Below are 288,358 nucleotides of genomic sequence, written 5' to 3'. Positions count from 1 at the left end.
CCGCCAGTGCAGTGAACGGACGCGGCGCGCGGCTTCCGGCGGACGCTCGCAGGCGCGTGACCGGGATCTGACGGCGGAGGCGACTGACAGGTGTCGCTGACCGATCCACCGCCCGCGCCGCTCTGTCCGGCCTCGTCTTGCGTAACGACGCCAGCCGCGTTTACCAACACAGACTGTCCTTAGGTTAGTCAGGTTTAAGTACACTCACGCTCATAAATTAAGGATAATTGCAGAATGTGGTGCAACAAAACGTGACACTACACAAAACTGCTGCTGCCGGCCGCGGTGGTCTAGCGGTTCTGGAGCTGCAGTCCGGAACCGCGGGACTGCTACGGTCGCAGGTTCGAATCCTGCCTCGGGCATGGGTGTGTGTGATGTCCTTAGGTTAGTTAGGTTTAAGTAGTTCTAAGTTCTAGGGCACTTATGACCTAAGATGTTGAGTCCCATAGTGCTCAGACGCATTTGAACCATTTTTTTGAAAACTGGTGCTAATAGCAAAGGCACATAGGGAACACACACGACACAGATCTGTAAGTCCACGGTATTGGTGATAAACTGAGAAAACCGTCCCCAAATACATGTGCCATTGTTTCCTGCGCATGTACCCTGACATCAATATGGGATATGATCACCATGTACACGTACACAGGCCGCACAACGGGTTGGCATACTATGGATCAGGTAGTCGAGCAGCTGCTAGGGTATAGCCTTCCATTCTTGCACCAGTGCCTGTCGGAGCTCGAGAAGTGTGGTAGGGGTTTGAAGACGTGCAGCGATGCGTCGACCGAGAGCATCCCAGACGTGCTCGGTGGGGTTTAGGTCTGAAGAACAGGCAGGCCACTCCATTCGCCTGATATCTTCTGTTTCAAGATACTCCCCCACGATGGCAGCTCGGTGGGGCCGTGCGTTACCATCCATCAGGAGGAAGGTGGGACCCACTGCACCCCTGAAAAGGCGGACATACTGGTGCAAACTGACGTCCCAATACATCTGAGCTGCTACAGTTCCTCTGTCAAAGACATGCAGGGGTGTACGTGCACCAATCATAATCACACCCCACACCATCAAACCACAACCTCCATACACGTCCCTTTCAAGGACATTAAGGGGTTGGTATCTGGTTCCTGGTTCACGCCAGATGAAAACCCGGCGAGAATCGCTGTTCAGACTATACCTGGACTCGTCCATGAACATAACCTGGGACCACTGTTCCATTGACCATGTACTGTGTTCCTGACACCAGGCTTTACGGGTTCTCCTGTGACAAGGGGTCAGTGTAATGCACCTCGCAGGTCTCCGAGCGAATAAAACATGTCTGTTCAGTCGTCTGTGAGCCTGGAGACAAATGTTCCAGTGACTGCGTAAGGTCCCTAGCAGGGGTACCTGCTGTACTCCGTGGCCGTCTGCGGTCACTGATCGTGAGATATCGGTCTTCTTGTGGTGTTGTGCTCTGTGGACATCCCGTACTGTAGCGCCTGGACACGTTTCCTGTATGCTGGAATCGTTGCCATAATCTTGAGATCACACTTTGTGGCACCCGGAGGGCCCGTGCTACAACCTGCTGTATTCGACCAGCCTCCAGTCACCCTAGTATTCTAGTCCTCATAACATCAAAATGTGTTCTTTGACCCATTTTCAACACACAGTCACCATTAGCACGTCTGAAGACGTCTGCACACTTTCTCGCTGCATAGATCCTCAGAAATCAGTACCCAGAACAACCACCTCTGGCCGTAATAACCGTCTTTATACGCCTGGGAATTGAGTCAAACAGAGCTTGGATGGCGTGTACAGGTACAGCTGCCCATGCAGCTTCAACACGATACCACAGTTTATTAACAGTAGTGACTGGCGTATTGTGACGAGCCAGTTGCTCGGCCACTATTGACCATACGTTTTCAATTGGTGAGAGATATGGAGAATGTTCCAGGTCAAGAGTCCAACATTTGCTGTATGCAGACAGGCCCGTACAGGACCTGCAACATGGATTATCCTGCTGAAATGTAGGGTTTCCCAGTGATAGAACGAAGGGTAGAGCCACGGGTCGTGACACATCTGAAATGTAACGTCCACTGTTCAAAGTCCCGTAAATGCGAACAAGAGGTGACCGACACGTGTAACCAATGCAACCCCATACCATCACGCCGGGTGATACGCCACTATGACGATGACGAATACACGCTTCCAATGTGCGCTCATCGCGATGTCGCCAAACACGGATGCGATCGTCACAATGCCGTAAACAGAGCCGGGATTCATCCGAAAAAATGACGTTTCGCCATTCGTGCACCCAGGTTCGTCGTCGAGTACACCATCGTAGGCACTTCTATATGTGATGCAGCGTCAAGGGTGACTGCAGCCATGGTCTCCGAGCTGATAGTCCATGCTGCTGCAAACATCGTCGAACTGTTCGTGCAGATGGTTGTTGTCTTGCAAGCGTCCCCATCTGTTGACTCAGGGATCGAGACGTGGCTGCACGATCCGTTACAACCATGCGGATAAGATGCCTGTCATCTCGACTGCTAGTGATACGAGGCCGTTGGGATCCAGCACGGCGTTCCGTATTACCGTTCTGAGACAACCGATTCCATATTCTGCTAACAGTCATTGGATCTCGACCAACGCGACCAGCAATGTCGCGATACGATAAAACGCAATCGCGATAGTGTACAATCCGACCTTTATCGAAGTTGCAAACGTGATGGCACGTATTTCTCCTCCTTACACGAGGGATCACAACAACGTTTCACGAGGCAACGCCGGTCAACTGCTGTTTGTGTGTGAGAAATCGGTTGGAAACTTTCCTCATGTCAGCACGTTGTAGGTGTCGCCACCGGCGCCAACTGACTGCCTTAATCAAAAGCTTTCAGTGTGTCACATTCTCGGCTTCCTCCCCCCCCCCCCTCTCTCTCTCTCTCTCTCTCTCTGTCTGTCTGTCTGTCTGTCTGTGTGTGTGTGTGTGTGTGTGTGTGTGTGTAGGCAGCCTGCTATCGTTACGGTCTCCCAGACGCGGCCGTTAATCTGACTTGCAGATGGGGCGCGTGTCTCGTGTGTCGCAACCTGTCGGCTTCCCGCCGAGCGGCGGCTAACGCGGCTTCCGCTGCCACGCCCCACGCCCCACGTTTTTATTCCCGCCCCGCCTCCTTAAACTGCTCGTCCGACCTCCAGGCCGTGCAGTGCAGAGCGCAATTAGCGAGCGGCTGGCTGTCGGCTGATCTCTCGCAGCGTAACGGCGGCATTTCCACGCGCGCCTCCGCGCCCACAGTGCGGCGCTAAGCAGACGAGGCTGCGGCGAAGCTAAAAATAGAACACCCGCTTCCCGCCGCCACACTCCCCCTGCGGTCCACACGAGACCACCGGCTCCACCAGCGGACGCCGAGCAAAGTGCACCACCGAGTGAATGCGCGACAGCACACACAGCACTTGCCCCCCTTCTAACAGCCGTGTACCGCAAGTCTCTAGAGGAACGGAAGCTTCCAAATGATAGGAAAAGAGCACAGGTAGTTCCAGTTTGAAAACTGGGTCGTCGAGCAGATGCGCAAAACTATACGCCTATATCTCTGACATCGATCTGTTGTAGAATAGAGATGGGCAAACTGAAACACGTAACTGTTTCGAAACAAATGAAACAGCACAATGTAATGTTTCGAATCAGTGAAACAGTTTGTGTTTTGTAATCTAATAAAGCTACTCATTTTATCATCTTGAATGTCTACTGTATAGGTATGTCCATATAAACACAAATGAGGTGCGAGAGCGCTAATCATATCGCAGAAAGTATGAAACTATCACTTAGGCGTCTTGGCAGTTTCGTATTTCCTGCAGCAAATGCGCTGCTTTCGTGTCGTGTGACTTTCATACTTTTCAATTGGCTGAGGACAGCCATAGCTGGAGACAGAAGAACCACCATGAACGGAACTGCAGGTGGGAGCAAACTGCAGAAACAACGGATATGCTACTGGGATTCCCACATTCCGTTAGTATGGGTAATATACCCATCCTGCTGATTTCCATGCACACAAAGGGAATCATTGTGGATAATAGGCACCGTGACTATCGACTCACAAATAATGCCAAATAATTCGAATAAATAACAAAATATAACAGAAAAAAAAATTTGTCTTGCAAGGTGTTTCGAACCGTTACTATAAATTCACCATGCTTCCCAGTCCTTCCCGTTCACCATTACGCTATCAGTGATATGTCTTGCAATTATACCTACATCAAATTTATGTATGTGTCTAATAACTGTCACTCTACGCCTATTTTTATTCAAAATGTTGTAGGCTTACTTGCGTTTCTTAATATGATTCTGTACATGAACAGAGAAGCGTATGTTATAAAAAAGAGTAATTTAACTGGATGATTTTCACATATTTATTATTTTGAATGTGAATAGTATGCGTTGTTTTATTGTTTGGTTTATAAAGCAGATCTTACGCCATTTCGGAATAGGACAGTCAGCTAGAAAAGAAGCTTTATTTTCGGATATCTTAAGCTTCATGCTATTCCTTGTCAAAAAGATTCAGACACTCTTGAAACTGTTTCATGAAGTGGTATCTTGTGTTTCAGTACCTGTGCCAAGCCCGAATTTCGTCCGACACAGAGCGGAATGAAACGTCACTGTTTCGATACAATTAGTCCGTTCCAAGAACAGGTGGACTGAAACAGCCTTATTTTGAAACAACGACACAGTTTCTGTGTCTGGCTCGAGATCGAATCTGCTCCGAATATCCGAGGCAGGGGCGGAATGAAACAGCACTGTTTCGAAACAGTGAACCACAGCCGTTCCGAAAAACTGTATCAAAGCATAGAAATGGTGGCCAAGTCTATTGTAGAATTTTAGAACATCTTTTTTGCTCGCGTGTCATGTCATTTCTGGAAACCCAGAATGTACTCTGTAGGAATCAACATGGATTCCGGAAACAGCGATCGTGTGAGACCCAACTCTATTTATTTGTTCATGAGACCCAGAAATTATTAGAAACAGACTCCCACCTAGATGCCCTTTTCCTTGACTTCCGGAAGGCGTTCGATACAGTTCCGCACTGTCGCCTGATAAACAAAGTAAGAGCCTACGGAATATCAGATCAGCCGTGTGGCTGGATCGAAGAGTTTTCAGCAAACAGAACACAGCATGTTGTTCTCAATGGAGAGACGTCTACAGACGTTAAAGTAACCTCTGGCGTGCCACAGGGGAGTGTTATGGGACCATTGCTTTTCACAATATACCGGGTGATCAAAAAGTCAGTATAAATTTGAAAACTTAATGAACCACGGAATAATGTAGATAGAGAGGTAAAAATTGACACATATGCTTGGAATGACATGGGTTTTATTAGACGCGTGAAAGATCTCTTGCGCGCATCGTTTGGTGATGATCGTGTGCTCAGCCGCCACTTTCGTCATGCTTGGCCTCCCAGGTCCCCAGACCTCAGTCCGTGCGATTATTGGCTTTGGGGTTACCTGAAGTCGCAAGTGTATCGTGATCGACCGACATCTCTAGGGATGCTGAAATACAACATCCGACGCCAATGCCTCAAAATAACTCCGTACATGCTTTACAGTTCTGTTCACAACATTATTCCTCGACTACAGCCATTGTTGAGGAATGATGGTGGACATATTGAGCATTTCCTGTAAAGAACATCATCTTTGCTTTGTGTTACTTTGTTATGCTAATTATTGCTATTCCGATCAGATAAAGCGCAATCTGTCGGTCAGTTTTGAACTTTTGTATTTTTTGGTTCTAATAAAACCCCATGTCATTCCAAGCATTTGTGTCAATTTGTACCCCTCTATCTACATTATTCCGTGATTTATTCAGTTTTCAAATTTATACTGACTTTTTGATCACCCTTTATATAAAGGACCTAGTAGACAGTGTCAGAAGTTCCATACGACTTTTCGCGGATGATGCTGCAGTATAAAGAGAAGTTGCATCATTAGAAAACTGCAGCGAAATGCCGGAAGATCGACAGCAGATAGGCACTTGGTGCAGGGAGTGGCAACTGGCCCTTAACATAGACAAATGTAATGTATTGTGAATACATAGAAAGAAGGATCCTTTATTGTATGATTATATGATAGCGGAACAAACACTGGTAGCAGTTACTTCTGTAAAATATCTGGGAGTATGCGTACGGAACGATTTGAAGTGAAATGATCATATAACATTAATTGTTGGTAGGGCGGGTTGTCAGGTTGAGATTCATTGGGAGAGTCCTTAGAAAATGTAGTCCATCAACAAAGGAGGTGGCTTACAAAACACTTGTTCGACCTATGCTTGAGTATTGCTGATCAGTGTGGGATCCGTACCAGGTCGGGTTGACAGAGGAGGTAGAGAAGATCCAAAGAAGAGCGGCGCGTTTTCGTCACAGGGTTATTTGGTAAGCGTGATAGCGTTACGGAGATGTTTAGCAAACTCAAGTGGCAGACTCTGCAAAAGAGGCGCTCTGCATCGCGGTGTCCAGGTTTCGAGAGGGTGCGTTTCTGGATGAGGTATCGAATATATTGCTTCCCCCTACTTATACCTCCCAAGGAGATCTCGAATGTAAAATTAGAGAGATTAGAGCGCGCACGGAGGCTTTCAGACAGTCGTTCTTCCCGCGAACCATACGCGAGTAGAACAAGCAAGGGAGGTAATGACAGTGGCACGTAAAGTGCCCTCCGCCACACACCGTTGGGTGGCTTGCGGAGTATAAATGTACATGCAGATGTAGATACACACGCCAGTGCTCTCGTCGTATTCGTCTTTTCCGATGAATCCCACAACCTGATCCAGCTAGCACTCTCTTTCCACATTGCTGTTGCTTGCAGATTCGGCTTTGGTGCAACAAACGATTATACCCTGGAACAGCCGATCTGTAACCTCAGTTCACACATCCTTGCACAATTGTCTGATTTACTGATTTGCACTGCAGAGCCAAAGCAACTGGTACACCTGCCAGATATCGCGTAGTCCCCCACCCGAGCATGCAGAAGTGCCGCAACACAACTTGACATGGACTCGACTAACGTCTAAAGTAGTGCTGGAAGGAACTGACACCATGAATCCTGCAGGGCTGTCCACAAATACGTAAGAGTACGAGGGGGTGGAGATCTCTTCTGAACAGCACATTGCAAAACATCCCACATATGCTCAATAATGTACACGTCTGGGGAGTTTGGTGGGCACCTAAAGTGTTCAAACGCAGAACTGTGATCCTGCAGCCACTGCGTTGGGTGTCGCATTGTCCTGCTGGAATTGCCCTTGGGAATGCACAATGGACATGAATGGACGCAGGTGATCAGACAGGATGCTTACGTACGTGTCACCTGTCAGAGTCGTATCTAGACGTATCAGGGGTTCCATATCACCCCAACTGCACACGCCCCACGCCATTACAGTGTCTACACCAGCTTGAACAGTCCAGTCCCCTGTTTACATGCATGTGCCATGGCTTCATGAGATTGTCTCCATACCCCCAGGAGAGGCGTAAAGCTTTGTGTCGTGCAGTCTACAAGGTTAGACCATATCGATGATGTTTCGTTGAATGGTTAGCACGCCGACACTTGTTGATGGCCCAGCAGTGAAATCGCCAGGAATTTGCTGAGGGGCTGCACTTGTGTCACGTTGAACGAGTCTCTTCAGTCGTCGTTGGTCCCGTTCTTGCAGGAGCTTCTTCCGGCCGCAGCGATGTCGGCGATTCGATGTTTTATCAGATCCCTGGTATTCACGGTGCACTCGTGAAATGGTCGTGCGCCGGATATAACACCACGTTCAAACTCACTTAAATCTTGATAAACTGCCATTGTAGCAGCAGTAACCGATCTACCACCTGCGCCAGACACTTGACTTATATAGGCGTTGCCGATCGCAGTTCCGTGTTCTGCCTGTTCACATATCTCTGTATTTGAATACGCATGCCTATAGCTGTTTCTTTGGCGCTTCAGTGTGTTTATCCTGGCAAGACTAGGGCCAGCGGAACACTCTTACATCTAAAAAGGACTTACGAGGAGAAGACAGCAAGTGGGATAACAGGATTTTCCAGAGACTTCACTCACTGGAAAATGCTCAAAATAAGCGAAGACGTGTCTTGCCTTTTCCGTAGGTACTGGACTGTTTCCGAGAGAACAACGGCCGAAGTTTTCGAGGAATTTTCGAGGTACTTTGCGCCTTTTACGACGCGAAATTCTCACAGGAGATGATGGTTCAGGAGCATATGTCAACCATTTACTAGATGATTAATCTGGGTGTGGGAATTGATGAAGAAGACACTCAGGCTGCAGAGGACGAAAATATTGTGTGTCCTGGACTGCCACCAGTGGAAGGTGACAGTGAAGAATGCCTCTCGAATGGAGGACGTCGCTGAGTTTGTGCTGCTGTTAAAAACTGAGTATCATTCCTGATTCTATGACTGCTGTAATTGATGGCTATAATTAGCTGTAACGTAATTTCCGTCATTTCATTGCAAGTTAGTCTTTTTGTTACGGTTTTTGTGGAACTAAAAAAACATCGGTCAGTGTCACAGATTCGTAGTTTTAAGCCCCGTGTTCGAAATCCGATAACTGCTTTTACTTTTGTTTCTTTGTTATATATTATATTTCATTGTGATGGGTTTATATACCCGTGTCTTCAAAAGATTACTACACGAATGTTTTCCAGTGCATGTTGACACAGCGTCGTCCTTATTCGTCTGCTAATTATACGTCAGATGAATGAATTTTTTTAAAAAAAAAATGAGAAAATGATTTGAAATTGTTTTAGATGTAATTCCTATAGTGTATCTTCATTCAGAATCAACTGCAGTTCTCGCTATAGTGAGCCGTTATACGTGGTTGGCCATGAAATTATTGCCGACGCGTGAAATCTTCACCAGTGTTAACGGCGTTTCTTTCCGAGTCAGTTTCATACGAAACGACGTCAGTGTGCCAAATCTGACTTCGCGCGATGCTCGTGGTGTTCGGAATATCTGTGTTTCGAATGTTTCTACGATCGGAATCATCGAAGGGAATACATCGAATCTTCCTGAAGAATAAACATATGAACAAAAAGTATAGGAATAGATGTGAAAATCAAATATCGTGATTTAAAAAGGTTGTAACTCCTCAACACACACACACACACACACACACACACACACACACACACACACACACACATTGTATAATAAATGTGTGACACTTATTGTCAGCCGGCCGGGTTGGCCGAGCGGTTCTCGGCGCTACAGGCTGGAACCGCGAAACTGCTACGGTCGCAGGTTCGAATCCTGCCTCGGGCATGGATGTGTGTATGTCCTTAGGTTAGTTAGGTTTAACTAGTTCTAAGTTCTAGGGGACTGATCACCTGAGGAGTTAAGTCCCATTGTGTTCAGAGCCATTTTGAACTTATTGTGAAATCCGGTTGTAATTTCATACTTAATATAACGCCCTTGCATCACCCACTTTGATAAACATTTGTGTAGTAGCATTCTACGGACATGGAAGATAAATGAAAACAATAAAATAAATAATAACAATAATCGGCTTCCGAACACGGAGCACAAAATTAAGAAGCCATTACACTATCTACTCGTCCACTGAGCCACCATTTTCTGTGAGGATATCGCCGGGTGAAATTTTGACAGTTGTTTTCTCGGAAACGATCTAGCATCTACGGATAAGCCGACAAGTTTCACTTGAATTCTCACCTCTTCTACTGAGCGAAGATTCTGAGAAATAAGAGTTATGGCACTTGCCGTGTTCTCCTCGCTGGTGGATAACCATTTTGAGTTTGGAGGTAGTTCTTCCACCTATATCTACACGGTAATCTGGAAGCCACCTAACGGTGCGTGGTGGTGTGTACTTCAGCTACCACTAACTGATTGCCCCCCCCCCCCCCCCACCCTCCCTCTTTCTTGTTCCACTCGCGAATGTCGAGCGGGAAGAGTGATTGTCGGTAAGCCTCTGTACTGGCTCTAACTTCTCGAATATTCTCGTCGTGGTCATTTCGCGAGATGAATGTGGCAGTAGGTAACATGCTGTCCGATTCTTACCGGAAATTTCTCGCTCGAAGTTTTAGTAGTAAACCTCTCCGTGATGCACAACGCCCCTCTTGCTGCGCCTGCCACTGGAGTTTGTTGAGCATCTCCGTAATGCTCTCGCACCGACCAAACGATACCGTGACGAAACGCGCCGCTCTTCTTTGGATCTTCTCTATCTCTTCTGAAGTGCGGTAGCCAGTTGCAATAATCACCATGTGGACGATGTGGCCTATTCTACACCTGAAGTGCAGTAGCCAGTTGCAATAATCACCATGCGGACGATGTGGCCTATTCTACACCTGAAGTGCAGTAGCCAGTTGCAATAATCACCATGTGGACGATGTGGCCTATTCTACACCTGAAGTGCAGTAGCCAGTTGCAATAATCACCATGTGGACGATGTGGCCTATTCTACACCTGAAGTGCAGTAGCCAGTTGCAATAATCACCATGCGGACGATGTGGCCTATTCTACACCTGAAGTGCAGTAGCCAGTTGCAATAATCACCATGTGGACGATGTGGCCTATTCTACACCTGAAGTGCAGTAGCCAGTTGCAATAATCACCATGCGGACGATGTGGCCTATTCTACACCTGAAGTGCAGTAGCCAGTTGCAATAATCACCATGTGGACGATGTGGCCTATTCTACACCTGAAGTGCAGTAGCCAGTTGCAATAATCACCATGTGGACGATGTGGCCTATTCTACACCTGAAGTGCAGTAGCCAGTTGCAATAATCACCATGCGGACGATGTGGCCTATTCTACACCTGAAGTGCAGTAGCCAGTTGCAATAATCACCATGTGGACGATGTGGCCTATTCTACACCTGAAGTGCAGTAGCCAGTTGCAATAATCACCATGTGGATGATGTGGCCTATTCTACACCTGAAGTACAGTAGCCAGTTGCAATAATCACCATGTGGACGATGTGCCCTATTCTACACCTGAAGTACAGTAGCTAGTTGCAATAATCACCATGTGGACGATGTGCCCTATTCTACACCTGAAGTACAGTAGCTAGTTGCAATAATCACCATGTGGACGATGTCGCCTATTCTACACCTGAAGTACAGTAGCTAGTTGCAATAATCACCATGTGGACGATGTGCCCTATTCTACACCTGAAGTACAGTAGCCAGTTGCAATAATCACCATGTGGACGATGTGGCCTATTCTACACCTGAAGTACGGTAGCTAGTTGCAACTGGCACTATGTGGACGATGTGGCCTATTCTACACCTTATTTTAGATCCATCTGACGATGCTGTGCTGATTATATTTATATGTTTTGACGATGCCGTTATGGCCTTATCACTTTAGGACATGGTATAGAAAAGATCTGACGAGGGTCATTACGGACTGAAACCGGTCATCGTCTAAAGAATTGATATTGTGATCAGAGACTGGAATAAAAAAACATTTGGCAGTACTGGATCACTGATGGTGTACGCGATTATGTCGCAGTTGATGAAATTACGCAAACATTCTGGAAAGTCTTAGAATTCCAAGGACCTGTATCGATATCAAAAACAGGCAAAAATTATCTAGATTCTCGACTCCCGGAATGGACGGACTGTCTATATACATAATTAATTTTGTACGGAACACTCATTCTGACAGTCCTCCTAGCAACTGGCCAGTTCTTTCCTATTTTATAAATACTTTGAAGACAGCGTGAAGACGTATGCCTCGTACAAGCAGAAAGATGATTTAGTGAAACACGCGAGTGTAGAAGTTGTCATGAGCAAGATTATTTGCAGTGCTTAACAAACCATCACCTGACAAAACGTGAGTCATGTGTAGCGTTAAAATATCTTACGCGACAGCTGATTAACGGAAAAATACCCGCTATCAGTGCATGATGTATCGGGATGAAGTGCAGTGGACGTGACTTTGCACGCGGACTGATAATGCTGATGCAACAGGTGGACTACGTGACAGACGCGGCGACTTGGCACGGGGCACCTGCTGTGCTGTGCTGTGAGGTGGGCGTGGCAGTGGCAGTGGCAGTCTGTTGTGGTCTGTCGACCTGCGGTACTGGCAGTGGAAACCCCTCTCTCTTCCGTCAATCTTCTCGCTGGTCTGGTGCAGACCGCTCGCGGAACAGCACTGACTGGAAATAGCTATTCTGTGGGCGTTAATTGTTTCGGAAACTAGGTAACCTTTCCGATATGAGGGGAAACAGTGTCCTAGCGCCTATCTTGCGTATACCCTTCTCGATATTACGAGGCACGTTCAACAAGTAATGCAACATATTTCTTTCCCGACTAATTTCGGTTTAAAAAATGCGGAATTTGTTGTGGGACATCGTTGAGTATTCCCGCCTCGGCCCCTTTAGCTTCACGAAGTTCCGATAGGTGGCGTCTGTAACACAGTGATCTCCACAGTACCTGATTATTGATGTCTGATCTCAGATCATGGAGCCGCGGCGTGCCTGTAGATTCTTGTCATCTGTAGAGTGCGTCATGCTGCAGTTAACTTCCACCGGTCTCTACGTGATAAAGAATTCTTTACTTATTTCTGGTTTGGAACCCTGTCAGTATGCGATGTAATAGGCTGGCGTGGCGGGAGAATCTGAAAGTATTTCCATTTTGCTTTCTAGTGACATTTCGTGGAAGTCATGTTGTAATTAGGCAGGAAATGAAATAATAGCATCTTTAGCCGCCACGTTCAGGTAGCGGGGTTTGACATCCAGATAGTATAGAGATCGCTGCTAAAGGAGGTTTAACTTAGTATTAAGAAAACAGTCTTAATTGCGTTTTTTACTTATATAGTGCCGACCAGTTTCAGCCCATCGCAGGGGCCATCTTCAGGACAAAGATACTGTGAAATTACAATATATATCTTAGACAAAACTAATGACAACCATCTTATAAGAGTGGATTACGTAAATATGTTTTACCCGCTGGTCGACTGCTGGTGTGGCAGGAGACTGTAGAGAATTTACCTCATGCCTGGGTTTATATAGCAAGGTATGAGCACGTGAGCATAAGTAACGCCTCCAGCGGTGACCAATGGTAGATGTCTAGGCTTAAAAATTGAAGTATAAATATAATTTGTGGTAAGTTTACAATTCAAAGAAACCATGTTCATTTTTAAAAAACACTGTTATATAGATAAACATAAAAATGTGAAAAAACATTGCAGCGTCAAACTGATAAAAGAACGTTAGTAAGTTACCTTATCTTCATTCGTAATATACTATGGGGGAAGGAAACAATTCCCTGTCTGTGTTCTATTTACTTTGTGTTTATATAATCACATTAAATATAAAGGCAAAATGTTCGTATTTTTGGGCGGACGCCTCTATACTCAGTGTAGGCTGCCAATATCTTCTGCACTATGACAATGGATTCCCTCCGAAGTGTAGTATCGATCCCATCGTTGCCAAAGTGACGGACAGTAGCGCTGGAAAGGGGGCAGACAAACTGCGCCGCTGCCGTGACGACAACGTCCATAGGGCCTCGACTAAGCAACAGATAACATCGTAGGAGAGAGGACAGCCATGATGGGCCGCTACCATGGCAACGGCGTCCATAGTACCTGGACTACAGAGCTCTGTATATACGATTACAGATAGGCACAATTACACTTGTTACGTTATTAAATAATATAAATAAGCACAAAGTAAATAGAATACAGACACGAAATTGTTTCCTTCCACCCTCCCCCCCCCCCCCCCCCAGAACATATTACGAATAAAGATAAGGTAACTTACTAACGTTCTTTTGTAAGTTTGACGTTGCAAAGATTTTCACATATTTTTTTATGTTTATATATCAGTGTTTTTTAAAAATGAACATCGTTTCTTTAAATTGTAAACTTAAAACAAATTGTATTTATACTTCAATTTTTAAGCCTAGATGTCTACCATTGGTCACCGCTGTAGCCGTTGCTTACGCCCACGTGCTCATAGCTTGCTATATAAACACACGCATGAGGTAAATTCTTCAGTCTGCTGCCACACCCACGGGTAAAACACATTTACGTAATCCACTCTTATAAGATGGTTGTCATTAGTTTTTGTCTAAGCTATATATTGTAATTTCACAGTATGTTCGCCCTGAAGATGGCCCCTGCGATGGTCTGAAACCGGTCGGCACTAAATAAGTAAAAAACGTAATTAAGGCTGTTTTCTTAATACTATGTTAATTTTATATCAATCGCTGTTACTCCACAGCCATGTTGTCCAAACATCCAAAGGAGGTGTGTTGCAAGCAGAGGGCTTTCATTGAGCTTCTTTTGGTGTAAGATCGGAGTATCCCAGATATTCATGAGCACTTGTAGAAAGTCAATGAAGAAGACCTGGCAGCGAACAAAAGCATGCTGAGTCGTTGGGCGAGGCGTCTGTCGTCACGCAGACCTGTACGAGCTCCCACTTGCCGGCCGGCCGAACGCACGTGTGATTCTTGGAGCGGTGGAACGGGCGGACACTCATTCGAGGCGAGCGACGAACCGCAAACAGAAACCTCGTTGCACAACTGGGCGTCGCTGCTGGTAAGGCCACGAACAGCCACAGTGGAGTGGTTCCAACAAGTAGAGGAAGGCTACACAGACATGTGTGATTTCGATCATTCATAAAGTCTACATCTTGCACCGTGCACCAAGTAATTTCCATGTTTTCAGCTGGCTGGGAGGGGGGGCTGGGGTCCAGAATGTTCAGCATCACCTGTGCCCATATGGCCACTCCGAAAATTTTGAAACCACTCATAAACTGTTCTAATCGAAGGCGCAGAGTCACGGTAATGTTTATAAAGCTTCTCTTTAGCTCTTTAGTCTCCTGGCGCGTTTTGCCTTTTATAAAGTAGTGTTTAATCACCACACGACAGTTTTTTCGTCCATTTTTTGACAATCACTCGACTTCCTTGATTCACACGAATGCCAAACACAAATAAATAGACCAATATGGCTGAAACTTGGCGTGCGTTCTATCCAAAGATGCTACTAACTAAACATGACCTCGATACGCACCGGTGGCACGATTTCTCGGACTTTGCACGGACTTTTCAAACGTCCCTCGTATATCAAAAGTAATTCCTGGGTCGGTGTAAAACCTTACTGCGAATATCTCGCAAATCGTGAACCGCATGTGATACTCAAACGGCGGAGTTTTTCAATCAGTCGCGTCTTCTGTTGGTGATAATACTGCATTAAAGATTCGTACGTTTAACAAGTTTGTTTGTGTGGCCATCCTCCATAACAAGCATATAAATACTTGTTTTGCAAATCAGACTGCCTTTTCCTACTGCTAGGTACTTTATTTATCCCACAAGCGTTTCGCCTTCTATTCTAAGGCATCATCAGTGGGATGATTTACTGATCTGCGTTTCCTCACATCTGGTCTGGAGGTCGCACTACCACTTTTATCACTCTGCGACTTCCAGACCAGAATTGAGGAAACGCAGATCAGAAAATCATCCCACTGATGATGCCTTAGAATAGAAGGCGAAACGCTTGTGAGGTAAATAAAGTACCTAGCAGCAGGAAAAGGCAGTCTGATTTGGAAAACAAGTGTTCGTACGTTTTTTTAAGTTCCTTCTTTCGGATCGTCTGCGTCTACTTGCAGCGTTTCGGTTTCGTCCCTTGGAAGAATGTGAATGATGATGTGCGGAGAGCTCTGGCAATGACGAGTGGTGGGACAGAGAGAGAGAGAGAGAGAGAGAGAGGGAGAGAGAGAGAGAGAGAGAGAGAGAGAGAGAGAGAGAGAGAGAGAGAGAGGGGGGGAGGGAGGGAGGGAGGTCAGGATTTCACAGAACTTCCTGCGTGGCCGGTTTGGTTTTCCTGCTGACGCGATAGTCTCGCTTCCTGCGCCGGAAGTCGGACGCCTCTGGGTTTTGCGGGCGGCGAGGAACACAGCAGAGGTATCGGCAGCAGCTCGTCCCAGGGGACGTGACGTGCGTCACACACACACACACACACACACACACACACACACACACACACACACGCGTTAGGGGTTTCTTACACACCACCACTGTGTTTACTTCCGGATGGTAATTCGTACACGAAGCAGCGAGTCGATAATAGAGCAAGAAATGTACGCCGCCGTGTCATTCTCTACGTGAACGGAAAAATAGATAGTTAATTTGACAAAATCGTAGCTCTTTGCAGTTTTTTCTATGTATCACTTACTATTCACAATGAAGAAGAAACAAGAACAAATTAACCTGACGCTGAAAAGACAAGGGAAAAATAAGGATGGATAAGATTAAAATGATGGAAACAGATTATAGGAGACGTATTGTGTGATGGATGGAAAGATTTTCAAGGCAGAAATAGGTGGAGGAGGACGCCAAAGCAGTCGAGTGGCCTAAGTAGAGGAGAAATAGTTCCGGAAAGGGAAAAAAATCTGCTCGCATTCTACGAGGAACCACGGCTTGCTGTGCAACGTAGAAGGTGGAACGAGTTGCTTTAGTGCCCGGCACACATCACTGGCAACAAGTCGTTCACCCACTCCCCTTCCATACCAGAATGCAGTCCTTCGCTGCTTTGATTCACTAACACTGATTTGTTTTCAGACACGACACGTCGGGTACGAAGGAAGAACCGGTTACCTGAAGCGATACTTTCTTTTCAAGAATAGGCCACCTTGTAATTATCCTGTTTTATAGCTATTCTGCGTCACCACTATTCAGTTTTACGGGACAAATATCTACAAATGCGTAGTCCTTAATCGCGACTCTGAAGACAACTCTGTAATGAACAAGGGCTAGTAACAGGCGCACCGTCACTTCTGATAGCAAAACTGGGCAGCGGTCACGACGTTTGTAGATTTATCGGTGTTTCGATTGTTTCGATCGCAAATCGCTTGTCCTAAGCAAGATTACCAGGCAATGTGGCGCTTTGGTTAAAGTGCTGGTTATGTATTCAGGAGCTCTTCATGCAACCTTCTAGAATCAAGTTTTCTACGGTTCTCAAAGAAACTTCTGGCTAATTTTGGAATGCCTAGCCTCTGCAAGATTAAGTACCCTTCTTATTTCGCATACTTCCCACTTTCCGTGTTTCTTCCCACTTTTTCTTTCGTACTCTTCCTGTCTTTCTTTCTTACTCTTCCTGTCTTTCTTTCGTACTCTTCCTGTCTTTCTTTCGTACTCTTCCTGTCTTTCTTTCGTACTCTTCCCGTCTTTCTTTCGTGCTCTTCCCGTCTTTCTTTCGTGCTCTTCCCGTCTTTCTTTCGTGCTCTTCCCGTCTTTCTTTCGTGCTCTTCCCGTCTTTCTTTCGTACTCTTCCCGTCTTTCTTTCGTACTCTTCCCGTCTTTCTTTCGTACTCTTCCCGTCTTTCTTTCGTACTCTTCCCGTCTTTCTTTCGTACTCTTCCCGTCTTTCTTTCGTACTCTTCCCGTCTTTCTTTCGTACTCTTCCCGTCTTTCTTTCGTACTCTTCCCGTCTTTCTTTCGTACTCTTCCCGCCTTTCTTTCGTACTCTTCCCGCCTTTCTTTCGTACTCTTCCCGCCTTTCTTTCGTACTCTTCCCGCCTTTCTTTCGTACTCTTCCCGCCTTTCTTTCGTACTCTTCCCGCCTTTCTTTCGTACTCTTCCCGCCTTTCTTTCGTACTCTTCCCGCCTTTCTTTCGTACTCTTCCTGCCTTTCTTTCGTACTCTTCCTGCCTTTCTTTCGTACTCTTCCTGCCTTTCTTTCGTACTCTTCCTGCCTTTCTTTCGTACTCTTCCTGCCTTTCTTTCGTACATTACCTGCCTTTCTTTCGTACATTACCTGCCTTTCTTTCGTACATTACCTGCCTTTCTTTCGTACATTACCTGTCTTTCTTTCGTACTCTTCCTGCCTTTCTTTCGTACATTACCTGTCTTTCTTTCGTACATTACCTGTCTTTCTTTCGTACATTACCTGTCTTTCTTTCGTACATTACCTGTCTTTCTTTCGTACATTACCTGTCTTTCTTTCGTACATTACCTGTCTTTCTTTCGTACATTACCTGTCTTTCTTTCGTACATTACCTGTCTTTCTTTCGTACATTACCTGTCTTTCTTTCGTACATTACCTGTCTTTCTTTCGTACATTACCTGTCTTTCTTTCGTACATTACCTGTCTTTCTTTCGTACATTACCTGTCTTTCTTTCGTACATTACCTGTCTTTCTTTCGTACATTACCTGTCTTTCTTTCGTACATTACCTGTCTTTCTTTCGTACATTACCTGTCTTTCTTACTTTTCACTAGCCCCATTTATTGCTCGCTCCATTTCTCATTTACCTCATTTCTCAGTTGCCCCATTTGTTGCTTACGCCATTGATGCTTATGCCTTCTTGCTTTGTCGTTCTTTCCTTCATCTCTGCACTGCATGAATAATCTTAACCTTCTTTCCTTTCATCCCATTTCTTCCATCCGTCGTTGCTGGAGAGTTCTACGGTTCACACCTGGAACTGTTCTGCACCAACTCAGTAGTCGGTTCTCCCTCCACAAGCAGTGAACCTCCACGCTAGCTGGTCCTCGGCTCAGGGTCAGCTGCGAAACGTGTAGAATGGACGCCCCCTTCCCCACTGCCACGCCAGGATGCAGCAACGAGCTCAACGAGAGGCGATTGGCTCAAGTGGGCGACACGTCACGCACCAGTTGATTTGCGGGGAACTTGCAGGCCGGACTTCGCGCTCCCTGCCGAACACATTTCCCTGTCTGCTGGTCCCATACACTGAACAGCAAACACGGAAAACTGATACAGGCGTAAAACCAGCCGTACTGTCAGTTCCATTATACAAATCTCTTGCAGTGTATCCTGATAGTGTGGTGTTCCAGGTGTTGCGTTTGTATGTGAGAACAATGTCTTAGGGATAGTTAATAAGGCCGCTCTTTGGCAATCACATGTTTTCTACGCCGTAGGACTGTCAGCTAATTAGCAGCAACTAACAGTAAGGCTGTAGGCAAGTAAGCGTAGACTAAAGTAGTTTTTCTAGCAGCTTTGGTCAGCTAAAATTTTAAGTGCACTACCTGTTCGTTAAGTGTGTTGCACACCTTTTGGGCGCTACGTCACTCCGATCGCTTTGTTTGCGTATGCGTCACTGTCTTACTACGTTCCCCTTGGAACTGGAAATGAGGAACTGTCTAGAAACTGAGTGAGAACATATAAAGAGCCACGTAACCTACGGAATATTTTTGCTTTACATAGTGATCCTCCTGTCTGTTACGTAAAAGTAAACAGTATTTACAGAAAAATTGAAATTAGTGATGTTCAATTCAGATTTAGTTCGAAAATTGTTGATTTGTAACGTGAAACAGAGGGACATTGTAGTAAAAGAAGACAGACAGCGCTAGAAAACACAATTTCCATAAGAAAAGGTAAACTTAAAAAAAAAAGAAAACGCGTAACAAAAACATATTGTACGTCACTTCAATACCTGGGCGAGCTTATATAAAACATGTTTCTGTTATTGATAATTAACTTTCTCACTTATCAATATTAACAAGCAATTCTTGCCTTTGATCGCCATGAACGTTCTATTGCGTACAAAATAACAAACATTTCAGACGTTACATTTCAGACGTTACGTTTCAGACGTTACATTTCAGACGTTACATTTCAGACGTTACATTTCAGACGTAAAAGCACGCATAACTCTTTGGTGTAAGAGTTTTTTCCGTCAGTGTGTGCTGACGGGACTGTTCTTGGATCGTAAGCTTTCGAAATTTCTCGGTGATTCTGGACGCCTCTCATGTAGCGTCGGCTACGCGAGTTTGTCGAGCATCTCCGCAATGCTATCGCGCCGACTAAACTATCCTGTGACGAAACGCGCCGCTCTTCTCTCTCTCTCTCTCTCTCTCTCTCTCTCTCTCTCCCTCTCTCTCTCTCTCTCTCTCCCTCTCTCTCTCTTTCTCTTTCTGTCACCCCCATCATCTCTTCATTCCTGTTCCCTATGTCCGTTTCATCCCGCCGCTCTGTCCCTCTCATCTCCCCTCCCCTCCCTTTCTTGTTCATTGTTATCGAAAATTAAGATTTTGTAGCAGTGTTCTAATCATAGACCAATAAGTCAAAAATACAACTTTGCTCTTTGCTGGCAACGTTTCACTATTATACATTTTGTAACGTTTCCTATTACTAAATTTATATTAATTATATATTATTTTTATTGGTTTATTTAAAATTAGGCAAATAAAAACACAGACGTGAACCAGAAGAACGTTATGTAAAATTTCAAAGCAATGAGTAAAGAACTTTCGGATATAAACGGTTTTGACAAACGAACACTTATATTTTTATAACGTTTCCCATTTGAGTACATATATATTACGTATATACAAGGTGACGTTCCAGTAGGTATATAAAAACACGTGAGTATTCTAATGCAAGTTTGTGTCAAAATTTCAAAGCAATCCGTGAAGTAGTTTCGGAGATATGAATATTTGACCAAACGAGCATCTACGTTTGTACTCAAATAGAAACTGTAAATATTCCTAATCGCAAATCTCCGATATAGCGTTGATTTGGAATACGCGTGAGTTTTTATATGCCTATTTTTAATATATGTAACCAATAATTTTTTACAATTTTAATAATAGGGAAAAGTTGTTAGAAAAATCTCAAAGAAGTATATATATATGTATATTACATACAGAAAATACAAGTAACTAAAAACACGCTCGTATTAGAATGCAACGTTGTGTCAAAATCTCAAAGCAGTTGGTCAAGAACTTTCGCAGAAACACGATTTTGAAGAAACGAACATTTACATTTCTATTTACATAGTTTCTAAATACTGGTGCCCCTACAGTACTCCTTTAGCAAAGCCCCGAAATAACCTTTACATTTGTCAATTTTCTCCCTTGAAAAATCAACAGATGTAAAAGGACGGTGAGAAGGATCGCCGTGGAGGAGAACCGATTTGGTAAAATGTTTGCAAATACTGATGAAAGACGAGAAGGAATCGTCCACTGTGCGATAAAGGACTGCTGTAATTGCTTTCTTCCACAACCGCCTCACACCCCGAACCTCCAATCCCGATTCACGACCTCTCCATTGGATACACGATCCACCAATCAAAACATCAGCATTCTTCCTCTGTAGCACAACATTTAGAAAACTTTCATTATTTTCTTGTCTGAACTGTTTTGCCATCCACGTTTCTCTTCCATACAGGGCTTTACTCCAGACAAATACCTCCACAAAAGAAATTTAAAATTCTTCTCTTTTCCAGAAATACTTTGCCAATCTGCATTTCACCTCCACTTCGCCCATAATGAGTAACCTTCCTGCCCAAATATTAGAAGTGAGTTGCTACTTTTGCTGTTTAATTTGCTACTCTGATTTCTCCAGCATCGCCTGATTTAATTCGACTACATTCCTTTACCCTTGTTTCACTCTTGTTAATCTCTTCTCAACACAGTATCAATTCGGTTCATCTGCTCTTTCAAGCCCTTTGCCGTCTGTTGCTAGATAAAAGATTGTAGATCTATACAACTACCATGCCATCGGGAAACCTCAAAGCTTCTTCTTAAAATTTTATTCCATATCTAAATATGTCTTTAACTTCCTTTACTGTTTACTCAATGTACACGTTGAATAACATCGGGGACAGGTTCCAACCCCGTCTCACTCCGATTGCAACTGTTGCTTCCCTTTCATATCCCTCGACTCTGCTTTGCATAAAAGTTGTTAATAACGTTTCACTACCTGCATTTTATCCGTTCTACTGTCATAATATATAAGGTAAGTCGTTGGGTCAGTATTTTCTCACGTGTCCCTCCATTTTCCCAGAACTCAGACTGATGTTCCCCAGAACGGCTTTTACGAGTCTTCCCATTCTGCAGTAAATCACTCGTGTGAGTGTTTCGCAACCACAACTTACTAAACTGATGGCGTGTGACCGTTTTATGCCTTGTGGCGTAATCGCCTAATATAGCAGCATGCAGCGATGCCGGAGTGTGCTACACAGCGGGCCTTATTATACACAGGGAGCAGAGTTTTTGTAGACGGTGGCAGGCAGCCAAATAAAACAGCCCCCCCCCCCCTATCGCCCCTGTATAATCAGGTGGGTGGGCGGTGCTTACGCAACTGCACGCATACCCGACGCAGCTGACGCCCATCCTGTTCCTCCTAGTAACATCAGGCCCGCTGCCTGCTGGCTATTAAGGCCGGGGCTGTCTGTCTGGTGGCCGTTAAGGCACAATGGCCGTATACTTGCAAGGGAACCTCCCCATCGCACCCCCCTCAGATTTAGTTATAAGTTGGCTCAGTGGATAGAACTGAACACAGATCAATCGAGAAAACAGGAAGAAGTTGTGTGGAACTATGAAAAAAATAAGCAAAATATACAAACTGAGTAGTCCTTGCGCAAGATATGCAACATAAAGGTTAGTGTGAGATCAGGAGCGCCGTGGTCTCGTGGTTAGCGTGAGCAGCTCCGGAACGAGAGGTCCTCGGTTCAAGTCTTCCTTTGAGTGTAAAGTTTACTTTCTTTATTTTCGCAAAGTTATGATCTGTCCGTTCGTTCATTGACGTCTCTGTTCACTGTAATAAGTTTAGTGTCTGTGTTTTGCGACTGCACTGCAAAACAGTGTGACTAGTACACGAAAGGACGTGCCTCTCAAATGGGAACCGAAAACATTTGATCGCAAGGTCATAGGTCAACCGATTCCTCCACAGGAAAACACGTCAGTTGTCGACCCACCTAACTTGTACACTTGACGAATGGGTAAAAAGATTCTTCTACCTTGCCCGATTTAGGTTTTCTTGTGGATGTGATAATCACTCCCAAGAAAGTGATGAAAACATAAGAGTTTGTCACATAAACTGCAACAAATGAATGCAACAGTTTCACAGTCGCACAGTTTTCCCCTGTGCTCTGTCAAAACATATCTTTTTAACGATTTCAAATTTTTCCTTCTGTAGACCGTCAAATTCTGCATATGTCCAAGCAAATCTGAACATGTCCTGGAATTTTGGAGAGCGAATTAGATTATGTGTGAGTGCCTGAACTTTGATAATTGACACACGATCAAGTAAACAATAATGCTCTGTGTACCTGTGTAGCTTCGCAAAATCGTAGGATCTTTTCACAAAGTATTTCACTTGCCGTCCTCATACTACGGCGCAGTTACCTCGCATCGGACGGACGGACGGACAGATAATAATTGTCTCAAAATAAAGAAAGTAAACTTCTCACTCGAGGGAAGACTTGAACTAAGGACCTCTCGTTCCGCAGCTGCTCACGCTAACCACGGGACCACGGCGCTCCAGAGCTCACGCTATCCTTGATATTGCGCATGGACTACTCAGTTTGTATATTTCGCTTTTTTTTTTTCGTAGGTCAACTTCGTGTTTTCTCGATTGATCTGTGTTCAGTTTTTCAAGGCCTATCCACTTTACCAACTTATAACTAAATCTGAGGGGGGTGCTATGGGGAGGTTCCCTTGTTAGCGACCGTGCTGGGCAACTTTCATACCCTCACAGCACAACTGAAAAACTGAGAAATTTGTCGTGTACACTGTCAGTCTGGTCTCTAGCTAGTAGTTTCTGGTCGTGCTAACAGATTCGCCTGTAACACGGCTGTCACACAGACTAAACAGAAAATGTTGGGGGGAAGGCGAACGAAAGATTGTGATTTAGTGGGAGCACACTTAGAAAACGCCTATTAAAGAGACTGCCTACACTACGCTTCTCCGTCGTCTTTTGGAGTACTGCTGTGCGGAGCGGGATCCTTACAAGATAGGATTGACGGAGTACATCGAGAAAGTTCAAAGAAGAGCAGTGTGTTTTGTATTAACGCGAAATAGGGGAAAGAGTGTCACTGACTTGAGACAAGATTTGGGGTGGGAAACATTAAAACAAAGGCGTTTTTCGTTGCGGCGGAATCTTCTCACGAAATTTCAATAACCAACTTTTTCTTCCGAACGCGGAAATACTCGTATTTTGTTGACGTCGACCTCCATAGGGAGAAACTAACATCACAATAAAATAAGGGAGATCAGAACTCAAATTGAAAGGTACAGGTGGTCGTTTCTTCCGCGCGCTGTTCGAAATTGGAATAATAGACGATTATTGTGAAGGTGGTTCCATGAACCCTCTGCCAGGCACTTAAAAGTGTCATTGGCGCAGTATCCACTCGGTGCACCTGTTTGTTGTACCATTTCATAGCATATAACTGTCCGCCCCCCGGTAGCTGAATGGTCAACGTGACGGATTGTCAATCCTCTGGGCCAGGGTTCGATTCCAGGCTGGGTTGGGAAATTTTCTCCGCCCAGGGACTGGGTGTTGTGCTGTCATCATCCTATCACCCTATCGACTGCAGGTCGCCGAAGTGGCGTCAAATTGAGAGACTGGCACCCGGCGAACGGTCTACCCGATGGGGGTTCCTAGCCATACGATTAAATAAGTAAAAATAGCATATAACACTATCCTAAGATGTGGCATTTCTTCTTCTTTCGCTGCTTCAATTGTGCGGCTGGCTCGATGTTTTACCGAGCCCTTGCACTTGATGCAGCTGACTATGACATTTTAAATCAACAACAAATCTCCACTGTTGCCTTTGGAAACACATTGTAACGTAACTTATCAATGCATTAAATTAAGTATTACCGCTGTCAAGACAACACATTTTCAACAGCTGTAACCATACACGCAGAAGGTATAAAGCGAAGAACTGTCACATAGTCGCAGGCCGGTGTGGCCGAGCGGTTCTAGGCGCTTCAGTTTGGAACCGTGCGACCGCTACGGTTGCAGGTTCGAATCTTGCCTCGGACATGGATGTGTGTGATGTCCTTAGGTTAGTTACGTTTAAGTAGTTCTAAGTTCTAGGGGACTTATGACCTCAGCTGTTGAGTCCCATAGTGCTCAGAGCCATTTGAACCATTTTTTTTTGTCACATAGTCAAATTTCCATCTCTTGTTTCTTCCATCAAATACACTTTTAAATTTAAGTACGTCCCCGACCTATTATGTATCTCATTACTATTATTACCTAAGTTAGCAACAACTTTAAACAAAAAAATATATATAGTAAAATTTTCAACAAAAAAGAAAAATGTATTAGTAATTTGTATGACAGAATATGTAAAATCACACAGTGTACGATCTGCTATTTAATAACAGGCAGCAGGTCTTTACATAAGAAATAAATAAATAGTATCCATGTAGATCTACAAGGTGTCATGTTCGATATGCCTGCCATCATTGGTGATGATGTGACGCAGATGAATAGCGAAATTCTGCATGACCCGCTGAAATGTCGGAATATCGATGCTGTCGATGACCTCCTGAATGTCTGTTTTCAGCTCAGCAGTGGTCGTGGGATTATTCCTGTACACCTTGTCTCTAATAGAGCCCCACAAAAAGGAATCGTACGGTTCAAATCCGGAGAATATGACGGCCAATAGAGGCCCATGTCAGAGGCCTCTCCGTGTCCCAGAAGGGGAATGCTGTCCACAAAGTGCTCCTCCAGGACATCAAACACTCAGACAAACGAGGTTCGGTCTGCTACTGATTACCCCCCAACAACAACAACAACAACACCACCACGTGTCATACACAGTGTCGCTATGGACGGTGGTGACAATGTTTTGTCTCATAGTCGTATGAAGAAAGTCTCTCTTCCTTGAATAATCTGCACAGATCGTCATGGATTGTATATCGGCCACGATCCCAAACTCTGAAATTAAATCCCTGTTTTACGACAGCCAGCTAGTGAAGTGCACGATGCGAAAACTCGAGGGTGACAAGGGTGGAACGACGGATGATTTGACTTTTGCTACGCTCATCACCCAGTTACGAACAACATTACGGAAACAGTTGTTATCTTAGTCGTCTATAGAATTGCACTGAAGTGGTTTCCATACTGTCAAAAACAGGTTTCATAAAAGTTTCAAATCACATTTCTTACATGGTTTATGGTTACGAAATATTTCCTAAAAAAATGTGTTGATATTGGCAAATAATTGCAAGAAGGATGAATTTCTTTCATAGAAGTACTATAGCCAGAGTGTGACACAATTTATCTTTGTAAAATTTATGGGCGTTTATGCGTTTGATCCTTCCATGTTGCTGATATACTGTTGTGTGCAATATATTATTTGTTGCAGTTATGTTTCATGTGTATGTGGTGTCTGTGCTTTCGGACATGTCCGAAACAATATATTGGGGATGAGAGAGACGTACAGTTGTGATGACCTCGGCGTCCCGATGGCGCAGTGGTCAGAGCATCTACCTATTAAACTGCTGAACTGAACTGCCACCAGTCGAGGCTGACAGTGAAGGTGCTAAACTGTGCTACTGCTGAAGACTCGTCTTTTGAATGCTGTAATTTATGACTGCAATTATCTGTCACCTTATTTATGTCATTTCATTCTAGCCATTTTTGTTACTGTTTTTGGTGAATAAAAAAAAGTGGTTAAAAAAAATTAAACAGGAGACCCGGGTTCGAATCTCGACCTGGCAAAAATATTTAGCTTTCCCCCTATTTATTTAAACCAATGCCCGGTCGCAGATAATGTATGTAATTCCTTTGTGGCGCAGTTACATTTGTCGATAATAAGGCCTGGTTTCTAATGTGGTTCTTGTCTTTCTTTTCCAGGTGAGTACACTGAACGTCAGCACGCTTACCTCTGTTTCCAGTGTCTTATGAAGAGTGAGTACCTCGAAACAAAGCAATTATTTCCATGTGTGCCAGATATTCTACACTCAATATTTCTTTTAATTCTGGCAGACTATGGTAAAAACAGTGTTGTGTTTCGTTTGGGTTGTCGATGAATCAGAGTGCTAAACTCGAAATGGAATTATACGATGCGTTATTTAGGAACTTTATCGTGCGACATCTGTCAGGAGCACATAACTGCTTACAAAGAGTTCGAATCGCATAGATCAACTATGACTGGAAAATAAAAACTACAATTTTGCAGAAGAAATTTTCACTCTGCTGCGGACTGCGCGCTGTTCTGAAGCTTCCTGTCAGATTAAAATTGTACTTGGGACCGGTACTCGAACTCGGGACCTCTCCCTTTCGTGAGCAAGTGGTTCATCGTCTGAGCTACCCAAGCACGACTCGTCATCACAGCTTTACTTAAACGCCGGTACCTCATCTCCTAAGCAAGACACGTCTCCGCAATGTTCTTTCTTCCCGTAGTCCTTGCCCCCAAATATACGCTAGAGAACTTCGGTGAATTTTTGGAGGGACAAACTGACGTACTGGCGGAAGTAAAGGTGTGGATAGCTCAGTCGCTAGAGCGGAGGTCCCAGATTGGAGCCCCGATCCGGCGTACACTTTTAATCTGCCAGAAAGCTTCGAACTATTATTATAATGAACACCACTTTTATTCTTATTTCTTTGTTTATACGATTTGATTAACTTCTCAGTTTCTCATTTCGTTATCTGTGTTGAAAATGCGATGTCGCAGAACGAGGAATAACACATTCAAGATCCTTCGAAAGTAAAACTAAAACTTAGGATTCTACAGTATTGAAGAATTAAACTTCAGAATGAAAACAGCGTTTGCATTACCAGTACTAAACAAAGAGAAAGAGTACATAGAAGCGTAAGGCGTTAAAAAACTGACTCTAGGTTCAAAACTAGGGCACCTGTCGATGGTTCGTTACAGTGAGGGCAAAGTGGCGTGGGGTTAACACGTTGAGACGGCTGCAAAGACACTGCCCCTAGACGTAGTCTCGCAAAAATTCTCTCATCGCAACGAGATTGACGAGTGTAAGTTCCACAAGTCATAGAGAGGAGTTCGATATTCCTGATCTGGGGTACGGCTGGTGTTGGTTACAGAGTGTCAGCATCTTCCGGTGTCCAGGAACGCTGAGATCGTCCGAGGCAAAAGAAGTGACGCCTTGGAGGCGGCATCAGTAGACTCATTCCCGTTTCACCTTTGATAATTAACTGGAGCACATTTGGTTGGTTGGAGCAGGCCAAACAGCGAGGTCATCGATTCCATCGGCTTAGGGAAGGAACCATGTCGGCATTTGCCTGAAGGGATTTAGGGAAATCACGAAAAACCTAAATCAGGATGGCCCGACTCGGGTTTGAACCGTTGTCCTCTCGAATGCGAGTCCATAGACAGCCGTATCCTTAGCATTGTGCAGTATTGGTGGACGAACCAGTGCGCGCTCTTACAGTCATTACAAGTTTACCTTTTAGAAGGGTAAGCTATTTGTGAGACAACAGGCCTCTTCTCCTGAACATTCTCGTGTCCTTCGGACAGGACGGAGACGACAGCGTCCGTAGCTCCTGTGGTGTGTTTCCATAGCGCCTTATCCTTATCGCAGTGTTTACACGTTTGTCGGTCGCGTCATGATACGAGCAACGCGTCGCCATTGAGGCAGCTGCTGGATACAGAAATCTGGCCAGGGCATTTCAATATAATATTCCCTTACGTTTGCCCTCACTCATTCCGAATCTCTGCTGCCTTAATAACCTTGTCATTGCGTAACAATAGATACTCTGCTACGCAAACACACTCCATCCTGGGGTGAGTGAGTAAATGTTGAGTCGCCTGTGTTTCTCCGCTTTCACTCTTGTATGCGTCCCACGAGATCCACTTCACCACATTTGCTTTGCATTTTGCGACTGCAATTATTAATTTGTTCTGTGCTCTCTATGTAGTTTCTGCATTTGTGTGGTTTTCTCTTTGAGGCGCAGGTTCGTACTTTGCGGAGAATCCAACCGTAAACATGTGGGATAGGTCCAAGGCCCGCCTTCTAGTGTTACTGTGCCTTGGAGAAAACTCTTCCTTCATTTAAGGACGGGCTGGAACTTTTTGGCGGTTATACCTTAAGTGCCGCGGGTCGATTCGCTACTTTTTCCTCTATATTTCGTTGGCTACTTTTTCCTCTATATTTCGTTGGCTACTTTTTCCTCTATATTTCGTTGGCTACTTTTTCCTCTATATTTCGTTGGCTACTTTTTCCTCTATATTTCGTTGGCTACTTTTTCCTCTATATTTCGTTGCCTACTTTTTCCTCTATATTTCGTTGCCTACTTTTTCCTCTATATTTCGTTGGCTACTTTTTCCTCTATATTTGGTTGCCTACTTTTTCCTCTATATTTCGTTGCCTACTTTGCGGCTGATATCTGATGACGCTGTGGCCGCAAGTCTGTGGAGAGGTGTGGGCCTCATGCAACCCGTGACTGTCCTGACCGTCTCACTTAAACCGACGCCTACGTGTCTGGAGCGACTAGAAGCCTCCCACATTGCCGACGCATAATCCCCGGTTACAAAACAGAGTCCCACTGCTGACCAGCGAAGAATTGAGGCTGCGCTCACCACGTTGATCCAGTCACTTTACGTATAATCTTTTTTCTCGAAGCTTAGTGAGGAATTTTTTAAAAAATGTTCTAGGGACTTAGACAGTAGAACTGTCGTTAGTGGTACCCTCCGCCACACACCGTAAGGAGGCTTGCCGAGCGTAGATGTACATGTACGTACGTGAGTGCTAAGGGCTGAGATCCTCTTCGCCTAGTGTGTACTGTACATCTGGTCTGGAAGGCGCGCCCGGTCTTCCAAGACGGAGACCGCCCAGTGTAGTGAGCGCTCTGCATGGTAGGGTGTGAGGGTGGGGGAACTGGGTGTTCTCTGTCTCACACAAACACACAGCCTTGGAGACGAGATACCGGACACCACCCAGGCCACGCCACGCCACGCTATGCCTGCCTCTGTTCTCAGCCGCTGTGCTCTCTCTCTCTCTCTCTCTCTCTCTCTCTCTCTCTCTCTCGCCTCCAAGGCTGAAACCACCAGCGAGACGGACAGCCCAAGTCTCTCCTGCGGCCTCTTAGCAGTCTCCCGAGGGAGACCGCTACCGCTCGACCGCCGAGGGGGTCTCTAGAGAGCTGCCACAAATCGTCGGTCGGTTTAATTCGGTTACCTCTTCCACCAGCACTGTTTTACACTCATAGTATGTACACTACTGGCCATCAACATCGTTACACCACGAAGATGACGTTCTGCAGACGCGAAATTTAACCGACAGGAAGAAGATGCTGCGATATGCATATGATTAGCTTTTCAGAGTATTCACACAAGGTTGGCGCCGGTGGCATTGACGGCACTTTGAACAGTGGACGTTACATTTCATGTGTGTTACGACCCGTGGCTCTACCCTTCATTCGATCCCTGCGAAACCCTACATTTCAGCAGGATAATGCGCGACCGCATGTTGCAGGTCCTGTACGGGCCTTTCTAGATACAGAAAATGTTCGACTGCTGCCCTGGCCAGCACATTCTCCAGATCTCTCACCAACTGAAAACGTCTGGTCAATGGTGGCCGTGCAACGGGCTCGTCTCAATACGCCAGTGACTACTCTTGATGAACTGTGGTATCGTGTTGAAGCTGCATGGGCAGCTGTACCTGTACACGCCATCCAAGCTCTGACTCAATGCCCAGGCGTATCAAGGCCGTTATTACGGCCAGAAGTGGTTGTTCTGGGTACTGATTTCTCAGGATCTATGCACCCAAATTGCGTCAAAATGTAATCACATGTCAGTTCTAGTATAATAATTTGTCCAATGAATGCCCGTTTATCACCTGCATTTCTTCTTGGTGTAGCAATTTTAATGGCCAGTAGTGTAGTATACGCCGTCCCTTCAAGAAGCTCCCAGACTGATTTTATTCCTCGTCTACAAGCGACGTCACTGCAGTAACTACGGTAGCTGCTTGTAATAACACGTGTTTCACAAAAAAAAAAAAAAAAAAAAGACGCGCATTCGACCCGTGAGCAGTGAACAAGCAGTGTTAAGCAGTGGAAGTGCATCCGTAGCCTAACAACGTTGTTGTTGTTGCTGTTGTTGTTGTTACAAATCGTAATGGAGCAACCTCTCCAAATCAAACATTCGAGACTGTTTCCAGAATGTTTTGAAGAAGAGGAAACTGCGTGCAAACTTTGTCCCGCACACCGTGACTACAATAACAGCGTCGCGTGGGCGCCTGCCACGACTTGGCTGAAATGCAAACCGCGGAGAGTTCTGTCCTGGGAAGATCATGGCGGGCGACGAGTTGTCAGTGCGAATACACCACAAAACGACAGAGGACGGGAATTCACAAGAAGGGTCAACGCTCTGACGTCATAAACGGCGTTCAAGCCACTGTCACGAGCATGTTGAACAACATCCCAAAGGTGGTCTTCTCTGACTGTTCCACATGGTTGTCCGAGACTTCAGTGCGTTGTACGCAACTGGTGGGAGAGTATGTACAACACCTGAAACATAAACCACAATCTTAACTTTCTGCATTTGTGGAATCCATTCTCAAAATTATTTTGACTAACGGGGTACAGTCTCACTTGCATGTTAATAAGCCGACCTTTGTGACCAAGCGGTTTTAGGCGCTTCTGTCCGGAACCGCGCTGCTGCTACAGTCACATGTTCTAATCCTGTCTCGTACATGGATGTCTGTGCTGTGCTTAGGTTAGTTAGAACTGATGACCTCAGATGTTAAGTCCCATAGTGCTCAGAGCCATTTGTACCATTTGAGCACGCTATAATTTTTCGACGACTGGTTTCGGACTGCACGCGTCCATTGTAAAATTTCTCGCCGAAAACGGAAAATCTAAAGTTGCTGACAATGTGCAAATTATAAAAGGAACCTACTTGCAAAATAGCTTTGATAACATGCTTGCAGATAGTGAGAAAGGTATCACTTTGTTGTGACTAAGGATTACAGATGTTTAAAAATAGGTTATATCATTTGAGCTTGAGGTTAAGTATGTGATATATCGTTCGTGGCTTTTGTTCCGTAAAAATCCTGAAGGTGTACACATTGTTTTGCACGTAATCTGTCGATACCCAGTGTGGTCTACAAATGTCACTAGTGCACTAAAAAATGTGCGCTGCGTAAGGAGACTATAGTATGCGAATGGCATAACTCCACTACCATTAGTGTATTAAAATATGTTGACTGTAGTGGTGGAGCACAATACGAGAACTGCAGTATGCGTACTACAGTATGCATACTACAATATGTGTTCTGTGGCGGCGTGTTAACCCGAGTACTCTTTCGGATAGCGAAGACAGATTGATTCACTGTACTGAAGTCACAGTGCCTTCTATTGGGCTTCCTTCTGCGCTGCCACCCGAGTACTCTTTCTGTTCACCACACCAGAAATGATTAAACGTACAGAGTTTGGATTGGAGTAGATGTTATTTACTTGTAATGCAACTTCGTTACCAACTGTTATTTACTCAAAAGAAACAAAATACCAATCTGGTTTACTTTCCGTTACCTTTTTCTCTATCTTTTATGTTAGCCGCGAGTATCAAACAGATTCCCAATTGCGTATTTCGTTTCAATTTACGACCAACGAGCAATTGCTATTTTACATTCAATATGGAACTCTCAACTTTGCTTTCCTTAGCAATTACACATTACTGCATTCCTTATAGGAACCTTTATGTCAGCAAATTTAGTTACTGATTCTCATTACAACTCTTTCTTGCTGCCTTTCTCTACGTCAGCCTAGCACATTTAATGCAAACCCTATGATGCTGAATTTGGAACTACCGCATCTATCTACGATAACTATAATTCAGAACACAGTCTTCCTTTTAAATTTCAGTCGCGTAATTTCTGTTTATTTGAACCATTTAATGTATTCCAATAGTTTTCTCGACGGAGGTTGTAGAGTGCCAGCAACAAATTAATATCCGTCAAATCGATAACAACACAATCAACAAAAATGAAACAAAAATCCTAAATTCCACCGCCTCTTTGATCATGATGATTAACAATGAAAGCAAAGTTCTGTCTCTTCAGCGGTTGGTGTGACACGACCCGCTATAATTCCCTATTTGAAAGTAACCACTCGTCACTTTTCACTCTGCAAATCGCAGTTTATTTACGTACGCTTCCATAATGGTTCCACTACGTTGCGGATTAAATATTGGTTAAGGTTCAAATGGCTCTGAGCACTATGGGACTTAACATTTGAGGTCATCAGTCCCCTAGAACTTAGAACTACTTAAACCTAAGGAGATCACACACATCGATGCCCGAGGCAGATTCGAACCTGCGCCCGTAGCGGTCGCGCGGTTCCAGACTGAAGCGCCTAGAACCGCTCGGCCACATCGGCCGGCATCGGTTAAGGGTACGATCTGTTTAACTGCTAGTGAGCGAAATCAAACTAATGAGCGAAATGATGTCCGCCATGTATGTTAGGGCCCAAAATACCACGAAAACGCAATCGAGTCGTTATCTCTCCCGATGCATTTCAAGCAGCTTAATCCACTGACAGACCATCAAGTTACCACGTTACCTCTGGGCAAGCTGTAAGCTACTAACAATACGTTGCGGACCAAAGTTCAGTTAGTACTATAACATACACTCTTTGCTCAGCTGTGCCTTCCACAGCCTAAATTCACCACAATTGACTGTAATCGCCCACAGCACTAAAATTCTAGGAAAAGATCACCCCCCGCCAGTTTTTCGCCTACCGAATGGCTTAACTGCTGTTACTAGTACTGATACGAACATAAATGCTGTTTTCCAAGGTAGGCCTTGAGAGTGGACAGGGTGGGAAGGGGGGTGGGTGGGGGGGGGGGGCAATTCTCGCAGCTACGGCAGTTGACGGTAGTCTCCTCTGACTTACCGCACCCGTAACCGTACTGCATCGACAATCCGCTGACGCCAGACAGTTACTCCACCCACACCGAAACCTTCCTAAACCCGATCGTCTTGAACGATGTCTGTGTGTAGACAGACTATCTGCTACCTAGACCAATAAATGGCAGGCACTATTACAATTTTCTCGCCAGAGCATTGCCAGAATTGCTGGAAAACATCCCGATCCCTACAAGACAACGCATGTGGTTCCAACATGACGGGGCGCCGGCACATTTCAGTCCTGTGCGTCAATTCCTGGACCGACGGTTCCCAGAAACGTGGATTGGCAGAGGTGGTCCTGTACCATGGCCTGCTCGATCCCCAAATATGTCCCCTCTGGACTTTTTTGTTGGTTTAATTAATTTGTCGCCAGAGAAATCTTCATCTACTGGTTTAAATACTCCCCATAGGAAAAAATGACATTAGGGAAAAATATTTGTTTTGATGTCCCCTACAACCTCCCACAGTGTGTCGGTTGAAATGCTTTTCACCCTGTATATGAACTGTGTTTGTCTCTCACCTAAATCATGTGGATCCCATTAAAAACGAACAAACACGTAATACCACCTGTGCTTTGGACAGTTAGTGCATTATTGGAAGCGGCCTTCGGTAAAATCAAGTGACGGGCGACTGCTTCGTGGAGCTATCGTAGCATCTCTGACTTCTGCGATGGTACTTCGCAGCTGCAACATGCGTCAGCCTTCTGATATTTGGGCGCGTACCATGAATCTTAAACACATTGTCTAAGATATCTTACACATCAAATTATACATTTTCTTGTGGTTTTAATACGCACCATATATTCGGATGCCGAACAGCAGTAAAGGCGAATACACACCGTGCGTCTGATACAGCACAACTGCAGGTTCACAAGGGTGAGACTAAGTTTTGGCACACATCACGGTTGTTTGACACGTGAAACGTACCCTCGGAGAAATTTACTGGCTTAGGAAGGCCGTTAGAAGAGTCTCGGAGAGCAGTAGCCGAGGCTAGCAACGAGGGAGGCCTGGGCCACCGCACACACACACACACACACACACACACACACACACACACACAGACACGCCTTTGTAGCGCGCCGGCCGACAGATAAGTGCTTATCTGCCGGGCCGGGTGTCCGGTGGCGGGCTGCCGGCTCCCAGGGAGGGGGCGTCGCGTCTTCAGGAGCAGACATCCAGACCCGAGCACGCTCTTCGCTACTCGCTACACACATCATCACGTATCGCCAGATGTACCGCCAGTTTCTCTGTCCATCACCGCACAGTAGAGATTAGGTTGCAGTGAGAGGACGCGCACCAGTCCTCGGACGTTCTTGCAGTGCTGACTCTACCACACAAAAACTAAGTAATTTGTAATTACATCTCCGCACTCGTTTCCGATGCACAGGGTGATTCTTGACAGCGGGAGCTCAAACTGCGTCAGGTGGATCCTTCAAGATAAACGAAAGTAAACACATGACACAGTAATTCCGAAAGAGACGTCAAAGGAGTTGGGACAGCAGTTGAAAAGAATGTCAGTGTTTGAAAAGAGGTAAGAAGGTAAACGTCGACAAAAAGGAAACACGGGTAACCGAATGCACTCAAATTCAGTTAGCCATTCCTGAGGGGACTAGTTCCGAAAACAAGATGATAAAAGTATTAAACGAGTTTTGCTACTCAGGCAGCAGAACTGATGACACACAGAGGATATTTAATCCAGGCTGACAACAGCAAGGAAGATACCTCTCTTTCAAAAAGTATTTACCGACATGCAATATAAATTTCATTGTTATGAAGGAATTTGTATGGAGTGTAGTCCTGTATCGAAGTGAAACGTGGACGAAAAGAGTTTTGACAAGAAGTGAATTGAAACTTTCGAAAAGTAGTGCAACGGAAAAATGATAAATATCAGATTGGTAGAGCAAGTAAATACTTAAGAGGTACCGAATCGAATTACAGAACAGAGATATTTATAATAAATGAAAAGCACCAGTTTGATTTTGTTCTACAAAAGCAAACTGGCGCTTTTCATTTATTATAATGTTGTTCTACCAAGAACCGACGGAAGATTGTGTTAATATGTTACAGATATTTATGCCTAGATCCCTACATAAGAAGCGACTGGTTGGTACACATATTCTGTAACATCGAGGAATCACCAGTTTAATATTGTAGAAGCAGGCCGATACAATAAGCAGATTCAGAAGGATGTTGGTGGCAGTAACTAAGCAGAGATGAGGAGGCTCGCACATGTTAGAACACCATGGAGAGCTGCATCAAGACAGTCTTTGGACTGAAAACAACAACATGAAAGGAACAATAGACAGTTGCAATGCCAGTGATCCATAACCAGATTCACTAAAAGAAAATAAGCACCGTAGTTACCCGTTGGAGTAGTTAAACGAACAATATGGTTGAAGGCATATGCGTGTATAGGAAACTTGTCTAGCTCGATCGAAAGTCGGTAATCCTTTCACTCTAAAATGTTACCATAAAATGAAGCAAGATGTTCGAAATTCTAAGAAAAATAAGGAAACACGGGTAGTATACAGTATGTACAATAACGAAGAGGGAACAATAAGAACGGAAAACTAAGTAATAGGATGCAGTCTTTCGCTCATACTGTTCAACATGTACATCGAAGAAGCAATGACAGAAATGAAAGGGAGCTTCAAGAGTGGTTGATGAAATGACACCAATGACTGATAGTGAAGAAGAGTTGCAGGACCTGTCGAATGGAAGAAAAAGTCTAATGTATTGCGAAGAACAGTAAACTGAAGAGAGACGAAAGTAATGAGGAGGGAAGAAATGAGTACCGATATGCTTAACATCGAAATTGAAGTAGACAAAGTGAAAGATTCTGCAACCGTGGAAGAAAAATAATCACGACCCACAAAGCAAGGAGGGAATGAAAATCAGAGTAGCACAGTTAAAGAGGGCGTTCCTGCCCGAATAAAGTTTGAAACACAGGTCTTAATCTGAGGAACGTTTCTGGGCATAGCATTCTGTGGTGGTGGGAAAACCGGAACAACAGAGAATCGAAGCTTTTGAGATGTCGAAAATAGGTGGACTGAGGAGATAAGAAAGACAGAAATTCTGCGTAGAATCGCCGAGGAAAGGAACACGCGGAAAACACTGTGAACAAGAACGGGCATGATTGTAGGATATAAGTCGCATGGTTCTAGAGGTAGCTGTAGAGAACATAAACTAAAGAGTAACGCAGAGATCGGAATATAGCCAACAAATAATTAACTGAACGCGCAGGATGCAAGAGTTGCTCGCTCGCTCGATCACGAAAGTCAACAAAAGTGAGAATCAAAGAGAAATAAACATTTAGTTACATTTGGACACATACTGACATCAACTTCAGAATCTTTCGCGTTTTGAATGTGAAAATATCAGTTGGTACCGTCTCACTGCAGACGGGGAGTCAGTTTAAAACGGCGCGTCTCGGGTGACAGGTGGAAGCTGGCGCCCAGAGTTGTCTGTGTGACAGCCCGCCGCACCGCCTCTCGCCTGCTTTTGTAAACTCTGGCCAGCCGCTATCAGCTGGCGCGAGACGTGGGCGCCGGGTATTCAGGCAACCCGCACGGCGCATCGCAGCCAGGCTATAATAGCGGCGTCAGCACCCACCTCTCGGCCGTCCCCACCACTCGCAGCAGGTACACACGTTTCTTCATATCGGCTGCCGCATCCACAAATTTGTCAACAAACAATTCCGTTCTCTCCTTCGTCTGTATTATGTCAAAAGCCATTCATTTTTGCACAATCAGCTGTGCCGTTTTCAAGTGCTTCCAGTGAAACCAGTCCGCCCCCGTTGCTGTGTGGTAAGCGCGGCTCACTGCCGTATGGAGGACCCGGGTTCGATTCCCGGGACTGGCAGGGATTTTCCCTCGGTATCAGGACAGGTACGGGATGCCCTCAGTGTCGTGACGCGAACTGAGGAAGTACTCTACATATACATGTACACAGATACTCAGCAGGCCACCGTACAGTGCGTGGCGGAGGGTACCCTGTACCACTACTTATCATTCCCTTTCCGTTGCGCTCGCAAATAGAGCGAGGGAAAAACGACTGTCTGTCTGCCTAATTTCTCGTATCTTATCTTCGTGGTCCTTATGCGCAGTGTGAGTTAGTAGCAGTAGAATTATTCGACAGTCAGCTTCAAATGCCGGTTCTCTAAAATTTCGCAGTAATGCTTCTCGAAAATAACGTCGCCTTCCTTGAAGGCCTTCCCATTAGAGTTCGCGAAGCATCTCCGTAACACTTACGTGTTGTTCGAACCTACCGATAACAAATGTCGCGGCCCGCCCCCGAACTGCTTCGATATCTTCCTTCACTCCGACCTGGTACAGATCCCAAACACTTGAGCCGTACTCGAGAACAGGTCGCGCCAGCGTGCTATACATGGTCTGCTATACACATGAACCACTCATTCCTAAAAGTCTCGCAATAAACCGAAGTCGACCATTCGCTTTCCCCACCACAGTTCTCACACGCTCGTCCCACCCCATGTCGCTCGGCCCGTTAGCAGCGGCTCCAGCTCACCGAAACTGACAGCGGCGGGGAGAGCGGAGTGCTGAGTCCACTCCACTCCAGTGACATCACTGGCAGATGACGACACTGCGACCGTTCGCGCCACGTGGCTGGTGGGTGGTCTGCCAGAGGTACAGACAAGTCACTCTTCAGCCAGAGGACAGATTACATAGACAATTTTAACAATAAATTAAGAGGTAAAATTTGTACAAATGATTTTAACGTTTGTTACAGCTTTAATGTACTGAAGGTTTTTAAATAAAAGGAATGACTTTCTTCTTTAAAAGAAATGAAATCGAGGTAAACTGAAAGGGAAAATATAAACAATAAGCATACACCTCGCGGAAACGATCTTAAAAATTTTGAAAAAATAAGTAGAAAATTTTGCGAAAGGATTTGTCTAAAAATTAAATACATTAGAGAAAAATTTCACCCACGTTTGAATAATGCTCGAAATCATGTACAGCAAATGAGGTGCCGAATGAGAATTTAAGCTTCAGTGTTTGACTTGGCACCTTAGAATTCTGCACAGCATTTCAAGGCATTTTCTGCGTTTTGAGCATAATTCAAACTCGCGTCAAATATTTTTATAATCTATTTTTTTCCTTTTGAACAAATCATTTCATAAAACGTTTGAACGTAATATTTTTCATTTTTTCATTGTCATATTCAAATATTGGTCGGTATTCTAATATTTTCTTAACTACCCTGATTACGTTCAGACAAGAATTTTTTTTCTCGAAGCTAGACCCGACTCCATGCTGGTCAATTTGACAGCCCATTTGTCCATTTTCACTCTTCGTTTGACTGCGAAAGATGGGGATAAAGTCCGCTGTGTAGTTTCTAGGGAGTTTTGTTCTCACTCCGCTCAATCATTTCCTCAAAAGAACAGCACTGCGCAGTAGTAGTTGAAGGGTCTGGACTGGGAATAAATGTCTGTTCATGGAGACAAAAATGTTAGGTGGTTATTGGAGTTGGAGGATTTGGGTATAAGTGTAGAGGTCCGAAGGGTAGTATCGATGAATAAGGTCTTAAGAGTGGGTGGCGGGAACAGGAACGGAGTAGTAGTTCGGGGCGTGGGTTGGGCCAGCTATGAAAGGGAGGAGGGGTAGGGAAATACCGGGAGGGAAAGGGAAAACAGTGGAGCCTTGAGGAGGTGCAAGGGCTGAGGTGAAATTGCAGTTTATTTTGTAAATCAATAACTCTCCTACCCCCCCCCCCCTCCAAATTCCCCCTCTCGCCCTCTTCCCGATACTTTAAGACTCTAACTTCCGTGTATAAATTAGCTTATAGTTTGTAGGAAGTCGCTTAATGCTTTTATTCTCAGATACTGGATAAGCATAGTCCGGTGATTAGAGCGCTACGAGTTCCCCTGCCTCAAGACCAACACACAGTTTCTGACTGTCACACTTGTCCTACTGTGTTTGATGTTTAGCGTAAGATCATACCTCCTAATTAGTAGATTATGACAGCATTTCAAATTTTTTTAAATTCGGTCAACAATTACACGAAATGCCGCACTGAAAATCAAATTTTTATTGCTTCTGGAAGTCGTTAGATAGGCTACCTGCGCATGCAATTGTGACCGGGCACCGGATTAGTCGTTTAGCAATCTACTTATTACACCGTTTCGACTGTTGCCAACATGAGATACCTGCAATTAATATCAGAGGACAATGAAAAGGGACAGGCGTTTTTTTGTACAACATCAAGCAACAAAAGACGAAAAATTACAAATTTTAAAAATATTTTAAATTTTCAGAACCTTACAAAGTGTCAGTATGAAAAACTTATGCCTAACGCGGGTAACTAAAGTCTTGGCTCAAAAAATTGTACATATTAAATTCGTTAGTGTGGGTAAATATCGGAACGGACTGGCATTTTCATAGAGACTGAGACGGTTTAAGTTTCGTTGGAGAGGATGCTGGTCTAAGAATAGTGAAATGTATCGGTTACAGACGCGGCAGCGTACCAAGACTGGAAATTAGACGGCAGAAAATGGGATTATTAGTGTCGGGTTTTTAGACGTTGTAGGTTGTACGGAGGTGTTCAGTGTGACGGACAAGAGCTTACAAATGTACGTCTCGCATGTTCATGCATAACTGCTGCCGTAGTAAACCCGAACGAAAACGACGTTCCGCAGTGTTCAACCGTTTTAATTACACTACTATCCCAATGTAGAGCATTGCACAGAACACTGCTACCCCAGGGTTGAGTCGGCAGTGTCCAGTCTATAATAAAGGGTAGTTCAAAAATCTAGCGACAACGGCCATCACTACACAACAGACCGAATCTATCGATTCGTGACAAATTGTTACATTTTTGTAGACGATTTTCACATTGTTATACGACAGACGCGACGTAATTTCAGTTCCAAAGAGCTCTCTCTAGATTGACTGACACAAATAAATCCACATTGGCAACACATTTGCAAGAGAGCGCCGAGACCCCCCCCCCCCCCCCCCCTCTGCCCCTCTGTTTCGGAGGCGGACGAGGTCCTATCAGTACTACTTACGAGCAAAGAATTATGGATGTACTCCAAGTGATGGAAATATACACACATGGTAACAGAGAGTGGGGCAATATGTTGAACGAACAGACAGAATCACGTAGGATAAGCTACTTACAGACTTCCAGTCGTGTATTTGATGAACTGGAACGTTATAACTGTTACAAATATGTCACAGAATATTTTTCAAATACGTGCATGACACTTCAGCTTAGAACTTCGAGAAGTATGTGAAAGTTTTTAAATTTCAGATTTTTAGTAGTCTTTAAAATTTTGTCATAAGCTTTATGAAATGACTTAGAATACGAAGTGCCGTTAGCCGGGACGTATTTGAGTGTGAAAGTTGTAAAACATGCAGTGTGTTCCATTTACCTTCGCCACCTAAAATAACTTTTTGTCCAGAAGCAAAATAAAAAAGTATCAAGCAAATGCTGTTTAGATACTGGGGGGAAATAAACCACTATGATTGCCATTCTTGTAACTCCGTTCATTGCAGAGGTATGAACAGCAACACGTCTTTCTTAAATAGCACTTTTTTATGCGATAAGCCACTTCCTCTCGTCAAAACCTGTGTAAAAAAAAGGCAGTGGATCATTCACCTAAACATGACGTTATTAAAAATGTAACACAGAACAAGAATTCGAGTCTCCCGGACCATCACGTGGGGTAACGTAACTGTCGCTGGAGTCTCCAGTAAACAAACGGAGACACAAGGAAGTTTTTGTGAGAACAGCGCAGGCCAAAGGAAAGAAGAGAGAAATCCGGCTTATCTATGGAAAATGTAGGTAAGTAGAACAGTAACGGCAATATTTTTTGTTATTAATTTACAATACGGCTAAATACATTACAGTGTAGCCCATATGAACCATATGTAATAACATTTGAATAAAAAAGTATTGGGACTATATTGTTCACAAAATAAAAGTATTCGTTACTATTCTAAGGATATACTTTAATGGTCTTACATTTGTCTCCAGTGTGCACTACGCGCGACATAAAATCAGTTTTCGGTGCTTTCTCCTCTCGGCCTCAACGTTTCGTCGGTTTCGTAGCGGCGCCGAGCAGGCAGGCAAACCCGCAACGCAGTCCTGTTGCGCTATGTGGCGTGCCGTGCAGGCGCTAATCACTAATTATAGTTTCCGGTCCAATTGACTGCTTGTCAACCGGAGCAGTCGTTACGAAGTTAAACCACTCGCTCTCTCGTGCGAGCATGTTGCTCACGTCATGTTTCATTACAGACCCAGCGTCATGGCTGCCCTTATTTGTATGCGCAGCAAGCACCTTTCCTCAATAAGAGTCCGCTTCTATATCCTCTGAAAGATGCGACTGACTTAAGTTACTACACAACCACTTGCCTTGTAATGACAGTCAACAGATTACTTTCTCGTTATTAGCCGTACATGTGTACTCTGTTTTGGTACCGGCCGTCAGTGTTTTATCTTTTTATTGTTATTATCCTCTGTACTTGTATTAACGTATGTCAGTTTTCTAATCCACTGAACATGGAGCTGTAACGCACCAAACGCGGCAGATCTTTGAATTTGGAAACCGTAATAAAGTTGTAACAGCTAATTATTGAATTTTATTATAGAGTGCAAGTCGCTAAGGAACTAATAACGTATGTGAAGCTGAATAAGATATTTCTGATAAAAGGAAACAGGAATGATGCGGCTATTGGTACGTATACGACATCATACGCTACCAGCAACTTCCATAACTCTGCGTTTAAAACGGGATTTTTCCAGCGCTCATACCTCGGGTTCTGCTAGTGACAGAAAGGTAGGGTCAGATGGTTCGGGTGGCCCTTGGACTAGGGACCATTTGTATATCCATCATGAAGGGTCGTCTAACTGTAACTATCCTACAGAGCAAGGTCAAAGTTCGAATAGCCTGCACTTTCTCCGGCTTCGCGAAATGGAGCAAATCAATTGGTCTTTTTTCAGTAGACGTGGGCCTTCAGGGCTTGCGGAGGCACTACTTAGTTCACGACCGGTTCCTGAGAAAACACGAAGAAAGCGTTTTTCTCCATTTTTACGCCGTCGCCAGCGGGTATCTGAATAACAAACCGCAGCAAATTGCGCAAAACGTGGTTTATGGGTACCGAAACCGAGCCGCGGATTCCAAGGCAGCTACACACAGCAAATGGCTGAAATTTTTGTGATATACTCGTAAGATCCCTATCACGAATAACCTTGAAAATATTCTTGATAACTCTGTTTCCGGGATAAAGAGGTTTAAAGTTACCATTCTTATGCACGTAAAATACGCACGCAAAATCCGGTGTGAGGCGAAAACTTGGTTTGTAGAGTGACATAGAACGGAGAACTAAAATACGTGTCTCCGTTATCATCAGAACAGTTCTGAGAAACCCATTTTGTAGTCTGCTGAAGCGCATGCAAAATTTTTGTGCACGAAAAATCCGGTCTGAGGTGCTAAATCAGTTTTTGCTTATATGAAACTGAAATAAAGCAAGACATCGAAAAAGATATGATTGTCGGAAGGACAGACTCAGCATACAGGAAAGTCAAAACAACCTTTGGTGACATTAAAACCAACGGTGGTAACATTAAGAGTGCAACGGGAATTTCACTGTTAAATGCAGAGGAGAGAACAGATAGGTGGAAAGAATACATTGAAAGCCTCTATGAGGGTGAAGATTTGTCTGATGTGATAGAAGAAGAAACAGGAGTCGATTTAGAAGAGATAGGGAATCTAGTATTAGAATCGGAATTTAAAAGAGCTTTGGAGGACTTACGGTCAAATAAGGCAGAAGGGATAGATAACATTCCATCAGAATTTCTAAAATCATTGGAGAAGTGGCAACAAAACGACTATTCACGTTGGTGTGTAGAATATATGAGTCGGGCGACATACCATCTGACTTTGGGAAAAGCATCATCCACACAATTCCGAAAACGGCAAGAGCTGACGTGCGAGAATTATCGCACAATCAGCTTAACAGCTCATGCATCCAAGCTGCTTACAAGAATAATATACAGAAGAATGGAAAAGAAATTTGAGAATGCGCTAGATGACGATCAGTTTGGCTTTAGGAAAAGTAAAGGGACGAGAGAGGCAATTCTGATGTTACGGCTAATAATGGAAGCAAGGCTAAAGAAAAATCAAGACACTTTCATAGGATTTGTCGACCTGGAAAAAGCGTTCGACAATATAAAATGGTGCAAGCTGTTCGAGATTCTGAAGAAAGTAGGGGTAAGCTATAGGGAGAGACGGGTCATATACAATATGTACAACAACCAAGAGGGAATAATAAGAGTGGTCGATCAAGAACGAAGTGCTCGGATTAAGAAGGGTGTAAGACAAGGCTGTAGCCTTTCGCCCCTACTCTTCAATCTGTACATCGAGGAAGCAATGATGGAAATAAAAGAAAGGTTCAGGAGTGAAATTAAAATAAAAGGTGAAAGGATATCAATGATACGATTCGCTGATGACATTGCTATCCTGAGTGAAAGTGAAGAAGAATTAAATGATCTGCTGAACGGAATGAACAGTCTAATGAGTACACAGTATGGTTTGAGAGTAAATCGGAGAAAGACGAAGGTAATGAGAAGTAGTAGAAATGAGAACAGCGAGAAACTTAACATCAGGATTGATGGTCACGAAGTCAATGAAGTTAAGGAATTCTGCTACCTAGGCAGTAAAATAACCAATGACGGACGGAGCAAGGAGGACATCAAAAGCAGACTCGCTATGGCAAAAAAGGCATTTCTGGCCAAGAGAAGTCTACTAATATCAAATACCGGCCTTAATTTGAGGAAGAAATTTCTGAGGCTGTACGTCTGGAGTAAAGCATTGTATGGTAGTGAAACATGGACTGTGGGAAAACCGGAACAGAAGAGAATCGAAGCATTTGAGATGTGGTGCTATAGACGAATGTTGAAAATTAGGTGGACTGATAAGGTAAGGAATGAGGTGGTTGTACGCAGAATCGGAGAGGAAAGGAATATGTGGAAAACACTGATAAGGAGAAGGGACAGGATGATAGGACATCTGCTAAGACATGAGGGAATGACTTCCATGGTACTAGAGGGAGCTGTAGAGGGCAAAAACTGTAGAGGAAGACAGAGATTGGAATACGTCAAGCAAATAATTGAGGACGTAGGTTGCAAGTGCTACTCAGAGATGAAGAGGTTAGCACAGGAAAGGAATTCGTGGCGGGCCGCATCAAACCAGTCAGCAGACTGATGACAAAATAAAAAGTAAACCATCAAAATTTTACTGTCCAATACATTTCTTTTCATATGAGTGACGTGTCCTGCTGAAGGACGGAAGAGAAAGGAACCAGCAGAAAAATGTTCCTCTTCATTTAAAAGACCAGCTGCCTCAGAAGCTTTAAAAATTTTCCCAGTAACTTTGTCTTGCGAACACATTGGCGCTTCTTTATGCTGAGAGGGAAGAACATAGTGACAGTGTCAAAGAGACAAAAAGTATAAGTACTGAAGATAGTAGATAGTGACTGTGTTATAGAAGGAGCGAAGGAGACAATGGCAGTGTTAAAGAAAGTGGCAGTGAAACACATTTGATGGTGACTGTGGTATGAAAAGGGTGAAGAAAGTGCCAGAGGTGGAGGAATAAAGAGAAAGTGAATGCAGAAGTGGGTGAGAGCGACTGATAATGAGACACAGTCTATGATAATGACAACGAGGAAGAGAGATACAGCAGCAGTAGTGAGGAAGGAATGAGGAATCAGTAGGAGAGAGTGCAAAGGGAGGCAGTGACAGTGAGAAGAGAGAGGACAGAACGAAGGGCACTGTGGCTCTGACACAGGAGGCAGTGACAGACAGAGGGACACAAAGAGGTAATGAAAAAGAGTTGGGCTGGATGAGTGAGTGAGAAGGGGAAGCTGGGGATAGGATGGGCATGAGCGACTTACAGCTATGGAGTAGTGGGTTTGAGTGAATTACAGTTAGTGGAGCTTGTGGGAGTTTGAGGTGAGTTGATTGCTAAAAAGAGCGCTAATATGTTCGCATGCCAAAATTATTTGGAAAACTTTTAAAAATGCTGAGGAAGGTAGAATGAGGTAGCTTATATCCAACTTTTCAGTCAGTCTCTTTTAATAGACAGAGCATATTCGCCCCTCTTGCGCTCCGGCAGGAGCATTCTTCCGTTGGTTATACGTATGTCCGACAGGTACCAGCGCTGTATCTCGGGTTGCGAGGTGTGGACACCAGCGGCTCGGAACAGAGGGCGCGCTCCCAGATCACATAGGGCGGCATTGCGCTACTGGCGCTCCAGTTGCGGCTGAAGGGGTGTGCGCTATGCAACTGAAGAGCAAGTGGCGCTTGTGGAAGGGAAAGAAACGTCTCCCACAAGAACTCTCTAGCTGCTCTGTAGGACGACTAAGTATCGTTTATAAAAAAATAAATCAGTTGATAAAAGAAAATATAAAATTGCAGCAAATGAAGTACAAGAAAGGGAATAAAAACTTTTAAAAAACTTTGTAGCCGTCTACAAAATTGAGATTGACAGGAAGTGAAAAATGGCTAGGCAGGAATGGCTGGAGGACAAATGCAAGGATATAGAAGCATATATAACTAGAGGAAATGTAGTTACCACCTATAGGAAAATTGAAGAGGCCTTTCGAGAAAAGAGAAGCAGCTGTTTGAATGTGAAGATCTCAGATATAAAACCAGTACTAGGCAGAAAGAGTAAATAGAGGATGTATACAAGGGAGTTGAAGGGAACAATATAGAAATGGAAGAGGACTTAGATGAAAATGAGATGGGAGATACTGCGAAATGAATTTGACAGAGCACTGAAAGACCTAAGACGAAACAACGCCCCACAGCTAGACAATATTCCCTCAGAACTACTGATAACTTTTAGAGATTCAGCCATAAACAAATTATTCCACCTGTTTAGCAAGATGTAAGAGACCAGCAACATGCCCGCAGACTTAAAGCGGAATAAAATTATTCCAATTCCAAAGAAAGTAACTGTTGACAGGTGTGAATATAACCGAATTATCGGTTTAGTGAAACATGGTTGCAAAATACTGACACGAATTATTTACAGAAGTATAGAAAAACTGGGAACGAAAGATCAGTTTGGATTCCGGAGAAATGCAGGAATACGTGTGACGATACTGGACTTACGACTTTTCTTAGAAGATAAGTTAGGAAAATGCAAACCTACGTACACAGTTTTTGTAGATCTGAAAAAAGTTTTTGGAAATGTTCGCAGGAATACACTCTTTAAAAATCTGAAAGTAGCAAGGGTAAAATACAGGGAGCGGGAAATTGTTTGGACTGAAAACAAGCGGCAGTTATAAGAGTCGAGGAGCGTGAAAGGGAAGCAGTAGTTGAGAATGGAGCGAGACATGGTTGTGGTGTCACCGATGTTATTCAATCTGTATATTGAGGACGCTGTAAAGGAAACCAAAAGAAAAATTTGGAGTAGGAAATAAAGTCCAGGGAGAAGAAATAACTTTGCGGTTTGCCGATGACGTTGCAATTCCGTCAGAGACAGCGAAGTTCTTTGAAGAGCGGTTGAACGGAATGGACAGTGTCTTGAAAGAAGGATATTAGATTACCGTCAACAAAAGCAAAACAAGGGCAACGGAATGTAGCCGAATTAAATCAGACGATGCTAAGGGAATCAGATTATGAAACGAGACAGTAAAGATGCATTTTGCTATTTGGGCAGTAAAATAAGTTATGTTCGAAGTAGAGAGGATATAAAATGTAGACTGGCAATGTCAAGATAAGCATTTCTGAAGAAGAGAGATTAGTTAACATCTAATATAGAGTTAAGTCTTCTCTGAAAGTATTTGCGTGGACTGTAGCCATGTATGGAAGTGAAACATGGACGATTAAATAGTTAAGACAAAAGATTTCAAATGTGTTGCTATAGAACAATGTTGGAGATTGGGTGGGTAGGTCACGTAACTAATGAGGTGGTACTGAATAGAATTGGGGAGAAGAGAAGTTTGTGGCACAACCTGACTGAACGAAGGGATCGTTTGGTAGGACACGTTCTGAGGCATCAAGGGACCACCAGTTTAGTACTGGAGGGAAGGGTGGGGGGGGGGGGGTGGGTAAAGTCATAGAGGGAATCCAATAGATGAATAGAGTAAGCAGATTCAGAAGAATGTAGGTTGCAGTAGGTACGCGGAGATAAAGAGGCCTGCGAAGGATAGAATATAGTGGAGAGCTGTATCAAACCAGTCTTCGGACTGAAGGCCACAACAGCTATGAAAAGTTATAACCTTTCGATAATTAGTCTCTCAATGGAAAGTTCGGAGGACAGAATAAACACAATGCTTGGGTAAAATTAAAGTATTAAATACGCAAATTCCGTCTCAAATCGAATTTTAGGAACGCTCTTAATTCACACGAATACTGGCACTAACTTCACTTCGGAAATTTTGTACCATTAAAAAAATATTTAAATCTCAATGTCGATAAGAAAAACAGCATCATATTAATCTTGTTCTTAACAGTACTAACAACTATAACCCTGACCTTGTGCTACTGGAAATAGGAATGATAAATTGTATTTGTATGGAATGTAATCATTGGGCAATAGTGTCGTTAGCTGCGTTTGGGATTTAGTTTACATTTCAGTAATTATGACTGAACTTCGTACATAAAAACTGTACTGACTTTACAAAGGTGCACTAGTTTTGGCACTCAAAAACTGGTGGGTTACTTTCTTGTCATGTGCGGTTTAAAAAACTCGTATTTGTTGATTCTGGTGTGTGTCAAAGTATTGCGCAATATTACCGTCCATTAAAACTATAATCTGTATGAAACACAAGTAACAATAAACAATGACGATATGCTTTACTGAAACTGGCTGCACTCCAAAGATTTACTCAGATTGATTCCACAAAATCCATTCCGTAAAATTTCCGCGGAGCTGCGACAGCGATCCTGCAGACACAAATAAGCATTTTAAACTTCAAAGAGATCAACAACAATGCTAAGTATATTGTGCCCATTAGTTTTCCTGCGGATAAAGGAATCATTAGCGATGGACTCACGTCGAGATTTCAAGGGTAAGTCACACCGCACCCTCTAGAGCACGTGTTCATGAATTCCGACTGTAATTTTTACTGCTATATTTCGCCCAGTTACATTTGGTGACTGCGCTCATTTTAAATATCTGATAGTTCGATTTTGGCTGTCCGAACGTCTGCCTTTTCTTCTAAACGTTCTACATTACCTATTTATTCAGAGTGTCCCGTTTACATCCCAAATAACTTTTTGTCCAAAAGCGGAATAAAAAAATGTATGTAGCAAAGGTTGTTTAGCTACCTGGGGAACATTAACCAGCAATAGTGCCCTTCTCGTTACGCAGATATGAACAGCAGTAGGTCTTTTTTTAAAACAGCAACCCATTTTTTTTAATTAGATAATACACTTCCTCTCCTCGAAATCTGTTCTATAACATCGTATCACAGTGTATCATTCACGTAAACAGCCAGGGGAGAAATACTTATTTAAACCATAGGTTTCAGCGAATATGGGCGTGTTAGCCCTCGAAAGCAAAAAGTTAGTAATGCAAATACATACTTCAATTACTCTTTAGTACAATACAAGCTGTAAACACATGCTTGAGAGTAAAAGTCAATCTTACGTTAAGTACGGCGTTGCAAGTATTGGCAATTACGTTGGCTTCGTTATGTATGCCGCCAGAATTTCCAAAGTGAACCGTTTTTGTGATACTAAAATATGAAAAACCAAAAATGTCTGGAATAAATTGTTATCCCATTATAGAACGTCCTGTATATTGTGTGCCCCGCAACTTGTATGCGTTTGATTGGTGAGAACATCTTGCTATACACCATGCGCCACTCACTGATATGCTCCAATATCGATCTGACGAATAAATACTTTCGATGTGCAGCTAGTGGTGTAGAACGAGACAGCCGGCCAGTAAATCCTCGAGTCTTTAAAGACTCGAACTCTCGTGGATAGAACAGCTTCAAATGTCTGATTACTGTATAGAAGATTTCATGTGTTTAATGTGTGACGATAAGCATGTAAGCGAGAAAAAGTTTAGAGAAGGTTTGAATGAGATTGTGATTAAAGTTCGCTGGAAACAGCGAAATGCACTCATTATGAAAGACTGGAAGAATATAGGTCTGGTAAATGTCCTCTCCATTTCAGGCGAAAGCTAGTTTTTCGCGCATCTCGTTATTTATTACGTCATGCAGTGTGTCATGCAATGTTATAATTTTGCATGGTATTGTCTTCTTTAGGAAAACTTTTTGACAGAATCGCAAGGATGGAAATATCGATTACTAATATCGACGAGTTAAATGGCCATCTTCAGATTTGAAAATGAACAGACGGCTACAGGCCGATATTCATAATCCCAAGAATAGACAAAATTAACGATTAACATAGTAGTTCTAAGAGTACGTACCACATAAGTAAGATCTACATCGACTGCTGAATACGTCGACCGCTGAATCAAGACGTTTTGTCGCAGTCGTGTTGACAATTCCAGACCGTAAGGTATACGGAAATAATGCACAATCATCGGTAAAAAAAATGGAGAATACGATTTTTTTTAATAACACGCACCTCGGACGTTCTGTCACGATAAATACGTATAAGATATGCTGTGCACCATTTCATTGCATAACAAATACATAATAGCGAATAATGAGAGAATATAAGAAACCATCGGATAAAGCTAAGCAGCTGACAGCAATAGGCAGAGTAACAGACATCGTGTGTATTTCTGTTAAATACAGGATGAGCAAATATAGGGAGAGACACTGCTGACATCAAGACGCACATGATGTTGTTGGGAATGCAATGGCGAGAATTGAAAATTTGTGACGGACCTCTAAATACCAAGGGAAGGGGGAGGGGGAGGGGGTACTTTATGCCCATCTTTGAAAATATTGCAATCTGGTCAGTTACTTTATATTTTAAAATTTTGAAAAACATTTGTCTTTATCGAGTTCTTCTATTAGATTTCATAAATATTTTAAATTTTTTACTCAAACGTAATCCAAGTAGTTAAGTCGTAGTCGTATACGTAACTTCCGCAATGAATGTTGTGGTCAATATTTTCATGTTCAGGATCTTAATTGCACACCTGGATCTTCGCATCCGAGAGGAGCTCACAAAACTTTATGGGACTGATCTTCCTCTTCCGCCTTTAACACTTCCGATTAATAATGACGTCGATTGTTGTTAACCGAAGCAGCAGCTTAATTTCGATGTGGCCATGATCTGGTAGGTTAAGTGCTAATCTGATTTAGCTGCTTCGCGAGTCTTTCATCAGGGTGCGGCCGCTCAACTGTTCATACGATGATAAAGGGTTCTGCAGTAACCAATATCAAGGTGCTTTACACAGTTTTCCTGATATATATTCTGTTCAGACACAATATGAGGTAGACACTACTTTCGTTTCACACTTCCAGTTACGGTTAACCCCATCACACGTCAGAAATTTCGATATTACGTCGCACGCTGCAAAACTGGTAAATACAGACACGATCTTCGCTGCCATCCAATAGATGATCGGCGCAGTTTACACGAACGCCAGAATCCTACTGAACACTGTAAACCGTTGGAACACACTTTGTCGAAAATATCATGTGTCACGAATCGGTTCTGATGTTTTGCTGCGAGTTAACTGACGACGGTGGGGGGACAGCCTTATGACTCGGCCCGTATTCTAGGAATGGTTTTGACCCGGTACTTGGCCGCTGCGGTCGCTGGCTCGAATCTGGCCTCGGGCATGGATGTGTGTGATGGCCTTAGGTTAGTTAGCTTTAAGTAGTTCCAAGTTCTAGGGGACTGATGACCTCAGATGTTAAGTCCCATAGTGCTCAGAGCGATTCGAACCATTTAACCCGGTACCTGTTTGCACAAGGAAAAAGGGACTGATGGTCTTGTAATTTGGTCCCTTTACTGTCCAAACAAACCAACCAACCAACCAATCGCGACCCTTACCCGACGGTTCCGTCCGGCCTCGACGGACTCCAAACTCGAACTGCTGACACTTCATTCACTTAGCGCTAGTGGCACTGTACAGTCGATTTTGCCTACCATCACCATAAGGCAAAAATGTGTTGTTGATCGTGGGTTGTGGGATCGGGGATCCGTTACACACCCCGTATCCCGAACCTCTCACCTTTCGACTTCAGCCTGTTTGTCCAAATGAAGGATTGAAGGATGCGCCACGCAGGAAGCAGCAAGTGGATGACGGAGAGGTTATTGATGCAGCAAGGAGTTTCCTCCTACGTAGACCAGTGGAGTGGTACCACGTGGGTATACAGGCCCTGCCAGTAAAGTGGCGTAAGGCCATCGCATTGAACGAAGAATATCTTGGAAATCAGGGTTTTCTAGCCGAAAGAGTGGGGAATAATATGGTGTATTGGAATGCTGAATAAAACCAACCTGCTTTCGGAAAAAAGTGTTGCATTGCTTATTTAACGCCCCTCGCGTACTTAAAGATTGCCTCTGTCAGGCAGCTATAATTTCGCAGATACACTCGATGGTGCGCTACTGGCCATTAAAATTGCTACACCACGAAGATGACGTGCTACAGACGCGAAATTTAACCGACAGGAAGAAGATGCTGTGATATGCAAATGATTAGCTTTTCAGAGCATTTACACAAGGTTAGCGCCGGTGGCGACACCTACAACGTGCTGACATGAGGAAAGTTTCCAACCGATCTTGGTGAAACGTTGTTGTGATGCCTCGTGTAAGGAGGAGAAATGCGTACCATCACGTTTGATAAAGGTCCGATTGTAGCCTATCGCGATTGCGGTTTATCGTATCGCGACACTACTGCTCGCGTTGGTAGAGATCCACTGACTGTTAGCAGAATATGGAGTCGGTGGGTTCAGGAGGGTAATACGGAACGCCGTGCTGGATCCCGACGGCCTCGTATCACAAGCAGTCGAGATGACAGGCATCTTATCCGCATGGGTGTAACGGATCGTACAGCCACGCCTCGATCCGTGAGTCAACAGATGGGGACGTTTGCAACACAACCACCATCTGCACGAACAGTTCGACTATCAGCTCGGAGACCGTGGCTGCGGTTACCCTTGACGCTGCATCACCGACAGGAGCGCATGCGATTGTGTACTCGACGACGAACCTGGGTGCACAACGTCATAGTTTCGGATGATTCCAGGTTCTGTTTACAGCATCATGATGGTCGCATCCGTGTTTGGCGACATCGCGGTGAACGCACATTGGAAGCGTGTATTCCCCATCGCCGTACTGGCATATCACCCGGCGTGATGGTATGGTGTGCCATTGGTTACACGTCTCGGTCACCTCTTGTTCGCATTGACGGCACTTTGAACAGTGGACGTTACATTTCAGATGTGTTACGACCCGTGGCTCTACCCTTCATTCGATCCCTGCGAAACCCTACATTTCAGCAGGATAATGCTCGACCTGTACAGGCCTTTCTGGATACAGAAAATGTTCGACTGCTGCCCTGGCCAGCACATTCTCCAGATCTCTCACCAATTGAAAACGTCTGGTCAATGGTGTCCGAGCAACTGGCTCGTCACGTTACGCCAGTCACTACTCTTCATGAACTGTGGTATCGTGTTGAAGCTGCATGGGCAGCTGTACCTGTACACGCCATCCAAGCTCTGTTTGACTCAATGCCCAGGTGTATCGAGGCCGTTATTATGGCAAGAGGTGGTTGTTCTGGGTACTGATTTCTCGGGATCTATGCACCGAAACTGCGCGAAAATGTAATCACGTGTCAGTTCTAGTATAATATATTCACAGTTTTGAACTTTTTTACCTGTGCAACCGAAGAGCTGAATTTTGAAGTAATATTATAAATATATAATATATTTGTCCAATGAATACCCGTTTACCTTTTGCATTTCTTCTTGGTGTAGCAATTTTAATGGCCAGTAGTGTACATGTGTATAATCCGTGCAGACTGTATAAAGCGCTTAGAAAATCCCAGGCCCGGTGCGTAATTGCAGTCGACGTCGTGGTCGATCGCGCCGCGCCGCGCCCGGAGCGTAGGAGGCTGCGCGGAGTGTGGAGCGCGCACGCGCAGTGGCGGCTGCGAGACGCATCTGCGGCCCCTCCCCTCCCCTCCCACACCCTTCTCTCCCCCCACCACCGCCCCTCGCGGCAGCTGCGTGCAGGGGTGCGCCGGCAGTCTGCTGTGAGCTTCCGCGCTGTCGCGAACCGCCCGTGTTTATAGGCCGCCTCTACTGGGGCAGTCCGTGTGGAGCCGAGCCGACGTACCGCTCCGTCTAGTGGCTGCCGACACAGTGGCCGGCGGGAGGCGAGGGGACACGGCGAGACCCTTACTCTATCTTCTTCCGGCAGACCGGTTCGTAGCTGCTGATGAATATGTATGTGGCTGTGTGCGGTGGGTGTCTCGAGTTGCAGCGCTCAGTCTGTGTGTGTGTGTGTGTGTGTGTGTGTGTGTGTGTGTGTGTGTGTGTCACACAGGAAGGAGTCAGGTGATGTCCCCCCCCCCCCCCCCCTCCACCATCCTTTTAGTCCAGCTACACGATAAGGCTGGGTGTGTTCCTCTCCAGTCGCTGATCGATCGGCCAAGATGCTGCGAGAAGCGACTCGCTGTATCTGAGTGGGCCAATCAACTCACTGGCCGTGGTGGGTGGGGGCAGCTCTGGCGTCATACTGTCGCCGCCTCGCTCTTTTCAGATGAACAGGATTACTCTGAATTTATTCGTGTATGGGGCCACAGTATAAATTACGGCGCCACTTTAACCACCCTAGGCACATATATTACGTTACTGTCCAGTTTCAGCCATAGGCAGATTCTAAGTGTGTGATAGTGGTGATTTATGTGTCACATTTAAACATCGTTTTGTGTAATGTGGCGACAGGTACTTATTCCCATAGGTAAATATGTCGAACGTTTACAAATATGGTATCGCACATTTTAGTCCGCTTACAAGCACAACACGTCATCGAGGCAAGAAAACTTACAGCTAGCTTACTAGTCCTTGTTTATTCGTTTAAAATACAAAAAAATTGGCTCTGAGCACTATGGGACTTAACTTCTGACGTCATCAGTCCCCTACAACTTAGAACTACTTAAACCTTACTAACCTAAGGACATCACACACATCCATGCCCGAGGCACGATTCGAACCTGCGACCGTAGTGGTCGCGCGGTTCCAGACTAAAGCTTTTACGTACTCATACATAAACATAACTGACACACAAGTGTACACCGTCCGCTATTAAACGAATACGCAAGGAATCGTGAGCTAGCTGTCAGTATGTTTTCTTGGGTGCATGACGTGTAACGTTAGGCAGTGAGTATGTGTGGGAACAAGTGTCTGTCCCCACATGACATGAAACAAGTTTTTTATTTTTTTAATGTGACACAGTCATCACCAACAGCATACATTTGAAACTGGTGGGTAATGTAATTTACGTGCACTGTGCCTCAAGGGAATAAATCTAACAGCCTAAATGGTCCCATCATTTAGAATTACTCTTTTGGTAGGATTTCGTTAATTGCGTATTGTTTACCGTTAATAGTCGAAAATATATCACTTTCGTTACTTTAAATTAATTTGCGGTCAGGCAGGTACTCCGAAAGTGCTGTCAAGAAATATCAACTTTTTACGTTTTTCTATTTATTGTTAAATCTCTTAAAGTAAAAGTAGTATGTCAGTTTTGCTATATGGACGTCAAAACAACTAAAGTAGATGGGATATAGGATACAGGCGGCAACAGGAAGAAAATATCAGGCTGCCCTCCATTCAGAAGGCCGTTGCACGCAGCGACTGTCATATTGACTTGTAAATAATAGATTTCAGCTGTCAGACGTCTTTTTTAAATTTTATTGGCAGATCTAGATTTCAGCTAGAAACTAGCCATTCTCAATGCACTATCATTTTTGATCAATTCCTGTAATGCATGTTCGTCGGGCTTCATCCACAGTTCATTGAATACTAGTATTCAATGTAATGCCTCTTGGTCGGGCTTCATCCACAACTCGTTGAAGGCTAGTATTCAATGAACTGTGGATGAAGCCCGACCTACAGGCATTACATGCATCGATCAAAAATGATAGTCCATTGAGAATGGCTAGTTTCTAGCTGAAATCTAGATCTGCCAATAAAATTTAAAAAGGACGACTGATAGCTGAAATCTATTATTTACAAGCAAGAAAATCGTTTTCGTCAGCTACGCTGGTGAACTCCGATTGTCCACAGAAACAGTTTCAAACGTCTTCATTATAAATGAGTTTGTTTTAAATCTTTGATGTTAAGCGAGAAAAAGTTTAGAAGAGAGATGGACCTGCGTGCAAAGTGTGTTGGAAGTCACAAAGTACTCTCATTCTCAAATACTGGATGAAAACAATCTGCATAATTTGCGCGCCAGGAGTTCTACTGCCTAAAGACATGTACGCATTTTCTAACTGTAACATAGTTGTCCTACTAGAACACTGTATTCTTAATGAGTAAATTTTGACAGCACTTTAAATTCGGTTAATAAGTGTGTGAAATACTGAAAATCAAAATTTTGATGTCCCTGGAAACGGTGAGGCAGGCAACAACCTGCAACCATTGTGCACCATGGTCCGGGTTAGACGTTCCGCAGATGGTTTGAACGACTTTTTTCCGAACTAGTGTGGGAGAAGTCAGTTTATTGGATATGTATACATGATTAGTTTCGGAGGATAGCTACATTCTGCCCATTTACATCTCCCAAAAGGGCACACTGTTCTAAATATAACCAAGAGATGAATACAGTAAGCAGATTCAGAAGGATGTAGCGTGCAGTAGTTATTAGGAGATGAAGAACCTTGCGCAGGATGGAGTAGCATGGAGAGCTGCATCAAGCCAGTCTCTGGACTGAAGACTAAAACAACTACTACTACTACTACTACTACTACTACTACTACTACTACAAATACATATGCTGCATTTGTATTACAATGGCCGGCCGGGATGGCCGAGCGGTTCTAGGCGCTACAGTCTGGAACCGCGCGACCGCTACGGTCGCAGGTTAGAATCCTGCCTCGGGCATGGATGTGTGTGATGTCCTTAGGTTAGTTAGGTTTAAGTAGTTCTAAGTTCTAGGGGACTGATGACCTCAGATGTTAAGTCCCATAGTGCTCAGAGCCATTTGAACCAATTTTTAATACAATGAAGGTAATTCTGATATCATACTTCGGCCGCCGCACTTCTTACAACTGATCTCATCCAATCTGCTCTAAGTATTACCTCAGCTCAAATCAGTTAATATCGCTTTGTTTTGCGTGAATAGTCGATGGTATTTACAGTTTGTTTATAACTGCGATGAAATTATTACTCCAACTATTTGTTAAGAAAAACACACTTTCATATAATTTTACAGAATTTTAATCATCCAGTCCTTATACGTTTGCATTTGTTTATATTTTTTCCATATGTTTCGCCTCTGCATACCTGCGGTCACCATTTTCAGGATTGAATTCCAGTACATGTTCTACCTACGCAAACTATAATGTAACAACTTTTGATGCCTGTCCAACGAACATTTTCACAGGCATCAAATTACAGTTACTGTAAGAAGGCCACCATGCTGGATTCGCACCAGAACTGACACGTTCTATATTTAGAGTTGCACTACTGATTTTCGATGTGGCTTCGTTTCGGGTTACCTTATGATCACTGTTTCGATGGAGCTGACTGCCGCTAACACGTCTGAACAGAAGGTCATTTAGCAACTTGTCCGGAATACTTGTTAGGTAAAAATGCCTAGCAGTGTTTCGGAAATGGCTTTGCTATTTTCCTCGAATCATTCGCAAGTGCAAACCTTAACGTCTGTGGAACGCAGTTTCCGTCTCAGCTGTCCAATTGCAAACCTAGCTGCTAGCCGTTGAATTAACTTGAATCCTGTCCTTCACCTCCACCTGTTGAACATCGCAGTTTTTCCGTAATCCATTATTTTCGGAAGAACATAAGACAATCGGACTTTCAACTAGACGTAAACAGTGTCACTGGTGCCAATGTTTGCGTCGTGTGATGCTGTCAGTTCTGGGTGTCTATGTTACGTTTATGAAACCTACGAGATAGCGCATAATATCCTCTTCGAGGTGTATTACTTCATTTGTTTCCGTATATATACAGGGTGAGTCACTAACTACTGCGGTCGCAGGTTCGAATCCTGCCTTGGGCATGGATGTTGTGATGTCCTTAGATTAGTCAGGTTTACGTAGTCCTAAGCCTAGGGGACTGAAGACCTCAGATGTTAAGTCCCATACTGCTTAGAGCCATTTGAACTAACTATTGTCACCAAGAATAACGCCGAAAGCATGATAGGAGCTGAAAAGTCTGTGGGACAAAAGTTGCATGGGACACTGGTTTTTTTGTTGCTAGGTGGTGCAGCTTCAGATATATGATCAACTTTTTTTTTCTTTAATGGGATGCTATGCTTTGGTACTTATTTTCTTACAGCGGCTGTCGAGACGAATCCAATGATGTGTAACAGTAAGGTGTTTGAAGGTCAACGAAGGTCAGAAAGGTGACATGAACGTCTATTTACAGGTGTTCGAAATGATGACCATTGGTATCAATACAGTGCTGCAATCTTCTTATCATGAATTGAGTGGTATTCCTTACCACATCGGCACTTGTCGAAGCCATGCTCTGACAATTCTCTCTCGCATATCTTCAGGTGTAGTTCGAACGTCATTATGAACAATGTCTTTTACGAATCTCCACAAGAAAAAATCTAGAGGCGTCAAGTCTGGCGAACGAGCCCGCCACGACACATCTCCTCCGCGTCCAATCCAACGATTTGGGAATTGTCTCTGCAACTCATTTCTAGCCATGAGCGAAAAATGTGCCGGACACCCATCGTGTTGATACCACATTGTGTTCCTTGTTCCCAAAGGTATTTCTTCCAACAACAGACCTAATGTTTCTTGCATGCAAACAAAATTCTAATTTGCCGCCGAACTCTCTGGTGAACAAATGAACACTGACTGAACTGGGACACACAACAAACCACAATCGCACAGTATTTTGGTGAGGTGAAAGGTGTTTTTACTACGTTATTTGTGAAAAATACTTGTTATAATTACGTGTGCATCACAACACTTCAGCGTGATACAGAGAATGGAGGTGATTGCCGCACGAAAACGTAAGTAAAAACGAATATAGGCGCGAGAACATTGCGACATACTAAATTACATTCTAGAAGATAGGTTAACTCCCAGCAAAAAACTTCCTAATCAACATCGTTTGGTTGGAGATAAGCTACCTGTAGTAATTAACACCAAAGTGATCCAGAAACTTTATGCACACCAAATGTAAAGGTATTTACAAAAAGAAACAATCTGTTGTTTGAACTAAAGATGCACATAATTTTATAATCATTTAACAAAAAGTTGACACTGCACAATAAATAAAAACGAAAACCCACCAATGATGGCACAGTGGTGCCGAAACATGTTTGGGTACTGAGAGAAAACGGTGTTTTGCAGAACTGGCGGACCTCACATCCAATAATTTTAACTGCAAACACGGCCAATACAAGGGGCTGCAAAACAAAATGATGAATATAGCATCCCATTTTTAAAAAATGTTGACCTTCGTATCTCTGACGCGACCCCCTAGCAACAAAAAACCAACTTCATATTATGGCCTCCTTGTCCCATGCAACATTTTTCCCACAAATTTTTCAGCTACTATCATACTTTCGGAGTTATTCTAGGTGGCAATAGTGACTGACCCTGTATATATCTACGATCATTTATTGGAAATGGTTATGTTCGGCTACTTGGAAACCATTTGTAGCCATTCATAGGCTTCATGTTGCCAAACAACTATGAAATTTCAGTAATTAAAACTTCCGGGCTAAGAGGCCGTGGTCCAATAGTAGAAATACTTCTCCCTGACGTTTCGTTGCCAGCTGAGGGCAACATCATCTGAGGTGAGTCTACGACTGGCTGCTAGGCCGTGGAGGTCCTGTTTATATAGAGCGCGTAGAGGGCGCCACCACTCGTCACGTGTTGTCAACAGTAAAACTATCTCTGGCTGGCGTCATTACTCTCGATCGAAGGTAATCGATTGTCACATCTTTGGTACAGAGTCGATCACTATATCTTATCTAGCTTCAAGCCTTCTTCTTTCCTGTTAAAATTACTGTGGTGTTTTGGACGTCTCAGTAATTAAACGAGCAGATGGGACTCTGGGTCACAAAGTCTACAGAAAAGATACGCATACCGATCGTTATCTTCATAAGGATTCAAACCATCATCCCAGGCAGAAGAGAGGTATATCAAGACATTGGTGGACAGGGCTAATAAAATCTGTGAGCCAGCTTATTTGCAAGAGGAACTAAACCACTTGCGAACCGCTTTCCAGAAAAATGGGTACGCTGGATAGGAGATAGAGCACTCCATCCCAGAAGAAAAATGTCCGAAAACGTGCAACAACAACAACCATCGGTGAGGAAAGTTTTTCTTCCATTCATCCACAATATTACGGACCGTATCGGGAAAGTGCTGGCCAAGTTCAGAGTTGAAACAATCTTCAGACCCACCAGGAAGATTAGTGAATGCTTAAGATCGGCGAAAGATGCACGACACCCTCTAGCTACTCCTGGGGTCTAAGATTCCGTGTAGTTGTGGGAAGGTTTACATTGGAGCCACAAAAAGAAGTATCAATACTCGCCTAACTGAACATAAAAGGAACTGTCGACTGGGACACACGGACAAATCGGCTGTAGCAGAACATGTTTTTGAAACGGGTGACCATGAAATAAAATTTAGTGAGACGAGCGTGCTAGCTAAGACATCGCATTATTATGCACGTATGTATAGAGAGGCTGTAGAGATTTTTAAACACCACAATAATTTTGACAGGAAAGAAGAAGGCTTGAAGCTAGATAAGATATGGCGATCGACTCTGTACCAAAGATGTGACAATCGATTACCTTCGATCGAGAGTAATGACGCCAGCCAGAGATAGTTTTACTGTTGACAACACGTGACGAGTGGTGGCGCCCTCTACGCGCTCTATTTAAACAGGACCTCCACGGCCTAGCAGCCAGTCGTAGACTCACCTCAGATGATGTTGCCCTCAGCTGGCAACGAAACGTCAGGGAGAAGTATTTCTACTATTGGACCACGGCCTATTAGTCCGGAAGTTTTAATTACTGAAGATGAAGATGCCGGCCGTGAAAGCCTACACGGTAAGAACTATGAAATTTGTTATGGATAATAGTGAGCCATGTTACCGGGCCACGGTTGTTCGCGATTGAGTTGAAGAACATTCTGGACAATTCGAGAGAATGATTTGGTCACCCGGATCGCCCGACATGAATCCCATCGAACACATACGGGGCATAATGGAGAGGTCAGTTCATGCAGGGCACAAAATCCTGCACCGGCAACACTTTGCGCGATTGTGGGCGGCTACATTGGTAGCACGGCTCAGTATTTCTACAGGGGACTTGGAAACAGCCGAGCGGTCAGGGGCGCTGCAGTCATGGACTGTGCGGCTGATCCCGGCGGAGGTTCGAGTCCTCCCTCGGGCATGGGTGTGTGTGTTTGTCTTTAGGGTAATTTAGGTTAAGTAGTGTGTACGCTTAGGGACTTATGACCTTAGCAGTTAAGTCCAATAAGAGTTCACACACACACACACACACACACACACACACACACACACACACACACACACACACACACTTGGAAAAAACTTGTTGAGCCCATGCCATGTCGAGTTGCGAAAGGTGGTCCGACGCGACATTAGGTGTCCCGTGACTTTGGTCACTTCAGCGTTATAAGCTCTCAGACTGTGTGTGGTTTCCCATTTTCTCCCCTCCCTTGCCTCCCCACCCCTTATGCGACCTTTGGCCTTTCTTAGTCGGCTGTGTCCCCTTATCACTGACGCATCGCTTCGTAGCGGAGTTTTCGCAACTCGCATTCGCCGTTAGTCACCACTTCCTGCAGTGAACATTCCGGAGGAGGGCTGAAATCCTGGCAAACACGAGCAATACCGAAGCATGCGCAGCTGTAGTAGGCGAGCCGAAGAACGGTATGTGGTGTATGGCGAAGGTCATGTTGCGTAGTGTACCAACATCGCCCCCCCCCCCCCCCCACTTAGTTTTACTCTCACGGAATGTCTGCGGGAAGGCTGTCTGTAGCCATTTCTGTACGAACGGTAATGTCTCTAATTGTAGCGTCGTGGTCTTTACGTGAGGTGCGTGTTGGACGGTTTCGCAGCTCTGTTTGTTGTGTGCAATGGAGCATTCTTCACATTTACTAAATGGAAAAAAAAATCTGATTGTAACGTCAGAATAGATAAGGGAACGTGGAATAGGGGCAAAACTTTCCAGGCTGGAGATGCACAGTAGTGATGCTACGGTGTTAAGACGGCAGCCAGTCTGCGACTGGCGTGAGGTAGCGTGTCTTTGACTGTGTCCTGCAGTGCACCAACCATTTCCTCGACGCTGTCAACTACTCTGATGTGCAAAACGTAAGGACGAAAGTGATAACTTTCGCATGATTTGTCGCTGCCAAATAACACAGCTCGATGAAACTTGGAACACACACAAAAAGAACTGCCACTGTATAGTACGGAAGATAACCGAAAAACGGACGCAGTGAGACGAACAGAAACGAGACTTTTATCCCAACACAGTAATTATACTGGAGTCACTGTGGTTTATGATGCTCCTCTCGACATTAATAAAGGCTTACTTCTTAATAGAGTGTATGACCAGGCAAAGCATGCTCCTCAACGTGCTGTTATGCCAGTCTCAAAGCTGGTAAAGGTCGCTGCTCCATGTGGACATGCTTCAATCCGTCTTCCAAAGGCGTCTCGATGGGATTTAAGTCGGGGGAACGTGCAGGTCAGTCCAGTTGCCCAACGTCCTCAGGTTTGAAGAATTCCTCCGCTTGCGATGTTCGATGCGGTCGCGCATTGTCATCCATAAGGATGTAGCCAGGACCGAATGCATCCCTGAAGAGACGCACGTACAGGAACAGTACAGTGCCACAATCACGTGCTAAGGTTCATGTGAGTGTGCTAAGCTCAAAGATCTGAAGGTTAGCTGGTCAACGCAACATTATGGCTCCCCACACCGTAACACCTGGGCCGCCGAAACGATCATGTTCGACAGTGTTCCCGGGTGCATTCACACCTATCCCAACATGTGTCGAGCGTTTTGGAACGTGATCGTTTTGGTGGTAGAGGTTCAAAATGGCTCGGAGCACGATGGAACCTAACTTCTGAGGTCATCAGTGCCCTAGAACTTAGAACTACTTAAACCTAACTAACCTAAGGACATCATACACACCCATGCCCGAGGCAGGATTCGAACCTGCGACCGTAGCGGTCTCGCTGTTCCAGACCATAGCGTCTAGAACCGCTCGGCCACGGTGATACGGTGTGAAGAGGCATAATGTTGCATGGGTGTACTGACATCCAGCATGGGTCCACGTTGCAGAACACGCATTGGTGTCCGTAATGGTCACACGCCCTATTAAGAACCGTGTCCCTGCTTTTGTGGACCATCATGACTCGCGATAACTTCAGTGTAGTTATTGTCTTTGAACAAAAGTGGCACTTTTATTCGTCTCATTGCGGAGGTCCACTTCTCTCAGTTACCTTTGTACTATAGTCTCGCAGTTCTGTGTATGTGTGGGACTTGGCAGCAACATATAACGCGAAAGTTACTGTTGCCCCTAAGTTTTGACCAGCAGTGTATGTAGCGACGTCGGATACAGGAATTTTTGGCGTTTGCTGTAAAAAAATGTGATTTTAGAGAAAAAAATTTTGACAATTTTCTCTCTCTCTTTTTCGGCGTAGTGTTAGTTCACGCCCAATGGTGCTCTGTATTGGTTACACTAACATTTAATTTATGCTCAGTGCCAATGCAGCCTACAGTACAACATGTCGAATGTCGTACTGAACGGCTGTTTCTGTAGTACTACTCATTATGTTGAAAAAAAATGATATAATTGTACTCGTGGGGTAGCTGTCTTAATAGTCACGTTTTTGCCCAGTAAACATCAGAGAAAATTTTCATCGAACATAACCAATCATGGATAGGAATTAGAAGTCTGGCTAGCTCTGACTGTTAAGCGGAAAGCATTATTTTCAGCTGCTTCAAATGATATGTGCGCTCTTTGTTATAGCAGCTGTTAGCTGGGGCAAGTTTGTTTCAGTGCACCTAAGGAGACCACTGCAACCGTTTCAATGCACGGACAGTTGTTTTACGGTATGATGCAGCACAAATACCAGAAAACGGACGCTGGTCGCGGAAGCGTACGCAATTTCCTACTCCGTACGACAACAGGAATTCGCACTTCCTCAAAGTTCTCGGGCAGTAGTGGAACTCGAATACTTCCAGTTTTTTTTTTCTTTACAGACGACATTCTACGCGAAATTCTGGGCGTAACAAGTGTGAATACGGAAAGGAAACCCCTGAAGCTGATTCCACTGACTCAACATTCAGTGTGGGAATCATGGGAAGCATTTCTTGTCAGGGTACTTGTCTGTTCCAAGGCGGGCCGGCCGCGGTGGCGTCGGGCATGGATGTGTGTGATGTCCTTAGGTTAGTTAGGTTTAAGTAGTTCTAAGTTCTAGGGGACTGATAGACCTCAGATGTTAAGTCCCATAGTGCTCAGAGCCATTTGAACCATTTTGTTCCAAGGCGGAATTAGGCAAAACACACACACACACACACACACACACACACACACACACACACACACACACGCACACGCCCGGGGCAGGACTCGAAACTCCGGTGGGAGGGACCGCGCAATCCGTGACATGCCGCGTCAAACCGCGCAGCCACTCAGCGCAGCTTTTGGCTAGAACGAATTATATTATCCAAGGATGTTTTCTCACGTCTCCCATTTTTCCAGATACCCACCCCCCTAACTTTGCACCATACAGGGTGAGCCATAACTGAACAGACAAACTTTCTGAGGTGGTAGTATGGACCAAAATAAGAAGAAAAAGTGTAGTAAACACGAGCTCTAAAATGCGTACTATAGGAGCTGTAAGCATTTTTTCATCACCGCTATTGTGAAACACATCTCTTCAACTGAACAAATGTCCACAGCTCACAATGTAGGTATTTTAGAGCCCATATTTATGTTATGTTAACTGGTGACCTAGAAACTACGGAGAGGCTCCGTTCCCGCTGCAGCCTCAGTGGTCCGCAACCCCACGACGACTACCGCAGTCCACTTCACCCCGCCACACCGAACCCAGGGTTATAGTGCGGTTCGGCCCCCGGTGGACCTCCCAGGAAACGTCTCACACGAGACGAGTGTCACCCCTGTGTTTGCGTGGTAGAGTAATGGGGGTGTACGCGTACGTGGAGAACTTGTTTGCGCAGCAATCGCCGACATAGTGTAACTGAGGCGGAATAAGGGGAACCAGCCCGCATTCACCGAGGCAGATGGAAAACCACCTAAAAACCATCCACAGACTGGCCGGCACACCGGACCTCGACACAAATCCGCCTGGCGGTTTCGTGCCGGGGACCGGCGCTCCTTGGAGAGCCCGTATTCACTGGACGTTTTTTTGTTCTTGTTTTGGTCCGTACCAGCACCTCTGAAAGGCAGGCGGTAGAGTAGTGGTTGAGCCTTTATAAATAGCTGGACGGAATGCGGCTGGGTATAAGCTTTCGGTTTCAAGATTGGTTTAACACCACACTGCTTTATTGGGCGTAAAAAGTAAGGTAAAATCGTGCCGCATGAATGGCTGGGAGACCCCAAAGAACAGGCTCAGGCACGTAATTGGAAAGGTTTTTCCTATCTTTCCAAAATGAAAGGTAGGTGTGTCTGATGGGGAGGAGTGTGTGTGTGTGTGTGTGTGTGTGTGTGTGTGTGTGTGTGTGAGAGAGAGAGAGAGAGAGAGAGAGAGAGACCGAGACCGAAGAGTGTAATGTTTGTGGTGGTGGTGGTGGTGGTGAGAAAAGGGAGAGGATGAATGAAACCCGCCTACTCCTCTCTAATAACACCGAGGAGGCCGTCAAGCTTAACGTCACCTTCTGTGGGACGGATCACATCAACAGTATCACCCTGCCCTTCATCCATGAGACGCTGCGAAGAGATTTGGCATTTAAACCGGGACACTGGCGGAAAAACTGGTGATCAGGGACTTCACTCCAGCACACCTCCTCCTCTTCTCCGTAAAGGCTAAGAAAAAATTGTTAACCGCGCGTGAGGTACCGGGACGATAACGCATCCAAATACTGGCCACGACCGACGTTGCTTAACTTGAATGAATCTGTGTACTCAACGAGGCAAGGTCTTTGTCTTTACTACGCGTGGGCTAGGTGCAGACGGTAATGCCTTTGACCTTTGAAGCTGCTCACCAGCCAGTCAGAGCTCAACTCGGCATTTTTTTCACTTTAACCAAAAACTGTCAGAGGTGAGAGCGGAAAGAGGCAGAAGCAAAAAAATACTTGGACCGACTGATTACTGAACCTCTGAGTTCGCGATTGTTACCTAGTCTGTCACTCAGCTAGGGAGCAGAATACCGTAAATATTCTCTGCAAGCTGTTTCGTGACACCGTTTCCGCGCTCGATCGTCTCTCGGAATGGCCTGGTTTCTGTGGCATCGGCCTTTGCAAACGAAGCGGACAGTTGGCTGACGTAAGTTTTTGCTGCCTCCAGAGTTTACAGTAGGCGGCGTCGCTGACAGGTCACATGCGCAGTGGGACGAGAATCGGAACACTGGCTAATACCCGCGGACATACGTCTGCAGCTACACATCGTACACAGAACTCCGCTGTACAGTCCCCGGCGGAGGGCACTTCGTACAATTTCAGTCAATTTTGTCCTGTTGCATCCTCGCACAGAACGAGGGGAACACGCGATGTCTGTGTGAATATGTACGGACCCTATTCCCTCTCATCGCATTCTCATCGTCAGCACACGAACTATACGACGCAGGCCTACACTTGACCCCTTCCTCAAATACCGATTCTCGTAAACGTAGTGGTGTGCTCCCGCGTGTCCTGCCGAGTTGTTGTTTACTATGTTTCGACAACCAACTAAGCCGCCTTCTTCAGGTGCTGAGAGTTTTGCTGTTACGTGAACTCGCTGCTTGGTCTCCAAACAGACTGTCAACTGTCGTTGGTCTCGCGTCGCCATTTATAGCTGAGTTACACTCCCGACGCCTTTTACGGCCTTTGAAGCTCTTTTGTTTTTCAAAGCCCCCGATAACATTGCGCTGTAAATAAATGAAAAACCTAAATGGTAAAGGTTCTAAATGCCAAATGTCGCGTTTGTAAGGAGAAGCAAAAACACAATGGTCTTTTTTTGTACTTATTTGTACATAGAAAATTGATCAAGTATTCTGATACTACACAATTGTGCTACCCACATCATCACTGCAAAATAAATAATGAGGCAAATTGCAAAAATAAAGCAGTGCCAGAAAACTGACTGACTGCCAAGTGTCATTAACACTGAAGCACCACGTTTCATTTGTGATAGTACAACTATAGAAATACAGCAGTAATATTGTAATTAGTACAACTGTATTCGACAAAAACCATTTCTCATTTCTTTTAAATTTATTTCAAGAGAACAATTTCCATAGCTGTGGACACTCACGATACAGTGAGACAAAACTGTAAGTAAGCAATCCTTCACTAATCAGATGTGCGTGAAACATCAGCACGACAACTTCTGCCATCTTCTCAGACTTTCCGTCAGTCACAATTTTTCCCAAACACGTCAAAGACGACCTGTGCTTGACAAACGCATCAAACAGCTCAAATGTTTGAGAAGTATACTACAGTTTGACAGACTGTTTGATCGTGTACCAGTAGTGCATTAGAAGGCGCTGGGAGGGAACCGCGCCGCCGGCTAGTCGTCACGTGTGAGGCTGGCCGTGCCTGCGTGCTGACTACGCGTTGCGTAACCGCGGGGACGGCTCCCTTTCCCCGCTGCGACTAACTGCAGTCAGCAGCGGCCTGTCAGCCTTTCGCAGTTCGCTCGTCGTGGGAAAGTCAGTCAGTCAGTCAGTCTGCCTGTCTCGTCGTGTGTCACAACACTGCCAGGAGGGACCGAACGGCGGATGTCGCACTCTCCAACAGGCGGACCCTGTTCTCCTCATTCCCGGTCTAGTCTCTGCTCCTACCATCTCTTCTTCCTTCTCTCTTTGTTTCTCTTTATTACACTTCCATTTCTACCTTTTTCCCCATTTTATACTGAGCCCCACATTGTACTCTTACCGCACCTTCTGATCCACTCGTCTCCTTTTCATCCATTGCCCAACTTTTTGCCGTTCCCCACGTTTTTATCTGTTTCCCCCTCCTTACAAATTTCCCCCCTTCTTACCGATTTCTCTCCCCCCTCCCTTCTTACCGATTTCTCCCCACCCCTTCTTACCAATTTCCCCCCCCCCCTTCTTACCAATTTCCTCCCCTTCTTACTGATTCCTCCCCTTTCTTACCGATTTCGCTCTCCCCCCCCCCCCACTCCTTACCGATTCCTCCCCCTTCTTACCGATTTCACCCCCCCAAACTCCTTACCGATTTCGCCCCCCCCCTTTTCACCGATTTCCCCCCTCCCCCATTTTACCGATTTCCCCCCATTTTTACCGATTTACTGACATTATTCATTCACCATTACTACCCATTTACCACAATTACCCCTTTACTACTCTTACTCATAAAAACCTTTCACCCATGTACTCTTTATACCCTTTGCCTTCTACCCCTTTTCCCCCATATTTCCGCCTGTTACGTTCCCTTCTTACCACTTCCCTTTATCCCATTCAACCCATTTTCCCTTTTCCGCTTTTGCTGTTTTTATTTACACATTGTCTCGCTTATCTTCATTTTTCTTCCCTCCCCATTATTTCCTTTCCATTTGTTCTTTCTATTTCTCCATCCACTAAGTACTGCTCTGTGCACAGACAATTGGCCAGTTACTTGTAGTTACAGAACTTACATAGGGTAAACCAAAACTCCGCCGACAAAAATTCAGAGGTTATCCAGTGACACCTCCTGAGTATTTTGCCATGAGGCATTCACTGTCCTCGGCGGTTCGCTACAGACTGACGTAACGTAATTAACATTTATTCGGTTTGTTGTTGCAATCACCCTTGTTTCTGCGAAAAATACGTTCACAACAGTGGAAGAAAAACCTCTAATATGCAATAACCGAAACGTGCAACAGACAAGACAGGGTAATGCAACAACCCTCAGAAGCAAACGTATTGTGATTTGCTTGCCGTCGGTGCGGGAACAGCGCGGCATAGCGGCGTAGGCCCGCCTTTCCACAGCATTCTGTGAACACACAACATGAAATGAATATCGGCCAGCTCTACATCAATAAACCTGTTCGTAGTACCGCTGTGTATCTTTGCAAACGCACAACTAACGCTGCCGGAAAACAAAACCCTAGACAGAATCGAGCAATACTGAAAGCAAACTCGAAGCCAGCGAGGTCAGAAGGGCGTCACTGTTGTCAACAGCAGGTACCGCGCGCGAATGGAAACAAAACACACGGTGTGTATTGTCGACATTTGCACTGTCGTGCATTATTTTCGGTTCAATACAGATACCAAGCCAACTGGGTCAAGAGACAAAACGAAAACCAAAAGTCTGTAGCAAGCTACCGTAGACTATGGGTCCCTTATCCCAAAATGTCCAGAAGCTACCCCTGAAAAGCATTAGAAAATTTGTCCGTGGAGTCCTGGTTCACAAACACTGCCGGACATTAAACAAGCTATAATCGACAGACGAAAATCTCGTGACAGGCAGGTGATCGAACCTGTGACCCTGGGACATGGAGAGTGGTATTTACCACTCACGTCTACTGAGCTGTATACGCTGTCACGTAAGCTTGAAATCTTACTACTGCTGGCAGAGTAACCTGCGTCAGACATTATAATATGAAGGCTTGCACCACTCCCGTTTCCAAACCTCTGCCGTTCCTTCACCACGCGACAGTTGTTCTCCAGACCGTGTGGAGGACACGCTGTGTAGAAAGCTCTGACGGAGCTGGACTCCAGAGATAGCCGTCTCCCCACACCTGGGGAGTCTGCTCGCCCTGTGGCGAGGGTAGGGCAGGATAGGCCAGGGTTCCGCTGCGCCTTTTGTGTTGCCGGGCTTCTGAATACGTCAGAGAGAGGGGGAGGGAGGGAGTGGGCTCACTGCCCCCTATCGATGTTTCGCTCCTCAGGCTCGGAGCGGGTGGACGCCACGTAACACATCGCATAGCCACGTCCAAGACGCTGCACAACGCAAGTTCCTTTGCGTGTCCATCACGCGCACCGCCTACGACTCTATAAATTTTCCCTTTATAAATTCAAACGCATTTTTCTTGCTGAAGCCTATTTCATTTGTTCCAGACGCTTCTCACCTTTTATGTTAACGCTTTTGATACAATGCGTTGATAATAGTTCGTGAAAGCCTGAGACCCTAATAACAGTGAGTTTGTTTGTAAAAATTGGCCAGGTCCGACTCGCGCGCTGAGTGTTCCGTAAAAACCTTAATTGTGTATACACAGACAGTTCATCCATTCTGGGAATCGAGAATGGTAAAATTCTTTTTGTCATATTGACATCGATAGTGGCGAAATATTGCTCCCAGGGATTCCAAAACTTTAGAGTTTTTTTAAATTCAAGTCTGAAGTTGGATAACAAATAACAAAATAAATATTTTTTCCTGTGATATAATTACAAATTATCAATAACCGGATTTTTCTCCTTTACTTGTACTGTAAATCCTTGCCAGTTTCATGATTCTAGGTCAACAGGAAGTAGGCCTACCCTATAGGCTTTGATAAGTGAATTTGCGAGTATTAAAATGTGTGACATAAATCGCCGTCCGGCCGGGGTGGCTGAGCGGTTCTAGGCGCTACAATCTGGAACCGCGCGACCGCTACGGTCGTCGGTTCGAGCATGGATCTGTGTGATGTCCTTAGGTTAGTTAGATTTAAGTAGTTCTAAGTTCTAGGGGACTGATGACCTCAGAAGTCCCATAGTGCTCAGAGCCATTTGAACCATAAATGGCCGTATCTTTCCATTGAACTGACTTAGAAGCTTCAAATTTTTACAAAGCCAAGAGACCAACCCCCTCAGTATATGACGTAAACTTGAACGTGATACGCCAACCTGTTTCAGAGAAAAAGGACGCAGCAGCAGACGGACAGGCAAACAGAGACGGATAAAAAATGACGAAAATATGTTTATTGGTGTTATATAATCACTAATTAACAATTTTGGCATTTTTTCCTTTACTTGCAGTGTGAAACCTTGGCTCTCGTCAAATTTCATAATTAAAGGTCAACTCGAAGTACCCAATAGCTTTCGATGAGTGAGTTTTCCAGTATCAAATTGTTGTTGTTGTTGTTGTTGTTGTTGTTGTTGTGGCCTTCACTCCTGAGACTGGTTTGATGCAGCTCTCCATGCTACTCTATCCTGTGCAAGCTTTTTCATCTCCCAGTACCTACTGCAACCTACATCCTTCTGAATCTGCTTAGTGTATTCATCTCTTGGTCTCCCTCTACGATTTTTACCCTCCACGCTGCCCTCCAATACTAAATTGGTGATCCCTTGATACCTCAGAACATGTCCTACCAACCGATCTCTTCTTCTGGTCAAGTTGTGCCACAAACTTCTCTTCTCCCCAATCCTATTCAATACTTCCTCATTAGTTATGTGATCTACCCATCTAATCTTCAGCATTCTTCTGTAGCACCACATTTCGAAAGCTTCTATTCTCTTCTTGTCCAAACTATTTATCGTCCATGTTTCACTTCCATACATGGCTACACTCCATACGAATACTTTCAGAAATGACTTCCTGACACTTAAATCAATACTGGATGTTAACAAATTTCTCTTCTTCAGAAACGCCTTCCTTGCCATTGCCAGCCTACATTTTATATCCTCTCTACTTCGACCATCATCAGTTATTTTGCTCCCCAAATAGCAAAACTCCTTTACTACTTTAAGTGCCTCATTTCCTAATCTAATTCCCTCAGCATCACCCGACTTAATTAGACTACATTCCATTATCCTTGTTTTGCTTTTGTTGATGTTCATCTTATATCCTCCTTTCAAGACACTGTCCATTCCATTCAACTGCTCTTCCAAGTCCTTTGCTGTCTCTGACAGAATTACAATGTCATCGGCGAACCTCAAAGTTTTTATTTCTTCTCCATGAATTTTAATACCTACTCCGAATTTTTCTTTTGTTTCCTTTACTGCTTGCTCAATATACAGATTGAACAACATCGGGGAGAGGCTACAACCCTGTCTTACTCTCTTCCCAACCACTGCTTCCCTTTCATGTCCCTCGACTCTTATAACTGCCATCTGGTTTCTGTACAAATTGTAAATAGCCTTTCGCTCCCTGTATTTTACCACTGCCACCTTTAGAATTTGAAGGAGAGTATTCCAGTCAACATTGTCAAAAGCTTTCTCTAAGTCTACAAATGCTAGAAACGTAGGTTTGCCTTTCCTTAATCTTTCTTCTAATATCAAGTCGTAAGGTCAGTATTGCCTCACGTGTTCCAGTGTTTCTACGGAATCCAAACTGATCTTCCCCGAGGTTGGCTTCTACTAGTTTTTCCATTCGTCTGTAAAGAATTCGTGTTAGTATTTTGCAGCTGTGACTTATTAAACTGATAGTTCGGTAATTTTCACATCTGTCAACACCTGCCTTCTTTGGGATTGGAATTATTATATTCTTCTTGAAGTCTGATGGTATTTCGCCTGTTTCATACATCTTGCTCACCAGATGGTAGAGGTTTGTCAGGACTGGCTCTCCCACGGCGGTCAGTAGTTCCAATGGAATTTTGTCTACTCCGGGGGCCTTGTTTCGACTCAGGTCTTTCAGTGCTCTGTCAAACTCTTCACGCAGTATCATATCTCCCATTTCATCTTCATCCTCTTCCATTTCCATAATATTGTCCTCAAGTACATCGCCCTTGTATAGACCCTCTATATACTCCTTCCACCTTTCTGCTTTCCCTTCTTTGCTTAGAACTGGGTTTCCATCTGAGCTCTTGATATTCATACAAGTCGTTCTCTTATCTCCAAAGGTCTCTTTAATTTTCCTGTAGGCGGTATCTATCTTGCCCATAGTGAGATAGGCCTCTACATCCTTACATTTGTCCTCTAGCCATCCCTGCTTAGCCATTTTGCACTTCCTGTCGATCTCATTTTTGAGACGTTTGTATTCCTTTTTGCCTGTTTCACTTACTGCATTTTTATATTTTCTCCTTTCATCAATTAAATTCAATATTTCTTCTGTTACCCAAGGATTTCTACTAGCCCTCGTCTTTTTACCTACTTGATCCTCTGCTGCCTTCACTACTTCATCCCTCAAAGCTACCCATTCTTCTTCTACTGTATTTACTTCCCCCATTCCTGTCAATTGCTCCCTTATGCTCTCCCTGAATCTCTGTACATTCCTGGTTCTTTTAGTTTATCCAGGTCCCATCTCCTTAAATTCCCACCTTTTTGCAGTTTCTTCAGTTTTAATCTACAATAGATTGTGGTCAGAGTCCACATCTGCCCCTGGAAATGTCTTACAATTTAAAACCTGGTTCTTAAGTCTCTGTCTTACCATTATATAATCTATCTGATACCTTTTAGTATCTCCAGGATTCTTCCATGTATACAACCTTCTTTCATGATTCTTAAACCAAGTGTTAGTTATGATTATGTTGTGCTCTGTGCAAAATTCTACCAGGCGGCTTCCTCTTTCATTTCTTAGCCCCAATCCATATTCACCTACTATGTTTCCTTCTCTCCCTTTTCCTACACTCGAATTCCAATCACCCATGACTATTAAATTTTCGTCTCCCTTTACAATCTGAATAATTTCTTTTATTTCATCATACATTTCTTCAATTTCTTCGTCATCTGCAGAGCTAGTTGGCATATAAACTTGTATTACTGTAGTAGGTGTGGGCTTCGTATCTATCTTGGCCACAATAATGCGTTCACTATGCTGTTTGTAGTAGCTTACCCACATTCCTATTTTCCTATTCATTATTAAACCTACTCCTGCATTACCTCTATTTGATTTTGTGTTTATAACCCTGTAGTCACCTGACCAGAAGTCTTGTTCCTCCTGCCACCGAACTTCACTAATTCCCACTATATCTAACTTCAACCTATCCATTTCCCTTTTTAAATTTTCTAACCTACCTGCCCGATTAAGGGATCTGACATTCCACGCTCCGATCCGTAGAACGCCAGTTTTCTTTCTCCTGATAACGACATCCTCTTGAGTAGTCCCCGCCCGGAGATCCGAATGGGGGATTATTTTACCTCCGGAATATTTTACCCAAGAGGACACCATCATCATGTAATCATACAGTAAAGCTGCATGCCCTCGAGAAAAATTACGGCTGTAGTTTCCCCTTGCTTTCAGCCGTTCGCAGTACCAGCACAGCAAGGCCGTTTTGGTTATTGTTACAAGGCCAGATCAGTCAATCATCGAGACTGTTGCCCTTGCAACTACTGAAAAGGCTGCTGCCCCTCTTCAGGAACCACACGTTTGTCTGGCCTCTCAACAGATACCCCTCCGTTGTGGTTGCACCTACGGTACGGCTATCTGTATCGCTGAGGCACGCAAGCCTCCCCACCAACGGCAAGGTCCATGGTTCATGTGGGGCGAGTATCAAATTATTGACATAAATGGCAGTATCTTTTGACTGACTGAATTGGCTAACAAACTAAAATTTTTACACTGCCAAGGTACCTTAATATATGACATAAATTTCAACTTGATACGTCTACTCCTGCCTGAGAAAAAGGATTCTGAACAGCAGACTGACGTATAGAGACAGAACCGCCAGACCACCAACAGGACGATCCTTTAAAGACTCCGTTTTTGCAGACTGAGGCACGGAACACTAAAAAGAACTTTTTCTGCTACGTCATTATTTTCTTTTTATTTATATTTTGCACAAGACGTTTCGGAAAATTATTCCCATTTTCAAGTGCGTTCCTGTGTGTTGTGCCATTTATTCTTGAGGTTTTCGACGTGCGATGTACTACATTGTTCTGGCACCTTTACTGTACTATATAAATACGCGAAGCAGTTTAATTAATAATCGATCTTCGTGCAGTGTTAGGGGTGAAATTTCGAACGAACTTCTGCTTACGCTTTTCTTGTGGTCCAGTTGTGCAGAAACACACATTAAGCATCACAGGCAATTCCTTGCCCTGTACGAGTACTGAACTCAGCAAACGTACATACACACAGTTGGAATGATGTTTGTACATGTAGCCAATAGAGAGAACTCCCTAGGTCTTCCACAGTGTGTGTATACTTCCGTACAAAGGGTATTTGTTTTAATAAGTGAATCAGATTGTTTCTTTGCATGCTACGACAGTACTCGTAAATACAAAGAGTGACACGCAGAAATAAATACCATTATTTATTTATATATATATATATATATATATATATATATATATATATATATATATATATATTCAATAATGATCCAGATTATTAAGATAAATACCCTTCGTAACAAAGTTAAATAGTTCGTGGATGAACTATACTGTTATCTCCGTTGACTATTTGTAGCCGTCGGTTTATGTACATTTGCTAATTTCGGTGTGCGACGTGCACAGAACATGTGTGATGTTTAATACAAATTCCGCGATTAACTGTATACAAAGATCGGTCATTATTTAAAACTGCGATCGCGTTTCTACTCTGCAATAAAGACAAGAGAACCATGCAGTACCTCCCACATAAAGAAAACGCACGAATATATGGCACAGCACACAGAAAACACACCTGAAAATGGAATCATTTCCAGAAACGAGGTGTGGAAAATGTAAATAAAAGGAAAATCATGACTGGTAATAGAAAAGTTACTTCATAAACAAAGCTATAACGTTAAGGGATCTTCACTGCTTATAACAGTTACTCGTTTTTTGGACTGACATCTGCGTTTCCGTCCATCTGTTGATTGGTCAAAGCTCGCACTGACACATCACCAATAAAACATCGAATCGTTTTCACGGTGCGATCTATCTGTTTAGTAGTTTTCGTGTTTCATAAACTAACTGCTGTGGAACGGAGCTACTATAGTGCACAAACCTCAGAGCATTTTTATAAGAACTGCAAATGATTTCTGTGGTAACTGTGTGTTCACCTGATGCTTCTTGTAAGAAATATTGGCAGTTACTGCTGGAGCAATAGTGTTGTTCCACAGCATGTTGCTCAGGAAATATGGAAACTAAGAAACAACAAGATCGCAAGTTGAAAAATTTGTCGATATTTGATGAGCGAACTGACCATGCGACTTATAACCTATGAGTAGACGATGAGACGGAACGCAGATTTCGGCCAGAAAAAGACCGAACAAGTATTAAATCCACTGATGGTGCCTTAATGTTAGATCCAAAACGGGTCTGTAACGAATAAAATAGTGTGCATCAAGAAAAAGACGTTTGGGTTTTAGAAACATATATTTCGCAAAGTGTTTACAGAATGAAACCATGAAGCGAGTAAAACCTGCGGCAATACATTTTTAATTCACAGACGATCAGCTCCGTTCAAGGGACCATGTTGAAGTCAAATTAAAAGAAGGTTACTTGGCGTCAGATACGTACTCGTCTTCAATAGCAGCATCTGTATACATTTTACGTACTTTTTCCTTATGTATTTTTCATCGGTCGCTGGAAACTATATAAAAGTCGCATACATATCTAACAGATGGTTGAACTAAAAACAATTTTGTATTTGACACCAAAGAATCTTCCCTTAACTCCTTGCAGCGCGATACCACGAACTGCAGACGGTCATTTGGCCGAACTTGGTTTTCTGTGAAGTAAACACGCATTACAGGAGCTTTTAGATGTTCCCAGCTGCCGCTCCTTAAATACGTTGCAGCTATGCTGTGGTCTTCCCAGAAAATACTGTACAACACAGTTCAGATGGCGGCATTCACACAGACCGTAACAAGACGAAACGGAAATTCAGAAGCTAGGTTTCCCAGAAAGAACGTTTTGACGTCGTTGGCGAGTGGGGTCCGGCGGTGTCATTGTCTGCTAACGTCTGAAGTTAAACGTGTTATCGCCGCTCTCACTTGTGCTATACTAACGGATTTTGTGCTTCTGTCCCCCTCCATATCCGTGTATACGTGAAAACGTCTCTTTGCTCGCCGGTTTAACTTTGTTTTGTAACAAAATACCAAGATATTCTACTCGCTAATAACAAACGGACAGATCATCTTTGTAACGTTTTTCTCGTGCAGCATTTGTTTGGCCTGTGACGTTATCGTACCATTGTTGGCGCATGCGCCTGACTGTTAGAAATTGTTGTTGTTGTTGTTGTTGTTGTTGCGGTCTTCAGTCCTGAGACTGGTTTGATGCAGCTCTCCATGCTACTCTATCCTGTGAAAGCTTCTTCATCTCCCAGTACCTACTGCAGCCTACATCCTTCTGAATCTGCTTAGTGTATTCATCTCTTGGTCTCCCTCTACGATTTTTACCCTCCATGCTGCCCACCAGTACTAAATTGGTGATCCCTTGATGCCTCAGAACATGTCCTACCAACCGATCCCTTCCTCTAGTCAAGTTGTGCCACAAATTTCTCTTCTCCCCAATTCTATTCAATACCTCCTCATTAGTTATGTGATCTACCCATCTAATCTTCAGCATTCTTCTGTAGCACCACATTTCGAAAGCTTCTATGCTCTTCTGTCCAAACTATTTATCGTCCATGTTTCACTTCCATACATGTCTACACTCCATACAAATACTTTCAGAAACAACTTATTGACACTTAAATCAATAACGGTGTTAACAAATTTCTCTTCTTCAGAAACGCTTTCCTTGCCATTGCCAGTCTACATTTTAGCTGTGCGTAAAGTCACACATTGGTGTAGCGTGGAAATCCGTTTAGCTGGATAATTGATTTGGATATCATTGTGGAGAGCTTGCGCAACACTGCTGGAATCCACAGTGAGACAGTGAAAATGTTCGCCGCAATATATATGGTTGAAAATTCGTAAACAATTGAAAATTGCAAAATAATGAAAGATGGCGTCTCATACGACTTACAAATATGCTCGGAGTTACAGCAAACGCAAGCCAGAGGAAAGCTCTGAAAAAAAGATACGAAGTCCGTTTCTAATGGAGGGTGATTATCACCGTCTTCGCCTCAATCCGTGCAAATGTTTGTGTTACCGCTTCGTTGTTGACGATGTGTGAATTGGATACTTGTAATCTGGCCACTTTTCTTGACTGTACCTTAGGAACTACTTGAACTTTCAATTACGAATACTTTTGTGTGTTTCGCCTTATTATCGGCTTTGTTGCAGAGAATTATGAGCTGTTTATTCTCTGTGTTATTCTCTTCCCACAGCTGTACCTAATGTTGTTTATTGCTATCCATTTTGGAGCACCAAAGCGCACGCATGATGATGATCGACCTATTGAGCAACAGCAACGTCTATTATTTGGTAATATACCTGTTTTATCACTATGAAGCTGTCCCAGATCCATACCAATTAATGAACGACATTAAATACAGTTATGTGTCGTCAATTTCACAACAGAGGAACTAAATAGTTCATTGTACTGCATTTTAGCTGACGGATGCCTCTTCTCCAGCAAGAAGGAAGGTGTAAGTTGAAAACAATTGGTTATCTCCCCCTGGTCCTACGTCATACCGCCGGGACCTTCTCGCCGGGTCGTGACCCGAGATTAGGAACAACGTAGGCTTTCTACACGGGAGGAGGGCAGTCCGTTTCAAAATAGTCGTGTGGACTACAGGATGTTCTAGAAATTTTATTGCCTTATACGTGACAAGTTTCCGTCCGCATAAGATTCTCAGTTAGAAATGAAATGGATATAAATCGATCATAATTAATTAAGCTATAGGATTTATTGAAATTTGACGTCCTGGAAGCTGTGAAGACAACAGTTTCAATCCGGTGGAACAGCGGTTGTAAAGAAGGGTAGGTGTTCAATTAGAGCACTAGAACCGCCATTATATTTTGCTTCGCGCTGCAGTTTCGCAACGTAATTATTGCTGGAACTCTATAAAATCTGCCGGCCGCGGTGGTCTAGCGGTTCTAGGCGCTCAGTCCGGAACCGCGCGACTGCTACGGTCGCAGGTTCGAATCCTGCCTCGGGCATGGATGTGTGTGATGTCCTTAGGTTAGTTAGGTTTAAGTAGGTCTAAGTTCTAGGGGACGGATGACCTCAGATGTTAAGTCCCATAGTGCTCAGAACCATTTGAACCATTTTTTTTACACCACACCTTTCTGATCCCACAAAAACACAGAGCATTGTCTTATTGCCGAATCGATCTGGTTTTGCAGTCCCGGATTAACCTGTGATTTTTCCCGTTTAGGATTCTTAAAATAAATCCATTTTTCATCGCCAGTAACTTTTCGATGCAAAATTGATTTTCTTTCATGTCTTTGAAGCAAAATTTGACAAATGGTTTTTCGGTTTTTCATCTGTCTTTCATTCAATTCATGTGGCACCCATTTTGCACCCTTTGGGATCTTTCCCATAGCTTTCAAACGGTCAGAAATTGTTTGTTGTGTAACATTTAGCGTTGCTGCCATTTGCTTCTGCCTCAAAGTATCATCTTCATCTAAAATTGCTTGCAATTCGGCGTCTTGGAACTTTTTTGGTGGTCTTCCACGTTCTTCATTTCTTACATCAAAATCATTATTTCTGAACCGTTGAAACCATCTTTTGCATGTTGCTTCTGATAGAGCATGATCACCATATGCCTCGACAAGCATTCGATGCGACTCTGCAGCACTTTTTTCTCAAATGAAAACAAAAAATTAATGCTTTCCGCAAATCATAACTTTCTGGTACAAAATTCGACATTGTTAACACGATGAAAACATATGATGTTGTTTGTTCCATGAATTGATGTATACTAAATATCCAGAATGAAATTTTCACTCTGCAGCGGAGTGTGCGCTGATATGAAACTTCCTGGCAGATTAAAACTGTGTGCCCCACCGAGACTCGAACTAGGGACCTTTGCCTTTCGCGGGCAAGTACTCTACCATCTGAGCTACCGAAGCACGACTCACGTCCGGTACTGTCGTGCTTCGGTAGCTCAGATGGTAGAGCACTTGCCCGCGATAGGCAAAGGTCCCGAGTTCGAGTCTCGGTCGGGTACAAAGTTTTAATCTGCCAGGAAGTTTTATACTAAATATCTTTGACAGATGTCATACCAACCAAACAAAAACAAAAATTAAGGCTCGTTCACAACAAATGTTCACTATCGACACATTTGTATCTTAACGCTCGTTTCATACCGGTACACCTCGTAATTCGGGCGTTCTATGGATCACTTTAAGCTGTGTGGCGTTGACGAACTCTAGCGTCCAGCCTCTTGGCTAGCGAGGTTTCTTTTTCCGCGCTAATTAACACCATTCATTTGCGTAGTGTGAATCTTACGTCTACTGCTTTTAGTGTGTGTGTGTGTGTATGTGTGTGTGTGTGTGTGTGTGTGTGTGTGTGTGTGTGTGTGTGTTGTGGGAGAGGTTGGGTATGGGTGGGGGAAGGGCAGAGTTGGTGATAACTGACAGCGTAGTGAAAGTTTATGCTTGCGGTGTTGATTACCGACAAACGAGAAGGAAGGCGTAGGGTGAAACCTGGCTCCGACACAATGGAGTATTCTCGGAAACAACGAGCGGGCCACCGAAATTAACGTCCGCATCCGACAAACGGGCCATCGTCGACAGAGGCGGCTCGTGTCCTCACACCGTGAGAGACAGGGCATACGCACTAGCGCTGTCGACAAAGTCTCGTCTCTCATACGCTGAAGCGCCAAAGAAACAGGTATACACATGCGTATTCATTACACAAGTATGTGAAGAGCAGAACGCTTATATAACAGCAGCAACGCTTATATAACACAACAACTGTCTGGCGCAGTTGTTAGATCGGTTACTGCTGCTGCAATGGCAGGTCATCGAGATTTAAGCGAGTTTGAACGCGGTGTTACAGTTGGCGCACGAGCGATGGAACGCAACGTCTGCGAGGTAGCGATGATGTGGGGATTTTCCCGTACCACGATTTCACGAGTATACCGTGAATATCAGGAATCAGGTAGAACGTCAAATTTCCGACATCGCTGAGGCCGGAAAAAGATCCTGCAAGAACCAGACTGAACAGAATCGTTCAACGTGACAAGTGCAACCCTTCCGCAGATTGCCGCTTATTTCAATGCTGTGGCATCAGCAAGTGTCAGCGTGCGAACCAGTCAACGAAATATCATCGATATGGGCTTTCGGAGACAAAGAACCACTCGTGTACCCTTGATGACTACACGACACAAAGCTTTACGTCTCGCCTGGGCCCGTCAACACAGACATTGGACTGTTGATGACTGGAATCATGTTGCCTGGTCGGACGAGTCTCAATTGTACCTAGCAGATGGACGCGTACTGGTATGGAGACAACCTCATGAATCCGTGGATCCTGCATGTCAGCAGGGGCTGTTCAAGCTGGTCGGAGCTCTGTAATGTTCTCTGACGTGTGCAGTTGGAGTGATATGGGACCCCTCTTACGTCTAGATACGACTCTGACAGGTTGACACGTACGTAAGCATCCTGTCTGATCACCTGCATCCAATCGCGTCCATTGTGCATTCCGACGGACTTGGGCAATTGCTGCAGGACAATGCGACACCCCACACGTCCAGAGTTGCTACAGAGTGGCTCCAGGAACACTCTTCTGAGTTTAAACACTTTCTCTGGGCACCAAACTCCCCAGACATGGACAGTATTGAGCATATCTGGGATACCTTTGGAACGTGCTGTTCAGAAGATTTATGGACAGCCCTGTAGGACTGATGGTGTCACTACCCTCCAGCACTACTTCAGACATTAGTCGAGTCCATGACACATCGTGTTGCGGCAATTTTCCGTTCTCGAGGGGACCCTACACGATGTTACGCAAGTGTACCAGTTTCTTCGGCTCTTCAGTGTAAGAGGAGAGTTTCTTTTGGGTCATCAGTCACCTGACTGGTTTACTGCGGTCCGCTTCGAAATCCACCCCTGTGCAATCCTCTTCATATCGGAGTAGCCCTTGCAACTGGCATCCTCAATTTTTTTTTTTCTGGGCATATTTCATGTGTATCTTCCATTGTCATGTTATTGAAGACGTAACACGCGAGCGACCGTGGTCATTTTTAATTTAATAAATAAAAACAACCGCCGCCTGGGTCACTTTATACGTTTATTTGGATTTCCGGTTTCGACTCCTGCCAGACCTAATCTTACGATGCAAAACTAATCCTACTGCTGATCGACGTCAGTTCGTTCAGACTTCGTTCTGATGACGAACTACTATTCGCAGTCAGGATTTGGATCTCAAGATGACCTCAGGTGAGAGTCCTTCTAGTCTTGTCTGAGGCCTTGTCACGGTTTGGAGACACCATAAGAAAGGAGGAATCCATAAGAGAGGAGGAATTCGACCGTGTAGTACGCAAAGGAACCAACACAGCATTCGAAAGGGGGAAACATCGGTTGGGAATCCAGTGCCTTAGCTTACTCGGTCAAGTGTGACGCAGGGAGTTCAGTGTTTAGTAACTGGTTACTAATTTTTTGAAGCAATATGGGCAAAGATTTGAGGAAGACACTCATAAACTGTGGGAGTGTCCTCCTGTACAGTGCTGAATCGTGGACACTGAGGTAGAGGGCAGATATAATGAGGAGAGCGGAAGGGAAAGACAGTTACTAGGTGTAGTAAAAAGAAGGAAACGGAACTGGACTGGACGTACTTTAGGAAAAAAGGAGGGGGCTTAGAAAGACAGAGGGATATGCGTGGAAGGAAAGAGACGGCGAGGCAGAAAGAGATTCTAGATCCTGTATGGTGTGAGAGACGGAAGCATTACGAGGAAACCAGTGGATCGCACGAAGTCGAGACGAAAAGGGCCTGCTAATATAGCAGAAAACATGGTGGTGGTGGTGGTATTACATAGTAGCAAATAACTATTTTGGTACTGGTTTACTAGTTTGGTAAAAGCATAGTGTCTTAGTGACAGCATTCCATTTTGGTAGGAGGTCATTTATTAATAGTTCCATATCTAGTAGCAGCTTACTATTTGGTAGTTGATTACTATTCTGATGGTAGTTTATGGTTCACATAGTAGTTTACTGGCCGGCCGCAGTGGCCGAGCGGTTCTAGGCTCTTGAGTCCGGAACCACGCGGCTGCTACGGCCACAGGTTCTAATCCTGCCTTGGGCATGGATGTGTGTGATGTCCTTAGGTTTACCTAGTTCTAAGTCTAGGGGACTGGTGACCTCAGATGTTGAGTCCCATAGTGCTTAGAGCCATTTGAATAGTTTACTATTTTGGTAATGGTTCATTACCTTGGGAATGGCTCATTACCTCAGGAATGGTTCATTACTTCGGGACTGGTTCATTACCTTGGGGATATTCCATTACCTTGGGGATGTTCCGTTGCCTCGGGTATGGTTCCGTTGCCTCGGGTATGGTTCCGTTACCTCGGGGATGGTTCCGTTACCTCGGGGATGGTTCCGTTACCTCGGGAATGGTTCGTCACTTTGCTAGTGGTTTGCCACTTTGGTAGTGGTTTGCCACTTTGGTAGCGGTTTGCCACTTTGGTAGCGGTTTGCCACTTTGGTAGCGGTTTGCCACTTTGGTAGCGGTTTGCCACTTTGGTTGACTACTTCATGAATAGTTTATTGGTTTGATACAGATTTACGGTAATGTTTCCTGTTTCGATAATGGCTTACTGTTTTGGTATCGGTTTGTTATTTACACGAAAGTTAGTAATGACGTCGCAGCTATTCTGCATCAAGAGTTGTTTCTGAATGAGCCTCGCACGGTGTGCTCGCGCAGGCCAGGTTACCGAACTGCATTCAGTGCCGGATTCCAGAGTCAGCGGCCACTGCGTCTTCTCTAACACGGCCGCTCCGCTAACTCCGGCCAGAGACGAGCGGCTGGCCGGGGGAGGGCGGGCGGCCCAGAATTGCGGTAATTGGCCGCGCCTGCCGCCTCTACGAGCCACGTCCTCTTGCGACAGTCCCCTGGCCTGCGTCGCCGATGCACTGTCCTACAGTCTGCGCACAGTACTTCGTACTGAGGTGGCAGAAGTCGTAGGGTAGCGATGTGCACATACACAGATGGCGGTATCATCGCGTACAGAAGGCGTAAAAGGCCAGCGCATTGCCGGAGTTGTCATTTGTAGCCAGGTGATTCCTGTGAGAACGTTTCCGACATAATCATGGCCGCGCGACGGGAATTAAGACTTTCAACGCGGAGTGTTAGGTGGAGGCAGGCGCATTGGGCATTCGATTTCGGAAATGGTTGGGGAATTCAATATTCCGAGATGCACAACGTGAAGAGTGTGCCGAGAATTCCACATTCCAGGCGCTACCTCTCACCAAGGACAACGCAGTGGGCGACGGCTTTCACTTAACGACCGAGAGCAGAGGCGTTCGGGTAGAGTTGTCAGTGGTAACAGGCAAGCAGGTCTGTGTGAAATAACCTCAGGAATCAGGTGGGACGTACGAGAACGTATCGGTTAGGACAGTGCGGCGAAATTTGGCGTTAATGAGCTGTGGCAGGGGGAGACCAACGCGGGTGCCCCTGCTAACAGCACGACATCGCCTGCAGCGCCTCTGCTGGGCTCGTGACCATACCGGTTGCACCCTAGACGACTGGAAAACCGTGGCCTGGTCAGATGAGTCCCGACTTCAGCTAGTGATAGCTTATGGTATGGTTAGTGTGTGGTGTAGACCACACGAGGCCATAGATCCAAATTGTCGACAAGGGCACTGCCATGTGGTTGTGGCTCCACAATGGTGTGAGCTATGTTTAAATGGAGCGGACTGGGTCCTCTGGTCCAACTGAACTTATCATTGACTGGAAATGGTTATGTTCGGCTACTTGTAGACCATTTGCAGCCACCCAAGGGCTTCATGTTTCCAAACAACGATGGAATTTTCATGGATGACTGTGCCCCATATCACAGGTTTGAAGAACATTCTAGATAGTTGGAGCGAATGGTTTGGTTACCCAGATTACCCAACATGAAATTTTGTGGGACATAATTGGGAGGTTAGTTGTTGTACCACATGCTGCACCGGCAGTACTTTCATAATTATGGACGGCTGTAAAGATAGCATGGCTCAGTATTCCTGCAGGGGACTTCCAACAGCTTGTTCAGTCCATGCCATGTCGAGTTGCTGCACAAAGCCAGGCGAAAGCAGGTCCGACCCAGTGTTACGGCGTATTTCATGACGTTTGTCACGTCAGCACATACTGAGCCCGCTGCTCAGTGGAGACCGGTGACAGCACATCCACGTCGGTGTACAGTACCTCTAGCTAGTGGATCTCGAGGAAAGAGGCTCCGTTCCGTGTGGTGTCAACCACTACTCGTTCCTACTTGCAGTGGAGTGCTACTCTCCAGAATTTCATTCTACAATGGAGTCTGCACCGGTTTGTAACTTTATGGTAGATCAAAACCCCGTGGCGGATCGGGATTCCAACGCAAAAGGTGCCTCTCACGAACCTTTCTATATGGGCCTCATGCAACCCCAGATGAATCTCTGGAAGCAGTTACTTCCATAAAATATGTAGGTGTATGGATAGGGAAGGACAGAAAGTTCAACGGCCACATAAAAATAATCGCAGCTAAGGGAGATGCGACAGTGAGATTCATTGGAAGAAACCTCAGGAAGTGTTGTTCATACTCAAAAAGGGGTACTTTATGAAACTCTCCTTCGACCAATACTTGAAGAGTGCTCGTCAGCCTGAGATTCGTACCACACAGGATTGATAGAGGACACACAGAAGATCCAAAGACAAACAGTATAAGTCACGTTAATTATGAGTCACTTCCCAATGCCGACCAGTTCCCCCAAAATTTCCCTTCCTCTCTTCTGCTATTTAGCTCCTCCCACACCACCCATCAAGGTTAGCATTGCATAAAACACCAATTTTTTCCAAAATTCCGACTCCCAGGAAAGTACTTCAAATTCCTTGGTTCTACGTTCCCATTGGAGGCCAGTGTATTTCATTCTGTTGCTCTTCGCCTGATTTACTTCAGACTCTGCGGACTGTGAATTCAGCGTGAAGTTGCTATAGTCACGAACTCACATATTTTGGCCTCTGTTGACCGCTCCACCGTAGCTTTGCGTGGCTTTCTCGCATGTTTCACTGAAAACGGGACGACGACATTTATCAACAGGCGTACAAGTTCTCCGTCTGCTTCCCGGTACACAAGCCTGGGGACAACCACCCCCTGACTGTCACTCATCATAAGCAGCTGGAGGCCGCGCCCTCTTACCACTTTCTCAGAGTTTGAGCAGCCCTAAGCTGCCTATTGTCGCTTCCCTTCGCCGCTCCCCAGCCGCGCGCCGCCACCCAGTGCGGTCAACTCTGAATACTTCCCTGGGATAAACTAGCCTCCAGTAAATCGACGCATTTTCACAAAGTTTTCACGTTGCATGAATTACTTTAAACCATCACCCAACATTAATTATTCCAAAATGTCCATACTATACTCCCTACAAGGTGCATTGTGCCTTGCCAGTCATTTTTGTTCAGCCTTACTGTTCGCTCAACGTGAGTTCGGTGATTTTTAATGACTTCATGTAAAGAGCATAGTTCTTGCCATCTTACACAGTAAGCGCGAAAGTGTCACACAGACACTCAGCCAGCTCCAGTGGCACACGCTGCAAGAGAGGCGTCTTGCATCACAGTGTGGTTCCCTAGTAAAATCACCCTATATATTGCTTCCTCCCACGTATGTCTTGTGAAAGGGGGATGCAGAAGAAATCGGAGGCATTCCACCGCTGGACAGAGGTTCTGCTTACACAACTGCACATTGGACGTAGCCCATTAACACACGGCTTCGTCCTCCTGTGGGAGGATCCAATACTCTGCCAAGTTGTGACGTGTCACTTTCAGTACAGCATTTTGCGGCTGTGTGTGTCCTGTATACCCTAAGTCTCGGTGGAGATCTGCCCACCATCCTCGCAGACTTGTTTCAGTGTTACAAGGGTGGTGAAATCATGTGAACTGTGAGGCCTCATCCCTAAATTGATGAGAAAGGGAGGCAGACTTACATACATTATAAAGTGCTCCGGACGTGGGGACAGCCTTCGTCGCCAGTCATGCTGACTTTTCGTCGGGGAGCTCATGACCATGATTTCGAGCGCCCCTCACCTCAAATCATCATCAGTGGCATTCGGGCCCACATGGAGGCTTACCGGTAACCATTCTTCTCGCAAAAGGAAAGGGGGGGAGTTAGCAATGGTACACAAAGTACCCTCCGCCACGCGCCGTGAAGTGGCTTGTGGAGTATAGAAGTACAGATAGGACGTTGTTACAGACTGAGCTATCAGTGTACGGCTCAGACATACCCCCCCCCCCCCCCCCCCGCCCCCGCCCAAAGTTCGATAGAGGTATGCATTGCTGGACTTCATACTTGCTGTGACGAAAGTAGAGCCCTGAATGCTGACAGCTGTCTCAGCTGTTGGTAACTTCCAACACTGAAGTGCGATAGGATGCTGGCGAAAAGAATAGACTTGCACAGAGCTCCGACGACACAGTGGTGTTGCCATAGAGAAGCGTACTGAAGCACGTTACGCTGTTGGTTGTGGCAGAAGTCTCCCTTCGAACTTTATTTGCCACACGACCAGGTAGCGCTGGCTTTAATCTACCGGCAAGTGTCAGCATTCTGCAAACCGTCCCTGTGCTTGAGCCGTGCTGTCCACCACATCCTTTCTTCCACGAGCGCTAGTCCGGCGAGTTATGCACGAGAACTGTCAAGACTGTACAGGGCGCACGGGTCTCGTTACGTATGCACGCATTTCGCTCTCGCTAGCGTTCGGAGCGCCGCCGCGGCTTCGCTTGCCAGATACCAACACGTCTCGACAGCCCTGCTTGTCTGGCGCAATAAGCTCAATTGGCCACTCGGCTGGGCGTCCTCTTGACTTGGATTGAGTTAGGGTCGCGTCTGCGCCGGCCTTCAGTTGTAGGTCAACTCGGACGAGCGCCGTGCCGGCCGTCAATCCTTCTATTACGCGCGTAAACAAACGAGATTTGCCGTCTCACAGTTGGGCTTACGATTGCCACTGGCACCATATTGCCAACAGCCGACCAAACCTGCCGTGTTCCCCCAGCTTCTCGTAAACTGCCTCCGTAGCCGATACCCCACAGTCAACTTTTCACATTTTTTTTTCCGACGGCAGACGCAGATATGAAGGGGTTACGATGTGCTTGGTGCTCAATACGGTGATCGTCGCTTGTACCGCCCATACGTAGTCAGCCGAAACATCGACAGCGAGTATACCTCCCCTCGCGTTCGATGGAGTCCAAAATCAGGCCACTGGCACATCCGGATGCTCTGCAAATTGACATTTTGCAGCCGGCCATACGTAGACTCACAATGACACCCCTTTCAAACTGTCTGCTGTTGAGAACGATGTCCCACATGAGTACATGGAATCTCTGTCTGTGTCCTTCACACAGATCACTCAACAGTATTGGTTAAAAACAGTCTTGGTTGCAATTTTAGTTCTTTTTTTTCCAACGACGCGTTTCGCCTTATTTACGCATCTTCAGGTTATCTTTTCTAGATGGACGCAAGAGGCGCCAAGATATGCATAACGCGTTCCCGTTCACAGGGAATGCATTATGCTTACTACCTGAACCCCCATCTTACTTGTTACTCGCTCCTGTGAACGGGAACGCGTTATGCAGATCTTGGTGCCTCTCGCATCCATCTAGAAAAGATAACCTGAAGATCCGTAAATAAGGCGAAGCGCGTCGTTGAAAAATAAAAACACTAAAATTGCAACAAAGACTGTTTTTAACCAATACTGTTAAGCACTGGTTTGCTGTTATGCCACATATGGACTGGAAGAATTTCTATAGATCACACCTCAACATTTGTCGCTGTTCCCTCCCCCCTACATAATCTACCAGGCCTGTAACATCACTAACCACGACAAACATTTATGTACTGTGGTGACCGTTCTACGTGTCACAAAGAATTGCAACTCTTAATCATTTATGGTGATTACCTGGCGCTGTCAGCTGTATTGGATGGAATCTCCGAATGTAAATCCGATTGCTCTTCTTATTACAGAAGTTTATTCGCCCAGATTGCATAAAAATACGCATGGATTTCTAGTTTCAGCGAGATTAAATCGCCATCTTCAGATCTTTTGTATAGAAAAAAAATTTACAGGACCAACCCAATTCGTCGACTGTTCTGTTTAATGGTTCAAATGGCTCTGAGCACTATGGGACTTAACATCTGAGGTCATCAGTCCCCTAGAAGTTAGAACTACTTAAACCTAACTAACCTAAGGACATCAACATCCATGCCCGAGGCAGGATTCGAACCTGCGACCGTAGCAGTCGAGCGGTTCCGGATTCTCTTTAATCTGACACAACATAACCTTCCATAGTACCCTCTCTCTTCATACGAAAGGGGAATAGTTGCGCGAACAGTGCACAATAGTTACAAATAAAGTACATAAGACCTGTGCAAAATGTTTCATATTGTGTCCTTGTTGACGTCTGACAGGAAACTCAGATCACACGTCAACAACAACGTAACATGAATCATTTTGCACTTGTCTTATGTATTTTATTTGGGACTATTGTGTACTGCTCGCACAGCTATTCTCTTTTCGCAAGACTACGGAATATCGTCTCTAAATATCGTCTCCAATTATTGTGAACAGTCGACGAAATGGATTCGTCCTGTAACTTTTTTTTTTGTATAAAGATGATCTGAAGATGGCGATTTAATTTCTCTGAAACTAGTAATCTTTTTGTATTTGTATGCGATCTGACCGAATAAACTTCTGCAGTAATCTTGTCTAATCATTTACATATCCGCCTATGCCGTGCATGTCTATGACGTTACTCTGACATCCCAACATGTCTTCTGGATGCTATACTTTTTCTGCCAGTGTACTTTTATCTTTATTTGTATGGCTAACGCCGATACCATGCAAGCTTTGTAATAATTTTATAGTGCCTGATGATGATGGTTTCGGTCGAAACTTGCAGCAAATAAAAGTTTGTTTTAGAGTACTCGAAGGCAAGGATCCGGGCTCGATTTTTAATGTCTCAGCAGTCATACTCCCTGTCTTCCGCCCCCACCGACCAGGTAGTGGAGTGGTCAGCACAATGGACGTGTATTCGGTAGGACAGCGGTTCGAATCTCTGTCCGACCACCCAGATTTAATTTTACCGTGGTTTTCCTAAATTGCTTAAGGTGAATTCCGGGATAGTTCCTTTGAAAAAGGGCACGGCTGCTTTCCTTACCCAATGCGAGCTTGCACTGAGTAATGACCTCTTCATCGATGGGACGTTAAACCCTAATCTTCCTTCTTCCGCCTCCTTTTCAGCCCCACCATTCTCCTTATCCTAAGATAGTTCAGTGTTTGTTCTATGATGGCGAAGTTTTGGACCATCATACCAATGTAAACGAGTGATTTCCGTCTTCGGCTACGATTAAAAGAAACGCTAGGGAGCACGTTTGTTGGACGCTGCTGCGCTATCAGGGACGCACCTCGTTCCGAGTAGGCGACGCATAAACGAGATAACGGCGCAGCGAGAAAGCAAGGATGTCATGTAGCGGGGTCGTTCTAAGAATACCTGCAGTGACGCGCCCGACTATCGCTCTGTTTACGAAAACGCGTCCGGCGCGCCAACCTTCCAGGTGACATGTGCCACGCACCTGGGATGCAGTCTTTCGCGCCATCCCCCCCCCCCCCCCCCCCTCCTGTTCATTTCATACATGGAACAGCAATTACGTACATAAAAGAGAAGAGCGGTGTTAAACTTCAGGGCAAAACGATTTCAGTGACAAGATTCGCTGGTATCATGGCTATCTTCAGTGAAAGTTGACACGGAAGTACGTAAGTCCTGTTGAATGGAGTAAACAATCTGAAGGGTGTAAAGTGGCTGTAATTTGGCACCTAAGAAGCACTCATCTACACACTTTGCCGTGATTTACAACCAGAATTAGATATCATTTGATATGTTGTACATCGAATATATGAATATTTAAAGAAGACTGAGATTGTCACGTACACCTTGTAAATAGATGTTAACACTCATTGCGTGCTCCGTGTGGAAAGTGAGTTACTAATCACCTTCCACACGGAGCACTTCCGTATCTCACCACTGACTTCTAGTATCAGCCGCACGCAGTTGACGTCAATAAGTGTATGGGTCTGAAAATGACGTTGAAACTAGTTGCTAAAATAAAATCGACACCTTAAATACAGCTGGAGGAATTTCTTCATTTTTAATATAAATACTGCTATGTAGTGTTCCGTAAATTACGATGTGAAGACTGAAAATTACAAAGGTTACATTCAGACAAGTTTTGCATTACTTATTTCTCTCACAGTTACGTTACGTGAGTAATGATAATAGGGAATGAGGACAAAACGACGATATTTTCTCCTGAGCCGTCTAATCAGAACTCCACCGACAAAGTTTCAGAGGGGGTAGAATGGACACAAAAACAACTTCCAGTAAACGTGGACTCTAAAATACATACCATACGAACTATGCGCACTTGTTCATATTCGGTACTCTGAAACCTCTCTCTTCCACTGAACAAATGTTCTTAGGCTTAAGGTACGCATTCTACAGCCCATGTTTATTGGACATCTTTTCTTGTTTTCGTCCATACGACCACCCCTCAAACTACGGAAAGCAGAGAGTTTGGAATATAAGAGCTATGTTTCACGGTATCAAGGGAGAAGAACAGCACATAGCTCTTTCGGTATGCATTTTAGATCTCATCTTAAAACGAAATTTTTTCCTTGTTTTATTACTTAGTACCTCCTCCTCCCAAAATATGAAAAAACGAAGAGCTTTCAGTAGAAGAGATATGTGTCACAGAAGATGAAAAAGTGCCCGTAGCTCTTGAAGTATGAATCGTGCAGCCAATATTTAATACACTTCTTTCTTGTGTCGCTCGGACCACAGGGCGTTGGTTCTCTCGCAACCCAGTATAGGAATCAGTGTTGCTCTGATCCCCACTCGCTCAGCATACCCTGAAGAGCCAAAGAAACTGGTACACCTGCCCAAGTCCGTCGAAATGCACAATGGACACGAATGGATGCAAGTGATAAGACAGGATGCTTACGTAGGTGTCACCTGTGAGAGTCGTATCGATACGTATCAACGGTCCCCTATCACTCCAACTGCACCCACCCCACACCATTAGAGAGCATTCACCAGCTTGAACAGTCCTCTGCTCACATGCGGAGTCCATAGATTCATGAGGTTGCATACCAGTACACGTCCATCCACTCGATACAATTTGAAACGAGACACGTCCGACCAGACAACATGTTTCCAGTCATCAATAGTCCAATGTCGGTGTTGACGGGCCCATGCGAGGCGTAAAGCATTGTATCGTGTACTCAGCAAGGGTACACCAGTGGGCCTTTGGCTCCGGAAGTCCATATCGATTATACACTACTGGAAATGGAAAAAAGAACACATTGACACCGGTGTGTCAGACCCACCATACTTGCTCCGGACACTGCGAGAGGGCTGTACAAGCAATGATCACACGCACGGCACAGCGGACACACCAGGAACCGCGGTGTTGGCCGTCGAATGGCGCTAGCTGCGCAGCATTTGTGCACCGCCGCCGTCAGTGTCAGCCAGTTTGCCGTGGCATACGGAGCTCCATCGCAGTCTTTAACACTGGTAGCATGCCGCGACAGCGTGGACGTGAACCGTATGTGCAGTTGACGGACTTTGAGCGAGGGCGTATAGTGGGCATGCGGGAGGCCGGGTGGACGTACCGCCGAATTGCTCAACACGTGGGGCGTGAGGTCTCCACAGTACATCGATGTTGTCGCCAGTGGTCGGCGGAAGGTGCACGTGCCCGTCGACCTGGGACCGGACCGCAGCGACGCACGGATGCACGCCAAGACCGTAGGATCCTACGCAGTGCCGTAGGGGACCGCACCGCCACTTCCCAGCAAATTAGGGACACTGTTGCTCCTGGGGTATCGGCGAGGACCATTCGCAACCGTCTCCATGAAGCTGGGCTACGGTCCCGCACACCGTTAGACCGGCTTCCGCTCACGCCCCAACATCGTGCAGCCCGCCTCCAGTGGTGTCGCGACAGGCGTGAATGGAGGGACGAATGGAGACGTGTCGTCTTCAGCGATGAGAGTCGCTTCTGCCTTGGTGCCAATGATGGTCGTATGCGTGTTTGGCGCCATGCAGGCGAGCGCCACAATCAGGACTGCATACGACCGAGGCACACAGGGCCAACACCCGGCATCATGGTGTGGGGAGCGATCTCCTACACTGGCCGTACACCACTGGTGATCGTCGAGGGGACACTGAATAGTGCACGGTACATCCAAACCGTCATCGAACCCATCGTTCTACCATTCCTAGACCGGCAAGGGAACTTGCTGTTCCAACAGGACAATGCACGTCCACATGTATCCCGTGCCACCCAACGTGCTCTAGAAGGTGTAAGTCAACTACCCTGGCCAGCAAGATCTCCGGATTTGTCCCCCATTGAGCATGTTTGGGACTGGATGAAGCGTCGTCTCACGCGGTCTGCACGTCCAGCACGAACGCTGGTCAACTGAGGCGCCAGGTGGAAATGGCATGGCAAGCTGTTCCACAGGACTACATCCAGCATCTCTACGATCGTCTCCATGGGAGAATAGCAGCCTGCATTGCTGCGAAAGGTGGATATACACTGTACTAGTGCCGACATTGTGCATGCTCTGTTGCCTGTGTCTATGTGCCTGTGGTTCTGTCAGTGTGATCATGTGATGTATCTGACCCCAGGAATGTGTCAATAAAGTTTCCCCTTCCTGGGGCAATGAATTCACGGTGTTCTTATTTCAATTTCCAGGAGTGTATTTCGTTGAATGTTTCCCACGCAGACAGTTGCTGATGGCCCAGCACTGAAATCTGCAACAGTTTGCGGAAGTGTTGCACTTCTGTCACGTTGAACGATTCTCTAAAGTCGTCGTTGGTTCCAATCTTGCAGGACTCCTGATTTTCACGGTACACTCGTGAAATGGTGGTACGGACGGGAAAATCCCCAGTTCATCGCTAACTCTGAGATGCAGTGTCCCATAGCTCGTGCGCCGACTACACCACCACCTTCAAAATTCATTCAAATCTTGATAACCTGCTATTACAGCAACAGTAACCAACTAACAACTGTGCCAGGCACTAGTTGTCTTATATGCAGTAGGCGTTGCCGACCGCAGCGGCGTATTCTGACTGTTCATATATCTCTGAATACGCATACCTGTACCAGTTTCTTTGGCGCTTCAGCGTGTAACATAAAAAATAAACTTTTTTTACTATCTGACAAATCATAATAGTAAAATCTCGATAGTTATGTTTTAAAATGAATCATCTACCCTCTTTGGCTCAGGCGGCAAAGGCAGCATTGTTATCGGAAATTCTGGCACACTGCACCCTCAAGCAGGTGTAACTCAGAAAGTCAGTGGAGTTGCGCCAGGCTTTTCATTTACGGCAGCAGAGTGTGTGGGCGTGTGCTTACTGCTCCGGGCTGCGCCCAGAACAATGGCAGATGCGCTCTGCGGAGCGCGAAAAGTGCGACACTGTTTTTACGCCGATAGCGGCTGCAGTAAAGACCGGCCGTCAGCGCGGAGATAGGCCAGGCCGGCTGCGATACTGTCCCTCTGCCTCTTGTCTGGGTGTGGTCGCACCGCTTGCTACTGCGGCCAGACCTGCACTGACTTAAATGGTAGGAACAAGAGATGGTCCTCCATGTGGCGGGAATTGGGCAGCGGTATGTGCGTAGGTGGGTGCTTAAGGGAGCTATGATCAACCCTCCTCATATCTCTCAGCCGGACATGGAGGCTAAGTGGCAAAAAAAAAAAAGAAAAAAAATCTACGGCGTTCGATAGCTGTGCACGTATTGCCCAATCTGACGAGACTTCATACTTTAGCATACTAAATCAGTACGATGCTATTCTCAAGGAGAAAAATTCGGAAAAAAAGCTTTCGAAGATTAGAACGAAGACTAAGCCTATATACTACCTATAGATTGCTTGTGTGATTTCCTCTCTGGCAGCTATTTTGTAAAAATTAGCTGTTGGCTCTAATGTTGTCATTACTGTGATGCAGAGACACGGGAAAATGAAAACAGTGAATTGAAAACTAAATTATTATTCGAATCGTTCGTAATTCTACGGCCATTTCTTTTGGTAAAGATCTTTAGTCAACTGTATTGCACTGCTGTGTCTATTATCTCGGCTACAATTTGTCAACTAAAAAAATCTGTACGTTGCTGCGATATGAAGTGTTACAACAAAAATTTGTTTCGCTTTGCAAGGTTCACACTAAGTGTAGTTGAACGTTTCAAATAGCCCTCCTCATGCTGTCTTACTATCTTAAAACACATGCCCTTGTTCGCACTAAATTAAACATGGCGATGCGATGTCCAACTTGATTCTCTCTCGTGGCAGTGTAGACTCTCTTTTGCATCCCGTCTCTTTGTTGCACACAACCCGTTCGATACTCTATTACCGTTCCTAATAACACGGAAATTAGATGAGAGACATCATTTTCACGAGACTGCGGGACCTAGTGCCTTGACTGCAAACGTAGAAGCGCAAAGTTTCCTTTAAACGAACGCCGAAATCAGATTTTAAGAAAAAAAGGGGAGGGAGGTTTCATTATCGAGGGAACATTCTGGTGAGAGCGTATCGTTCCCGGCCACGTCCCGTGCGAGTTGCAGTCTCCTGCGCGCTGGACCAATCGATGCGGGTCTCCCGCATGACGTCAGCAAGATGGCCGCCGCGCGCCAGGCAGCTGTTTCCGCGCCGCTAGGGGGCTAGACGAACGTGGGAGGGCCGTTAAGGTTGCAGGCAGCGGTCACTTAACCATTAATTAACACTCCGGCCGCACTTCCCGCGAATGGCGGCATAATAGTCGCTGCGCTGCATCGCCGTCGGCACTACCCAACTTCGGTCCAACAGTCTAGTCCGCAGAGAACTGCCTCGGGCACTCCGGAAAGTTTAGCTGCACAGGGCACGAAAATGCGAAATGTTGCTATTCTCGTACTTTTACGGAGTATTCAAAAAAACAGTGTCACATTTTCCTACAGGAGGCAATATTAGTCAAAACTAGCAGGAAAGTTTCTATAATCATACAGTGTGTCCCGGGAGGAACGCTTAATATTTATGGATGTGACAAGAACGATTATTTCAGACAAAAAACTTTATATGGACAGATGTTCTATTCCAGGTGGTTTCCAAGATACACATTTAATGTGTATTCTGGGTGCATACGCCCCGGGAGAAACGGGAAATCGGGGAAAACGCGGGAATTTTGTCATCCGGGAAGAAGCCGGGAATTTTTTAGTTCCGGAAGGTCTTCGTTGCTGCGGTTTTCTGTTACATTTTTGTAATTTTGATTGGTAAGAAATGGTACTCTAACAAAGAATTTTACTTTATCCCACTACCGCACAATAATACTGTAGCAATAAACCATAAACGAGAGAATAACACCAAAACAAAACTTTAGTTGCAAAGAAAATGGCTCATTTACAACAACTAAACACAGTGTACACACGAGCGTCTGCCGACAGCAAAATGTGTCAAAGATTTAAGGACGAAGACTGCGCAGTACAACGAACTGCTTGCCATGAGCGTGGCGTCACAACTGTTTACATTCCTAACAGGTCGCGGGAAAATATTGCGAATGGTGGTTTGAGGAGCGTTACTTTCAAAGTACATTTCCTTTTACGGTAGATGAATTGTATTACGTGTGAGAATGGGCGATGAATTTCTCTAATCACAGAGAGTTTGACTCTCATTCAAAACTTAACACTTTGATGACCAGGACTTGGAAAAAATTCGGGCTCAGAAGTCCCACAATTTATGCCAGAATTTATAATTTTACTGGCATATTTGTGTGTGATACATCTTAAAGGGTAACCCATACTAAAAAAAGACCAATATTAAATTTGAAATCTTAGCTTTTCCTGTAGCTGTACTGTATGTATATTAATTTAAACCACTAACTTTTCCTATTTGAGTGTTCACACTACTTAATATTACTCCTGTCCCACTACATCACGTGTCGTATGCTCTGAATATCTGCTCGATAGATAACGTGGCGTCAGTCATGATTGGCTGAAAAAAGCGGATTGCACAGCGTAATCTTGATTTCAGTTCTTCGGGAGCTACTGTGCTGTATTTGGGGTTCGTACTTAGACTTCAGTAGTACGAAAGTAAGTAGTGTGCAGGATGCCACGCGTCAAAGATCTTTCCAAAACGCGTTGTTTTTTTTTGCTTGTTTTCGTTTCCTAATGTTCCGGGGAGTACTACGACGGTGTATGAAATTCTTACCACTGAAAGCATTGATAAGTTATCAGCTCCGACGGAAAGTACGTGGTTACTTAACACGGAAAAGATCTACTTTCATCCTGGAAAAAGTGCATTTTTCACCGGAAAATCCGAGAAAAATCCGGGAATCTTTTTTTTCTCGGCCGCGTGTACACACTGAGGTTATTTATTTTCTGTATTATTCAGTAGGCCTACACTGTAAGGTTTGCACTTGTAGAACGGTTAACATTTAGCATGTAATGTTCGCCATACACGTGTTCGCGGAACACTGATTCGTCCAGAAAGTCGCCGTGTGCTGGTAGCGGGACTACGCAGCCCCAGATTGCTGAAATACAAGTTCAGAAGAAAAAAAATTGGGACTTGGAAGATCATCTGTTTCACCCAGTGTTCTGAAAACTTTGGCACATATTCCACGATCAGAAATTAGACATATCAGAAAAGCACCGACGGCATTCTTCGACAGCAACAGAAGCGCTACTATCTCAGAACCTTGCCTTCATCTGTGAAGATTTGCGGAATTGTGGCCAGCGCGTGTACACTCACAGTTAAACGATATTTCTCTTTTTCCAATGTCGGTCCCTCGCACTACTTCATTCACTATACATTGTGAACAGCTGCGCGTTCAGCGGGCTGGTTTAATGACAGAAAGACGTCCTGAGCACAGATGTTGAAAGGAACGTGGTAGGTTGTGCAGGAATAAAACGTCAAAGAGACTACGTGGGTAAAACACATACATGTGCGCCACAAGGCCAAAAACAAATGTACATTAAATGTGTTCTACCTCGGAAACCATCGGGGATAGGGCGTATGTGCATACAAAATATTTTGCTTCTAATGAGTATTCCTATCATAACCCTGTGAATATTGACCATTGTTCCTGGGACAGTCCCTATATGCAGAATCCAACATGTGACGAGATATGGCCCGTTTTAGTTGTGACGGATAACGTATAATATTTACTGCTGAGGCAGGATACATAAGATATGGCGTAGTCAATCACCACAATACACACGTGTGTGTGTGTGTGTGTGTGTGTGTGTGTGTGTGTGTGTGTGTGTGTGTGTGTGTGTGTGTGTGTGTGTGCAGATGCAAGTCCTTCAACAGTCGTGGAGGTGAGGTTTCAGAATCGCTCCAGTATCAGCGTGTGCGCGGGAATCGTCGATGACAGACTCATGGGGCCACACGCTTCAGCAAACAGAATAAAAAGTTGCTCTGTGTGACCGAATTCTGCGCTATGAACTACTAGCGCTATTGGAGAACGTTGCCGTTATATAAAGACAAGTACTGTGAAACTTCTTGGCAGATTAAAACTGTATGTCGGACCGAGACCCGAACTTGGGACCTTTGCCTTTCGCGGGCAAGTGCTCTACCAACTGAGCTACCCAAGCACGACTCACGGCCCGTCCTCACAGCTTTAATTCAGCCAATACTTCGTCTCCTACCTTCCAAACTTTACAGAAGCTCTTCTGCATACCTTGCAGAACTAGCACTCCTGGAAGAAAGGATATTGCGGAGACATTCCATTCTGGAAACAGCTACTGTACTTTACGCATGGCGGGACATCACCCCATTTTGTACGGATCGCGCAACGGTACCTCGCCGCAACGATTCATGGTCGATGGATTGGTTCGAGGCGGCCTCTGGCTTCACAGGACGGGAATCCATTATTGTGTTTCTGGCAAACGGAACATTCGGAGGCATCGGTGTGTGCCCAACTCATCGACAACATGCAGACGTTACGAGAATGTGTGACCAATGTGTGTGACGCAATCCGTGTGGAACCAGGTGTATGTGGAAGAGCGCGTGATTAACTGCGAAGAAGAGCCGGAGGGTGTGTCAGGGTGCGTGGTAATGACGTGCGGTACTGTTTATAGTGTCTACTACTCCGTAACAGATAGGCGGCAATGAGAGGACAGATTTGAGCATATTTCAGGACGTATTGCTTTCCTAAAATATAATTATAGGAGCTTTCCTTCTACCGTAATAACTGGTAGGATTCAATAGTATTTCTGTCCTACACAAATGTTAATGACACGTTTCGAGAGACAATGCTCTCAACATCAGGCTGTAAAAGCTTTACTCACGAGTTTAAAACGCTAAAAAGTTACGAACGTAACTGCGGCGTTCATAATATAAAATAAGAATATATTGGCCTGTGGGTCCTCGTCTTACAACTTCTGTCAGTAGCCTCCCCATCTTGCACCGCGCGTGGTCTCTGTTGTGGTCTCTGTTGTGGGCTCCAAGAGTGTGCAGTTGACGCTTCTGCTTGTGAACTCAACCAGTAGTGATGTTCTGTTGGTCACTACTTTCCCCATTTCCTATGTGTACGATCGTCAGCCTCTAGCTGTTCTGTCAAAGGAGCTGCATGTAGGACAGAATAGTGATTTAATAGTACAAATTATTACTAGAAAAAGTTTTCACCAATACTATCTTCACGCAGGAATATGTGAAATAAAAAAGCACCCTGTTTAGAAGATGGAGACACAAAGTCTGATATTGAGTTAGTAGCAGTTTAGGCCACGCCAAATCAAGCAAATTTTCCAAAGAAGCGTAAGCCGAAAAATGCACTGACGTGAAAACTACAGCCAATCATCTGCGCATCCTGAGACTTAGGTCGTCTCGTTTTAGGTGAGCCCCACCCTACTGCAGGTCCTGTAGCGAGAGACTGCTTCGACAGCGAATTACGGTCCGTGGACTGCGCTGCCGCAGGACCCGACATCCTTAAAGTGCCGAGTCCTTAGGTGGCAGTGGACAAAGTGAGCCTCATTCGGCTCCATTGGCGCAGGACGAAAAAAGCGAACTCTCCAGCCCCGGCACTGAGAAGAGCAGCCTGTAAGAAGTGTGTGCTCTTTCCTACAGGAAGTCTCTCACCACCGACGGAGAACTGCGCTCACTATAGAAGCGCGCAGGTTAGCTAATAGCAGTATTGAATAAATGTAACAAGGCGCTAGACTGCTGTACAGCTGCACCGTCCGTAATCCACTGTGCACTGCACGGATACTTTTTACGACTGACACTCATTCCCTCTTCTAGTCCACTCGAAATGCGGCCAGGGAAAACATCAAAAATGACTGCACGTATGTCTCTTTACAAACCGTAATTCCCCTCATTGTGTTCCTACTGCAATTACGCGAGGGGATCGTTGGTGCCAGTGGAATCGCTCAACGGTCTCTTTGCAAGTGCAGTTTCTGTACACTTCTCAACAGCGTTTCGCCAAAAGATCGTCTCCTTCCATAAATCACATCTAAGTTCACGGAGAATTCCCGTAAATCTCTCGGACTCATCGAACCGACCACTAAGAAATCTAGCAGCACGCCTCGGACATCTTCGTTTAATCCAGACGGTGGCCGAGCGGTTCTAGGCGCTGCAGTCCGGATCCGCGGGACTGCTACGGTCGCAGGTTCGAATCCTGCCTCGGGCATGGATGTGTGTTAGGTTAGTTGGGTTTAAGTAGTTCTAAGTTCTAGGGGACTGGTGGCCTCACATGTTAAGTCCAATAGTGCTCAGAGCCATTTGAGCCATTTGAACCACTTTTGTTTGATCCAGCCTGGTGGGGGAACAGAACACTAGACCAGTGCTCCAGAATGGGTGGCTCAAGCAGTCTTCTGCTGGTTCCCTTTATAGGTGAGCTACATTTTCCCAGGTCTTTGCCATTGAACGGTAGTCCGTCATTCGCCTCCCCCACAGCTGTCCTTATGTGTCCGTTCCATTTCATGTCCTCTCAGAACGTTTCGACCAATATCTGACAGACTCAAATAAGTAGAGTATACGATAAATGTTCTATTCCAAAATTACTTGTCCGTTTCTTTCTTTTACTTTATGCATAACCACGAGCTTACGTTTATCCACGTTTGTACCATGTTAACATCACCCCAAATAGAAATTGTCTGCAGTGCGTTCTGCATTCTCATCACACAGCCACTCACTCAACGACGACACTTTCGTGTACACTACAGCGTCATCAGCAAACAGATTACTGCGTTCCCTATCAAACAGATGTTCTACATTCGTGGAGAAGAGGGACAGCCTTATTACTCTGTCCTGGGGCACTCCTGACGATACGTCTGCGTCTGATGACCACTCGCAGCCCATGACAACGTACTGGTTTCCACAACTCAAAATATCTTCAAGCTAGCTACGTATTTCAGAAAATTCTGCAGTACGTATAGGCTTTCCAGAAACCTACTGGTGCACAATCAATAAGAATGGTCGACCAAGTGATATGCGCTTGGATTTTGAAGTACGTAAAGGAAGAATGCGGTCTTTCGGCCCTAGTTCTCATTCTGAAGAAGCAAGAGCAGAAAGAAAATATCAGCAGAACTGGGTTTAAGATCCAGTGTAAAAAGATACAAATCATTAAATTCGCTGGTGTCACTGCGATCCAGAGTGAAATTCAGGAAGATTTACAGGAGATGTTGACTGGAATGAACAGTCTAATGTGCACGGAATATAGATTAGGAGTAAAGCGAAGAAAGACGAAACTAGAGAGGATGGTAGTAGGGGAAGGCGAATGCTCGAGTTAGTTTTATTGGGAGAATTTTTGAAAATTATAGATGGGTAGATCACATAGCTAATGAGGAGGTATTGAATAGAATTGGGGAGAAGAGAAATTTGTGGCACAGCCTGACTAGAAGAAGGGATCGGTTGGTAGGACATGTTCTGAGACATTCAGGGATCACCAATTTAGTGTTGGAGGGCAGCGTGGAAGGTAAAAATCGTAAAGGGAGACGAAGAGATGAATACACGAAACATTCAGAAGGTACTGGGAGATGATGAAGCTTGCACAGGATAGAGTAGCATGGAGAGCTGCATGAAACCAGTCTCTGGACTGAAGACCACAACAACATAGCTCATCACAAAGCAAACGGCGTATAGAACGCTAGAAGGACTCGTTCTTGAGTATTGTTAGAGTGTTTTGGATTAAAGGAAGATAATGAAACAGTTTAGCGTGTTGCTGCTAGATTTATTACTGGTAGGTTCGATCAACACGCAACTGTTACGGTGATGGGAATTCCTGGAGAGAAGACGATGCTCTTTTCGCGAGGCACCATTGGGCAAATTTACAAAACTGTCTTTTGAGGTTGACTGCAGAACGACTCTACCGCCGCCAGAGTACGTTTCGCATAAGGAGTAGGAAGATAAGAGAAATTAGTGCTCGTATGGGCCGCCGGGGTGGCCGAGCGGTTCTAGGCGCTACGGTCTGGAACCGCGCGACCACTACGGTCGCAGGTTCGAATCCTGCCTCGGGCATGGTTGTGTGTGATGTCCTTAGGTTAGTTAGTTCTAAGTTCTAGGGGACTGATGACCTCAGAAGTTAAGTCCCATAGTGCTCAGAGCCATTTGAACCATTTTTTGCTCGTACAAAGACATCTAGACAGTCGTGTTCCGTCGCTCTATTTGCGAGCGCAACAGGAAAGGAAATGAGTAGTGGTGGTCCGCCACTCACCGAACGGTGCAGGATGTTACAAGAGGTAATAACAGGAATAGCAGACAAATTGACGGAACTCAGCTACCTTGGAAGCAAAACAACATATAGCAGATCAAGCAAAGAGCACACAACAAGCAGATCAGACCAGGCAGTGAAGACATTCTTAAGAACTGTACTAGTGTCAAATATCGGTCTTTATTCGAGGCAGAAATTTCCGCGAAGGTATGTAGAACTCCTCCAAGTCTATGGCCATGATGCAGCAACTGTGATATATTTTCAGTAGGAAGAAACAGTGTAGGTTGCAAAAATAGCTTTTCGGTATTTGAGGCATCTTCCAAAATCCGACATGGGAAAAATGCATAATAGCAGCATAAGAAGGCGGTAAAAACTTTTAAAAAATATTATAGAACATCAGAGTGAAGGGAGACTTGAGTATAGGTACTGCAGGTAGTAGTTAATCAAAAGTAGTCGAATTTTTGGTGTGCACTTAAAATGCAAAAGTAAATAAAAATTTAAATAACGTTGGTCTAGACTGGCAACGAGGAGCCAGATCGCTGATCGTTAGTGGAACCGTAAAAGAGACGACTATCCTTACCTTCGGCGAAGGCAAGCAGCTGTGCTTAGATATGGCCACGCTTTCAACCTCGACAGAGATATTTGTATAGAAATTGTGGTGACGCAGCGGACGGAAGTTCAGCTAGAAGGCTTTTACATGTTTGGAAGTACAGTAAATAACAAGAAAGTAAAAGATGTAGTGGCAGTTTAAGTCACTGCAAATCAAAAATAGTTAAATATAGCTGATAACAGTAAAACAGATGTAAATACAATTAAGGAAAAGATAAAATATGTAAAACGTGGTATCATCTGAAGGCGTCAAAAGTGAGGATAGGAAGTCCTAAGAACCATATGGGCATAATATAAATCAGATGTAAAATATAGGATATAGAAATAAGGTAGGTTTAGAGCGCAGTATTGTATAGCTGCGAAACATGGACTGTGGGAAAACCGGGACAGAAGTGAATCGAAGCGGTTACGATGTAGTGCTACAGAAGAATGTTGAAAATTAGGTGGACTGATGAGGCATGGAATGAAGACGTAGTCCACAGAATCGGTGCGGGTAGAAATACGAGGGCTGTCCAGAAAGTAAGTTACGATCGGTCGCGAAATGGAAACGACTATGAAAATCCGATAAAGCTTTGCAAAGATGTGTTGGGCAGTGTCTCTAGTATGACTCTAGGTAGAATTATGTCGCTCTTTTCATTCCTGAGCTGTTAGTGAGCGCGTAAAGATGTTATAGAAAGTAGTGTCTCCCGCCAAGTACGAGGGCCTGGTGAGATTTTTCCCCTGAAGCTATGCAACCAACATTACATAACTGTCGTGCGGTTTCTTCTGTAAGACAATTCTCAGCCTCATTCTGCAGGGGCAATGAAGATGTTCCTGCATCGTTTCAATTGGAAATGTTTGGTTACCCACAATACAGCCCATAATTGTCTCCCACTGAGTTTCATCTCTGTTCAAACTAACCGCTGGCTATGAAGACAACATTTTGGCACAGGCAAAGAGCGTTAGGCCAGCGTAGAGAATTGGCGGAAAGCACTGGCGGCTGCCTTCTATGATGAGGGTTTTGGAAAGTTGGTACAACGCTTCGACGAATGTCTGAGTCAGAACGGCGACTACGTAGAGAAGTAGCTGAAAGGTGTAGCTAATTGTTACAAATGAAACATTTCTGATTTTCACTGTGATTTTCATTTCACGATCAATCATAACTTACTTTCTGGACAGCCCTCGTATTTGGAGAACTTTGACAAGACGGGACACAATGACAGAAAATGTGTTAAAACATCAGGGAATAACTTCCTTGGTACTAGACGGATCTGTAAAGGATAAATTCTGTAGCCGGCCGGTGTGGCCAAGAGGTTCTAGGCGCTTCAGTCTTGAACCGCGTGACCGCTACGGCCGCAGGTTCGAATCCTGCCTCGGACATGGATGTGTGTGATGTCCTTAGATTATTTAGGTTTAAGTACTTCTAAGTTCTAGGGGACGGATGACCTCAGATGTTTAGTCCCTTACTGCTCAGAACCATTTGAATCCTGTAAGGGAAGACAGATATTGGAATATACCCAATAAGTAATCGAAGACTTTCGATGTCAGGGCTGGCCTGACAAGACTGATGATACACTCCCTCCCTAACCTTCCTTCTTCCCCCCCCCCCCCCCCAATCACCACCCTTCCGAAAAAAAACTACATCTTGGTCTGAATGCATGTTTCTGAAGATACCGTGTTCCGTACGAGCGCTTTCTAAAGGCACGCTGATCTGTGGACAGAAGTTGCCTGGACGTGTGAGCTCTGAGCTGCTAGTTTGACGTGCGTTGCTGCCGCAGCTATGGGAGGGGTGCCAGCTATCGACCGGGCGGTCTCCAGCTGTGAGTGCGCGGCCCGACATTTAATCTCTCCTCTCCTCTACTCTGCTTGCTCTTCCCTTCCCTTCTCTCTGGCCTCTAACCGTCCAGCCACTCTGCTTACAGACACACGTGTTCGCCTGTTTACGCCGGCCTTCGGCGAACAAAAAACTGTCTCTGCTGCGGCGTCGTCGTATGTCTCTCTGTGCGGAACAAATGACGGACGAATAGAAATCGCTGTGAGTAATCTGGCGGGTATCGAAATACTGAGGTTGGCTGGTGTTTAGTGCCTGCAGTATCACAGTGCTCCAGCAGTTGGCAGCGATGATGTAAAACACACTGATGACGGGGGGGAAATCACAGCACCACAGCACCAAACAGTAATTAACGCAGAGTAATGAAATTTCGAGAATACAGTTGTCTAGGTAACATAGTTCAGTGATTAACATTGCGAGATCACAGGTTAATACAGAGGGACCAAAAAAATGTATCCACTGTTTAAAAGTCCATAACTGGCAATCTAATTGAGAGAGTTGTCTTATCTTTGGTAGTGTAATAGTTTGTAGTTCCGGCAATCGCCACACAAGCGTTGTTTTATTTTTTCAGATGACAGTCGCCAGATAGTCAGTGTTTTGTTCTTAGTTGCTCCTAGTTACTCGAGTAAACATGGCTGGTGCAAGGCTTACATTCGATCAAAGGAAGTCAGTTTTGAAGTGATATTTTAAGTATGAAAACATTAATGAGGTTCAACGGCAATGGCGAAATGAGTATCAAACAGAGCCACCGACACGTTTAACGATTCGTCGCATTCGAGACAAATTTGAAGCCGAAGGCTGTGTTAAAGATGTACGCGAACAACGATCTGGACGACCTGCAACAGTAACAAGTCCAGCTAACTCCCGTCGTGTGTTACAACAATTCACTCGCTCGCCACAGAAGTTTGTGAGACAGTGTGCCCGTGAAACTGGTGAGAGTCGCTCAAATGTTCGGCGAATTTTGAAGACAGCGAAGTGGAAGTGCTACATAGCACGATTGCTACACGCAATGAACGAGGACGACCCAGATCGTAGAATGGAGTACTGCGAGTGGTTTACTAACATCGTGCGCAACGATGAAGAGTTAACAGAGATGATTGTGTGGTCTGATGGTACACTAAATCGCCACAATTGCATCTACTGGACCGCCGAAAATCCGAACGTCGACGTAGACAAAGCCGTGAATTTGCCAGGAGTAAATGTGTGGTGTGGATTGTCTTACCGGGGCTTGATTAGGCTATTCTTCTTTGACGGCACAGTTACCGGTGAGGTGTACCTTCAGAAGCTTCAGACATCCATTTTACCTGCCATCCGAGACTTGTATGGAGACGGAAGAGTTTACTTTCAACAAGATGGTGCCCCAGCCCACTACCAAAATCGTGTTAGGGCGTATCTCGACGAAAATCTACCAGGAAGATGGATAAGCCGTAGACGTGCTGTGGAGTATCCACCACGTTCCACAGACTTAACTGCTCTGGACTATTACCTGTGGGGAACACTAAAGGAAGTCGTTTATCGACAAAAGCCACGCACATTGGATGTACTTCGAGAATCCATCGTACATTCGTGTGCAAATATCCAACTGACCACGTTGCAGTCAGTAGTTCGTGCTGCAGTTCGGCGGCATCGTTTGTGTGTGGACGTTCATGGTGACCATTTCGAACACCTACAGTGATATCTTTAAGTTGGACTTTAGGCTACACTTTCACCAAAAATGAGACAACTCCGTCAATTAGTTTGCAAGTTATGGACTTTTAAACAGTGGATACATTTTTTTGGACCCCTCTGTATAAGCGCGAGATAAGCCATTGAAAACCTGATATGCAGGTGCATCAATAACAGGTGTAACCTCCAGAATGTTGAATACGAACACGCAAACGTGAATGAATTGTGTTGTACAGGTGCCGGATATCGGTTTATGGGATGAAGTTACATGCCTGTTGCAGTCGGTCGGCCAATGCAGGGACGGTTAATGGTGTTTGTGGATGGCGCTGGTGCTGCACTTGTTGCCCGATAATGTCCCATACGTGCTCGACTGGAGACACATCTGACGATCGAGTAGGCCAAGGCAACATGACGACCCTCCGTAGAGAACGTTGGGTTACAATAGCGGCATGTGGGCGAGTGTTATCCTGTTGCAAAACGGCCCCTGGAGTGCTGTTCATGAATGGCAGGACAACAGGTCGGGTAACCAAATTGACGTACAGTTTGGCAGTCAGGATGACAGACAAAATGATTGATCAACTGCAGCAGTATTACGGCATGGCCATTAGAAATAGTACTGCGGATTTGTTGAGAATGAAGCAGACAGTATCGACTACCTTCTCCCACAGACTGTCAACTGGTAACAAACCAGTACACCACTTTTGCCCTCCTGATTCATGATGCAATTACCACAATATCCAGTACTCAAACAGTTCATATAGCCATAAACATTCCATCCCAGCAGCAGTCATGGATATCATAAAACCTATTTACATACCTGGCAAATCCTGAAATACTGAAGAAGTGTCAGACTCAAAATCCCAATGAGTCGTTCAATAATCTTATATGGACTCGCTTACCAAAAAATGTTTTTGATGAAGACACTAAAGTGGGAGGTCAGTGATGCTATTATTGCTTTTAATGATGGCAACACTGATAGGGTGAAAGTGCTACAGCATATGGGAATTAATCCTGGAGAAAACTGCATCAGAGAACTTGAATGGACGGACAAGGTTCGCATTGATAAAGCAGAGTATGCAGCACAGTTGGCCACTAAGGAGTCCAGAAAGAAGAAAAGACTTGGAAAAAGATCAAGGGGATGATATACAGTATGGTGCACAGTGCTTCTGAGTGACTAAAAATAAAAACTTAAGCATATATTAAGTGAGTTAAAGTCTTTTGAAACTGTAGAAGCCGTTCCTGAATATTTACATTTTCTGTTGCATTTTTCCCTAAATCTCAGAAATCACTTCGAGTAAAGTATTCAAATTTTCAGGGAGTAATAAAATACATATACTGAGTTTACTGAACTAAAAGAAGAACATAATCTTACGTTTAATTTAAACTATTTAGGATGACGTACAAAAAGAAGTACGCAAAATTTTAACCGTGTAGTTAAAAAACTGTATTTACGAAAGAAGTGGCTGAACTGTAGTTTAGTAGACTCAGAACATACAGATTAATGTGCTGTAAAAGTTTCAAGCCAATGGCTACAGTGATTCCTGAAATACAGGGAAGCCGAGTCACTAAATTTAACATTATCGGGGTAGGACGTTCCAACTCCCCTTAAAATGTCATCGTGGCCCCCTTCTACGCGCAGAGTAAATGGAATGTAGGTTGTGAGGTCCGGATTCAGCAAATGAAAATGCAGGTGAAGCGCAAGCATAAGGTCTGAGCTGATGTGTACCGATAATGTTCAAGTTGGTGGTTGTTGTTGTTGTTGTTGTTGTTGTTGTTGTTTCCGTTTCCGTCTGAGGACTAGCCTGGTGCAGTTCTGCACACCAGTCTGTCTTGTGGAAGACCCTTGATCACTGCTGCGTAGCTCCTGCAACCTACATCCTTGGAACCTCCTCCGTATGTTCATCCCTTGGTCTCCGTCCACGGTTTCACCCGCAACACTTTCCTCCACTCTCGGACTGATCATTCCTTGATGCGTGAGGATGTGTGTTATCAAACGACCTCACTTTTCGTCAAGTTGTGACACAAACATATTTTTTTCTCCGATTCGGTTCAGTACCTCCTCTTTAGTTACTCAAACTAGGCGCCTTACCTTCTGCTTTATTCTGTAGCACCACATCTGAAGAGCTTCTATTCTCATCTTCCCTGAGCTGCTTTCGTGCACGTTTCAGTTCCACATCAGGCTACACACCAGCAAATACCTTGAGAACGCACTTCCTAACGCTTATAATAGATGTCAATTTTCTTTTAGAGAAATTCTTTTCGTACCATTGTCAGTCTGCATTTTACCCCGTGCCAACTTCGGCTACCCAGACAGCTAAACAGCCCTACTGCTTTCAGTGTCTCTTCTCCTAATATAAAACCCATTATACAGCGATACGTGCTATTCCGAATGGTTTCCGAGATAGAACACATTTGATGTACATTGGTATTTGTGCTAGTGGCTCTCGCACGCATGTGTTTCACACTAATCGCCGGATTAGCCACCAAGATCACGAGACCATATGTCCTCAGATTTTTGTGCATGCGGTAGGATGAAAACTGAGGTGTACAAACGAATGATGTGCTTGGTCGCATCATGGATGCTGCTTCCCTCATTACGGAACGTGCAGAGTCACTAGGACAAGCAACGCAACGCGTTCTCCCAAGAGCGCACAAGCACACTGATGTTGACGGGGATAACCGAAGATTTATTGTGATATAACTGGACGTACACGATAATGCTTGGAAGTGAATGTGTAAAATAAAATAAAGAAATGGAAGAAACGTATTTTTCAAATGATACTTCGTAAAACGCATGTTTCAATTTTAACTACATGTTATACATGCGTACACTTGAAAATATAATGACTAACACAGAAGATAATGACAAAGGGCATTAAAAGTGTTCTGTCTCGCAAATCGTTCGGAATACGGCAGATGCCCACATCTTTTTTGGTTCAAAGGACCGTTCCTGTCATATCGCTGAAAGTTTACGATTTCTTCTGGGACAACCTGTGATGGCGTAGTGGATAACGTCAGAAATTTCGCGAGGCTGTTCGCAGATGGCGCGGTCGTCTAGAACAACGTAGCAACGGCAGAGAATCTTCTGTTAACGATTTTGTGATGCCTTCAGCTGGCATTTTCGCTGTTTGATGTACGATTGTTCTATCTCGGCCTTAGTCCATTTTAAAGTATTTTACAGAAGATTGGTTCATGGTATATTATGCCATATACGTCTTCGCCTCAATGTTGTTATTATGACTGCATATAACGATCATAAAACAAATTGAAAATATTATTTTGCTATTATAGGAGCACGTCAGTTTTGAGCACTTGTTGCAAAGCATCAGAAAATCATTGTAAAAAATGTAACAAGCATCTGTGAGCAATATCTATATGGACACGGCCTTTTGCACAAGATGCTGTGTGTGTTTTTAATGCTTTTAGCGATGACAAAATTTTATAATGTGCTGAGTTTTATCCACTTGACATGTTGTGCATGAGGTGAACGTAAGATGAACATCTTTTACCACAAAAAAAAATGTGTTGGACTTGACGGTGACAACTGAGACTGTTGAAACCGGTAGTCGTGAATAAAAAATATTTTATGCGATTGCAGTCTTTCTCGGCGTATTCCACTGACGAATTCTCGGCTGATAACCCGAGAAGAATTCATCAACAAAAAATATTTTGTCCGATTCTGTCTTTTGAATGGTGTTTAACAAAAGGATACATCTCTGTCCGAGCTCCGAGCCCCTGGCGTATCCACGTGGTGAGACAGATACGTAAGAGGCGGAAAGCGCCGCCATCGCAGTTGCGCTGCCGGCTGTGCAGTAATTGAACGTCGCGTCATCCTCCCGTGATAAGCCGGCGGCAGTCCTCTGATGAGTCAGGCGCGGCTGGGCTGTTCTGGAAGCAAGCACTTTGCGCGCCAGACGTTGCGCTGTGGTCTACGTTCTGGTGGCGATTCGTCCCTGTCTGAACTCGCTACAGGCACCCTCAAACAAGGGGCACGACCTGTGAATGTGATGGTCGCGCGGACAATGTACGGGCCATCTGCTTTCCTAATTCCCTCCAGCCAGGCCGTTGGGCGCGCAAATTCAAGCAGCCCGCCCGAGACGGTATCGTCAAATGTGTTCGTTTCGTTTGCTAAAAGTGAACAAGACCGCGACACATACGAGGTGTTGGAAAAGTCTCTCAGCAGTGCCGTATGATTGTTAGCCGCGCGTGCCATATGATTGTTGGCCCCATATTTTCCAACGAAACAATAAACGCACAACCATACTGCAGTGATATTCTGTACCCATTGCCGGCCGCGGTGGTCTCGCGGTTCTAGGCGCGCAGTCCGGAACCGTGCGACTGCTACGGTCGCAGGTTCGAGTCCTGCCTCGGGCATGGATGTGTGTGATGTCCTTAGGTTAGTTAGGTTTAAGTAGTTCTAAGTTCTAGGGGACTGATGACCACAGCTGTTAAGTCCCATAGTGCTCAGAGCCATTTGAACCATCTGTACCCATTCATAGGAGAATTTGTGTTAAGTGAAATGCTGAACGATTACTTTCAACAAGATGGTGCAACCGCGCATACAGCTCGCGTTTCAATGTCACTGCTTGCTGATGTTTTTGGTGATCGCATAATTTCACAGGGACTTTGGCCTCCACGATCGCCTGACGTAACAACACCTGACTTTTTCTTATGGGGTGCAGCGAAAGCAACTGTCTATAAAAACCGTCCAAAATACATCGACGAATTGAAAACTGCAATATCCACTTTCACTGCTTCGGTTACAGAAGAAATGTTACAGCTTGTGTTTGGAAACATGATTAGACGAATTGAATTGTGTATTCAACAACAGGGGCGACACTTCCAACATATAATGTGAAAATTTGTAAGTAAAAATAAATATTCAATAAATTAATAACTTGTATTTGACTGAGTCTCATTTGGGTATATTCACTGCGGCATACCCCACGCGCCGCTAGCAATCATACGGCACTGCGGAGAGAGTTTTTGAACGCCCCGTATATTGGGATGGTAGTAAAGATCGAACCCGAGCCAAAGGCTGCGTGGTCTCGTGCGATTATCATCTCTGGCTATGAGGACAACTGCCACAAATTGTCTCTGGCGGACCACGTGAATTTGCGCGCGCAATGGCCTGATTGGCTAATCAACTCAGAAAAGGCGCAACGTATCGAATTTTTTTTTTGTTAACAATTATGTCTCGTCACAACCTACCATGCAACACACAATCTTCTCAGACTCTTTCTGAGCTCTCACTGTATTGTAAGCTGGTAGCGGTACTGTAAGACTCCCTCGGAGTATTCCAGAAATTCCTTTTACATCTGTCGATTTGATCCAGTCAAGAATAGCATAGTTTGAACTATTCCTGGTCCGATACTCGCAAAGCTTGTATTTTATCGAATGTCTTCCGGCGGTCGAGGAACACGGCACCAATTTGGACGGCGTTGTTGCGGCGTCCTGGATGCCATGGACGACCAGAAAGAGTTGAGTTTCCTAGGTAGGTAATCCATGTCCGTGTTTACAGAGGAGAAATACAACAGACAACTAACCTATGAATCTATGTGAGGTGATTTATCACCACCTAACGGAAGGCAGTGGCACATAACAGCGGAACCAAGTTGCGTTAACAACGAAGTGCGTGTACTATACTTCGCGCAAAATAAGGTGGCGGGTAGATGCCCAGTCGTCGGGAGGGCATGAGTGGCGAGACCGGTGGTGGTGGGGGTTGTGAGCAGGCGCTGTAGGGGAAATACAGACCGCTGGAGGGGACGTGCGATTCTAAACTGAAGCCTACACTCACATTTTTTTGTAAATATTAAGTGGAGTACCACCACACTCACAGTTGCATGGTGACCATTCAAAAAGACCTACTGTCACCTGTGTTTTGGTTATTATCTAAAAAGAATCACACTGAAAATGCTTGGCTTGCTAGCCACTTGCAACTTTCAGAGAAGCTTCATGAGTGGCGAATTTTGGGTAAAACCTACACATTTCTCTTGTAGCCATGTTAAAATTTGCTTCTTTTGCCAAAACACAGCGGAATTTCCACTGTCTAACGTCACTAATATGTTGTGCAGACACAATTGCGAGAGAATTCTGAAACAGTGCCTCATTAAGTTCCTTAAGTGAGGAACTGAGGAAAGGTAAGGCTAGTAGCTTGTGAAAAAGCACACCCTCGGTTCAAAAAACGAGTAATGTCATCACTTATGTTGTCCCAAAGTAGATAGCATTTCTCGTTTCATCAGCTATCGATGGTCATTAAATATTACTTTCTTTCGTAGGAAAAGTCTGTAGTTAGTGGACTAACATGGTAGAGAATGAAGGTTTCCATAATAATGATATGGCGAAATACTCCCTTCTTTGTGTGCTATAATTTGCCAAAATCTCCTTTCGGTATCTGAAACCGTGTGTGAAATGTGAGGATATTTACTCTGACTTTCTTGCTGGCGCGGCGCGAAGGTGTGTTTGCTACGTTAAATCAATTTTCTCGAGACTGGTGACACTTAGACAGCTGTACCCAAGTCTAAAAATAGGGAATAAAAATAAAAAAAATGTAATATCTTCGCTTATGTTCTAAAACCAACTGGCTATCCCGTTTCACCAGACGTTGACTTTTCTTAAAAATTACATTCTTTCGTGTAAAAAGTCTGTAGACAGAGGAGTAACATGTTAGATAGTGAAGCTACGCAAAGTATCCATATGAAAAAATGCTCTGCTCCTTGCGTGCTATCATTTGCCAAAATCTCTTTTCGATATCTCAAACCGTGTATGATTTATGAAGAATGTTGTGGATATTTCATTCTGGCTTTATCGCTGGCTGGCCTGATAGCAAATGAGTGTGCTGCATCAGATAAATTTTCTCGAACCCTCTACCCAAGTCTAAAGAAAAAGTCAGTATGTTGGCGAAATTTGATATGGAGCAACATATTATGTAATACGCAACAAACGCAAAATCGTATCATCTTCTATTTTTCATTACAACTTTTTCGAAATTCGCTTAGAGTCTTACTTCAGTGCAAATATCAGTCCGCCCCCGTTAGCTGAGTGGTCAGCGCGACAGAATGTCAATCCTAAGGGCCCGGATTCGTGTCGGAGATTTTCTCCGCTCAGGGACTGGGTGTTGTCCTATCCATCATCATCATCATCATCATTTCATCCCCATCGTCACGCAAGTCGCTGAAGTGGCGTCGATTCGAAAGACTTGCACCTGGAGAACGGTCTATCTGACAGGAGGCCCGAGTCACACGACATTTACATTTTAGTGCAAATATCACAATAACTATAACCATTAACGATATGATGAGCACGTCGTCATGAGGCTGATGTGTGAACCTATAACGCAATTTTTATTTATTTATTTATTTTTTTTTTACCGATTGGATTCTGCAAAATAGTTTGAGAAAGCCTGGAGCGCGTGCGTCTCGGTTCTGTCATCGCAGCCTCCGACCGGCCGAAAGCAGGTGTCTGCCTCCCCTTCCGAACCAACTATTGAACTCGCCCAGCGCCTTGGGCCATAATTGGTCACTGGCCATCGGTCACCTTATCGTGCGCGGACTCTACACGCACACGGGAGCCTGCTGGACCGCGCTGTTACCGGTGACGGCTAGAGCGCCGCGCTGTGTTGTTGTTATATGGCGGCTTTCTAGCCCGGCCTCCGTCTGCTGGCATGGAGCCTCCCCGGTTCTTGTTTTCGCCGTCAGCTTCTGGCACGTCCGAGGCCCGCAGCTTTTGCCGCAGGCTCGCGGAGCGCTGCCAGAATTTCTCCGCCGACGCGCTACTGCGACCCGGATAGCCCAGTTCCCTGTTAAGCCCTGTCTCTCTGCCAGTGACGTCCAAGGTCTGTAGCACCGGCTGTTTTTACAGCAGCGCATGCGCCTAAGTTGCTGACAAGAGTACTAATACAGAAGAAAGACGAAGACCTGTTTGTGTTCAGCAACAGTAAAGGTATCAGAGAGGCCCTTCTGACGTTGCGACACTGAAGAAAAATCAGTGCACATTCATAGGATTTGTTGACATTGGAAAAAGCTTTCTAGAATCTTAAATGATGCAAGATGTTCCAGATTCTCTGGAAAATGAGCTGTAGGGAAGGTAACATAATGCAGAGGGTGTATCAAAAAGAATCATCCGATTTGGCAAGTATATATTTCTGAATTTTGTTTCTTGATGAACGAGAAACTAAAAGTTTTTTTTTCATATCATTACATAGGTGTTCAGTACGACCCCCTTGAGTTGCAAGGCATATGTCAGCGCGGTATTCTACATCTACATCTACATTTATACTCCGCGGGAAGAACGACTGCCGGAAAGCCTCCGTGCGCGCTCGAATCTCTCTAATTTTACGTTCGTGATCTCCTCGGGAGGTATAAGGAGGGGGAAGCAATATATTCGATACCTCATCCAGAAACGCACCCTCTCGAAACCTGGACACCAAACTACACCGCGATGCAGTGCGCCTCTCTTGCAGAGTCTGCCACTTGAGTTTGCTAAACATCTCCGTAACGCTATCACGGTTACGAAATAACCCTGTGACGAAACGCGCCGCTCTTCTTTGGATGTTCTCTATCTCCTCTGTCAACCCGACCTGGTACGGATCCCACACAGATGAGCAATACTCAAATATAGGTCGAACGAGTGTTTTGTAAGCCACCTCCTTCGTTCATGGACTAAATTTTCTAAGAGCTCTCTCGATGAATCTCAACCTGGCACCCGCCTTACCAACAACTAGTTTGATATGATCATTCCACTTCAAATCGTTCCGCACGCATACTCCCAGATATTTTACAGAAGTAACTACTACCAGTGTTTGTTCCGCTATCATATAATCATACAATAAAGAATCCTTCTTTCTATGTATTCCCAATACATTACATTTGTCTATGTTAAGGGTCAGTTGCCACTCCCTGCACCAAGTGCCTATTCGCTGCAGATCTTCCAGCATTTCGCTGCAATTTTCTAATGCTGCAGCATCATCCGCGAAAAGCCGCATGGAACTTCCGACACTATCTACTAGGTCATTTATATATATATATTGTGAAAAGCAATGGTCCCATAACACTCCCTTGTGGCACGCCAGAGGTTACTTTAACGTCTGTAGACGTCTCTCCATTGAGAACAACATGCTGTGTTCTGTTTGGTAAAAACTCTTCAATCTAGCCAAACAGGTGGTCTGATATTCCGTAGGCTCTTACTTTATCAGGCGACAGTGCGGAACTGTATCGAACGCCTTCCGGAAGTCAAGGAAAATGGCATCTACCTGGGAGCCTGTATCTAATATTTTCTGGAGCCGACCCTCAGCCAGACGTGGCCCGGGAACGAAATCCATGGACCGCAAAGTGCGTTGTAAACGTCGATGTTCATGTGCAAGATGTTCCAGATTCTCTGAAAAAATGAGCTGTAGGGAAGGTAAGATAATGCATAGGGTGTATCAAAAAGAATCATCCGATTTAGCACGTCTATATTTCTGAAACTAATAAACACATACAATGAATTTCGTTTTTCGATGAACGAGAAACTAAAAGTTTTTTTTCATATCTTTACAAGCGTGTTTAATATGACTCGCTTGAGATGCACGGCATACGTCATTGCGGTATTCAGAGTGTTCCCACACTACAGCGAGCAAGCCTGGAGTTGCAGCTTCCACAGCTGCTGTTATGCGATGTCTCAGTTCATTCATTGAACACGCGCCAGACTGACATCGGGGGCATGTTGAGCTGTCGAGCTGCACGGCGAACGGATTTCTGCGGACTCCTTGAGAACCTATGGCGGATTCGTTCGTTCGATGTCTTTGTCAGACACTCGGGGACGGCCCGGTGATTTGCCTTTTCTCGAAATTGTTCATGCCATCGTCTAATACTCTGTGCCACACCGTATCTAGTACGAAAGTCACGCTGAACAGTTATCACTGACTCGCACTGCGCAAAACGTAGCACACAAAACGCTTTCTATTGTCCCGACACCATTTTTAGTAGAACTGGAGTGGACGCACACTGCTGCTATCTAGCGGGAGCCATGTAAAACTCGAGCGTTTGCTCTTTCAAACAGTACGTTGTTCACGAACGTATGTCAAATAACATAATAGTTACGATTTTTTTTAAAGTCAAATGATTCTCTTTGTACACCCTGTACAATGTGTACAAGAACCACGAGCTAGGAATAAGACTGAAAGAAGTCCTCACAGTACAAACGGTTTAAAACGGCATGCAGGCCGGCCGTAGTGTCCGAGCGGTTCTAGGCGCTACAATGTGGAACTGCGCGACCGCTACTGTCGCAGGTTCGAATCATGCCTCGGGCATGGATTTGTGTGATGTCCTTAGCTTAGAACGACTTAAACCTATCTAAGTTCTAGAGGGACTGGTGACCTCAGACGTTAAGTCCCATAGTGCTCAGAGCCATTTGAACCATTTGAATGGCCTGCAGTCTTTCGCCCCTGCCGTTCAGCCTCTGCGTCGAAGAAATAATGACGGAAATAGCAGAAAGGTTCCAGAATGTCCTCACTGACAGCAAAGAAGAATCGCTGGGCCTGCTGAATTCAAAGATCGGCCTAACGAATATAGAATACCGTTTGACAGCAAACTGAAGAAGGGCAGAAATGAGATTAGCGACACACTTAACATCAGTATTTGGAACCACGAAGTATATGAAGTTGAATTCTGCTACCTAGGCAGCAAAACAACCAGTGACGTACGGAGCTAGACGTATTGCTCGCCGTTCCTTCAATGTAAAATGATAAATAATATGATTTTCAGATTTCCGTGCCTCAATCAGTAAAAAATGAACCCTTAATGACTTTGTGGTCCGTCTTCCTGTCCGACTGTGAAAAACTCTTTTTGTTGAAATTTGTCGCACGCTGAGGTCTGTCTCCCTCTGCGGCATAAAAAATTGAAGGTTGTAACTCAATGCAGTCAAAAGCTAGGGCCATTTATGTCATATTTTAATACTTGCAAACTCACTCATCAAAACTTGTAGAGTACATCGCGTTTGCCTAGAATCATGAAATTAGCAAAAAAGGAGGATTTCACGTTGCAACCAAACTAAAAGTCCGAAAACTGTAAATTTGTAATTCTATCACAACAAAAGATATTTCATTTGTCATATGCATCAAACTTGCAATTAAAGAAATAAGTAGTTCTGTATTCACGCTAACTTGGGTCCAAATAGTAAAAATCAAACATCAGTCAAGGAATGATTTTACTGCTCGTATGATGCGTTTCGGAATTTATCCATCGTTAGGTATCCAGAATCGATTACTGCTCGTAGACATGGCGTTTCAAGTTGTATGTAAAGCAAACATTCGCAAACTAGTCTACGAGAAGTAATCGTAGAGTAATTTGCAAATGTTTGCTTTGCATACAGCTTGAAACGTAATGTCAACATGCAGTAATCGCTCCTGGTTATCTCGTGATGGATAAATTCCGAAATGAGTCACATGAGCAATAAAATTATTCCTTGCCCAACATTCGGCTTCTATGATTGCGACCCAGTCAGGCTGAGTGGAGAAATGCTGATTATTATTATTATTATTATTATTATTATTATCGTTATTTCACGTTTATATTATTCAAATTACCAAATTCTCGAAAACCTCGGAATCTCTGGCACCGATACCTTTCCAGTATCAATGTCGATGACAAACAACATTGGTCCTGATCCTCGATTTCCGGAATGGATGAATTGTCCATAAACACAATTAAGTTTGTACGGAACACTCAGTCCTAATCGCACCTGCCCAATTTTTTTTACTGGACCTCACTTTGGCTTCTTGCATTTCGCAAACTTACCCCCGCAGCCTTACCGCAGAAACGCGGCCTACGGTTGAACGTGGAATCCAAACCACGTATCGTTCCTGGCGCACGTTCACATCGTTGAGAGGTGAAGGCCGGCTTCAAGGCATACTGATAATTTCCGGCGTCTCGCCGGGATTCGATCCCGCGACTTCACACCGGCAATAGATCACCAATGCTCGGCAATCCGTCTCAAGGCGAGCAGCGCCTAGCGTGTTCTTCCCAAACTGACCTTCCCTCAGACCGGCTTCTACGAGTAACTTCATTCTTCCGTATGTAATTCGTGTCGTTATCTTACAACCGAGAATTTCAAAACTGGCGTTTCAGTAACATTCGCACCTGTCGGCAAGTGCCTTCCATGGTGTCCCTTACTTGTGATTGTTTTGTGGTTCAGACGGTGAAGAGTGAAGCGACCAACGCTACCAGGGGGCAGCCCTCGCCAGGAGAGATAGAGCCCTCTAGCAGAGAATGCCTGCACTACGGACGGATGAGTAGACAAGTGACTAGCGGAGTGACAAACAGCGACATGGCTACGGAAAGTCGGCGACTTAATCCACCCGATTATTACTAAAACAGTCTGCGTTTCCAATGCTCTGTTTGCCGGTTACTATATTTGTGTGTTACAAACTAGCTCTGTTCTCACTAGATAAAATGCTAACTGTATTTCTAGGATCTTTAACGTGTGCAGAACGTATTATTCAGTATTCCTTCTAAGTAAATGAATTCGAATAAAACCATTTTCCGACGATTTTAAGCGTTAAAAGGGAGGTATATGGCACTGACTTTGTCACTAGCAATTCGTTTTATTTTTCTAATTCCAAAAAAAGAAAAAAATAGATTAGGTTCAGTTTTTTCTGCACTGTATGCAGGATCATGATAATTGCACTGTATTTTGGCTTCCATAATTTTAAACAGCAAAGAGAAGGTTAAATAACTTCTCCACATTGCAACTACAGTGGTATAACAGCACTAAACGTCTACCATAGCTGTTTATTATTTTCCAGTTTCACTTGTTATAGATTAACAAATGTCTCACAGATATTCTCGAAACATTCTCCGCCTTTGCTTAATGGTTTCATATTGCTCATTTCAGCCAAATCTACGTAATGTGTAGAGCTGCTAACGTAATTTTTTTCGGACCCACGAAATTACCGCGTACACATAAGAGCCAGAGCACTTAGTAGTAGTTGTGATGTACTCTAACCAGTGCAGTCACCGGCACATACGAAATACACAGGGGTGCTGGTAAAATTGCTAGTAAAATCTCTTTTTTTTTTAGTGTGCTGTCTTAACTGTAAAAGAAACATGGCTTAATCGATGTTTTTATCATATTAATACATTAAAAAGCTGAAGAATAAGCCATTTAAGTATCAAGAACGCTCTTTTCAATTCTTGGACGTAGCGATATCACGCATTTCATTTTGACACTGATATAATTTAGGAAGTACAGTATGTGAAATATCTATTAGTACGATTGGTGAAAAATTACATTGTAAAATAGTATTGAAAACTGTAAAAAATGTGTGATACAGTAATTTTTTTTCGTGTTGGAGTTCAGCATACTAAAAACAAGAATGAACCCAATTTCATTTTATGAACGATTTTCCATTGCTCAGGTCCTAAAGATGTAATACCGTGCATTTCGTTTTAACAGTGTGTTACTTTAAGGAAAAAGTGTCCTGAAAATATACGAGAATGTTTTCTAGGAAAGGAAGTAGTACATATTCTTTTTTGTGTAATGTATTTCACTGAACTACAGTAGAAATGGCAAATAAAAACTTAAAAATATAATAACGATCAGTGTTTGCGACGGCATAATCGGGCTGTGGTTTGTACTTTGAGTGTGAACGCCACGTGGGATCCGAAGCACGGACCCCACGGGGGTTCCCGGCATGCTCCACACGGACGGGCGGAGGTGGAGGCCAGGGCAGAGAAATCTGAAAATTCCAGCGCCGGCCAGGGATTGAACCCCGGCCCGGCTGGGGCGAATAGCCCCAGCCGAGGCGCTGGAACGTTCAGACCCTCTGACCACTAGACCACCGAGGACCCCGGCCGTGTGTGGCTTGGAGCCGGGGGTCGTGGCACTTCCCGCCGTGTTTACGTCTGACAGCGGCAGAGTGGCGGGGTATGCGGAAGTGTTGTGTTCACCTCCGTCAGGTTGCCCGTGTGTTCTGCACACAGCTCACCTCTGCTACTAAGTTTTCTTTGACTGAATTCGCCACTAGCGTGTCCATAATGCCAGTAGTTGCATTACAGTAATTGCTAAGACTACTGGAAGTCCATCTTTGTACCTATACAATTCGTTCTAAAACAAAAGCTCTTGTTCTGGTTTTAGCCAGTTTTCAGTGTCTGTTAAGCTGTGCTTTAAAATGTTTGGCTTCAATTTTAGGTGGGATGCAATACTAACACGAATTTTTTTACAGACGAATGGAAAACTGGTAGAAGCCTACCTCGAGGAACATCAGTTTGGATTCCGTAGAAATGTTTGAACACGCGAGGCAGTCCTGACCTTACGACTTATCTTAGAAGATACATTAAGGAAAGGCAAACCTAAGTTTCTAGCATTTGTAGACTTAGAGAAAGCTTTTGACAATGTTGACTGGAATACTCTCTTACAAATTCTGAAGGTGACTGGGGTCAAATGCAGGGAGCGAAAGGCTATTCAAAATTTGTACAGAAACCAGATGGCGGTTATAAGAGTCGACGGACATGAAAGGGAAGCAGTGGCTTGGAAGGGAGTGAGACAGGGTTGTAGCTATCCCCGATGTTATTCAATCTGTATATTGAGCAAGCAGGAAAGGCAACAAAACAAAAATTTGGAATAGGGATTAAAATCCATGGAGGAGAAATAAAAACTTTGAGGTTTGCCTACGACATTGCAATTCTGTCAGGCAGCAAAGAACCTGCAAGAACAGTTGAACAGAATGGACAGTGTCTTGAAAAGAGGATATAGGGTGAACATCAACAGAAGCAAAACGACGATAATGGAATGTAGTCGAGTTAAGTCGGGTGATGCTGAGGGAATTATGAGACTTAAAGTGGCAGATGAGTTTTGCTATCTGGGGAGCAAATTAAGTGATAATGGTCGAAGTATAAAATGTAGACTGGCTGTGTCAAGGAAAACGTTTCTGAATGTTGCTTATGTCGTGGCTACGGACAAAGCTTTCACAAAACAACAGGATGATCATTAATTACATGTGTTCGTCTACCTTCTTACAAAATTTGAACTGATTCGCGCAAGTTTGAAAGATGGCGCGTGTAGAATAACCTTCACCAAAAAACGTTTTTGCACGTAAAATCCGAACGAATGCGACTTTCACGTAATATCAGAACGGTGCACGTACAAATCGATCCATTAGCTGAGCATTAATTTCAGTCCAATTACAATCTTTTATAAAAGGAATTAATCGATTCGCACAATTTCGCTGTGCGCCAGCTCCGGTTCGTCGTTCAAACATTGCTTAACATACTGTAACATGACCACAGTAAGACAGATGTTCGAATGGCTACACAAATTGCCGCCGGACCGGGCTAAATCAAAAACTTTTTACCCCCATGTCCCTGGCTCAAATGTGAAGCTAGCACCAAGACCACCCTCATTGGTGGCCGAGCGGTTCTAGGCGCTACAGTCTGGAACCGCGCGAAGCTACTGTCGCAGGTTCGAATCCTGCCTCGGGCATGGATGTGTGTGATGTCCTTAGGTTAGTTAGGTTTAAGTAGTTCTAGGGGACTGATGGCCTCAGAAGTTTAAGTCCCATAGTGTTCAGAGCCACCCCTCCCCGAATCAGCTACTCTGTGCGCCGCCTTTTCAGACATGCACTTGTTACAGCGTTTCTGCGTAGCAACGATTAAATAAATGACATTTAGTGTAGAAGAAGTAATTCTTACCTCACTCCATCAAAGTAACGAACGTAAAGACACCATCGTAAAGACACCATGGTAAAGACACCATGGTATGGTGAGGAAGTAGCCTCTGCCATGCTGTAATGACTCTCAGAGTTTAGGTCGACACACAGAACGATGTGACAAAAAAAGGGGGGGGGGGGGGGGAAAGGCGGGGAGAGCAGTTCCAGAGGGCGCAAACCAGTCCACGGTCGCGCCTGACATCGGGTCACGTTGCAGAACAGCGTGAGCTGTGTTTACGTCGGAAGTGTTCGTCACAGCGCTGCAGTTCCCCTCCGTGTGCCTTCGGGGCGGTGACGTCAGCACGTGACACCAGCGACGCCGACATTTGCAGACAGGACGCGACATTTCCGACTCTGGGCCGCACGTGCGCCGTCTTTAGGGTAGACTGCGAGGATGGGCTCCAACCCTAGAGACCAAATGCTAATGGCCTTAAAAAACAATACTTCGTGTTGACCTAGGATTAGCAGCCATTTATTGTGGTGAGCATCTCAAAACCTATATTAGGCCCTGACCTCCATCATCGCTTTCACCTTCTGGTGCACACTTTCTGGTTCAAATGGCTCTGAGCACTATGGGACTTAACATCTGATGTCATCAGTCCCCTAGAACTTAGAACTACTTAAACCTAACTAAGGACATCATACACATCCGAGGCAGGATTCGAACCTGCGACCGTAGCAGTCACGCGGTTCCAAACTGAAGCGCCTAGAACCGCACGGCCACACCGGCCGACCGCACATTGTCTGGTTAGAAGTACCCGGACTCACCTACGTAATGCGAAATTATCAAGAAATGCCACGGGAGGCGGACTCCGTATACTCCCTCTAAACTCGCCAGCCAGTCCTGTGACGTCATCTCCCAGCTCGGCGTCTCCTCGTGCCCCTAGAATCGACTCGTGCGTCTTCATCGCATCCCAGTATTGCCGGGTACCATTAGTGGACTCGACTCGACTCGACTCGCTCGGAAAGGACGGCGAGTACACGTACAACGGCGGACACGCCGCATTCCCGCTACACACGCAACCGGCTTGAAAGAAATTTTCGGCGCTAGACTCTAAATTACTGTCCATTTGTTTCACTAAATCACGATATATCGGCATTATATGCAATCTCAAGAGCTAGGACCTTGCCTAGTACAGCGGGTCTCCCGCATCGTCCCCTACGCTCTGTGAAGGAGTATGGGACTTCATCATCATCAGAACTAGTAGAAATTTCACAAAATGTCCAATCTGCCTAAATGACAGAAGCAAGTTGCATACCAATATAGCGACTGATCAGTTTGCAGTGAATGTCGTCCTATTTGCAGAAACATTTAGCCGGCCGAAGTGGCCGTGCGGTTAAAGTCGCTGCAGTCTGGAACCGCAAGACCGCTACGGTCGCAGGTTCGAATCCTGCCTCGGGCATGGATGTTTGTGATGTCCTTAGGTTAGTTAGGTTTAAATAGTTCTAAGTTCTAGGGGACTAATGACCTCAGCAGTTGAGTCCCATAGTGCTCAGAGCCATTTGAACCATTTTTTTTGCAGAAACATTTATAAGGAGAAAACTTTTTCGAAGGCTACTGTAAATTTATTTTAGAGAATAATATCTATTCGGAGAATTTCTGACTATTACGTTGACATATACGCAGTTCCGAGGCGTTACCGAATATGTAACGACAGTAGTAGCAAACATGACATGTGGATGAAATGCAACCTCTAAATGGTGACTAATTATTAAAATAAATTACTGAAAAGAAAGAGATGATACAGAACTCGCTGTTACCTCACAAACGCAAGTTGCCTCGACCAAATGAATACAGAAAGAGAGCGCTTTTTTATCGCAGGGATATAATAGTGAGGTTGTTCTGTGTCCACTCTTAGTTTGACACAGCACATTCGTTCTGTCACGGTGGAGATGGAGTAAACAACAAACAACCATTTTCTTCGCATTAGATGAAATTTGTATGTTTTTTGTCTCAAGTGTGGACTATCTACATCTATATCCATACTCTGCAAGCCACCTGACGGTGTGTGGCGGAGGGTACATTGAGTACCTCCATCGGTTCTCCCTTCTATTCCAGTCTCGTATTGTGCGTGGAATGAAAGATTGTCGCTATGCCTCTGTGTGGGCTTTAATCTCTCTGATTTTATCCTCATGGTCTCTTCGCGAGATATACGTAGGAGGGAGCAATATACAGCTTGACTCCTCGGTGAAGGAATGTTCTCGAAACTTCAACAAAAGCCCGTACCGAGCTACTGAGCGTCTCTCCTGCAGAGTCTTCCACTGGAGTTTATCATCTCCGTAACGCTTTCGCGATTACTAAATGATCCTGTAACGAAGTGTGCTGCTCTCCGTTGGATATTCTCTATCTCTTCTATCAACCCTAACTGGTACGGATCCCACACTGCTGAGCAGTACTCAAGCAGTGGGCGAACAAGCGCACTGTAACCTACTTCTTTTGTTTTCGGACTGCATCTCCTTAGGATTCTTCCAATGACTCTCAGTCTGGCATCTGCTTTACCGACGATCAACTTTATATGATCATTCCATTTTAAATCACTCCTAATGCGTACTCCCAGATAATTTATGGAATTAACTGCTTCCAGTTGCTGACCTGCTATACAGTAGCTAAATGATAAAGGATCTTTCTTTCTATGTATTCGCAGCACATTACACTCCTCCTGTAATGGAACACATTTGCAGCTGTGAACTTTGCATCAACGAATTTTCCTCTTGCACCCCTGCACAGTCTCGCAAAATTCCGTCTGGTCCCGGCAGTCGGTCACTTTGCCTTGTGTACGCTACTTCAGAGCAGCAAGATGTCGCACTTATCTTCCATACTAAAAATAAGTCGGCGCAAGCCTTACACTCCTGCACGCTTCAGTAAGAGAGAACGCGTCGATGGGTGCGAAGCGATCGTAGCGCTACGGTCCACAGACCCGTCATAACGGCGCAGCTTCAGCTGGAGCGAAAGAAGCCCGCTTGCACCGACTAACAGCGGCGCCTTCATTTGTGAAGTATGCAACCCGCAACGCGGCACTCGTGCTCGCTCCGTTTGTGTTCTCTGCCGGGCGCGCCAGTACAAAATCATGCGCGGAGCATCGTGTTGCCAGCAGAGAAGCAACAATGACACAATGGGTCGGCCACGAAATACCGGTCTCTTCGAACGTGGACTACTCTTTGGATATCAACTGAGTGACAAATCCGTCAGGGACATTGCAGCCATTCTAAAGCTGCCAAAGTCAATACTGATGATGGAACTGTCTAGTGGAAACATGAAGGAACAGCCGCAGCTACACTGACACCAGGTAGACATCATATACCGGCGAACGGGGACCATCGAGCATTCCGCAGGGTGATCTGAAAAAAATCGCATGAAATCTATGGAAGCAACCAAACACGAGTGACATGGTGCTGCTAGCACAATGACTCCGCATAGGCAGTCACAAAGAATAATGCACAGTGGGAGAGGAGCTCCTAATAAGCCGACCATTTCTGTAGTCAGAGCTAAGTGATGCTCAAGGTGGTATAAAGAGCGACACAACTGGACAGTGGACGACTGGAAATGGGTGTTTTTGAGACATGAATCACGCTGAACTCTGTAGCAATACAGAGCGAGGTGCCACAGTGGTTAGCACACGAGTCACATTCAGGACGACGACTGTTCAAGCCTGCATACGGCCATCCCAATTCAGGTTTGCCACGATTTCCCTAAATCGCGTCTGCGAAATGCCGGGATGGTTCCTTTCAAAGGGCACGGCCGAATTCCTTCCGCATCCTCCCTTCATCCGACGGAGCCGCTGTTTGATCCCCCCCCCCCCCAAAATCAGTCAATGAAACAACCAACCGACCATCTGTACTAATGCGATGGAAGGCTTTTTGGGTTTGGCGAACGTCACCTGCCACTATCTGCAGTGCCAACAGTGAAATTCGAGGGATGCGGTGTTACAGTATGGGGGCTGTTTTCTGTGGTTAGGTTGTGGTTCGGCTATGGCGCTCCAGAAAACGCTAAATGCAGGATGATATGAACATATTTTACAGCGTTGTGTTCTGTGTAGACGAGAGCAGCAGCTAGGAGCTGGTTAGTGCTTTTATGAGCGTGACAACACGCACTGTCATAAAGCAGTGTCTCTGGGTGAGTATTTGGTGGACAATGAGGCCCGTTTCACACTGGGACACTGGTAATTGTGATCACCGGTGTCCGACATCACAGGTATTGCCAACTAATTAGTTAGTGAAATGGACTCGAGCGAGGAGGAAATTTTGTTAATACTTCTAAGCAAGAGTAGGAGGCAGAGAATGAAGACAAAACGTTCATTACCCTTACATCCACTGCTACGAGATCGGCTGGAGAAAATATTGTTTTATACTACTTATGTCGATCCGAGATAAGATGAGAAGTTTTTTCAGTATTTGCGAATGTCGAAAAACTTGATTTGATGAACTGCTAAGAGAAGTGAAAGAAGAAATCACAGGAGTGGACAATAATATTTTAACTGTATTTTTCAGACCATAGCCTTAAGACGACGATTAGACGCACACTTAATTTTGTTATGAAAATTTTGAAATATAATTACTTTTTTAGATTCTTTTTCATTCGCCCTGTAAGGGTGAGTTCCTGGTTTACACGCTCATCCATTTTGTCCCTTCTTATAGCATTAAGACTGCGTAAAGGTACACACACAACTGGTAAATGCAAAAGAAAAGGGGTGAGGAATGCAAATGTGCTTGAAGGTTACTACCCTCCGAGTCTTCACAGGCGTAGCAACTAAATTTCGCTACTCTTTTATGGTCCGAAAAGTATGGTATTAAATTTGAAAAGAGAACATACATCTTATCAATTTTGATATTTTCATCGATGCTCTTCTCATTGAAATCAGGCACAAACTTCGTTATAATTTCCTGCCAAGCATTCGCTTTCACTACTTTGTTGCTATAGTCATCGCTTTTGACATCCGAAATAGCAAGACGACTTTCTACTTCACTTATAAAGTCTTCCGTGTTAATCAAATCTAAACAAATGGCTACAATGTGTACAGTGTAATGTGGAATGAATGTTCCGAATCACTGTCTCAAAAGTGACTGCCGTCTGTTGGCAAATCTGCAGCGCTGTGCCTGTGACCTGGGTGACTGCTGTGAACACAGTGACCTTATCCGTCACGTGTGGCGAGCTGGAGTCACTGCTGCGTCACAGTGACTCAGTGAGGCAGTGTAGTGTCCCGGAGTGAATGCTCCAGTTCAAACGATTGTATCTCTGTGGGTGACCGTCGCTGAAGACTGTCACCAGTCTCCCAGTGTGAAACGAGCCTAACATTCTTGAAATGGACTGGCCTGCACAGAATCTCGACATGAACCTAGCGGATTAGTTAGGTCGCCGACTTCACTCCAGTCCCAGCTTCCACAGTGTCTACCTTCTGTGCTTTCGGCTCATGAATGGACTGGAATTCCTCCGCAGACATCTCACTGAAAGTGGCGTCAGCAGAGTTCAAACTGTAACAGAGGCGAACGGTAGATACTGCCCATCTTAACGTCCACTAATGGCTGCCTGCGTACGTGTTGATCACGTAGTCTAGCTGTCTTCACTCGGTGGACGAAATACGTGGTCAAGGCGGAACCTGTCGGTCTGAAAGACTTAATGAAGATTTTTTTAGTTTTGTCGTTTCGGTGCATTGTACATCAAAGGTAGTCTGGTAAGAACAGATCTGCCTAAAGTGCTCGTTATTTATGTTGGCGGCCGAGTTTAGGTTCGTTCTGCGCATCTGACGTCACAAAACACAGTCAGGCAATGAACAGAGAACGACGTTGCCAGATCTTGACTGCAGTGCAAAGCATGGACGAGTGTCTTCAGTTTTAGAAACGTTCAGTCATAAATAAAGCAATAGAACAAAAGCAATGTCTTGATAGCAGACTTTCTTTTATAGAAAGTTTGGAAAAAGCATTCTTTATACCAATTGCTTCATATTCTATTAATTAATTAAACCAAACAAGCAATAAGACTCCTAATTCAGGCGATAGCAAGGAAAGGTGTTTGTATCAATCTCACGAACCGCTCTTTCGCAATAAAGAACAGCAGTAGTCGTTTATTTCCTATTGCACTTCGACGAAGCGTGAATATTCATAGTCATAGCAACAGTGTTTGTCAGTATTTTGCGTGACGTGTTATAGTTCTTAGGAATTATGTAGACAGACAAGATGCGTTAGCGTAACGGTGAAGGTGTTGGGCTTCTGTGCGAAAGGTTATGAGTTCAATCCTTATGCAGTGCTTAATATTTTCTTTATTTAAAAACAACATTGAAGTGCCATACTTCACGGATTTTATTCGTTTGAATGCAATTTTTTTGAAATTTCTAGTGCTTTGTCTCTTCATTAACCCTTTCGCTGCTACAAAGACGTGCTCCCTGCATTCCGCGCTGTGCGCGATTTTGTCACTGCACTGCTCGCCTGTGCAGACACATGGTGTTCCGACTGCTTTGACACTTATCATTCGATTCCACAAAAACTATTTGGCTCAAAAATTAGATTTTTACACATCTTCTTGACTGATACCTTCCCCTCATAACTGACTTAATTTTGTTTCGATGTTCAACGCAGTTATAATGCAGCATTAAATATAGTAAACCATTGCAAGAAATTTTGAAGAGTTTGCAGAGGTAAAAGTCCATAGAGTATACTTTCCGTATGGTCGATTTTAGTTGCCACAATGTTGAGAATGAAATGTGGACAAGATACCTAAATTTCATATAAAATTTACTGTATAACAATATCTCATTTAATTTAAGTACCACATAGGTGTCGTATGTAATATTGAGAAATATTCCATCTTTCGCGACTGTAACAAAAGTTTTATTTACACCGGGCACGTTTGGCTTTATTTTAAAGAAGACGTGTAAAAACCAAATTTTTGTGCCAAATAGTTTTGGTGAAATCGAATGATAAGTGTGTCAAAGCAGTGGGAACACCATGTGTCTGCACAGGCGAGCAGTGCAGTGATGATAAAATCGCGCACAGCGCGGAATGCGGGGAGCACGTGTCTGCAGTGCAGCCGTGGTGGCTTTACTTCAAGTACTGCGCGCTCCCCCTTAAACGTAAGCTTGCGAACTATGCTATACTATGGCGCTGCTTCTCTTGGGGCGTGCGTCGTGTGCAACTGGCAACGCAGCAATCTCCCGCGTTTGGGCGGGCATGCGCGAGCCGCCAAGATAAAAGAATTGAACTGTAGTAACTATGCCTGAGCACCTTTTTCAAGTAGCCGTGATACTCCAAGAGGTTCCGCTTGTACAGCGCTATGGAAATGACGGTTGTCACTACATCTCGGCGGACAACCATTCAGCTATCTTTAGGTGAGTGTTAAATACTCTCTTGATGATGGCTGAATGGTTGTTATCGGACTGCAGTCCCGAAACGCCGTGCGATACTTGTTACGGCAGGAAAACTTCACGAATCACATAGTCCCTTTATGTTCCTCTGAGGTGAATGCAGTGAAATCGTGTGAAATGTAAATCCACTCTCGAACCAAAATTTGGCCTAAATAAAGCGCTGCTTTTCTAGGCATGTGATCTGTCTGCTACGAATGAATGTCAGCATGCAGTTGGCACTGTCTCACAAGCGCTAGAAATATAGCAGGGAGCACAAAGTGCTTTGAGTATTTCACCTGGTCTTCCGAGCACACATCAGATTATATTAATTATTTACCTTAGCAGGATTAGGGTAAGTCTTACAGCCGACCAGGCATTTTAGGTATTTCAAATCAGCTTCAAGGCGATACAGAGAAGAGTTACGCAGTTTTGATAAGGCAACAAAATGTATGAATATTTGTGTCACTATTAATGGAAAACGTCAGTAGCTGTAACAGATTATATGAGTTAATAAGAAATGGAACATTAAAGACAAATCACGGGAGTTGAATTTAAAATGAGAGCTCTGACAGCAAAGGATATCATTGACGTACAAGGAAAACGATAGTGGCGTTCCTGAGAGAAGATGCTTCTAGGATGGCTTTTCATTTTCACTTACTCCACGCTGTTCACTGCTTCTCTAGTAACTTCCGAACCACGTCGGTGCACTATTTGAAAATTTTAGCTGTCGAATTTTTGTGAGCAGTATGACAAATTTGACTCTGTCAGATTCTTTACTGAAATCTAAAAATCCAATATTTGGGTCTAACGGTTATCTATGGCGTGTTTTTCGTCGGCAGTTAACTTCAGCAGTGCACGGTTTGCGCTACGGTGTTCCCGCAAACTGAGCTGATACGTGTCATATACGAGGGGCGTTTGAAAAGTCCGCGCAATATGTGTTTGGGGTAAAGCTTTCCTATTTTTCCACATAGTCTCCTTCCAGACTGATACACTTCGTCCAACGCTGTTCCAATTTGTTGATCCCTTCCGGTTAATAGGAATTGTCCAAGTCTGCAAAATAGCTATTAGTTGCTGCAATCACTTCCTCGTGTGAATAAAATCTTTGTCCCGCTAGCTATTTCTTCAAAATGGGGAACAAACAGTAGACCGAGGCAGCCAAGTCTGGAGAACAGGGGGCATGTGAAACGAGTTGGAATCCTGTTTCCATTAATTTTGCGACCACAACTGCTGAAGTGTGTGTACTGGTGCATTGTCGTTATGGAAAAGGACTTTTCTGCGGTCGAATTGCTGGCTGCGGTCGAATTTCTTGCATCTCGGTTTTCAAACGGTCCAATAACGATGAATAATATGCACCTGTAATAGTTGTACCGTTTTCCAGATAGTCGATGAGGATTAGCCCTTGCGAATCCCAAAAGACAGTCGCCATAAACTTTCCGGCCGAAGGAATGGTCTTCGCCTTTTTTGGTGCAGATTGTCCCTTGGTAACCCATTGTTTAGATGGTTGTTTGTTTCAGGAGTATAGTAATGTATTCATGTTTCACCCCCAGTGACGATACGACGCTTTAAGTCCTGCGGATTCTTCCCGAACAGCTGCAAACCATCCTTGCAACACTTCACACGATTCTGTGTTTGGACAAGTGTGAGCAATCGCGGAACCCATTTTGCGGATAGCTTTCTCATGTCCAAATGTTTATGCAAAATATTATGTACCCGTTCATTCGAGATGCCCACAGCACTAGCCACCTCACGCACCTTAACTCTTCTGTCATCCATCACCATATCACGGATGTTATCAATGATTTCTGGAATCGTAACCTCCACAGGGCGTCCAGGACGTTGAGCATCACTTGTGCCCATATGGGCACTCTGAAAATTTTGAAACCACTTATAAATTGTTCTAATCGAAGGTGCAGCGTCACCGTGATGTTTATCAAGCTTCTCTTTAGTCCCCTGAGGCGTTTTGCCTTTCATAAAGTAATGTTTAATCACCGCACAAAATTCTTCTTCGTCCATTTCTTGACAATCACTCGACTTCCTTGATTCACACGAATGCCAAACAGAAAGAAATAGACCAATATGGCTGAAACTCGGTGTGCGTTCTTTCCAAAGATGCTACTAACTAAACATGACCTCGATACGCGCCGGTGGTGACTTCTCTCGGAATTTGCACGGTCTTTTCAAACTCCCCTCGTAAGTTGAATTTGCGAAATTACTGCGGCAGCTCGTCATGGGCAGTAGTGGCTGCGCTGGGGTTAACAGCTGGGCCGGACTTTACAGATGCGAAGAGCGTGGCAGATAGGAAATGGTTACACGGAGCAGTATAACGGTTTCACAAGCTTGGATTGTCACCAGTCACTACACACACGATGGGCCAGCTACGTAATCGCTTTGCACAGTTTTTTCCTTACCTTTTCTCGGCGCGGCACTGCACGTTTACCGCTTTTTGCATTTCTTTCTACGGTCGCAGGTTCGAATCCAGCCTCGGGCATGGATTTATATGATGTCCTTAGATTAGTTAGATTTAATTAGTTCTAAGTTCTAGGGGGCTGATGTCCTCAGATGTTAAGTCCCATAGTGCTAAGGGCCATTTGAACCATTTCTTTCGAGGCTAGCTTTTCTCTGATTTGGTTTTCTATAATTCCGAGCATATTTACGGGAGATATGAGACCACATCTTTCACTGTTTTGTAATATTCAATTTTCGCTTGTATTTCGCCTAGTATTTTTAGTCCCGCTTTTGGTCCTAGCAGAGCTTCACAATGACATCGGAATCCGTCTCCTAGCTAAACCCGTTTCCACTCTACACGAAGCTAATTTGTATGATCCTCGCGTTCACCTAAACTGTTCCGATGACGTCACAAGTAGAACGGATTCAGCGCGACAAACACGTAGAAACGTGATCTACCCGTTGTTGCTCAACCACTGTTTACGCTTTACTAGTCGCGTAGTTACTAGTCATTGAAAGCTGACGGTTGTTGTTTCGGCACTCAAGAAATTTCGGCCAACGAGCGAACAGACGTTTTCACTTCCCGGTGAGTGTTTTTTCCCCCCACCAACAGGTTGCGTGAGGAATGAGGCCTGTGGTCTTCAGCTGAAGCGTATCGGACTCAGACCGCAGACGTGGGGGCTGCGAAGACGCTACTGTCCGCTGAGACCTCGTTTCCGCAAACCGACACTCTTCTCTCGCTCAGGTTGCTTGGTGGGGGGACACAGACTACTGGCGTACACTCAAAGATCACGAGTCGCTGTTTGTGAAAATAGTGTATTATCCTCAGAGACGTATTTTCTCAGAGTAGTTCTTAGTTATTCGTCGTATATACACTGAGGCAGAGTAAACATCTTTTTCCAAAGTTGTTTCACAGTGGAAGACTGCACTGTAGTTCCTTCTCTAGATTGTCGCACAGATGACAAAATGGTATATATCGAAATAATGACAGACGGATAGAAAAACAATTAAAATCTCTCCAAAGAGGAAAGGCCGCTGGACCTGATGGGATACCAGTTCGATTTTACACAGAATATGCGAAGGAACTTGCCCCCCCTTCTTGCAGCGGTGTACCGTAGATCTCCAGAAGAGCGTAGCGTTCAAAGAGATTGGAAAAGGGCACAGGTCATCCTCGTTTTCCAGAAGGGACGTCGAACAGATGTGCAGAACTATAGACCTATATCTCTAACGTCGATCAGTTGTACAATTTTGGAACACGTATTATGTTTGAGTATAATGACTTTTCTGGAGACTAGAAATCTACTGTGTAGGAATCAGCACGGGTTTCGAAAAAGACGATACGTGTGAAACCCAGCTCGCGCTATTATTCAACGAGACTCAGAGGGCCATAGACACGGGTTCCCAGGTAGATGCCGTGTTTCTTCACTTCTGCAAGGAGTTTGATACAGTTCCCCACAGTCGTTTAATGCAGAAAGTAAGATCATATGGACTATCAGACCAATTGTGTGACTGGATTCAAGAGTTCCTAGATAACAGAATGCAGCATGTCATTCTCAATGGAGAGAAGTCTTCCGACGTAAGAGTGATTTCAGGTGTGCCGCAGGGGAGTGTCGTAGGACCGTTGTTATTCACAATATATATGTATATAAAAATGACCTTGTGGATAACATCGGAAGTTCACTGAGGCTTTTTGCGGATGGTGCTGTAGTATATCGAGAGGTTGTAACAATGGAAAATTGTACTGAAATGCAGGAGGATCTGCAGCGAATTGACGCATGGTGCAGGGAATGGCAATTGAATCTCAATGTAGACAAGTGTAATGTGCTGCGAATACATAGAAAGAAAGATCCTTTATCATTTAGCTACAGTGTAGCAGGTCAGCAACTGGAAGCAGTTAATTCCATAAATTATCTGGGAGTAGGCATTAGGAGTGATTTAAAATGGAATGACCATATAAAACTAATCGTCGGTAAAGCAGATGCCAGACGGAGATTCATTGGAAGAATCCTAAGGAAATGCAATCCGAAAACAAAGGAAGTAGGTTACAGTACGCTTATTCACCCACTGCTTGAAATTGCTCGCCAGTGTGGGATCCGTACCACGTAGGGTTGATAGAAGAGATACAGAAGATCCAACGGAGAGCAGCGCGCTTCGTTACAGGATCATTTAGTAATCGCGAAAGCGTTACGGAGATGATAGATAAACTCCAGTGGAAGAATTTGCAGGAGAGACGCTCAGTAGCTCGGTACGGGCGTTTGTTGAAGTTTCGAGAACATACCTTCGCCGAAGAGTCAAGCAGTATATTGCTCCCTCCTACGTATATCTCGCGAAGAGACCATGAGGATAAAATCAGAGAGATTAGAGCCCACACAGAGGCATAGCGACAATCTTTCTTTCCACGAACAATACGAGACTGGAATAGAAGGGAGAACCGATATACTGTAGGTACCCTCCGCCACACACCGTCAGGTGGCTTGCGGAGTACGGATGTAGATGTAGAGGCAGTACGTAATACCGTGTCGGACCGCCTTTTGCGCGGCGCAGTGCAGCAACTCGGCTTCGTGTGGACTGGACAAGCTGTGGGAAGTCCGCTGCAGAAATATTGAGCCGTACTGTCTCTATAGCCGCCCGTAATTACGGAACAGTTGCCGGTGCAGGATTTTGTGCATCATTCGCGAACAATTGTGGCTCGGTGACACGGTGCATAGCCATCCATAAAAATTCCATTGTTTTTGGCTGCAAGTTGTCCCCGAACATAACCATTTGCAGTCAATGATCGCTTCAGCTGTACCAAAGAACCCAGTCCATTCCACGGAAACACGGCCCACACAGTGGTGGAGCCAGCATGAGCTCGCGCAATGTCTTGTTGTCAGCTTGGGTCCCTGGCATCGAACCCTACCATCAGCTCTTACTGCCTGAAATCGTGAGTCATCTGAACAGGCCACGGTTCGAACTCGTGCGGTCACGAGGCTACAGGACGCTCTGCAGGCGATGTCGTGCGTTAGTAAATGCACTTGCGTCGTTCGCCTGCTGTTCTAGCCCATTAACAACAAATTTCGCAGTACTGTCATTACTGATATGTTAGTCGTACGTCCCACACTCATTTCTGCAGATAATTTCACGCAGTACTGCTCGTCTCATAGCGCAAACGCCGCTGCTCTCGTTCGTGAAGTGAAGGCTCTCGACCCCTGCGTTGCACGTGAATGAAAATTTGCTGTTTTCGGCACATTCGTGGTACTGTAGATCTCAATATAATGAATTCAGTAACGATTTAGCCGGCCGCTGTGGAAGAGCGGTTCTAGGCGCTTCGGTCCGGATCCGCGCTGCTGCTACGGTCGCAGGTTCGAATCCTGCCTCGGGCATGGATGTGTGTGATGTCCTTACGTTAGTTAGGTTTAAGTAGTTCTAGGTCTAGGGGAGCCAGAGCCACTAACGATTTCCGAAACGGAATGACCCGTGCGTGTAGCTTCAACTGCCATTCCGCATTGGACGTCTGTTGATTCCCGTCGTCAAGCCATAATGACATCGGAAACCTTCTCACACGTATCACTGAGTACTGGCAACAGCTCCGCCAACGCACTGACCTTTTACACCGTGTGTACCCATCACTACGGCCATCTGTATATGTACCTATCGCTGTCCAATGACTTTCTTTTCACCTTGCATGTATGGCCCAAGTTTCATCGAGCCATATTGATTGGCAGTGATCCATCATGCGAAAGTTACTTTCGAACTTTTAACATTGCAGCGCGTCAGCAATCGTGAGTAATTTAATGATTATAAAGAATCCGCCTCGATTGCAAATGTTAACCAAGGTTCCGTCGCGGATAACCACGCCTTCTTCGGAACACACCTACATCTACATACATACTCCGCAATCCACGATACGGTGCGTCGCGGAGGGTACCTCGTACCACAACTAGCACCTTCTCTCCCTGTACCACTCCCAAACAGAACGAGGGAAAAATGACTGCCCATATGCCTCTGTACGAGCCCTAATCTCTCTTATCTTTGTCGTCTTTCCGCGAAATGTAAGTTGGCGGCAGTCAGCCTCAAATGCTGATTCTCTAAATTTCCTCAGTAGCGATTCAAGAAAAGAACGCCTCCTTTCCTTTAGAGACTCCCACCCGACTTCCTGAAGCATTTCCGTAACACTCTCGTGATGATCAAACCTACCAGTAACAAATCTAGCAGCCCGCCTCTGAACTGCTTCTATGTCTTCCCTCAATCCGACCTGATAGGGATCGCAAACGCTCGAGCAGTATTCAAGAATAGGTCGTATTAGTGTTTTATAAGCGACCTCCTTTACAGATGAATCACATCTTCCCAAAATTCTATCAATGAACCGAAGACGACTATCCGCCTTCCCTACAACTGCCATTACATGCTTGTCCCACTTCATATCGCTCTGCAATGTTACGCCCAAATATTTAATCGACGTGACTGTGTCAAGCGCTACACTACTAACGGAGTATTCAAATATTACGGGATTCTTTTTCCTATTCATCTGCATTAATTTAGCCGGCCGCGGTGGTCTCGCGGTTCTAGGCGCTCAATCCGGCACCGCGCGAATGCTACGGTCGCAGGTTCGAATCCTGCCTCGGGCATGGATGTGTGTGATGTCCTTAGGTTAGTTAGGTTTAAGTAGTTCTAAGTTCTAGGGGACTGATGACCACAGCTGTTAAGTCCCATAGTGCTCAGAGCCATTTGAGCCATTTTTTTTTGCATTAATTTACATTTATCTATATTTAGAGTTAGCTGCCATTCTTTACACCAATCACAAATCCTGTCCAAGTCATTTTTTATCCTCCTACAGTCACTCAACGATGACACCTTCCCGTACACCACAGCATCATCAGCAAACAGCCTATCCAAAAGATCATTTATGTAGATAGAAAAAACAGCGGACCTACCACACTTCCCTGGGGCACTCCAGATGATACCCTCACCTCCGATGAACACTCACCATCGAGGACAACGTACTGGGTTCTATTACTTAAGAAGTCTTGGAGCCACTCACGTACTTGGGAACCAATCCCATATGCTCGTACTTTAGTTAGGAGTCTGCAGTGGGGCACCGAGTCAAACGCTTTCCGGAAGTCAAGGAATATGGCATCCGTCTGATACCCTTCATCCAAGGTTCACAAGATATCATGTGAAAAAAGGGGCGAGTTGCGTTTCGCAGGAGCGATGCTTTCTAAAGCCGTGCTGATGCATGGATATCAACTTCTCTGTCTCACTGAAACTACAAACTGCCTAAAGAGGCATGGTCGAAAAGGGCGTTCTCTATTAATGTTCGACCATGCCTCTTTAGGCAGTTTGTAGTTTTAGTGTGTTCCGAAGAAGGCGTGGTTATCCGCGCCGAAACCTAGGTCAACATCCGGTTTCTGTTTGCAGTCGAGCCGGATTCTTTATAATCATTAAAGTTACTTTCGGCCTTGCGTCGTGCACACCAGTGTAACATTGGCACTGCAGGTGGCGGGCAGAGTTTGCTGACAACAGGTGGGGTGAACGGCCCCGGGCACCGCCCCTCTGGCTGTGGCCGGGCGGCCGTTGCCATGGCGACCCGGGGTGGCCGGCGTATCGACCGGCCGCTGGCCGCTGGCTGCTGCCTGACCCACATTCGGGGGTTCCCCGCCCGCCTTAGACTTTCATATCGGCGGCGGTCGGCCAATCCCCACAGCTGGGCGGGACGAACCCTCTGGTGCGGGGCAGGGTACCCATATAACTCGCCACACTCCTCAGTGCGGCCCACGCCCTGCGCTGGTGCACTGCTGCCTTCCAGCAGTGTGTACAGTGGAACCTCGTTTTATCTGGGTTAGGTGGGACTAGAGGCCACCCGGATATTCGAGAATTTGGATATTTAGACAAAAATGGAATGACACACCTGTAGCTTAAACGCCATAAACACACAGATTGTTGCGTAACTCTAGGAGATATGGACAACTTTTTCTCTTCAGAATAAAATTTGTGTTTGGCGTAGTTGGCAGACCTGGTACGGCACATAAGGGGCGTGACCAGCGCCAGATACTGATTTGTCACAGTGAAAGACACTGAGATGTCACGCACTCCTGTGACACGGCGTTATCCGAATCTGATAGAGTTCCGAAGGAGCCTGTGAGTCTTCATTCTGCTGGCTGATCGAATCGTGCAGTGTCCAGGCTTGTGGGCCATTGAGGTGTGACAGTGGTTTGATGTTGACCTGCTTGGGAATATGTAGGCAAGCAGGCATACTCGCCATAAAGTTCTGGTCCACCATGTCTGATCACCACAAGGCAGGATCGCCGTGTAGTGCTTAGCACAATGGACTCGCATTCGGGAGGTCCACGGTTCAAACCCGCGTTCGGCCATTCTGATTTAGGTTTTCCGTCATTTCTCTAAAATCGATTGAGGTAAATGCCGGGATGGTTCCTTTGGAAGGACACGGCCGATTTCCGTCCCCATCTTTTCCTCATCCGATGGGACCAATGACTTCGCCGTTTGGTGCCCTCCCCCAAATCAACCAATCAGCCATCGCCGTAGTATGCACCAGGTTCATCGTAATCCCTTCACGTCTTTGCCTGCCATGACAAGTGATGTTGTTCAAGCAACAGTCTCTGGCGCCCCCCAACATTGCTCGCACACTAGCAGTAGCCGAACGAGGACATCACTATCCCACGCGTAGGCTCTCGTTGACACGACAACATTTACGGCTGCGTTTGGAGCGGTGTCGTGACTGGGAAGCATGAACTATTGACGTATGGCGTCGCATTGTGTTCAGCGATGAATCGCGGTGCTACGCTAACCCGGTGCCCTTCGTCGGCGTGTATGATAGAGAACTGGAGGGCGAGCCCATTCTTCCAGTGGTTAGGAGAGGCACAGCGGTGTTGCTTCCGGCGACGTAGTGTGGGGAACCATTCGGCATGAGTTCAGCTCACGGCTGGTAACGATAGAGGGACCTCTCTGAGCACAACGCTACTTCACGGACACCCTGCACCCTCATGTGTCTCCTCTCATGCGGCCGTGGCGTGTGAGATTTTTCAGCAGGACAATGCTCGTCCACACACACACACACACACACACACACACACACACACACACACACACACACACAGCACGAGTTTCTATGAACTGCGTGTTGTTGAGGTCAGCAACATGCCCAGATCTGTCACCAGTAGCGCGGACCTAGCGATGTGACGCAGTGGACTTGCATTCAGGGTGGCGACGGCCAAACCTGCGTCCGGCCATTCTGATTTAGTTTCGGAATTACTGTTTTAAGAAAAGAAAGTTTTCTCTATTTTGTGTGGCGCTCTTTAGTGGTGCTTGAAAAGCAAATTTTGATAAGGGGAAATTAACTGGGGTGCCGATAGTTAAAATAAGCAGCCAAGTAAAAAAAAAATTAATGATTTTAAATTATGACACGGTACAGATAAATTTACCACTTAGAGAGAGAGAGAAATTTAATAATTCAATATTTTTTTCTAACCTGCTTTGATACTGTGGCGTGGACCGACCGCGCGCATTGTTTTTTGGCCGAGTTCCGATCATTAATATTACGCGTTATGCGCAGAAGTGATGTCCGGAAACTGCGTTTACAGATAGGCTTAACAGATCTCAAGGACACACGAGAGGCTGCTACAAATTCGAGCATTAGTGATGTTCGGCAGCGGCCAGCAAACGATATGTCGGCAGGCTTGCGGCTCTGCTAGCTGAAAATAGAAAAGTTGGCAGACAAGGTTAATGTTGTTGACATAAATTGTTGGTAAAAATAACAATTATTCATATATAGACGATACTTTTACATAGATAAATGTCTCACACACATTGAAAATATATTTCAAGTACAACTACCTATTACAAAAATCATTCGAGAGAGCCATCATTGAGAGAGCGATCGACAAGAGCGGAGACATCAATAGAGAGCGGGCCAGACGCCGCTCGTGTTTATATACAGGCAGACAACTGAACGCAACTTGACTGTCATTTTTCTTCAGTCCCTTCCTGTTCTGGAAGCCTCTAGCGTGGAAATATGTCCGAGAGATTTCGCTGCGCTCGTTTCCGGCGCTTCTGATCGCGTAAAATGTGATTGTTGAAGCCGCTTGCGCTGCGTCTGATACTTTATCTGCCAATTAAAAAATACTGTTGTTCTCTTTAATATCTGAGTGCGCTCTCACACTTAAAAATTAATTACGTGAAAGACAATACATGGAATTAATACAAAAATACTGCGTTTCTTACCTTTTAATTTTGAGGCTTAAATTTCTTTACGCATAAAAAAATTTCAGTTTTCCGTTATTTCCCTAAATCGCTGTAGCTAAATGACGGGATGGTTTCTTTGAAAGGGCACGGTCGACTTCCCTCCCCATCCCTCCTCATCCCGATGAGACGGATGACATTGCTGTCTGGTCCCCTCCCCCCAAACCAATCAACCTCTCGCACCAGTGCGGACGTCAACTCAGTCTGTCTCAGTGCCAGAGGACTGGTTGTGGGCCACCTTGCCTGCAGAGAGGACATGCTTCCCAACCAAGTCAGGCCTGATAGGGGAAAGGGGGTTGCAACGTTATACCGATAAGTAGGCCCATAATGCCGAGCTCTTTGTAATCAGTGCAATAATATCGCACATCTCCTCAAACCGCCAAGTTTCCCTTGCCCCTTCTGGGTTCTTTCTGTCGGGCAGTGTGCATTATGATGCTAACTGAGTAAGGATGTGTGGTTAAATGCAAAAGATAACCTGGTCCAAATAAATCGTGGTGAAATAAACAAATAAATAAGTAAATTATCGACTAGTTTCGACATTTTTTTCCTGAGGAAAGGTGATTCGCGACGGTGGCTATGGTTACCTGTTAGAGGGGCTGGAACATGTGGGGAAGGCGTTAGGCGGCGCTGTCTTGGAGACTGTAACCACCTGTCCCTGGTAGAGGGCAGAGCCGGGAATTATTCCAGTCGCTCCAGCCGGAAGGCGCCGTAAGGGTGAACTCCAAAAGGTCATAGGTCAGAGAGCTGCGGCGGAATATCGTCTCCTGCAGGGGTCCGCACTGCGGGCAACGTCACGCATGTTTGATTAACCACGTCTAACTGCACGCAGTTCGCGTTCATATTTACGGTGGCTCCAGGTCGGCGTGTGTGGTCTACCTTTTGCAGTGGTCGAGTGCACACTTTACGGCACTCTCCCTTTACCTAATAATAAAAAAAAACAAAAAGTGGTTTGTAACAGGGGTCAAAATTCCTCATTCAGAACTACTCGTCTCTGTTATGGCAGACCTATAGACAACGTGTCAAACACCTTCAGGGTGAGAATTCTACAGATCTTTAAAAATGAACACAAACTGTTTCGATCGCAAGAAACTTTTTAGTAACCGGTTTCGGTCACTTTCCGACCATCTTCGGACCCTCATACCATGATGGTCAGTCAACTGCTGACGATCGTGGAGTTAAAACACCCGCTCCATTCACCACAACCGCCTACCGTCATGGTATGAGGTTCTGAAGATGGCCAAAACTGACCGAAACCGGTTATCACAAAATAAATGTTTTTTTTGCGCTCGAGACTGTTTGTGTCCATTTTTTAAGTACTTTTTACCAGACCGCTGTTGGCCACGAGAAATGTTCTTAAAAATTATTAAATGTACAGATGGTCTTAAAAATTATTAATTGTACAGACAATAAAAAATTCCATAGTTAGTTGTGTGTGCCATTATAGGAAAGCTTAAGTTAGTTGGTCATGTAATGAAATCGCAATAAGACACGTTCATCAAGATTCCGGTAGCAATATACCCTGAAGGAACAAAATGTCGAAAAGTGCGATAGCGTAAGTTCATGATAATGTGAAAAACTTTGCCATGTTCATTGTGACTGGCGAACGGCAACTGTGATTTAAAATGGCGATTTATGTGGGTATAAAAATGCAACCAACCGTTTTTTTCTGATTTTTGATACGATTTATTTTCTGTGCCATTACTTAGTTTTCAAGCCGCATGCAGGTATTAGAGCAGGAGTGTTCCGCCATGATCACTATCGACCGGTCGACCAGCGTGGCTTTATGAACCGATGGCATTTTATAAGGAAAGGAGAATTTTCTGCAGCGGTCTGGACAGAGAACTCAGGAAGAGACTCATAAAATATCTTGTATGGTGTGTTCTTCTGTATGGCGCTGAAACATGGAGTTTGAGGAAGAAAGACAGAGAAAGGCTGGAGGCTTCTGAGATGTGGACGTGGCGGAGGATGGAAAGAATAAGTTGGATGGACAGAGTAAAAAAATGAAGAGGTACTGAGAAGAGTAGGAGAGAAAAGACAGTTACTAGGTGTAATAAAAAGAAGAAAAAGAAATTGGATTGGGCATATATTAAGTAAGAATGACGGACTGACAAAAACACTTTTAGAAGGCTATGTAGAAGGGAACAGGAAGCGATTTCAGATACTGTATGACGCGATGGATGGTACAACATACAGCGGCCTTAAGAAGGAAGCAATGGATCGCAGAAAATGGAGAGGCAAAGGACCCGCTAATATAGCAGAAAACTGATGATGATGTTTCAAAATCTTTGCACGAAATCTGTTCAAATGCGCTCTTTTCGAAAACACCATTTTGCTGACGGGGGGCGTTTCGCACGGTATTTGTAGGTGGTAGATCTGACACCACTGTCTCCGCCTCTTTCATCTGCATTCCGTCTGCGTTTCACCGCCTTTCACTGCTCACGCCAGGTCACGGTCTCCCCCTCTGCGTGGTGAGGTTACTTACTACTCTTGAACTGAACTGTTAATTTGGTGCTTTTGCAGCGTGAATTTGTCTGTGTGATGAGAGCGCTCATTTTACGCTGCGAGACTTGACGTTTGGGTAACACAGTTACAGAAATTAAATGTGAAACATTTTCCTCGTATATGGTCAGAACTGTCAGACCAGCAAACATCTCTGGATCGAGAAGCTGCAAAGAAGTATGTTGCCAAACTGACAGCTCTGCAACAGAAACTGTTCTAGCTTTCATAGCTCAACTTTTCCAAAACGTGGACGTGGAAGGTATTTAAAGAAAAATAAGTAGTCATTTTCTCTTATAGTTAGAGTGAACTTCGAAAGGAAATAATTCGATCTGACAAACCCATTTCTGCCAAGTCATAATACAACGAAGATAGCTTTTGGAAATCAGTGAGTGTTAAAACCTACCCTACCCTACCCTATCATTGTAAAAGTATTGCTGTGTGTTTTATCGATTTTTTGGATCAACTTACGTAAGTGTGGCAATGTTTTAAACTATGAACACGGTGAAATGTAAGTGTAGAAATAAACCGCCCGATTCTCATCTTTCAGACTGTGTAAGGTTGGCTGTGATAAATTTTTCACCGGTTTATAATAAACTTGGCAGTGATATGAAATTCATGACGGTGTCTATTTTAAGTTTTTTCACATGTGTGATGTCTTACAAATTGAGTAGTGGGCGAACAACTTCTGAAAGAGAGAACATTCCCCTTTTCTGTGCAATCGAAATGGTTCATTTTGGATAAGGTGGTGTTTTGTGCTTAAACCTCTACGATTTGTTTACTCAGTAGATCTCTAAGTAGTCTAAGTTGCATGTAGTAGATCTCAAGCCTAAAAAGATTAAGCACCCCCTGTGTTAGAAGGAAATTATTCCGTGGACTTTTTTTGAACAGTTCTCGGGTATCCGACCTGGTAGCGTCGTAATTTCTCCACAGTATTTCGACAGACGTACACGCTGCCATCTTCAGGTGGTTCCTGACGAATGCTGTGCTGTTCCTCTCGGCGCCCTATATATACTAGTCGTTACCCCCTCCACCGTTCCTCTCCTGGTGTCTTCGGTGCGGCCGGCGCGGCGGCTACTGGAGGTGGTGGGGGAAGCGGCGCCTGGGTCTGAACTGGGGTCTGCAGTCTCCCTGCTGCCGCCGTCGGAGGCGGTCCTCGATCTCTGGTGCCGCATCTTTCTCTCCAGGCTGAGTGCCTGACTAAGTTGAAGGCCGCTGTCTTTATCAATTAGATCGTCCTGTAGTCTGCTTTCGATGGCCTCTTTAGTAACGCAGTCCCAGAAGTAGGAGGATTGACAGAGTATTTTTGTTTTTTCATAGTCCATAGTCTTTGTACAGTGGTCAGCCACGGCTGATTTAGTGGCCTGGCGTAATTCGGTATGGCGCTTGTGTTCGCGGCACCTCTCTTCTACAGTGCGGACTGTCTTCCTAATGTATGATTTTCTGCACTGACAGGGAATTTGATAAACGCCTGGTTTTCGAAGGCCTAGGTCATCTTTCACTGAACCCAGTAGGGTCAAGGTTTTTGCAGGGGGTCGGAATACACATTTCACATTGTTTTTCCCCAGGATTCTACCGATTTTTCTTGAGGTGTTTCCGACAAACGGAATGCGCGCCAATGACTTGTGTTTTTCTGTTTCTTCTTCTCTTGGCGCAGTCTGTCTGAGTGCGTGTCTTATTTGCTTCTGGTTGTACCCATTTTTCCGAAATGTTGTCTCGAGGTGCTGCTGTTCTGCTGGAAGGCTCTCCTGATCGCAGATCGATCGCGTCCTGTGAACAAGTGTGCGCAAAACGCCTTCACGCTGGGAGTTGTGGTGGCAACTGAAGATATTTAGGTACAAATCGGTGTGTTTAGGTTTTCTGTATACACTGTGTCCCAGCTTGCCGTCAGGTTTCCGTTTCACCAGGACGTCAAGAAACGGTAGGGCACCATTCTGCTCCTCCTTCAGTGCAAGACGATCCCAGAGCTTGTCGCCCGTCTGCAGCACATACCGGTGCAAACGTGGAGCGGTGTAAGGCCGTTATTGCAAGAAGACCGTCAATGTAACTGTGCGTGCGGCATCAGAAGAGCTTAATTTGAATCGTGATGTGTGTCGTAAGATTTTATCGTCAAGATTTAGGGAAACTTAATGTAAAACTCCGTTCCCCGTACACTAACAGACGAACAGAAAGAATTTCTGCGGAACTACTGGATGGACCCAGACGTGATCCCACATTTCTGTCAAACATTACTGCTGGAGATGACAGATGGTGCTGCTAGTGCCCTCCCCCCCCCCCCCCCCAACAAAGCATCAAAGTGCTGGATGCTGGAGTCCTGGACCACCAGCCTCCAAAAAAGTCAAACGACAACCTTCGAGAGCGAAGACAACTTTGATCGCATTCTGTGATAGTAAAGGATTAGTTCATCGTGAGTACTTTCCTCCAGACCAAACAGTGAACCGAATTCCTTACATCGAAGTCTTTCAACGTTTGCGACAAGCAGTTCGACGTCACCAATATAATTTGTAGCATTCTCAGGACTGGTTCTTACTGCATGACAAACTGGGTCTTACTGCATAACAACGCAAGACTCCACCCATACTGCTTTTTCTGTTACCGAGCATCTGGCCAGACATTGTGTTGTTGCCACCCGACATCCACTATATTCGCCCGACATCTCGCCTTGCAATTATTTTCTTGTTTGTTCGAATGAAAAGGCGACTGAAAGGAAAGCTTCATCGAAATATTGCAGACATCCAACGGGCTGTGACAAACGAGCTTACGAGCGTCAATTGAAAATTTCCCTGCTTGCTTCCAGGATCTCCGTAAACGATGGCAACTGTATTTACAGGGTGACAATTATTGAACTATATGAAATAAAACTGTCATAACTTCTGAATGGTTTCCGTCAGGACGTTCAAACGGCACGGTGGGCCGCGGGGCACGATGGGAATTAGTATGCGCATATTGGTTTGGTTTAGCGACAAAGCCCACTTTCATTTCTATGGGTTCGTCAATAAGCGAAATTGACCAATTTGGAGGACTGAGAATCGGCATTTCGCGATCGAGAAGTCTCTTCATCCTCAACGGGTGACTGTGTGGTGTGCAATGCCCAATCACCGAATAATCGGTGCGGTATTCCTTGATACCTGGGTGTCTAGAAAAGGGTACGTGAAGGTTTTGGAAGATGATTTCATGCCCATTAAGCAAAGTGACTCTGATTTCGCCAAGATGTGGTTCATGCAAGACAAAGCTCGACCCCTTCGAAGCAGGAGAGTGAAGTCCTGGAGAAGCACTTTGGGGAGCACATTCTGGCTCTGGGGTACCCACAGGTCACTGGCATGGGCCTCGACTGGCCGCCAATTCTCCGGACCTGAACACATGCGACTCCTTTTTGTGGGGCTACATTAAGGACAAGGTGTACACCAATAACCCCAAAATCATTGCTGAGCGGAAAACAGCCATTCAGGAGGTGATAGACAGCATCGATGTTCCGACACGAAGGCAGGTAATGCAGAATTTCGCTATTCGTCTGCGCCACATCATCGCCAATGATGGCAGGCATATCAAACATCTTTCCTGACAAAGGAAGTATTTATGAAGCTAGGCCTGTCGTTATTCTCCTTTCCGCTATTCCTCGTCTGTGTGTTCCTTTATCCTGATGCCAGACTCTGTTCGCGTCTTTCGACAGGCCTTCTTGTTACACCAGTCACTCGCTACCTGCCTAACGCTCGCGCAGTGGCGGAGCGTCCTGCGGCCATAGTCGCTTTAGCGTAGCCCAGGAGGTCGGCAAGAGCGGATGTTTGGGGGAGCCCCTCTGGTAAAAGAGCTGCTCTGTAGCGGCGTAGCGCACGTGTCTGGGGGCCGAAACAGCTGCGAGGCAGCGAACAGCTGCCGGTGGGAGGGGGCTGAGCCGAAGTGAAGTGTGTGGAACAGGCGCTAGCAGCGTTTTGTGTGTGTGTGTGTGTGTGTGTGTGTGTGTGTGTGTGTGTGTGTCCGTAGGTAGCTGGCTGGTCCCGCTCTGAGCACTCCTGGGATGCGCTGACTCACCTGGAAAACCCGGGGCCGGGGGTTTCGTCACTACGTGTTCCGCCCACATCGATCCCTCCCCCGCGTGACTGTGCGTTTTGTCTCAACGTATTGAGAGAAGGCCGGAGGGGAATCCCCCGAGAAGGGGAGCTTGCTAACCGGAATTCCACTAAATCTGAGGCATGTACACGTACATATCGCATGGCCATTGTTCAAATGGCTCTGAGCACTATGGGACTTAACATCTGAGGTCATCAGTCCCCTAGAATATCGCATGGCCATTGTTCAAATGGCTCTGAGCACTATGGGACTTAACATCTGAGGTCATCAGTCCCCTAGAATATCGCATGGCCATTGTTCAAATGGCTCTGAGCACTATGGGACTTAACATCTGAGGTCATCAGTCCCCTAGAATTTAGAACTGCTTTAACCTAACTAACCTAAGAACATCACACGAAGCAGGATTCGAACCTGCGACCGCAGCGGTCACGCGGTTCCAGACTGAAGCGCCTAGAACCGCTCGGCCACTCCGGCCGGCGCATGACCATTGTACCAATTGTAGTCGTAACATTGTGCCTGTCACCACGGAGAAAAGAAACAGATTCCTAAGAACTAAGAACAGCTGTAGAATTTTGAAACATGGTCTACCCGCAAGTATTATGACGTTTCTGGAGACCGAAAATTTCCCCTGTATCTGTCAATGTCGGCTTCCGAAAACAACGATCGTGTGGAACCCAGATGGCTCTGTTGCTCCACTCGACCAATGAAGACAGCAGATACCGGCGGCGGAGCCCAGGTTGAAGCCGCGTTTCTCGACTTCAGAAAGGTAATCGATACATTTCCGCACTCCGCTTAATGAACAAACTAGGACCGTATGGAATTTCATACCAGCAGTGTGACTAGCAAACAGAACACAGCATGTCATTCTGAACGTCCTCAGACACAACAGGACCTTGTAGCGGTGCTCCAAGGGAGTGTCGTAGTATCACTACTTTTCACATTATGTACCGGGTGATCAAAAAGTCAGTATAAATTTGAAAACTGAATAAACCGCGGAATAATGTAGATAGAGAGGTACAAACTGACACACATGCTTGGAATGACGTGGGGTTTTATTAGAACCAAAAAAAAAAAAAAAAGTTCACAAAATGTCCGACAGATGGCGCGTCATCTGATCTGAATAGCAATAATTAGCATAACAAAGTAAGACAAAGCAAAGATGATCTTCTACACAGGAAATGCTCAATATGTCCACCAACATTCCTCAACAATAGCTGTAGTCGAGGAATAATGTTGTGAACAGCACTGTAAAGCATGTCCGGAGCTATGGTGAGGCATTGGCGTCGGATGTTGTCTTTCAGCATCCCTAGAGATGTTGGTCCATCACGATACACTTGCGACTACAGGTAACTCCAAAGCCAATAATCGCACGGACTGAGGTCTGGGGACCTGGGAGGCCAAGCATGACGAAAGTGGTGGCTGAGCACAGAATCATCACCAAACGACGCGCGCAAGAGATCTTTCACGCGTCTAGCAATATGGGGTGGTTCTAATAAAACCCCATGTCATCCCAAGCATGTGTGTCAATTTTTACCTCTCTATCTACATTATTCCGCGGTTTATTAAGTTTTCAAATTTATAATGACTTTTTGATCACCCGGTATATATTAGCTAGTAGATAGCGTCAAAAGTTTCGTGAACCTTTTTTGGGACGATGCTATTGCACACAGAAAAGTTGCAACGCTAGAATACTAGCAAAGGATCGATGCTTTACGTACGGGATTGGCAGTTTATCCTCAACATAAACAAATATTACGTAAAAAGGCAGAAACGCCCATTATTGTACGAGTACACAACAATCCCTGTGAGCAGCTGCATCCATAAAATATCTAGAAGTATGCATATAAAATAATTTACAGTCCAGTGAGCACATGCAACAAATCACAGCTAAGGCAAACGCCAAACTGAATTGAAAAATTCATTGAAAGAATCCTCAACAAACAGAAATATTTTAGAGTCACCAATCTTATTGGAAGCCATATCATTTATACATGTAAGATCTCGCGCCGGCCGCTGTGGCCGAGCGGTTCTAGGCGCTTCAGTCCGGAACTACGCGGTTGCTACGGTCGTAAGTTCGAATCCTGCCTCGGGCACGGATGTGCGTGATGTCCTTAGGTTCGTTAGATGTACGTAGTTCTAAGTCTGGGCTACTGATGACCTCAGATGTTAAGTCCCATAGTGCTCAGAGCCATTTGAACCATTTTGTAAGACGTCGTAGTCGTCAGGCGCGCTTTGTCTATTTTTCTATTTCGTCTTTGCAGTGTGTAGATGAGGTCATCTGAAGCAAATGGCGCCCGTCACGTCTCGCATGCGACGAAAAGCGTCAGCTCGTTTCCCTTTCCAAACAGTTATTTTAAAGTGGAATTTAAGGCGTCCATTCGATAGAGCGGTCCCAAATTAGTCTAGTGCGGTGTTCGTTTTGTCGATACGTATTAGCAGGAACAGTGAAACACAAGGAACAACACTGTACTCGTAACAGCGACTGCATTGTCCCGGCCTGCGCTCATTGCTACCACCCTACAGCTGGGTTGTTCAATTGCTGCTGGAGTACTGTGTTGTTCTTCGTCTTTTACTGTCCCTGTTAACGCTTACCGATAAAACGAATACCGCGCTAGACTAACTTGGGACCGCTCTATAAAACGGACACGTAAAATCCCACGTTAAAATCATTTTGTTCGCAGAGGAAAACAAACCACTGGATGTCACATTAAAAACGTGATGAGCATTATCTTGTTGGGGTGACTCCAGCCACACATTGCAAGAACGAAATTGCAAATATTGTCGACGTACCAGAGACAATTCTGCTGACATCTCTCTTAGGATAGACCTCGCTCTCCAAGGCCAGTTGTGGTGGAATGCTTCTGTACTCCCCCTACCCTCCTTAAATTGCCAAGCCTACGATGTTTTGCTGTCGGTTGCGTTATCGCCTTTTGTGTTTATTGTTGACACGTGTTATTGATAGATGTTGGAGTCTCCTAGACCGCTCCACGTGAACTACGTTTCTTCAGTACGGTACTATATAGCTCAAAATGTGTTGGCACGAATGTGTCATTTTTAACTTTCCCGAGTTTGATGAAATTGATTGTCGGAATATGGAGCCAGTCATCACAGTTCTGCTGCCGAAGAAGAGTATCATTCAGAGGATGAATTTCAGCAAAGTTGTAATGGGGATCTGTCTGTTTCTTGAATGAAATACTTAAAGTGTCTGTTAAAATCGAATGTGTTCTCAGTGGTGATAGAAATGCAGCTCCCAGCAATGAATGTCAATGACTTTCTTTTTATACCTTTCGGGATGAATTTTTATGCGCAAATGTAAACCCCGGAATTTAGTTTTATTTGGAAATTTATTTGCTACAGAGTTTAGTTTTATTTGGAAATTTATTTGCTACAGAGATTGTATAATTTTGTAGAATGTAAAATTCAGTACTCTAACAGTCTATTCATGTGTACTATTTGAAAAAACCACACAAAAATTATGTACTTTTGTGTGATCAATGGTAAAATGTTTCAGGCTTTATTTAGTGCAATAAAATAAAGTAGAAACAAACAACACTTAAATAATTGTGAAAATAAATGTGTATAGCGTAAATTAAAAACTTCAAATTATTTTTGCCTTGAATCTCGGTTTAAACATATGGGTCCCTGAGACCCCATCTCGTGGTATACATCACAGAATAGTCAGCTCTCGAGTTAAGGAATATATGACAGTAGTGGTCCGAGCACTGATCCGTGAGGCAACTTTCACTTAAGCGTGCCCTGAGCAAACGCCACCTCATAGCCGTCCTCTTTAGTGTGGAGAATGACCTATCGCCATCTGTTGTTAAGGTATGAGAGCAAAGGGAGAGGGAATGGTACTGTTACCCTCCGCGACACAAACAGTAAGGTGGATTTTCGCGCTAGTGGCTCATTGCTCTGCCGACATGATGCTGTGGCTCACTTATGAAAGCAGTGTTCGGCCTTCCTTTGCCGCTGACTGCGCGCCCTGTGCGGTTGCAGCTGACAGCCCGAGGGCCGTCGGGTTCCATTAAAGCGGACAAAGCGCCGGTGACGACGTCGATCCGGCCAGTGACGTCATCGCCCGCTGCAGCCTCTGGTATTACACAGCGGCAGGCCCGGCGTGAACTGGCGGCCGCGAAATGCGCGGACCATTCTCTGTACTCCTCCCCCCCCCCTACCCTCCCCCCCCCCCCCAAAAAAAAACCGCCGCCTCCGTCGCCACCCACACTGCTCTGTCACATTTCGGGCCAGAATGGCTTTTTCTCGCCCAATCAAATATCGCTTCGAGACCATCATTTGTTTCAGATCAACCAAAGTTTCGTGGAGGTGTAAAATTATGCTGAAAGTAGCTAAGCGCTCTCATCCTGAAATACTGCACGAGTATATTCTGGGTATTTGCGCACAGTCAGTTCTGCTGCCTCAAGGCAAACACACAGCTTCTAACATTAAGACTTGTATTGTTGTGTTAAACTTCTAACATGAGATAATACCTCTTAATAAGCAGATTACTACAGCATTTTGAAGTAGGCGAGGCGTTGAAAACCAAATGTTGATGCATGTTGAGACTGCAAGCAGCCACAAAATTATTTTAAGTTCCTTTATTCTAAAGGTACCATTACCAGTTTCGAATCATTACAGTTCATCGTCATACGGCTACCGCTTACCACGCAGGGGGCCCGGGTTCGATTCCCGGCAGGGGAATGGGTGTTATGTGTCCATCATCATCATCATTGACTCGCAAGTCGCCGACGTGGCGTCACGTAAAAAGGACTTGCAATACGGCGGCCGAACTCCCCCGAATAGGGCCTCCCGGCCAACAATGCCATACGATCATTTTATTTTTTTATCGACAGACGGCTCCTATGCTTTCAGTAGAACATATGGTGCGTTTTTATCGATACTTTATTGATATTTTGTCCTAAAATATAAATAATACATAATTATAAACGCGCCACACAGATGGTTGCGTTACAGATTTGCACTGGGATGTGACTTCCATGAAATATCGGTCTGGAGTATTTTTCATAGTTTCCGTCCAACAAATGATGATCGTAGTTTTCACCACATTCTGATCGTTGCACACAAAAATTTGTATCACTGAGCACTTAACATTGTCGAAGAATACATTTCCACCATATTCTTTCCGTTGCACACATAAATTTTGTATCATTGAGCACTTTAGATTTGACACAGAATACATTTCTAACATGCATCACATGTTTTGATAGATGCAGGGTGTTTCCAAGTACATGAGTGTCAAAGATGCTATGATATTTCGTAACATTATAAAGATGTCCAATGTCTGGAAAAGGATCATATATTCACTTATGCAACTGAAACGCATTTTACACTAGTATAGAGAGAGACATTGATTTTGTGAATTTTAGAGCGAATACTGTTACATTATAAAGGGTTCCATGTCAAAGATTTTTTTTTAAATATATAAGGATATGACAGTACATTATTTATTTACATTTAGCATCATGGAAATTGTAGTAACTTATAAATTTGCTATTTGATCTGCAGATAGGTGTAGGAATATTATTCGCTTTGGAGGGTGGAGAATAATTTTTGGAAATTTTTGCAGGAACACGTAAGTCACAACCCAGTGCAAATCTGTAACGCAACTATCTGTGGGGCGTGCGTATAATTATGTTTTATTTATATTTTATCTATCAATAAAAGAGCGCACCATATGTTCTAATCAAAGCATGAAACCGTCCGATGATGAATTTTAATGATTCGAAGCCGGTCCGGCCGAGCTGGCCGAGAGGTTCTAGGTGCTTCCGTCCGGAACCGCGCGACCGCTACGGTCGCAGGTTCGAGTCCTGCCTCGGGCATGGATGTGTGTGATGTCCTTAGGTTAGTTAGTTCTAAGTTCTAGGGGACTGACGACCTCAGATATTAAGTCGCATAGTGCTCAGAGCCATTTGAACCATTCGAAACCGGTAATGGTACCTTTTGAATAAAGGAACTTAAAATAAATTTGTGGCTGGTTGCTGTCTCAACACCATCAACATTTGTTTTCAAATAACAGCCACGGTCTCCAAGCATGTCATCATATGGCAAAATTGCGTAGACAATCAGTTTCTGTTGCCCCCTGGAACCTGTTAGACAGACAACCTGCAACTAGTTTTTGGTTTCGGGATAGCGGTTTAGTAGTATAGAGTGACCGATCCGTGGGATCGTGTCGTATTTATGAACCGACGATGCTGTACAGTATTAAACACCTATCGGTAATCGTGGAAGACGTAAACTAACTGTTCACGTGCATCGTATGTTCCATGGTTAATGCACGCTGTTGTACACAAGTTTTCTGACGTTAATTTGCCAGGAGTCGTTGCTCCTGTACCCATGACGACTCCCAGGGAGAAGCTGTTTTTACTTCAGTTAAAGTTGTAACATTTCGGAAATGCTCTGGAATCCTGGTAACGTTATTGGTCCGCAGTCAACTGTGTCCCTTCTTTTAGCACTTTTGTAAAACGCAGTTTTCCGGTTACACGGGACTGTTTGGTTCAAATGGCTTTGAGCACTATGGGACTTAACATCTTTGGTCATCAGTCCCCTAGAACTTAGAACTACATAAACCTAACCAACCTAAGGACATCACACACATCCATGACTGAGACAGGATTCGAACCTGCGACCGTAGCGGTCACGCGGTTCCAGACTGAAGCGCCTAGAACCGCACGGCCACACCGGCCGGCGGGACTGTTTGTTGGGTGATAGTTTCTCTGATTCCCTCGTTAACGAGAGGGTTTAGCAGTAGGCATAACACAGAAGACAACCTTCGTTGTTGGTAAATCTTCTGTGTTATGCGGTCGCGGCCCCTGAATTTTTTTCCGTTGCTGTCGTTTCGTCCAGAGCAACATCGGACATCATCGCAGGGGCATCCAGTTTCTCTGGTTCTTGCCGACATGCAGCACGACGGAACAACCAGCAAGATTCGCCAGAAGCTGAGACTATCTGCCTTTTTTTCTTCTTTGGTGCGCTAGCGGCGAATGATGAACGAAACCATTACGTGGGTCGCGCGGGCCTTGGAGTCGCTTTAAAGCCCGCCTCTTTAGCACTTGCTGAGATTCCCTCGCCTTGCCTCGTAGCTGAGGCCGTAGCTCTCCTGTGTCGCAGGAAGTTGGTCATTCTCACGCGCCTGACAACACACCGCAGCTGCCAGGCGGTTCTAACCACTTCCTGAGCATCATCAGTATCTTTCGCGTACAGCACTGAAGGTTCAAAAATGACGTACGGTATCAAATGGCTTTGAGCACTATGGGACTTAACTGCTGTGGTCATCAGTTCCCTAGAACTTAGAACTACTTACACCTAACTAACCTAAGGACATCACACACACATCCATGCCCGAGGCAGGACTCGAACCTGCGACCGTAGCGGTCACGCGGCTCCAGACTGGAGCGCCTAGAACCGCACGGCCACTCCGGCCGGCCAGCATTGAAGGAAAAAAAAGGGTGTCATCCTGAACTTTCAGTATCAGACAAGGTAACTGTTCAGAGCTTCATCACTTTAGAGGAGCAACTCGGATTGTACATTTACGAGAAGTAGTAATAAACTTTCAAGTTTTTGTACATCCATCCTTTTGACAGCAGGTCTCTGGGACCACGGCCGTTTTCTGTTGTAAGAAAACGAGACGCCTACAGTCGTCCTTATGATTTTATTTATTTCGAAGCTTCATTGGTTGGAGTACTGACACCAAAGTTTTCAGATAGTCTGCGTAACCAGTTATGTTGGCCGCTGCTGCGGTATATGTAGGGATCGTGTCAACGCTTTCAGCATCAACTACAGCCTGAAGATGGAGCATTGGTGCGCCGAAACTGGTAGCTACAAAATAAATAACATCATAAGGAAGGCTGTAGGCATTTCATTTTCTCACAATAATAAACTATCTGTTATAGCATCGAAAGAAATAAAGGTGTGACCATCAACCTCAGTCCTTCTTTACATATTTACCATTTAATGCGATACGTTCTCCCCAACGCTGGATGGGCTAGCGGAGACAATGTAGAAGTCTGCACATCGGCTGTTCAGGAAACGTTGTACCACAAGAATCACCTCATTATCATTGTCAAAATCCCTAAGGCGCAGTGGTTTTCTTCATCTTACGAAAGGGCAACAAGATATTCAGTGGCATGTCAGGCGAATATGAGAGCGAGGTAAAATTTTGTAGAATGACACTATACGGTTCCAGAGACCTTTTCAGGTCTCAACCATCTATGTGGTATATACAGGGTGGTCCATTGATCGTGACCAGGCCAAATATTTCACGAAATAGGAGGAATCAAACGAAAAAACTACAAAGAACGAAACTTGTCTAGCGTGAAGGGGGAAAGCAGATGGCGCTAGGTTTGGCCCGCTAGATGGCGCCGCCATAGGTCAAACGGATATCAACTGCGTTTTTTTTTAAAAATAGGAACTCCTGTTTTTGTTACATATTCGTGTAGTACGTAAAGAAATACGAATGTTTTAGTTGGACCACTTTTTTCGCTTTGTGACAGATGGCGCTGTAATAGTCACAAACGTGTAAGCACGTCGTATCACGTAACATTCCGCCAGTGCGGACAGTATTTGCTTCGTGATACATTACCCGTGTCAAAATGGACCGTTTACCAATTGCGGGAAAGGTCGATATCGTGTTGATGTATGGCTATTGTGATCAAAATGCCCAACGGGCGTGTGCTAAGTATGCTGCTCGGTATCCTGGACGACATCATCCAAGTGTCCCGACCGTTCGCCGGATAGTTACGTTATTTAAGGAAACAGGAAGTGTTCAGCCACATGTGAAACTTCAACCACGACCAGCAACAAATGATGATGCCCAAGTAGGTGTTTTAGCTGCTGTCGCGGCTAATCCGCACATCAGTAGCAGACAAATTGCGCGAGAATCGGGAATCTCAAAAACTTCGGTGTTGAGAATGCTACATCAACATCGATTGCCCCGTACCATATTTCTATGCACCAGGAATTGCATGACGTCGTTTACGTAAACATCTAAACTTCGCGAGCTACGTCACAGTTTGTCGCGGAGGGTACTGTGCGTACTAGTATCACTCCCTCCCCCCCCCCCCCCCTCTCCTTTGCCGTTCCAGTTGCGAATGGTTCCCAGGAAAGATTGTTGGTAAGCCTCCGCGCTACCTGGAATGCCTGTAAGTTTACGGTCATTGTCTTTACGCGATATACAAAGAGGACGAAGAGACATACTGTTTGATACTTCCACGAACGTACGCTCTCGGAACTTTAACAGTAAACTACAAAGTGTTGGATGGTGCCTCTCTTGCATGGTCTGCCACCAGACTTGTCTTAGCATCCCCGTGACGTCTTCACTCTCACCAAATGAATCTGTGACGAAACGCGCTGCTCTTCTTTGCATGCAGTCTGTTTCCTGTATCAGTCCTATCTGGTATGGATCCAATACCGATCAGCGGTATTAAAATATTTGTCGAACGAAGATTTTTTTTTTTTAAGCTGCCTCCTTCGCAGATTCTTTCGGTGAATCTGTCTGTCATCTGTCTTATATGCGATTAGGTTTACGTAGTGGTTGTACTCTGTCACCCACAATGCGTACTCCTATTTATTTTATGGCTGTGAATGCTTCCAGTGTTTGTTCTGAAATCGTGCCACCGTACAGTGATCGTTCTTTCTGCGTATTTATGCGCGATGCGTTACGTTTGTTTACGTTGCGGGTCGAGTGCCAATCCTTGCACCAACCTGCGATCCTCTGCAGACCTTCCCGCATTTCGCTACAATTTTCTAGCGTTTCGCCTCCACATGACCCCATCACGTGCATCGCGTTTATTTAGTTACTCTATGTGTAACAGCATCATCCGCGATCTGTGCCTTGGAGCTCCCGACGTCATCCACTATACACTGTACATACGGTGAACGGAAACGGGTCTACAACACTCCCTTGGGCACTCGCGAAGCTATTTCTGCGTATGACGACTGGGCTCCGTTAAGACCGGTTGGCCATGGTTGTCTTGCGGACCCAGCTGTTTTGAAGTGCTGTATTTATTGACTCTCGTCAGAAACTAGAATTGGTGCGTGCCAAACACCAACAAAAAGTCTGAAATTTTCTTAAGGCTCTCCAAAGCCCATTGAGCTCTCCAGAGACACCGTGTGATTTGTGTGTGTGTGTGTGTGTGTGTGTGTGTGTGTGTGTGTGTGTGTGTGTGAAGGGCGCGCACCAGAGAGAGAGAGAGAGAGAGAGAGAGAGAGAGAGAGAAGGCGGCGGTGTTGATTGAACTTACCAGTACCAGACGTCAGCGTTGATCCATGGCGTGTGATGTGACCTATATGATATGATACGTGTTTGAACAGAGGTAGAAGAGAACAAGAATAATAGCTACTTTTACATCTGTATTATTTTCTGTAATGTAGGTTGTGGCGTATTGGTGCGAGATTTAGGTTGGGTTGAAAGAGGACTGGTTCTGAGATGGCTCAAAAAAAAAAAAAAAAAAAAAAAAGGCTCTAAGCACTATGGGACTCAACTTCTGAGGTCATCAGTCCCCTAGAACTTAGAACTACTTAAACCTAACTAACCTAAGGACATCGCACACATCCATGCCCGAGGCAGGATTCGAACCTGCTACCGTAGCGGTCGCGCGGTTCCAGACTGTAGCGCCTAGAACCGCTCGGCCAACACGTCCGGCTCTGAGATGGCGAAGGTAGCGATTGCGAATACAAAATATTGAATTTGCGTGGCACACAAGCACAAATTTTAAAAGGATGTTATTCAGGGTGAAAAAAATATAACTTCGATGTCTGCTGTTGGCGATTTAATTCTGTCACAGACCGCAACTGACTCGAACAGGGTGGGTAGTGTCTAGAAAAAGAGGTTATAAAAAGCAACATGGACGAAAGTAAAACAAAGTTGAGGGAAGTAATTGAATCACATTCGGTAATGCGAGTCTAAAACTGGCAGCTGAGTTTCGCTATCTGCGAAGCAAAATAAGTGATTATACCCGAAGTGTGGAGGATATACTCTTACTGTATAAGGCAGACTAGCAATACCAAGAAAAACATTTCTAAAAAATAGAAGTTTGTTGACGTATATTGTAAATTTAAATGTTAGGCAGTCATTACTGAAGGTATCTGAAATATTGTGTGTGTTTTGATGGGCAACATCATGTGTAAATACTTAATTCTTAGTTGTACGACATGACACAGGAGTTAAGAGAATAGAAGCAGCAGAAGGTGGGTACATCGAGTATCTAACGAGAAGGTACTGAAGGCAACTGGGGGAAAAGAAGAAATTTTACACACTAAAAGGAGAGGTGATTGGTAGGACACATCCTGAGGCATAAGGGAGTAGTAGTGGGGGGGGGGGGGGGGCGAAAATAATACGAGGAGACAAGTTTCCAATACAGCAAAAAAGTTCAATTGAATGTAGGTTGCAGCATTTATGTAGAGGTGAAGAGGCTTGTACAAGGCAGAATAACGTGAACAGCTGCATCAGTTCTGTCTTCTGACTGTAGACCACAACAACAACAAGAAACACAGGTAATCCGGAAACTGAATAATCCCCACCTGGATGATGCACAGGGTGCTCTAACTAAATATGCGCCAGATGGAAATGGCGTCGTTTTTTAAATTTATCGAGACGGAGATGCCAACCCAGAAGAACTGTTGTTAATGTTGTGACGCGTGTTGGATTCCGATGAGTGGTTCGTTTTTCATGGGCCAAAGCTGACGGCTGGTACCGGCAGAGAGGGCCAGTGTGTGTGTGTGTGTGTGTGTGTGTGTGTGTGTGTGTGTGTGTGTGTGTGTGTTTTGTTGCGACTGAGCGCTGCTGGTTTGGTGTGTGACGTGTGGCTAGTACTGTACTGTGGCGACCCCCACCTGCTGGTGTCGCGCCCGTGTGTTGAGCGCCGGCCGTGCCTCCTCATACCCCCAGGCGATGTACGCACGCGTGCCGACGCCATGAGGCTGCCCAGACTTCGGCGTCGCGACGCCTCGGTCGCGGCGTCCCCCCAGCACCAGCAGCAGTCTACTTCTGCGTCGTCGACGACCGCCACTTCGACGTCGCTGCTGTGCCGGCTCGCCAGCCGTGAGTACCTCTCAAAATAAAGCTCCACCTCCTTTCCAGAGACCAAACGAAATGTCGCAGTACAGTCCCATCTACAATCGGTTCACTTCGTGACGTAGAATGCCTGCCTTAATCAGTGTTTTATAGGAGGGGGGGGGGGGGGGAGGGAGAGGTTAGTCATATCTCGAAGAGTATCAGAATCAAATAGCGTCTACATCTATATGCATACTCTCCGAATCACCCTTAAGTGCCTGGCAGGGGGTTCATCGAACCATCTTCACAATAATTCTCTGTTATTTCACTCCCGAACAGCGCGCAGAAAAAGCGAACTACTGTATCATATTTCGCAAGCACTGATCTCCCTTACTTCATTACGAAGATCGTTTTCTCCCTATGTAGGTCAGTTCCAACAAAATATTTTCACATTCAGAGGAGAAGGTTGGTGACTGAAACTTCGTCAGAAGTGCTCTATCAACTGAGCTACCCAAGCACGATTCACGCCCCGCCCTCACAGCTTTACGTCCGCCAGTACCTCGTCTCCTACTTTCCAAAGAGTACTTGCCCGCGAAAGGCAAATGTCCCGAGTTCGTGTCTCGGTCCGGCACACAGTTTTAATCTGCCAGGAAGTTTCATGTTGTGTTCATATCCTTGAGCATTTAGCGTTTTCCGGAGCAAAGCTTGGAGACCTCATCCCAACCACGAAAACACCTCCGTACCGTAGCATCACCTCCTTCGTGCTTCACTGTTGGCACTTGTCACGACGGCAGGTAACTCTCGCCAGGCATCCGCCAAACACCCTCCCTTGTGATTTCCGCAGCTTCTGACGTGATTCAAGTCATCCGCTGTCCAGTGGCGTTGCTGTTTTCACCATCTCGAGTATCGTTCAGAAACGTGTGGTGGTGAGGAACTGCTCCGCCACTGTACCCAATCCTTTTGAAGTCCGTACATACAGTGACTGAGCTAGCTGAACGGCTGGTAGCACTGTGGAACTGACGACCGATTCCTTCTGCTGATTTGGTGCAAATTATTTACAAGCATGCTCCGCAGTCCTCGACGGTCACAGATCGTGAGGTCTGCCTGGTCTCACTTTGGTTGTGGTTGTTCCTTCACGTTTCCACTTCACCATCACATCACTAACAGTCGAGTCGCGGAGTGGTTGAAATGTCCCTGATGGATGTGTTACTCAAGCGACATCCAGTGACTAGTCCACGTCCAACATGCCCAACTTCCCCTGACCGACCCATGTCTGCTGTTTACTGTTTCTCTGCTGGCAACACAATACTCCCCGTCTCCTTTTATGCTGGCGGGGCCGGCCGCGGTGGTCACGCGGTTCTAGGCGCGCAGTCCGGAACCATGAGGCTGCTACGGTCGCAGGTTCGAATCCTGCCTCGGGCATGGATGTGTGTGATGTCCTTAGGTTAGTTAGGTTTAAGTAGTTCTAAGTTCTAGGGGACTAATGACCTGAGAAGTTGAGTCCCATAGTGCTCAGAGCCATTTGAACCATGCTGGCGGGTCCGCCTCTAGTGACATCCAGTGGCCAGTTGCGCATTACAGAGAGGTGTCCGGCTACTTCTGACCAGATCTGCATTTTGTCCAGTGAACCTACGTGGTGTTACAATTGAAGCAGACGTCAAATCTCACAATGATAGACTATATTAGATTAAATTTACTTTCATTCCAATTGATCCGTAGTAAGGAGGTCCTCCAGGATGTAGCACATGTCAGAAAAACAACAATACATGACAAATATTTACAACTAAAATAAATAAGCTAATGTATCATTGCACAGGTCGCAAGTGGAATGATCGTCATTTTTAATGAATACTATATGAAAGAGTCATTTTACAAATACCAATGCGCTGAATTTAAAATAAAAAATTTGTTTATTTATTTATAAGGTAATAAACGTGTAATACAACTACTATAATACTAATTTACATTGAACACATTACTGCACTGAAATGGTGCAGAAGTTATATTGTGCTTATATACAAATTAGTTGGTTTTACTGAGAAATTCATCAATGGAGTAGAAGGAGTTGGCCACCAATAAATCCTTTAGGCTTCTCTTAAACTGAATTTCATTGGTTGTTAAGCTTTTTATGGCTGCTGGCAAGTTATTGAAAATGTGTGTTCCTGAATAATGCACATCTTTTTGTACAAGACTAAGTGACTTTAAATCCTTGTGAAGATTATTCTTATTTCTAGTATTGATTCCATGAATTGAGCTGTTGGTTTGAAAAAGTGATACATTTTTAATGACAAATATATTGGGAAGCAGTAGTTAGTATCCCTAGTTCATTAAACAGGCTTCTGCAGGATGTTCTTGAGTTCACACCTTGAGTTCACACCACATATAACTCTTACTGCACGTTTTTGTGCCCGGAAAACTTTAGCTTGGCTAAATGAATTACCCCAAGAAAATAATCCCATATGACATTATGGAATGAAAGTAAGCATAGTATGCCAGCTTTTTCATTTTTATATCCCCTATGTCTGACATAATTTGCATTGCAAATAAGGATTTGTTAAGATGTTTCAGCAGTTCTGTGGTGTGCTCCTCCCAGTTGAATTTATTATCAAGCTGTAATCCCAAGAGTTTAACACTGTCCACTTCTCCTATCAGCTTGTCATCGTGTGTTAGGCAACGTAGTGGGTTCTCTTGACTTCACAGCAAGATGAGACGCCAAGTGCATTTAGAATATGTGTTGTAGTATTCCACTTCGCTGTGTACGACGGCTAACCATAACCACTGGGTGCTGACGTGGGACTGACACGACACGACACAACAAAGCGGCGCCGCGATGTCAACCTCCTCCTCCCCCCCCCCCCCCCCCCCCCCCCTCCCCAGAGAAACCTAGCACCGGCGCTCATCGACTCAATTGTGGAAATGAGCCAGCCAGGGGAAGCCGCGGCTATGATAACACTTCCCACGTCCTGCCGGCGCTGCCAACTGCGGCGAGCTAAAAGCACTAAATGAAGACACTTTTTATTTATACCTGCACTTTGCCTTGTATCCAGAGCCACTTTCACACCGCAGGTTGTCTGAGCTTCAGCATAGGCACCGCACTCCGTAAAAACTAAAACTCATGTCTTCGTTTTAACACCGTGAGTGCAAGCCCCCCCCATATCGTATCTGATCAAATGTTCCCGGACACTGCCGTGTAATGCGAAGTTGGCCACTGGGCGTCGAGTACTGTTTTGTCAGCAGAGAATCAGTAACAGCACAATGGGTTGGTGACTTCGAATGTGGACATTTCAGCCCTTCTATAGATCCGCAAGTCGACTGTTGGTTATATGACTGTGAAGTGGAAAGCAGAAGGAAGAACCACAGCTAAACAGAGAACAGCCTGATGGACAAGGACTGTTGAGTGTTGTAAAGGGTGGTAATAAAAAAAGCCATATGAAACCACCGGAAGGAATCACTTTTGACTTCCAAAGTACTGCCAGCGGTTCAGCTTACACAATGATTGTCCGTAGGGAGTTGAAAAGAATGAGCTCAAATGGTCGAACAGCATTCAAAAGCCACGCATATATCTAGTCCAGTGCTAAGCGACGCTTCGTGTCGTGTAAAGGGCCGTCATAAGGGCGTAGGGTGGACACGACCCATTTTAATGTCAGTAATGCGTGTCCGGCTCAGATAATGTAATCGTAAAATATTCCAGTGGACTGCTAATATAAATTAATTCAACGCAACCCTGCTCACCCTTGCGTCAAATTCCTATTAGCATCTAGTCAAACGTGTGACTCTAAAGTTCATAAAAATCACTGTTTAAAGCAATGGTTACAGCATTTCCGGCCTTTTTGAACTCGTTATAATAGACTGTATACAAAATTTTATGCAAATAAATATTGAACCTCAAATATTCATTTATAGGGTTTCAACTCGTAAACTGCCCAAAATGCTACTTTTGTGGGCTTGGTATCGCAAAATTTTCCGTGCTAGCGCGCGCAGCACGGTTTCAGTCTAGGAGTTAGTGATGCTCTGCCTACAGAAACTACACTATTCAACCATTCACGGTATTACACTCAACAGACAACCTAAACCACCACATGTAGTACTGGCAATTACCATAGATCACTTTTAGACGTCATGTTTGAGTGGTAGGAAGTCTTTTCTGAAGGTGTTGGTGTGGATTGTAGTCTTGTACCGAGGTGAAACGTGGACGGCAAACAGTTCACACAAGAAGAGAATAGCAGGTTTTGAAATGTGGTGCTGTCTATAGAGGTTTGCTGAAGATTGGTTGGGTACATCGAGTAACTAATGAGGAGGTACTCAATTGAATTAAGGGTGGAGGGGGGGAGAGAGAAAGTTACGGCAGTTTCACTAAAAGAAGGGATTTCTTGATAGGGCACAATCTGAAACGTCAAAGAATCACCGATTTAGTGCTAGAGGGAAGTGTAGCGTAAAAATTGTAAACGGTGACTGTTTTCGGATACACCAAGTGCCTTGACGTACGGTATCAAATGGCTTTGAGCACTATGGGACTTAACTTCTGAGGCCATCAGTCCCCTAGAACTTAGAACTACCTGAACCTAACTAACCAAAGGACATCACACACATCCATGACTGAGGCAGGATTCCCACCTGCGACCGTAGCGGTCACGCGGTTCCAGACTGAAGCGCCTAGAACCGCTCGGCCACACCGGCCGGCGTATGGTATCGGTACTGCGTTGCCTGATACGGGGTTTTTCTACCGGTTTTCATAAATTATTTATTGCAGAGGTTTTCAAGCAGACCTGATTGCTTAAAAATAGATAAGTCACTACATTTTGCGTATGCTCCAACATCTGGGTAAGTGAAATTACAAGCCGCATCGCGTAAAACAAGTAAAACGGTGGAAAATTATTTTTGTAATTGTACTGCAATGACCCCCCCCCCCCCCCCCCCCCCCCCCCATGAACATGGACCTTGCCGTTGGTGGGGAGGTTTGCATGCCTTAGCGATACAGATAGCCGTACCGTAGGTGCAACCACAACGGAGGTGTATCTGTTGAGAGGCCAGAAAAACGTGTGGTTCCTGAAGAGGGGCGGCAGCCTTTTCAGTAGTTGCAGGGGCAACAGTCTGGATAATTGACTGATCTGGCCTTATAACACTAACCAAAATGGCCTTGCTGTTCTGGTACTGCGAACGGCTGAAAGCAAGGGGAAACTAAAGCCGTAATTTTTCCCGAGGGCATTCAGCTTTACTGTATGGTTATGGTAGGACATATTCTGAGACATCGAGGGATCACCAATTTAGTATTGGAGGGCAGCGTGGAGGGTAAAAATCGTAGAGGGAGACCAAGAGATGAATACACTAAGCAGATTCAGAAGGATGTAGGCTGCAGTAGGTACTGGGAGATGAAGAAGCTTGCGCAGGATAGAGTAGCATGGAGAGCTGCATCACTCAGGACTGAAGACCACAACAACAACTGCAATGAGTCTGAATAACGTGGCTCTGCGTGTCTTACGCAGTTGCAACGTACCAGTGTGCGTACCCGGCCTTACGCAGGTGTGTATTTATTCCAGTCTTCTATTAATCCATCTGCTCCCACCTCCCACCCCCCTCTCTGCTCATCTGCTCCTCTCCCCTTTCTCTCTCTCCTCCTCCCCCCTCTCTCTCTCCTCCTCCCCCCTCGTCCCCTCTCCTCCCCTCCCCTCCTCCTCCTCCTCCTCCTCCTCCTACTCCTACTCCTACTACCTTTCACTATCTCCACCTTCCCTCTCGTTGTCTGTTCATCTCCCCATCCTCCATTATCACACTCAACCCAATATGAGGCTGGTGGTTCTTACCCCTACAGTATCTCTTTCCATATTGTAACTAATATGTCTACCAAATTTGGTTGAAATCGTCCCAAGGACTTAAGATGAGCTTTTTACCTGTGGCTTTCCCTACTTGCCTAAATGTTTAACATATCCCACGCGTATTAGTACACCTATTTCACCCGTATGCCTAGAGAATTTTGTCCTGCAGCTTCATTTACACGCAGCTCAATGTTTTTGACGTCGTACCCTCTGAAGTACGTGCCGTAAAACGATCTGATTTTGTAGGTACAACACAACTAACAGGGACTTGTAAACACGTACAAATTTGATTAACAGTATTTAAAAAATATATGTAAGTTTCTTTCAGAACAATAATACAATGATGATAATCGACGGAATCTAAATATCTTTACTGGCTAGCTGAAAACCTTTTGTAGAATAAAAGATTTTAAATTATCAGCTTGTTGTTAGAGGAGGGTGTTGCTGTCTAGTACGAAGCAGTAAACTCCCAGTTGTTTAAAAATTAAAACCCCAATGCATAAAACAGCTTCAAATATCTGATTACTTTGCGAATGAGTTAATGTGTCAAGTATTTGACGTTAAGTATGTAAAGGGGAAGGAGTTTGGAAAAGCTTTGAAATTAAAATTTGTTGGAAGTCGCCAAGTGTTCTTGTTACGAAACACTGTAGTCTGGACAATTTGCGCTTCATTTTAAGGGAAAGCTAGCTTTTCACGCATCTGAATGTTTATGACGTCATATTTCCTGAACTAGTGTGACATCACTATCCAGTTATATAAAGTGGCACATGTAGATTCTGCAAATTGTGTTGTAAGGAAGTAATCGACTGAAACGTCAAAAATGGCTCTGAGCACTATGGGACTCAACTGCTGAGGTCATTAGTCCCCTAAAACTTAGAACTAGTTAAACCTAACTAACCTAAGGACATCACACACATCCATGCCCGAGGCAGGATTCGAACCTGCGACCGTAGCGGTCTCGCGGTTCCAGACTGCAGCGCCAGAACCGCGCGGCCACTTCGGCCGGCAACTGAAACGTCAATCGTGATACTTAAGCATTACTGCGTGAACAGTGAAAAAAGAAGCAAGCTATAAATTGTTTTCCTTTCATCATTTTGCGGCGAGTACCAGCGGGAAAAACTTTCATGAAGGTTTGAAATTAAAGTATGCTGGATGAATAAAGTGGCGGTATTTGCGCGCCTACGTCACGCCGCCTCAGGCCAAACACAGCATAGCCATCTGTTTTTTATTGTGTTAAACTTTTCACATAAGACGTTCCTCTTAAGCATGCCGTTTACATGGAGCTTCCAAAACCGGATATCGTAAACCGATTTCCCAATACCGCTTTTGGTTGGTCATGTAAACTTCAGAATCAATTTTGGAAATCCCCTTCTAATAGGCCAATTCTCCAATACCGCAATCGATTTTCGCTCCCATGTAAATGCAACCGCTTTTGAAACGTGCTTGATTTGACACGTTACGTCTTGTTAAAAACAAGATTGGGATAATGTTGACTTACTGCGCAGTGAAGGAGAAGCAGAGATATTAGACTGAGCATGAAGCTGTCTACCTGTAATATGTAAGTGAAGACAAATGATGATTGTGTCCGCTGAATCAGAAACTGTATCAGCTGTTTTCCAGGCGCCATATTTAAATGAGCTAGCAAATCCGCTTCGGACGTTAATATGCAAACGCGGCAGCGAAAAACGGTTTCCGAAATTCGGTTTTCGTCTTCCGGAAGATTTGTGGCATGTAAACGTAGTGCATGAGTAGATTATGAGTGCACTTTTAATTTTGGTCAGTAATTACTCTAAATATTGACAATAAAATTTTTGTTGGCCCTGGAAGATAGGCAAACCATGACTAGTCTTAGTAATATAGATATTGAGCTCTGCACAGCTCAGGAGTCTGATAGAATTAGTCGTGTCATTTTCTCGGTTCAGCTTAGTACGCTGAAAATAAAAGGCATTACTCTCTCTGACGGTAGTTCTGTTATGTGTTAAGAATAAATCTCATAGAACACTTACTTGTTAACCCGAAAAAACCGAACGTAATCCAGACCATTTCAGCTGTAGAAACATGTAGTCGTCTTCACTAAGTATAGTCTCAGTGAGGTGGTGGCTGTTGTAACTGAGCCAAATGACATCGACCGATATTGATTGCTTTACGGTCGCTGACAGCATTACCTATTAGTCTACTATAGCAGAAGCGAGATGCCGAGTTTAGGGTCGGTGAAATGTTTTATGTCTTTCAGTTTTAATCATTTGTTTACATTTTAGGTACGTTAAGCGCCATGTTGTCTCTACGATACAGTTGAAACTACTCTTAAAGCATTCGAGACTGGCCAACGTACAGCTACTCCAATCACCCATTTCTTAGAAAATACTGTGATGTGAGGCAATGGCGGCGAGTATGACTCTGTTGTTGTTTTGAAATAAAACACAAGTGCATCAAACCTTTGCTTGAACATCCCTTTTGAAGTCAACGGCGAAGAAAAGATTTTGAAAACAACACCCAGCACGAAAAGATTTTCTAAGACTTAAAATTCGAGAACTTAAGAAAAGTCTCGGGTTGTAAGGCCCATACGAAAAATATAGGTCTGTAAATAAAAATAGACTATAAATGGTGCCATCAGCTGAGCATTAATTTCAACCCAATTAAAATCTTTTGAAAAAACTATCGATTCGGACAATTTACCTAGGCGTTAGCTCCGTTTCCACGTCCAGTCCTTGCTTAATATACTGCAACAAAACTACACTAAGACAGATGTTCGAATAGCTTTACAAAGCATCCTCTGGTTCGGTCTAAGCCAAGAACTTTTTACACCATGTTCTAGCTCAAATAGGAACGTAGCACCAAGGACTAGTCATTTCCTTTCCTGTTCCACTCGCAAATAGAACGAGGGAAAAAACGACTGCGTATATCCTTCGTAAGAGCCCAAATCTCTCTAATCCTTTATTCGTGGCCCTTGCGCTGTATGTACGTTGGCGGCACTAGAATCGTTATGCAGTCAGCCTCAAATTACGGTTCTCTAAATTTTCTCAATAGTGCTTCTCGAAAAGAACATCCCCTTCCCTTCAGTGATTCCCATTTGAGTTTCCATATATCACCGTAATACTTACATTTTATTCGAACTTATCGATAGCATATCTAGCAGTCCGCCTCTGAATTGTTTCGATGTCTTCCTTCACTAAAACCTAGTTTGGATCCCAACCACTCGAACACTACTCAACAATGGGTGGCATTAGTGTCATGTATCGCGCCTCAGTTACATATGAACCACGCTTTCCTAAATGTCTCCCAATAAACCTAAGTCGACCATTCGCCTTTCCTACTACAATCTTTACGTGCTCATTCCATTTCACACTGCTTTCCAACGTTACGCCTAGATATATAATCGACGTAAATGAGTCAATCAGCACGCTACTATTCGAACGTTATGGGTTTGTTTTGCCTACTCATTTGCATTAACTTGAATTTTTCTACATTTAGAGCTAGCTGTCATTCATCACACCAACAAGAAGTCGTCTTGTATCCTCCTACAGCCACTCAACGACTACATCTTCCCATATACCACAGTAGCATAGCAAACAGGCGCAGACTGCTGTCCACCAGATCACTTGAAAATAATAGCGGCCCTCTCACACTTTTGGTGAACACTCGCCGTTGAGGACAACATATTGGGTTCTGTTACTTAGGATGTCTTCGAGCCGCTCACATACCTGGGAAACTATTCCGCATACTTGTACCTTCGTTAACAGTCGGCAATGTGGCACTGTTTCAAATGTTTTACAGAAATCAGCGAGTATGGAATCCGCCTGCTGCCCTTCGCCTATCGTTCGCAGGATCTCATGTGAGGAAAGGGAAAGCTGAATTTCACACGAGCAATGTTTTCTAAATCACTGCTGATTTGTGAATGAAAGCTCTTCCCTCTCGAAGAAGTTTATTTTATCGAACTGAGCATATGTTCAAGGATTCTGCGGCAAATCGATGTTAAAAATACTGGTCTGTAATTTTACGTGTCCGCTGTTTTACCCCTCTTACATACAGAATTAACCTGCGCTTTTTTGCAATCGCCCGGGTTTTTGCGCTGAGGGAGAGATTCGCGAGAAATTCAGGCTAACTGAAGGGACAGTACGGTAGAGTACTCTTTGTAAAACGGAACTGGGATTCCATCAGAACCTGGCGACTTACTTGCTTTCAACTGTATCAACTGTACTATCTGAAAGAAGCTGCATAAATATGCAGTCAGATCTTGATAAGATTTCAGAGTGATGCAGAGATTTGCAGCTTGTTTTAAATGTTCAGAAATGTAAATTGTGCACTTCACAAAACGAAGAATGCGTTGTCTACTGTACACCATGAGCTGCATGAGAAGGTGTTTTATTTGCAGACAGGTATTGTGTACTGGACATCTGTATCAAATTGTGTGTGTGTGTGTGTGTGTGTGTGTGTGTGTGTGTGTGTGTGTGTGTGTGTGTTTAGTACGAAATCTCTATGGTGCTAAAATGATGTGGATCTGTGGTATGAAGGTTGTCGTGTAAACGTGTTACAGCTGTCAGGCACTAAACTGCTACACTTCCTGGTCGTGTTGGATTTCACGAGTTTCAGAGCGCTAAATATACATGACTTCTGTAGTATCCTGTGACTGTAGTATCAATGAGTCTGAACATAGCTGGAATCGGTAACCTAAACAAAACACCTGGGTGTAACAATTTGTGGGAATTTGCAATGGAAAAGCGTAGTCGTGGGTAAAGTGTTCACCTCAGCTCTTGAAACTTCTGAAAGGGTGTACAAGAGCTTCTTTGAACCAGTATTTGTCGTGTCTCGAGACTGTGCAACTGGTATGTTCCCTGCAAGGACACTCATTGGTGCTTCATTGCCAATCCTAGATAGACTGCAGTTCATTGGTAGGATACCAGGAAAATGTAATCAGGCTACAAAGTTTGCGTAAATACCCGCAGCAGATCATCCATCTATTCGTTTGCTATCCGCACCATGCTTGACGGAACTATTGTCGGTTGTTCAAGAATTCTTTTTTTACAGAACTTAACGATATTAAGCACTAGTTAGAAACGTAATTATTTAATGCTTTAATTGTGCGGCATTACAAGGAACTTGGAGATATGGTATGCCTTTGAATCAGAAGGCAGAACTCCCAATACGAGTGAGATGGTCCTAAATTATTCTCTCCTTGTTCCCTAAGCCACCCTGACCAAAGTTTCTATTATTTCTTCTTTCATTCTGCGTTACAAGTAAGCGTTCTACAAGGACGTTGTCGAAGATGTTTGACATCCATTTGTTAAGATTCTAAAATTAATTCTATCCCTTACTACAGTCCAACGAGAATCGTAAGGGGGGGAGATTAGCTTTAACGTCTCGTCGATGTAATTACAGCTCTGAAAGGATAAGAAGGAGATCGGCTGTTTGTTTTCAAAGGAAACATCCCGGGATTCGCCTTAATCGGTGTAAGGAAACCACAGGTCACTTGTGTGGATGGACGGATGTGGATTTCAGTCGTCAGCTGTCCCAAATGCGAGTCCACTGCCTTCACACTAAGCCACACGAGAGTAAAAATACCTCTTCATCGACGTTCCTAAAAAGCGCAAAACATTTTGTTGTACTATATAGTATTCCTATTGCTCTTTGAGCGTGACACCCTCAACAGGGATTATGCTTATGAAAAATATATTTAATATTTTAGTCGTCTTCTATGTGCTTGTATGTAAGTGCTTATATATAATCTTCCATTTATTGTTAATCACAAATTTTTTAAGCAATTTGCCGTAGATGAGTGGGAAAGTATCTCCATACGGTAATTTCAACTCTGGCTTCCCTGAGACTTCCCCTATACTAGCGTCTTTTTCAGTTGTCAATGTTCTCTCCTACGTGATAATCGCTCAACATTATTGTTACGAAGTTCAAAGGTCTTCGTAATCAGTATCGCGTCATTCTTGCGCAGTCTTACAATCCGAGGTTTCGGGCCCCTTCGCGAAAATTGGCTGCAAACAGATGGGAAGTTCCGTAAGAATGATGCAGCATGAATACTGAAGAACTTTTTAACATAATTGACAACGGCCGCGAATAAATTTTTAAGTCTATTCCTTAACTGCTATTATGTTGCTGTAGCAAAAATAACATTGCCCATTTCTAAAGGCAAAATATTAGTTTTTCTCCCTCGGAATGCTATTGTGGTATTGCAAGATTGAGGGATATCGTTTTGTGCAATGTGTGTGTTGTCAGAGATACTTCCAACCGATAGAATTCCCGTTTCCAAGTACCACTCTGTTTTTCAGGCTCGTGATTTATTGGTGTTGCCCCCAATAACTGTAGTTTCGCATTTCTTAGCCTGCAGTCACGTGCACTTCCCGCTCCCAAAATGGTTTAAGAACGTCGTTTAACGGCATTCGAAACGTGATGGAGGCGCGCGTGTCGCATGATAGCAGATGCGAGCGCCTCCCGCGGCAAGGCTATGAACTACAGTGCGCTGCGCTATGGCGAGTGCCTGACAGTCGAGAGTCGCAGCTCGAGGAGCGAGCAAGTGTTGGTGTTGTTACGATCAGCGTTCTGGCCGAGCAGCTGGAATGGGGACGGGTCGGAGAGAATTATCGACCAGCTGCGTGGGATGGTGATACGCCAACGCGCAGAATGTGAGTTCCATTGGGCGTGTACGTCTTATGTTGAATTGGAGACTTAGCTGTGACAAAGCTTAGTTTTTATGCGTGGGAGTGGCAGAGCTTTCACTCTGTCGATTGTGTTTCCGAGCACGATCCTACCTTAGCCTGTACCGCGTATGGCCGTCCCTTCGAAAGTGTGTCCCCTATTCCTTTCCTCCAAAGAACTTTTCCTACAGGCACGTCGATATACTTTGCGAGTATTATAGTGTCAACGTAATTTTCAGCTGCTTAGTTGGTTACTCTTATAATTCTGCGTTGATGTCAGACTTCTACAACAAAATGATTTGTTTATCGATAAACATTTACTTTATGGTTCGACAACAATTTTTTCATTTGATGATCTAGTTGGTGCTGTGAATCTATTAAAAGCTGTCAGTCTAGTCCGCATAATATTCTCGTGATTCAGGCAGTTAAGTTACACGAAAGAAATTTGTTGTTGAGAGAGAGAATAGGTATAGCCTACATGTAATGGAAGCAGTAATTGTATGGTTCCTGTGATATACACTAGTAAAAAAGGGCACAACTGGAAAATGAATACAAGTCTTCAAAACCAGTTTCATGTCGCAGCGCTGTATCTTTCATCCTCGTCTTTGCCTTGCTAAATGCAGTTCCTGTCCGCCCACGATGCAGTGCCCACCTAAAAGCCGCTAATTTTAGCATACAATTGTGAGAGCGCCTCTACCTTGTCTGCGTTAATTTGCATTCATTAAGTAGACGTTCCCATTGTCTCATAGGCGCGAAGCTATTCACTTCATATATTATAGGTGGCATATTGAAAAGGCGAGATGTCAATCAGAACGTGCAAAAATTACACTGTATAACTTTTGAGTGCAAAATATGGCACCACTATAGTAATGGCCACAATAATAGGTTGATGCCTCACTCCAGTCATTGTTGTTTGAGGTATTTGCGTTCATTAGAATCCTGACGCATCAGAGCGCAATTTGCTGTCGCAGAGTTGCTGTAGAACGTTTTTGTGCGAGAATATATTAATTTTTAATGTGTTCGGAGAAGTCGTGATTAATAAATGGAGAGAGCAAAAGAACATTGAGGAGAAGAAACTCAAAGTTGGGATTCAATCTTTTCTTCTTCAGAACGGCAATTAAATTGAAATATGCAGTGATCAGCAGTAAAAAAAAATGTTTAGGTACGTTGAAATTCTGTCGGTATTATCGTTCTTAACTATTTTTGAGGCAAGCTTTCCTCAGTACAAATTTAAAGTCAATCCCAACACATGTAACACAAATAAGCATATTGGCATAACAATGCATGGTACACTTTTGAGCTAGCTAATATGAAAAATAAATTGTTAATGTACTTACATGTTTATAGACTACACAAAACAGATGAGGCGAAGTTGAGATACTTAAGAGATAGAAAGTATTATAAATATGCAATCAATGAAGCTAAGAAACAACATGTTTAGTATTGAGTCATCCAAAAATAAATGTAAGAGAGCATGGAGTGTAATAAACACAGTGGCCACAAGTAAACAGAAAGAGGTTGTAGCTATATCACCAACTGAGTTTCGTAACTTTGGTGTGCAATCTGTTAATGAAATTTGTGAAAGTATTGTTAGGCCTCAGGAAACGGCATCCGATATTTTTAAAAAACAATGTAATAACGTAAGTTGTTCAATGAAAGACAATTTTTTTTCTCAACGGTAACACCAGGTATTGTTTTAAGCATTGTAAATAATTTTACGCCCTCTGATGTTTCTAGTAATATGTTCAAAAACATAGCTAGTTGTATAGTACTCCCTCTCACTTATTGTATAAATGAACATTTAAATGGTGTATTTCCAGAGGTGTTAAGTTATCAAGAGTTGCGCCCATTTATATGAAGGGAGAGGAAAATTGCCATTCTAGTTATCGCCCAGTATCTCTGACACCAGTTTTTTTCTAAGGTTTTAGAATCCATTATGTAGTACCAGTTATGTGATTATTTGGCACATAACAACATTCTCTCTGCTGCACAATTTGGCTTTAGGAAGGGCAAATCTACTGTTCATGCTATTGACTGATAAAAATGGTGCTTGGTGCTTATGAGGAGAAGAACTTTGCTCAGGCTACTTTTTGTGACCTTAGCAAAGCCTTCAACTGTGTAGAGCATTGTTCGTGTCTCAACAAATTAGTTCATTATGGGGAAATACGGAAGCGTCCGATCCCACCCGTCTGCTTTGACCCATGACGTCACAAATATGGCGGAAACAAAAACAAACACACACACTTTCCACAAGAAGCCTAATGACACTAACGGGACAAGCGCGGGAAATGGGGTGTTTTGGGTGGGGGGCAAACTAAATATAAACAAATTTAGACGCCTTGCGTAGCTACAACGTGTAAGTGAAGACAGCCATGCATGAATACCCACCCACCTCCCCAGGGGTCGTAACCCCTGCAACCCATAGAAGATAAAGATGCTTCAGTAGCTGATTAGTGTTTTTTGTCTTTAAAAAAAAAAAAATCTCACGGGATAGATCGAACAGATCAGAAAGATAAATATAATAAACTAAAACAGAAATTCGAGGAAACAGATAATTAAAATAAGTAGTAAGTGTTTTTAAATTAAAAAAAAGATCTCACGAGATAGAACAGATCAGAAAAGTAAATAAAATAAGATGAAACAGAACTGGAGACAGCCACACTCAAACCAAACTCCGCGCCGTCATGACGTCACACACAACACTCTTACGTCACGGGGCAAAGCCGACGCGTTGGATCGGACGCTTCTGTCGACCCCATTATGGAATCATTAACAATAATGTAGATAACATATTTGAATTATTTCTTAATAAGTGTAAACAAATTGTGTGTATTGGGAACGAGAGATTGCAGATAGCTGATGTTAAGTGTGGTGTGCCACAGGGTTCAGTTTTGGGATCATTCTAATGATAAATGATTTGCCTCAACTCGTCCTCTATGCTGATGATACTACTTTTTTCAATATTGATTCAGACTTTGATGCCCCTAAAACTACGACCAAAGACACACTGTTGCAAGCAGCAATCTGGTTCCGAGCTAATGGATTTTTGCTCAATGAGAGTAAAACTAAGCAAACAGTTTTTAGTCTAAGAGATTTGCCAGTAGAAGACTGTCTAGGTAGTGTTATCTTTTTAGGTATTGTCACTGAGTGCGAGGTTGTCTAGAGTGGTGTACTTGTTAAGAAATTTAAAAAATCATGTACCTTTGGGTTATGTAAGAACAGCCTCTTTTGCTTTTTTTCACAGTATCATATCCCATGGACTTTTATTTTGGGTTAATAGTACGCACGTTCAGGATGTTTTGATACTACATCAGAAATTTATTAGGATTATTACAAACTCAGAAAATTGTGCCCACTGCAGGCCATTGTTTATTGACCTAAAAATAATATCTGTAATAAACTTTTACATTTACACTGTTCTCTCATACACAAAAAGAACTTGCCAGAATACCAGCTTAGACAGGATCTACACTCCCACTGCACTAGAAATAATAGGCGTATTGACATACTGTAGATTATCGAAAACATTGAAGAGCTATGAAGTTATTGGTATGAAAATGTTCAACAAACTGCCTGTATGACAATAAAATTTAATTTTATTTATTTATAGCTAAGGGAAACCTTGGCTATACCACCAACGTAAAGTCACCCCTTCAGTAACTATTTGATTCATAGACTTTATATACCGCCAAACAAGTTCATTTGCGAAGCGGCCGTATCCCCTTAAAATGTGTTTTGTTTATTCATTATCACCACAAGACAGCTTTCAAACTACATGAGGCATCATCCTCAGTTACATACATGTATGATCTCCCTGTTGAAATATGCAAGTGTATAATTTTACTTCGTTTAAGCAAACTGGGACGATAGGCTAAATTTAGTTATACTATACAAGGTGGTTGTATGCACTCACTCAAGCAGAAGAAGAATAATGATAAAAGCTGTTTGTTTATAGTGAACCAGCACTACTTGCCTCACTAAGTGCAGAATTTGAAGTCGGATAGTGAGTCTGAATATGTTTCCCATAAGAATATAGTAGACGTAGAAACAAAGCTCAGTAAGTCAAAAACTGAAGACTATTATGGTCTTTCCAACATTATTATAAAACAAAAGTGATAGAAATAAGTGATGCCCTGTTTGAGGAAAATGCTTTTCCTGACTGTTTAAAATTGACTCGAATTAAATCTGTGCTGAAAACGGGAGATAGGGAATCGCCAGAAAATTATAGACCCATTGTTATGTTTCTAATATTATCTAAAATATTACAGTGATAATGGGAAAAAAACTAAATGCTTATTTCAAAAACAGCTCTCTCTCAAATTAATTCCAGTATTGACAAAATAAATAAATAAATCACCTGTTTATGCAGTGGTGCAAATTTGAGTAGATTGTGTCACTGTTGGATAGAGAACCCACTTTGATCTGCAGGATCATATTGTATAGAATTATTACCAGTAGCTTGTGAAAATCAATGCAGTTTGACCCTATGATCTAAACTTGAATAGATTAGTGAAGTTTGCAAAGTAGGTTAGGGGTACTGTCAGAATTGAAGTTGTTAGGGTGTTGGAGGGTGTAACAGGTTGTGTGTCTGTAAGAGCATTCCCCACAAAAAAAACTAGGTGGTGGATTGAATCTCAGTCCAGCGCACCGATTTAATTTATTAGGAAGTTTAAAAACGCCACTCCAAAGTAATAGAATTATCCTGAAACTAAACAAGTTTATTTGGATAAATTTAAATAAAGGCCAACCTTGCTCTGGAGTTATGCTTGATAGAGAACAGGTGGCCATTCCTTCTCCTCACAATGAAATCAAGTGTAAATAAATGCCAGTTTTATGAACTTCACACCTGTTAACTTCAACCAGTAGGTTATCTAATGGTTGCTGTCCTTCCCATTCTGCGGCAGGCTTGCAAGCAGGGCTGCCACCGCGGGGGATGCCTGAGGAGCTGACGACATCCCCAGCCGACACCGCGACCTCCGACCTCAACTCGAACCACACGACCGAGCCCGTTGGCACTGCTGGGGCCACAGGCACATCCAATGGGAGCTTCGCAGCCAGCAATGCGTCCTCCCAAGACCTGGACTTCATTCAGGACAACTCGGACTACCAGTGGTTCCTGGACTATGGGTACGTCATGTTTACTCTATAGTCTGCTGCATAGGTTGAGTTATAGTGCCTGTAGCACGGTGACATTAACGTGGTGGAGATTAAAGTTAAGATTTCATGAACAGAAATCACCAACAATATGAAAACATCAGCAAAACAAAGAACCTCTACGGCTAGAAGGGGATTCTTCGCAGGGATTTTCACATTATTGATGTCTCCAGAGACTAGAAAATGACATAAGGTTGTCTTAGTCATTTCATGCACTCGGTTGGTAAGTAGGCCCCTGATAGTTATAACTGGTCTTTCGTATTATGGGTATTAGCAAGTCAGTTGGTAAGTAGGCCCCTAATAGTTATAACTGGTCTTCCGTATTCTGGATATTGGCAAATGTTGGGAGAGATTTTTGTCATGACATTTCATATCTCTGTCATGTCACAAGCACTTAATCTAGATCTCGGACCACACAGCAATTTTGTCTGTCACCATAACATTATATATTATTATTATTATTATTATTATTATTATTATTATTATTATTATTATTTTAAATGCCAATGGTAATATCACTAGTCAGAATGAGCAACAGTATTTTGATCTTCACTAAACACTCTGATCATAAAATACAGATCTAGTAAACATTGTGATGTAAGACACTGTCAAGAGGAAGTAAACTAAACAAAATAAAAATATTGAAGACGCCATCTATGCAACAAAGGGCATCACACGTAAGAAATTTACTTTGGCTTGCATTTGTCTCTAGACCCGTCTGGGCTACTGATCTGAATCTTACATGGGGGGTGCTTGGGAATTCAGATATTGTTACACACTGAATGTCAACAGTACAACTGTTGCCTAGTTAAAGTAGCTAATGACAGACTGATATTACAATAAATCTACAAAAAAATTTAAAAAGTTGTTTGCATCTTTTATAATCTGTTCATTTAATTATTTTCGTTGTGCTCACTATTTATTGAGATCTCTGACTGCTGCAGCACACAAAATTTCTAACCTTATCCTGTATGTATAAAATTGTGAAGTGTCCTGTTCCCAACAAAGGATGACTGTTTCATGGATGGCACTTTTTTCAAAATTATTGAACCGAAAAGTAGTCCTGCATTCCTTGCACCGCAACTTGAAGGACCTGGCAGTCTGACCGATGTATTGCAAACTACAACTATTACCATGCACTGAATTTGTAGATACCAGTTTTATTGCATTTATCAAAATCCTGTTTTAAATTTATTTTATTTTACCAGCTTCATGAATGATGTTGAAGCACATTTTAGGAATGCTAGCTAAGAGTATGGAACACAAGTTTTTTAATATTTATATTATCATTTTTTAAAGAGTTCTGATGAACGCTTGCTCTTTCAAAACGTCTGTTCTAGTGCTTCTGCATTGTGAAAGGTGATTGACCCTACAATGGCCTTACATACACATTTAATAAAATCAAGTTATAATGATTGTTAATACTGAGTACAGATTAAGTTGCTGGTGAGAGTTACCTCTCTCTCTCTCTCTCTCTCTCTCTCTCTCTCTCTCTCTCTCTCTCTCTATCTCTATCTATCTCCCCCTACCCCCTCCCTACCTCCCCCCTTCCTTTCCCTTTCCCCCATCACCAAATTAAGCATGCTTTGATGCCTCTGGTTTTGTTCTGTAGCTCTTTTTCTCTCCAATGTGATGAATTAGTTATCTGATCTACCCAAATAATTTTCAGCATTCTTGTTTACCACCACATTTCAAAGCTCCTATTCTGCTCTTGTATAGAGTGCTTAATGCGCATACCAGACAAATAGCTTCAGAAAAGGCCTTACAACACTTAATACATATTTAAGTGTTAACAACTTTGTATGTTTTGGAAACCCTTTTGTACGAGTGCATGTGTAAATTTTATATCCCTTGCTGTCCAAAGCAAAATTTCTCCTCTGCTTCAATTATGTTAATTCGTAATTTATTTCCCTCAGCATTACCTTACTTAATTCAGAAACACTCAGATACCCTTGTTTTACTTTCGTTGACGGTCATCTTAGAACCTCTTTCTGAGACATTATCCATTCTATTCAACAGTTCTTTGACATCTGTGACAGAATGGTATGTATATGTACACAGTTTCATCTTCATAGGCCCATTCTTTCCAGCAACTTGTCTCCTTTTGTGTCACTGATTTTGTATTGAATTATAAGTGGTTACAGCATGCCGTACTGTGTCCCCACGTGGTGTATTAGCAGTACACATTCTCCCTTACGAAATTTATCATTGGCATGCAGTCAGTTTAAGAACAACAGTAACTTTCATAAACAAAGTATTCGGTTGGTGCACAAGTTCGTAGCATTCATCAATGTGTTTAATAAACACAACAGACAAACAGAACAGTGACTTCAGTCAAGATCAACGTATTCTCTTTCACTATTTTTAACAGTCTGTCAGTACTAATGGAACTTCAATTCAACCACTGTAGCAATCACATGGTTTTGAGGGGAAGAACTTGTCAAGCCATGTTCGACCACATATTTATCCAGAAAGGAAGTTACTTTAAGGTTGTTGCATAGAGAGCGGAAGAGGTGAACATCTGAGGGTGTGAGACCTGGTGAATATGGTGTGTGGAGAATGACTTCCAAACCCAACTACTGCATAGTGGTTTTTCGTGATTCTAGCAAAATGTGGGTAGTTATTTTAGGATAGCATCACGTCATGCTATGTTCCTGGTCATCGTTCTTGCATTGCGTCTACAAGATATTATGTTAGCATAAAGACAATTTCTCATCAGCAGTAATGATACAGGATATTAATGGTCAGTGCTATTCACAAGCTAATTGATGATGAGCTAGCAGAGATGCATCTGTCAACCTGCTGATTTTGTGCTATTTTGACTGAGAGGCATATGCCCATTTTCGAACCTTCTCCATTGCGTGCAGATGTTGCGCAATAGTTCATCACGTTTGCCAGTTCTCGAGTTCACTGATGTGGATCATAGCGGATTAATGCGTTTAAACTATCTTCATCAAACCCCGAAGATCTTCCAGAATGTGAATAGTCACTAATGTCAAAATGATCTTCCTTAAAACCATTTTCTTGCCATGTTTTGTCCAGTGGCATTATGTCCGTACACAACGTAAATGTTTCTGGCTGCTGCCTCTGCTGTCACCCCTCTTTACTAAACTCAAACAGAAGAGTAGACAGAAATGTTCAGCTTTCTCCACTTGTACTTCATTTTGTAATGTCCACAGCTCCACTCACTGTCTCCAAATGACAATACGTAAACTCAGATAGCAACAGTGAACTATAAATAAAAAATGATGATCGATAAATAAACCCGTAGCAACTGGAATACCGACATGCAAAACAAAAATACTACAAACTTACCCACCGACCTCATACTGCGAGGAGGAAGAATTTACATTATCCGTAACTCAGACTTGGTGTGGCACAGATGTGAGTGAGGTATTTGACCATAAAAATCTTTGTCTGGCTTGCGTGTGAAGTTATATTCTTCATCTGCGAGTCTACAGTCCATTGCAGAGTACTGCCATTTCTGTATCTCATTCTAGCCAGATTTTCTTGGATACCACCTATGTACCTGGATTTTGGTCAGCTGCACTCTGATTGCCCTCCAGTATATCCAGTTAGTATTTTCACGGGCACCAACCCGGCCCACACCGTCTTGCAGTCCTTGCTGTTTTCTGATGGGTGGCTATGTACGTGTGGTATAAAGTTTATTTGTTACAGTAGGTTATTCGTCTCCCTCATTTGTAGGAATGGCCTGTTATTCTGTGTGTTAGTATCACTTACTGTTAGTTGTCAAAGTTTCTGAGACATACTTGAGTGCTAGTCTGTGTGTTGCAGATGATTAATTGTACATGCAAGATAAGAGTCTTGCAGTGAGTAGTTTTGTTAGTGCAAAATAATCTCTCTTGCCTGTAACTATACTTCATTCATCATAACAATAAACCTGATGTAAACAAAGACAAACACGATGATTGGTCAAAAGCTGTAGCACCAGGTGTTGTTATGCTCTGGGAAGTAGGTCCTACTTATGTATTAGATATATTATTACTAAGTTATGTTAAACGAAACTTTAAGATATTCAAAATTTATTTACAGCCATCAATGTATTTCTTAATCCTGCTTTAGCTGTGTAGTTTTTATTTAAAAAATAGTGTGCAGTCACAGCCTCTGCACTGTTCTCCACCGACTGTTGTGCTGTCAATACACACTATGAAAATGGCTGAGGCTGCTTACTGTTCCATAGTGACACGTGTGTGGAACACGGTTAAGAAGTGCCCAGAAATAGGTTGTTCTTAGTGTTTGTTATAAATTTACCGCGATGATTGGCTTTTAAAGCTTTTGAGCGACCATTACAAACAGTTGAACAATAAGCTTACAAGATCTGTGTGGTTTTATCGGTAACGTACTAGGTTGTTAGTCAGCAGTACATGGGTTGCTGGTTCAAAGTATCGCCAACCACCCAGCATCCCCTTCGTTTAATTTGCAATACCTACATCTCGTAATCGTAAAATTCATCATTATTTTTGTGAATAATGCACATCTTCTAGTTTCTAATTAAATATTGCACATGAAATTCCTGTTTTCATTTCAAATATAAGTTCTTAATTATCTATATTTTATGAAAGACTGTTAATAAACATTGCTTAAATTAAGAAAATGTAACAGTTTAATTTTTTAAGGCAAAAATGAAAAGCCAAGTACTCTTTACTTGGACTATGTCCATGGTTTTGTACCACATTTCTAGATTAGTGTCGTAGGAAGATGGAAAACAATTTTAACAACATCAAGCACGCAATACAAATGTTTCTTTTTTACATTTGCCACTATAACATTACAATGTGAACCCAACAGAACTGATCTGGAGCCAAGTTAAGGGATCTGACCTGATAAATAAAAAGACAGTTAAGCTGCCAGATGTACTGGAATGAACACACACATAATTTTTGCATGTCACTGCGAAATGCTGGCAGGATACAGAACAGCACGTCATAAAAGAAGAGGAGAAAATGCAGCGCCTGGTTGGCTGTGTAGATTCTGTTGTTGATTGACTCATTATCAACGCAGTGGGTGACAGTTTCAGAAGTGAAATGTATTTCTTGGATTCTGGTAAGGAAGGAACTAAGAGATTACCTGACTACTAACTGTAATTAATATGTCATTGGCTTCAGTATTCAACAGTACGGTGAAATCCCTGCAGTGCGCTTTTGCATCACAGATAGTTCGCTCAGAAAAATTACTGTGTGTTTCAGATAGGAATTTTCATCACTTGTTTGTAATTAGAATACTATGTAAAGGAATTTTCATCACTCTTGTTTGTCATTAGAATACTATGTAAGGTGAGAACGAGAGTATTTTATACTTTCCGTCTGGTCACATAAGAAGCTTGTGGTAGTATTGGAGTTTTGCTGAATATTATTTCATTCTTTTTAAAATTTAAATGATATTCAAAGCTATATTATTTCTTTAGTTGTCTCTTTTTACATCTGAACTGCAACCGCTCACATTATTGCAGGTTTAGTTGGACCGCTGGATGGACTGTGCTGTCAAAGTTTAATGTGCCAGTAAAGCTGTTGTCCCATGTTATCGCTCAGCCTATGTGCTTGTGACACAACATAAAGTGTATCCTTACGATTTCACTTGACTGTATTGATCACACCTTGGCTTCCGCTTCATGTGAAACGAAATCCAATGAGATTCAAGCGAACGCAGAAGAATACTTGGTATAAAGTTTATATCAGGTTTATCCTTATGATGAGCAGGCTATAACTATTGTTTTACTTTCCTTGAGGTACTGTAGGTCATGGTCGTTGCTGTTGTTGGGATCCTTATAGAGACTGGTCTTGATGGGGCTCTCCATACTACTCTATCCTGTACCAGCCTCTTCATCTATGATGAACTATTGCAACGTAAATTCCATTTGAACGTGCTCCCTGTATTTGAGCCCAGGTCTCCCACAATAATTTTACCCCCACCCCTTTCTCCAATTCCTTCAAGCACCAAAATTACTCTTACTTGATGGTTCGGGATGTCTACCATCAGCTGATCACTTTGTCCAGTGGCATTATAAATATAACAATATTGTTAAATATGTGTGAGTGATCTAATTTTGATGAAGGCCTTACCACCTTAAAGCTGTATTTGTGACAGTCTTTCTTGTGCCTATCTGAGACCCAGAATCTCCGCTAAATGCTGAGTGGCAACTTTCCTTTTCACAGTATTGTTACATTCCATATTGGATTTTCCATTGTTTGACTTGTGTCATTAATTTGTGTTTCCTCCAATTCAGTTTAGTACCTTTCCAATAGTTGTTCAATCTAGCCCTGTAACCTTCAGCATTCTTCTGTAGTACTTCATTTCAGATACCACATTTCCCTTCCACACCAAGCTTCACTCCAAATAGTTTCAGAAAAGAGTTCCCGACATATAAATCTATATTAAAGGTTAACAAAACTCTCTCTTTCAGAAATTCTTTTCGTGTTATTGTCAGTCTGCTTTTTACACCCTCTCTGCTTCAATCTTCAACAGTTATTTGCTGCACAATTAGCAACTTGTCTATTACATTTAGGTCCCATTCCCTAATCTAATTCTGTCAGTATCACCTCATTTAATTTGACAACATCCTAAGAAAGAAATTGGCTTCCTGCATTGTTTGTTTTTGTTATTTGTTTTATTTTGTATACTTGGACACTTTGGCTGTGTAGAAATGTTCAAGCAAAGTGTTTAACCCACTAAATACACAGTCATATAATTTCATTGGCAGTGTGTGGTACAAACAGTAGTACATAGCCACGCCTCTGGCACAAGGTGGCGCTGCACGCAGTTCAGTGCTTCCTCTCACTAGTAAATGGCTTGGCTGTGTGGGAACGTTTGTACAGAACAGGATATCACAACTAGAGCTGTTAATCTTGGTGAACTGTGCTCTGCCTATGAAATTATGACTCTAAAACAAATGTGTTTAATGAGTTAAACATTTTACTTGAAAGTGGCTACACAGCCTAAATGTTGTATTACATGGAATAAATGTACCAAACAGCCAATGCAGGAAACTAATTTTCCATCTGTCAGAATTACAATGTTACCAGAAAATCTGAAAGTTTTGGCTCTTCTCACTGAACTTTAATTCCCTTTCCAAAGTTTTCCTTTACTGCTTGCTCAGGGTACAGATTAAATAACATCGGGGATAGACTTCAATGACAGTTCATATGTTAGGAGAAACTTGAGGAACATTAACGGTTTGCATTTTGGCTTATTTTACACCGAGAAAGTGTATTATAAATGCAAAACTCAAATGAAACTATATGGTTCCAGAGAACATTTGAATGTGTTTACGTACAGACTACCTTAGCGTGCCTCCTTCCTCAGTCCGCATTCCCGTTCACACCTCAGCCCACTGCTGTTCCCCCTAAACCCTAACAGCATTGCAGAGGCTCTCCAACTGCATAGGAATAGCACGTCAGCATCAAGCAAAATGAGGGATCCTGCCTGAAACCCAAGTGTAGGTGCTTTAGTCAAATGAAACTATATTGTTCATTGAATGCTGAGGTACTGTTGCTGGAGAACCTCTGCAATGCTGTTAGAGTTTAGAGGGAATACCAGTGGCCTTTAGCACAAATGGGAATTTGGAGCGAGGAGCGAGACTTACTAGGGTAGTCTGTGCAAAGCCACTATGCCAGCGCGTGTGCCACACACACACACACACACACACACACACACACACACACCTGTTTGAGTTTTACATTTGTAGTACAGTTTCTCAATGGAAAATGCAGACCATTAATGTTTTCTTAAGTTTTTCTAGCTGGTATCAACCATCGGTGTAGCCTATCTCCAGTGTTGTTCAATCTGTACATTGAGCAAGCAATAAAGGAACCCAAGCAAAAGTTTGGAAAGGCAAGAAGAGACAAAAACTTTGAGGTTTTCTGGTGACATCGTAAGTATGACAGAGATAGAAAATTAGTTTCCTGCATTGGTTGCTTTGTATATTTATTTTGTATATTACAGCATTTAGGCTGTGTAACCATTCTCAAGCAAAATGTTTAACCTGTTAAACGCATTTGTTTTTAAGTCAAAATTTCATAGGCATATAAATGTAAAACTGATTCCCACATCGTAGTGAAATGTCTACGGAATGTGCAAATAACGGATCGACGCAACTCGTTTCACAGATATCGGGAGGCCCCCGGAGGCCACCACGTGAGCGTGCTGTCGTACAGCGAGGATGCGGGGTTGCGGCACGGCGGGCCGCGCTACGACGACCTGGCGCGCGACCTGGACGCCAACCTGGCAGAGGTGGACATGGAGGACCTCCGCACTGAGGACATTCACTCCATCCTCAGCACACTGCCCGCCATGTGCTGTGCCGACATCCAGGTGCGCTCTGCCGTTAGCGAGTTTTCTGTAGGCGTTTGTGTGCCAGAGCATGCTCGTTTGAATTTTTGCTATGGAAAATAGTGGATGTCATGTTAGAGCACTTTTTTCTTTAACATAAAATGAGGGAGAAAGCAGTTCACGTTTTAACTGGGCAGTTTCTCATCCAATTGGTATTTGTGCCCAAAGAAAAGTTCAAGGAATTGATTTTCAAAGATGAACTATGGCAGTTGTGGTAGAATGTGAATTCTTTGGGTGGGGGGGACTTCTCACCAAAAAGCAGAACTGTAGAGTCTGTGTTGGTGGGTGATGGACTGCTTTCTGTAGGTTTTAATGTTTTGAGCAGTTTATTGGTATTTCTTTGAAACTACTCTTAAAAATAGTTTTTGACATTGTGCATGCTATATCTGATGGCTTTGTAGATAGAATTGATAGAAAATGTTTAAAAAATAAATAGCTGCACAAGAACTTAGTTAATGTTTCCTTTTAAATGAAATGTAGTTTTAGCATATTAGTGGAGAGGCAATTAACATTTTAAAAATTATGTACAGTTATGAAATTTACTGAAAAATTGAAATTGTGAGCCAGGCTGAGACTCAAACGTGACTCTCGGATGTTTCTGGTGGTGTACCCAGTTGTGTGTAGAAAGTAATAAAATGTCCCACTCTTAAAGAGAACAGAATTGACAGTGCTGGTATACCAGCTGAGCTATTCGGGTATGTCCACTCTCTTAGACTTTCCCCAAAGGTATGCATTACAGTTTGAGCCTAGCACTGTGCTATAATCCACCACTAAGTAGCAGTTTATATTCTGCACCAGAGTGAATTCTGAGTCATGTTTTAAAGGAGCGATGAAGGTAAAATGTTCACTGGGCATCGGTTGAAGAGCTGTCGTACATTTATTACACTAAGAAAAGGAGTGCCAGGTGAGTGGTAAATTGGGTTTAGTTTGCTACTCTCAATTGTGGTAATTTTTTACCAGTGAGGGTATCTTTGTACCACTTACCACTTTTCCTTCAGATGGCTGCTGCTACACCTACTTGCGTTATTTTGTACTAAAAGTAACAATTTCATTACCCATGTGACAGCTGTTATTTCACTGTTCTTTTCAACTTTGTACAAGCTCTTGGACTTTTGATTATCCTTCAATTGTGTTGGCCCCGAAGGGAACGTTTGGCAACAGTTATTTAAGTTGAGCATTGCCAGATCTATATAAGTACAGTCACTATCTCAAAGTAAACCTGCAATACTGAATTAACACTGTTTTTATTCCAGTTTACAGCTGGTTTCTACCGTATCTTCCTTCGCCGTCGGCGTTGTCGTGGTTACCGTGAGACACCATTATACCAAAAGGAAAGGCGCGTCGATCTTAGAGCATGATATATGATGACCTTAAGCCATAGACAACACACAACGGTCACGGTAGCACCTGATTCCAGAATAGCTGCGGTAGTTAAGATCTACGAACTATCCCCTGTTGACCAGGTCCCCAAAACTTAACTCGTAACGAGATCCCTTCAAAGCAAATTGTCATACGATCGTCTATAAAGGCTTCATACAACGAGAGTACATGTTACGGTTTATGAAATAATAACAGATACGACCAAACTGTCTTGTCTCTTCTGCTTTATGTAACATAACTTCGTTCACAGTTTCATTTCGTATTCATTACTCATTCACCGAAACCCTTTGATGAACAGTTTTGGTTGCATAACACCAACAGTCAATGATAATGATACAGCTTTTCTCCTTTTTATAAATTGAAGCCCGCTCTCCGTGATATAAATAAAAAAAAACGGTCTCAATACCGCGTGCCTCGTGAGACGCGAATAGACTTATCCTGGAATTGACCGCCCTGTAGGTGTACTCAATTTAATGACCACACTACACTGTCCGCTATTTCGCGTAACTGAATGTCCATTTGTTAGTCTGATTATACACTGTAGCTATTTAAAATTCGCCCCTATATTTTTCACAACGCACAAATAGCACTTCGTTACTGGTTTTTTCTTTTTTTTTTAAAAAAAAAAAAAGAGTATACGGGAAAAAAAAGATGCCGTATCATCGGCTTAGTCGATATAAAGCAAAACACCTTAATATGCCCAATTTTACCTCTTCTTATAGGATCGGCTACCTTACTCATTAATTTATTACATATTATTTCCAATAACGCTAAACAGGTATCACCGTTATATTTTAATTGTATTCAAAAGCATGTTACTACTATTATGACCGACCAAATCATAACAAATCGCGCGGTGTGCGTTTTTAACGATAACTTTACGCTATTCAAGTTCCGTTACAGCTGTCTTGACTCGTAATGTTACAGCATCATATATGGGAAAAATTTTGTGTTTTGTAAAACTGATGTAAAGCTACCCTGAATGACAATGTAACTTGGTGCCAATATTAAAAATTAAAATTTTGCTCTAATAGGCCCTTTATATTACACATTTTCACTTTCCAGAGTACTCAGAAACTAGATGTGAAATGTTACAGTGTCTGTTGCAATGTGGAATTTATTTTGTGTCCATTGTTTTCAAAAAATGGTATAAAGTTTTACAAAGTTACCCCGATTGACAATACCTGTTAATTTTAAATTCTTTACTCCAGTTTAGTTTTGTTGGTGCTCCAACCTCTATTAAATGGTAATCATCATGGTGTGCGTGTGTAATCAGTTGAAAGTGAAGGGAGCAATTGAAATATAATTGGTTTCATAAATGATTGCTTTTACCAATGTGTCTTATGCTGAAAAATGAAACAGTGTGGCTGTCTTCTCAGTGTGCTTGGCACAGGCTAGACATTTTATTGCCAGTTGTCAGAGTTGTAACTATATTTTCAAGTGTGTTGCCTGTGGTTTGTGAAATCTTGTTAAAACTTACCTGAATGGGACAACACGATACTAGAAAGCCCAGGTGGAACGCAGATAATGCAAGTTGTGATATTAACCACTCACTTACATATCAGAGATGTTCAATGGGTGCAACAGTTTGATATTGCTATGTGCCTGTTCGCCACTGTGCATGACAGTTACAACTATCTGCTGAGCGTTTTCCTGCCATTACTTGTATTCCAGCCAGGACTTTTAATACTGTTTTATAGTCAGAGGTAGTCCCACGCTCAGATAAAGTGTAACAGTGGTTTACGAACTGTGAGCAAGAAACTTCAGAACTGTAGTTAAGAATTTGACAATTGAGGAAAAACAACCACCAAGCAGACTGAGAAAGTGTTGAGCTCCACATAGTCATATAAAAGAGTTGTACACTATTATCGTTCTGCTACCACCCCCGCCTCTCCCCCTCTCGCCACCCCCTGCCTAGGTATGGAAATTGTTCTGGAATGTTTAACCCCGTTCGTACCTATGTACAGCTCAGTGCTGATAGTCTTGCCACTGATTCCACGCTAAGTCCCACTACAGCTGACATCAGTAATCCCTTCCCTTCCCCTTTCCTTTCTCCCCCTACCCCTTCTCCTTCGGTTTACACAACTGTAGAAGTACATCAGTGGTGCTCATACATATGGCGAGCAGTGACTAAATGAAGATTACTGCATGCTGCTACTTTCTTCCTCCCTTCATTGGTTGGAGCTATTTAATGCCACTGTTTCCAGGTAGTTTATTCTGTCTATAACTCTTTGTAAACAGTATTGCATTTGTGATGCTGTAGCAGTGTGTTACTTAAAAATAAAGATGGTGTACTAACTGCACATTTCTTGTTACACCTAATTCAATCACCAACAAGTGAGAAGTATGTGTTTTTATTAAGTTGTATTTCATCATGGATTTGGTGTGTAAGCATTTGTTGTGTATAACTAAGCATGTTGAAATTTTGAGTTATAAAATAATTATAATATTGCCAACTGTCTAACTTCTGTAATTCACACAATTACCATGGTGACTTTATAATGTACGTCAGCTTAGAATCTTTCGCCGATGCATTTGATATTACGATCACAGATTGCTTATAAAGTGGTTGTCCGAGGATGCATCTGCTTCGTGTTCTGAATCCTAGTTTCATACGTGGAATAGACACTGCCGGGCCCTTGCTAATGTCTTGAAAGAAGTGATTTTCCTGTATGGGAGGTTTTCAACTGAAAACATTTTCATTTCATTCCATTTGACATTATTAAATGTTGTCACATAAAATTTGTAATTTTAAATGCTTACAGAACATCGTGAACATCATGTGATTTCAAGATGTTGACCTATTTTAATGTGTTGTATCCTGGTATGGTAACAAAACCATCTTTTTGTTCTACACAATCTGATCAGCAGTGTAAAGGCACCCCTGTGTGATGTGGTATTGACAACTAGATGTAGCAAGAGGCAGATCTACTGGTGTAAAGAGGTATGGTGCACTGTGTTGCGAGTAGAGAAGCAATAACATCACAATGGACTGGTGAAGAGAGTTCAGAGACTCCAAACATGGACAAGTCATTGAATGTCACCTGAGTAACAGATCCATCAGGGGCATGTCAACCCTTCTAAAGCTGCCCAAATTGGCAGTTTGTGATGTTACTGTGCAGCAGAAACATAAAGGAACATCACAGCTACAAAGAGACCAGACTCTCCTCACGTACTGACAGGCGAGGACCATAGAGCTCTGCCGTGTGCAGTTGTTAATGCACAAAATCAGTGAGTTCCAGAGTGCATCCAGCAGTCCAGCTAGCACTACTACTGTGGCAACATTGGCAGTTAAAGAGATCAGGGTAGAATGCCAGAGCAGCTCCTCGTAAGTGACACATTTCATCAATCGGTACTAAGCGACGCTTGAGGTGTCGTAAAGATGAGGATGAATGGAAGCGAGTGATTTGGAATGAATTGTGCTACACCCCGTGCCAATCTGATGGAAGGGTTTGGGTTTGGTGAATGCCTGCAGAACTTTATTAGCCTTCATGTGTAGTGGTGACAATGAAGTACAGAGGTTGTGGCGTTATATATGGTATGGGAGTGTTTTTTCATGGCAAGGATGTGATCTACTTATAGCACTTAAAAAGTTGTTAATTGTGGAAGGATATGAACACAGTTCACAGCATTGTGGCCTGTATATGGTAGAGGAACAGTTTGAGGATGGTGACTGTTTTTATGAGAATGTCAGTGCACTGTTTCATAAAGCAGCATCCTAGAGGGAATGGTTTGTGAACCCTGACGGAATGTCTCTGGAACAAGTCACAATGTTGACTTCGCTACAGACTCCGGTGTGTAATGTCGCCACTTTTTTAGTTTTAGCTCTTCGAGAATAATGGGCTGCCATTCTTACACGTACATTCAGAAACCTCATTGAAAGTGTTCCCAGAAGTGTTCAACCGGTCAAAAAGGTGAAGGGTGGACACACCCCATATCAATGTCTACTACTACTTATTAGACAGTGTATACAACCTTCTGTATGATAATGGAAATGCCTGGATGGTAAAATAAGGGAACGACAACAACTTACTTCCAGGGGACTGGTGCACGGTGCACCAAAACACGAGTGGAAAACAGTCGACACTGTGTTTCGAGCTTTCTCTATTTTCCTAGTAGGAGTGCGGATGTGTGCGCACACACACATGAGCACAAAGATACCCAAACATACACGCTCGTAGACCTTATGTGGTTGTTGTGCCAATATCTGCTACAATCATGGTGTATTATTAGTAGAGGTGCCATTACAACTTGTACTGTTCGCAGTACTGTGTGGATCATGATGTATTGTAAGTGTTTAACCAACTTTTGCGATCAGTTTCTCGATAATGCCCAGTGGACTAAAATTGGCTAATAAGAAATAAAATGAAATTTAAGTGTTCATTTGAAATAAAAAGCAGATTCGTGCAGGAAAATGATCTCTTTCAAGAAATCCGTTGTGACAGTGGACACGGGAATTAAAAAGACCTTCCGTAATGAGTTTCCAGCAATAATGAGGAATAGTGAATTCTCCCTGCAATGGTCTAAAAGATATATCTGTTAAATAATTGAGGTAGGACAGTAGCTAATGACTCTCTCCTTGGAACTTGTGTGAAATATGCAACTGAAACAATAGTGAGAGTGTGTGGGAGTTTGTGTGTTTTGCAGTTTGAGCAACTAACCTGAGTGAGTTTTGTTGTGGATGTTTTTTTCCTCGCACGACGGCGTACAGGCCGAGAGACAGGGGGAGATGTACGCCAGCGTTTCAGGATCCTTGATGGCAAAATTCGAGTTTGATTCGTCCGTGAGTCCGCGCAGCAGCTCGCAGGTGAAGACCGCATCAGCTCTGAGCGTCCGCTGGGCCTGCTGCATGTGTGGGTGGCGGAGCACTAGCTCACTGCTTCACTAACACGGCTTCCTCTGTGCGCACCCACTAACTTCCTGACTTCCTCTTCTCTCTGTTGTGCTATTAACCTGAATGGGAGGCTGTAATCTATGTACTGCTCTTTTATGCGTGTGCAAGTTGCACTGGAACTATTGATAAAGGAATAAATTATGTAGATTAATCCACAGTCAATAACAGCTTCCTGCGAATAAGGCTGTCTAGATCACTTACTAATATTTTTTTAAATTTTATTTATTAATTTTAAACCTGTTGCTTGTCTTGCTCCCCCAGTCCCCAGGAGCTACTGACAAATTTGAGCATGGTGTTTGGTTTTGCATTCAACATTATTGACAGGGATTGGTTAACTCGGCCCTCTTTGGCGACCACTGATTCCTAATACTGAGTATAGACTGCCGAGACTCGGGCACCAGAGTACTGTTGATGCGTTTAGGCATACAACAGTATTTCTGCACCTTATCTCGGGAGCTTTGCACAGCTCTGGCCCCCGTGTTGTGTTCAGATATTTTGTATGTTTCACTTTCTGTTACTGGTTGTCAAGATTGGCATCTGTCTCTTTCTCATCATCTAATCTATGAGGAAAATGACACTGGATCTTGAATGCACCAAAGAAAAGATCATACGGATAATCATGAAGAGTGACAATGAGAATGGATTATCCGATGTTGAGATAAGTGATAACTCTGTCACAAATTCTGAAAGTGACAGTGTTAACCTGTTTTTTGGTAAGTTTTAACACTACAGTCTTTCAACAACAAATGTAATTGATAGTTCTTTGATCGAAAGAATCTGGAAATGACGGTAGCTTCGAGAATGAGTTGCCAAGATAAGATCAGAAACTATTGAAGAAAGAAAGTCTTCAAGTATTGTTGGATTTGTTACAACTGTAAATCTGCAGAGAAGCCTCAGTCAGAAACTAATTTTTACACATGCAATAATGTTTGTCTTGCCAGTGACAGATCTCAAGAGGCACAGAAGGAGGCAGCGCAGAAAGTACTCCATAAATTGTCAGGACTGGAAGAGGCAGGTTGCTCGGGTGATGATGGCCCGGGTAGAGGCTCAGACGCAGGCTACTTAGTGCAAGTAGACGAGCTGGCAATAACGGTCCAGCCTTCAGCTCAGCATCTCACAAGCATCTCCGTTGCAGCAAAAGAATTACTTACATTACTTTCTGATGTGCTGTGGCTTTTGTCTTTAACATATCTTGTAATTATGGTGAGAATACAGTACCTTGGGAATAAGTTATGGTACATGTGAATGTGTTTTGTCAGAAGAATTGAAAACAAGAAGGAATGCAGCAAAATTGTGCTGTGACTGCTTTAAGGCGATCAGAAACAACATTGTGTGGAAGTTCACAAGGAACTCAAACAATTACCTCAAGTCTTGTTTCAGATGCTGACACACACACACACACACACACACACACACACACACACACACACGGCCGCTCACTATTTGACCAGCTGACCAAATGGAGATCCTCAGAAGGCCCCTTTCAAACTCTGTCAGGTGTCGATATCACTGTCTTGAGGAAGTATGCGGCATCTTTATGTCCTTCACAGCAATTTCTCGACATCTGGTGCGAATCGAGCCTCGTCGTATAACCAGCCGGGCCTGTTAATGACACAGATGCAGTCTGGTAGTCATTGTACCTGTCACAAATAATTGTAAATCTCAGTCGTTCACACACTCGTCGACAGTGTGTAGGTGTAAGAAGCTACGGTAATGTCCAAACGTGTCTTTTGGGTGCTTCACTGTTTGTCAGACAGTGCACTCGATTTGAAAAGGCTGTAAGGCTGGGACGCGGTCTTCTTCTCCTACTGTGTGATCTGTATGTTGAAGAAGCAGTGGTGGAAATAAGAGAGAGATTCAGAAGTGTGCTTAAAATGCAGGATGAAAGAATATCAGTGATTAGATTCACTGAGGGCATTGATTTGCTCTGTGAAAGTTAGCATAAGATTTGCTTTCAGAATAAACCAGAGAAACAACAAGTATTGAAAGTGTCAGGAATGAGATGAGCGACACACTTGATGTCAAAGTTTCAGATTAAGTGAATGTATTCTGCTACCTTATAAGCAAAATAACAGCTGACAGGTGGGGGGAGGAGGACATAACGAGTAGACTACAGCAGGCAAAGAGGATTTTTCTGCCCTAAACAAGTCTGCTACTATCAAACGCAACCTTAATTTGAAGAAGAAATTTCGTAGATTGTACGCTTGGAACACAGCATTGTTCAGTAGTGAATCGTGAACTGTGGGGAAACCGGAACAGAAGAGGACTGAAGTGTTTGAGATGTGGTACTATAGAAGGGTGTTGAAAGTCAGGTGGACTGATAAATTGATAAATGGTGAGTTTCTCCACAGAACTGATTAGAAATACATGCAAAACACCGACGAGGAGATGGGACAGAATGATATGATACAGGTTAAGATGTCGAACAAATAACTGAGGACATTGGATGCAAGTGCCTCTCTGAGGTGAACAGATTGTCACAGGACAGTAGTCGGGGCATGCTGCATTGAACCAGTCAGAAGTCTGGTGACAAGAGAAGAAATGTTAAGGAAAATAGCAGACCCTAGCCTATGTTAACTACAACACAATTTCATTACACTGTTAGGAACTTTCATTCAAGTTGACAGTACAGGATAAATAAAGATGTGTTGCTACAGCATAACATTCACCGTTCTTGTTTTGACAGTGTAACTTAGAAACTGTTAAGAATGTAGACTGTTTGTGTAATTTTTCCTTCAGGATGATCCATTACATATCATATTATCATATTCACAACTTGAGTGGAATGTACCACACAGTGCAGTAATCTATAATGGAGTGCTATCTGAAAGAAGCTGCATAAATATTCAGTCAGATTTTTGTAAGATTTTAAAGTGATGGAAAGATTGGCAACTTGGTTTAAATGCTCAGAAACATAAAATTTTGCACTTTACAAAATGAAGAAATGACTCCTGTGACCACAATATCAGTGAGTCACTGTTGGGATTGGCGAGCTCCTACAATTACTCGGATGCAACATGACGGAATGACCACATAGGCTGTCGTGGGTAAATCAGGTGGTAGACTTTGGTCTATTGATAGAGTACATGGGAAGTGCAATCAGTCTACAAAGGAGATAGCTTATTGCTTAAAAATTGCTCGTGTGACTGGTTCTAGAATATTGCTCGCGTACGTGGGACCTGTACCAAATACGATAACGGGGGATCTGGAACATAATGCAGAGAAGGGCCACACGAATGGTCACAGGTTTGTTTAATCTGTGACAGTGTGCCACAGAGATAACGAAGGAAGTGAACTAGAAGACTCTTGAAGGTAGATGAAAACTATAGTTTCAAGAACCGGCTTTAAATTATGACTACAAATATACTACAATCTCTTCCATATCACGTACATAGGGATTTTGAGGATAAGATTAGAATAATTATTGCTGCATGCACAGAGGCTTTCAATCAATCATTCTTCCCTCACTCCGTATGTGAATGGAACGAGAAAAAAAAACCAAGCAGCTGGTACAGTGGGATTTGCCATCTGTTATAGACCTCATCGTGGCTTGCAGTGTGTACATGTAGGTATATAGACAGAAATCTGTCAACAGAATATGTTCATAGGTTCACTGATAATGTTACATGCCACATATGATTAGACACCCTGGTTGTTGTTTGGATATGAGATGACTTACATTTACAGATTTATCCAGCTGGAAATGTCTGTGTAGTCAAAACTGCCCAATAATGGTTTAAGTAAACACGAATATACAGTCTCAATGGAACTAGTTTAACTTCAAAGGAATTTCAAAAGATTTTGGAACCAAACTGGAGGGGGGTTAAAGCACCTTGTAGTGCATGTCAACTTCCTCCTGAAACATTCTGCAGACAGTAATAAGGAAAGGAAGTTATTTTAATCAAATACAAGCCTTCCATTGATGTGGATAGTACTTCAGGAGCACAAATACTAACAAACATTGCGCCAAATTCATCCGTTGCCAAAATAGCACCGTGAAAGAGAGCACGTGTCTTTTTAATTTGTGCAGCATGTTCTTTCCTATTCCCAGTCATCCCCACCATTTCGTTCCTGCTCGTAAAATCAGAGCTTCTCGCATTGCACACCCCGAATAGAGTAGCTCGTGTGTGATTTGTGTGCCGATCCCGTCACCACGTTACCCTCTGGAATGCAGTAGTTCTCTGTGCTGGGTGCTGCAAATGCAGGTCTCTGTGTCTTTTACTGGTGCCAGAACATTGTTAGCAGATATCTGCTTGACTTCTGTGAGCTGTTTCATTAGCTCTTCCATCTTATTTCCACCTGCACAACCCCTACCATTGTCAGTGTTGAGACAAGGGTCTTGATGTGCTTCTCTCGTGATTTGCAAGCTTTTCCTTTACCATCTGTGTGGAATGTGTTAGTAATGATAGATGTCTGTGTAGGCAGAAGAACTTACACAAACAACTCTGGAATAGTTTGCTTCTGACCATTGAGTACTAATTTTATCCTATTCACCAATGTACCACTTCCTGCTGTATCACCTGGAAGTACTATATTAAGGCATGTCTGTAGCTACTAACATCAGAATACTTATATCACTTTGATGAATTATAGCAGGAGGCGTTTTGGGTCATCTGGAATATTTGGTAAGAACTGTAGTTTTTAAAATAATTATTGTACAGTAAGAGCACTCATCACAAATAGAACAGAATGCGCATTCAGATGTGGACTAATTTTAAGAATTGATATGTGTAAAGCACAAAAGTATTACTGTGCCCTATTGACTAATTTTTTGTTAACTATGCTGTGATTTTTGCCAGACATGTACATAATTCTCTGAAGTAGATATTTACCAAACTTCAGAAATAAGCACACGTCTCAAGGCAGCACTACAGAGTACCCAGCTAGGGACATATTATCGTGCTGATGTCCTCAGGAAATCTGAGAATTCAGTTGGTCTCCATGTGCTTATTATAGCTATGTAGGTTACTGTGCATTTACAGTTCTCAAATATTTGTGTAACTTTGTGATGCTGCCTCATTAAGTGTATGCTCAGATTTGCTAATGTGACAATCAACTGCATGGTTTACAGTAGTGAATTTTAGGTAGCTTTTCTACTTTGTACATTGTTTGCTATTGCATGTACAAAAACAATTTTTAAAAAAATTGACATAAATGTTCAAAGTAAGTAAAGATTACTGATGCTGCTATTGTTTTATGGGGGACGTGGGCTGTAAGTGATAAGTTGCTTCCAGACCACAACAGTTACCGCACACTATATTTGACCGATACGTCTTACAATGTGAATCTTCTATTTCTCCAGGCGTATTTTATGACTAAATAAATCTCGGGTGAACAGCCTGGTATGAGTGTGCATAGGACATGTACTGGTCAGTACATCAGCGCACCTGATGGTGGCAACGTGGTCGAGTGCCGAAACATTGTGTCCTATGCACACTCATACCAGGCTACTCACCTGAGATTTATTTTGTCACGTCTTACAATATTTTCCAGCTGCTCTAATGTAATTCAAAGTAATTGAATGTTGTTGTTGTGGTCTTCAGTCCTGAGACTGGTTTGATGCAGCTCTCCATGCTACTCTATCCTGTGCAAGCTTCTTCATCTCCCAGTACCTACTGCAACCTACATCCTTCTGAATCTGCTTAGTGTATTCATCTCTTGGTCTCCCTCTACGATTTTTACCTTCCATGCTGCCCTCCAATACTAAATTGGTGATCCCTTGATGCCTCAGAACATGTCCTACCAACCGATCCCTTCTCCTAGTCAAGTTGTGCCACAAACTTCTCTTCTCCCCAATCTTATTCAGTACCTCCTCATTAGTTATATGATCCACCCATCTAATCTTCAGCATTCTTCTGTAGCATCACATTTTGAAAGCTTCTATTCTCTTCTTGTCCAAATTAGTTATCGTCCATGTTTCACTTCCATACATGGCTACACTCCATACAAATACTTTCAGAAACGACTTCCTGACACTTAAATCTATACTGGATGTTCACAAATTTCTCTTCTTCAGAAACACTTTCCTTGCCATTGCCAGTCTACATTTTATATCCTCTCTACTTCGACCATCATCAGTTATTTTGCTCCCCAAATAGCAAAACTCCTTTACTACTTTAAGTGTCTCATTTCCTAATCTAATTCCCTCAGCATCACCCGACTTAATTTGACTACATTCCATTATCCTCGTTTTGCTTTTGTTGATGTTCATCTTATATCCACCCTTCAAGACTCTGTCCATTCCGTTCAACTGCTCTTCCAAGTCCTTTGCTGTCTCTGACAGAATTACAATGTCATCGGCGAACCTCAAAGGTTTTATTTCTTCTCCATGGATTTTAATACCTACTCCGAATTTGTCTTTTGTTTCCTTCACTGCTTGCTCAATATACAGACTGAATAACATCGGGGATAGGCTACAACCCTGTCTCACTCCCTTCCCAACCACTGCTTCTCTATCATGCCCCTCGACTCTTATAACTGCCATCTTGTTTCTGTACAAATTGTAAATAACCTTTCGCTCCCTGTATTTTACCCCTGCCACCTTTAGAATTTGGAAGAGAGTATTCTAGTCGACATTGTCAAAAGCTTTCTTTAAGTCTACAAATCCTAGAAACATAGGTTTTCCTTTTCTTAATCTAGCTTCTGAGATAAGTCGTAGGGTCAGTGTTGCCTCACGTGTTCCAGTATTTCTACGGAATCCAAACTGATCTCCCCCCGAGGTCAGCTTCCACCAGTTTTTCCATATGCTGACAAATTCTAAACAGTATTGTGTCACCCATATGATATAATGAAGAAATCTGTAAAAAGGCTTTGGTAAAGTCTTCACCACTTTCTGTAAATCTTCTTAAAGAAAATTCCACAGGGCTCCTCCGAGCCACAAGTAGATTCGTTACCCGTCTGTCCCAGACTCGGCTGCTACTTCAGTCTTGCAATACTCTTGATTCCTCGGATTTAGTTGCCATTATCTGTCTCGTAGTAGGGGCACAGTGTTCACGTCAATTTTTGTGACCTTCTCCTTCCAGGCGGAGGACACGACCGGATCGACGGACACCATGTCCATCTGCAAGTCGGAGCAGTTGTTCTCGCCGGTGCGGGAGTGTCCGCTGCCCGGCTGCAACTTCAGTGTCGACTCGTTGGACTGTGAGGGCCTCACGGACCACGACATCATGCTCACCTGCCAGGCCAACAAGGACAACTACACCATCGCCTTCGAGGGCAGCCTCGCGCTCTGCTCAGAGGCTGACTCAGATTATCACGAACCGGGTACGTGTGAGGCTCAAAAGTGTGAGGGGGGTAGTACTGAAAGTCTTGTCCATTCTGTTGGTATGAATGTTAGTTTATATATTTTATGCAAACCCTGTATATTAGAGATTAGAAATATTTTTGTTGGTAATAAGCCCTCTTTAGTGCTTTTCATAACTATAATTCTATTTTCTGTGACTTTCTTGGGCATTCAACTGCTCCAGTCCATTATCTAGTAGAAAATTAATGCTGTAGTGGTTTAGTTTTACAGGAAAATATCTTGTCTAGGATAAATGAGGTAAATAAAAAAAGAAATATTAATATTTACTACTACTGCGGAACAACACTGAGGCATTGCTACGGAGACATACATAAAAATGCAGACAAGCGAAGCAGCCACGCCAACTCCACTGCGACTGTCGAGAAAATTCTCTTGTGGACTCTCCTATAATGCTAGGTGGTGGTGTCAAATGCAGATGTCACAGTCAGCTTCAGTCAGGTTAAAGAAATCATTTATATTGCTTGTTTGACATTACTCCCAGGAGGCAGGAGGATGACTGCATGTACACACTGTTTTAGAATGAAATTGAGACAGGAGAAGTATAAATGCGCAAATTACGTGCTTGTAAGTTGTAAGAACAAAAGTGTTACTTTGTAGTAATGCTTCATACTGAGCGCTCTGTGCGGTTGTAAATTAGGCAGTAAACTTTGTCTTGAACTTGTTGTTTCGTCAACTTTATCAATAGATTCTGTTGCAGTATCTGTCAAAATTCGGTCTGTTCAGCTGGATTCAACAAACTTTGGGACCTAACCACTTTCTCTGCCACTACTCTAGAGGCAACTTCCTAAAGTTCTTCCTAAATTAAAGCATAACAATATCAAAATTGCTTTTAAATATTATGAATGTATGCACATGTGTTTGTCAAATAGTCAACAGTTATTTTTTTATGCAGCTTACTAACATATGAGGTGGAAGAGTTGTTAGCACAGTGGAGTTGCATGTGGGAAGATTGGTTACCCTACATTTCTTGATAAAAGTACTGTAATGGCTCCTTGGAAAAGTAGTAGTTGTTTTTCCTCCCATTCCGTACCCAGTTAGAGCTTGGGTTCAAACTGTAATGACTGTGTCATTAATGGTGCATTGAATCCTAATTTTCTTTCCTCATGTGGATTTGTTTGCAAATATGAACATGCTGCCCATTTCAGAGTTACAAAATGAGACACAGGTTCAGATTTAATAAGAGTGAGCTGCTAATCTGAGTAATGATAACTTTAAATTCAGTTCTTTTCAACTACACATTTACAAGAAGTTAATTAAAAAAGTTCTGTGGCTGGAAATCTTTGTCCAGAAGAAACAGTTTTAGGCTAGATTTAAAATTTGCGTAGTTACTTGTCTGACAGTTTTATCTTATTGGGCAAGTGCTTGGAAGTTTTTGTGGCTCCTTACAGAACTCATTTCTGCGTCACTGTCATATGTAGTAGTGCCCGAATAATTAACATAGTTTTTGAGTACATCAAAATCTAAATACTGCTCGCTGTTTGGCAGTGTTTATTTGGGTGGATAAGAAAAGTCTCAGTATTTCGCTTTGAGCCAGGTACAGATGTCTTTCCCTGACTACTGGTTTTGGTAAGTGGTAGTACCCCATTTTGCATTGTTTCATAGTTTACATTTACTATATGTGCATAAGGTATACCAAAATACCTGTTGGGAATTTGTGTATTATCTGAAACACCTTTCCTGAATTTACTGTACAATTTTAGCTTCGGTAAAAGAAGGTACATTAAATATGGAAAAAAATATATAGGGGACTGCACTATGTGTCAGTACGTTAAAAATGTGCGTGATAGGATGGCAGCTGCTGTCTCAGTCTAGCTCTGTGTCTGCAGTAGCAGTGTTATCATATATTACATGTGTGTCTGTATGAGACACATTCACAAAGCTCTGTTCAAGTTGTTTCCACCAACTGGGTTATATTCATTTCATCATTAATATAACATTTCTCGGAAAAACTTGCCCGACTCTTATTTTAGGAGTAGATGCTGGTAAGTGACGAGGTGTCTTTTGCAGTCGAGAGTGATGTGGGCGGAAGTTCGGACAGCCACCACCGGTGGCAGCACCGTCCCCAACTGGGGCGGCAGCCCGCTGTGGACCAGTCGATGGCGCGGTCCGACTCACTGTACACGACGTGGAGCAAGCTGCACAAGCGGTCCAGTGACGTCCAGCTCACACGGCATCCGTCAGGTACAGTCGCTGCTGACAGCACTCGCATTAAAGGTGAAAAGGGAATGATCAGTGCTTGGCTTCCAGAATCTCTCCTCTGGTCTAGTGTGACACACCACCTGAAAACTTGGCAGTGTATTCAGTGTCTTTTGTGGATACCCCATTGCCTCATCTATACAGTGAGTAGTCCTTCCACTGTTTATATTCACTCCAATGTTATTTCAGTCTTGAACTATTTCACTGTTACAAAATTTAAATATGTAGAAACAAATCTAATGACAAATCTCAATTGTGAGCACCGATTTTCATTGTATTCATTACGGAATATACTTACTCGCTGTAAGCTGAGTGTTGGGAAATGTATGTGCAAAATGGGGGAGAGAGTGTCACAGATATGGTACACAAATTGGGATGGCTTTTATTTAAACAGACCTTTTTTTTCCGGGTAAGATCTTTCCACAAATTTCAATTATCAACCTTGTCCTCCAGATGAGAAAACATTTTATTAGCAGTCGCCTAAATAGTAAGAAATGATTATCTTCATAAAATACAAGAAATCAGAGCTTGCACGGGAAGATTTAAGTGTTCATTTTTCTTGCACATCGGTAGAGTGGAGTGGTAGAGAAACAACTTGAAGGTGTTTGAACCCTCTGCTAGGCACTCAATTGTGAATTGGGAGTAGTCAGGTAGATGCATTTGCTCTACTAAAAAATTCTATAATACGCCTTTTAGAAAGATATTGGCACTGAAAAAAGTAGTATTTTATGAATCCCTGTGGATGACCTCTTCTGGCACAGCTGCCTTGTCATTGTGAACTCAAATAAAAATATTGTGATCAATTTGGAAATAAAGGAGACAGCTCACCAAATAGTGGATGTGTTGATTCATTGACAGTCACACAAAAAAGAATGAGATCTTTGTTAGCTTTTGGGCGAATTCTTTGCGTGAGAGTGTACAGATACATCCAGGGTGTCTATGACCCGGGAGATCCAGTAAAAACCCGGGAATTTTTTCATCCGGGAGAAAACTGGGGAATCTTTTTGAATTCCGGGAATTTTTCATTGTTTTAGTTTTCAGTTAAATTTTTGTGATTTTGAATGGTAAGAACCAATACTCTAACAAAAAAAATTTACTGCATCCCTCTTCTGGAGAATAATACTGCAGCAACAAAACATGAACCAGAGAAAAAAACGAAAATAAAACTTAAGTCGCAAAGAAAATGTGCCATATACAACAACAAAACACAGTGCTCATACAAGTGTCTGCCAACAGCAAAGTGTGTCAAAGGCTTTAGGAAGACTGTGCAGTGCTTCTTAACAACAAATTGCCTCCAGTGAGTGTGACGTGACAGTTTTTTACATTAGATTCGTTTTAATGCAAGATCTTTTAATGTTTCAGACGTACGAATGTGCGGGCTTCCTGCCTGTTATCTGGCACTCCCTGGCAATTGCTGAAACGTACCTTTCTAATATGTCACGGAAAAATATTGCGAATATTGCTTCAAAAAGCGTTACTTTCAAAGTAAATTTCCTTTCATGTAAGATAAAATATGTAGATTTCTTAAATCACAGAGTGTTTGACTATCATTTAAAAATCAACTATTTGGGGACGACCATATGAAGAATTTCGAGTGCATAAAATCAGACATTTACGTCGTTATTAAAAAATTTTACTGGCACAATTACGCGATGTATGATGCGCAAAAAAGATCAACAATATATGTGGAAGCTTAGCTTCTCTTGCAGCTTATTAATCTTAGAGACCAATATTATGTGTGATAGCTTTGCTTTTCTTGTAGCAACAATTGTACATTAATTTAAGCCATTAATTTTTCTTATTTGTGTGTTCGCGCTACTTAAGAGTGATCTTGCTATTGGCTGACTACATTACGTGTCAAATGCTGTAATCAGCTGGCGAGATTAAGTGACATGAGCTGTGACTGGCTTACAAAAGCGCGTCGCAGTCTCAATTTTAATGGTTCGGAAAGTAACATGCGGTGTTTAGTGAAATTCGAATTTATACCTTCGTAACACGGAAATATGCAGTGTATACGTTGTTGCACATCAAAGATCTTTCCAAAACGTGTTTTTTTTCCCCTGAGTTTCATTTTCTAAAGTGCTGGGAAATTCTACGCCGGTGTATAAAACCATAAACCATAAAAGGATTGATAAGTGCCGAGAAAAAGTATAGTCACTTAACACGGAAAAAGTGTATTTTCACCCAGGAGAAAGTGTATTTTCAACTGGGAAATCCGGGAATTATTTTTCCTTGTCCATGTAGACACCCTGTACGTTCTCTCTCTCTCTCTCTCTCTCTCTCTCTCTCTCTCTCTCTCACACACACACACACACACACACACACACACACACACACACACACACCTTATCTTTACTACTTGAAACATAGAAACATAAATTAGTGCGTCATGACAGTAGGCAATTCTCCGACAGGTAACAACAACACTGCACCGGCGATGCCGACGTCGACAGCAACAGGGGCGGCCCTGAAGAGCAGATCCCTGCCGGACCTGTGTCCACCCAGGAGGGGGGCGCACGGTGGAGGGCGCTGCGTGCGGCTGTACGACGTGGGCGAGGGGGACCTCAGTCTGGTTCGCCTCTTCATGCGCCAGCGCACCGGCTCCAGCATCGCCACAGGTAGCATCCGGGGCCCGTGTAGAAGGTTTCATATTTCAGGCCTTCTCTTACATCAGACCAGGCTTTCACACACACACACACACACACACACACACACACACACACACACACACACACACACACACAGTGTTGTTTGCATCATAGTTTTAGAAATGACAATAATTTTAATCTGATAAGTTTGCAATAATATGGTATTGATAGAATTAAAAATGATTTGATAGTATCTAATGCCAATGAGAGTTAAGATACAGATGAAAAACTAATAACATTACTACTCCAACTCCTACTCCTGCTGCTGATAATTGTAATACTCTTGCAGAAACTACGCACCAGAATAGCCTAGAAAAAATTGCAGTATGCGTAGAAGTTAATAAACTGGAATGAATGCACGGCTTGACAAAAAATATCTACACCAAGGGCTCTAAAATGCATACCTCAAGAGCTATAACCATTTGTTCATGTTCACTACTGTGACACACATCCCTCTTACTGCCAGCTCTCCACTATTACAAACAGTGTACAGAATGCTGTAAACAAAGAACGATACATTCCTGTATTATTTTCTAGGATTACAGCATGCAGTAAATGTGAATTGTAATTATTATTGAAAACCACCTCAGCTGTATTGTTACACGTTCGTGTTACTGCTGGCTTCAAAACAATTATCACAAATATTCTGCCGCTTGCCTGGTGGGAGTATATATGACATGCATGGATCAGTAAACGATGGAAACGTATGATCGATGGTCGATTAGTGTGGTGGCTGGAGTCACACCCTCTTCTCACTAATGCTCAGTGTGGGTTCCGAAAGTGCCACTTAGCGCTTGATCATCTCGTCACCCTGTTGATGTTCATCGTGAATAATTTTCTGCAGAAGCGACAAACAGTGGCCGTGTTCTTTGATTTGGAGAAAGCCTATGATACCTGTTGGCGGACAGCCATTCTATGTACTATGCACATGTGGGGCCTTCACGTGCATTTTCCTACTTTCATCCAGGAATTTTTGACAGACCGAGTTTTCCGGGTACGTGTGGCTTCCTCCTTATCCCGCACCTTTTCACAGGAGAACGGGGTGCCTCAGGGCTCCGTACTGAGTGTCGTCCTCTTTGCCATAGCCATCGACCCAATTATGGACTGCCTTCTAGCTGGCATTGGCGCCTCTCTTTTCGTTGATGACTTTGGTATTTATTGCAGCTCCCAGCGGACGTGTCTCCTGCAACACTGTTTTGAATGTTGTCTGGACCATATCTATTTGTGGAGTGTCACAAATGGTTTCCGCTTTTCTGCTACCAAATCAGTTTGTGTCAACTTCTAGCAGTGCGAGGCATTTCTTCCACAGTCCTTGTGACTGGGCCAAAATGCTCTCCCATTCGTGGATGCAATGAAATTCTTAAGGCTTACATACAATAGGAAACTCAGTTGATCTCCCCACGTGTCCTACCTGGCTGCACCCGGTCCCACAATGTCCTTCGTGTATTGAGTGGTAACCTCTTGGGGAGTTGACTGGACTGTCCTCCTCCACCTCTATTGAGCTCTTGTCTGCTCCAAGTCGGATTATGGATGCATTGTCTACTCCTCTGCATGGCCGCCTATCTTACGCCGTCTAAATACAATCCACCATTTGGGGATCCGTCTCGCCACTGGTGCCTTCCGTACTAGCCCAGTTGAGAGTCTATACGCAGAAGCTGGTGAACTACCACTGTCGTACCAGCGCGACATCATACACAGTGGGTATGCGTGTCGACTTTCTTCCGTGCCAGGGCACCCAACCTTTGACCCTTTTTTTGATGACCTTCTTGAACCACCAATACAAGATGTACGTTTCTTCTCTGTGGCCTCCCGGTGTCCGCTTTCGTCACCTGCTTCAGCAGCTGCAGTTCACACTTCCTGCCACTTTCCAAATGGGTGAGAGCCCTTCACCACCTTGGCTCCAGACACAGGTTTGCGTGCATTTTGACCTCAGCTTGTTCCCGAAAGATTCGACTCCAAATCTGACGTATCGCTGCAAATTTCTCGAACTTCGCTCACAACTTGCTGATAGCATATTTTTGTACACTGGTGGTTCCAAGTCCGCCCACGGTGTTGGCTGTGCTTTTGTCGTCGGAGATGCGAAGTTTCAATACCGGCTTCTCGAGCAGTGCACAGTTTTTACCACAGAGCTTTTTGCCCTCTATCAGGCTGTTCGCTATGTCCGGAGGCACCAGCGCACTCGCTGTGTGATCTGCTCTGACTCCCTCAGTGCCCTTCAGAGTCCGGATGATCCAGATCACCGCATCGTTCAACGGATCCAGGACTGCCTCCATGTGTTCCCGGATGGGGGAGCCCAAGTTCTGTTCATGTGGGCTCCTGACCATGTTGGTGCATCTGGGAATGACGCTGCTGATGCCGCAGTCCATCTCGGTCGGCCCGCCTCTTAATCTGTTCCCTTGCAAGATAATCATAATATTCTCTATCGGCGTATCACTTTGGCGTGATCATTGCTGCTCCCTTGATGGGAACAAGCTACGAGAAGTCAAACCTCTCCTAACAACCTGGTCGACTTCCTCCTGCCCCCCCCCCCGCCCCTACCCCGTGAGGAAGTAATGTTAGCTTGGTTGTGAATAGGTTACTGCCGCTTTAGTCACCGCCACTTGCTGAGTGGCGACCCTGTACCTAGCTGTCCTTTTTGTAGCCAGCCGTTAAGTCAGACATTTCCTGATCCTCTGCCGCTATTTTAACCACTTAAGTCTCAGTGTCGGGCTGCCGCCTGCTTTGACGGACATTTTAGCAGATAATGTGCGAGCTGTGGCTTGTGTTTTAAGTTTTTTTAAAAGCAGTAATATGACAAAAGAGATTTGATTTTTACCTCATGGTCTCAGCATTCTATGCTTCTATGACCTTAGATGTTTTGCGCCCTAAACCCACCACCCTCTCACGCCCCCTCCCCCCCCTCCCACCCCACCCCAAAAAAAAAAAAAAAAAGTAATGATAATTCGGGTTTGTGGAAAACAAAGTACCTTGTCAATTTGTGAAAGTCTACATTGGGCCATTGGGCAGACTCTGTGCAAATAAATCAGATGTGCACAGAAAATTGTCACTCACATTTTGCAACCCATGTAAGCCATAGTCAAGCACTGTATTTCCAAATGACATTCCACGGAGTGTTCAGACACAAAAATTTTGGAATATGGTCATAAGGAATCTGTGGAAATACATTTGATGGAAAACCTTATTAATCAGAATGGCGGCTTTTAGCTGCCTAAGACGTGGGACGTGCTCATTTCTTTACATTGTGCAGACAGACAAAATTACACATCCAGTGCCTCCTGCGTCCAATAACAGTTAATTCTGTAAATTTAACCGCCAAATTTTAACTCCATGTGTGTGTAATTCGATAGATGACGTGCGAGTAGTAACGCAGTTGTGTGTGCACCGTAGTAGCTCAGGTGCCTCACAGTTCAACAGAAGACACTCGTGCAGCAGAGATCTATGCATGTGTAGGATTCCACCAGTCTTGGATATAAACATTGTGATAAAATTCACTAACATGGCTGCCTGGTTGTCAACCAAAATAGCGAGTCAAGAAGTTTACAACTTTTGGCTGCAGTCCCAAAATGTCGTAGAATAATAATGTTATCACTAAAATTAAACAAGTTTGTTTCTGCTCAAAGCTGCCATTTTGTAATTTTTAATTGCTATTGTAGTGTCGAATGTTACTGATCCTCAGGCAGAAATCTCGCATCCAAATATACACACACTCGTACTAGCAGACAAAAATAATGACACTTAACATGTTCTCCCACATTTGTCTTGTCCCTCTTGACTGTTGGAAAACAGATGTGATAGATAGACCCTAACTTCAAAGACAACTGAAAGCAGAAATGACTGTTTTTGATAATTATGTGAGGGCTTTGGATTGATCCCACATCGAATTATTATTAAAAGGTTCACTACTCCATAAGTGTACCGTAACTGTGATCAACTTATTGCAGAGGTGACTGAGGAGAGAAAGGTAGACTGCAGAACACACTCACCACACTGATGTACATTATTTAATTTGAAAACGTCTTCCATGTGTGGGTGGTGCTAATTTTTCAGATAGCTGCAGCCAGTCGGAATCGGGAGCGAGTGGAAGTAACCACCGCTGCTCACTGAATGACTGCAGCGTGTGCTGCTACAACAACAACCGCAGCAACAACATCATCAGTGGCAGTACCGATGCCATCCGGTCGGTTGCGGACAACGGCAACAGGAATACCGAGTGCATCAAGGCGGCAGACCCCCGAGTCGACAACTGGGTCCGTGTGGGGAATGTCACAGGCGGTGACGAGTACTCGACCTGCTGCTTTGAAGATAGCCTGGTAAGTATCGTGTTGTAGACTACCAACACTCTGAAATAACTTCTACAGATACTGGAATTTTTAATTTTAGTATAATAACATGCAGAGCATAAATTATTCGTGTGAGCAACAGTGTCACATTTTATGGCATTGCGGTCACCGGTAATCTAAGGGTAGAACCGAGGTTGAACAGCCTGCTGTCTTCGTGCTATCATATGGCTACCAGCTAACCCTGTGGTTTATCAGGGGAATCCCGAAAGTTTAATCTCCATTTAGTTACCTAATCAGCATGGCGCTCTGTCATGCCAAGAGGCCCCAGGTTCGATTCCCGGCTGGGTCGGAGACTTCTGCTTCATCATTCTCAGTGGAAGGCAACGGGAAACTGCCACTGGAATCACTTCCGTAGATGCTCATGCGGTGGAACTCTCTGATGAGGCTTCCCCCATGACAAGACCTGCCACAAGGCAGAACACAGAGTTAAGTAGTTAGCTAATGCTGTGTACACCCTTCTGCCTCAAGCAACTTCTGCTGCCTGGCAGAACCACGACTGGGCATATTTGCCAAAACCTCTCCCCCTTCCCCTATTGCATTGCTGTACAAGATTCACATTCTTAAGGCGTGTTTACAAAGAGAGCGAAACATGCTCTGCAACAGTGTTTGCAACATTGTTTGCAGTTAGTATGGGACTACAGATGTTCTCAACATGATGTGAACACAAAAACAGTGTTCAGCAATGTAGGGAAAGATAGATTGCTACTTATTGTAAAGATGACACATAACATTGCAGACGGGCACAATCAAAACACTTACACAAAGCTTACGGCCACAGCATTGGTCAGCAAATGAGGAACACTATTCGTAAACACAAGCGAGCACACCTGACACCAAGTCCGGCAGCTTTGGCCAGAGCTCGAGCTGCAATGTAATGCACTAGATTTACAGTAAGCAGCAATCTCTGTTTCCCTACATTGTTGATATTCCTACGTGGAGTTTCCACTGTTCATAAACATTGCTCCATGGCTGTGTCGGTACAGATCAAAGGAACGCTGTTTCTGGTCTGCTACCACAAAATGCCACTACGCAGCACTAGTGTTCATGCTTCACAAACTACAGTAACTGTTTTAGATAAAGCTTTCTTGGAAATGTGGAATAAATATGCAGGGCTTCGATAGAAATCACCACTTGCCAAAAACTGACGAGTAACAGCAAGTCTGTTCTTCGCAGGAGTTGCTTTTCCGAAATTTGTGTCTTTCTTTCAAACAAATGGCCCTACTATATTCGTCAGAGTTTCAGAATTGGACGAAAATATCCTAGTGAAGTTATGAACACCAGAATAGTCTTTGAGATTCATCATGTCATTCCTGTCCCGTCTTCTGTAGTACCAGTAAACCCCAAATACCTTAAAGAATCGAACACCCATGTATAAAACAGCTTCAGATATATGATTAATTTACAAATGTTTTACGTAAGTGTGAGAAAAAGTTAGAAACATCTTGAAATTATGCTTAAAGTTTGTTGGAAGTCGTTAAGTGCTCTCAGTGGAAAAAAACTGATTGAATATAGTCTGGGTATACGCACTCCATTTTAAACGAAGGCAAGTTTTTTTGAGCATCGAAATGTCTGACACCCTATCTCCTCAACTGTGTGTTGCACGATGATCAAGTTGTGCAGGTATGTGCGGATACCATCTGCAAACTGTGTTGCAAGCATAGTCAGTAATAAAGAAGTAGTAAATTAAAACACCGTCTCTGATGCTGAAGTTTTATTGCACGAGCAACGAAAATGCGATAAACGACAAACTTGGGATAATCGGTGAGAAAAAGTTTCACAAACATTTGAAATTTTGTGTAAAGTCTGTTGGAAGTTACGAAGTTTTCTCACTCTACCAGTAATGACTACCTACGTCTCTTTCTTCACGCGTTTATTTTGTCGAGTATTATTAATGTGGCGCCATAGATCTTTAGCTCTCCCTCTTCAGTTATCATTGTGTAGCTCTTATGTGAGTAGACAATTCGAAGTGTGAGCTGAAAGTTCGGTGTAGCAGACAATGCAAATACGTATGTAGAGATGTTTGTCGCAAGTGCAGGAAGGGATGCAAACAACGAATGTGGTTGCCGAGGTGTAGCTGACTTTGGTGTAACAATGTTGCAAAGAGAGACGTGTTTTTAAACTCTGTGCAAACACATCTTTGATGTACGCAGTGCCCTGTATCGCTGATAATAGTGTGCTCATACTAGTCCATTGTGTCTGAAAGTAAGTGCACATCATATATCATGTGTTGATAATTATTAGAAGAGTAGGCATAGCAGCTTTATAACCTAAAAATCATTATTGGGGTGAGAAAATATCTGTTCATGTGTTGTCAAACAATTTGCTAATTTTTCTTGTGTGGGGTTACCAGACAAACAAAAATTTTTTAAAAGATTCATAGTGGCATTCAGGTATTTTCAAATGAAATGCAGCAGAAGTTTCATTATTTAGAGCATCAAACTTTTTAGACATGTCATTGTTGAGGTTTTCATTCTGAAAACTGGTTTGATGCAGCTTGCCTTGGTAGTCTGTGCTTTGGAACTTATATGTGTGCATACTTACGGGGTATTGTTTTCAAGACTTGCGCTACCTCTGCAATTTTTACCTGCCCCTTCAGTTACCCAAGTAGTTGATTCAATCAACCAATCTGTTCTTTTGATCAGATTGTGCTACAAATGTTTTCCCCAGTTTGGTTCAGTACCTCTGCATTACATATCCGATCTACCCATTCAATTTTCAACTTTCTCCTGGCACCACATTTTGGAAGCTTCTGTTCTCTTCTCTTCTTGACTGAACTGCTTATCCTTCACATTTCACTCCTGTACAATACTGCACTGAAGATAAATACTTCCAGGAATTTATATTCAGTATTACTAAATTATTTTTCAGTAATGATTTTCTTGCTGTTTACAGTCTGTTTTATATCCATTGTCACTTACTGTACTGTCCAAATAGCAAAATCTGTGTAATACTTTCAGTATCTCATTTCTTAATGTAATTCCATTCCATGAGCATCACCTTATTTAGACTGTATTCCATCTCCATTATTTTGCTTTTGTTGATGTTCATTTTACAACCTGTTTCTGTGATACTGTTTATTCCTTTCAACAGTTCTTCCCAGTCCTTTGCCATAGCTCAGAAAATTACAATATGATCAACAAACCACAGTGCATTTATTTCTTCTGCTTGAACTTTAATTTCCTTTTCAGATTTCTCCTTGGTTTCCTCTACTGCTTCCTCAGGTATAGAGTGAATAATATTGTGGATAGGCTACAAACCTGTCTCACTCCCTGTTCAACTACTGCTTCACTTTAATGGCCTTTATAACTACTATAACTGCAACATGGTTTTGCATCTGAGATGTAGATAATCTTTATCTCTCTGTATTTTATTTGTGCTACCTTTAAAATTTAAAGAGTGTAGTCCAGTCAGCATTGTTGAACACTTCCACTAAATCTGTAATTGCCATAGAATTAGGTTGCATTTCTTCTGCCTATCTTCTAACATGAGTATTGCCTCTTGTGTTTTTGCATTTATTCTGGAACTGTGATTAACGTTCCTCAATGTTGGCTTCTAGATTTTACATTTTTCTGTTAATAATTTGTGAGTATTTTGCAGCCATGACTTATTATCAGACATAAATTCTTGTCCTTACACGAATTGTCTCCGTTAGCTGGGCACGTGATGTTTCCGGCAATTTTTTTGTAAATAAAATTAAAATATTGCACACGTTGACTGTTTGATAACAGCTGCTGTAATAACATCTGAACCCGTTTAAACAGCTGTCAGTCACCATATACGATATTTTGATTATGTTTGTACATAAAAAAATGCCTGAAATACATATACTCAGCTAATGGATGGGCCATATGATATTTTTAAGTCTGATAGATGCTAAAGCAAGAAATATTCATTTTGTCATGCCTGAAATTGCAATGCCAAAATTTAAAAATAAAATCGTGCAATTTGTTCGTCGGTATTAGATCCATATTGTTGCCACCTGCCGTCCGCTTACTTACTGTCGCAGTCTGCCGTCTGCTTACTGCTCCTGTCTAATATTAACTGTTATATAATATACCTGTATAGCCTTTTGTGACTGCTTCTGTGAATAAGTGTGAAATCCGTTCTGTACATACTTTCTTCCAGTGTTACAACACTATATTGCTTCATTTTGTGCAGGTCGGGCCTCCGGTGAAAGACGGCATCGTGCACCAACAGCAGCAGCCGGAGCTGATACGGGAGGAGACGGAGGAGTCGGAGAGCTCCTCCTCGGTGGAACAGCTCTCGGAGAGCGTGTCCAAGCTGGAGGAGTACGTCCCTGTGTCGCTGCCGGTCCAGATCCCGCCCGCCCTCGACCACATCCGCTGCCACGATAACAACAACGGCAGCCGGGCACTTGAAGAGAGGGCGACACAGACCAGCGTCGTCCAGTCTCGCAATGTGAGTCCGCTGCTTCACTGTAGTCCACCGCCTGACTCATCCTGTGTTACAGTTGTCATTTATATGCCTCAGTTTTGCTCCTGCCTGTTTATGTCGTCAGCCCACCGTATTCTAGGACATATTCCCAGTCTTTTCTTACCTTTAGGGACTGATCTGTTCATTTGGCTATATATCCTCCAGACTTGTGTTTCGCGAAGAAGAAGAAGAAGAAGAAGAGTAGTTTGGAATGACTGAAGTTCTACATATGCAGGCAGAAGAAGCAACTGCTGGCTACTTCTGAAGTATACTAACAACAAATTATGACTAGTGCTAATGTACTCAAAAATTATACTAATTACTTCTAGAGTACTTATATGTGTGTATTAGATGAAAAATACCTGTTTTGAAAAAAGGCCACTATTCCTCATCCTATAGTACTCAGCCGCTGTTATTGTCTAATACCTCAAACAAAACACATTACACTATAAGCTATCTACGTACCGGGAAAATCAGATTGTATCTGATACAAATATTAGTTAGGAATGTAAATTCTGCTGAGTCCAGGTATTCAGATACATTGTAGAAGAACTGGCTAGTGAGGTGTTCCTTTATTTTTTTTGTTAAATATTTAGGGATTCTAAATTTCCTACCTGATGTTTGCTGGCAAGCAGCTTTAGACTTTTGCACCAAAGTATAAAGGTCCATTTTGAAACCTACGGACTGATACATAACCTGTGTACAAAATTTCTACTTCTAGTATTGTGGTTGTGAATCTCTGAATTCATCCTGAACTCACCCGTGTTGTTAACCACATACACCAATATGGAGTATGTTTATTGTCATGGAAGTGTAAGAATCCTTATGTACCTGAAAAGGTGTCTGCAAGGTTTTCGATTATCAAATGTGCACAATATTTTCATTTCACAATTTTATAGAATTAACTCTTTTGATGTGGAAATTATTTACTCATTGGTGTGACAAAATACTGTCAAATTTGAATCAGTGATGACTAAGAGGCCCGCAGTGAATGGATCATGTCTGTATGCACTTGTCGTGCAGTATTTATTTTGCCTCTGATGTTATGGTAGCAGTGCAGGCACATGCACGTGATTGTAAACTTATATAAACAGGTTTAGTTATGACATTGATTCAGGTGTCATGGTGAAGAGCTTGTGGACCACTACTACCACCCATAGTGAGAAAAGAAAAGTATTTGCTGGAATGTAAGTGAAAATCAGTATTATTGAAAACTACAAAGTAATGAAAGGTGTTCTCAAATGACTTGTAAATACACTCGGAATAGAGAAAACGTAAGTCAGAGGAAAGCTCGCTTCGAAAGGAATCCGTAAATCCTAAAAAGTTCACTGCCAAACAGATGTGAGAACTAGTAAGATGTTTTGAATATAAGCACCTAAAATGTCTCACATTTCACGGATAACGTTAGAGGCAGTCACTCATCCACATATTGTAGAAATATATTCACAAAATAATACACACTGGCACTCGGTTCTCTGCTTCGCACACAGAGTAGTGGTAATCAAATACAGATTTGTACAGTGCGCATAGGAGATCGTGCGGCCTGTAATGCGAACCGTTACGTCTGACCCTGTTGCCCAACTGACTAGACAGACTGAATCACTTCACTTTGCATTGCACTTTCAGCTGGAGGCGAAGGTGCACTGAGTAAGTCATCTGAATATTGTTATCCTAATGCTAATAAAAAGTGTTCTAAGCTTGAGATCTGAAATAAGTTGTTTAAAGATTGCTATTGAGAGTGTATTCAGCATGATAAAAGTTCAGTCTGGATGATACTTTATCAGATATTAATAGATGAATCTTAGAAGTTTGGTGTGCTGGTCCTGTGTAGGCCAAAAGTCACATTATCCTCCTACTAAACTGGTGCAATTTCTCATAGAATTGGTAGTCACTGTAATATCTCTTCTCTGACTCTCACCACATTTCTTACGTCGCATCTCCGATATTGTAATCTCGACTAAACTCTGGAGCAAATCTCGGCACGGAATCTTACGGCTCCAAAGCCAGAATAAACCTCCATTGGGTCCACATAAATTGCATCTTGTAATTTAATGTCCCCTAATGATGCTCACACCCTGACTATGACTGGGCATTCTCTGCATCCGAACACCAGTCGGTCAGATAAAACTGTCAGAGACGTGCGAGACGACGAGAGACTGTCGGAGAGGTACAACATCGAGTGTGACGACACCCCACAGGTGGGCGCGGGCACGCCGCCGTCACCGCGCACGCTGAGCCGCGCGGTGCAGACGCTGGCAGAACACAAGCGGCGCACGTGGGTGCTGTTCCCCAACTACACGCTGCCCGACTTGGCGTTTCTGCGCAAGCACCGGCACAGGGAGCTCGACTTCCTGCTGGCCCCCCAGAAGGTCGACACCGCCGCAACTGTCGCCGTCGGCACGACCGGCGGCAAGAGGCGGCCGCGGCCGCTGTCGTGTGACGACGTCGAGGCGCTCAGGAGGAAGGGCTTCTCCCACGTCAGGGACCGTGACTCGCTTGCCGTCCTGCTGCCGCGGGAGTACCGCCGCCTGCTCGAGGAGCCGGACACTAACAAGGCTGTCACTTCGGATTCCAGGTTGGTGGAGAAACAGTAGCAGGTTGGTACCTTATCTGCTAAAAACCTGGAAAACAGGAGTTCTCAGGGAAAATGTGTTTACGGCATTACTGGATAAGTTAGTAAAATCTCAGTGGAATTCTGAGACACTCTAGGGTATGTTGATCTGTTCCTTGATGAAAAGAAATATTTGGACTAATTTTGTTACAAATCATTCCTAAAATTCTGCTTCGGAAACAATTGGTTGTGAGTCTGTCGTGGTGTAAGGATCGTGCGATAGATGCGAGGTGGTTTCTGGAATGTTCCACGCCCAAATAACTCTAGAATTGACATTTTTTGGGAAAGTAGATGTAGATGTTCTCTACATATTCAGAACAAATATTTAGTTCCTTGTAAACTATTAACATACTTTCGATACACAGCAGGCCAGTGTAAAATGTTGTTTAAAATTACTATACCACCAACTCCAGATAAACACCTATAGCTCTTGTTTTTAATTATTATAGTTTTTATCGGACATTGTTAGTGAGTAGCACATTACGTAAAATTGGAAATATCGCAATGAAATAAATATTGTTTCAACCACAATTCATGTATTTCACAAATAATTCTCAACCATGAAGATGACATGTCTTATCCCATTGCCATAGAGAGAGAGCGAGAGTGTGAATACTTCTATTACAAAAGAAATCAGGATCATAGACATCTGTTTTTATAGTTAGTTCCTTCTTTTCATTGAGAGATGCACATCCAAATTACTTGGACGAAAGGACAAGCATGTTCCTCTAAAGTCATCATAAAAGGAAAAGAATTCTAAGTTATTACTCGCTTAATCTGCAAGATACAGCACAAGTCATATAAGGAAAGGTGAATAGAAAAAAACTGAGTTGTTGGAAGGACGATCAGTCACAGCTACCTCCATTGTGTTCCTTGGGAATCATGTTAGTGGTCCGTGGGTTCTCCAGGTTCTTTTATGCAATGCACAATTGTAAGTGTATATGCACATCAGAATTTCAGATACCATTGAATTTTGTCATTCACACAGAAATAAAAGTGGAGTTCTTAAATGCTTATAAAATATAAATACAGCTCCTAATTTGAACACACATTTTGTAGATCCGTATTTAATATTAATGTTTTGGTTCTTTTTTCCTAATTTCCATGAAAAGTGGTCTTGTGCAGACTTTCTCACATTGTCATTCTTGAAGTCAGCTATGACCATACAGTGATTTCAGATGGGGTATGTTGTTGCTCTTGTTGTTGTCTTTGTGGTCTTCACCCCAGAAACTGGTTTGTAGCCCTCCATGCTACCCTATCCTGTGCAAGCTTCTTCATCTCCAAGTACCTACTGCAACCTACATCCTTCTGAATCTGCTTAGTGTATTCATCTCTTGGTCTCCCTCTATGATTTTTACCCTCCACGCTTCCCTCCAATACTAAATTGGTGATCCCTTGATGCCTCAGAACATGTCCTACCAACCAGTCCCTTATTTTAGTCAAGTTGTGCCACAAATTCCTCTTCTTCCCAATTCTACTCAGTACCTCCTCATTAGTTACATGATCTACCCATTTAATCTTCAGCATTCTTCTGTAGCACCACATTTCGAGAGCTTCTATTCTCTTCTTGTCTAAACTATTTATGGTTGATGTTTCTCTTCCATACATGGCTACACTCCATACAAATACTTCTCTAAAAGACTTTCTGACACTTAAACCTATACTCGATGTTAACAAACTTCTCTTCTGCAGAAACGCTTTTCTTGCCATAGGCAGTCTACATTTTATATCCTCTCTACTTCGACGATCCTCAGTTATTTTGCTTTCCCAAATAACAAAACCCATCTACTACTTTTAAGTGTCTTATTTCCTGATCTAATTCCCTCAGCATCACCTGATTTAATTCAACTACATTCCATTATCCTCGTTTTGCTTTCATTGATGTTCATTTTATATCCTCCTCTCAAGACACTATCCATTCCATTCAACTGCTCTCCCAGGTCCTTTGCTGTGTTGCCATATTTAAATGTCATTGGCAAACCTGAAAGTTTTTATTTCTTCTCCAAATTTTTCTGCTTGTTCAATTTGTAGATTGAATTACATCGGGGATTGGCTACAACCCCGTCTCACTCTACTCCCAACCACTGCTTTCCTTTCATGCCCTCAACTGTTATAACTGCCATCTGGTTTCTGTACGAATTGTAAATAGCCTTTTGCTCCTTGTAATTTACCTCTCTCACCTGTAGAATTTGAAAGAGTGTATGCCAGTTAACACACTCAAAAATTTCCTCTAAGTCTACAATAGCTAGAAATATAGGTTTGCCTTTCCTTAATCTGTGATCTAAGATATTTATTTATTTATTTATTGTCCTCTGAATCAATACTGTGCATGACATGCACATGGTGATGCACAAACATACATTTGATGTTGGACATTGTTATATTTGCTGGCGTGAAGTAATATGCCAAAAGTTTACACGAACATGAGCTTGCTTATGTATTTTGTGAGAAGTTATGGACACACAAATTACATACTCAGTTACACATTTATATTTTAGTGCTATATTCCTCTAACACTGATAAGTCACAGGGTCAGTTTATCCTCACATGCTCCAACATTTCTACAGAATCCAAACTGTTCTTCCCCGAGATCAACTGCTGCCAGTTTTTTCCATTCGTCTCTAAAGAATTCGTGTTAGTATTTTGCAGCTGTGGCTTACTAAACCGATAGTTCGGTAATTTTCACACCTGTCAACACCTGTTCTCTTTGGGATTGGAATTATTATATTCTTCTTGAAGTCTGAGGGTATTTTCGTCTGTCTCGTACATCTTGCTTACCAGATGGTAGAGTTTTGTCATGGCTGGCTGGCTCTCCCAAGGCTTTCAGTAGCTCTAATGGAATGTTGACTACTCCCGTGGCCTTGTTTCAACTTATGTCTTTCAGGGCTCTTTCAGACTCTTCACGCAGTATCATATTTTCCATTTCATTTTCATCTACGTCCATAATATTGCCCTGAAGTACATCGCCCTTGTATAGACCTTCTGTATACTCTTTCCACCTTTCTGCTTTCCCTTCTTTTTTTATAACTGGTTTTCCACCTGAGCTCTCGATATTCATACAAGTGGTTCTCTTTTCTCCATAGATCTCTTTAATTTTCCAGTAGGCAGGTTACCCCTAGTGATACAAGCCTCTACACCTGTCCTCCAGCCATCTCTGCTTGGGCTTTTTGCACTTCCTGTCGATTACATTTTTGAGACGTTTTTATTCCTTTTTGCCTGCTTTGTTTACTGCATTTTTACATTTTCTCCTTTCATCAATTAAATTCAGTATCTCTACTGTTACCCAAGGATTTCTACTAGTCCTCGTCTTTTTACCTACTTGATCCTCTGCTGCTTTCACTATTTCATCTCTCAAAGCTCCCCATTCGTCTTCTACTGTATTTCCTTTCCCCATTCTTGTCATTCGTTCCCTAATGCTCTCCCTGAAACACTCCACAACCTCTGGTTCTGTCAGTTTATCCAGACCTATCTCCTTAAATTCCCACCTTTTTGCAGTCTCTTCAATTTTAAATCTACACTTCATAACCAACAGATTGTGGTCAGAGTCCACATCTGCCCCTGGAAATGTCTTACAATTTAAAATCTGATTCATAAAACTCTGCCTTACCATTTTATACTCTATCTGAAATCTTCCAGTGTCTCCAGACCTCTTCCACGATCCAACATTCTTTCATGATTTTTAAATCAAGTGTTAGCTATGATTAAACAATGCTCTGTGCAAAATTCTACCAGGTGCATTCCTCTTTCCCTTACCCCCAGTCCATATTCAGCTACTTCTTTTCCTTCTCTTCCTTTTCCTACTATTGAATTCCAGTCCCTAATGACCATTAAATTTTCATCCCTCTTCACTATCAATAATTTCTTTTATCTCATTCTAAATTTTTTCAATCTCTTCATCTGCGGAGCTAGTTGGCATATAAACTTGTACTACTGTTGTAGGTGTGGTCTTCGTATCTATCTTGGCTACAATAATACGTTCACTGAGCTGTTCGTAGTAGCTTACCCGCGAGACTATTTCCTTATTGATTATTGAACCTACTCCTGTGTTACCCCTATTTGATTTTGTATTTATAACCCTGTATTCACCTAACCAGAAGTCTTGTTCCTCATGCCACCGAACTTCACTAATTCCCGCTATATCTGACTTTAATCTATGCATTTCTCTTTTTAAATTTTCTAACCTAGCTGCCCCATTAAGGGATCTGACATTCCACGCTCCGATCCGCAGAACGCCAGTTTAGTTTCTGCTGATAACTATGTCCTCCTGAGTAATCCCCGTCTGGAGATCTGGATGGGGGACTATTTTACCTCCGGAATATTTTACCCAAGAGGACGCCATCATCATTTAACCATGCAGTAAAGCTGCATGCTTTCGGGAAAAATTAAGGCTGTATTTTCCTCTTGCTTTCAGCCGTTTGCAGTACCAGCACAGCAAGGCCGTTTTGGTTAATGTTAAAAGACCATATCAGTCAATCATCCAGACTGTTGCCCCTGCAACTACTGAAAAGGCTGCTGCCCCTCTTCAGGAACCACACATTTGTCTGGCCTCTCAACAGATACCCCTCCATTGTGGTTGCACCTACGGTACGGCCATCTGTATCCCTGAGGCACGCAAGCCTCCCTACCAACAGCAAGGTCCATGGTTCATTTGGGTGGGGGCATTTATATATATACTTAAGGCTATCACACAGTGATAGCGAATGCTGGCTTATGACAGTAACAAGATGGGTGGCAGCTATTGGTAAAATTGTGAATAGTAGTTGAACTTGGAATAATGACTAGTATATGATGTGGTAACGCAAAGCTCTTACTTACAACATAAATTGTTTCAGGGATATCTGAAATTTCAAACTAGAAAAAGCCAGAAAACTCGAGGGAGGAAAAGTGTTTTGTTGTAACATCTGACACCCAGTGTCGACGAACTGGTACTCCAACGTGCCAACAAACTTGTAATTTATACAGATCAGTTTTGAGTGGTTACCGATGTCGTATCTCTCCTCACAGTTCCCACCCGTCATCGGGATTCCGCGGCTCCTCGACACTGCTGAGTGACTCGAACCCCCTGCTGGTGTACCGCTACGAGAGTGAGTGCTCGGTCCAGCAGCAGCTGCAGCAACACAAGAAGAAGGCGGAGGGCAAGGTGTCACCGCCCGCACTGAGCAAGCGTGGCATCCTGCGCCAGCAGCAGAAGGAAGACGGCACCGGCCGCCACCACCGCCACCGTCACCATCGCCACCACCACCTGCGGAAGCCGCCACCGCCACCTCTGGACCCGGATAAAGACCTCTGTGATGATGAAGAAGATTTTGATGAAGGTAGGGAAAGAGATGTAACTGAATTGTGATATCGTAGCTTCAAGTTGTAGTAAGAAACTAGAAGTGCCTTAATAAATAAGACAGAAATAATTGCTTTTTTAATTATTTGTGAGGATGTGTTAGTGTTTATTCAAACTAGTTGTCTCACCCAGTCTTCTTTTAAGTGATCAGTTGTTCACATTTTTTGTGTATTAATACATAAATACTTGTCAATTATTAATTTACTTGCTCTGTGAGCAAATGCGAGAGCTTTTCTGATTTCTAGGTGGAAATGTTAAGTTATTTAATTTACAGTAGTATTAATTGTTGTTGTGCCCTCTGTATCATAAAAATCATTAATGTCATAAAACATGTAAGTAGTAAAGATAGTCCCTACGTGTGCAAAGAGAGAGAGAGAGAGAGAGAGAGAGAGAGAGAGAGAGAGGAGGAGGAGAAAATGGAAAGGGGAATGAAAGGAAGAGATTGTAAGTAAGTAACAGACAAGAAACTGGATAAAAATTCTATTTGTATAGAAATGGTTGTTATTGACTGTAAAACAATACCTCTCAAAGTTAAGGACGTACTGGATGACGAACGGCAGATATCATTCCAGCTCTTTTGATGTGGGTGAATGAGACAAGAAAATGGTATTGCAGAAGGTAATTAACCTAAAAAAATCCAAGCATTTCAGTCAGGGTAAGATATTCGTATTTATTCTACAGTAGGTTTAGCTTGATAATACAATAGAACATGTAATCTACTGTATTTCAAAAGGGGTGCAGAGAAAAAAGGTAGTAAAATGAGTTCTAAAGTTGAGGAGAATTAGCACTGAAATTGGTGATATCTCAATCAGTTTGATGCTATCCAAAGGAGGGGGGATAAAATCTTCTGGCAGCTATCCTGATTTAAAGTTCTCATGATTTCTGTCAATAATTTCTGGTAGTAACTGACATGGTCTTCCAAGAAGGACACAAATTCATTCATTCTGTCTCCCCCCTTCCCCCCCTCCTGTTCTCCCCCCCTCCTGTTCTCCCCCCCCCCCCCCTGTTCCCCCTTCTCCCTCCCTCCTTCCCTCAGTCTCCCTCCACACGCTCTCCCTCTTTCAAAACTATCATGTTGCGTCAGAGCTCTGATTCTGCATTGCCCTGTTCGTTCCTCGCGATTAGCAGGATGAATTAGTTCTCACTTTGATATACAGAATGACATAGTGTTTTAGTAACTCTCCAAGAAGGAATTCAAAGCTGTGCCCCATCTCTGTTGATCGTTAATTTGATGAACCATTGAATGCTGATCTTACATTCTACTGATATGTACTGAAATGTCACAATGCTGAATACAGCAAAGTGTATGCTGATTTTATTAGGTTGGTGCATAACTTAATAGCATTTTTGTTTTGCACGTTGGTATTCCGACTGCTATGGATTTATTTTTCATTTATCATTTATTACTTTTAGTTCACTGTGTTACTATTTGAGTTTACATATTGTCATTTGGAGATAATGAATGAAGCTGTGGATACTAGAAAATGAGAGTCAAGTGGAGAAATTGGAACATTTCTGACATATTCTTCTGTTTGAGTTCAGTAAAGGGACGATAGAAGTGAGGACAGCCAGAAACATTTGCACCATATAAGGTGATAATGCCATTGGACAGAGCATGGCAAGGAAATCAATCATTTTAAGGAGGATCATTTTGGCATTAGAGACTCTCCTTGTTCAGGAAGACCTTCAGAGTTTGAAGAAGATGGTATAAACACATTAATTCACAATTATCCATGTGTGTGTACTCAAGAACTGCCAAATATGATAAACTGTGGTAATTCCACCATTGTGTGACATTTGCATGCAACGGGGAAGGTTAAAAAATTGGATGTGTGGGTACCACGTGCTCTAAGCCAAAATCACAAAAAAAACGAGGTGGCAAGATGTGCATCTCTGCTTGCTCGTCATCAATTGCCTTCTGAACAAGCCGAGCGGTTTTTGGCACTTCAGTCCGGAACCGCGCTGCTGCTACAGTCGCAGGTTCGAATCCTGCCTCGGGCATGGATGTGTGTGATGTTCTTAGGTTAGTTAGGTTTAAGTAGTTCTAAAAGTTCTAGGGGACTGATGGCCTCAGATGTTAAGTCCCATAGTGCTCAGTGCCATTTGAACCTTAGAAGTGCAATCCAAGAACAGTGACCAGCAAGACGGCTTGAAGTGATGCTACTCCACAGTAATGCCCGCCCACATTCTACTAGTTACAAAAAACATTTTACAGGAATTGGGTTGGGAAGTCATTCCACACCCACTTTATTCACCTGGTCTCGTGCCCTCAGATATTCACCTTCTTCTCCCTCTATCGAACAACTTTCAAGGAACTTCTTTTGCGGATGAAAATGTGCTCCGAACAGGGCTCAGTGAGTTTTTCACCTCAAAATCACATGATTTCTGCAGTTGTGAGATCGAAAAGTTACCGCAGCGCTGACAGATTGTTGTAAAGAGTGAAGGAGAATATATTTTTGATGACTGAAGTCTCCATTTTATGTATCTGTGATGTTTTAAAGTTACGGAAAAATGCTATGAACTTATGCACCGACCCAATAGTTCATTATAGGTAAGTTAAAAATACTCTTTGGAACAACTATCAGGATATTTATTTCCAGAAGGCGAAAGGAACAGTCCTGTTACTTACTAGGTATTTTAGAAAGCTAGAAACTGCTTTTATTCTTTCATTTTCAGTTTTTATGAGATTCCATTATTTACTCACATTTGGTTCCCAGATAACAGGCAGCCAGTGGCAAAATGTCTATCAGTAAGCAGTCTAGTGTTGTTTTGTTGTTATACCAACACACACTGGCACTCTGTCCACAGGAGTGGACGCCGGCACAGATTCGAGCTACGAGGAGCCGCGGCCGCCCACGCCGCCCCTCCCCCGCAGTGCGGCGGCAGACGCCGTTCTGGGCCTCGACGGCCTGCTGAATGTGAGCGGCCTGTCGTCGGTGCTCGGGTCGGCAGAGAATCTCGAGGGCTGGGGAGACGACGACATGAAGAGGCTGAGGATGCAGGTGTGTGCCTTGTGGAGGGCCAGGGAGCAACCAGCTTGAGATGCGATGTTTCTTCCTGTCTCGCATTTGCTTACATTTGTGCAATGTGTGGGGTGCTATTGTAGATTGTTTTAATGCACTCAGTAGCTGTTCCACAGCATATTGTTTGTATACAGAAGTACGGTATGGTTTGGTGTACCACATGCCATTTTTCATTTCATTGGCACAGCTCTAGAATGTTGTTCACAATTACGAAAGCTACATTTTGTATACTTTACGATACTGCCTAATCATCTAGGGAAAGAGAATGAGAGCTATGTTAGAAACACAATTTGAAGAACAGCAGTATGGTTCTAGGGATAACAAGGCACAGTTGACAATATTTTTCCACTGTGAGAAACAATAAAAAATTATCTCACTTCATTGTCAAGAAGAAATTCAAAACACTAAAGTGCTGAAAAGCCTTGATGTTGATTCAGACCACTATTTGACTACGATTAAATTCAGACCACTCCCATTTCGAAAAGAGAAGAAAACCTTTTACAAAATTCCAAAATATAACACAGAAACTTTAAAAAATGAAGAAATTAAACAACGGTTTCAAAGAGCATTGCACAAAGATAGCGATGACATATCCACAATAAATAAGGAAGCGGGATGGGAGGAGATCAAAAACGAAATAGTTGAAATAGCAAAAGAAAATTGTCTCGTGAAAAGAGTAAGAAGACATCCATGGTGGGACAATGAATGTGATGAGAACCTGGAGAAGAGACAGAAATTGTGGCAGAAATGGAACTCCACAAAAGATCCTCAAGATCTTGACAATTTTAAAATCCAGAGAAGAGAAACAGCCAAGCTTTTCCGTAATAAAAAAAGAAGACAATTTCAGGATAACCTAGAACAGATTGAGGAAGACTTTAAAAGAAATAATTCTAGATATTTCTACAAAACTTTTAGAAAACAGCTAACCAAATACCAATCCCCAAATTTATGTTTTAAAGATGAAGAGAACAAGCTAGGTTTGACAAACAAGACTAATTGTGAAATATTAGCAAAATATTTCGAGAATCTACTAAATTGTGAACCACCCAAAGATAAAATGAGTTTTGAAAACCACCGAAATACTAATACCGAGTCAAAACCTCCAGACGCTGAAGAAATAAAACACATAATACACAGTCTAAAAAACAATAAAGCCCCAGGTGAAGACTCCATAGTACCAGAAATCCTAAAAATAATGGATACCAACCTCCCACAAGTTTTGGAACATATGTTTAAGAAGATCTGGGACGAAGAAAGAATTCCTGAAGACTGGCAGTGTGCCCTGATACACCCACTACACAAAAAGGGGGATAAGATGAATGTTAATAATTATAGAGGGATCTCGCTACTACCAGTAGGATACAAAATTTTGTAAAGGAAATTACTTCAAATCGTGGAGCCAGTTCTGGATAAAAAAATAGGTGAATATCAAGCAGGTTTTAGACAAGGTAGATCCTGTGTTGAACAAATATTTAACCTGAAAACACTAATTCGTTACAGAATCTCAAGAGGCCAGAGATTTGCAATAGTATTTGTAGATTTCAAAAAAGCATACGACTCGGTAGATAGAGAAACATTACTGAAAGTATTGGAAGAATTTGGGGTCGATAAGAAAACAATTCAAATTATCAAACAGACGCTAACAAACAGTAAGGCCAAAGTTAAATTTATGGGTGAAATTTCAAGGAAGTTCGAAATTAAAACAGGTGTTAGACAAGGTGATGGTTTATCCCCAATCCTCTTCAACTGCGTACTGGAAAAGATATTGAGAATATGGAAAGAAGAACTAAAAGGCACCAAGAATGACATCAGAATTGGAACAAAAAAAGAAAAAATAGAAGTGGACTGTTTAGCTTTTGCAGACGATCTGGCAATAGTTACAGAAAACGAAGAAATAGCTCAGAACTACCTGGAGAAACTACAAGAAGTTTCGGCCAGAGCTGGACTGCAGATTTCATTTGAAAAAACCGTGTATATGTCTAATCATAGAAATAACAAGAAAAATCTTATTACTAAATACGGCAATATTAAGAGAGTAGAAAAATTTAAGTATTTAGGTGAAATAATTCAAGTGAATGGTTTAGACAAGAGTGCAAACCAGGCGAGAGCAAGGAAAATGGAATTTGCTTTTCAAAAAACCAAAGACATATATAACAAAAAAAACATTTCGATTCAAGCTAAATTAAGACATTATAAAACTGTCATTAGACCAGAATGCCTGTATGCATCGGAGTGCCTAACTCTTAACAAAAAGGGGGAAATAGAAAACATGGAAAAGAAAGAAAGGAAAATTTTGAGAAAAATATTAGGACCGAGAAAGATTGGAGAAGAGTACAAGCTAAAGAGTAATAAGGAAATATACAAAACTATTGAGAAAGTGAGTGAGGCAATGCGTAAACGCAGACTAACGTTTTATGGTCACCTGTCGAGGATGGATGGAAACAGACTAACAAGAAAAGTGTTTGAACATAGTAACAGGAACGAAAAAACCAACAATAAATGGATACAGATGGTGAAAAAGGATTTGGCCTATTTTAATGTCACCCGTGAGTCAATCAGGGACAGGGAAAAGTTTAGACAAATAGTGAACGAAATTAAGTGTTTTCCAGAAGAAACGAAACTAAAGAATAATAACAGGAAATGGTCGGAAGAGCGGAGGAGGAACCACTCGAAAATGATGAGGAAATATTGGGAAGAGAGAAAAAAAGATCAAAAAGCCGGGCAAGTGAATTGTTGAACGTGGTCCAAAGATGGCCGAAATCGAAAGAAGAAGAAGAAGAAAAAATTATTGGGAGAAAGGAAAATACTTAACAATAGTGCTCCTAGATTAGGGGAAGGTATATGACAAGACGCTGAGGTATAAAATATGGGACTGCTTAACAAAAGTGTTAGAGCTTCGTACTCACGGGTGGAAAGTCAGAGTGGTTTTGATTGGGGGGAGGGGGGGTGTAATAAGCATTTGCCAATACTCATCACACTCATCAATACTGTAATGAAGAACATAAAGAAAATGGGAAAAGAACAACTAATCTCTTGATGATGATAACTAATAAATCACTTTGTCAAAATTTAACCTACACGAACTACTGAGAAAATCTAATTTGCCGACTATCATCACAGCATTTGTTTATTAGCATTAATCATGTAAAATGAAATGATAAGAGACATGTCATAGTGGACAAGCACGGAACATTATATTCTAGTGCAAAGGTCTAAAACTCGAAGACTTTTTCTGACAGGCATCAGGCAGGAAATTGGAAATCTCTAAATATCCTTGCTGACTAAATATTAGTGATGAACAGTTTTTACCTGCATCAGGATTCGAAGTAGCTACCTTGAGTGCCACCACACGGCTGTGCATTGGAGGCCTCGCCTCCAGAAGTGGGTTAAGTGACAGCTACTATGGAGAAAACACAGAACCTTTTTTCTACTATTGTGTAGTATTAGAGGGAAAGTGCTAAAGAAAGCAGAAAGTTTCAAGTACCTGGGAGCATGATAGAAGCGAGTAGGAGGAATGATAAGAAGATTAGCAAAAGGGGATGCAAAGCACGCCGTCCTGGAGACAAAGAATCCTGTTGTGGAGCAAGTATTGTAGGGGAAGGGTGGGTGCGACAGCCACCCTAAGGCTTGACAATTTTATTTATTTGTTTTAGTTCATCTAGGTACTCCAAAATCACAGGGCGTACAGTCAGATTATCCTCCTATCTGCCTGATTTTGTCACGTTCTTGTTGGATGGAAGGGCAGCACCCAAATAATCAGTAATGAGAAAAATACCCGAGTCTCCATTGTGCCCGATGCGGTGGGGCTTGAAGGCCACGTAGATACAAAGGTCTAAATAAATCGAGAAGACCAGTTTTAACTTTGAAAAAATGTATTAAGAGGCAAAGGGATTCACTTACATTATGAATTACAATGTTGAGAGTGAAAAATTAATTACGTAATATAAGTATTATTTGTTTGTTCAAGAAAAATTCATAATTACTGCCGAGAAAACTGAAAATGATTCAAAAATGTTTAGATGCAGTTTTCGTTCTAATAGCCACTTTTGTACTCACATATAGCCACACTCCGTTTGTGGACCAACTTTGCATATTCTGGGCACTTGACCACCAAACCTCAGTTTCTGAAACCTTTCCTGGAAGTAAGCAGTCCACCCCTTTCCAGCCATTCTGGTCTCCTTATTAAAATTACATGTAAGATTATTACTCTCGGTCAGATCAAATACTGTGCATCATAGATATTTAACAGTTGTACTGAAAGACCTGAGAGACTGTAAATTCCATTTTTTGCTTTGAGGTAAAACTGACTGAACCCTTCCAAATGCCTTGTTGTTATCAGTATTCACTATTTGCCCATGTAAATAATAGTAAAAATGGAATAAAAATAATTCAGCATGGATATCTTGGCCACTGGCTGGCCGTTGTGCCCACATAGACAACATTACACAGAAGTTTTCCTTCGTCGGTGACAGCCTTCGACAAAGCAATGTCGATGTGGTAATTTGTTGCTAAGTAACCACTCTTTCAACACAGTTGCATTAGAAAAACCTAATTTTTTATGACAATTTGTAATAGTTAGATGAAGTGAGAATTTGCCTTCGATCAGAGGATTTCAAAACTATACAAAACTTGACTGTTAGGCAATGTGAAATCCTGGCTCCTTCAGATGACCGAGTGTTAATGAGGCCTTTGGACTAAGACCCTTATTCAGTTTCCCTTATTTTACATATTCTTTCCATACATGTTTGTTGTGTGCAGTTTCCTTCATACACATGTCATGCACTAAGCTGTAGGCATCTGTTCTCAGTTGGGTGTCGCCGTTTCTCTAGTGTCCGAAATTCTCTTTACATGAAACCCACACACGCACTTTGCAAGAGTACAATAAACCAATTTTTCAAACGGTGGAGTAGAATCTCTGGACAGTCATATAGAGACATACAATGATCAGCACAGAGTAGCATAGCAGTCACAGACTAAAATAAATTTGATATTGGAGCTTTCTGAGCAAGAAAAGTACACAGCGCAAGTTCCAATACCAGATTCACAAGTAAACAGCTGAAGAACATCCCAAACAGTTAAATTAATTTACAAAACTTTTTCTAATTCTCTCTCTCTCTCTCTCTCTCTCTCTCTCTCTCTCTCTCTCTATGTTCAATAGATTAGAAGGCTTTGTCAATGTTTCCTGCCCACATGTCACACTTCAGCACACATGGGCAAAAGCTTCTACTGGAATTCTGTTCAAAATCACTGTCACAGTCTGCAGAATCATTTCGACATCCTCAAAATGCGACCACTAATAGCTGATTTGTGTTTGGAAAAGAATTAGGTTTGCTGAGACAAAATATAATTCGGGGCTGTCGGCAGTGGTGACACAGAATAAAGGTGCGCCACAGCAAATTTCAATTTCTGAAAACGTTCTAGCCAACCACGATTAAGAAAAAGATTGGTACAGCAAACTTCAGTCTACATGATTCCATACTCATTCATTTAATAGCACCACTCGTTTATTGTGCAGAAATTGAGTCCCAGAACTCTCTAAACTAACTATATTCTGTATATTGCTGAAAGTTCACTAGATTATGCAGAACAATAATGTCGTGCAATTGTTAGCAGTCAAGATATATTTTTTCTGGTCGGGTTCTCTACCATCACTTTCTTCGTGCAAACTCCCTAAATATTTGTCCCCTCCACTCCCTCCACCCTTCCTTCTCCCCTCTCTCCCTCCCCCCTCTCTCCCTCCCCCCCCTCCCTCCCCCCTCTCCCTCCCCCCTCTCCCTCCCCCCGTCTCCATCCCCCCTCTCTCCCTCCCCCCTCCCCCTCCCCTGCTGCATCCTTCCCTTCCTCTGTCTCCAAGAATAGATTTAAACAAAGAGTTGTGTATCTCGTACAGGTGAGCAAGTTCCTGTGCGGACAGCGCAGCAATGTGATGGCCGACGTCTGCAACGGAGGGGCGCCGCACAACACCCCGGAGCACAGGCACCTGCAAGGTGGCGTGGGGGTGGGAGCGGCCGGAGCTCCCCGCGGGAGTGGCGGCAGCTGCGACTGCTCGGGCGGCTCGGCATCCTCCTCGGGCCGATCCTCGTCCGGCAGCAACAGCGGCCGCAAGACTGTCAGCTTCCGGCTGAGCCTGCCGACGCCCCCTAACTCTCCATCTGCCGCGTTGCAGCACCAGCAGCGGCTCTGCCAGGTAATCCAGATGTCTCGTCACACTGTTCTGCAAGACAGATAGTTTCCGACATGTTGTCGTAAGTGGTGCTCTCGAAAGTGTGACCGTATGAGGTATTGTTTAAAATGGATGATGGAAGCTGTAGCTATGCGGGTATAAGTCTGTATGCGAGATAGTCTTAGCTTAAGGGTAGCGGGAATGTATAGTATTCCTAGCAAATACGGCAAGAATTAGGTGGGCCAGTCGGTAAGAACCGTTGCCAACCGCTGCATCGAGCACCAGCGCCACCTGAAATACAGGTATTTGGAAAAATCAGTGGTGGCTGAGCATAGCCTGCTTAACAAGCATAAGATATTATTTGAAGAAACGAGAGTAATAGCCCACGAATAGAATTACTGGGACACTGTGATCCGGGAAGCAGTCGAAATTAGACTTAGCGATAACAACATTAACAGAGACAATGGTTATGCACTTGGCAACACCTGGAAGAGTGCACTGGATAAAGAAAAATCGCAGAGGAAAACTTCCCACACTTTTCCTCCCGATTCAAGGGATGGCGCTGCCCGCAATGCGGGATAGAAACTACATCTGTGGAGGGCACCACTTCACTATGCACCATATCGCTGTTGCTATGACGTATTCCAGCCAATCAGAAGCCGTCCCTTGCATATAAAAGTGGGAGCCTCGCCAGTTCACGACAGTCAATTTTAGCCCTGACGACGAGCATGGAGGTAGTGGTCAAAAGCTTGCAGTTTTATCCTGAATTGACGCGGCATGTACACTGAGATACATTTACATCTATACTCTGCAAACCACCATGAGGTTCATGGCAGGGGGTATTTCCCATTGTAACAGTTACTCGAGTTCCTTTCCGTTCATGTATGAGGTGCAGGAAGAATGTTTGATTGTCTCTGTGCATGCAGTAATTACTCTAATTTTACCCTCACAATCCCTACATGAAATGTAGGGGGTGCAGTATATTCCAGGAGTCATAGTTTAACACCAGTTCTTGAAACTTTATTAATAAGTGTTCTCGGGATAGTTTACATCTGTCTTGAAGAGTCTTCCAGTTCAGTTCCTTCAGTATCTGTGACACTCTCCCACAGATCAAACAAACCTGTGAGCATTCATGTTGCCCTTCTCTGTATACAGTCCTATTTGGTACGAGTCCCACACATTTGAGCAATATTCTAGAAACGGTTGCACGAGTGATTTGCGGGCAACCTCCTTTGAAGAGTGATTGCTCTTCCCCAGTATTCTGCCAATAAACCGAACTCTACCATCTGCTTTACCAACAACTGAGCCTAAGTGATATTCCATTTCATATCTGTACAGAGCTACACACAGATATTTGTATGAGTTGGCAAATTCCAACAACGTCTCATTGATATGGTAATCACAACATACGAAGTTTTTTTTTCTTTTTGTGAAGTGTGTAATTTTACATTTGTGAACACTTAAAGCAAGTTGGCAGTCTTTGCACCAGTTTGAAACCTTATCAATATCTGACTGAATATGTATGCAGCTTCTTTCACACAGTACATCATCACAGATAACAGCATCATCTGCGAAAAGTCTAAGGTTACTATTAATATTATCTGCAAGGTGATTAATATACAACATGAACAGCAAGGGTCCCATCTGGGATATAGTGTCATTGACAGAGATAGAAGTTACTTCCGGTGTGCCCAGGAAAATGGGTTGGGGCTGTTGCTGTTCGTGGTGTTTTTTAATAAACTGACAATATTGATAGTAATCTCAGACTGTTTGCAGATGATGTAGATATTTATAAGGATATCAGTCCATGAGGTTCAAGTAAAAATGAATTTCAAAAATACCTTCTCAGTTCACAAGCCGTGTCACTTAGATTCAAACACTCGAGCTCTCGATAGCGGTCTCTGCCATCATCATCGGGAGTTAAAAATCACCAACTGCCGGAACTGGCATTGTTTCCTGCTTGTATAGGTGCAGTAGCATTTTCAGGAACCTTACAGAGTGGGCTAAAGTGACCCATGCGTGGAAGGTAAGTTGGGCAGCTCCTTGCAGCTCTGCATACCAGAGTCCTTTATTAACTTCCTTGTCTTCTTGATGATGGTCTGTGTTGGATTGCGAGAAGTAGTGGTGAAGAAATTAATGCCTACAGATTGGAAAAATATCTGGAATTGTTATTAGCACACAAATTGGGATACTGCAAACATCAAATTGTTAACTTGCAGTCTCAAGTTGAGACCCTCAAGAAAATAAAGACAGGCCAAAACAACATAACGGTTAGTGTGGACATTGTCACATTTTACAAGGGTGCCGGTACAAAACATGCTTGATCTTTTGGACCAACAGTTTCCACCTGAGATTGTCAAGGTGTTCCACCATGCTTTAACAATAACCCAATTACTGTACTGCAACTAATATTATGAGATGATGGATAGCATAGATGTGGGATCTCAATTGTCTCTGAGCTTCAGGGAGCACTTTCAGGAGTAAGACCTGAACTCTGCAGGGCTAGGATACGTTGGCAACACCTTCCTGACATGGCTTCACGGTGAAAATGTACTGCAGCAGTTTGTCGACCACTTGGATGGTATCCAACCTGACATTAAATTTACTGTCAAGATGCAGAGGGATGGGAAGCTTCTGTTCTTGGAGGTTTTATCTGAGCGGAATACATTAGACATACAGAATATATATGCAAGCTTACCGATACTTGAATGCCAAGTTCTCACCACATTGTAAAGAAGGAAGTGGCCCCAGACACTTTAGTACACAGAGCAAAGAGATTTCTGATAACGACCATCTAGAGTCTGAATTTGAGCATTTGAAGCACACATTCATTGCCTGTTTCCGTCAGAAGGACAACTCTCTGGTTCCCATGCCATGCAGGATGGCGTGTTACGTTGCTTACGGCTGTTATCTAAGAATGCGTAAGATCATCGTGCACGTGGGATTGTGCCCACATGGGATTGTGCCCAATTTTTTTGCCTATGCGAGAGTGCTTAGCACTCCATATAGTGTCTGACATGTTGCAAGTTCTGTGATTATTGATCTGAAGATGACCACGGAACTGGCTGAAACTGGTTATCTGTGTAACAAAACTTGGGATCTGGGCAATTTGAAGTAATCATAACAATATTATTTTATTGAAGCATGCCACTGTGAAAGACTCTGAGGACAAAAATGAATTTGCTAAATCATGAAAAGAAGATGAACACTAGGAAGACAGACATAACCAAGATCATATGACTTAAGAGTGCATATCAGTATTTATTTTAATTGGCCCTCTGGAGCAGATACAATACTTCAGTGTGTTTTTCATGCCTGTGTGTTATGTTGCATTTCAATCTTTAATTAACTGAACACCAAAAATCTTAGCTGTCATGTACTGGTGCTTCAAAGATACGTGATGTGCATTTAATGACCGATTTTCAAGTACGTACGTATACATTATGTACTTTGAGTATTGTGATGCATTGTTATTCATATGCCCAGCACTTTTGTATAAAACTTTGAATGATGTTTTCTTTATCTGTTTGAGAGGTATACTGAAATGATGTGTAGATTGAAAGTGATTTTAACTGAAGCTAATTCATTCCGCTCTGTTTTCAGAATGACTTTCTATAAACACTGAATAGCCATTTCTCATACCCTCTTATAGTGAACTTATGTTGTAATTGAGTTTTTGTGCCTTAGTTCCGGTGTAAGTGATATTCAGAATATTGCACATCGCTCCTTCCTCTTCTTACAGGGGAAGCTGGCAGACAATGAATCTAGTCCATGTGAGAAGGCTGTGAGGCCGGCATCTCTGCTGACACATGTGCACAGCCCATCTGTGCCTCTGGCAGCAATCGACATTGCACAAAAGAGGGGTAAGTTTCCAATACAGTTGTGCACGAATTGTTTTGAAGAAGTGGTAGTTAAGGGGATTGATCCACAGGTGATGTAGTCTCCTGTGGTAGTTGGGTCAGACGTCATCTTTCATACAATACACTCCTTACAATAGGACAGATACAATCAATGTTCAGTCGTTTGTTTGCAAAGCTGCCTTAGTGCCATCAGTTGTACTTGTGCTGATTTTATGAATTTTTGGATGAGATTCTTATCAACTGTGGTTTTCAGTTGCACGAGCTGACCATAAATGACACAAGTCCAAATAAACGTGACCACCCAAATGCCTGAAACTCTTTGCCCAGGTCCTAACATCTGTAAGATCCACATTCAACTTTCTGCAGTGTCCTCACAACTAGCCACAATCTCACCCTCCTTAATCTCTGACTAAAGTTAATATCACCGTAATAAAAAATAAATAAATAAATAAAAAAAAACCAAGCGAACAAAAAGTTACAGCAGAAATAGTTTACATCTCTCATAAGAAAAATCTGCAGTTCATGTGAGACAATTGGTTGTGTTCCAAAGCAGTTAGCTTACAAAGTACGAAAACTACAAAACAAAAAGATTAATGGCATAATAATATGTCAGTGTTTTATAAGAGAAGTTACAGTGTGACCAGTAACCTATGACTAGATGAGAGGAAATACAGATTTTGGCCAAAAAAATAAATAGCAGTAAGTAATAATTTATTATTGTAAAAATTATGCCATGAACAATTTTATAATCTGTAAATACTGTATATAAAAACTGCAAAAGTTAGTCGGTGTGTGTGTTCCCAATAAACTACACTCCTGACTAGATGAACTCTTCTTAATCCCCAATTTTGACACCAACATCTACTAAATCACTACTCTGACAACTTGCAGTTACAATCAGATTTTATTACACATTGACTATGTGTCGGACACTATAGTAGCGTGCATCTTTGTTTGACATCCAGTTCAGGTTATAACATTCAACCAAATAAACAAAATGCTATTACAAAAAGATACAGTACATGTTGATATTACTGCAATATATTACATTAGTTGCTGATATTCCTTGGAGCCCTGCACGGCACAGCAATCTCTTTGCTGCACTTGTGACGATATCGAGCACAGCGCTACAGTTAATATCTATGCACAAAGTCCATTAGGAATACTTCAAGCAAATAAACAGACCAACCGTGACAGAACATGCTCCGTAACTAATCTTCATACACAATGAAGACAGCTCTAAATCTCAGAATGACCTTTTTTTTTGTCAACTTTACCGAATTGTACAACTAAAACAATGGAAAATCCAGGATGGAATAATAATAATTTATGAAAGGGATAGATTGCTACTCAACATAGTGAGTTGAGTCACTAATAGTCGCAACAAAAAGACTGTCAAACAAGTAAGCTAAGTAAGATTTCAGCCAAAAGGCCTCCTTCCAAATTATACAACACACATACAAAATGTACAATTATGTACACTTATTTATTTATATTCAATCAATGTTTTTTTTTTCCTTTCCAGAAATTATTACCAATAAAATAGCGGGAAATCTCATGCCCTCTCAAAACAAAATTATTAACACTGTTCAAATCCACTGAAGTTGCCTTAAAGTAAAAGGTGAAACACACCCAGAATATAAACAGACATAGAATGCAGCAAGGGAAATGCACATCAGTCTATGAACCAAAAGTATGTAGCAGTTGAAAAGGGAGGGAAACTGATTGTGAGACGCAGTGAGCAGCCTTTTGAATAGGCAATGTTGCCACAGTATCATTTTCTTCATCATCGTTGTCACCACCACCACTGTCCCCCTCTATGGCCCTTGACCTCCTTACCAATCAGCATCTGTACATCTCTGTTATCTTTCATCATGGTGAAGTCAGCTAACATACAGTGCAACTCACTCTCTCTCACTCTCTCTCTCTCTCTCTCTCTCTCTCTCTCTCTCTCCCTCTCCCTCCCTACCCCCTACCCCCTCCCTCCCTCCCACACTCCCCCTCTCCCTCCCTCCCACACTCCCCCTCTCCCTCCCTCCCACACTCCCCCTCTCCCTCCCTCCCACACTCCCCCTCTCCCTCCCTCCCACACTCCCTCCCTCTCATGGTTAGCCCTTCTTTCTGGTAGAATGCCAATCTACCTTTCAACATCCTTTTGAACTCCCTGTCATCTGGCATCCTCTCCATTTGTCCTAACCAGTGTTTTACGTGAGGTTTAATAAATTTTACTATATTTTTCCCTTCTATAAATTGTTGAATTTCATGGTTGTATCTTACTTTCCAACACACTGTCTCTGGTATTTTCGTGGAATTTTTCTTTCAAATGCCTTGGTGCTTATACCCTTTTCTGTCGTTGTCCACCGTCCTGACCCATATGTAACAACTGGCCATACAAGGGGATACAATTTTGTTGTTTTTGCAGTTGGAGAATTCTTAAATACCTTCAGATTTGCATAATAGGCCCAATTTTCTGCTTGTATCCTTTATGTAATGCATTGTCTCGTGATATTATCACTGATTAAAAGGATACGTGTATAATAGTGTAGCCTTAGAATTGAACATTGTCATGTATTTTGTCCTGTTTTTGTTTACAGCTAGTTCAGTTTTTACTCCTTCTTCAGTTACTTTATACAATTCTTGCCACAGCTGCGGTATCATATGGTTATGTACATATGACTGGATTTCATCGTAGTACCTCCTTTGTCTTTTTTTTCTCTCTCTCTCTCTCTCTCTCTCTCTCTCTCTCTCTCTCTCTCTCTCTGGACTGTGCAGTGCTAAGTTTAACACGACTGCAGAGGGCTATCACCCTGTTTCATGTAAAGTTAAAGATCTTGGTCACATTATTATTCACATTTACTTTCAGTGTTGTATCCTTTAACACAACTCTTCTACTTAGTGTATCACAGGTGCCCAATTCATTTAGTGCTTCATACAGTGCTGACACGTTAACAGACTTCTGGTGGAGAAAATTAAACTATTTTGTTTATGTTGTATGATGGTCTTGTAAGTTGAAAATTTCTTAACGAGATAACTAAATAGTGTAAAACATAGCTTTGTAATCCATAAATAACTGCTGTGATTTGGCAGAGGTACTGTAGTAGTCCCGTGAAGGTATTAATAGTGGGGATGTAATGCACTGTGGTAGAGGTAATGTGGTTCCTGTTTTAACTTTAGCTTCAGCAAAGGTCTCAGTTATGTGTTGTTGGGGCTCTGCGAAATAAACTTTTAAGTGATGTTGAGATTTACACATCTTATAAAGTGTGCCATTGCCGGGGGCTCTAAATTTCTGTTCTGCAGGAAGACAATTGGACATTGGTAGAAATTAATTAAATCTTTGCATCTACCTGACACAGAATTCTTCATTGCAGGAAACATCTGGTTGGATTACGTTTTCTTCTGGTACTAAGATGTTAATAAACAGCCTAGTGTGAGAAAAATTGTTTGTTTGCTCTCTACCATGACACTGAGGCACGAATAAAATACGTTAGCCCGAGGCTTGTCATTTTTTCTTAAGCAAACTTAAGAGATACTTCTGCAAATGTCTCTGGAAAATAAGGATGGAAGCTGAAGTAACGAATTAAAATTTATGCCAAAGCTGGGACTTGAATCTGGGTGTCCTGCTTACTAGGCAGATATGCTATCCACTACACAATCCTGACATTTTGGCTGACATAGCTGCACGGGTCACCCTAGCCCAGTGACCTCCCCGACACAAACTTCAGTTCACACCTCAGCCCATCTCGGTTTTCCCCATCTTAAATTGTCAGTGTTGCCGAGGCTCTCTGATTTTTTAATATCTCCCCAACTTGGTATGTGATGGGGAAATTCTGCCTCTACCTCAGACTCGGGTGATCTACTGATCTGACGGAATTAAATTTTCTCGGTGACAAATAGAGTTTCAACTTTATCGGAGAGCCTCGGCAATACTGACAATTTAAGGAGGGGAGAATTGAGATGGGCTGAGGTGTGAATTGAAGTTTGTGTTCGGGAGGGCATCGGACTGGGGTAATCGTTGCTGCTGTGTTAGTCACAGTGTCAGGGTAGTGTAGTGAATAGCGTATCTGTCGAGTAAGCAGATGACCCGGGTTCAAGTCCCAGCCTTGACATAAATTTTAATTCAGTACTTCATCTTCTATCCTCACTGGAGATATAGTTGAGATTCAGTATGTATCCAGGAAAATGTAATTGGAAAAACATTATTACGGCATCTGAAGGCTGCTATACTTAAGTCTTTGAATGATAAACAGTAAATGAAAATCATTAATGATACCAAACAGCCATCTGGTGATGTTACAGACTGATAGGCTGGTGGAAAAGAATTGGACCAAACTGTTCCCTACTGCACTCAGCTTGAGGAATCTCATTACGTGAAAAATGGAAGTATGTTAAAATATGTCAGAAGCAGTGTATCTAGTTACTAACAGACTACAGTGAAAAGCTAACAGTAATTACCGTCTCATTGCAGAGCTGGTGACGGCGGTGGGGGACGCGGTGGAACAGGTGGTGAGCCACTTCTCGGCGGCGGAGAACCGGCAGCACTGCTGCGCGCTGGGCGACTCGGTGCGCACGCCGGCGGTGGCGCGCATCGCGCTCGGCAAGCTCTGCCCCGCGCTCTACGCCGCCCTCTGCGACGGCCTGCGGCCCGAGCTGGACACCGCATTCGGCCCGATCCCCAACTCCCTCTGGCAGGTCGTCGAGGCTTCCGCCCAGAAAGGTGAGGCCGACAGGACGCCCGTCACTGGCTGCTTTTATTTTTTAGCGCATTTTGTGTCGCGTGAACACATTGGGTAGAAATTTTTCTTATGACCGTCCGTGTGTTTCTTCTGTGAGAATACGTTACTGCCAGATAAAGAGGACACTCGGTACTGCCAGAACAGATGTCGCACCACTTATGTCTTGCTCGAGGATTGAGGCAAGACTTCGACCGTACAAATGTGACCTGTCAATTGAGTTCAGACATTGCAGCAATACAAATGGGTTGCTTGCTAATTTGTCCATCCTCGGATCAATAACTTGCACCAGAGGGTCTGATTTTAAATGAAGTGTCTTAGTTTTTCCTTTTCCAGGTACACTTAGGCAGCAGGTTGGGGGGGGGGGGGGGGCGGGGCGGGGCGGGGCGAAGGTTCCAATTCCTTTTAATTTGCTTTTTCTTATCTAGAAGGGTATATTTACTCCTGTAAAATATACTATGCAAATTTCAAACAGTGGAAACTGCAGGTAGGAATATCAACAATGTAGAAAAAGAAAGGTTGCTGCTTACCTTATAGAAGACATGTTGAGCTGCAGACAGGCACAATTACAACACTTAAATAGAGCTTTTGGCCACAGCCTTTATCACAGTGCGAGATGGTGGTGGCGGCGGCAGTCGTGTGTGCGTGAGTTGTGCCTGCTTGTGTGTATGAATGGTGTGTGTTTCTCTTTCTCTTATTAAGGCTGTGGCCGAAAACTCTATGTAAAGTCTCTTTTTTAATTGTGCATGTTTGCAACTTAACTTGTCTTCTGCACAGCAAGTAGCAGTCTGTCTTTTCCTACATTGTTGATATCATTGTGGTAATTTTTTAGATATATTCTGTATGCTTCTCAAGTGTCTTATGAATATTCGTTTTCTTTCTGTACTTTTCAATATTTTCGTTATACTACTATGTATTGTGGAATATTGTCATTTGATATATAAAATCAGTCCACTATTGCAGAATGTGTCGTTGTTGCACGGCGAAAACTCTGGTCACATTAGACTTGTAAATTATCATCACAGTTTTAGATGCACATATTTGCTGTAGCATTTAATATCATTGCTTGGAGACCAAACAAGTGAAGCATTTAGACACGTCGTATCTCGTAAAACAAATTTCTATAACCGAGATCTAAGGTGGATCATCAGTGACTGGAACATATCAAGCTAACTTAAACATATGGGCATTTTACTTTACTTTACATTGTGATTTTTAAAACCTAAAAATGATCTGTGAGTGCTGCATATGCAGATGTGGCCATGTGCATAAGGTGCTTTTTGATAGTAAATGTTTTATTTCTGACAGACCTTCATATAATGTGCTACCTTTTATCCACTAATATGACAACTTGGCATAAGGTTGCAACTCACAGTGAACAAGCTTTGTTACAAAAAAAATTAAGACCAGAAGATGACAGTAAAATCTGTCAGAACTGGTTGTTGAAAATAAAGAAGTATTTATTAGATTTTGGCCATAGAAAGTTCTTTACCAACTAAAACAATCACTCCTCATTTCTTGATGTGAGAAAATTCAAACATGACACATTGCTTTATTTGTAATAGTATTTCAACAGTACACTTGCCACATAGAGCAGGCACTGAGTCACAGACAGCCTTAATAAAAAGGTCTGCTAAAATATTAAAGCTTTTGGACAAAGCCATTTTTCTGAAGTAGAAAATAGGCACTCGTTCACACAAGCTCAACTTGCAGAGAACCTAAGTCTTCGGTTGCTGGAACCCCAGTGTACGGAGACTGTTGCCGTATGTATGTTTTGTGCTTGTAGCGAGCAGAGCCAGCAACACATGACAACATCGACAGCTGCTCTGTAGAGCCCACAGCTCTGAATAATACTCTCTGCTTTCTAAAGTCTGCCAGTTTCATCTTTGCATTCTAAAGTCTGCCAGTTTCATCTTTACATAGAATTAACTCACAGCTGTGGTTTTTTTTTTTCCCCTTGACAGGATAAGTCAAATGTATCACCACATTTCAGGAATGAGGTGTGGGTATTGTTAGAACAATAATGAAATATAATACATCACAGTTTGTTATTTACAGCATTATGTTTTACATCTAGATTCATTCCAAATTTTGTATTGACAGTTTATCACAAGGCTTTTAAGACATTCTTTACAATTTTGTATAAGCAAAATTCAGCTAATACTTTCATTATTCATGAAATATGATTCGGAAGCTGTTGAAACGATGAGTTTTTTTCATTAAGAAGGAACCATTAATGAAATACGAAATATTAAAAGCTTTTCATCCTAAATCAATGTAAGTATGAAAAAATACAAATGGTGTAGGTTGTTCACTAACCGATTGCATTACAGTATCCAACTGAGTGACCTCTCGAGGTCATTTTGACCTCCTCTCTCCGAATCCTTCTGCTGTGGCAGTACCCAGCAGTTGCTGAAAGTGAGAGAGGTCCTTTCGTCTGTATTGGCGTCTGATGTGATGCTACTATATCAATATATCTTGCCTCTGTTGGCCACCAGTGATGTTATGTAGTCCCCTTGCTGACCTACCATTCCTCTTTTCTCTCTCTCTCACCTTATGCTCTGTATTGCATTTGAAATGCTGTCTCAACATCGTTATTATCCTAAACTTATAATAGTACAATGTAGGCTTTCATAAGTGGTATGTGCATTTTTGGATAGCCTTGAACCCTGCCCTAATGCCCATAAATCAAAAATTGTTGTCGTTTTCCATTTTATTTACAATATTTCTGAGGCTCTAAGCAGATTCAGAAGGATGTAGGCTGTAGTGCGTACTGGGAGATGAAGCATCTTGCACAGGATAGAGTAGCATGGAGAGCTGCATCAAACCAGTCTCAGGACTGAAGACCACAACAACAATAACAACAACAATAATCTCTGAGGCCACCCCAATCATTTTGAGGTGCTCAAAGTTGTGCGATTACACATGCTCATTGCAGACTCCAGTTCCTGACACCCTTCCATGCTCGTCTGTTTCTCTGAGTCCACATTGGTATTTTGTGAAATACCCATTTGGCATTGTCAGCCATTATGGATTTAATGGCCAATGAGATCTAAATAAATGGAGGGCCAGACCCCTAGCCAAGAATCACTTATCTACATTATGCTGGACTAATATTGTGAAAGATCGGTTGACTCCTATGAAAATGTTGACATCCAGTGTATTTTATTTTGCTCACAAGAGCATAGGTAGTCTTATTTGTAATGGTAAAGGTGATCTAGGTCTCCAAAAGACAGATATCTACCTCATTCTGTGTGAATATGGCACATCTTATGTTGAGCAGAGTATTAGAACAATCGAGAAGAGATGCAAAGAACAATAGCAACACACCCAGCTAAAAACAACTGATCCAATCAGCTGTTGACAAGCACTGCCTCAAATATAAGCACTGAAATGAAGTGCAATGAGACTAGTATCGTGGTGCAAATGCCAAGTTTCTGGAACTGTGCAATTGAGGAGCCTACCAAAATAAAGATGTCAGGAAACCTAATAAAATAGGCAACTTTAGTAGGTGAAAATCAACAGCCATCAAGTAATGTATAAAATGCATGTTAGACCATCAGCTGCTTTTATTTTAGACCCAAACATCGACCGGTCCCAGTCACGGACCATCTCCACAGATAAGGATTAAAATGGTATGAGCCACAATATTACATTTTTCATTACTTAAATAATGTGTATAGTATGCCATGAATATCAGTATACGACACAGGACTTTTAGTTGTGATCTCTCCACTACTGCTCTGTGAACACTTGGTATTAGTATGTTTGCTTCTAAAAGCCTTGTGTTATATATTGATATTCATGACATGCTCTGGACCTTGTTTAAGTAATGACAAATGTAATATTGTGGCTTGAACCATTTTAATCCTTATCTTTGGAGATGGTCCACGTCTGAGACCAGTCCATGTTTGGGTCTAAAATAAAAACAGCTCATGGTCAAACTTGCATTTTATGTAATAAAATAGGATTGAAGGTTTCAATTTAAATAAGACTTGTGATCTGGCACTCAGTGTAATGAAACAAGTAGGGAAACAGTGAGAGAAGCCTGAGAAATTTGAAACTTAGCATGCAGTTGTCTATTTTGGCCACACTTAAATTAAGGTTTCTTGTCTTATTGTGTACTACTTGTTTTATTTCTGAATAGACATTAACATTTGTATATAAGGTAGAATGACACATCGTTTTCTATGTCATAGACAATGCAAGTGTGTTCCTCTCTTTGCAGATCCAATGACAAAGTCTCTAAATGAACTGGTTCTACGCATCAATAGTGAAGATGTTTTCACAGAGGGAATAATGAAGTTCAACGCTTTTGTGTTGGGGCTACTTAAGTAAGTGATATTTATGCTTTGTTACAAGTTGTGGTTTTACTAATTTTTCATAGTTGTGGTTCAGTCATGTAAATTTTTTTAAAGGTTGTCATGATAATCTTTGACTGCAGAATTATTGTCATTTATACAGTATTCATTAGTAGTGGTTTGTGTAATTTATGTAAAAGATGATAGCAATGATAATAGTAAATACTCAACACACTGTCATGTTTATGACACACATACTTATGAGTATGGTGATGAAAGTTTTGGTAGAGTGTAAATAAGTTAGGAGTGAAGGAGACCATTTGCCAAACAGCAAGTTTTCGTTCTTTTTTTATGTGCCATTTGACAACGCTTCCACTGTTAGGTGAGTGGCCTCCGTTACTCATAAATTATTTACGTATATATGTGACAGATATTTGTTGAAGTTTTCACATGTGCTGAAGCCCAGTTTTGCAGTATTCCACTTAAGAATGGCTACACAGCTGAAATTGTAATAGTAAATTACATAAATAAATAATTTTACATTCAAAAGCAATTGTGATGTTTCTTAAAAATTGTGGTTTGTCAGAGTATAAAGAATTATAACACTGACTTTTTTTCCCATATCTTGAACGTTCCATTCAGTATGCCCAAATTGTCACTTGTGATGTCAATGTACACTGAGAGTAGGATGTAAATTCGAAAAATTGAAGTACAAATTGTACAGAGTGCATTTAGCAGTAGCACTCGGTCAACTGATAGATTCGTGTTTTCAAAAATTTGTTCAGAGTACAAAATTGTCAAGATATAGGTTATATTTCTTCTTCTTCTAGAATTGCTAGTCCAGTGACGCAAGTGGGAAAGATTTTTTTAGCATTTGGAGGGTGGGAGAGATACTGGTGGAAGTGAAGTTATGAGGACGGGTCGTGAGTCGTGCCTGGAGAGCTAAGTTGGTAAGAGTATAACTGATGAAAGCCAAGGTTCTGGGTTTGTGTCCCAGTCAGGCACACTGTTTCAGTGGGGTTTCCCAATACAGAGAAATTGTCTCCAACAAATTTCCGTCTGATGTAAGTAAAGCAAAGCTGTCCACAACACAAAGGTTGGGCTGAATGTTATATGCTTTATTGAGCATAGTACTATAGGAAGTAGTCTGTCTTTGCATTCTTCCAATATCTGAACTGACTAATCCAGCCAGTTATGGGTGCTTTTGACAGGCCTTCTAATCCCACATTGGAAGCAGCTTTGTGGCATTGTGCACACTTACTCTCCCACCACATCCATAATCTCATTGTCTGACAAAAAATGGAGTCATACAGGTGCTCCTTCATCAGCCCAAAATGGTGAAAAATAACTCTTGAGTTTGGTCAGGATTGCATATTGGCTGCTCCAGCAGCTCAAAACTGTGACTTTGAATGAGGGCAGGCAATATACTGAAGCAAAATCACACCTGAAAGATTCCCTCTTCTCTTCTGTTTTGATTTTTTGCCATGCAACTGAGAAAGTCTTCTCCTTTCTCTTCAAAATGTGATTTTCTCATCTCCAAGTGTCTCTGTTTGTGCTTGTCTGTTGACACACTACTTTATGGTAGTTTGGAGAATTGTGGATGACTGCAATTGCTGAACTATTGCTAATGTTCAACTCGAGTGCAGTATCTTCCAGTCTGGCATAACGATTGTAACAAATCATTCACTATGCTGTCTCGATGTTCCTGTCTGTTGTCAAAGTGAATGGTGTTCCCTGAATGCTCTTTCTCACAGGCAGGTATGCTTCCACGTTGAAAGTGACTTACTTAATGTGAAAAATAACGATTTGCATGGCAGTTGGGAATCCACGTTAAACTGCCAGTCCACCTATAACCAGCTGTGTAAGTCAGATAGAAAGTCAGCAGTGCCATAAGATATCCAGTAGGACAGCACTGAGTATTCTAATAATCCTTTGGGATTTTTCTTAATATCCATTACTATATGTGTATTAACCAGTTACAACACAACCTGTTGATAGTCATCAAAATTTGAGTTAGTTTATCCTTCAGTTATAAAATTGACTTCACCATGTTATTTCTGATGCAACAGCCAGGCTCATATGACTCAGTTACTATACACATTAAGTTACACATATTCCACATTTGTAGCTCCACAGGTCTCTGTACACCTGACTCAGATGCAGTCCTCATAAAAATTGTGCCACCCATGTGCAACAGTGCCATTAATGCTAGGTGCTCCCCCAGCCTTATGCCTGGTTTCATGCAGCCTGGCACAATTTCTTTCCACTAGACTCTTCATGTCAGAGTAGCTCTTGCACCCTATATCCTCAGTTATTTGTTGGGTATATTCCAGTTCGTTTTTCCATTGTGTTCGCTATGTGATGTTTTGTGATGATGCTTCTTTGCTTTGTAGGCCCTCTTTGCTTTCGTCTATCCTGTTGTATTACTTCCAAGGTGGTTGAATTCCTTCACTACTTCTACTACTACATTTCCCAAATATTGATGTTGTTTATTGTTAACCTCATTTGTGCTCTCCTCATAACTTTCATCTTTCTGTGGTAAATTATAGCTTTTTTTAGAATTTCTGACATCTTACTCCATTTTACGTGTCAAACATTTTTTACAGGTCCAATAACATTGGAATGGCTTTACGTTTTCTAAAGCCAAGCTGGTCATCTAACGAATCCTCAGTTTTCTTTCTCTTTCTTCAGTGTATTTTACTTGCAAGTGATCTTGATGCAAGAGCTGTTAAGCATATTGTGTCATAATTCTCACGTTTATCTACTTGTAATATATTTGGGATTGTGTAGATGATGTCCTTCTGAGCGTTCATGTCCATCTTTGGCATGTCTCCAGTCTCATAGACTCTACTCACCTACGTGGATGATGCGATTGACATTTCCCAAGTTGATTTCAGAAATTCCTAAGGAACATTATCTATCCCTTCTGTATTGTTTATTCACAAGTCTACAAAAGTTTAGTCAATTTCATGACTAATGCTAGATTTCCTGTGTCTTTAAAGTCAATATACACGGTGTTACAAAAAGGTACGGTCAAACTTTCAGGAAACATTCCTCACACACAAATAAAGAAAAGATGTTATGTGGACATGTGTCTGGAAACACTTAATTTCCATGTTAGAGCTCATTTTAGTTTCGTCCACCTACGCTCAATGGAGCACGTTATCATGATTTCATACGGGATACTCTACCTGTGCCTTTACAAGTACGACACAACATGTGGTTCATGCGCGATGGAGCTCCTGCACATTTCAGTTGAAGTGTTCGTACGCTTCTCAACAACAGATTCGGTGACTGATGGATTGGTAGAGGCGGACCAATTCCGTGGCCTCCACGCTCTCCTGACCTCAACCCTCTTGACTTTCATTTATGGGGGCATTTGAAAGCTCTTGTCTACACAACCCTGGTACCAAATGTAGAGATTCTTCGTGTTCGTATTGTGGATGGCTGTGATACAATACGCCATTCTCCAGGGCTGCATCAGCGCATCAGGGATTCCATGCGACGGAGGGTGGATGCATGTATCCTCGCTAACGGAGGACATTTTGAACATTTCCTGTAACAAAGTGTATGAAGTCACGCTTGTACGTTCTGTTGCTGTGTGTTTCCATTCCATGATTAATGTGATTTGAAGAGGAGTAATAAAATGAGCTCTAACATGGAAAGTAAGCGTTTCCGGACACATGTCCACATAACATATTTTCTTTCTTTGTGTGTGAGGAATGTTACCTAAAAGTTTGGCCGTACCTTTTTGTAACACCCTGTATAATGCCACGTTTGTCACATCAGCATAAACTCCTTTCCCTCATAGTGGTCTTCAACCCCCTCTGTACATCTGTCACCTGTCTCCTGAGTTTAATAGTAGAATTCTTTTTGCTGTCTTAGTGTTGACGCCTTTGCTTCTAATTTCACTGTCTTTCTGAAGAACTTTCCCTTTTAGATTTCTTCAGATTTTTCGTGCAGTCGTATCGGTTTAGCTTTCGAGCACTTCTTATTGATCTGATTCCTAACCCAATAAGAATTCTTCATTCATTTTTATTTTTCTTAGACAAATTTGTATATTCTTATTTTATATGCTTTAAACACCTGACACGTTATTAGGAATTCAATTCCATCGGGCAGTATTCTGTGTCGGGATTACTTTCGTGTACGATAGAGCCTTTTACGTACCCTAGACTCTAAACTTCTACTGCCAATTTTCACATGCATACTGCGATTTACTCAAGTAAACTGACGGGTGTACAGCGTACGGTCCCTGGACGCGTGGGTGGGGTACCTGCGGACACGCGAGTCGGTCCTGCGGCGGTACTACCAGGAGGAGTGCGGGCTGCTGCCCCTGGGGAACCTGGGCGGGCCGGCGTGGCGCGGGCTGGCGGACCAGCTGGTGGCGTGCCTGCAGCCGCTGGCACTGCTGCCGTTCCGCCTCGACCTGCTGCACCAGCCGCGACAGCTCGCCGCCCGCCTGTCCCTCTCGCCGCCGGCAGAGACGCCGCGGCCCGCCCGGGGACCGGCGCGGGCGGGCGCCGCGGCTGCCGCCGGGATTCCGGCGGGCGCGCCCGGCTGGAGCCTGCGTGGGCTCGTCAGGTCGATACACTCGTCCCTGTCGCAGCCGTCACCCCGACAGGGCGGCGGGGAGGAGGAGTCCCAGCTGCCGGATGTGGTCGGCTCCTCTCAGGTGAGTGTTTTGTGCTTCTGCGCCCGTGTTTTGTGTGGGGTAGTGAAATGCTCAGTGCACTGGATTGTCATTTGGCAGGAATGGGCTTTGTATCTGTACCTACCCCTCCAGTTTTTGCATTTTTGCAGTTTCTGCAAGTCAGTGTTCCGGGATCCACAGTGACAAGAGTGTGCCGAAAAAACCAAATTTCAGGCATTACCCCTCACCACGAGCAACACGGTGGCTGACGGCCTTCGCTTAACGCAGGGCCGGCCAAACGCTGCACAGTGTGTGGAAGTGATGCACATGTGCGACAGCGACATCTGTTATTAGACATGTGCCCCAAATGAACGGCAGCAGCTCCACTTCCCTGTTTATGTGGTACAAGCAAGAGCGCAGTGTACCCAGTCTCGTTTACGCCTGGTAAACGTAACCTTAACAGATAAGTAGTGAGGAATGGCAGGTACTGTGAAATAGGACAGGAGATCTATGTTCTCAGTCGTTTAAAAATGACTGGGAACTGCAATTCCTTTATTTTTTTTTTTATTTTTTTTTTTTTTAAGCCGTTTGTGAAAACTGTGCTGCCAAACAATACGTGGCCTGCGTAAGTTTTCAATTGAAAGACACTACAATACATACCACATCACATCACAAAGACGAGTGTAGTGTACTCAACAGTGAAGAACGGCAAGCAAAATTAAATGTCCTTAAGAAAATGGATGAGACATATCAACTCGATTATCATTTCTCATGACCAGTGATAAATGTGTTTGGATTTATTCATTTCATAATTAAAAATTATTGTTTACTAACTGTGCATTATTGCCTCATCCTGCTCCATGTTACATTATTATCAGGAAACTTGGTCATTAAACCGATTGTTCCAATGTGTACTTACATTTAGGGTTTTTTTAATGTGTGAAGAGCTACACTCAGCTGAAGTCGATAAAACATAACATTCATCTAATTGTCAGTTATTATGCAGATTTCAGACGAAACTGATGAAAGGTATAGCAATGTCTGTGGTTATCATTCTGTTCAGAGGTCAGTGAGACAGAAATTATGTGGGTGTAACTGAGGGCACCGAGAATTAGTATTGAATTTAAATTTAGTATTGAATTTAAAGACACGGGAGATCTAGCATTAGTCATGAACTTGACTAAACTTTTGGAGACGTGTAAATAAACAATACAGAAGGGATAGATAATGTTCCTTAGGAATTTCTGCAGAATAATGTTATTTGAAATCATGAATAAGGTTCATTGGAAGTCGCTAAGTGCTCTCTTTCTTAAATACTAGATCAAAACCATTACGCATATTTACGTACCGTCAGTCAAGCTGCCTTAATAAAAACCAACTGTTGTTAACTGTATTACTTGTCTTACTGGGTTAAACTGTTAATATGAAAGTAGACGTCTCAATGAGTAGACTGTGACAGTATTTTACATGTTTAATACGCGAAATACCTTCCCATGGTTGGCTTACAAGCCAGTACAGAGTATCCCAGCAAGTGGATAAAGCGACATCTGTGTAGAAACATGCACTACATGTACGCCGACGGCTGCGGCGTGCACGCTGTGACCCGGAAGTTGCACACTTGCAGGAGCACTGCACGCGTGCAGAATTTCTGGCCGGCCCTGGCTTAACGACTGAGAGCGGCATTGTTTGTGTAGAGTTGTCAGTGCTAACAGTAAGCAACACTGCGTGAAATAACTGCAGAAATCATTGTGAGATGTACGAGGAATGTATATGTTTGGACATTGCAGCACAATTTGATATTAACCTTCGAGCAGGCACTGACGACAAATGAAATTGCATTGCTCCATTCCGTTTCTGTTTCACAATGCGAGCCCGTATATATTCCTTCATTATTGCTTAAACTAATGCATTGGTAAATTGTGTTGTCATGTGTAAAAGTAAGCAGCAGTAATATAAAATAAACAAGAAGGTGGGTGAGGAAAAAAAATTACGGTCTGTGCACAAAAATGCTGTGCTGCTGTTCAATGTGGGAGAGTGGGTCATTGCTGCGGTGTAAGACTTCCATGGCAACGATGCGATATAATGAAAGTTTATTTTGTTACTGTTTAATTAACAATGCTTAAGCATATAATGGAGGTTTAGTGTATCGTTTTGTCATTGAACTGGGACTTTGCTCTTATATGTGTACCTTTATTACATAAACACAGCTGTTCTTTATGTTGTTGTTGTTGTTCTGGTGGTGGTGGTGGTGGTGGTGGTGGTGGTCTTGGTCTTGGTCTTGGTATTGGTCTTCAGTCCTGAGACTGGTTTGATGCACCTCTTCATGCACACAGTAAAGCTGCATGCCCTCGGGAAAAATTACGGCTGTAGTTTCCCCTTGCTTTCAGCCGTTTGCAGTACCAGCACAGCAAGACCCATTTTGGTTAATGTTAAAAGACCATATCAGTCGATCATCCAGACTGTTGCCCCTGCAACTACTGAAAAGGCTGCTGCCCCTCTTCAGGAACCACACGTTTGTCTGGCCACTCAACAGATACCCCTCCGTTGTGGTTGCACCTACGGTACGGCTATTTGTATCGCCGAGGCACGCAAGCCTCCCCACCAACGGCAAGGTCTATTTTCATGGGCTGTTCCTTATATGTGTACAAATTACACCACGTGCCTGCTCACGTTATGAAAGACAGCGCACCTGCTCGAGGGTTAACGGGCTACGGCAGCAGACGACCGATGCGACTGCCTTTGCTAATGGCACGATGTCACCTGCAGTGCCTCCCCTGGGCTCACGATCGTGTGGATTGGACCCTAGACGAGTGGAGAACAGTGGCGTGGTCAGACGAATCCCAGTTTCAGACAGTAACAGCTGACGGTAGGGTCCAAATGTGATGCAGACCCCCTCGAAACCGTGGACCCGAGTTGTGATCGAGGTATTGTGCGAGCTGGTGGTGGCTTCATAATGATGTGAGCTGCATTTAAATGGAATGGACTGGGTCCCATTCCAACTGAACTAACCACTGTCTGGAAGTGGTTATTTCAGCTACTCTGACACCGTTTGACACAAATCTCACCAAACAATTGTGGGACATAATCGAGAAGTCAATTTGTGCACAACATCTTACACCGACGACTCTCTCACAATTACGGATGGCTATAGAGGCAGGATGACTCAATATTTGTGCAGGGGACTTGCGAAAACTCGTGTCCGTGCCACCTCGAGTCGCTGCACTACGCTGGGCAAAACGTTGTCCAACATAATATTAGGAGGTGTGGGGTGCCTCAGTGTAATCTAATATTGGAAAATCTGTGAAGGAATAACAATAACATTAATTAGGGTTGATTGTTGAGCAGCAGACAGGCAGATTAAAAAGTATACTAACCTATCAGATCCCCCCCCCCCCCCCCCCCAACTCAGCCACTGGTGTTGCAGCTAGCAGCCCACCACATTTCCACATTCAGCACTGCAGCAACCTCCCTCCCCCCTCCCCCTCCCCCTCCCTCTCCCTGACCCACGTCTCTTCTATACTCCCCCCCCCCCCACCACCACCACCACCACCACCACCACCACTACCACTACCACTACCACTACCACTACCCACCCTAGCCAAGATTGCCTCTCACTGCAGTCTGACCCTAGTGTCTGGAGATGGCAGTGTCTGTGTGTGCGTGTGTGTGTGTGTGTGTGTGTGTGTTCTCCATCTACTTTTAAATATGCCTCCTCTCTCTAGTGAGTAGCAGTCTGGCGTAATTTGTTTTTCATTAAAGTTAAATCTGTCTTCATCATTCTATGTGTTTTTTTGTTATGAAAAGATTGTATATACCCCCTCATTGGTGGTGGTTGTTGTTGTTGTTGTTGTTGTTGTTGTTGTTGTTGTTTCCCGTTGAAAGGCTTGTTTGCTATAGCTCTTGACGCTAGTCTGAAGGGTGCAAGCCTCATAACCTCTGCATAACTAATGCAGCCAACATTTATTTGAACTCAATAACTGAAGTCAAATATTGGTCTTCCTCTACGGTCTTATGCCGACACTTCCCTCCTGTACAGAATGGATGATTCCTCGAGTCCTCAGAATGTGTCCTTTTGAGCATTGTCTTCTATTCAAATTGAGCCCTAAATTTCTTTTCTCTTCCGTTTGATTTAGAACCTTCTCATTTGTTATTCGCTCTGCCAGCATAATCTTTAGCATTATTTTGTAGCACCACATTTGAAAACTTGCTATTATCTTCTTGTCCAAACTATTTACCATCCATATTTCACTTACATATCAAGTTACTCTCCAAACAAAAACCCTCCGTAAAACACTTCTCTTTTTCAGCACCACTTATACCTGTTGCCAGTCTACATTTTGTTTCCTCTGAATTTCTGCCATCATCACTTATTTTGTTCCCCAAATTGCAAAGCTCATTTACTACTTTTATTCTCTCATTCCCTAATCTGATTCTTTCATCATTGCCCACTTTGATGACACTCTGTTACCCTCATTTAACTTTCATGGGTACAATTTCCTTTTGAGACACTATCCACTCTGTTCGACTGATCTTCCATGTTCTTTGGTATCTCTTGACACAGTTATATTTTCATTAGCAAGTCTCAGCATTGTTATTTGTTCTCTCTGAACTTCAATTCTCTAACCAAATTTTTCCTTGGTTTCCTCTCAGTGTACACATCAAATAACACAAGAGGTAGGCTACAACCTTGTCTCACTCCTTTCTCTAGTACTGCCTTCATTTCATGCCGTTCAACTTTTTTAACTGTAGTATGGTTTCTGTGCCTGACTACTCAACTAAAATTCTAAACTGAATAGCACCCATTAGCCTCAATATATTGTTTTTCACAAATCTGCCATCTGCTATTAACTGTAGTGCTAAAATTTCTTCAAGGGTATTCCTCCTTTCCCTAAAACTGAACTGTTCATGTCCTAATCTACTTTGTTTTTCTTTCCGTTCTTAATTAAAGTGCTCTTGTGAGTGTTTTTGCTACTTGGGAAGCAAGAATAACCAGTCATTGTCTGTATTAATGTCCTACGGGTGTGTATATAAAGCAGGAAAGTGCGTAATGATAAAATTTTGCTTAGTAGTTTAATATGGATTAATGAAGACTGTGAGGAAGGCCAGTGAAGTGATGTATACACTAAATGAATAAATGTTGTAGACTTTTAGAAACCATATTGTATGGAAACAAGTGATGAATATTGATGCACAGAGCGAGCCTCCGTGGGCTCGACACAATTCTTGAACAAAACGAGGTATTAGTTAGTATTATTCTCCATTGCAGAGGACAGAAACAAATCTAATTTGGATGTAGTGAAGGCAGTTATGTAATGTTTAAGAACACCACATATGTTGAAAATGTGCCACTGAGACTGAGAAATGTACTGTGCATGATCAGGTTGTACACCAAAAGGCATTTGATGATACATGTTGTGTATTCCGGGGCTCTGTCTTGTGAAAACTGAGATGTTGAAAACCCGTCACCATCAATAGTTTACCGCTCCAGTTGCCTGGGTATGGTTAACGAGGACTCTTCCTTTCTGTCTGCCCATGTACCATTCTTCTGTAAGAACTGTATGCCATCTAATTCCACTTACTCCTGTATCCTCCTGCACTTGGTCCATCCATACCTTCCTCGGTCTTCCTACTACCGGTCACACCTTTATGAACCAATGTGTTATACCTCAATGCGTTTAATGAGGCTAGGATCACCTTACCTATGGAACAGACTCCTCATAACTTCCTAAGATTGTGTGATGATGCCAAAGCATTTTGACTCTGCTTGCAATCAGTCTGAGTGGTTGCAACAGCTCTAGATGTGGTGTGTTGATTCCTCGGCTTCTTTGCAGAATCTGCACTCTTTTCTTCTGCCAGTTTCTTGAATATGGCATTCAGTGCATTACTTCTGATGGCTTGTTCCTGTGTAACAAAAGTCAGTCCTTAATTTTCCTTTTTTAGTGTTCAGTTGATCTGCCTAGGTCAGGTCTTTTCTTCATCTGTTTTGCCTTCAGTTTTCTCAAAAAACTGCCCACATGACAATTTATTGCATAGGCTGTCAGTATGCCAATGGAGAGTAGTTTCCTCTATAGAGTCTCGCTTTGCTGTACTTAAAGAATCTTCCCGTTGTCGACTCCAATCGGAGCCAATTTTTACCCCACTTTCACGTAGTCTGCCAATGTGTGCTGGTCTTTTACCAGCACCTTGAGTCTGTGTTTTACTGGTGTCCAGTTCATGATGCCTATAGTGTTTCTGCCAATGGGTATGGCCAAGGTATTGCTTGCCTCCGTGGTACTGCAGTCTTTAAGTTGGCTTTTCAAAATCCGCTGACTCTTTGCGTCCACTCTTTTCTGGTCAAATCTTTTACGTGCCCACGCTTGAAGAGCAGAGAGAATGGCGGCACCAGTAGCAGTAACAACAACAACAATAATTGTTGTTGTTGCTGTAATTATTATTATTATTATTATTATTATTATTATTATTATTATTATTATTATTATGTGGTTATGTAAATGTAGAGCAAAACAATTAGGTCCCAAATTGTCAAACACTTTTGGATGCCCTGATAAGTTGATATTTCCAGGCATGGGAGAACAGCACCCAGCGCCCTCGCTCCTGTGTAGACACAGCGGCTGCCCCAAATGGCCTCACATCTCTCACGGACCTGGCTTCAACTGTTCGCAAGAGGTGGTCGGGAATCCAGCTGGGCTCAAGGCTCTTCCAGGTACGTGTGATAGAAACTTTTCCTCGTATCAGTTTGAACGGAAAGTACTGTAAAGTTCAACTTTTCACCTGACCCCTCTACATACCTTTGAAACCCAGCAGCAGTTCTGCTGTGCTGCCCTGGGACTAGTAGTTTGCTGGAGAGTATGGTTTCTTTACAGTATAGGGACAGTTATTTAGATGAAGCAATATTTTTGTGCTGTCAGTGAAACATACGCTGTGTTTGTTGTGCGAGATAACTTGAAATTACATTTTTGTGCTGAGTGTAAACATTCTGATAGTGCATTTAGGCATTGAATAGAGAGAACTTGTCAACAGCCTACATTAGAATCATCATTGCCTCAGGTGTAGAGCCCCAGCAGCATAATATAAAACGCTTCCAAATGATACGTATTGCTATTTCTGTTGTCTTCAGTCAAAAGACTGTGTTGGTGCAGTTCTCCACATTAATCTGTCCTGTGTGAGCCCCATACCTCTGCATAACTACTGCAGCTTTACACCCATTTCAGCCAGCTTACTGTATTCGAGCCTTGGTCTTCCTGTACAATTTTTGCCCCACCGCACTTCCATCCATTACCAAATTGACGTGTCTTCAATATCTCGGGATGTGCCCTACTGACTGATCACTTCCTATGGGGAAATTGTACTGTCGAGATCCGTCCCTCCAAATTTAATTCAGTACCTCCTTATTAGTTATTAAAAGTACCCATCTAATCTTCAGCAGTTTTCTGTAGTACCACATTTCAAAAGTTTCTCGTCTCTTCTTCTGCCATTCAGTTTATAGTTGTTTGCTGAGTGTCAATGTAGATGTAGATGAATATTTGCACAGTATAGATGTAGAATTTTAGTTAGGCCAACAGCTAAAAACTCCATCCCCTAAAGACTACAGGCCCTGTAGTGACAATTTTGATCTGTACCTGTGTTGTACCGATGATTTTCACTTTTGTCTGTCAGCTATTGTTTCTTTGAAAAGACTTGTATCAAAAATGCCTCAGAAGCTCCTTTTCCTTTTTTCTCCATAGTTTTAAAATCATTTAACACATGCGTCTAACACTACATCACACAGGCCTTCGACCGGTTGGGAGCAGAAGACGACTCGGACCCCGACGCAGATACGGACGATGTAGAGGTGGACGAAAATGCGGCCCGACCAGAGCCAGACAGCTTGGAGCCGCAGGAGAAGCAGCCACCGACGACGCGGGGACAGAAGGCGACGGCTGACGCGCGGCCGGCGACCACGGCGGCAGAGCGCGGGGCAGTTGGGCAGCCAGCGGGCTCTTCGCCACAACCGGCTGCCGCCGGGGGCAAGTTCCGCCGGCTGCAGATGAAGTGGGAGCTGCTTAGTAACAAGGTACCCCAGCCTGGCTGCAACTTCGCTGTTGGGTCAGTTATTGGTGATGTCGTATCTGTGTATGAGGGATACTGAGAAACTAACCTCCGATTGGATGCTAAAAGTAAACAAAAGCTTGTAGTTTCCCAATACGTGTATGATTGGTAAAAGAGAATTCAATGTTGTGTCTGTCGGATCTCTTGTTTCATTGTCGTTGTGTAAGCAGCAAGCGATTGAAACGGATGGCACTTTTCCGTCTCCCACCAGTTGAGAGGTACATTCTGTTATTCACTTCCTGCGAGTGGGAGGAGACGGTGCCCCCGAGATTCTGTCAGTAGTGCTGTTGGGGTTATAAGGGGTGGTTTTGTGAGAGAGTGGTGCAGAAAATTCTCAGCAGGTCACACAGATGTGCATGATAAAAGTCATTGAGAGAGAGAGACATTAAGATGAGACTGATGAACTTGGTTAACATGTTGATGAAATTGTGTGCACACATCATCAGTTTACAATTTCCAAATTTTCTGAAGATGTGCTTGAGATTTGAGCAACAAGCCTGTTCATTGTTGTCACAGGATGGTTAGGTTACTAGAAGTTTTGTGTATGGTTAGTACCAAAGTGTTCAACCTGATCATCAGAAAAACAAAGTCTGGGTTTGGCCTTGACATTTCTTCAGATTTGACATGAAGAGGTTGAGGAATTTCTGAATATAATGGACACTGGGGTGGCACACATGCTCTAAGGAATAGTCCAAAGATTGAATGCGCACTTATTCTTCCAATGTCCCAGAAAAATTCAGCCAGACGCCACCAAACCTCAGAATGGCGGATACATTTTTTGGGATCACAAAGGAATTTTAATAACAAATGAATGATAATACTGTGACATCAGAGTTTCTTAAGACTGTCACAGTAAGCATATGAAGGTCAATATGAAACAAACATCAGTGTATGATTACAGAAGGAATCATTCTCCTTCATAACTTGAATCAAATAAAGGAAAGGCACTCCTTTTGGCTGGAAGATTCTTCAACATCTTCACTGCAATCCGGACCTGGCACCAACCGATCTTCATCTCTTTCAAAAGATAAGGGCCTGGCTGACTACTCGACCTTCACAACCAGCGATGCCCTCAATTATGCTGTCAACCATTGGCTGAAGCACCAGGCAGCACCATTCTTTGATGAAAGGATAAAGAAGCTGGTGTAATGGTACGACAAATGGGTGACTGTCTGGAGAAGTACTGTCAACATGTAAACACATATTGTACAATTGTTAATGTCACTGATTGCAACTGTTTCATAGCTGTTTTGCATTGGTTCATGAACAGTGTGACATTGCTTTCGTTAACTGATGTTATTATTGCATGTGCTAGTTGTTATACTTTTTTGAAAAGTAGCGCATCCAACACGATGAGTTGTGTGAAGAAGCTAAGTGATGAACAAAATAGCAAACAATCTATTGAACAAAAAATAATGTGCCATTCATACATTTACTTCTATTTTGGGTTTTCATACCTCAATCAATAACAATAGAACTCTTATTGGATCACTTTGTTTGTCTGTCCGACTGTTAGAAACCCTTTTTTTTCTGTAATGGGTAGATGTATGCAGTTGAAGTCTGTCACTTCCTAAGATTTACAGTCTCGTGGCAGAGTAAAAAATTGAAGCTTCTAAGTCAGCGAAGTCCAAAGATAGGGCTATTTGTCACATATTCTGATTCTCTCAAACTCGCTGATCAAAAACTTGTTTAAGAAGTAAGGTTTCACAGCACAGCCAAAGGAAAAAAATCCAAAATTGTTAATTTTTAGTTATATCACACTGGGGGGAGGGGGAGGGGGAGTGGTAGTTACATCCATCTGCTGAGACCCATTTTTCTCAGGAATGAGTAGACATATTAAGTTGAAGGTTTCGGGCTCCTTTGCGGTATAATAAAGGTTAGCTTCTAAGTCAATGCAACCAAAACATACAGCTAGCTATGTTAGAATTTTTAGTATTAACTCACTCATGAAAACATATAAGGCACTTCACGTTGACCTAGAATCATCAAAGTTGGCAAAAAACAAGGTTTCAGTATACAGCCAAAGAAAATAAATCTGAAAATTGTTAATTTATAATCACATCCACACACAAATTTTATTGGCATGTGTTGTCAGACTTCAGTCTTGAAATTAAAACATTCTCAAAAGCCTCGGAATCACTGGGACCAATATCTTGCAAACATCAGTGTCGATAACCGGCAAAAATCATTGACTCTAGATTCTTGAAATGGATGAAATGTCTGTATACATCATTAAGTCTGTACGGAACCCTCAGTGAGCAAGTCCTATTCACACCTGGTCAATTTTTTGTGAATCATCGGTATCGGTTGGATTAGTTTTGTTGTTGTTGTTCCGAGATGGAATGGAATTAACCCGACCTTGTAAGTGTTGACTGAACAAGTGTTACACTAGTCATTTCTTTTGTGGACGACTTAAATTTTTTTAAGGTTCTCCCAATGAATATCAGCCTGGCATCTCCTTTTTCCCCAACTAGTTTTATTTGATCATTCCATGCAAGTTGCTCCAGATGGATATTTTACAGCAGTTACTGTTTCCATAGATTTGTCACTCCGTAATGTAATCTGCCTCTGCTTGCAGTCACTTGTGAAGAGTAACGTGTTCCTATTTTGAACGGTTCCTGAAATATTGGATGTTAACAGGCCAGTGGAACAGAGTAAGAGTGTTATTCACATGTTACTCCGGTGTTTTTACAGGAACCGTCTCTGTCCCCACAATCTGGGGGCAGCAGCAAAACCACCTCACCTTCGGAGAGCAGCCCGTCGTGCGTGTCTTCTAACCACAGCAGCAGCAGTGGGGGGCCGGCCGCCTCTCCCGGGGGGCGTGCTGGTGCGGGCAGTCGCATCCCGAGGCCCGTCGCCTCGCCCACCCGCCAGCAGCCGTCCGGCATCCCCGTGCTGTCGCCGGCCGCCGCCAGGGTGCCCAACGGTACGTCGCTCCTTATCGCACAAATATGTTCTCGTGCTCTTGCCGACTGCCTCGAGATTTAATAACTTTGTACATTGTGGTCTCCGTCACTGGTTACAGCAGGAAATTGCGACAGCTTGAAATTTATTTTCCAAAATAAACTGTCACAAATGCATTACAGGTTCTTTTGCTTTCTTTCTTTTCTTGAACATCAGGTTCAGTCACTGTATTTGAAAGTAGCTGTTCCATAAAGAAGATACATTGAGCCACGATTAAAAGACACTCACCTCAGGCCGGAGTGCGACAGGGGGGGGGGGGGGGGGGGGGGGATGGGGAAAGGGTAGTATTGTGCAGGTAGGGAGAGAGATGAACACTGTCCGGTGGAGTGTGCGGGGACTAGACTCCACCGGGCACGGTGTCAGGGAGGTGGGGGGAAAAGGGACGTAAAAGGAGAGGAGCAGGGAAAGAACAGAGGGCTGCAAATAAACGGGGTGGGAAACTGAAATGGGGGAGGAGATGTTAGAACATAGAGGGTGGAAACTGTTGGGTGGAGGATGTGGGTACAATACGTTACCTTATTACCACAGGTCGAGGCAAGGACGATTACGGGAGCGGAGAATGTGTTTTAAGGATAACTCCCATCTGTGCACTTCAGAAAAGCTGGCTGGAGGGAAGCGTCCAGATGGCTCGGGTAGTGAAGCAGCCATTGAAATCGAGTGTGTTACGTTGTGCCACAGGACGGTCTACTTTGCTCTCGACAACAGTTTGACGGTGTCTGTCCGTCCTGATAGCCGTACTAATATAAAAAGCTGTGCAGTAATTGCAGCAGAGCTGGTATATGACGTGACTGCTTTCACAGGTGGCCCAGCCCCCTATGGGATAGGATAAACCTGTGACAGGACTCGAATAGGAGGTGCTGGGTGGGTGGATTGGGCAGGTTTTGCATCTGGGTCTTCCACAGGGATATGATCCTTGTGGCAAGGGGTTGGAAGTAGGAGTGACATTGGGACGGGATAAGATGTCGTGGAGGCTGGGTGGGTGATGGAATACTACTTCAGGAGGGGTGGAAAGTATCTTCTGTAGGATGTCCCTCATTTCAGGGCACACATTTTTGCACCTAATAGTTTCTTTAAAAAATAAATATTTCATAGCAGCTGGCAAGGGTGTGCGAACGGAACTGGGTGTCTCGCACCTGACTGTCCGTCATAAATAAAACCCAATAACTTGAGAACAAAATGCGATACCCTTCTGCTCTCAAATTAAAATAAAATTTTGGCACCTTACCTACATTTCATTTGCTGGTATGTGTTAACTAAGATAAACCGTACATATAGTTTGCACACTCTGTTTAAAATTTTGTGCAGTGTTTTACTTAATTTGATGCAGCGCAGTATGTATGATGGATAATGAAAAGAAACTGAGTTCTTTATTGAGTAAAAATATCATTTACAAGATGCTCAAAAATCAGATTTTCTCACATAATAGACAGAATGCCGTCTCTCTGCACGAGCACCAGAATTTGCCGACCAGAACAGCCGAAACGAGTCGGCCTCAGCACGGAAAGCAAAGAGTTCGTCTGTTGCCGCGAAAGGGTTAATCTGGCAGGAAATTTCAGGTTAGGGAGAAAGGAGCAGGCCCGTCAGACGGCAGGCTGCGTGTGATCCACCTGCAGAGAGCACGAGAGGAGACCATTGTCTTTTGTCATCTCTGTTCTGTCTGTCCGACCTTCCCTGATCCTCCCTCCTTTCCTTCGTGAGGAAAGAACAAACAATTTTAAAAGCTGGGTATAATTTCCTCTGCTTTCTACAGTATATCTGTATTACGTAGATCATCTTGTTGTGTGTGGCAGAGGGTACTTTGTGTGCCTCTGCCACTTACCCATTTCCTGTTCTAGTTGCAAATGAACCACGGGAGGATCAATTGTTGGTAAGCCTCCTTGCAAGTTTGAGTGTCTCTGATTTTAGCTTTTTGGTCTCTCCAGGAGACATACGTAGGAGGAAGTGATATGTCTGTTGACTTTCTATAAATGTCCAGTCTTGGAATTCTAAACAGTAAACTACAAAGTGATGACCTTGTAGTGTCACCCACTGAAGCTGCACGGTCATTCTGTGATGCTTTCACACTTAATAAATTAAGCTATGATGAAACATGATGCTCTACTTGGGATCTTCTCCATTTCCTGCATCAATTGTGCTCAATAAGTGACCCGGACAGAGTGTGACATTAAATTAGCTGTCGAATGAGGGTTTTTCTGAGTTATCTGCTTCTGAGCCATTTTAGAGAACAAGTTTTTTTAAAGAAAGAATAGCTGACAGATGAAAGTGAAAATTTTGGGCGAAACATAGTTCGAATCACAAGATGCCTGGCACTCACCTTTGGTATGATTAGTTTTATGTGGTCATTCCACTTTGAATTGTTCAGTACACATTCAGATATTTAATGGATGTGGCTGCTTCCAGTGATTGTGCAGCAATCGTGTAATCGTACAGTTTCCACCTATTTATGCTCAGTATGTTACATTTGTTTATGTTGAGGGTCAACTCCCAGTCATCACTCCTACAAAGGTCTTCTTTCATTGCAGCACAATATTCTAATGTTGCAGCTTTTCTGTGTACAACAGCATCATCTGTGAATAGCCTCGTGGAACTTCCACTTTTATCCACTATGTCATTTATAAGTAGTCTGAAAAGTAACACTCCTATAGCACACTCTCGGTGTACACTCAATTACTTTTACATGTGAAGATGTCTCTCTGTGTTCTATTTGATAGCACCTCTTTCAGTCTAATCACAAAACTGTGTGCTCGTATTTTGTTCATTAAGTGACTGTGTGGAACATTATCAAATGGCTTACAGAAGTTGAGGAACATGGCTTTGATCTGGACACCAGTATCTACTACCCTCTGGGACACACAGGCGATCAGAGTGAGCTGCATGTCAATCAATCATTGTTTGTGACATCCATTTTGATTCACAGAGAGCAATTTTTCATTAACCAGAGGGCTCATAATAGGTAAACATAAAACGTGCTACAGACTTACGCAATGGATGGAGATCAGTGGTACAGGCCTGTAGTTGTGTGCGTATGTTTGATGGTCTTTCATGAAAACAAGAATGATTGCTCATTTTTCGAGTTGCTAGAAACACTTGATCCACCTGGGGATGAATGATTAACTGCTGCTAAAAGATCAAGAAGTTATTTCACATAGTCCATATATAGTCATTTGGTTACCGTATTTACTCGAATCTAAGCCGCACTTTTTTTCCGGTTTTGGTAATCCAAAAAACCGCCTGCGGCTTAGAATCGAGTGCAAGTAACCGGAAGTTCTGTAAAATGTTGGTAGGTGCCGCCACAGTTAACTTCTGCCGTCGAATATATGTAACGCTACAGAGGCATGCTTTGCAGGCACAAAGATAAATACTGGCGCCAAAACCTCTGCATCAGTAAACAAATTAAGATGGAAGACGAGATTTTTTTCTCCGCTCCGAGTTTCGACCTCTGCATTTTCATACCTTATCCAACGAAGTAGATACAAATGCCGTATTGTTCATCTTCGAATGTAGCAGCCTTTCAATGTACTATGAAAATCCGACTGGCAAGACTGTTTGGGATGTTTGTCAATATGGCCAACTCTACGTTCTGAATTTTTTCCTACTTGTGACAATACATGGTTGCTAAGAGGAACTTTTGTGAATTGTGAATCACATGCAGTATTCTCTTCACCATCAGAATAATATGAATATAAACATTTCGCCATGTATTCTTTCGTGTTTGCTACTATCTCATTTAAATCCTGTCTGCCTAATAAACTACGAAACTAGAGAGAGACAACAGCAAACGCGGAAGAATATACATATCATCCCATGCTTATATTCGTATTATTCTTACACCGAATAGTGATACAGTCAGAAATGAAGCACGACAACTGACTAGATTTTTAAATCTAAGATGACTGTAATTTCTGTTCAGAATGTGATATACTAAAGAGGCGTTTTAATATATTTTGTATGGGATCTAAAATTTAAAAACCTCTCTCACACCGGCCTGATTTAGCTTCACTGATCAGGATTGTAAAAACATGCGTATATTAAGGGAATTTTCATTGACAAAGCAGGCTTATCACATTCACACAGTTCAATACTGTTCTATCCTGATTAAATTAAGCTTAACTTAAATTCCATAAGGCAGTGAAGCAATTTCGAAGTCTCGGTGCGACGAAAATTGTCAGTCGATCTCCTGGAAACATTTGTAATAATTATTAACTTTCGGTGATCACATGGGGAAGACCAGAGATCTGCTGGTAAGACCGTGTTAGCCTATTTATTTGAAGTAACTGGATATCTTGAGCATACAAAACGGCAGGTTCGTCCAGTGTAAATCAGACGTTCCCCACTGATCCCGTGCAACACAGCGTAGTAAGCAGACACTGTCAATAATAATAATAATCCGTTAAATAATACGCAAACACACTTACTTTAGTTTAGTTCATGTATTAAATTCCTTCTCATACAGAATCTCATCAAGATGGCGACTAGCTCAACAATACATACATATACATCCTTCTTTCACGACTAATCGGCAAGAAGTCCTCTATTCTTTTTCCTAAGAGAAAACATAGGTAGCAGAGAAGCTATTCCATGGAGTAAATGGACGCTCCAAGGAATAATTAGGCTTGAAACTACTTTGCCTTGATAATCGGTAAGATAAGAAGAGATATTTCGAGATATGTACTGAGTTATATGATTTATAAAATATCAGTAAATATCGCGGAGAGACCGCTGCAAGAGACATTACAGCGTCTGCAAAGATTTTCAAACGAAGAAAAATTTTGCTTAACTCTCCTTCACAATATCATCTATCACACGCAGTCTATTATTTGGTTCTTGTTGATTATTATCAAAGAAAGCAGCAGTGTAAGTAACAACAAATAAGTCTCTTGCCATTGTTTTGCTAATGAGACGATTCCTCTTTTTTATTTATTTATTTTTGTATTATTATTATTTTAATTGGAAGCGGTGGTAGCACGCACAAAAGCAAGATGTGCCGCGAGCGGCGACAGGTCATAAACACTCATTATCAAAATGCAACAAACAATGCATGACACAGTACAATAATGCATTTTCAGCTTAGAGTGATGTAAACACCTATAACAAAGAGAACGGCACTTATCAGATCAAAGAAAAATAAGCAATCGATTCAAACCAGACGAAGCACGTGAAAAAGGAAGGGTAGCCGTATAAATACGGACGGAGCACCTGACGTATAGCAATGGCTACCTGGTAAAGCGTAACTGCTAAGCTTACGACTCGAACCAAACTACTGTAGCTGTATCGTCATTCATTCGACCTAAATTGTGCGGCCTAAAACTTTTCTCTCCCCTTGAATTTCGAGTCTCAAATTTCAGGTGCGGCTTAGATTCGGGAATTTTTTTTTTTTTTTCTTTGATTTTGAGTCTCATTTTTCAGGTGCGGCTTAGATTCGAGTGCGGCTTAGATTCGAGTAAATACGGTATCATGTTGGGCCCAATTGCCTCTTCTCTGTTAAGCAAATTTACTTGATTTTCTATCCCACAGTTTCATTTTTTCTTTCAGCATATACTAGGAATTACAGATCCTCATGTTGCCCGCTTGCAATTTTTGACAGTTTCTCAATTAGTTCTTCTCCTTTTCATATTGACCATCTCTGGAGCATGGTATTTTACATGCACTTCTCCTTTTCCGTTGACTGGGCCTTAATTTTAGCCCAGTATTACTGCATTCATTTCCTGTGCTGTTCCTGCTTTAGTTCAGTCCACATTTTAAAAGTTTTTAGTTTCGGCTTTTCCTGGAAACCGACATTCTCTCAGAGCACGTTCTCGAGTAGAACGTTTGTACGGATGTCCCAGAGAATATGAATTTCTCGATCTTCCAGGCCTTGTACGAGCAATGTGGCTGAGAAAACAATCATCTTCCTACTAAATTTAATTTTTCTTTCAATACTGTTACTGACACTGTCATTCTTATACAGGCATAGTGACGAGGCGCTCTTCATCTGTAACACCGGCATCTTCGAGGCGGGTCTCTGCGCCGCCTTCTACACCAGTTTCCGCAAAGACATCTCCGCCGGCGCCGGCGGAAGCCACCGAGAACGGAACTGTCGCGGGGGCCGGTAAGCGCGGGATCCCGCGGCCCAGCAGGGTGGACCGCGTCTCCTCCGGTGCGCCCGCTCCCCGGCCGAGCAGTCTGCCGTACGGGCAGACCGGGGCGGCGCGGGGCGGGGGCACCCGTCAGCAGCAGAGGCGGCCCGTGTCAGTGTCTGCGGGGAGGACGGCGGGCACGGGGGCGACGGGTGCCTCCTCCTCTCCACGGTGAGCCTTCGCTGTAGGCTGCCCAAAATAAGCTGGGCACTGTGTACTGTGCAAACCACAGTGACCTGCACGCAAGCATTACCCGTCAGCAAATGGAGTGCAGGAGGAATGACTGCTTAAGTTAGTCTGATTTCGCCTCTGCAATTTGTATGGGGTTGTAATATATTTCCTGATTCCTCATTTAATAAGGAGGTCATTTTGAAACTAATGGCTCCCCTTTATTTCCTCGGAAACCGCAACACAAAGCACTCTGATATAGTTAACTAGAGCAATATCACAACCACAGAATTATCATTTTTTCACACAACCAGCACTTTTTGCTATGCACTTTGGTCAGATATGAAAAAGTCCTGCATGCTGTTCTCATAAAAACCTGAACCAGCAACTAGCCATTGTCGTACACCTTTGAGGTCTGCATCTGAGCCTGGAAAATGTTGAGTACATAGTGCATCTTTCATAAGTGTAAACAGATGGAAGTATGATAGTGCCAAATTGGGACTTTAAGATGGTAGTGGTAGGGCACTCTAGCCAAAAATAGCAAAAATTTTCTCAGTTGCAAAACTGTCGTGGACCCTTGTGAGACTGTGTTATGAGCGTAAGTCTTCTCTTACTCGTCTCTGGAAATTTTGATAGTTACATTAGGGTTCGAGACATCCAAAAGACTCCCTCACTGCCTTATCCCAGAAGACACACAACTTTTTGCTAGAGATACCTGTGTCTTCACCTATTGGCAGTCTGACACTTGACGGGTAACTCAGTTGTTTCGAGAAGTGTTAACTTGAGAGAAAATAAGAGGAGAAATCTTGAAGAATATCAGCATGATATGAAGACAGGCAGGTAGATCTCATTCTAGAGCAAAGTAAAGTTGTCAGTGAGATGGATGTGTACAGGTAGGTGATTCATTACTCACAGCTTTGGTCTTAGTAATAACATAGGGTAATAATGCCAAGTGGAATGGTCATTGGGTCTGTAACACTACAGATTTTCCAGCACTGTTAGTTTAAATAAGAAAAGCAGCCTAAACTTAGTTCATGACAATGAGTAATGGATAAGGGTGATCGACATGGAAAGTGAGATGTTACAGTGGTGTTACATGGCTGTGTGCTAATATTAACATTAATTTAGGTTTCATTTTATTCAGTCACCATTTAATTTTAACATAGGCAGATGTATTCTTTTTAAACACAAATATGAGACTGTCAGATATCATTGCTCACACTGCACTCTTGACTTTTTGACCTTGATAATCGATCTCTTTGTGGACTTTCTGAATATATGAGCAATTGTTTGTAATGTCTTCCTTCCCCAGTATTTAAATTTTCAGTGGTCGAGCGTGGATATGGGATCTGACCATCTTACCTAATACGAAAATCTCTCTCTTTACTTTACAAATCTCAAAATTTCTTAAAGGTGTAAAAATTTTGCTTTGGAAGGATTGTAGAGCATACCATTTTACGTTGTTTATCGACTTCGTGCAAATACCACACTTCTAACAGTGCCTAGACCCGACGATGCACATATTAAGTTGAATGTATTCCACTTTCAAACTGAAGTTTGCCATCGCTGTATAAATTAATCATGTACGTTGCAACATTCCACAACAGCCTTTTTACAACTCTTCAAATAATGTCTTGCAACTGCGGAAGAGACCGACTAAGAATGACGGAACTGCTTCCTCCGCTGGTATTGTACAAGGTGTACAACTTTGCTTTCGCCGTTTGCCGATAGGTGACGACAACGATAAGTAGTGGTCAAAAGAAACACATCGCAGACATCAGGCAGTTAGCTTGGACCTCGTTCAAACATTAGTCGATTTGTGTCTGCATCATAAAGTTGTTCTCGATTGAAAATGTTAGTTTACGAGCCTAATTCTCGTCATTTGCAGGAGGTGTTACTGTTTTGTTTCAATGTGAAGCAAACAGCAGCTGAGTCTAATCGAATGCTCTCAAGTATATACAGTAAGGATGCTATCAGTGAAAGAACGTGTCATGAATGGTTTCAACATTTCAAGAACGGAGATTTTAACATCGTAGACCGGCATAGTGGTGGAGGAGATAATGTTTTCGAAGATGCAGAATTGGAGACATTACCGAGCGAAGACTCCCGTCAAACTCGAGAAGAATTGGCACGGTTAGTGGGAGTGACACAGCAAGCCATTTCAAAACGTCCTAAGGCTATGGGCATGATTCAGAAAGAAAGAACTTGGGGTCCCGTGTGAGCTGAAACCAAGAGACGTTGAATGGCATTTGTGTGTTTGTGAACAGTTGCTCGGTTCCACGTCGATGGCCAAACTGAATATTCACGGCTCCAAGGTCGTGCTCTGCATTTGGTGGGACCGGCTCTGCGTCTCGCACTATGATATGTTAAAATCAAGTGAAACAATCACAGGTGCTCGTTATCAAACACAATTAATGCGTTTGAGCAGAGCATTAAAAGACAAACGGCCGCAATAGAGCGAGAGGCACGATAAAGTGATTTTGCAGCACAACACTTGACCCCACGTTGTAAAAGAGGTCAAAACGTACTTGGAAACATTAATGTGGTAAGACCTACCCCACCTGCCGTACTCTCGTGACATTGCTCCCTCTATCACCTGTTTAGATCAATGGCGCATGGCCTGGCTGACCAACACTTCTGATCTCGTGAAGAAGTCACAAATTGGATCGATTCGTGGATTGCTTCAAAAGATGAACAATTTTTTCAACACAGGATTCGTACAGTGCCTGAAAGATGGGAGAAAGTAGCGATGGAAAATTCTTTGAATGATACATATGTAACCAATTTGTTTCATTAAAGCCTCAGATGTTGGGGAAAAAACAGCAGAAACAAAGTTGCACACCTTCCACAAATAAACTGAATCGTTACACGCATTTTTTCCTACCAACTGACGTAATACTGCCACTCTTGTAATTCATCACCTTAGGAAGCAGTTCAAATAGTTTCGGCACACAACTATTCTGCACAAAACCTGAACGAGGACTGTCTTTGCATATTGGCATGCGATTGTTAGTGTGTGCATTGTCAAACTAAAGAACAAAACCGTGCCCCACTGAAAAAAAGCATGCTCGGCTCCAAGTTCCAGAGAACCCGCGATGCATGACAGTACTACGTCGTACCGCTGTTGATACTGATATCCTTGGCATGCTGAGTAAAAGATCGTGGTTCCCTTACAAGGCTCAGCTGTAAGTTACATGTTAAATAGCTGTTTGTAAGTAGGTTACTAGGAAACTGCAGTTTTTGTGTGAGAAGAGCTTGCTTACAAATCGATAGTCCAGCTTGCGTTTGAGTACTGCTGTGCAATATGAGATTTGAGTCAGGTTACACCTGCTTGTGACATCAGACGTTTATGAAGGAAAGTGTAAATGACCAAAAGTGTGTTTGGCTGGAAGAACAATACAGTATGGGGAAAAAGGGAGAAAGTGGTTTAGAAAATGTTAGCAACTATTTTAAATGTTACGTCAGTTAACATTGTTAAGGCTTTCATGTTTTGTTTCAGTAAGGTAGAATGAGACCTTTAATGGGACACACAGTAGTCTCTTAACAGTAATTTTTCCTGTGCTTCATGTGTTCATGTAGCTGGAGGAAAACCTTTGAGTGACCAAATTGTATACAATGATGTGTACACATACATTTCTATTTCATGTACGGAAGATTCACCTGGTAGTTTCTTTACGTTTTTGTTGCACCTGATAAGTTTTTATGTAACGCACTTAAACTCATGTGCATAAAGTCTGTTTGTGTTGAGTTTGCCAAGCTTGAAACAGGTTTGTTGACTCTGAAGATAATGTAATAGCAACTTCATTTTTTGTTTAGTTGTGGTTGGCATCCAGCAATTTATGGAAATTGTTTCTTCTTTTCTGCAACGTCTTCCAACATTATTAAGTGTTTGCGGTAAATGATTTTGTTTTCCATCATGCATACATTAGTCACACCTCTTTAAATTAGGCAAAAAGTTATAGAAACTTGTATTAATGATATATACAAATTGATAATATAGTATAACAGTAACTTGTGTTGGTGATATTACACATGAATAATGTACTAATAAAAGATTGACAGCTACAATTTGTTTGGGGTCAATACACAGTTTTACTGATGCTAAATGAATTGTCAGTGCTGTAAATTGATACAAAAAAGTAAAGTTCGATCATTTGTTATTGATATAAATATCCGTGTTTAATGAAAAACCATACGTTAGGGAACAAAGTTTTCAGACTTCGCAAAGTAAGCAGTGATAAGTTACGGATAAAAAGTACTCTGTAATCTTCCATGTCAAATTTGGATAAAATCTTGATCTTTTGATGACTACTTTCATCGTCATAGTCAGGAGATATGTCTCACTGCTCGAAACGGGCAAGATTCCCACTTTCGTGCCAAAAGGGCAGCATCTAATTGGCCATATTATGTCACTATGACATCACGGAAATGGCTTGTACCGAAGCAGTGTTTATGTTCACAGATTAGGTTTGTGCACTCTACCCAACATCATTTACAGTGGTATCGTTTGTATCAGGTGATAAACTACGAGAAGTTTTTTTCTGTACTCTTTATCAAGTGCACGCTTCCCTGCACTGCTACGTGTGTAACTGGTGTTTCTATTGAAATTTTAATCACTTAGTCCAAAATTAAACTATTGAACTTTCTACCTCAGACTGTAAAATTAGACTGTGATGAAAACTTCAATAGAGACATCGATTATGCACTTAGCTACCCGACGTGAGTGATGACACTGCTAGTGACATTGGGTAGATTGCGCAAACATAATCTGAAGATGTAGAGGGCACCAGCTCAGTATGCGCAATTTCCGTGTTGTCTTTTTGATGCAATCCAACTGATCAGACCCTGTCCTTTGGGTATAAAGGTGGATGCCTCACCAGTTTCACAGTAGTCGGACAGAGCCCCTGAGGAAGATAATGGAGATAATCATAGAAAGTTTGGGATTTTATCTGAATTTTGTACAGCAAGTTTACTGAAAGCATTTTACCCAAGGTATTTGTCACAAAAGTCATTGGAGCCAGCACTAAGTTAAGAGTGCCTGCTTCCAACTGTGTCAGGATATCCAGGATCTGTTCTAAAGTAATTGACGATTTTGCGAAAAGGTGGAGTTTTTCGGAGTAGGCTCAGATACACTAAGGCATTTTGTACTGGGACTCTGAACCAGGCCCTTTGCCTTTTGTGTGCAGTACTGACTAAGCTATCCGAGCACGACTCACGACCTGTCCTCCCAGCTTTACTTCCACTAGTGACTCGTGTCCCCACCTACCAGACACCTCAATAGTTCTCCTGCGAAACTTGTCATACTAGCACTCCTGGAAGAAAGGATATTGCGAGCGTCCTGGGTTCGAGTCCCGGTACGGCGGACGATTTTAATCTGCTGGGAAGTTTTGTATTAGTGCACTCTCTACTGCAAAATGAAAAATTTATCCTAAAACTGCATAGTTATCATTGGCTCAAACTGTTCCCTCTTAAAGTCAGATTTGGTGTAGGGGGGAGAAACTGACAGGAATGCTAAGGTTAGTGTGGAGGATGTTTAGGGAAGTGTTGGATTCCTGTTAAATGTTTTGACTGCTTTATTTCAGTCATCCACCTCATCTTACCTAGTGCTAATCTTTCCTCCCCTCCACAATTACTACACCCAATGTTTCCTATAATTTGCACTCTTTGTCTGCTGCTACAATTTTTTGCCATTTTCATACTGAGTCAACTATTTATTGGAACCAGTGGAAGTCTCTTCTTCTGGTAAAGATCTTCCATTGACTTCTTTGCTCACCTATTCTTCGTATTACATCATTTTGTACTTTACATGTACACTTAATTTCTTACTTTTTCATATCTTCATATTTCAGATTCTCCCGCAGACTTTCGATGGCTCACATTTCATTTCCGTACAGTTCTCTGCTCCAGACCTACACCTTCAGGAATTCTCCCTCTATTCCATGTCTGTATATGACATTAGTAGGGCTCTCATACTGAAGAAATCTTCTTTGCCTGTGTGTGTTTACTGCCAGTGTCTTCCTCGCATCGGCCATCTCGTGTGATCAGACTTCGTAGGTAAAACTTCCAGTTCTATTGCTACTCTATCGTCTTTGATTTACTTCATTTATCCTAAAGGCATTTTCTGTGCCAAGTGTGCTGTAAACTCCTTTTGCAGTTCTTCCGAGTCTCCCTTGCAACTTGCCAGAAGGGCTATAAGAGCGATACTCTCGTGTAAAACAGGAGGCTGCGAAAGTCATACGATTACCGTTCATTTAGTTGACACGATCATCTCGTAGGCCACAGCTCTATAGTTGGAAAAGGCAACGAGTATGCCTTTCACTTATTCATTTGCGACACCTGCAAACCCCCCCTCCTCTTCATTCCGTTTCTCAACTTTTTCAGATTGTTGCCAAGTACATAAAAACCATGACTGGTTATCACTTACCAAAAAAGGTGTATAAACTTGTCAGGTGATCACGCTAGCCACTACATTCACTGAAGGTTTATGATGCACATCTGTGTCATATAGTACAATAATATGGACTAACACAGGTGTCAGTCTGAATTTATCACTTCTCGTGTGTGACACACATTGTGGCCCAGTGTCGGTGTAATTCTGGAGTGTCGAGAATGTCGACTACCTTCTGGTGTCTTGTCAAATGCCTTATTCCACCCAAAACTTGATGGGGAGAGCTAACAGCTTTCTCTGTACAGACTTGTCGTAAGAGGTATATCATTTCAGTGTCTGTTTTACGATATTTATTGTATAATGTTGTCGGACGTTGTGCTGTGTTTTGATGCACAGCTAGTTGCAGGAATGGCACCCCGTAAGAACTGTTGCGAGGCATCTGCCTCGGGCCTAGCTGTAAGTTCTCACCGACCGTACGAGGAAAAACATTGGTGCCTTTCCATTTCTGTATGTTGAATAAAATCAGTTATCACTGTGTTCGTTTGTTGACGAACTACTGACACTTTTGTAGTATTCTCTTTGTTGTTACCCATTTCCCATATTTTGCCCACAATCTGCTGAAAAAAATCTTTGTATGCTGTTCACCATTACCTCAAATCTGATTTTGCAGATTCTGGCCTCTAATATGGGGTGCACATAAAGTTCGGGAACTCTTCCAATTATTTACTGCACAAGAAGCAAACATTGTACAGATATCATACATATGACATTTTTCCTGAAAGGTTCCCTTCACCCCCCACCCCCATGTGTACTGCCACAGCATAGTTTGGTAATTTGCCGATAGTTAGTGCTAGTCACAAACATGGAGAGTTCAGATGCGGAGCGAGCTTTCTGCGTGTTGGAGTTTGGCAAAAACAAGTGTGCTACAGCTGTTCTATGGATCTTTAGAACTGAGTACGATAAGAAGCCACCAACGAGGAAGGCCATTTACCACTGGCACAACAAATTCATTACGACGGGTTTCTTGTGCCCGGTAAAGAGAAGTGGACGTCCCAGTGTGAGTGAAGTAAATGTGGAGCACGTACGAGAGACATTCGTAAGGACTCCAAAGAAATTGGTGTGTCGTGCATATTGAATGTTTGTAAAAAAAAGCTTTCAGAGTTTCTTTTCAAAATGCAATATTTATGACATCTGAACAGTGTTTAGTTCTTGTGCAGTAAATAATTGAAAGTGTTCCCGGACTTTATGTACACCCTGTATGTGACGGAATGACATACGCAGCATCAGCGTGCCAATTGCTTAGTTTGCTCTGCTAAAGATTATCAAGAGGATATATATGTTCATTGTGGCTGCAGATATTGAAGATAGCGTATCGGCAATGCTCTACGATTCACAGTTTATTTTTATTCCAGTTGCTTATGTATGAAGCTTTTTATTTTACAGACAAGCATGTAATCATATTAACTCTTTTGTGCAGTGTGTATATCTGTTTCTGTGCTTTGTGTTCTGTACATGTTGTGATCGGCTGTTTCAATTTATTTGTTTCTTTATTTTGGTTGCTGCATGTTTTGCTTCATTCAATTTTTTTCTGAAATTATTTTTGCAGTAGACCTCACTCCTGTGTTTACAAAGGAACCCATTAACACATGCTAACATTGGACAACAGTTGAGGTAAATAACAACACTCCATGAAGTATATACATTTTATGTGTGAAAATTGTAAATATATTATTTTATGTTAACTTGCATCCATAGTCTTACAGCATTTTGAAAATTATATGTTCCGTCTCTGCTGTTGTTAAATTGATATACTCCTTTTGTCAAAACAGTTCCAGGAAACTTATTTTATTTTATTTCTGAGTTCACGATACTGGAAAGGAACAAATGTTGCTTGTATGTTATCTGGTATGAGAGCGCCCTTGAAATAACCTTGGCCATATTTCTGTGCAAATTCATTAGGTGGCAGGGCTATGTTTAGCAACACACTGGTTGGGTTCTTGGCTCATCACTTACGGTGACTCAGTGGATTCTGATTATGAGCAAAGAGTGAACATTAAGTTTTGAATTAAATTTGGGAAAATCTCTTGTGAAACATGGCCAATGATTGACCAAGCATGTGCAGGTGAGACACTTTCAAGAAGTTGTGTTTACAAGTAGCACAGAGGGTTTCATGAAGGCAGAGATTCAGTGCAAGACAATTTCACAGCTGGTTGCCCGTGTGCAGCACATATTGATGCAAACATGGACCATGTTAGGCAGCTATTGCAAGAAGACCATCATGTAACTGTGCGTGTGGTATCAGAACAACTTAATTTGATCGTGATGTGTGTCATAAGATTTTACGCGAAGATTTGGGGAAATGGAAACGTAATGCAAAATTTGTCCCTCGCACACTGATGAACAGAAAGAGGAAAGATGAAGAATTTCTGCTGAACTAGTGGATAGAGCCAGACATAGTCCGTCATTTCTGTCAAAGATTATTGGTGGGGATGAAAATTGGTGCTACCAGTATGACTCTCACCTGAAGCTTCAAAGTGTTGAAAGGTGGGGTCCTGGATCACCAGCCTTAAAAATAAGTCAGACGACAACCTTGGAGGACAGACGGTGTTGATCACATTCTTTGATAGTAAAGGATTAGTTCCTCTACAAGTATGTTCCTCTAGGTTAAACAGTGAACCAAACTCTTTACATCGAAATCTTGAAATGTGTACTTGTGGCATTCTCAGGGCTGGTTCTTACTGCGTGACAATGCAAGACCCCATATCACGTCATCTATTATCAAGGATCTGGCCAGACATTCTGTTATTGCCATCCCACATCCGCCATATTCCCCCGACCTCTCCCATTTCGATTTTTTTCTAGTTTCTGCAAGTGAAGAGACAACCGAAAGCTTAATCGAGATATCACAGACATCCATCGGGCTGTGACAAATGAGCTTACAAGTATCCCAGTTGAAACTTTCCCTGCTTGCTCCAGAAACATTGGCAACAGTATGTAGATAGCCAGGAGACTACTTCAGTAGGAGTAAGGATCACTAATTGGTAAGCGTGATTTTCTGTTTTTAAAAAAACTTGTCCCAGAACTTTTCTGACAAAGCGAGTATTTACAATTGCCGTTTGGACTATTGTGCTGTTGTCAATTAACAACTATAATTACATGCAATTATTAAAAAGTAGCTGTATTTTAGTGATACATTCTGTTCTCAATTTTTTCTTTCTTTTTCAGAAAAAAAATTTTTTTTTAAAGTTTCACCACTTCCTACCACACCATGAAGTGCATCAATGCACAAACATTTGTTAAAGAGGACATCATCCTCATGTATACTGTATCTATCCATTTCGTGTCAGCTTCATAAAAAATAGGATTCCTTGTCATCCATATAAAAGTAGTTAGCAGTTCACTAAAATAACATCATTATGTCAAACAGGTTTTTAAGTACGTATTCACTTGCTCAACATATTACTTCCTATAGTAATTCCTAGGAAATTCATGTAAATATTGCACGCTTGTTTATCGCAGTGCATGCGACATTAGACATAGGCAGGAAGTGGTAAAACTTTTTTAAATAATTTCTTTTGCAAAACATTTTGAGAATGACTTCATTCCTAAAATTAAATTTTAATTTTCCAATTGTAAGTTGTTACAGTTGTTACTTGAGAAAGCCACAATAGCCAAAATAAATTAATTAATTTAAAGTGGCCCATGCACACACACATTATCATTTATAAATATATTTTTTGTGATTAGCAAAAGTCATAATCAGAAGGGAACATTATATCTAGTATGTAGAATGAGTTATTGACCAAATTTAAAAGTTTCTGCAATTTTTTAAATCTCTTACTACTAGTACATGATAATGAGTCATGATTAGTCTGGATTATGTTATGTTTAACACATATATGCCAGTGCAATTAACGTATAAGTATCTATTTGGAAGTTAGCAGCAGCCTATATTCAGGTGGAGATGATAAATTCAATCTTCTTTAGATATGCTGAACATTTACTGATGTGAATTGAAATTATGCTGGAAAAGATGTTCAGTACAGTGCGGATAAAGATGTTTAGTTCAGTACAGGTGGAAGAGATGTCTCAGTTTAATCCTATGCCTCCCATTTCCTCCTTCAGAGATTTCAAAATTTATTTCTGTTACAGAACAGTTTCTATGTAGTACTTATTTTAAAAGAAAAAAAAGCTCACTTCCCCATGATCACTAGATTTACATTTGAGATACTGAGAACCATAAAGCCAAACCACCAGTCTCATAGGTCTTACTTGATTTTTTTGACCAAGTCTCAACGTCCTGTATTTTTGAGCAAAAAATAAAAAATTACCCACTTTGTTATGAAATTTTAATTAATATTTAGAGCTATTTAAAAGCACACCACATATACAATTATGATCTATTCCAGCACTTCATCCTCCTCATGGCTTGAGGTTCAGGTACAACTGTCTGTCCGCCAAAGGCATGAAATATAGTAGTTTTGTTACATCTTTGTGTTTCGTGATTGATGTCTGCTGTCCATCTACACTCATGCTCATAAATTAAGGATAATTCTGATACATGGTGAAACAACGCTCTGTTGGGCAGTTTGCGGGTTTAAATCACCTCGGGGTTTGACCATGCGGTGCATCTGACCTGCGGTCGTCGCACAGTGGCGCTGGCAGCAATCCACAGACGCAGAGGTGTGTTGGTGCGTGTCAGAGTATGGTGCAGCGAGTAAGTGTGCAGACGTTTTCAGACATGCTGATGGTGACTGTGTGTTGAAAATGGCTCAAAGAACACATACTGATGACGCTATGAGCGGTAGAATACTAGGGCGACTGGAGGATGGTCAAACACAGCAGGTCGTAGCACGGGCCCTCCGTGTGCCACAAAGTGTGATCTCAAGATTATGGCAACGATTCCGGCAGACAAGAAACGTGTCCAGGCGCTACAGTACGGGACGTCCACAGTGTACAACACCACAACAAGACCGATATCTCACCATCAGTGCCCGCAGAGTATTGCAGGTAGCCTTCTCGGGACCTTACTGCAGCCACTGGAACAGTTGTTTCCAGACACACAGTATGCAGATGACTGAACAGACACGGTTTATTCCCTGGAGACCTGCAAGGTGCATTCCACTGACTCCTGGTCACAGGAGAGCCCATAAAGTCTGGTGTCAAGAATACAGTACATGCTCATTGAAACAGCGGTCCCAGGTTGTGTTCACGGACGAGTCCAGGCATAGTCTGAACAGTGATTCTCGCCGTGTTTTCATTTGGTGTGTATCAGGAACCAGGTACCGACCCCTTAATGTCCTTGAAAGGGACGTGTATGGAGGTCGTGGTTTGATGGTATGGGATGGGATTATGATTGGTGCACGTACACCCCTGCATGTCTTTGACAGAGGAACTGTAACCGGTCAGGTGTATCGGGACATCATTTTGCACCAGTATGTCCGCCTTTTCAGGGGTGCAGTGAGTCCCAACTTCCTCCCGATGGATGATAACACACGGCCCCACCGAGCTGCCATCGTGTAGGAGTATCTTGAAACAGAAGATATCAGATGAATGGAGTGGCCTCCCTGTTCTCCAGACCTAAACCACACCGAGCACATCTGGGATGCTCTCGGTCGATGTATCGCTGCACGTGTTCAAAGCCCTAGGACACTTCGGGAGCTCTGGCAGGCACTGGTGCAAGAATGGGAGGCTATACCCCAGCAGCTGCTCGGCCACCTGATCCAGAGTATACCAACCTGTTGTGCAGCCTGTGTAGGTGTGCACAGTGATCATATCCCATATTGATGGAGGGGTACTTGCGCAGTAAACAGTGGCGTTTTGTAGCACGTGTGTTTCGGACCTTATCACCAATACCGTGGACCTACAGATCTGTGTCGTGTGTGTTCCTTATGTGCCTATGCTACTAGCGCCAGTTTTGTGTAGTGCCACTACAGTCTGCAATGAGCACGAGTGTATGTATTTGGGCACTAAATTTTGCAAGGCACATCCAAACTGTGGGCACTTGACAAATGGTGGTCTCACTTGATATAACTTGCGCAAAATGGCCTCCCGTGACTCCAGAGAAGAATAGGTTAGTTTAGAAAACAGTTCCTGCCAAACTGTTGAAAACTTCATCGTTGTAAAATTTCTGAAATTTACTTTGTAATACACTTTTGGTGCGGCAGTGAGGTCGGTAACACTCTTAAAGGTTCTGAAATTCTCAGCCTCCATTTTACAGACTGTATAATGTTTAGCTAGCCTTGCTTTCTGTATAACTTGACACAAACATCAGGTGAAAAAACTGTTTCAGCTTTCCACTTCTCTTTTTCAGTCTGACCAAAGGCAACATCACATGACAGAAAAGTGTGGCTAAGAACTAAAAATTTGTCAATTATCTCCTCAAATTGGCCAGACTGAAATAATACAAAAAATGAAACTTACAGGCAGATTAAAACTGTGTGCCGAACCGAGACTCGAACTCGGGACTTTTGCCTTTCACGGGCAAGTGCTCTACCTTCTGAGCTACCCAAGCACGACTCGTGACCCGTCCTCACAGCTTTAATTCCACCAGTACCTCGTCTCCTACCTTCCAAACTGAACAGAAGCTCTCCTGCAGAACTAGCTCTCCTGGAAGAAAGGATATTGAGGCGACATGGCTCAGCCACAGTCTGGGGGATGTTTCCAGAATGAAATTTTCACACTGCAGTGGAGTGGTAGAGCACTTGCCAGCAAAAGGCAAAGGTCCCGAGTTCGAGTCTTGGTGCGGCACACAGTTTTAATCTGCCAGGAAGTTTCATATCGGCACACATTCAGGTGCAGAGTGAAAATTTAATTCTAGTATACAAAGAATAACAAAGTAATAATGAACTGCTTTTCATTCCGTGTGTGCTATTATAAAAACATGTAGGTGCCTGTTTATAAGAGATGCTGGCTGAGGACACGCCTTCGTGTGGTGGCGTTACCAGCATCACTCTGTAATTCTGCAGGTGTGATGTTGATTTCTCTAGTAATGTTCTGTTAAAGATCGTCTATTGTGTGAGGACTGTCAACATACACTTGCTTTTAATGTAACCCATAAATAAAAATGTCACAAAGTTTAAAGTGTGGAGCCCCCTGACAAGTCTCTCTTCATAGAACATGTTGGAGACAGGGCCTTACTTTGGTTGGGTGTGTGAGCAGTTGCTCCATCTTGTTGGAATACTGCATACTGCTTACTGCTTACAGCATCTGTTAATTGTACACAGAAAGAGTCAAAGATCTCTAGATATCATCACATTATCACAGTAGGCTTCTAATTTCATATCTTTGGTTGATTGGTTTGGAGAGCAAAGGAACCAAACTACAGGGTCATCAGTCCCTTCGTACCTTTCAGTAGACAATGACACAATGTACGAGACTTACCAACCTGCCGATTTGCGGAGACTTCTCACAATGCCGGTGCAAATTCTGCCTATAGTTTCAGGGGTCCTTACTGTCAGTCACCTTTTACTCTGCACAGACCCTAAGGATCTCGACTTCTTGTACATATCTCAAATAGTGCTGGTTGTCGGGGTTTCCTACCGGGATACTTTTTACATTCCATGATGTAGCCTGCCTTTATGTAACTACACACACACACACACACACACACACACACACACACACACACACACACACACAGAGAGAGAGAGAGAGAGAGAGAGAGAGAGAGAGAGAGTGAGTTTGATGAGAGACCTTTGTGTGAATGTTCATATATAAGTGTAGACGTACAGTACAGATAAAACTGTTTCACTGCAAGAGCAGCAGATGTCAGGAGCACACATACATGCTACTGTCTCAGAATTGCCGACAATGTGATTTAGGTCTTTATGGTTATCAGGACCTCATTTTGCTAGAATCCTTAGAAAGGCAACTTACGTGTGAGGGAGACGAAGGTCAAATGTTACATTGCAGAACTGTTATCGAAACCACTCTGTCGACTTGCCTGTTCTGTTACTGTAATATGACCTCCATTTTTCTTTTAGCGTATAACTCGACACTTGTAACACAGACTAAGAGGAATGACTGCACGCCGACAGGTTCGTCCGAACACTGTGCCACCGGCTGCCGTCTGACGCGGGCCACCTCGCCTTCAACGAGGGCGAGCGTCTGCGCGTCGTGCTGGATGTCGACGACAGCTGGCTGCTCTGCTGCCGCGGAGACCAGAAGGGACTCGTTCCGCGCTCGGCCGTCGTCTAGCGGTCCGGCGCCCTCTGCTTCCCACGCTAGGACACCCCACCTGTCTCTGTACCTGTTTGCTTCTTCGGGCAGTTCGGCACCTAGGTACATTTCTGTCTCGTGTAGTATTTCGGGGGAGAAATAAGTATTCTGCACAGTTCAAAAATAATTTATATCTCGTCACTTGGAAGAGAGCTTTTTTTGTGGCGTGTTGTAAAGACTTTTTTAAATACGTCACAGAAAAAGCTTGTTCTTACGTGACGACTGTTTATAAATTTATTTTGGGTTGTACTAAGTGACTTTGAAAGTGAATATACTTCGTTGTTAGTGGTCCATTCAAGTTGCATATCTCACATTCTGCCAATTTTTTGTTATTATCAACTGCAGTATTAGATTGCATTTTTCGTTACTCTTTTGCCACTTATAGGAGTTGGAAGTGTTTACTATAAGAACTGGGGTCGGGCGTAGGGATGTATCGACTATTAGAGGCGCATTTCAGTATCGAATGGACTCGGCTGATCCAGTATTACTGCAGACAGAAGTTAACAGGAACTTCCTCACGGATATACCTTTCTCGCCCTCACCTTACCTGACACATGTGATAATTTGATCGATCCCTGCTAGGTATTTTCCTATGTGGTAACCACATTTTTATTTAGGACATCTGTTCCTTGCGTGTGTGTGTGTGTGTGTGTGTGTGTGTGTGTGTGTGTGTGTGTGTGTGTGTGTGTGTGTGTTAGAGAGGGGTTGTGGAGTAAACGTGGATGTATGCTAGTGGTGGCTGCTGTAGACTGAAATCCTAACCCACAGCAAAAATATTAGGTCTTGTCATGCAGGAAATTGTTCATGATTAGCATCAGATAGACTGTATCATTTAATGTGACCAATTTCAAATTTTGCAGAGGATTGTACCTAAAAATTGTATATTTGCCAGATGTTCCTCCAATGACTCTCTCACACTGCGGTGAAATTTTGGTTGTTAGAATTGAAGTAATGGCCCCACAGTAGTGGTTTTCTCATTTCTCCCAATTTGTGTCTGGTTGGTTGGGACAAGACTACAAAAATGCATTGTGATAGTTTGTGTGTGTTCCCTGTGTAGTCGGATGCTATGGAAGATGAGAGTGTGTGTCTTGTAGGAATTGTATTGATATTTACCTCGGGCAGTATGGAAATGGGAAGATACCTAGAACTAAAGATTTGGAAATTGTGTTTTGTTGAAATTCATGGCCTGGCCTCACAAACAGTTACGTGGACACGTATTTAAGCGGCGTCAGAATGTAAAAACGAAATATGATTGGACAGAAGAAGAACAGTATTTGGCAAAACTACAAGAGACAAAATGCAGACAACCAGATCGAATAATGCGGTGATAATTTGTCACTGTCTGAAAGTGTCATGGTGTGAAAGGAATTTATTGTTTTGAAATTTACTCAGAAGCTTAATTTGTAACATTTTCCTCCAGTACATACTTTGTGGTCCAAATAGTTTCCAGCAGCTAAAGATTCCACTTTTCGCACCATGACATTTTCTCATATACTCCGTATTTAAGCAGACAACAACACATAGTATTATTCGTTATTATATGTCCATAATTACTGACATTTTGGGCACAATAAGAACATTAGAACAGTATCCTAAAAGTGTACATAAGACAAATGTGTATTGTAGGTAAGCAGCCTTTGGGAATGAAATATATAAGCTGCTCCAGTTCTGTAGCTAAAAATGATGTTATTTATAGTAATATTAATTGTAAACATACATAAAAATAACAGCTGGCGGTAAGACTTAAGACTTACTTTTTGGGGCTAATATGTTTGCTTACAGCATTACGCTGCTTATAAATTCTTTGTACAGAATTAACATCTGTGTGATACCACGAGTTTAGTAATGGCATTTATCTTCCTTGCCAATGCTTCTAATTTTCTGAGTTCAGAGGTGGCATTGTGCCATGTTTTGCATGAAATAATATTTCTAATAATTACAAGTAACAAAAAAAAGTTAGTTGAGAATTTAAAATGTCTGTAAGTAGTTTGAAGCTGTGAGGTGAACTGACAGCATTACCAAAGTCTCCAGTGCTTCCGTCAGACGAGTTATACATTACAGTGCACCGTACGTCTCCCGACATAAAAATCTCACGATAAGTTGCTCTGTAGACCGTGATGCTTCTCAGTGGTTATATCAAAAGCAGACCGTGAGCTTTGTTAAGAGTACTGCTGTCAGTTGAAGTGTCGCAGGAAGTAATTTGTTAAAGTTCTTGAAGTGTGGTAGAACATTAATTTTGGTTTGCTTCAATAACTTCCATCCAAATGGCATTGTTTATTCGACTTACAGCTTGTTAAAACATGTCCGAATATGAATCTTTTTAAAAAGAGAAGTGTTCTGAATGCTAACAGTTGCTTAACATTACTTTTGGTAGCAACCTAGCTTGATACCTGCAATTGCACCTCGACCTCTCTCTCTTCCCCCCTTTAGTTCCTGCACGTTCGTGTGTGTTGTCCCCAAAATTCGCAAGCAAGCCTTCACACTTGAAGCAGATACACTGTCCGCAGTACAGTATTCCTACCAGCAAGGATTCAGTAACGATTAGAAAATGCGAGGATCTCGAAACTTTTGTAACAAACTGGGATCTCAAGCCAGACCCTGGTATTTTGCCGTCAGTATTCTCACTGCCGAATGTCGAGCAGTGATTAGAGCTGAAGATGTGAAAGAGGATTGCGAGTAGTGTTGCTCGGCAAGAACAGTGTCCTTAAAAGGCTAGGGGGTCAGGGTTTGATTCTTAGCCTCACCACAGTTTTTTCACAGCAAAATCCGTTGTGAATTAATTACCTTACGAGCATCTTGTCTCATTTGACGAGACACATAGTAAAAATTGCAGTTATCTATATGAAATTTTGAGGACTGAACTTAAAAGTGTTTGTCAATATATACGCTCTGTCGGATATTTCTGTTCGGAGTGGTGAATCATTGGTTGCCCTCTGCAGTCTGGATTTTACAACAGAACAAGTTTATGTTCCTTGCTGGTGGTTGTAGCTTTGAGTGATGTAAGGTCATTATCCCTACCTACGGCCCTTATACTCCGCGCTGCTCTCGACTGATCGGAATGTTGCTTAACTCTGCCTTCCGTTTCTAATCTCTTCCTCCCCTGAAGCTGGGTGCATGGCATGTGTCTAACACTTCTGCTTGCTATTCAGTAACAAGGTCTTCGTCAGCTACTGCGGCATGGCGACGCTTGACAGCTTTCTGACAGAATGCTGTTTTCTTTTCTGCTGTGATTACTTCAGCTGCTCTTTGTTGAAGATTTTATACTCTGGCAGCTAATTTGAAAATAAAAACTGGAAATGATTTTAAAGAAAGGGTTATTCATATGTGTTGAATGGTACCTGGAAAGAAACTTCATTGTCCATCTATGATAAGTATGAGCATTCATTTCCACCATCTTGATCCAGATTTACAAAACTTTGGTGGTGGGAAGTCAAGCAGATACGCACTGCAGAACAGTCTTATTTTGTGTAATCTTTGAACTTCTCTTACTGTGTTACTTTTTTAGTAATAACATGAAAATATAATATTTTTACAATGTTCTGTCAGTGAAAATGAGATAGTCTTTGAAAAATAACTTTATAAATTAGACATTAACAAGAAAATTTTAGAGATGTTTGTTCACTGATGAACCATAAATACTGTTTTATAGTGGTGGCCGGTTGTACTAACAAATTGAAGTCCTAGGAAATTGATTGTAGTCTTTTTACACCTAGTGGACAAAGTAGAGTATTCTTGCATGTAAATTAGGAGATGGTGGTAAACTTGCATGAGCTGGTGACAGATATTGAGCAGATAAGCTGCTTAGAGAAGTCAAAATTTGTAATGTGCAGTTAAATTTTGTTAATAATTGGTGTTGCAGGTGGACTGAAAATTGATTGAAAACATTATGTTGTCTTTCAAAGCAATATCCCTCCTCCCCTGAAAAAAAGGGGGTTTATTTCTTGTTCTCATAGTTATCCATATGGGTGTCTCTCCTATTCTGAAAATTATGTTGCTCGTCGGCTGTGATTATTTCATAAACTGCATTTTTGTTATAATCTCTATGGTGTTGGTGTTTGTCTCCTTGCTGTTGACATAACAGGATTAGAAGAGAATTAATATTTTATACAAGAAAAGTAACCGTTTTTGTTGCCTGTAAGTTACACTGGTGTCGGTCGTTTCTGTGGTGCGTGGTCAGGGGGAGGTCAGTGTGTAGGGTTCGCATCCCGACACAGTGGAGAGCAGCCGAGTGCCGGGCCTACCAGAGTGGGCCAGGTATTCTCGGCAATACCTCGGGGACCCTTATTCTGGACCATTCCACCCCTCCTACCCGAGAGCACAACTGCACATTATAACACTAATGCCTTTGCTGCACTTCCTGTAGAACACAATATTTGTTACCGGAAGCGAAATACCATTAGGTCAGGATGTGACTTGCTGGAAGAGTAGGAAAAAGTCAGCAAATGGCATCAAACATCCATGCAGAAAGCTTGCATACTGTGCTGTTAAGCCAGTCATTCTTAAATTATGTTAGCACATAGTTGTTCTGATTTTTTTCTTTTGATGGTAGAACAGATTCGTGTAGTATCGTAACATAAGTGTGAAGTATCAGATTGGATTACAAATAGAAGGAAGTATCATTATAACGGAGATTCCAGCACGGCTGCCGCATTTTCCAGTGATCGCTTTGCATATGTCGGCTTGATGTGAGCGTTATTCTATCTTAATTGTACAGACTGAACACGCTATTTCACTTAATGCAGAAGGCCTTTCAGTTTTGAAGCTGTATGTGGGCAAAAATTTGCATGAAAAAGGAGGCATCAGATTGGACACAGCCATGTTCTGTGCAGCACATTTTTGGGTGTCCAATAGAGTTGTTTATGCCAAATTTGTGCACAATAGGCAGCTGAGCTAGTAATCTTCAATTGTCAAAATATTTTGCCCAAAAATGGAATCGGTAGCTCTTGTCTCTGCTGCTATTAAAGCAGAAAGGAGTTTCAGCCATGACTTTTAGTGGTTCTTTGTTATTTTTATGCAGGTTTATTCCTTTACCCTTATTTCAGTGGTTCCTTTATACCACATTATGGAATTTTCCTAAATAATCTGCAGAGACCTTAACCCTCAGCTGCGGACGATGCTCACGTGTGCGTTCGGTTCTTTCTGTGCAATTCCACAGGGCATGCCGTTATTCTGTTGGATATAGTTTGTGGGCTGTTTGTATGTCAGATGTCACTATTTTCCCGCCAAATCTTTTTATGTGGTGCTGGAACATCAGAAGTCACATTCTCAGCTCTCATCCATAAACTTACACGTACACCTTCTCGCGCAGGCAATTTTGTAGTCATTTTAGCGAGCTTGTGTAGGTAACCTTGCTTCAGGGTGCACTACACTCAGAGACGTTATCCGTAAGTTTTATAAAGTTGAGCGTGATTTTTATGTTTCGTGCATTGAATTTATTTATTTAATTTTATCATAAAGCACAATTGATATTGGACACGTCAAATGAAAGTTGCAATAATACATAGTATTGGCAGACAGTAGGCAACTAAGGTACTCTTACAATTTAATTTTTAATTAAGTGTTCAGAAATTCTTTTACAGAATAGAAACAGTGCTTTAATGAATTACTTAGGAATAAAGAGATGACTCACCGAAAGGCAGAAGTGCTGTGTCGTCTCTCTATTCTTGTTTCTATTCCTACATAATTCGTTATTCACAACCAGAACTTTCCGTGTGTTATTATAAACAGTGCTTTATTAGAAATATCTTGTCTTTAATTTTAAATATAGGATATACAGCAATTTTTTTTCCTGTGGTATCTTGTTGCATAGTATTATACCAATTGTGTGTGCTGAATGTCAAAAATCAATTCTAAATTCAGTTTTTAGTTTTCTCGTTAATTCCTTTAATAAAATAACTATAACTATTCTAATTATCGGATAAAATTGGTCTACAGTTTTGTGTGATAAAATGGAAAATCGCCCGTGGTTGTAGGGTAATAGTGTGCGTCTCCCTTGCTGTGCAAATGAAAGTAAATGTGAGACGTGGAACCCTAAATGTCCTCTATTGGGTTTCGTTTAGTACAGAATCTTCATAATGGCACAGCTTTTTTCTTTTCCATGAAATACTCAGTTATAGATAAATTGTTTCCCACAAGTTGGATAAAAAACAGGTTTTTACTTTTGACCATATCTTTGAAAATTATTTTATAAGTGCAACAGATAATTACAGATAAGCTGCAAGTACACTTGCTGTTATTGAAATTACATGCTTTTGTAAAGCAAATTGGTGCATGAGAGAACTGAAAGAAGCTTTTCCATCTCCATGTGTGCTGTTGTTACTTTTTTTTTTTTTTTTTTTTTTTTTTTTTTTTTTTTTTTTTTTAATTGCAGTGTTGCTGATATCATCGAAAAGTATGAAGTAAACAGGAGATTCAAAATTTTTTTTTTTTCTGTTGTGCATAACAGTATCGAGTTTTGTATTGTTTAGGAACTGCAAAGGAATAATTTCTCGTGCAGCATTGTAGTGAGGAAGATATTGTTCATAATTAAATGGTGGTATTCACACGTTTCATCAGGTTTATAGTAGGACATTGCTGTGTGTTAAAAACTTGAACATATTTATTCCCCAGAACTGCTATTTCATTAATGTTAGCAAAGTCTGCTCTCCATCGTGCAAACCAAAGTTATTTCCAAAAACAAAAAAAATGCCAACTCACAACTGGTATTTTGTAATGTTATGAGACAATTTCAGGTCGTGTCCAGACAAGAAATGTAAGCTTTGTTTCTTAAAAGATTACCTTGTTCACTCTTTCTTTTTCTCTCTAAATATTCATTTTTTGATAGCTTATTCCCAGAAATTTACTGCGAGCCAGTTCGATAAACATTATACATTGCCTACAACCCTTTCCTGGCATGTAAAATGTCATAAGATGCGACTTGAAGTGATATATATATTCTGCAGTACATAATATCTATTTCACATTATTAGCAGCCATGTAGTTGTTACTACCAAGTGGCATATCCACCTATGTGGCTGGAGTTTCGGATTCTTTTAAGGCTGTGCATATAAGAAAGAAATGATTAATTATTAATAATCTTTGCAGCAGTATCATATATGGGCAGTGAGCTACATGCTAATCTTGGGAGAGAGGAACAGTATTTCTGTTGTATCATTCTGGGTGCTAAATGGAAGATTACAAGGGGCATAGGAATGTGACAACAGTAGAATTGTGTTGCTGTTAAATATCATTACACTTTTTGTATTTTGATCCAGTGCAACGGTCGATCTGCCACTTTGTGGAACATGTCTATATTTATATACTCTCCCTTCAGAATTAAGTAATTGTAGAATAGCCACTCTGTGTAACCCTCAGAAAATGTGTGTGTATTGTCTGGGTTAATTACTTTATTAGTATTTTATATGGCACACTCCTGTTTTGTTTCTTGGCTGTTTGTTGTTTAATCTTTAGTCTGCAGCTGCTCTACTGTGAGAGTTTGTGTAACATTTATGTAAGAAATACCAAAGACTACATCATAAATGATAGGAATTAACACGATGCAATTTTAGCATCTTTATTTTCTACCTGTAAAGAGTCTCAGTAATGGATAACATTTAGTGTGTGATCACTAAATGTTATGGAGATAGGACAGAATTGTGTGGAGAAGTTCTTGTTTCTTTTCTCCTTAGTTCTTTTTGCAAAAGAGAGATTAGAGCTGAAAGCTAACGAAGTACGAATGGTGGAAATGTGTCCCCTGTTTCCAGATGCGCAACTTTCATATCCTAAGAAGCACGTAGTGTAATTTATGAAGTGGATATATTTATTAGGTACTGTTTCACCTCTCCTCATCCTTTTAATAATTTAAAATACTGACTGAAAAGTGACCTTTGCTACTTGTGTAGACCTATTATATTATACTTTTTAATATCTGTGTATATGTGTAAGAAAATTATTGGCTTGTCCTTTTTTATTTGGCATTGCCAGTTTTGTAATGTTGTTGTATATACGTTATACTTCTTTTGTGACTTTGTAAATAGAATATTGGATATTTGTATTGTGACACTGGTGTTTGCAAAAATCATGTTCTGCTTTTAAGACATATGGATATGCAATAATACATATATGTGTATTTCATAAAAATCTTGTTTTTATTTGCTTTACACAGTATTTCAAAAGATGTAATACATTTCAGTTTGAAATGCAGGCTTGTGTAAATCAACTGTAACTGTTATACTTTATTTGAGAAATACATGCATAAAAAATAGTGTGGAGGCATTTCTTAAAAAAAAAAAAAAAAAAATTACAGCAAGCTCCTGGTTATCCTGGTGAGGGCTACCAGTGCGCAGTTTGGCAGTTTTTGGGGAAAAAAATGAAGCCTGTGAAGTATCCTGTTTTGAAAACACCATTATGCACATGGCTCACATTTTCATGCTGGAATATGAAGAAGATCCAAATCTCACCATTAGACATACCTAGAATATTTTTTTAGTTGTTTCCCATTTAATCTTGAAGTAGATATGTGGACTCTGCTAGTGTACTATGTCCACAGTTGATTTGCTGCCTATCTATTTAAGTGATTCTTTCTCTAGGAACCAAAGATTCATAATTATGAAACAGTTGATTGAGGCAAGCTAAGGAGTGGACTTTCAAATATGATATGCAGCTTGCTTTGGGAGTACAGTGTTTTTTGGTTATCTGCACTGTAACTCTGTGTCAGCAGGCACCACTATTACAAATAAAAACATTAAGTATGGAAATGCTGTGGCAAACTTTGAATTAATAATGATGATGTCACTTTCCCCAAACGGAACTGGCTCCTTCATGGAAAGTAGGGAGATGGGATAAAGGAGAAATTTTTTAAGACAGTGCTGCTCCTGTGTTATATTGGAGGCAAATTGCAGTTTTTTACATCAGCAGTCGTTTTTATGGCTTAACCTTGAGGTATTACATCACCATTGCAGTGTATTCAATTGTTAATGTTTACTTGACAATCTTAAAATGGCTCCTGTTTCTTGTTTAGCTTACTCAATTATTTTTCTGGAATTGAAAGCGAGGTAGTGTCGTCACAGATGCAAGCTTTACTGTGGGAGCCAGTATGCAAAGGTAAGTGTAATAAAAAAGTTAACTGTATGTATTCGTTGATCTTTATCCAATATCTTTAACAGCTTATTGAGCACAGGCTTGCATTTACTTAAAAAATGTCTGTGTCAGAAATTTTACAATGCGCGCCTGCTCGTGTGACAACTTTAGGTGTGCCTACTGGTAGGTTAAAGAACTGACAGACTTTACTGCAGAAGCAATAGGAGAGTTGGCCACAGTAAAGAGTGTCTTCATTAGCACAGAGATAATGTTGTAATACGGTCAGTATGTGTGTAATACAATATTTATACAAAGCAAACATTTTTATAATTGCATTTGTTTTCTTTCCAAATATAATTAGATCATCCATATGATAACGCAATGTCAGCAATTGCCAGTTGTAAGAAATGAATATATTTTATATTCAAGGTGTCTCACAATCTTCGTATAGCCGAGGAAAGAGGGGTTTATTTGTACGAGGGCTGTTCAAAAGAAAAGATACTAAACAATCCTCCGAGTACAGTTGAAGTTTTTACCCACAAGTAATCACCCACCAGAGGCCTGAGCACAACTATCCCACTGTTTCAGGGGCCGAAGGATTCCCTGTTCCCAGTATTCGTGTGGCTGTCACAGTGGAGGACTGACTCCCGTATCCTTCCGTTTGAGATGTTTTTACAGCGCCCCAAACACGTGGAGGTCTCAGGGCGACATGTCTGGGCTTTAGGACAGATGCCCAACCTGCTCCCACTCGAACTTCGCCATAACACTTCGTACGACCTCGGAGACGTGTGGACATGCGTTACCGTGGAAGAGAATCGCTCCCTCTGTGAGCGACTCTGGCTGTCTGCTCTCGATGGACTTCGCAGGCTACAGTGTGACTCACAGTACTTGGCACTGTTAAG

At 43.1% G+C, this 288,358-nt stretch overlaps 1 protein-coding gene across 1 annotated transcript; it reads left to right on the top strand.

Annotated features, from left to right (window-relative positions):
- Positions 1–53,719: 53,719 nt before the first annotated feature.
- On the top strand, positions 53,720–283,078 carry LOC124552382. The gene is made up of 23 exons (XM_047126645.1): positions 53,720–53,872; positions 158,546–158,698; positions 176,009–176,231; positions 184,382–184,586; positions 190,696–190,791; positions 197,901–198,141; positions 200,189–200,362; positions 202,792–202,995; positions 207,073–207,335; positions 211,524–211,784; positions 213,998–214,374; positions 219,415–219,725; positions 222,554–222,747; positions 228,659–228,955; positions 232,674–232,794; positions 237,257–237,505; positions 241,750–241,855; positions 246,068–246,497; positions 253,018–253,158; positions 254,224–254,508; positions 257,238–257,469; positions 263,455–263,794; positions 278,219–283,078. The coding sequence occupies exons 2-23, from the start codon at positions 158,572–158,574 to the stop codon at positions 278,376–278,378; spliced, it is 5,037 nt and encodes a 1,678-aa protein (XP_046982601.1). The 5' UTR covers positions 53,720–53,872; positions 158,546–158,571; the 3' UTR covers positions 278,379–283,078.
- The last annotated feature ends 5,280 nt before the right edge of the window (positions 283,079–288,358 follow it).

The sequence above is a fragment of the Schistocerca americana genome, chromosome 10, assembly GCF_021461395.2.
Source record: "Schistocerca americana isolate TAMUIC-IGC-003095 chromosome 10, iqSchAmer2.1, whole genome shotgun sequence".
Classification (NCBI taxonomy): Eukaryota; Metazoa; Arthropoda; class Insecta; order Orthoptera; family Acrididae; genus Schistocerca; species Schistocerca americana.
Note: the sequence above shows the minus strand (reverse complement) of the source record. Positions and strands in the feature narration are given on the sequence as shown.

Coding starts and splice junctions, on each gene's coding strand:
- LOC124552382 (XM_047126645.1), top strand. CDS start 158,572: ATGAGGCTGCCCAGACTTCGGCGTCGCGACGCCTCGGTCGCGGCGTCC. Junction 198,142..200,188: donor CTCAGATTATCACGAACCGG/GTACGTGTGAGG, acceptor TGTCTTTTGCAG/TCGAGAGTGATGTGGGCGGA. Junction 200,363..202,791: donor GCTCACACGGCATCCGTCAG/GTACAGTCGCTG, acceptor ATTCTCCGACAG/GTAACAACAACACTGCACCG.